The sequence below is a fragment of the Triturus cristatus genome, chromosome 6 (genome assembly GCF_964204655.1).
Source record: "Triturus cristatus chromosome 6, aTriCri1.1, whole genome shotgun sequence".
Classification (NCBI taxonomy): domain Eukaryota; kingdom Metazoa; phylum Chordata; class Amphibia; order Caudata; family Salamandridae; genus Triturus; species Triturus cristatus.
The window spans coordinates 653,389,476-653,677,833 of NC_140589.1; the positions used below are offsets into that span (position 1 = coordinate 653,389,476).

Consider the following 288,358-nt stretch of genomic DNA (forward strand, 5'->3'; position numbering starts at 1 on the left):
ACCATTTTTCTCGTAGGACTTTGGGGAACGTGGGGTGGGTGGAAATTTGTGGATCCACGCAGATTCCAGAACTTTCCATCACAGAAATGTGGGGAAATGTGTTTTGTTTGTCATTTTTTAATGTTTGCAAGGGATTTTGGGTAACAGACCATGGTGGGAGACACTCAAGACACCCCATCCTGGATTCCCCTGGGTGTCTAGTTTTCAAAAATGTATAGGTTTGCTAGGTTTCCCTAGCTGCCGGCAGGGCTAGGATTAAAAAACTACAGCTAGTCACTTTGCCAAAAAAAGGGTCATTTTTCACTGCAAAATTGGGGTGTGACCACGTTGCGTTTTGCGCCGTTTCCTGTCGCGGGCACTAGGCCGACCCGCACAAGTGAGGTACCATTTTTCTCATAGGACTTTGGGGAACGCGGGGTGGGTGGAAATTTGTGGATCCACGCAGATTCCAGAACTTTCCATCACAGAAATGTGGGGAAAATGTGTTTTTTTTTGTCATTTTTTTACGTTTGCAAGGGATTCTGGGTAACAGACCATGGTGGGAGGCACTCAGGACACCCCATCCTGGATTCCCCTGGGTGTCTAGTTTTCAAAAATGTATAGGTTTCCTAGGTTTCCCTAGGTGCCGGCAGGGCTAGGGTTAAAAAACTACAGCTAGTCACTTTGCCAAAAAAGGGTCATTTTTCACTGCAAAATTGAGGTGTAACCACGTTGCGTTTTGCTCCGTTTCCTGTCGCGGGCACTAGGCCGACCCGCACAAGTGAGGTACCATTTTTCTAGTAGGACTTTGGGAAACGCGGGGTGGGTGGAAATTTGTGGATCCACGCAGATTCCAGAACTTTCCATCACAGAAATGTGGGGAAAATGTGTTTTTCTTGTCATTTTTTTAGGTTTGCAAGGGATTCTTGGTAACAGACCTTGGTGGGAGGCACTCAAGACACCCCATCCTGGATTCCCCTGGGTGTCTAGTTCTTAAAAATGTATAGGTTTGCTAGGTTTCCCTAGGTGCCGGCAGGGCTAGGGTTCAAAAACTACAGCTAGTCACTTTGCCAAAAAAAGGGTCCTTTTTCACTGCAAAATTGAGGTGTGACCACATTGCGTTTTGCGCCGTTTCCTGTTGCGGGCACTAGGCCGACCCGCACAAGTGAGGTACCATTTTTCTCGTAGGACTTTGGGGAGCGCGGGGTGGGTGGAAATTTGTGGATCCTTGCAGATTCCAGAACTTTCCATCACAGAAATGTGGGGAAAATGTGTTTTTTTGGTCATTTTTTTACGTTTGCAAGGGATTCTGGGTAACAGAACTTGGTGGGAGGCACTCAAGGCACCCCATCCTGGATTCCCCTGTGTGTCTAGTTTTCAAAAATGTATAGGTTTGCTAGGTTTCCCTAGGTGCCGGCAGGGCCAGGGTTCAAAAACTACAGCTAGTCACTTTGCCAAAAAAGGGTAATTTTTCACTGCTAAATTGAGGTGTAACCACGTTGCGTTTTGCGCCGTTTCCTGTCACGGGCACTAGGCCGACCCGCACAAGTGAGGTACCATTTTTCTCGTAGGACTTTGGGGAACGCGGGGGGGGTGGAAATTTGGGAATCCACGCAGATTCCAGAACTTTCCATCACAGAAATGTGGGGAAAATTTGGTTTTTTTGTCATTTTTTTACGTTTGCAAGGGATTCTGGGTAACAGACCATGGTGGGAGGCACTCAAGACACCCCATCCTGGATTCCCCTGGGTGTCTAGTTTTCAAAAATGTATAGGTTTGCTAGGTTTCCCTAGCTGCCGGCAGGGCTAGGGTTAAAAAACTATAGCTAGTCACTTTGCCAAAAAAGGGTCATTTTTCACTGCAAAATTGAGGAAACTTTGGGAGATCCACGCAAGCCATACCTCCCTGGAAGCCGCCGGGTGTCTAGTTTTCAGAAATGCGTGGGTTTGGTAGGATTCCCTAGATGGCCGCCGTGCACCGGGCCAAAAACCCAAGTGACCCCCCTTGCAAAACCAGGTGGTTTTGCGATAGGCCATTTTGATGTCGCCTCACTACGTTTTGGGCCCTTGCCTGCCGCGGGTACTTGGGCCTCCCACACAAGTGAGACACCATTTTTACCGGGAGACCTGGGGGAACGCTGGGTGGTGGTAAATTTGTGTGAGCCCGGTGATGCCACTACTTTCCCACACCAAAATGTGTGAAAAAAGTGATTTTTTCAGCTAAAATAGAGGTTTGCAGGGGATTCTGGGTAAGGAAACGTTGGGGGATCCACGCAAGCCATACCTCCCTGGAAGCCGCCGGGTGTCTAGTTTTCAGAAATGCATGGGTTTGGTAGGTTTCCCTAGATGGCTGCCGAGCACCGGGCCAAAAACCCAAGTGACCCCCCTTGCAAAACCAGGTGGTTTTGCGATAGGCCATTTTGATGTCGCCTCACTACGTTTTGGGCCCTTGCCTGCCGCGGGTACTTGGGCCTCCCACACAAGTGAGGCACCATTTTTACCGGGAGACCTGGGGGAACGCTGGGTGGTGGTAAATTTGTGTGAGCCCGGTGATGCCACAACTTTCCCACACCAAAATGTGTCAAAAAGTGATTTTTTCCGCTAAAATAGAGGTTTGCAGGGGATTCTAGGTAAGGAAACGTCGGGGGATCGACGCAAGCCATACCTCCCTGGAGGTCGCCGGGTGTCTAGTTTTCAGAAATGCATGGGTTTGGTAGGTTTTCCTATGTGCCGGCAGAACTAGGGTTCAAAAACTACAGCTAGTCACTTTGCCAAAAAAGGGTCATTTTTTACTGCAAAATTGTGGTGTGACCATGTTGCGTTTTGCGCCGTTTCCTGTCGCGGGCACAAGGCCGACCCGCACAAGTGAGGTACCATTTTTCTTGTAGGACTTTGGGGAACACGGGGTGGGTGGAAATTTGTGGATCCACGCAGATTCCAGAACTTTCCATCACAGAAATGTGGGGAAAATGTGTTTTTTTTGTCACTTTTTTACCTTTGCAAGGGATTCTGGGTAACAGACCATGGTGGGAGGCACTCAAGACACCACATCCTGAATTCCCCTGGGTGTCTAGTTTTTAAAAATGTATAGGTTTGCTAGGTTTTCTAGGAGCCGGCAGGGCTAGGGTTCAAAAACTACAGCTAGTCACTTTGCCAAAAAAGGGTCATTTTTCACTGCAAAATTGGGGTGTGACCACGTTGCGTTTTGCGCCGTTTCCTGTCGCGGGCACTAGGCCGACCCGCACAAGTGAGGTACCATTTTTCTCATAGGACTTTGGGGAACGCGGGGTGGGTGGAAATTTGTGGATCCACGCAGATTCCAGAACTTTCCATCACAGAAATGTGGGGAAAATGTGTTTTTTTTTGTCATTTTTTTACGTTTGCAAGGGATTCTGGGTAACAGACCATGGTGGGAGGCACTCAGGACACCCCATCCTGGATTCCCCTGGGTGTCTAGTTTTCAAAAATGTATAGGTTTCCTAGGTTTCCCTAGGTGCCGGCAGGGCTAGGGTTAAAAAACTACAGCTAGTCACTTTGCCAAAAAAGGGTCATTTTTCACTGCAAAATTGAGGTGTAACCACGTTGCGTTTTGCTCCGTTTCCTGTCGCGGGCACTAGGCCGACCCGCACAAGTGAGGTACCATTTTTCTCGTAGGACTTTGGGAAACGCGGGGTGGGTGGAAATTTGTGGATCCACGCAGATTCCAGAACTTTCCATCACAGAAATGTGGGGAAAATGTGTTTTTCTTGTCATTTTTTTAGGTTTGCAAGGGATTCTTGGTAACAGACCTTGGTGGGAGGCACTCAAGACACCCCATCCTGGATTCCCCTGGGTGTCTAGTTCTTAAAAATGTATAGGTTTGCTAGGTTTCCCTAGGTGCCGGCAGGGCTAGGGTTCAAAAACTACAGCTAGTCACTTTGCCAAAAAAAGGGTCCTTTTTCACTGCAAAATTGAGGTGTGACCACATTGCGTTTTGCGCCGTTTCCTGTTGCGGGCACTAGGCCGACCCGCACAAGTGAGGTACCATTTTTCTCGTAGGACTTTGGGGAGCGCGGGGTGGGTGGAAATTTGTGGATCCTTGCAGATTCCAGAACTTTCCATCACAGAAATGTGGGGAAAATGTGTTTTTTTGGTCATTTTTTTACGTTTGCAAGGGATTCTGGGTAACAGAACTTGGTGGGAGGCACTCAAGGCACCCCATCCTGGATTCCCCTGTGTGTCTAGTTTTCAAAAATGTATAGGTTTGCTAGGTTTCCCTAGGTGCCGGCAGGGCCAGGGTTCAAAAACTACAGCTAGTCACTTTGCCAAAAAAGGGTAATTTTTCACTGCTAAATTGAGGTGTAACCACGTTGCGTTTTGCGCCGTTTCCTGTCACGGGCACTAGGCCGACCCGCACAAGTGAGGTACCATTTTTCTCGTAGGACTTTGGGGAACGCGGGGTGGGTGGAAATTTGGGAATCCACGCAGATTCCAGAACTTTCCATCACAGAAATGTGGGGAAAATTTGGTTTTTTTGTCATTTTTTTACGTTTGCAAGGGATTCTGGGTAACAGACCATGGTGGGAGGCACTCAAGACACCCCATCCTGGATTCCCCTGGGTGTCTAGTTTTCAAAAATGTATAGGTTTGCTAGGTTTCCCTAGCTGCCGGCAGGGCTAGGGTTAAAAAACTATAGCTAGTCACTTTGCCAAAAAAGGGTCATTTTTCACTGCAAAATTGAGGAAACTTTGGGAGATCCACGCAAGCCATACCTCCCTGGAAGCCGCCGGGTGTCTAGTTTTCAGAAATGCGTGGGTTTGGTAGGATTCCCTAGATGGCCGCCGTGCACCGGGCCAAAAACCCAAGTGACCCCCCTTGCAAAACCAGGTGGTTTTGCGATAGGCCATTTTGATGTCGCCTCACTACGTTTTGGGCCCTTGCCTGCCGCGGGTACTTGGGCCTCCCACACAAGTGAGACACCATTTTTACCGGGAGACCTGGGGGAACGCTGGGTGGTGGTAAATTTGTGTGAGCCCGGTGATGCCACTACTTTCCCACACCAAAATGTGTGAAAAAAGTGATTTTTTCAGCTAAAATAGAGGTTTGCAGGGGATTCTGGGTAAGGAAACGTTGGGGGATCCACGCAAGCCATACCTCCCTGGAAGCCGCCGGGTGTCTAGTTTTCAGAAATGCATGGGTTTGGTAGGTTTCCCTAGATGGCTGCCGAGCACCGGGCCAAAAACCCAAGTGACCCCCCTTGCAAAACCAGGTGGTTTTGCGATAGGCCATTTTGATGTCGCCTCACTACGTTTTGGGCCCTTGCCTGCCGCGGGTACTTGGGCCTCCCACACAAGTGAGGCACCATTTTTACCGGGAGACCTGGGGGAACGCTGGGTGGTGGTAAATTTGTGTGAGCCCGGTGATGCCACAACTTTCCCACACCAAAATGTGTGAAAAAGTGATTTTTTCCGCTAAAATAGAGGTTTGCAGGGGATTCTAGGTAAGGAAACGTCGGGGGATCGACGCAAGCCATACCTCCCTGGAGGTCGCCGGGTGTCTAGTTTTCAGAAATGCATGGGTTTGGTAGGTTTTCCTATGTGCCGGCAGAACTAGGGTTCAAAAACTACAGCTAGTCACTTTGCCAAAAAAGGGTCATTTTTTACTGCAAAATTGTGGTGTGACCATGTTGCGTTTTGCGCCGTTTCCTGTCGCGGGCACAAGGCCGACCCGCACAAGTGAGGTACCATTTTTCTTGTAGGACTTTGGGGAACACGGGGTGGGTGGAAATTTGTGGATCCACGCAGATTCCAGAACTTTCCATCACAGAAATGTGGGGAAAATGTGTTTTTTTTGTCACTTTTTTACCTTTGCAAGGGATTCTGGGTAACAGACCATGGTGGGAGGCACTCAAGACACCACATCCTGAATTCCCCTGGGTGTCTAGTTTTTAAAAATGTATAGGTTTGCTAGGTTTCCCTAGGAGCCGGCAGGGCTAGGGTTCAAAAACTACAGCTAGTCACTTTGCCAAAAAAGGGTCATTTTTCACTGCAAAATTGAGGTGTAACCACGTTGCGTTTTGCGCCGTTTCCTGTCGCGGGCACTAAGCCGACCCGCACAAGTGAGGTACCATTTTTCTCGTAGGACTTTGGGGAACGTGGGGTGGGTGGAAATTTGTGGATCCACGCAGATTCCAAAACTTTCCATCACAGAAATGTGGGGAAATGTGTTTTGTTTGTCATTTTTTAATGTTTGCAAGGAATTTTGGGTAACAGACCATGGTGGGAGACACTCAAGACACCCCATCCTGGATTCCCCTGGGTGTCTAGTTTTCAAAAATGTATAGGTTTGCTAGGTTTCCCTAGCTGCCGGCAGGGCTAGGATTAAAAAACTACAGCTAGTCACTTTGCCAAAAAAAGGGTCATTTTTCACTGCAAAATTGAGGTGTGACCACGTTGCGTTTTGCGCCGTTTCCTGTCGCGGGCACTAGGCCGACCCGCACAAGTGAGGTACCATTTTTCTCATAGGACTTTGGGGAACGCGGGGTGGGTGGAAATTTGTGGATCCACGCAGATTCCAGAACTTTCCATCACAGAAATGTGGGGAAAATGTGTTTTTTTTTGTCATTTGTTTACGTTTGCAAGGGATTCTGGGTAACAGACCATGGTGGGAGGCACTCAAGACACCCCATCCTGGATTCCCCTGGGTGTCTAGTTTTTAAAAATGTATAGGTTTCCTAGGTTTCCCTAGGTGCCGGCAGGGCTAGGGTTAAAAAACGACAGCTAGTCACTTTGCCAAAAAAGGGTCATTTTTTACTGCAAAATTGAGGTGTAACCACGTTGCGTTTTGCTCCGTTTCCTGTCGCGGGCACTAGGCCGACCCGCACAAGTGAGGTACCATTTTTCTCGTAGGACTTTGGGAAACGCGGGGTGGGTGGAAATTTGTGGATCCACGCAGATTCCAGAACTTTCCATCACAGAAATGTGGGGAAAATGTGTTTTTCTTGTCATTTTTTTAGGTTTGCAAGGGATTCTTGGTAACAGACCTTGGTGGGAGGCACTCAAGACACCCCATCCTGGATTCCCCTGGGTGTCTTGTTCTTAAAAATGTATAGGTTTGCTAGGTTTCCCTAGGTGCCGGCAGGGCTAGGGTTCAAAAACTACAGCTAGTCACTTTGCCAAAAAAAGGGTCCTTTTTCACTGCAAAATTGAGGTGTGACCACATTGCGTTTTGCGCCGTTTCCTGTTGCGGGCACTAGGCCGACCCGCACAAGTGAGGTACCATTTTTCTCGTAGGACTTTGGGGAGCGCGGGGTGGGTGGAAATTTGTGGATCCTTGCAGATTCCAGAACTTTCCATCACAGAAATGTGGGGAAAATGTGTTTTTTTGGTCATTTTTTTACGTTTGCAAGGGATTCTGGGTAACAGAACATGGTGGGAGGCACTCAAGACACCCCATCCTGGATTCCCCTGTGTGTCTAGTTTTCAAAAATGTATAGGTTTGCTAGGTTTCCCTAGGTGCCGGCAGGGCCAGGGTTCAAAAACTACAGCTAGTCACTTTGCCAAAAAAGGGTAATTTTTCACTGCTAAATTGAGGTGTAACCACGTTGCGTTTTGCGCCGTTTCCTGTCGCGGGCACTAGGCCGACCCGCACAAGTGAGGTACCATTTTTCTCGTAGGACTTTGGGGAACGCGGGGTGGGTGGAAATTTGGGAATCCACGCAGATTCCAGAACTTTCCATCACAGAAATGTGGGGAAAATTTGGTTTTTTTGTCATTTTTTTACGTTTGCAAGGGATTCTGGGTAACAGACCATGGTGGGAGGCACTCAAGATACCCCATCCTGGATTCCCCTGGGTGTCTAGTTTTCAAAAATGTATAGGTTTGCTAGGTTTCCCTAGCTGCCGGCAGGGCTAGGGTTAAAAAACTATAGCTAGTCACTTTGCCAAAAAAGGGTCATTTTTCACTGCAAAATTGAGGTGTAACCACGTTGCGTTTTGCGCCGTTTCCTGTCGCGGGCACTAGGCCGACTAGCACAAGTGAGGTACCATTTTTCTCGTAGGACTTTGGGGAACGCGGGGTGGGTGGGAATTTGTGGATCCACGCAGATTCCAGAACTTTCCATCACAGAAATGTGGGGAAAATGTGTTTCTTTTGTCATTTGTTTACGTTTGCAAGGGATTCTGGGTAACAGACCATGGTGGGAGGCACTCAAGACACCCCATCCTGGATTCCCCTGGGTGTCTAGTTTTCAAAAATGTATAGGTTTGCTAGGTTTCCCTAGGTGCCGGCAGGGCTAGGGTTCAAAAACTACAGCTAGTCACTTTGCCAAAAAAGGGTCATTTTTCACTGCAAAATTGAGGTGTAACCACGTTGCGTTTTGCGCCGTTTCTTGTCGCGGGCACTAGGCAGACCCGCACAAGTGAGGTACCATTTTTCTCGTAGGACTTTGGGGAACGCGGGGTGGGTGGAAATTTGTGGATCCACGCAGATTCCTGAACTTTCCATCACAGAAATGTGGGGAAAATGTGTTTTTTTGTCACTTTTTTACGTTTGCAAGGGATTCTGGGTAACAGACCATGGTGGGAGGCAGTCAAGTCACCCCATCCTTGATTCCCCTGGGTGCCTAGTTTTCAAAAATGTATAGGTTTGCTAGGTTTCCCTAGGTGCCGGCAGGGCTAGGGTTCAAAAACTACAGCTAGTCACTTTGCCAAAAAAAGGGTCCTTTTTCACTGCAAAATTGAGGTGTGACCACATTGCGTTTTGCGCCGTTTCCCGTTGCGGGCACTAGGCCGACCCGCACAAGTGAGGTACCATTTTTCTCGTAGGACTTTGGGGAGCGCGGGGTGGGTGGAAATTTGTGGATCCTTGCAGATTCCAGAACTTTCCATCACAGAAATGTGGGGAAAATGTGTTTTTTTGGTCATTTTTTTACGTTTGCAAGGGATTCTGGGTAACAGAACATGGTGGGAGGCACTCAAGACACCCCATCCTGGATTCCCCTGTGTGTCTAGTTTTCAAAAATGTATAGGTTTGCTAGGTTTCCCTAGGTGCCGGCAGGGCCAGGGTTCAAAAACTACAGCTAGTCACTTTGCCAAAAAAGGGTAATTTTTCACTGCTAAATTGAGGTGTAACCACGTTGCGTTTTGCGCCGTTTCCTGTCGCGGGCACTAGGCCGACCCGCACAAGTGAGGTACCATTTTTCTCGTAGGACTTTGGGGAACGCGGGGTGGGTGGAAATTTGGGAATCCACGCAGATTCCAGAACTTTCCATCACAGAAATGTGGGGAAAATTTGGTTTTTTTGTCATTTTTTTACGTTTGCAAGGGATTCTGGGTAACAGACCATGGTGGGAGGCACTCAAGATACCCCATCCTGGATTCCCCTGGGTGTCTAGTTTTCAAAAATGTATAGGTTTGCTAGGTTTCCCTAGCTGCCGGCAGGGCTAGGGTTAAAAAACTATAGCTAGTCACTTTGCCAAAAAAGGGTCATTTTTCACTGCAAAATTGAGGTGTAACCACGTTGCGTTTTGCGCCGTTTCCTGTCGCGGGCACTAGGCCGACTAGCACAAGTGAGGTACCATTTTTCTCGTAGGACTTTGGGGAACGCGGGGTGGGTGGGAATTTGTGGATCCACGCAGATTCCAGAACTTTCCATCACAGAAATGTGGGGAAAATGTGTTTCTTTTGTCATTTGTTTACGTTTGCAAGGGATTCTGGGTAACAGACCATGGTGGGAGGCACTCAAGACACCCCATCCTGGATTCCCCTGGGTGTCTAGTTTTCAAAAATGTATAGGTTTGCTAGGTTTCCCTAGGTGCCGGCAGGGCTAGGGTTCAAAAACTACAGCTAGTCACTTTGCCAAAAAAGGGTCATTTTTCACTGCAAAATTGAGGTGTAACCACGTTGCGTTTTGCGCCGTTTCTTGTCGCGGGCACTAGGCAGACCCGCACAAGTGAGGTACCATTTTTCTCGTAGGACTTTGGGGAACGCGGGGTGGGTGGAAATTTGTGGATCCACGCAGATTCCTGAACTTTCCATCACAGAAATGTGGGGAAAATGTGTTTTTTTGTCACTTTTTTACGTTTGCAAGGGATTCTGGGTAACAGACCATGGTGGGAGGCAGTCAAGTCACCCCATCCTTGATTCCCCTGGGTGCCTAGTTTTCAAAAATGTATAGGTTTGCTAGGTTTCCCTAGGTGCCGGCAGGGCTAGGGTTCAAAAACTACAGCTAGTCACTTTGCCAAAAAAGGGTCATTTTTCACTGCAAAATTGAGGTGTGACCACGTTGCGTTTTGCGCCGTTTTCTGTCGCGGGCACTAGGCCGACCCGCACAAGTGAGGTACCATTTTTCTCGTAAGACTTTGGGGAACGCGGGGTGGGTGGAAATTTGTGGATCCACGCAGATTCCAGAACTTTCCATCACAGAAATGTGGGGAAAATGTGTTTTTTTTGTCACTTTTTTACGTTTGCAAGGGATTCTGGGTAACAGACCATGGTGGGAGGCAGTCAAGTCACCTCATCCTGTATTTCCCTGGGTGTCTAGTTTTTAAAAATGTATAGATTTGCTAGGTTTCCCTAGGTGCCGGCAGGGCTAGGGTTCAAAAACTACAGCTAGTCACTTTGCCAAAAAAGGGTCATTTTTCACTGCAAAATTGAGGTGTAACCACGTTGCGTTTAGCGCCGTTTCTTGTCGCGGGTGTTATATTCTTGTATGGGGATCTCTGATGTATTCCTGTTGTCATACAATCTCAGTTTCCTAGCAACGGAGCTTCACTGGGAATTCTAGATGGTTGAGACCAGGGAGAGACTGGGCTGTGGAGCTGGAAGGATACATCTGGGGGTCTGTGCTCTTTACTGGAATAAACCTACATTTACAACCCGGTTGGAGGTGGCCTGTGATCCTTAAAAATGGCGACGAGGATGGGATCCGAATAATCATCTTACTAAGGATACACAGAAGAACCAGTTGGGCAACAACTTCTGAAGAAGACCTCCAGTTTGTAGTTGAAGCTTTTAAGAAAATGATTTACATGGAGTGACCCTCGCTACGCTGTAAACCTTCAGTGATTATTTTGTCTTCAAGGTGTAAAGACCACAGTGTGAGTAAATCCTGATTTAATTAAAAGAAAAGGACTCACGAGTTACAGCACTTGAAGCGGATTGGAGAGTTATGCGTTGGAGGCTTGTTCTTCAAAATGTATAAATGAACTTCCGAATGGCTCTGTGAGTGACTCTAAGCAGGATTTGAGCTGTGTTTACATTTCGTGAGAGAAAGACGCTAACACACCGTCTCATATTTGAGCTACACTTGGAAAGTGAAGTTTGGGAAGTTATGTCCGAAGAGGTGCGTAGCGGTGAAAACGAGGTTTGATTTACTCAAAAAGACATTTTGACAGAGTTCCGTCGGGGTACGAACAGTTACCTGTTGATCTTCAAAACGAGGATTGTAACAGCCGTGAGCGCGGTTGTGAGCGCGAGTGCTGGTATTGTAGTTTTCTTTTAAAAAGATTTCTTGTGAGCGAGTGCATCGCGCATATTCCGGGATTCCAGCCTCCATTCAGGTCGTCTTGGACGGGAGAAGGCTTCTGACGTCAACAAAGCAACGAGCACGAGGATTGGTCGAGACTATTTCATATCATTGTTGTGGAACGAACGCTACGATTGGTCAAGGATTTGTTGTTCTGTTACTAAGCTACGGTAATTTGTTGCATGTCAACAACGAAGATCGAGTGAACTTACAAGAACAACAGAGCAGCGGCGGAGAGTGTGAAAAGGCTTGAACGTGGAGTTGTGTGAAAAGTGAAATATTAACAGGCAATTATTAGTATTGTGGGAAGGGAATTTGAAATTGAAACACAAAATTGCAGAGTTTATGTGTGAGGGTGACCATTAAGATACGACACATCAAGTAAAGTCCCGTTATTGTAGGCTGTATATGTTAAATCATATAGCAAAGTTTATGTGTGAGGGTGACCATTAAGATACGACACATCAAGTAAAGTCCCGTTATTGTAGGCTGCACACGTTAGATCATTTTTAGATAAAGTGCGTTTTGCCCAACCTAACAATGGCCACACAGAACATTCCTCCACCTCCCACTTTCTTGCAAGAGCCAGGTCCCACGTGCATGGAATGGGAGGACTGGAAGGAGGCTTTTGTGACTTATCTGGAAGCTATTGGTGGCGATGTGTTTTTACCAAAGAGAAAATTTGCCATACTAAAATTGAGTTTAGGCATTGAAGGCAGGAAACTCTAAAGCACATTACCAAGCTTTTCTGAACAGGTAGAAAACAATAATTCCGATTCTGAGGATGAACAATTCGACATATATGAATGTGCAATATCTGCATTAGCTGAAAATTTTGGTAAAAAGATGAGTATTGTGGTAGAGAGACATGAGTTTTTTTCACGTGTGCAAAAACAGGGCGAAAAAATTGAACAGTATGTAGCGGCTTTGCGCAGATTAGCCATCACCTGTAAGTTCAAAGATCTAAGGGACGAAATTATTAGAGACCAATTAATTAACAGGACTAATAATTCCAAAATTCAAGAAAAACTTTTAGATTTAAAAGATCCCACTCTAGATAGGTCCTTAGAAATAGCTAAACGCATTGAGAACACGTCTCAATATGTTAAGGATTTATCAGATAACAAGTCGAAAGCTAACACAGACATATGTAAAGTATGCGCAGTACATGTTTCTAAAAAGAGTTACAAAGCTAGCGGTGACGACAAAAAGGCACCAGTTGTAAAACACAATAGTGACAACAAAGGTAAGGTATGCTATAGGTGTGGTAGTAATAGTCACACTGCTGAGGCTAACCACTGTCCGGCTGTGAAAACCCGTTGTTATAAATGCAAAAGAATTGGCCATTTTTCTAGGGTTTGTAAAGGAGTGAACTTTCATAATGAAAGGAAATCAGTAAACGTGGTAAACGATGATGTTTCTACTCGTTCAGTGGTTGAAAACACAATTGACATTGATTCTGAAATTGAAGTGATGGTGGTTGGGGAGGATGCCACAAACAGTAAAACATCTGAAATGGAGAAATGTGTTAAGTATATACCTCCCAAGTGCATAATCAGCATAAACAATGTGGATACGGCTATGTGGGCTGATTCCTGTTCACCGTTCACTATAATAGATAAACAGAAGTGGAAAGACATGAAGGGGAAAGAATTGAAGGTGACTGATGTTGAGCCTCAGGGTTATTGTGGGACAAAATTACCTGTCATTGGTTATTTTGATGCGTTTTTATCCTTCAAGGAAAGGGAAACGGAAGCGAAAGTTTATGTGGTGGAAACTGGGAAGTGTCTTTTAGGATGGGTAGAACAAAGGAATTTGGGAATTATTCTTGATCCAAATCATCCGCTACAAGTATTACTGACAGGTGGGGAGGACAACATGTGGACAAGAAAGTTTCCTAATTTATTCAAAGAAGATTTAGGTTGTCTTAAAAAATTTGAACATCAGATAATTTTAAAAGAAGGGGCCATTCCCAAAGTGCACAAGGTCCGAACGGTACCTCTTGTCTTGAGGGACAAATTGAAACAAGAATTAGAAAGGTTGTGTAAGGAGGGGATAATTCAAGAAATAGAAGCTTCAGAATGGTTAAGTCCCATCGTTATCGCACACAAACCCAACGGAAAAATTCGTATGTGTGTAGACTTGAGAGATCTTAATGGGTGTATATGGGTAGACAGACATCCACTACCACATATTAATGAGATGCTTGCCACAGTCGCTGGGGGAAAATGTTTCACGACATTAGATTTGTCCAGCGCGTATCATCAGGTACGTTTGAAGAAAGAATCCAGACATCTAACTTCTTTCATAACACCGGAAGGCGCTTATCAATTTTTAAGAATGCCTTTCGGGTTAGCGTCAGCGTCTGCTGTATTCCAGAGAGTAATGCAGACTATACTGAAGGGCATTGAGAGAGTTTTAGTATTTGAGGATGATGTACTTGTGTGGGGAAATGGCAACAGTCAACATGACGTTACCCTATTAAATGTTCTAAAAAAGCTGGAATCAGCTGGTTTAACCATTAGTCTAGAGAAGTGTAAGTTTGCCCAGCCTTCTGTGGAGTATCTAGGACACACATTGTCGTGTGAAGGCATTAAACCAAAATTGAATTTGGTAGCCGATTTAGAGAAAGCTCCGTCTCCGTGTGATAAGGAACAATTGAGGTCATTTCTGGGATTGGCCGAATACTATTCCAAATTTGTGTATCATTTTTCTAATCTGGTACATCCTTTACGCTGTTTAATGAAGAAGGGAGCACCTTTTACATGGTCTGTGGAATGCCAACCTGCTTTTGTGAACATTAAGAAAGCGGTGGCTAATGCTACTGCGTTGAGTCCTTTCAATCCAGGACATGATACAATGATTGTAACGGATGCTAGCGGATATGGTTTAGGCGCTGTGTTGATGCAGAGGCACAAAGGGAAGGAGAGAGTGGTAGCATTTGCATCACGGACTCTCAAAGGCGCGGAGCCATCTTATTCCACCATAGAGAAGGAGCCTCTGGCGTGTTGGTGGGGAGTCCAACATTTTAAATTTTATGTATGGGGTAGGAAGTTTGAACTGTATACGGATCATAAATCGTTGATAGATGTGTTTACTACATCAGGTGCTGGAAGAGCCACGCCACGAATAGCCAAATGGTTATATCGGTTGCAAGAATTCTCTTTCGAGATAAAATACATGCCGGGAGGAAGAAATGTCAATGCTGACTGCTTATCCCGTTTGCCTGTGACCAGAAATGAAATGGATTCGTATGTGGATGAGGAATGGATGGTAGCTAGTGTTGAAGAAGTGTGCAAAGCTATTACGAAGCAGGAATGGTTGGATGCGATTGTCTCTGATGCAGAAATGGTGGAGGTTGTAAAACAATTACCTGTGTCTTTTGGATGGAAGTTAGCAGAATCTGTGAAAAGTTATAAGGAGGTATGGGAAGAATTGTCTGTGGTTGATGGCATAGTGAGAAGGTGCGATAAATTGGTTGTTCCAGCTGCACTGAGAACACGGTTAATTGAGCTATTACATGAAGGTCATGGTGGCATGTCAGCGGTAAAAAGAAAAGCCAGGATGGATTTTTGGTGGCCAGGGATGGACAGAGAAATTGAAATGTTTGTAAAAGAATGCATATCGTGCACTTGCAGTGATAAATCTCATGCTCTGAGAGAAACTCCTATAACTCCTATTAAGCTACCGGTAAGACCTTGGGAGGGATTAGGAATTGATATATGCGGCCCTTTGGATTGTTTGCCACCATCAGATAGGTATGCCATCGTCATGATGGATTATTTTTCAAAATGGCCAGAGGTAGCTTTTGTAAGAGAGATTAAAGCTAGTAATGTAGTTGAATTTTGTGAAGAGGTATTTAGGAGAGAGGGTTGTCCGGCAGAGTTGTTATCAGACAATGGGCCACAATTTATTTCAGAAGAGTTTGGTGGCTATCTAAACAAAATGGGCATAAGGCATTTGAAAACTCCAGTATATCATCCCAGGTGTAACGGGTTGGTGGAGCGCTTTAACCGAGTCCTGGGTGATAGTATTCAGATGTGTTTTTCTTCTAATAAAAATTGGAAAATTGAAGTAAACATATTACTTTGGAATTACAGGACCACTCCTCATTCGGTGACGGGGGAGACCCCATTCAGACTACTCAAGGGAAGAGTGCCTAGTACTATATCTGTACCGGCGTGGATGGGGAGGTATGGTAAAAAGGGTGCAAAGATCGCTGAGGTGCGAGCCAAAGTTGAGAGACATCAGAAGGCTTACCAAAAAAGGCATAATGACAGATTAACCAGGGGTGCAGTGGTCGTTAGAAAGGGGGATGTGGTGAGATCTTGTTCTGGAAACATGTGTAAAAAAGGTGGGTCAAAGTTTTCTGATCCAAAAGAAGTGATTAATGTGAGAGGAAATGTAGTAGAGCTTTCTGATGGCAAGTGGTGGAATACGAGGAAAATCACAAAGTGCAATGAAGCGGAGGTAAAAGTGTGGTTGGATAAGACTTCTCATTGCGATAAAACACATGATGTGCCTTTTAACTCAGATAGAGTCATAAGTGCGCGTATCAAACATAAACCCAAGAAGTTGGATGATTATGTATGTGATTGAACTAGGAAGTTCAACTGTTCGTGTTCTTTCTGCCCGACATATTGGAGTCAATGAAATGTACTAGGATATTCAATTTTTTTTTATATATATAACAATAGTAAGTTATGTTAGTTTAGTTATTTAAAAAAGGGAGATGTGTTATATTCTTGTATGGGGATCTCTGATGTATTCCTGTTGTCATACAATCTCAGTTTCCTAGCAACGGAGCTTCACTGGGAATTCTAGATGGTTGAGACCAGGGACAGACTGGGCTGTGGAGCTGGAAGGATACATCTGGGGGTCTGTGCTCTTTACTGGAATAAACCTACATTTACAACCCTGTTGGAGGTGTCCTGTGATCCTTAAAAGCGGGCACTAGGCAGACCCGCACAAGTGAGGTACCATTTTTCTCGTAGGACTTTGGGGAACGCGGGGTGGGTGGAAATTTGTGGATCCACGCAGATTCCAGAACTTTCCATCACAGAAATGTGGGGAAAATGTGTTTTTTTTGTCACTTTTTTACGTTTGCAAGGGATTCTGGGTAACAGACCATGGTGGGAGGCAGTCAAGTCACCCCATCCTTGATTCCCCTGGGTGCCTAGTTTTCAAAAATGTATAGGTTTGCTAGGTTTCCCTAGGTGCCGGCAGGGCTAGGGTTCAAAAACTACAGCTAGTCACTTTGCCAAAAAAGGGTCATTTTTCACTGCAAAATTGAGGTGTGACCACGTTGCGTTTTGCGCCGTTTCCTGTCGCGGGCACTAGGCCGACCCGCACAGGTGAGGTACCATTTTTCTCGTAGGACTTTGGGGAACGCGGGGTGGGTGGAAATTTGTGGATCCACGCAGATTCCAGAACTTTCCATCACAGAAATGTGGGGAAAATGTGTTTTTTTTGTCACTTTTTTACGTTTGAAAGGGATTCCGGGTAACAGAACTTGGTGAGAGCCAGTCAAGTCACCCCATCCTGGACTCCCCTGAGTGTCTAGTTTTAAAAAATGTACAGGTTTGCTAGATTTCCCAACGGTGCCGGAAGAGCTAGGGTTCAAAAGCTACAGCTAGGCACTTTGCAAAAAAAGGGTCATTTTGCACTGTGAAAATGTGATGTGTCCACGTTGAGTTTTGCGCCATTTCCTGTCGCGGGCAATAGACCTACTCACACAAGTGAGGTACCATTTTACTCTGAAGAATATGGGGAACACACGGTCTATGTGGAATTTTGTGGATCCACGCAAATTCCAGAACTTTCCACCAAAGAAATATGAGGAAAATGTGTTTTTTTGACAATTTTTTAGGTTTACAAGGGATTCTAAGTAACAGAACTTGGTGAGAGCCAGCCAATTCACCCCATCCCGGATGTCCCTGGGTGTCTAGTTTTCAAAGAGGTATAGGTTTGCTAGGTTTCCCTAGGTGCCGGCATAGCTAGGTTTCTAAAACTTCAGCGAGGCAAGGGTAATTTTTCACTGTGAAAATGTGGTGTGTCTACATTGTGTTTTGGGCCGTTTCCTGTCGCAGGCACTAAGCCTAACCACACAAGTGAGGTGCCATTTTTCTCGGAAGACTTTGGGGAGCGCACGGTGGGTAGAATTTTGTTGATCCACGCCGATTCCAGAACTTTCCACCACAGAAATGTGACAAAAATGTTCTTTTTTGACAAATTTTTAGGTTTGCAAGGGATTCTGGGTAACAGAACCTGGTGAGAGCCAGTCAAGTCACCCCATCCTGGATTTCCCTGGGTGTTTAGCTTTCAAAAATGTACAGGTTTGCTAGTTTTCCCAACAGTGCGGGAAGAGCTAGGGTTCAAAATCTACACCTAGGCACTTTGCAAAAAAAGTGTCATTTTTCACTGTGAAAATGTGGTGTGTCCATGTTGCGTTTTGCGCTGTTTCCTGCCGCGGGCACTAGGCCTACCCACACAAGTGAGGTGCCATTTTTCTCGGAAGACTTTGGGGAACACAGGGTGTGTGGAATTTTGTGGATCCACATAGATTCCAGAACTTTCCACCACAGATATGTGAGGAAAATGTGTTTTTGGACACGTTTTTAAGATTGCAAGGGATTCTGGGTAACAGAACCTGGTGGGAGCCAGTCAAGTCACCCCATCCTGGATTCCCCTGAGTGTCTAGTTTTAAAAATTTATAGGTTTGCTAGGTTTACATAGGTGCCGGAAGAGCTAGGGTTCAAAAGCTACAGCTAGGCACTTTGCAAAAAAAGTGTCATCTTTCACTGTGAAAATATTGTGTGTCCATGTTGCGTTTTGCGCCGTTTCCTGTCACGGGCACTAGACCTTCCCTACACAAGTGAAGTACCATTTTTCTCAGAAGACTTTGGGGAACACACGGTCTGGGTGGAATATTGTGGATCCACGCAGATTCCAGAACTTTCCAACACAGAAATATGAGGAAAATGTGTTTTTTTTGACAATTTTTAGGTTTGCAAGGGATTCTGGGTAACAGAACCTGGTGCGAGCCATTCAAGTCACCCCATCCTGGATTCCCCTGGGTGTCAAGTTTTCAAAAATGTATAGGTTTGCTAGGTTTCCCTAGGTGCCGGCAGAGATAGGGCTAATAAATTTCAGCTAGGCACTTTGCAAAAAAAGGGTCATTTTTCACTGTGAAAATGTGGTGTGTCCACATTGTGTTTTGCGCTGTTTCTTGTTGCGGGCACTAGGCCTACCCACACAAGTGAGGTACCATGTTTCTCGGAAGACTTTGGGGAACCGGGGGTGTGTGGACGTTTGTGGATCCACGTAGATTTCAGAACTGTCCACCACAGAAATATGAGGAAAATGTGTTTTGTTTGAGAAATATTTAGCTTTGCAAGGGATTCTGCATAACAGAACCTGGTGAGAGCCAGTCAATTTACCCCATCCTGGATTCCCCTGGGTGTCTAGTTTTCAAAAATGTATAGGTTTGCTAGGTTTTTCTAGGTGCCGGCAGAGGTACGATTAAAAAACTACAGCTGGGCACTTTGCAAAACAAGGGTCATTTTTCATTGTGAAAATGTGGTGTGTATACGTTGGTTTTGCGGCGTTTACTGTCGTGGGCACTAGGCCTACCCACACAAGTGACGTACCATTTTTCTCGTAAGACTTTGGGGAACACGGGTTGCGTGGAATTTTGTGGATCCACGCAGTTTCCAAAACTTTCCACCACAGAAATGTGAGGAAAATGTTTTTTTTATTTTGCAAGTTTTTAGGTATCTAAGGGATTTTGGGTAACAGAACCTGGTGAGAGCCACTCTAGTCACCCCATCCTGGATTCCCAAGGGTGTCTAGTTTTCAAAAATGTATAGGTTTGCTAGATTTCCCTAGGTGCCGGCAGAGCTAGGGTTCAAAAACTACAACTAGGCACTTTTCAAAAAAAGGGTAATTTTTCACTGTAAAAATGTGATGGGTCCATGTTGCATTTGGGATCCTTTCCTGTCGCGGGCACAAGGCCTACCCACATACGTGAGGTAACATTTTTCTCTGAAGACTTTGGGGAATGGGGGGTGGGTAGACGTTTGTGGATCCACGTAGATTTCAGAACTATCCACCACAGAAATATGAGGAAAATGTGTTTTATTTGGGAAATTTTTAGGTTTGCAAGGGATTCTGCGTAACAGAACCTGGTGAGAGCCAGTGAAGTCAACCCATCCTGGATTCCCGTGGGTGTCTAGTTTTCAAAAATGTATAGGTTTGCTAGGTTTCCCTAGGTACCGGCAGAGCTATGGTTTGAAAAACTTCAGCTAGGCACTTTTCAAAAAAAGGGTCATTTTTAACTGTGAAAATGTGGTGTGTCCACGTTGTGTTTTGGGCTGTTTCCTGTCGCGGGCAATAGGCCTACCGACACAAGTGAGGTGCCATTTATCCCGGAAGACTTTGGGGAACGCGGGGTGGGTGGAATTTTGTGGATCCACGCAGATTCCAGAACTTTCCACCACAGAAATGTGAGGAAAATGTTCTTTGTTCGACAAATTTAAAGGGTTGCAAGGGATTCTGGGTAACAGAACCTGGTGAGAGACAGTCAAGTCACCCATCCTGGATTTCCCTGGGTGTCTAGTGTTAAAAAATGTATAGGTTTGCTAGGTTTCCCACGGTGCCGGAAGAGCTAGGGTTAAAAAACTACAGCTAGGCACTTTGCAAAAAAAGGGTCATTTTTCACTGTGAAAATGTGGTTTGTCCACGTTGGTTTTGCGGCGTTTACTGTCGCGGGCACTAGGCCTACCAACACAAGTGAGGTACCATTTTTCTTGGAAGACTTTGGGGAACACGGGGTGTGTAGAATTTTGTGGATCCACGCAGATTCCAGATCTTTCCACCACAGAAATATGAGGAAAATGTGTTTTTGTGGACAATTGTTTAGGTTTCTAAGGGATTCTGGGTAACATAACCTGATGAGAGCCAGCCAAGTCACTCCATCCTGGATTACCCCGGGTGTCTAGTTTAAAAAAATGTATGGGTTTGCTAGGTTTCCCTAGGTGCCGGCAGAGCTAGGGTTAAAAAACTACAGCTAGGCACTTTGCAAAAAAAGGGTTATTTCTCACTGTGAAAATGTGGTGGGTCCATGTTGCGTTTTGGATCGTTTCCTGTCGTGGGCACTAGGCCTACCCACATAAGTGAGGTACCATTGTTCTCGGAAGACTTTGGGGAACATGGGGTAGGTGGACGTTTGTGGATCCATGCAGGTTCCAGAACTTTCCACCACAGAAATATGAGGAAAATGTGTTTTGTTTGACAAATGTTTAGGTTTGCAAGGGATTCTGGGTAACAGAACCTGGTGAGAGCCATTCAAGTCACCCCATCCTGGATTCCCCTGGGTGTCTAGTTTTCAAAAATGTATAGGTTTTCTAGGTTTTTCTAGGTTCTCGGCAGAGCTAGGGTTCAAAAGCTACAGCTGGGCACTTTGCAAAACAAGGGTCATTTTTCACGGTGAAAATGTGGTGTGTCCACGTTGGTTTTGCGGCGTTTCCTGTGGCGGGCACTAGGCCTACCCACACAAGTGAGGTACCATTTTTCTCGTACTACTTTGGGGAAAACAGGTTGCATGGAATTTTGTGGATCCACGCAGATTCCAGAACTTTCCACCACAGAAGCGTGAGGAAAATGTGTTTTTTTGGACAATTTTTTAGGTTTCTAAGGGATTTTGGGTAACAGAACCTGGTGAGAGCCAGTCAAGTCACCCCATCCTGGATTCCCATGGGTGTCTAGTTTTCAAAAACGTATAGGTTTGCTAGGTATCCCTAGGTGCCGACAGAGCTAGGTTTAAAAAACTACAGCTAGGACTTTGCAAAAAAATTGTCATTTTTCACTGTGAAAATGTGATGTGTCCACGTTGTGTTTTTCCTGTGGCGGACACTAGCCCTACCCACACAAGTGAGGTACCATTTTTCTTGGTAGACTTTGGCAAACGCGGGGTGGGTGGAATTTTGTGGATCCATGCAGATTCCAGAACTTTCCACCACAGAAATGTGAGAAAAATGTGGGTTTTTTTGGACACATTTTTAGGTTTGCAAGGGATTCTGGGTAACCAGAACCTTGGGGAGAGCCAGTCAAGTCACCCCATCCTGGATTCCCCTGGGTGTCTAGTTTTAAAAATATTTATAGGTTTGCTAGGTTTCCCTAGGTGCTGGTAGAGCTAGGGTTAAAAAACTACAGCTAGGCACTTTGCAAAAAAAGGGTCAGATTTCACTGTGTGAAAATGTGGTGTGTCTATGTTGGGTTTTGGGCCGTTTCCTGTCACGGGCACTAGGCCTACCCACGCAAGAGAGGTACCATTTTTTTCTAAAGCCTTTGGGGAACGCGGGGTGGGTGGAATTTTGTGGATCCATGCAGATTCCAGAACTTTCCTCCACAGAAATGTGAGGAAAAACAGTTTTTTAACACGTTTTTAGGTTTGCAAAGGATTCTGGGTAACAAAACCTGGTGAGAGCAAGTCCAGTCACCCCATCCTGGATTCCCCTGGGTGTCTAGTTTTAAAAATATTTATAGGTTTGCTAGGTTTCCCTAGGTGCCAGCAGAGCTAGGGTTCAAAATCTACAGCTAGCCACTTTGCAAAAAACTGGTAATTTTTCATTTGGGAAAATGTGTTGTGTCCATGTTGCGTTTTGAGCTGTTTCCTGTCGTAGGCACTAGGCCTACCCACACAAGCGAGGTACCATTTTTATCGGGAGATGAATGGTGACACAGAATTGTAGAGAAACTGTTATTACCCATTGACTTTCGATGCATTTCTGCCTTCCAAATGAAAGACAATATATAAAAAATAAGTCATTTTGAAAAATGACCTATAATTCTCATGCTAGTATGGGTATTCCCAATTTCGGAAATGTGCAAATGTCTACTGTTTCTAAACTCTATATTTTGTTCCCATTTCAGAAATACATAGGTGTCTTTCATACCGCTTTTTCCATGTTTACATTTTCCCAGAATAATTTCTATATACCCGGTACATAATAAAAAAACATTGCAAGTTGCTGCTCTGATATTGGCTCTGGGTTTGTCGGGTTCTTGGTGAACCTACAAATCCTATATATCCCCACAACCAGAAAAGTCCAGAGGATGTAACGGTATATTGCTTTCAAACAGCTGTCATACTTACAAGAAGTTACAGGGAAAAACGTTGACATAGATGGCTGTTTTTTCAACTAATTTTAAATTTTTCCTATATTCAACGGTTTGTGTCTATAAAGAAACCTTGAAGGATCTACACAAATGACCCCTTGCTGAATTCAGAATTTTGTCTACTTTTCTAAAATGTATAGCTTTCCAGGATCCATTATTGCTTTCATAACCATTTCTACCATTAACTGAAAAGAGGTTGAAAGCACAAAAAATAGCAAAAATAGGCTAAGTCCCAGAAAAATGTCAAAACTATGTAAAATGTTTTGGGGTTCTGACAAACGTCTGCTTGTCCCTGAAAGCTGGGAAGATGGTGATTTCAGCACCACAACCCCTTTTGTGATGCCATTTGCAGGGAAAAAACCAGACGATTTCATCTGTAGCCCTTTTATCCCCCCCAAAATAAAACATTTAGATGTATTTTGGCTAATTTCTGGGTCTCCTCCAGGGGAATCCACAAACCCTGGGTACCTTTAGAATCCCCATGATGTTGTAAAGAAAGGACGCAAATTTGGCGTGGCTACCTTATGTGGTCAAAAAGTTACAGGGGCCTAAGCGAGAATTACCCCAAATAGCCAAAAAAAGGCTTAGCATAGGGGGGAGGCCTAGCAGCGAAGGGGTTAATACAAGATTCAGAAAAGTTAGTGAAGTCATACATCTTTTGTGCAGTGGTCCAAAAGGGTAATCGCTTGATTTATGAGGTTGCTTGTGTATAACATTTCAATACTGGGGCAAGGCTCGCTTTTTGTCACTGCTTTGTATTTTGGTGACCATCAAAATATTTAGGAAGTGTATGGAATATAGATTCAAAGAACAGAAAGTTGTTTGTGATTGAAGTTTAGAGTGGCAAGTCGGATAGTGAGTGAAACTTCAATTTAATTTTGTGCGCAGGTACAGCTTCTGTCCAAGTCTCTCCCTACCAGAAAAATTATCAACCTTACATTACCTCTTAAATTAAGAAGCGGTCAGTCTACATCTGTGCATATATAGGACAGAGGTTGGATTCAACTCCAAGTTCAATAGCATCTACTCTGCTGCATGTACCTCTCAAAAGAGGGGCAAGGAAGTGTTTGTTGATAATATGTCAAGCTAAACTTAAAATCCAGGGATAAGACCGATTTTTGAAAGTGTATTAAGGAACTCAATTGGGGAAAACTATGCTTTTAAACTGTTTAAACGACCCCTTTACTCATGAACCTGGGTCATAAAAGCTTTATCAAACACAGAGGAAATATTCCTTGTCTCCGGAGTCGGACTGGGGAACCAACAATAGCCCTGGCAAAATTGATAACACTGGCCCCTTCCCTTCGTCTTCTCGCACAATCTCTCTCTTTCCATCACCCATCTATTCTCTCTCTTCTCTTCACTCCTTTTTTCTCTTCTCCCTCTCTGATCGTTTTCTCTGTACAGTCTCCCTCCCTCTCTTTCTCTCTCCCCTGAAGCCTCCCATGCCTGCTGCAATTAACTCAGGGACCTAAGAAAAGTGAGGCAGGTTCCAGCAGCGGGCTGGGCTTTCAATACCAGCCTCCAAGGGCTCCAGCCCACCGGGGATATGCTCTGTGGAATAAATGGCCAGTCCGGTCCTATTTGTCTCTGAAACGGATACTGTTGACACAGAAAAAGCCCGATGGCTCAGTTACCAAGCATACCAAGAACTCACCCTTGAGTGCTGGCCTTTAAACGAGATTATAATCCTAACACCACCTTTCAACCAACTTTGTAGTTGTTATTTCAGCATGTTCGTGCACATTATCATCAACACTGATCTAGTCCTCCAAAAGTCTGGCTGGAGAATAATTGCGAAGATTGTTGGAGAGGTGATCAGAACACATGCTATTGATTTGGCGCGTGCTGCAGGAAAGGGTAGGCGTTGCAACATGTCTGCTCCCATCTGTTCATCTCTTATGCACATAGTAACACCGCCAGCTAATGGGTTACGCTGCGAAGCTCGGTGAGGTGAAGCTGTCAGGAAGTGGATGCTGCCTATGTCCATGTACTCCTGTGAATATGATACTTTGTGTCTCAAGGACGGACGATGGGAAAACGTTCAGAGAGCTGCCGTCGTCCAAGATAAACCATACAAATTGTCGTTTTTAATATGGCTTACTGTGATATTTTAGCCTTTTCGTGATATCTTTCCTGCAGTTTTAGTTAAACACAGAAACAGATACATCTTAAACTCACATAAGGAATCTTTTGTGTGTGGAAAATATTTTTTTTAGATCCATGCCATATCACTGGTGAAGACTAGTGGTACTTCATCTTCAAATGTACTGGTTCAAGGGACTTTCAGTTGGGAAAGAGCATGTTACTAATTCCATGCATCGAAAGTTTTTCAGTAAAGCAACTGTTATATTGTATGGCAAAACACATCAAAGGATTCGGATAAAACACGTTGATGACTGTACTGTTGTAATTTTTTTCCTCTATTTTGGTGGTGGGGGGGGATATTCCAGGAACAGGCTCATTTGCAGGAGATGTGTGAATTTTGTGAGTTTTCATGAGCTGCATTTAATACAAAGATGAGATCCGAGGACAATGTACAAACTGATTTTGCAGTTGCAAAATCCGTGATTTGAAAAATCACAGGCTTTTCAACTGCAAACTCGGGAGCCCATTTTTTTTCCTTTGAGACCTATGCAGGGGCGTACTTAGCACTGTGCAGCAGGTGCAGTGACACCGTAACTCAGAGCCCTCAGGGGCCCTTTGAACCCAGTAAAATGCTTTGCTTTACTACTCCAACAGCCGTCAAGGTGGCCATTTTTTTCTTGATTGCACCAGGACAGGAGGCATCATTGCTATGCCACTGGCCCTTGGCACACTTTCTACATCAATGGGGCGGTGATAGGGTTAAGTCCCTCCTCTTGGATATTTAGAGCGCTCCATATCAATGGTTCGAGGCTCCGCAAGTGGTCGCAAACATTAATAAGTTACTGAATACCGACATAGGGGGGCTACTGATTTGCATATAAATTGTGAGCTTCCTCACTGGGATCAGACAGTCATACAAAGGACCAATGAATGCACCCCCATTTTAATTTCTTGACTGACAAAAATGTTTCTAAAAGCCGCCCCTTCCAGCAAAAACGTATTTTTCAATTTAGCTAATTAGCACATCAGTCTCATTGCACAATTAAGCCTAGGTCAAAAACCAGTTGGTGTGCAAAGGTAACTGACTGGTTTGCACCCTGGGCTTAGTGCATTGGAACCTAGTGCCGGAAGTAGAAAGTTTAGGATATCGTTTCGGATTACCTCAAACCAAAATTTCAACTTTTTTCTGATGTTGACATATTTACCAATACTTTCCATGATGCGGAAGAAAGTTGACACCATGGCAGTCTGCTTTTATAGCAAACGACTTTCTAACCAAGTCTTCTTAAGCTTTGGTTCAGTTGTTGTTCTCTGTTATGGACAATTAGAGGTTAGTTTTGTACATATGTATTCTACGCCCACGAACAGCAGCAGTATTTGGGACTGGTAACTGAGGTGGAGGGGTGCATGGAAACTGATAATGAGAGACAAATAATGGGGTTTGTAGGGGATCAATGAAGACTGCAAATAGGGGCTGGGCTAGCTGTTGGTACAATTGGTCAAGCATGGATCCTGGAAGGCATAAAGTTACATTCTCCACTAATACTATTTGAACATCTATTGAACAGTTATAGAAATATAAAGCACATTATGACCTTATACACTATACACACAGATAAACGTTAGTATTCAGGCTCTTTAAAAAGTTTGAGTTTGTAATGATCTAGAATCAGTCAAATCATAAACCTAATATGTCTTTTGATTGACCCTTTTGTAAGTGTTTGATTATGTCCCTCTCTTTCTCTCTCTCTCATTCTCTCTCTCTACCTGAGAACACAGGACACAGCTTTTCCTCAAAGTTTCATTAAGCAATGACATCCATTGCCTCTGAGTCTACCTAGCCACCTGAACACCACCAAATATGGATGTCTGCCTTATGACGTAAACTAAGTCCATCTAAGCCTGAGTTAATACGCATATAGAGTGGTATCCTGCAACCGCAGATTAAGTCCTGCTCATTGGAAGTTAACTTCTTCCCTGCATTGCACTTCTTGCAATATTTCTTGCATTACAGATAGATTCTGTTGTGCTGTTCAAGGATAATGTAAAGTGTCCATCTTTGTAATCACCCTCCCCCTCTGCCCCCGGCATCTCTGAGCCAGTTCTGAGCTCTATAAATTCCCTTCATTAAATAAAAGAACATGCAAATTGTTCAGTTCACTACAGCACAGTAGATTTGATGCACCCAAATTGGAAAGCAAAAATACATCTTCTTATCTTCTTCTTTTCTGATAAGCACACGGAAAGTCTTCAGGAAAGTTGCCGCCCTATCTAAGTATCGTCTGTTACAGTGATACTTTAAGGAAAATATTCCTAATGTACAATGTAAATGAAACATCCCCTGTTTAAATGTGTTAATTTCGAACAATAAAGTGACTTCGGTATTAAAATTGTAACTCATATAATTGATCTGCTGTTATTGGTTTATGTTTAAGTAATGGAATAATGTACGTTAAGAATGTTTTGACTATGCATTTGTACATTATAAATATTTAAATAATGTCATTCTTGCTTTAATGTTGACGACTGTAACCAAACCTACCCTCACCGCTTGCTTTCAACCATTTAGTAGTTAATCTGAAACATTTTAGCAATTTTGTTCCAGATCTAAAAACGTCTAACATAAAAATTAATTCTTCACTAGATCAACCAGGAACAGTGAGTTCACATCCACTTCCTGGCAGGAGGTCCCACATATGCGTGCTCAGTATGTTCGAGGCAAATATGGCTCCATCAGATATTGGATGTCAGAGTTTTTTGACGTTCTGCACTGTGTAGGAACTTGGAAGATCGTTTAGAGCTGTTGGAAATTTAAGTAAATTAGCTGAGCATGCAGATATGTAAAGTGGGTGCCAAACTATGTGAGGACTTACAAGTATGTTAAAAACTTCTATCTAAAAAAGTCAATAAATTACCCTTGGAATTTATTTGGAAAATCACACCACTTGTGTCTCTCTGACACATCACTTTGTCATTGAGATGGCAAGAACTTAATTTATTGTTTTATTCATAGCACACAAATAATATAAAACTAAAACTTTCTTCAAAGTGAACTACAATGGCAAAGGTGCTCGATTTTAACACATAATCATGAGATCCTCAACAAAAGCAAGTAAATAACCTTACTTTAAAGAGTCTGATAAGTAAGTATATATACATTTGTCCTGGATCCTAGGTTAGCCGCGACTCATTTATTGTGGCGATCTAATCCTGTTAGCTTTTGCACTAGGAATGCATAACAAATGAGATGGATCTCAGTTAAACAAGCATTTGGAAGCATGGAGAGAGGGAACCATGCAAGTATATGTTTACAATAATTCCATGTGCTTTTCATAATCTTAAACTACGATCCTGATTGCTAACCACCGCTATGAATCGTCAAACATCCACACAGAAATCAATTATTTTATTGGGGAACAGAAAAGCAGTACAGCCTGAAGAATATCTGGCATGCTAATAAACCAGTGCTAATTAGAACCAGTGGTTCCAGGTGGAACACACAGGCACACATTTTTCTGGACCGGCACTTATTTGGCCTCATTAAACTTTCACCCAAAGCGAGAAATTGAAAATGCAAAGGGGAAGAGGAAGAGAATGATGGAAAACAACAATAAAGGGAAACTGCAAGGATGAATTGAAACTGCAGGAGTGAGATAAAGAGCCAGGGGGTGTTGGGTGGTGGGTGGAAGACACAGGAGGTGGAATCACGATTAGACAGCCTTGGAATTCCACAACCCTGACAATCAGTAGCTTCTGAAGTTGGCTTCTGAGTGACACTTTGGGTCCCAGCACTTACTGTTTTGCAAATTACCCACTGCAATGAATAATGAAACAAACGTGCTTAGGTCACACAAGATTAAGAGCACCATCTACTAAATTCAAGGCTAAGGAAGAAAAGTAGTTATATCTCCAAAGTGAGTGGATGTGCTTTAGTGTGGTTTGCAGTGAATGAACCCCTATATAAACACTTTAAGTCCCTGCTCTTGTGCATGTTCACACTGCTCAGAGATCATGGACTCGTCTCAGGATGCTTATAGGAAAAGATAAGGCAAGTCTTTGAGGTTCATACCACCTATCTTGTATAAAATTTCTCTCAGGGTGTAACCAAACTTCATTAAGTCTCACAACCACTGAAGAGGTAAAAAGCAAACCAGTGTGGTCCTTCACTTTAGGGCCCTGATTATGAATGGGGTAGGGAAGAGTGAGATATTACCATATCCTGTAATTGCAGATATGGCGGGTGAGGTATTTACTGTGTGCAGTCAATAAATCATATTTCAAGTTTTCCTTTAGAAAACGAATACCATGTGTAATTGTGCTATACATATCTAATACCCTGGTAGATTATAGCAGCAAGTTTGACCTGCTAAACTATCAGAGAAAACGTTCGGGTGCGCTATTTACAATAAAACTTGGAATTCCAACCGGTTCACAAACAGCAATAGGAATGTATTGCCTCACTTTGAATCAGGCCCTTATTGTTGATGAATAATAAATAAAAATAAAAAATAAAATATTTTTCCCAATTTTATGTCAGAAACTCTGGCTTCTACTTTATAAATTGACCTGCTTGAAACTATATAAAAATGATAGCACCAAAAACTATTCAGGTCTATGCTAGCATGATTTCAGTTTCAAAAAGGAGGTAGAACGTGTCTCACAGAAAAAGCCCCAAAGGGGAGCAATCCCTTTCAGGACGAATGCCCTCACCCACCATAGGTGGCATACTACATCATATGGGCTTCTCCTTCCAGGGTTAACTTCCCAATCAGCCACCAAAGAGGAACAGAAACCGAAAGTCTGTTGGCTGCAGAATGTGAAGATGTATGGCCCACAGCCAGGACAGACAAGCCTCATGGTCAAATTACTTTTTACACATCTGTCCCGAGTGTCAGGTGAGATTTCAGCCACCCTGGAGAGGGTAAATTGGGGGTACTACCCCAATCTGTTACCCTATGGATCAGAAACACTATCTGGTCACAGGAGTGATGCGGGCGACCTGATGCCAGGTAAGTCTGCTTCCTTCCCCCACACCCCATTCAACTTTTATGATCATATCCCTGGTGTTTAATGAACTTTCTGCTCACTGATAGACAGCTAGGGCTAAAACACAAATCTGCTAAAGGGGGAGGCAGGAAGAGTGGCTGAGACCCAGAAGTAGGATGTGGAGCTAGATTGCAGGACCGGACAGCCTGTGACTCCCTACGTATTTTAAAACAAATCATGTGGAAAGAAAAGTCTTGCCCTGGGGGCAAGGGCTGCAAGTGAATGTCAGAATGACCCCCACCCCCAACTCACTCACTTTTTTGAAAATGTATCCTTGGTGTCTTGTTGGTCCTCTGGCCCTCTGGTCAGCCTGATGGGCGGTAAAACACCATGAGGCCCCAAAGCCTGAATGAGTCCTAAGAGTGGGGTGGTGTGACTTGATGCCATAACAGACTATCCAGCCACTATATCAATTCATAATTTGTGTCCAGTAGACTTACTGCCACTGTGGTAGTTAGATTGTGGATAAACCACTTTAACAGCTGCCCAAGGGTCTCCTACCCTGTTTGATCTTTTATACAACTACCGCTAGTGCCTAGGGTTTTTTCTGTCCCCCTGTGGCAGGCAGATTTGAGATATATCTCCTCTCTGGTCCCTCACAGGCAGCAGACATCAAGATGGGCAGCACTCCACTCATTTATATTTAATGAACATGACCCTGGTGTTTACTGAGATTTATTCTAGCCCTGGGACAGGTAGGTTGGGGCAAAAACACAGTCTGCCATCATGGGAGCAGGGAGTTCAAAAACACTGTCTAGGTCCAGCAGTAAGAGTTGTCACCGAAGGTTAGAATGGCTTAACCCACATCCTGCTTGGTTTTATTTCAATTATTGCTGATGTCTGGCTGGCCTTCTGCCCCTATATTTGTAGAGTAACAACCTAGGCAATTCTTGTAGACAATAATAGTCAATATTTTACTTTTTATAAACAGACCAGTTTAAACAGTAAGACGAAACAAAAAATAAGATTGTGATTCTTTTTTAATTAGAAGTTCTATATACGTTCACAATTAAAAACAATTTTATTCTATACATAATAAAAAGATCAAAACAGATGTTAAAATAAATAACGAATTACATAAAAATAAAAGATAAACAAGTGTAGTGGCACAGATTTTTATAGTTCGACGCGCGTTTCGGCGTAGTTTACGCCTTCGTCAGGAAAACTAAGGCCACAATTCCTGTGTTTCAAGGTTCAGGAGGAGGCTTTTTTCCAGGTAGGTAGGCAATTAATTTTTCTTGTTGATGAATACCTTAATTGATGTTTATTCGCTCAAAAATAGAAACTTTGGAGATGAGCTAGCTATTCTTTTATAGTTGCATTCTGGAGAATCCAAGAATATAGCGCAACCTTATTAGGTTGAAGTTTTGTGTTTCATTGACATTTCTTTTGATATTTCCGTATGAACGATTCTTAAGTATGTTAAAACCTGGTATTTAATGAATTCTTGTGCATGCCGGTCTTGATAAAAAGTTGTAGATAAATAAAACACTGTTGAGGAGGCGTCACAGGTATGATATAACCTTTCTTTCCGACGCGTTTACGATGTCGACCGGGCTCCTTGGATAGTGAGTCCCTCACAGGCAGCAGACATCAAGATGGGCAGCACTCCACTCATTTATATTTAATGAACATGACCCTGGTGTTTACTGAGATTTATTCTAGCCCTGGGACAGGTAGGTTGGGGCAAAAACACAGTCTGCCATCATGGGAGCAGGGAGTTCAAAAACACTGTCTAGGTCCAGCAGTAAGAGTTGTCACCGAAGGTTAGAATGGCTTAACCCACATCCTGCTTGGTTTTATTTCAATTATTGCTGATGTCTGGCTGGCCTTCTGCCCCTACCAGATATGCAGAATTAGGGTAAACCGTTCAAATCTGCGCCAACAGGGTAGGTAAAAATGCTCTATAAGCCCCAGGGGAGTGATGGCCCAATGCCATGGTGTCCCAGCCCAGAACTCCATTCATTGTTTATAAATGTATCCCTGGTGTCTAGTGTGCTTTCTGCCACCTTGGGCTGGTCACCCCATCTGTATTCTGTTGTCTGCTGTGCACTTTCGAGTGTGCCTTGGACTTGTGCCTAGGAACGCGATCGGTACTGCCTCTGGAAATGGAAGTAACAGGGGACCCCTTAAAGTCCCATTTGTATCGCTGTCCTTTGCGTTTGCCTTTGCATCTGAATGTATTGTATGAGCCTTCCTGGGATGCTTCTGTTCCTGGTGAGTTTGATCTTGGCTCTGGTTCTGCGGATTTCCCACTGGCTGTGATCACTCCTTCCCCAGCTGCTGTCGGGGTAGGATGGGAACATGTTTGATGCATAAACCTGCTCCTAGGTGTGTCTCGGGGTCCATCGTTTGTGGTTGCTAGCAATAGAAATGTTTTATCTACCTCTCGGAACACATAAATAATTGGCTATTCTGTTTGATTCCGCCTGTTTTTAACATCCTAAATTATTTTAAATTTGTTTTTTGTTGGCTTTTTTAGTTTTAATAATGGCACCCTTTCAAACTGTATGATTGCCTTTTTAAATACTTTGTAAGCATATATTAAATAATCGTATGCGGTAGCATTATGCTGGATGGCTTTCTTTTTATTAGATAGCAGAGTCGACTTATGTCCGAGGAGTTTGAGTCACTTGGCTAGGTTAGGCCCGGGAAGAAATACTGCCATTTTACATGCACATGTGTCTTAAGTTGTCTTCTTTTCTACACAAAGGGGCATATTCACAAGAAACTATCACTGAACTAACGTCACTTCATCGCAGCCAAAGTCGTGATAAAAATACCTCCCCATTCACAAGCCTGTGTAAACAGCCCACAGCACCAGTTTACCCGTGATAGCAGCCGCAAAAAACATTGCCACAGAGGCCCACCGAAACTATCGCTAATGAAATGCAGAGTGGGCATTCCCATGCCAAAATCCACGACAACATCACACCTCAACATTCTCAACGACCAGACAGAACTGCGATGAAAACACAAAACAGGCGATAAGGCGTGTTAGCACCAGGAAATCTACACCTGCTCTGACCTGGTGTAAAGTAGGGGTGGGCGGAATTTGCGGAATTAACCTCCGCAAATTATCGCGAGAATGCAGAAAATCTCCGCAAACATGCCGGAAATATCGCGAAGATGCGGAAGTTTTTTGCCGCCTGTTCGCGGTATTTTTTGCGTGTTCGCGGGTCGCCAACTTACCCATGCGGTCGCTCACGGGCGCGGCCATCTTGTTTTCACTTGTCCCGCCCTCTGGCGTTGTTTACTTCCTGTTCCGGGTCGCGCAATGCATGTTCGCGGTCGATATTTCCTGTTCGCGATCGCTTTTACTTGATCGCGTTGCTTTTTGCTTGCTCAGGGAGAAAATATCGCGCGAACTTGCGCACGTGGTCGCAACGGGCGCGGCCATCTTGTTTTCCACTCTATTGCATGGTTCTGGGGCCTGATTTTCAATCCTCCCTAAATCTTTTCAATCCTTTGTTTATAGCCACTTTTTTTGGATCTTTATTACTTATTATTTCTCTAACTATTTTCCTGCCTCTATATTTTTGGTTTTTGTGTACTTTTTTTTTGTTTTTTAGCTACTTTTTCTCTTTGTATTGCCCGCTATTTATTTCCTTTACTCCTTTATTTATTTTACCTTTTCTTTCCCGCCCCGTCCCCAGAACCATGTCCAAGGGCAGGGCTGTTTGCCGGCGCAGCCAGAGCCGCGACCGCCTTCCTTGCGGAAGGCGGCGCCCACAAGGGGTGCATGCACGGGCCTTATTTGGGGAGGCGGAGTTGGCTGCACTCATTTTCTTTGTGCAGCGCCACCTCCCCTCAACCCTGGCAGCAGGTGGCAGGCCTGGGTCCGGGTACGGCCTCCGGGAGCGTCGGCAGCGGTGGGGGAAGGTGCGCCGGGCAGTGTCGCGCATCTCTGGGGTCCGGCGCACCCAGGCACAGCTGACGCACCGGTGGTCTGACATCCTGGACCGTGAGCAGGACCTGCTGGACCTGCTAGGAGTGGAGGTCCCGGGGCTTGGTGAGTACCTATTTAATTATTACAACTTTGTGTCTGTTCTTCTGCTCTGTTATATATTGCGAATATCTTTTTTTCCTTCCAACCAGCTAGAATGTTGCTGCTTGCAATACATTCCAGGTTAATAACGTTTAAAAGTCTGTGATTATGACACAGGTGCTCTTCTGCGCTACTACTAATCTTACTTGTTTGCAGCTTTCCGTTTGCGCTTGCTTAGCGTGATTCTTTACGAGTTTATTTTAGAGAAATTAAGTTACGTAATGCTACAGTGACTCACGTCCACTCCTTACTTTGTCCTGTCACTAATAGATAGGGGCTGATTGATACATAGGTTTAGGTACTTTGTATGAGCTTCTAATTGGTTAGTGGTATGCGTGATGCCCCCCTCACTCAGTTACGTGACGTGCTGCTAGTACGCCAGTCTTTAGAACCTTTCTAGTTTGTTCAATGAGTGGAGGTAGGCTTTGCAGTTACTTAGCAGTAGCAGATCAGCATCAATCAAACCAAAATTTGGTGTATACAAAAAATGTAGTCATGTTCATGTGTCCTCCATGATTGGATCATACACATTGTTGAGGAATACAGTCGAAATGCATACTTAATGTACAATTGGCATGCCTGGAATAGGTGGGCTAGGTTGGGTGGTACGTTGTACTAATTCTTAGGCTTACTTGTAACTTAGTTTTCTGGAATCAGAATGGAAGAATGGATTACTGTTGATAAATAGTAACTTAAGTAGTCGAACTGCGAATCCCCCGATATTACATGTTGACCAGATGAGATCGGTCAATGTAGTTATTGCAATTGTTTACATAAGTGTTTTTTGACCGTTGTTGAAAAATATTGTATTTGCTTAAGTTGACACCATCCATCAATGTTTGTCTCTTTCTTATATCTTTCCTGTTCATCAGCACCCAGGGGCAGACGGGCAGGGACTGGGCAGTCGGCGGGACAGGAACACCACGAGGAGGACACCGCTGAGGGCTCCTCTGCTGGCCCCAGTAAGTCTTCTTGTTTTTAATAATATTTCTTATTCCATAACTTTTACTGCCCCATTTCTCCCGAACTATAGTGTGTTTCCAAATGCTATTCTTTTACCACCAATTATCCTTCGATCTGTACGGTTTCAAAAAGCTTATCTCTGCCTCCGCTATGATGACTGAGTACCACTACATACTATCAGTCTGTCTGTCTGTACTGTAGTAGCTAGTCTTGCCCAGTTGGCCAGTGCCACTCTTTGTGAAAGGTTGTAATATAAAACTCATATTCACCAGTAGCTCATACAATCCGTTGGGTTGTTGTCTTGTACTACTTTTTACTCTTGTTGATGTTTAGGCTTTGAAAATTCACAGCAACAGCCCTACCAGATTTCTTAATATTTTGATATGATACCCTATAGGACATACAACTGTTGTAGGGATCTTGCACATACATTTGCACCAGAAAATAGGATGTTGGTGATGGTAGGTTGGACCTTCCTTGCACACCTCAATCAGAAATTCCGCACCCACCACAATTCCACTGCTTGACTATAGTACTGTCTTGTCATACCTATTAGGTCTCGGAACCCTCCCCCCAAGATAACCAACAAGTAGACAACCCAGAACATTAACACACGCAACCTCTGTCGTGGAAGCTATTCACATGCACACCCTTACTTTAATTTGCTCAATCGTGTAAGTTAGTCCACTCCACACCAAATACCACAAAGTCTATGTAAGTTTCACATTTTTATTTCGATTTGAGAAGGTCTGTACACTGTTTTCTTAGCAGCACCAACCGGCAAATCAATAACATTAAAACAATATACATTGTTACACTTATACAGTTGGGAATTAAATCATGATAACTGAAGTGGTGGAAGGCAGCACCACCATCCCATAGCAATTTAGTTTATATACATTTATAAATGAAGATGTGAGTGAAGGGACCCCTCACCTCAGAAGAACCTAGTACTGGTAGTTGGTGCATCGTTCAGAAGCTCTGGTTCGTAGAAGCGAATCTTGCGTCTGTAATGCGAAAAAAGAAATGGTGTGCGTTAGTATATTGCAACTTGCAAGCATTTCTCAGCCGTGCCAAAAAGTGTAGCATCTATGGATAAGCAATATGGACTAACAGTAACAGTAGTACACCAGTTCTTCCTAAAAAAGTGGCTTGTTAATGTTTGTTGACCGCCTGTACGCAGCGCGTAGACTAGACAGTAGCAGTGTGAGGCAGGTCATGTGGGCTCAAAGGTGTCTTAAGAAGCTGCAAGGTAAAGGTAACGTCACATGTGCATGGCTAGGGCTAATCAAGCAAATGCTACAATGATCATATAACTTAGTGTCTACTCTACTACTACCTGATTTGTACTAGTGATTTATGTTAGTATTAACTCATTTTTCAACCTTGCTACTGATCAATAGGGGGGAGGTGTATATGTTGCCTAATAAATGTGTAATGTTTTCTAGGCGCACTACCGACCACCATTGCTGGGGCCAGCGAAGGCGACGCAGAGGGCGAGGATGCGGCAGTTGCAGATAGCAACGGAGGGGGAGTGGCAGCACCAGTGGCAGGCGGTGGTAAGTTAGATTCATAATCTTTAACTATTGTTTAACTTGACAGCACACTCACTGCAAAGGTGTACTGTATGTATATGTATACTGTAAAGTTGTGAATTAGGGCCCCATTAGGATGGTGGGCGTATTGCCCCCGCCGGGCTGGCTGGAATTCACTGCCGTCACAGCAGGGGCAAACCTCCTGCCATCCCTGTAGAAAATATTCAGACATGTCTAGGCGGAAAAGGGTTCAATATGGCGGTGGTGTCTCTCTCACCACACCGGCAGCCATATAATCTGCATTTTGGAATGCCTTTGCGTGGCGGCATTACCGTCCGCCACGGAAAGGCATGCACACATTGCAGAGTATGCTTGGGGGCCCCCATGGAGGGTACCTACCGATGCTATGGTACCCCCCCGACTTTCAAAGCAAAACGTGACAGGCTCCGTGCGAGGCCCGTCATGTTGTGCTTGGAAAAGCAGCACAACATTTTAGCATTGCTTTCAGCAAAGCCAACCAGAATTTAAATTTAAAATAACAGGGTGCGCCCGCCACTGTGCCGGGCGCATCATCCTAATTAATTGTCCCCACGGGACCCCCACCCTTTTTTAGCAGTCGATGTCGTAAGTAAGTATGAGTTCTTGGGGACGTTTGAAGAGTGAACTAGAAGACTAGAATTCCCTTTAATTGGTATAGGACTAGGAGCCAGAGTATTGAGTAACCAATGGCCTCATCTATCTGATTTCAACTCCGCTTTGAAAGTTTTATGGAGAAGAGCACCTGGTGCACTGTTCAACTAAAAAGTGTAAGACAGGTGGAAGGAAGAAGGACGGGCGACATTTAAAATGTTATGTACTACTGTGCTTTATTTTATAGTGCTACTCTACCATGCCACTATGTGTGTAAATAATTACCTTGTCCTACTGTTTTATTAAGACTATATTTTACAATTGTCTTGCTTTTTCTTTTTGATACACAGCTACTCCAAAAATCAACCGGAAGGAGTTGGCCGCCAAGGCACGGCGCCGGAAGCTGGAGGCAATCCAGCATGAATACCGGCGGCTGGTGGTCCTAGCCGAGGAGGAGGAGGAGACTGCAGCAGCAATTCAAGCCTCCTCCAGTGCCCCGGGCCCCAGCCACCGCCCTCCAGCAGTACGGCGCCACCGTCTGGCGGCTGCCCGCCGCCACCGTGCCATCTCCGGTGCCCCCCCCACTGTGGCTGCAACTGCCGCGGCCTTAGACGACGCGTCGCCCATTTAGAGGACCAGATTCGTGTCCTCCTCCAGTCCCGCCCCACCAGTTAGTCCCTGTCACTGCCCCTTTTTTAATTCCTGTTCGTTCTTGACTCGTTTGGGCGTTCTCTATTTCTATGGACAGTCGTTGGGGTTAGGGAGGTGGGTGGGTTAGCTTTTGTGGGTTTAGTTTATGTGTTAGGGTCAATTAAATATATTTTTCTATGTTACATGCAATGTTGTTAATGTTTTGTAGGTGGGGTAACTGTTTTACATCACACTGTTTCTTTGCTGGTGCATGGCCGCCCATAGCGTGTGTTTGATTTCAATAATTTGCTGACTGTATAAGACACAAACAGATAGATGCGACACACCTCACTCATTGACTGGTCCTACTATGCATTCTTTGGAGTGGTGTTTGAAACTGACATCATTGACAACATGTCCATTATTGATTCTGCCTCCCCCAAACTTCTCTCTTACCGGTGCTTGATGTTTATGTCCAACTGTGGCACAGCACTGGCTGCATGGTGAAGATGGTTTCCTTTTTCATACATGCCATGATTGGGGTGGTGGTGGTAGTATAGTAGTAGTAGTATACACTGGCAGGGTGGCAGCATTTCCAAAAAAAGAAAAGGAGATAGTCAATCGCCTTTGAGAGACTGTTAGAGGAGTAGTTGAATGAAGTACATCACAGAATTTACCGAGCAACAATTATATGCTCAAATATTTGCCAAAAAAACTGAATGCTGGTTATTATGAGGATAGCCTACTAGACAGAGTTACAAACTATAGTTTTGTCGACTTGGCTATGCCTACAGTCTAACAGTTAGTGCTGTATATGAGGAATGACAACAAACAAATCCAATCAATGCCGGCAATTCATGCTGAGGTATATGTTCCTTTGTTAAATAAAATAACCTGTGAAATATCCTACTCATGGGTGGGCAAGCAGAAGAAGTTCATCGCTCTGCATTGAAATTGAAGTAGTGTTGCTTTCACCACATCCGCCCCAGCAAGTGTGTGATTAAGTATTGGTGTACATTTAATTTAGTTACACCTCGACAATAAGTCACACAGCCCAGGGGAAGAGGGTTAGGGTCCGTTGATTGGATGGGAAGGGGGATTTTGGGAAAGGTTTGACATAGAAAAACAGTATGCATACATAGACAAACAAACGACAATCATTGAAGACTACCATACCATATCCATTCCATATGTTAAGGTATAAAAAAAGAAATGCATGCATGATGAGACCCGGATTACATACACTTCTATTTCTTGTTCTGTTCCGGCCTTAATACTTTAACAGATAGCAAATAGAAATTTAAAATATTGGTAGTGAAGAATCGTAAACACAGAGCAAACGTAATGATGATTGATAACAACAACTCCAAGAACACACTGTTGTAAAGAATGTATACAAGATATTAATCAAATTATTTAAAAGAAGTGAAAAGTGGATACTGTTACTGTCTTATCCTGGTCAAAAATGTGGACTGGTTTTTTGCATCTCGGCATTCCTCTTGCTCCTCTCGTCCATCAATCTTGGGTGTGTCGCCTCACCACTCGCCACTGCCCGGCTGGAATAAAAAGGTGATTGATTGGTAAGGTAATTAATATGCATTGTAATGTTTTACAAAGTTTTGGACAAGGCCCGGCCTGTAATTTTAGATTGAAAACCAAAGGGGATATTCAGAAAGAAAGTGAAAACAAATGCACAAGTGATGGTGTAGTGCAACAAGAACACTTTCCGAGGTGGCATGTATGCATATGCATCATCTCTACTGTAGTCTGTTTCCAGCATAGACCTTCAACAGTAACAGGAGAGATCAGGCCCACAGTGCTTACCATTAGCACATCCTACGTTAACACTTTAGAGTCCTTTTTTTTTTTCTCTCAAAGAGTTGGACAAACGCAAAGCACATTATCCATTCCAGACATAGCATTTTACAGTTAAAGTTAGTAAAATCAATGCACTGCAGTCATCCCACCGCTACACTCTATTCAACTTCTACACAGACATTTGGGTGTGCTGTGGTTGTGGTTCACGTGTTTACCTTTAGGCTTTTCCGTTTTATGCCACTCATGAATCATCCTCCTGACTTCATCATCAGCTCTGATACTTCTACTGACTGAAGATCGGCCTGCAGTACAAGTGTAATTTTTATAACACAACAAGAGTAGAAATATAAATATTACTGACTTGAGTCATTCTTTATTGTGTACAGAAAGATAGATTAACACTAGTACACTTTGACATCACTTTGTGCACAACAAACAACGCAAACACAAAGACCAATAGCTCAGAGTCAGGTGTCCAATGCATGCCATTAATTATCATCATTTATTACCTGTTACTTCTCATCTTAAGTTAACGGGCCATCTCTTTCGCCATCATCATGACGGACGGTGCTGTTAAGTCACAGTCATTTGCATTGCGCAGATTGAGTGAGTCCCCTTCCTGTATTGAATTAAAAGCAATGTATCACCAAGATGCAGGAGAAGTACACATTTCTTGTTTGCCAGAAGAGGAAAATTAGTAATTACTAGTGTGTTCTGTAGAAAGTTGATTAGTGGCAGTGCACAATTACATCAATTCATGCGCAACACCACAAAATCTACATCATTCAGTCTGCTATTCTGCGGCCAATGCATGGCATCAATCATTACCTGTTGCATCTCATCTCGTTAACGCTGCAGGCCGTCTCTTTCGCCATCATCATGATGGACGGTGCTGTTAAGTCACAGTCATTTGCATTGCGCAGATTGAGTGAGTCCCCTTCCTGTATTGAATTAAAAGCAATGTATCACCAAGATGCAGGAGAGAAGTACACATTTCTTGTTTGCCAGAAGGGGAAAATTAGTAATTACTAGTGTGTTCTGTAGAAAGTTGATTAGTGGCAGTGCACAATTACATCAATTCATGCGCAACACACCACAAAATCTACATCATTCAGTCTGCTATTCTGCGGCCAATGCATGGCATCAATCATTACCTGTTGCATCTCATCTCGTTAACGCTGCAGGCCGTCTCTTTCGCCATCATCATGATGGACGGTGCTGTTAAGTCACAGTCATTTGCATTGCGCAGATGTAGTGAGTCCCCTTCCTGTATTGAATTAAAAGCAATGTATCACCAAGATGCAGGAGAAGTACACATTTCTTGTTTGCCAGAAGAGGAAAATTAGTGTGTTCTGTAGAATGTTGATTAGTGGCAGTGCACAATTACATCAATTCATTCATGCGCAACACACACAACAAAATCTACATCACTCAGTCTGCTTTTCTGCGGACAATGCATGGCATCAATCATTACCTGTTGCATCTTATTTTCAGTTAATGGCCAGTCTCTCTCGGCTCTGAAGGAGGATAGCTATAGAAGTCATCAGATTCATGGTCCACTTGTTTTGGAAGGACGAGGAAAGTTTGAATTTGTTGTTACCATCATCCAATCATCATTCATGAGGGAAATGGAATTGACCAGGAGATGCAGTATGATCGAGCGGAGGAGCTGGATTCTGAGGACTGTAGTGTCAAATGGCAGACACCTGAAACTTGTATCTTAAATTAGAAGATTAGAAGACGGTGATAATGCATTGGTTGCGATTCACAAGTTTATAACCGGAACAACAGACACAAACAAAGGGGGAAAAAAGGGAGGAAGACAGTAAGTGCGAGCCTAATTGTCAGGGAAGTATAGCTCGTCCTCAAACTCTGGGGGATCTTCCAGTAGTAGGTAATCATCTGACACAATACTTCCGTCACCTGAGCCGCTGTCCTCATCTTCCTCTGTTGATTCATGCATTGTGTAATTCGGTGGTATGAAGTGCTGATTCATTTTGATCATTGTTAACCTCTCCACGTTTTTGGGAGATAGACTGGTCCTTCTCAAGGTTACAATGGAACCTGCAGCACTGAAAACACGTTCGGAAGAGACACTTGCGACAGGGCAAGCCAGATAGCTTATCGCCAGCCTGCTGAGCTGTGGCCATTCAGACCTTTTCCTATGCCAATACTGCACTGGGTTTTGATCAACGTACACCTCTGTTGGGTCGTCCAGATAGGCCTGGACCATCCGCTCAATGTTCAGGGTTGCTGCTGGTAAGCTTTTGTGCTGTTTTTTCTGTGCATCAGCACTGTGCTTAAGGCCCATCTTTACATACCAATCTGATAATGATTGTACTCGGCAGAATGATCCAGTTATTGTTTTTGTAGTCGATGGTGATGGTGAGTGTTGCGATTGTGAGCCAACCGCACTGCCCTCAGCCGAGGAAGTTGCACTTGATTCTGCATGGCCTGCTTCAGTATCAGTACTTGTTGTGGGTTGATGTGGCGGGCTTTTAATTAGCAGCCCTTCGTTTTCAAACTTGATGGCTGCTTCAGCTATACAACTTTTGTAGCGGGCAACATCAGTGTCGGAAAAAGAACGGAATAGTCCTAATTTTGCACGTGGATCCAGAATTGTGGCACAAATGTAATGTTCTTGTGACAAAATTTTATTTTGTATCCTTACATTTTCTGATAAGCGCCTGGATAAGCTCTCCACCAAGTCATGGGCTTGCCTTCTGTCCTCTACACCTTTGTAGGATTCAGACACATTATTCAGCTCATGCTCTAGCATTTGCAACAATGGGATAGCTTGGCCCATTGTACAGTCCTCCTTGCTGACTTCACGTGTGAAGACCTCAAAAGGAGACAGCATCTCAGTGAGGCATTGAATTAGGGTCCATTGCTCCCTCTGAAGGGTCATGCCTTTAACACTAGCATCACTGCTTCTGTACCAGACATAATCATTGAGTGACCTGTGCTGTTCGTACAGACGATCAAGCATGTAATACGTTGAGTTCCAACGTGTTGCCACCTCCTGGATGAGTGCCTTGACTGGTACCCTACGCTCACGTTGGAGGATCCTCAGCTGCTTCCGAGCTTTAAAAGAATGGCTGAAATGAGTGCATATTCTTCGGCAGATGGACAGTAAATTGCTTACTATGGGTTCTTTTTTCAGAAAGTCTTGCACTATAATGTTTATGCAGTGTGCCAAACACGGAACCCTGAAATAGGAACCAAGTTCCATGGCCTTCAGTACATTACTGCCATTGTCTGTGGCAACAAAACCAATACCAAGCCCTCTGGGCTGCAGCCATTCCAAAACCTTGGTGCGAAACTCTTCTAAAATGTTTTCAGCCGTATGAGATTTCTCCATGGCGAACATGGCTACAGTTGCATGTTTCCGAGTACCTTCAAAAATCGCAGCTGTGTCAACAACACCTCGTGCAGATAGTTGATCTTTAACCCCCACAAAAGAGATCCAGTGTGCAGTGATACACATGTAATCTGTGGCTTGGCAACTGGTCCACATGTCTGTTGTCAGGTGGATATTGTGCACAGCACTCTTCTGCAAAGCTTGTCCAACCAATTCCAGCACATCATGATGTAGTGCCGGAACAGCAATTCTTGCGAAATAGGACCGGCTTGGAACTTTCCATTTCGGGCAGATGGCAGACACAAATTCAAGGAAACCCACCCCTTCCACAAATGAAAAAGGAAGAAGGTCCAGCGCTAACATTTTAGCCAGCTTCGCATTGTACAATCGTGCCGTTGGGTGGTTGCGTTGTAACTGCCCCTCCAACCTAAACATGCTGTCAATGGTAGGCTGGCTTACTTTCCTTAGTGGTGCCATTAACCCACTAAGGCTCAACGACACAGATTGTCTCATTGAGGTACTCGCCGGTCGCCTTGGTGTCTCACCCACACTCTGAGTATGGCTCTTACTGCGGTGCCACTCTGATGTTACTGAGGAGGATGTGGGCGTTACCACTGCAGTGACTGCACTACTGGAGACAAGGCTAGAAATGCCTCCCTGTTCTTCACCTGCCACCACAATAATATCGCTCCCTGATTCCTGACCAACTTCAAAGGGTTTAGTTTTCCTACTTTCTTTTAACTTAAGTAGGTGATCCTCCCACACAATAGTGTGGTGTATTCTGAGATGACTTGCTTGTCCTCCGGTACCATAGTTTGTACCAAGCTTACCACGCCGAACACCTTGCCGACAAATTGCGCATATAGCAACGTTCTCCTCCTTGGCGCTAACAGAAAAGAAGTCCCAAACTGGGGAGGAGAACTTTCTGGCACTGCTGGATGTGCCACTTTCAACACCAGATGAACTTGAGGGGGTGCTTGAAAATATGTGACCCTGTCCACCTACACTGTGACTTTTACTACCACTTCCTACTGAGGTGGTTGAGCTGGATGTAGGTCCCTGCCGGGCCTTGGAAAATATGGCAGCTGGAGGTAGTGGTGGTGTAACCTGTGTTGGTGAGATCCGTGCTACATCCCGCTCAGTAGCAGCCTTTCTGGATAGGGTTAGAATGTCGGTCTCCAATCCCTTTGGGGCAGGAGTAATGTGCGTGATGACTGGCTCGTCTTCATCAACATCATCACCCCCCTCTTCTACATCTACCTCCATAACTCTAAGTTTTTCTGGGACCTTCCTTTTCAGAAGCAATGTCTTGTGGCGTACTTCACTCTCAGACCGAGCTGGTGGGACCCAAGTGTCATCACGATCATCAGAAGCGGGGCTTGAAGAAGAAGATGATGGACTAAGCCTCCTTTTCCTTGCTGGTGGTCTGGAAGACAATAGATGTTCTGAAACAGTGGTTTGACTTCGCTCCGCTTTGTCTGCAGGAAGCTCGATTTCCTGAAATGCCCCTACGTCAGGAGCAACAACTACTATGGTGGGCTGTTGTGGCGGCTGCTGCTGTTCTGGTTGCGGCGGCTGCTGCTGCTGTTCTGGTTGCGGCGGCTGCTGCTGCTGTTCTGGTTGCGGCGGCTGCTGTTCTGGTTGCGGCAGCTGCTGTTCTGGTTGCGGCGGCTGCTGTTCTGGTTGCGGCGGCTGCTGCTGCTGTTCTGGTTGCGGCGGCTGCTGCTGCTGTTCTGGTTGCGGCGGCTGCTGCTGCTGTTCTGGTTGCGGCGGCTGCTGCTGCTGTTCTGGTTGCGGCGGCTGCTGCTGCTGTTCTGGTTGCGGCGGCTGCTGCTGCTGTTCTTGTTGCGGCGGCTGCACACTGATCTGCTGAGTTTGCGCCTGCGTTGAACTTGATTGTGTACTACTTTGCGGTAATGACATTTCTTCAACATCGCTGCCCGTTAGTAGACTGGCTACCTCTGCGACAGTAAAGCCCTTGGGCCTAGGTTGGTGGGGTTGCTGGACCGCTGTGCTGCTCCCAGCTTGGTTCCCGGACAACGCTTTGGTGCCAAAAAAAACCTTGGCCGGCACACCACCAGTCGTGGTTAATGGCACTTCCTTTTTCTGTTCCTTCTTCTCACCAGCAACTTTCTTGGTACTGGACCTGGTACCTTTCTTTGTGGCCATCTTATTCCGACGTCTGGCAGGAGGCAGATGCACAACAAGTTCTGGTCACACGTGGGCGTGATGCGCAGCAGGACTTCTGTCTGGCTGGCAGTACAACGGGTAGCCAGGTGATGCCGATGACACCTCCTACTCTGTCTTTTGTGCACCTAAAAGCAAAGAAGACAGGAGAAGAACATCAGTGAAATGTTGCATTTGTTTTTGTGGTTCAGTTACTTAGTACTGTACTAGTGCAAACAAAAGATAGTCTAGCCATTTATGAATTTTTTTTAACTAGAGCTATGTTATACTACTAGTACTGTGTACAGCCACACTACACTCTCAGGAAGGTGATGTCTAAAAATTCAACTGATCACATAGAAAACACTTGATCAATAAAGCTGTGGCTACCTGCTCTGGTAGCAGTGGATGAAAGCAGGCCTGTTGGCAGACAAGGCCAGGCAAGCTTGCAGGCCTAGGCCTCAAAATGGCCACCAGCCACATGGCGAGCCCCAACAACATCAGCAAGGCCACCCCAAAAAACACACTTCCCCAACTCAATCCAATGCCATCCATGCCCTAAATGATGTCTAAATTCAACAGAGCACACAGAAAACAGTAGATTACTAAAGCTGTGGCTACCTGCTCTGGTAGCAGTGGATGAAAGCAGGCCTGCTGGCAGACAAGGCCAGGCAAGCTTGCAGGCCTAGGCCTCAAAATGGCCACCAGCCACATGGCGAGCCCCAACATCAGCAAGGCCACCCCAAAATACACTCTTCCCCAACTCAATCCAATGCCATCCATGCCCTAAATGATGTCTAAATTCAACAGAGCACACAGAAAACAGTAGATTACTAAAGCTGTGGCTACCTGCTCTGGTAGCAGTGGATGAAAGCAGGCCTGCTGGCAGACAAGGCCAGGCAAGCTTGCAGGCCTAGGCCTCAAAATGGCCACCAGCCACATGGCCAGGCCCAACAACATCAGCAAGGCCACCCCAAAAAACACACTTCCCCAACTCAATCCAATGCCATCCATGCCCTAAATGATGTCTAAATTCAACAGAGCACACAGAAAACAGTAGATTACTAAAGCTGTGGCTACCTGCTCTGGTAGCAGTGGATGAAAGCAGGCCTGCTGGCAGACAAGGCCAGGCAAGCTTGCAGGCCTAGTCCTCAAAATGGCCACCAGCCACATGGCGAGCCCCAACATCAGCAAGGCCACCCCAAAATACACTCTTCCCCAACTCAATCCAATGCCATCCATGACCTAAATGATGTCTAAATTCAACAGAGCACACAGAAAACAGTAGATTACTAAAGATGTGGCTACCTGCTCTGGTAGCAGTGGATGAAAGCAGGCCTGCTGGCAGACAAGGCCAGGCAAGCTTGCAGGCCTAGGCCTCAAAATGGCCACCAGCCACATGGCCAGGCCCAACAACATCAGCAAGGCCACCCCAAAAAACACACTTCCCCAACTCAATCCAATGCCATCCATGCCCTAAATGATGTCTAAATTCAACAGAGCACACAGAAAACAGTAGATTACTAAAGCTGTGGCTACCTGCTCTGGTAGCAGTGGATGAAAGCAGGCCTGTTGGCAGACAAGGCCAGGCAAGCTTGCAGGCCTAGGCCTCAAAATGGCCACCAGCCACATGGCGAGCCCCAACATCAGCAAGGCCACCCCAAAATACACTCTTCCCCAACTCAATCCAATGCCATCCATGCCCTAAATGATGTCTAAATTCAACAGAGCACACAGAAAACAGTAGATTACTAAAGCTGTGGCTACCTGCTCTGGTAGCAGTGGATGAAAGCAGGCCTGCTGGCAGACAAGGCCAGGCAAGCTTGCAGGCCTAGGCCTCAAAATGGCCACCAGCCACATGGCGAGCCCCAACATCAGCAAGGCCACCCCAAAATACATTCTTCCCCAACTCAATCCAATGCCATCCATGCCCTAAATGATGTCTAAATTCAACAGAGCACACAGAAAACAGTAGATTACTAAAGCTGTGGCTACCTGCTCTGGTAGCAGTGGATGAAAGCAGGCCTGCTGGCAGACAAGGCCAGGCAAGCTTGCAGGCCTAGGCCTCAAAATGGCCACCAGCCACATGGCGAGCCCCAACATCAGCAAGGCCACCCCAAAATACACTCTTCCCCAACTCAATCCAATGCCATCCATGACCTAAATGATGTCTAAATTCAACAGAGCACACAGAAAACAGTAGATTACTAAAGCTGTGGCTACCAGCTCTGGTAGCAGTGGATGAAAGCAGGCCTGCTGGCAGACAAGGCCAGGCAAGCTTGCAGGCCTAGGCCTCAAAATGGCCACCAGCCACATGGCCAGGCCCAACAACATCAGCAAGGCCACCCCAAAAAACACACTTCCCCAACTCAATCCAATGCCATCCATGCCCTAAATGATGTCTAAATTCAACAGAGCACACAGAAAACAGTAGATTACTAAAGCTGTGGCTACCTGCTCTGGTAGCAGTGGATGAAAGCAGGCCTGCTGGCAGACAAGGCCAGGCAAGCTTGCAGGCCTAGGCCTCAAAATGGCTACCAGCCACATGGCGAGCCCCAACATCAGCAAGGCCACCCCAAAATACACTCTTCCCCAACTCAATCCAATGCCATCCATGCCCTAAATGATGTCTAAATTCAACAGAGCACACAGAAAACAGTAGATTACTAAAGCTGTGGCTACCTGCTCTGGTAGCAGTGGATGAAAGCAGGCCTGCTGGCAGACAAGGCCAGGCAAGCTTGCAGGCCTAGGCCTCAAAATGGCCACCAGCCACATGGCGAGCCCCAACATCAGCAAGGCCACCCCAAAATACACTCTTCCCCAACTCAATCCAATGCCATCCATGCCCTAAATGATGTCTAAATTCAACAGAGCACACAGAAAACAGTAGATTACTAAAGCTGTGGCTACCTGCTCTGGTAGCAGTGGATGAAAGCAGGCCTGCTGGCAGACAAGGCCAGGCAAGCTTGCAGGCCTAGGCCTCAAAATGGCCACCAGCCACATGGCCAGGCCCAACAACATCAGCAAGGCCACCCCAAAAAACACACTTCCCCAACTCAATCCAATGCCATCCATGCCCTAAATGATGTCTAAATTCAACAGAGCACACAGAAAACAGTAGATTACTAAAGCTGTGGCTACCTGCTCTGGTAGCAGTGGATGAAAGCAGGCCTGTTGGCAGACAAGGCCAGGCAAGCTTGCAGGCCTAGGCCTCAAAATGGCCACCAGCCACATGGCCAGGCCCAACAACATCAGCAAGGCCACCCCAAAAAACACACTTCCCCAACTCAATCCAATGCCATCCATGCCCTAAATGATGTCTAAATTCAACAGAGCACACAGAAAACAGTAGATTACTAAAGCTGTGGCTACCTGCTCTGGTAGCAGTGGATGAAAGCAGGCCTGCTGGCAGACAAGGCCAGGCAAGCTTGCAGGCCTAGGCCTCAAAATGGCCACCAGCCACATGGCCAGGCCCAACAACATCAGCAAGGCCACCCCAAAAAACACACTTCCCCAACTCAATCCAATGCCATCCATGCCCTAAATGTGATTGAAAATGAAATATATTCAAAAAACAAAAGGAACAGTTGCTTCATCATGCACACAGTCACACACACCCATGAGGCCATGCCCATGGCTAGCTCGGGCCTACTACTACAACCCACAAAATTAAAATAAATTTAAAAAAAAAAAAGGAATGATGATAATTAATTATCAAAAATAAATTGTAGTTACACAACAACTGCAATGCCCACAATCAAACACAACAACCACTTACTTGTAAAATATCCTATTCCAAAAATCCTGAAATCCAATTGCAATGATGCAGCAGACAAAAAGAGTGATCTTTCCAGCTCCAAATCCAAAGGCAGAATGAGCAGGAGATGGACAAAGCACTGGGAGGAGCCTGCTGGACAGGAACAGGAAGTTGGAGAATCTGTGTCACTTCCTCCCTCTCTCCACCTTGTAAAAAAAAAATGACTCCTTGCACAAAAAAGGAAAGCCAAATGTGAATATAAGGAGTTCTTTTCATCCAAAATCAGTATTTGCAGATGGTTTCATGCTGCTAGAGCCGATATTCCTCTCCAAATTGTAAATTTTACGTTGTTGAGTTCTCCAGCTTCACATTACTTCCGCCGGCGTGTCGAAAACGATATGATCGCGTTCTCTTCTTTGTCCCTGTCGCGTTGGATATGACGTGTTCGCGGTCTCTTTCTCCTGTTCGCGTTCGATTTCATGTGCCCGCGTCCTCATTCTCTGGCTCGCGATGTAGAATGACATGTTCGAGATCTCAATCTTCTCATACTCGCGCGGTGCATGATCGCGAGAAGAAAGACGTGATCGCGCGACAAATGACGTGATCGCGTGAAAAATGACTTGAATGCGGCCGCGAACTCTCGCAAGACAGCGCAAAATGGCTACCCAAATCCAACATCTCGTGGAGAACGCGACCGGGTCAAGAAAACTTGTCGGAGAACGCAGGGATTCAGGTAAGGCGATCGCGCGCGCGAGAGAATGTATTGTTTTACAGCGCGAGCAAGAAAAAAATTATCGCTAAGCTGCGGAATGCGGAAATTTTGACATTTTCGCGCTTTCCGCGGAACGCGAGAATGCCAAAATATCGCAATTTCCGCGAACGGAACGGAATTTTGGCCCAGGCCTAGTGTAAAGTCGAACGGCAGCCTGCACCACAAAAGGGAGACCAGCCCAGTGCCACACCCAAAGGGCAACAGAAGCCATGAAGCCACCCATCACATGGCCCGGACACCCAAGAGGGCCACAACACCCACCGACACCACCCCCAGGACCACGCTTCCCTGGCACCTACCCGACCAAAAACATGCCACATTAGCTACACCCAAACATGCACAAAATATTCCGCCTGACGTCGCACAATCACAACTGGTGACATGCATGTGTCGACACAGAAAAGAGCAGCACACATTCACTTTCGAAGCAACAAATGAAACTTTATTAAAATGAACACAGAAATAAAATGAAGACACATGGCCGCTTCCCTCGGGACAATCTGTAGGTCCCAGCCGGCAAGACAAAAATCATGGTGAGAAGGTGTGTCCTGCGCACATCAAAGTACAGAGAAAGAGTGAAGGGAAGAGAGAGGAAGAGAGGGGGAGAAAGGGAGAGAGAGAAGCAGAGAGGGGGAGAGAGAGAAGAAGAGAGGGGGAGAGAGAGAAGAGAGGGGGAGAGAGAGAAAAAGAGAGGGGGAGAGAGAGAAGAGGGGGGAGAGAGAGAGAAGAAGAGAGTGGGAGAGAGAGAGAGAGAGAGAGAAGAGAGGGGGAGAGAGTGAAGAAGAGAGGGGGAGAGATAGAGAGAAGAGGGGGGAGAGAGAGACAGTGCCGCCCCATGCACCCAGGCCACACTGCTCACCTGCTGCCACCGGTGTGTCTCCAACCACGTGCAGGTATGTATCGCAGTTCATCTGGTGACACATCTGAGTCAGAACCACCAGCTGAAACAGAGTCCAGATACATGACTGGCACAGTACACACACCTGCACAAGACAACAGCACCTGTCTGCCCATGCACACCCAGGCAGAGGCACCCCAACCCCTCCCGCCACCCATCGGAGCATGCCCGCCCATGCACACCCAGGCCTCACTGCTTACCTTCCGCCACTGGCACGTAGACGGGAGGTCCCACCACATTCCACTGCAAGCCACAAGCCCGGGGCCCGCAGACATGGCACCCTCCACACCATGCAGCCATGCTCCGCAGGCCACCAGGTCTCATGTTTGGTGCTGGGTCTTCATTACTCCATGGTAGAGGACATACCAGTGCACCCGGCACCATCGCAAGCTGCACACCCGCTCAGCCCAATGGGTGCCACTAACTATGGGGTCACGGAAGCGACGCCTGCTGGCTCTGGCCTACACTGCGGTCCAGCAGGGCACACAAAAACTAAGCTGTCCGGACCGCCGGGACGGGGCATCATCGCAGGCTGCACACCCGCTCAGCAGCTTAAGGTGCCACTTACTCAGTGCACCCAAAGTCACTGTCCCATGGTGGGGTGCCTATGCCGGCCGCAATGCCACAAGTGCCACTAACCCTGTGCAAACCCAGTCAGCGCCACGTGGTGGCAGGCCTGTGCCGGCCGCAAGGCCTCGGGTGCCACTAACCCTGTGCAACCACAGTCTGCGCCATGTGGCAGTAGGCCTGTGTCGTGCGCCAGGCCTCAGATGCCACCAACCCTGTGCGCAACAACTCATGGGCCCTTTATGAATGAGAAGCGTGGAGCGGCCGTCATCCAGTCACCACCGGAAGAGGGGAATGTGACGTCTTCGGCCCCTTATGTTGGTGGAGTCACATGGCCAGTGTCGCCTGTGCCGGATGGGTGTGGTGTGTGTGCAAACCTGCCCTCAGGGAGTGGCTGTGACATGCTGACGACTAGACCAGTGACCTGCACACCACCAGTGAGTATGCCTGCACTGGGTAGCAATGATGGCCCCTCCTCTGTGCGTCATCGGAGTGGTCTGGCCTGCCGTACACCGGACCAGCACAGCGCTTGCCACAAAGACTCATGGGCTCCAGGCGTGGTCCAGTCCATGTCCGGACAAGGAAGTGACTGATGCGTGTGTCCCTGTTGTAGTGTTCATGGGACCAGGAACACACCCTCTGACTCACATCCCACAGGATGAACATCATTGACGCAAGGGAAGGCACTGTCCCCACATTCATCCACACATCCATTCCTGAATGATGTAAGACATGACACAGCAGTGCGTCACTGGATGTTTATTTGCACATCCAGTGCAGTTATGCAGATGGAGCGGTACAGGGCAATGCCGAGCACACTACACAATATGGGCCCGTGAAGGGCAAGCCAGAGTCCATCCAGGGATGACATGTACTGTGGAAGAGGAAGGGTACAGTCCGGAGTCTGTCCGCCGTGTAATTGGTCGTCGAACAGGATGTGGCAGTCCATGTCGCTGTCCAAGGTGAGTGCATCGGAGTGTATTTGGGTCAATGGAAGGTCATGAGGCCATGTGCAGCACCAAGCAGAAACAGGCCAGGTGGCAGAAATGAATGCTAGGGCCTCCTGATCACAAACCCATCCACGTCCTCGTCCCCGGATGTGTGCCCTCCCCCCCTGTGGGTGTTGCTGTCCCGGCTGCAGCACTGTGTGCCACTGACACATCAGGGGCCTGAGTAGATACGTCTGCCGCACTGTGAGGCACTGACACACCAGGGGGCATGGATGTGGATGGTGTGGGGGCAGCAGCATTCATCAGCTCCACGCCTTGTGGCGGCAATGCCATGATGGAGGTCTGCAGGACATGATAGATCTCAGCTACATTCCAATAATGTGGTGCGGTGGCTGCCATTCTTTCCGCCACCATCCGCATCATGCCCTCCGTGAGCCTCCGCATGTGTGCCAGCTCACGGCTGGTATCGCGGGAGCCACTCTGAGAAGACAGCTGTTCTACTCTCCGCATCATGACTCCAGCGATGTCAGTCAGGGCTTGTTGGAGACCATGGGGCGGACATAGACACCCAAGGATGGCGTTGAGTTTGGCAGCCATGAGATCGAGCCCCACCCGTACCTGCTCAGCCGTCTCCCTCTGGCCCTCCAGCACACGGCATTGGAAGGCCATTTGTTGGTCCTGGGGGACTTGCGAGGGTGCCGGGGCTGTGGATGCCTCCTGCTGAGTGGTTTGGGTGGTGGGTGGGGTCTCTTCGATGTAGATGGGCTGCACTGATCCTGGAGGTGAGTCACGGATGAGGTCAATGATGTCTAGGAGGGCTTGTGCGTCGATGCTGGTGTTGTCCTCCTCGTCATCAGTGAACTGCTCTGCATTAGGTGTTGATGATGCCCCTGCGATGTGAAGGGGAGATGGTGTATTACAATGTGTCCACATGTATGTAGCCGCATGGTACAGGTTGACATTCTGACAGCATGGCATTGTACATTGTGACAGTCTGTCGGTCTGTGCGAGGAGCCACGGTCATTGTGGGTGTGTACTGTGCCCTGCTGGATTGTGCATGTGTGCCATCGTGGTCATCTCCACCCGTCCCCCCAGTACCTGGTGGTCACTCACCCTGTTGCGGTTGTCCTGTCGAGCAGTGTCGGGTCCCCCGACTCCGGCCACAGTATCCACACTGATGACTGTCGACACCAGCTCCTCCATGTCATCCAGCTCCAGCTGTGGCGCTGGGCCCCCACCTCCGGTCTGCATTGCTGCCTTCTGGTTGGAGGAGAGTTTCTCCTTGGTCTTCCGCTTGATGTCATTCCATCGCCTCTTGACCTCGTGCTCTGTCCACTTGTGCTCTCCGAGGGCACTCACCTTGTCAACAATGTCCTTCCATATACCAGTTTTGGTGCCCAATGACACGTTGGAGGTGACGAAGAGTTGTTGATGGTGTTATACTGGTGCAGTTCAGAATCCAAAATCTCCCCCTGCTTCCACGGACGGAATGATTCCACAGTCACACGCACATACACACATCACACGCTGGTGGGGCCCATAACACCAACATTCATTCTCATCAAACTATCCGTGCCTACAGAGGGATCTTACTCCTTTATATATCCCGAACTACATTTCTCTTATTTGGATAGAGGAAACCACATCTTATTAAATTTCCCTAACAGTCCCTCCATCCAGAGGTCGACTAGATCATTTAGTTGATTCGGAATTTGATGGAAACCACTTCAACTCTCGTATTAATCAATAAACATTACAAGAAATAACCACCCGACACAGTTCTTCAAACAATTATTTCTTTATCTAATTAAATTGCATGTTAAATCCTAACATTGTCATCTCATCTTAATCATATTTACCTATTTTGGCTATTTGTCGTTTCCTAAGTCAGAACCAGTCCTCGGAAAGATCATCTGTATTCTACCGTCCCGTCCTCTGCTGTCAGCATGGAGTGCCGCATAGAGTAGCATCGATCAGGGTGCGTCTCAAGCTCTTTGGGTGGTAACCTCCTTTCTTTCTCTAGACTACTAATATTTATACTAGAATTTACATATTACAGTATCATTTTCTTTATTTCCAGGCCGCTGATTGGCTGAATTCAGCCCCGTCCCAATACATTAAGAAACATTCTCCAAATTTCACATACGGATGCTGAATAAACTAGGCGCATGGGAAAGGCTGTTCCCAGGTCAGGAAAGTATCAGTCTATTGTGAATAGGTAGTTTATGTATCCACATTGGCAACAATTGCTTCATGTTCAGGGACATTGGCACTTCGCCCAGTGTAGTCTTCATGGACCTGGTTAGATAGTTCAAGGAAAGGCCACGATGAAATCAGTGCAGGCCCTCTCTTCATTGCTCAATTTATGAAGTCATGTACTTTAGTAAGGATTCAGTCGGCAGCCATCTTTTAGTAGGCCGAAATGGTCAACTTAAGTAAAAGAAACACAAAATCGTAATTAATACATAGAAATTATTAAAACAGTGTTATTCCCTTACTAATACCCTTATGTGTATGCATTTATCTAGCCATATACAACATTTAAAGCCGTTAATGCTGTTTTATTTAAGCGCAAATCACATTAACATTGCCAAACAACACTCATTGTTTTTAATATACGTACAAACTTAGTTCACTTATTATTTTAGCCATGCTAATGCATTCCCACGTGTATTCTCTTGGTTAATAGGGTTGATTATAATTACCACCGCACTCTGTTAGTCATTAAAATTAGTTATTTAGTCTTTTTAATATAAACTTATATAAATGGATTGGGTATATAAAAACAAAACATTTTACCCGCTCCATCAATCCCCCCTTTATCACCACAAAAACCCACAAAAAATCTCAATTTTTTCCCTTTTACTGAAATTTGAAATGTCTTCTTTCTTAAAATTCTGTTTCCCTTTCGTCTTCTCTTTTGGTTTTGTCATACATGCTTTCCTTCCACTCTTCCAATTCTATTTCATTGAGATCTTTTTCTGGTTTCTTTTCCCTCTTTTTGTAAATTTCTCGTTTGACTTTCTTTTTATTTCTTCTATATCTACAACACATACATCCTAATCTAAGTAGTAATAATACGAAAATCACACAGGTTAATGGAAATAATATTTTCCCTATTATTGTACTACCTAATTTACCTAAGAAAGCTTTAATAGCAGCCATCTTATTACTAATTCTAGTCCAGATACTTTCAACCTGCAGTGGTTTTGTTTCATCATGCAATTCTGTAATATTCTTAATATAGACTTTTAGATCTCTGCTTTCATCAGGAATGTAAGTGCAACAATGTTGAACTTTCAGCATTCCACAGACTCCACCCTCTTTTTCCAATAAGATATCAAGGGCAAGTCGATTTTGCATAATCATAGCACGCATGGCAACCAATTCAGTGTTTACCAAAATAAATCCTCCAGCGGTGCTTGTTGACAAGCGATCCACTATGGTGGACAACTTCCGAATATTATTTGCATTCAAAGATATTCCCACTGCTGGTATCAAGGCTCCAAAAATATCACCTACAATTTCTAACCAAGTTTCTCTTCTGCTACGCATTAGTAGGTTATTCGGTCCACTATTTTCTACTCTATCCATGTGAAAGATCTTTGGAAAGACCAGGCCTACATAACATGTGCCATACCAATGGTCAGGCAACCTGTAATAAGCCTTGTTCCCACAAATATAATACAATCCAGGAAAAACTGGGTCTTCTCCACCTCTAAATCCCCATCCGGATACAATGAAATATGTATCATGACACTCACTTGTCCCTATATATATATAATCAGATTGGGATCTTTCTCTCATGATGCATAATTTGCCTTTCTGTGGTGAATCTATAGCTATTGTTGGTCTAACATCACCCTTCGTTTCCTTGTTCCCATCTATTGCCCAAATATTTTCCCCTTCTTTATGTCCGTCTGCATTCTTGTGTATTTTTAACCTCCTCTCCTCAACCATATCCAAGAATGTTAAATTGTTCTTAAAAATATATTCTAGAGTTAGTCCTTTAGTTTCTATAAAAAAAATTCCTAATACATTAGCATCTTTAGCTGGATTTAATTCTTTATTCATGGGCAATCGTCCAAGAATATTATCTATATTAGATAGATTATACTCTAATTTTCCTACTTGATAAAATATACTAGTTAAGACACTACATGTTATTCCATAAGTTGCTGGGAGGTGATGATAAGTCACCCCTTCTGAAACAGATGCAGGTAATTGCATACATACGTAGCAATCCCTTACGTCCATTGTTTTAACATACTCATACAATAATTTTGAAAACACATTGCTAGAAAAATCAGTTATAGACCTATCTCGATGCACATGCTCAGTGCTGGTTCTAACTGGTATTACTTTTTGCGAACCTTTCACTATGTTAGTCATGTTCTCAGTATGTCCTGCTAGTGTATCTAAGATTACTTTGAAAGAGATCAAAAGAGTGAGTACGCTCCAAAGAAGCATTAATAGTCCTGTACAACAACAACATACCTTGCACCATCTTCTCATGAAGATACATCTACTCTTGTTATCATCTATGTTAGCCATCTTGTTAGATCTAACCGTGTCTTTTGACTTAGCCTCTTCTACTCCGCCTCTTATAGCTTTCCTACAAGAGCTAAAACTTATCAGGTGATCCAAATACTTCAATTTTCTTATTCAATCCTGTGTATTCCTACAAGGATCAATATAAGTTACTCAGCTTGGCTTTACGTCGATTTTCACTTCCTTCTCGTCATCCACATGCAGGATTTCCTGATCTTCCGCTTCTTCTCCAATGTCGGATAAGATAACTCTCAGGATTTCCCCTGTTTCTTCTTCTTTTATCAATTTCAGCCAAGTCTCCTCTGGATTTCCTTGACTATCTGCCTCTTCTCTTTGTTCAGGCAGTGCCACGTACGTCCATTCAGGTGACTTATATTTCTGATTTGGTTTTCTTGCTCGTTTGTTTGCTTCTGACACTTCTGTTTCTCCCTCTTTCTCTGGATGTTGACTGGTTACTTCATTCACTTGTTCAGCCTCTGAGGGTTTAGCTCGTGTCAATCTGTATCTCAGTTTCTTAATTTTGTTTGGCCAAATATCTCCTTTAGCATTCCTTCTTGCTTTGCCGTCTTTGCCGTTTCTTTCCTCGATCCAAGTTCTCTTTCTCAGAACTCGACCTTCTGGTATTTCAGTTTCACTGTCTTCAGATTCTGTCTCGTTTGATTTTTCTGTCTCAGTAATCTCCTTTTCCACCTCTGGTGATGGCCCTACTTCTGTCCCTCCTCGGGTCTCCTGCACGCAATCTCCCTGCTGATTACTTGTCCCTTCACCTAGCTGTGTGTTGCAGTTCCCTACACCTCCTCGGGGGTTTTCCGCAATCTGTCCCTCTCTTTCTGTGACTGTCCCTTCTTCTTCTTCCAGTATTTTCTCAGGTGGAATTTCTTCTACTCTCTCATTTGGGGTGACTGTTACTTCTGACTGGACATTCTTTCCTTTTCTTTTCTTCTTTCCGTGCTCACCATTGGCGTTCTGTTCGCCTCCAGAATCTGAATCATCTGATATCTGCAATCTTTTCCTCAGAATTTCTTCTCTGGGGGTCTGAACCAGTCTTGACTCCTTTTCCCCCCTTTCAGGATTTTCCTTTGATTTTATACTCTCATTGCTTGACTCATCACTTGATTCTGATTCGTCAAAGTATTCTTTTCCAATGCCATCTGCTGGATTTGGAACTCTCAAAGTGTGACTTGCATGTATCCAGCTTTTCAGTCCTGCACACTTCACAGCAGTCGTTGTGGTCAAAATGACCTGTCTTGGCCTTCCCCACCTTGGAACCAGGCAATTTCTTCTTCTGTGAACTTTTATCCTCACCCAGTCCCCTGGGCTCAAATCATGGGCTGGTTTCTTTTCAAGTGTGGTGGCATCCGCTCCAACCTGGTGAAACACAGAATGAACTGCGTCAGCCAGGCCTTTACAGTAATCCAAAATCATGTCATCAGTTATAGTCATCAGCTTGTTGTCTGGTACAAACACATGTTTCATGGCGCGTCCCATGATGATCTCGCGTGGACTCAAACCTGTGGTTCTGTCTGGAGTAGACCTAATGGTCATCAAAACCAGAGGCAAGACATCAGGCCATTTCAAACCTGTGGCTAAACACATTTTCCCTATTCTGTTTTTGATGGTACCATTCATTTGCTCGACCACACCAGAAGCCTCTAGTCTGTAAGCACAATGCAGTTTTTGTTGTACACCCAATGCTTCACAAATCAATTTCATGATCTCATTGTAGAAATGTCCTCCTCTGTCTGATTCTATGGTTATTGGGAACCCGTACCTTGGGATGAATTCCCTCAACAATAGTTTGGCCACTGTGATTCCATCATTTCTTCTGGTTGGGTATGCCTCCACCCACCTAGAGAACAGACAAACTACCACCAAAACATACCTCAGTTTGTTATAAGGGGGCATTTCAATGAAATCTACTTGCATTCTGGTGAAAGGTCCTCCCTCCCGGCCTATGGTGCCTAGACTCACCACCGTTTTCCTTCCAGGGTTGTACTGCTGACATGTCAGGCATCTCTGACAGAGACTTTCAGCTATCAACCTGAATTTTGGATTATACCATGTCTGCTTAAAGGCCCTTATCATGGCATCCCTTCCCAGATGTCCTTGGCCATGATACATCCGTGCCATGGTTGACATCATGCTATCAGGCATTACTGGTCTTCCATCCCGATAGACCCACACATGATCCTTTTCCCTGGGTGCACATCCTGCTTTTACCCACTGTCTCATTTCCTCGTCCACTGCTTCATCCTGCAACTGCCTCACTTCATCCCAGGTTCCCACAACGTTAGTAAACATTATGGAGCAAGAAGACATTTCCTTTTCTTTTGACCGATTGATTGAATATTTGTTTCGGGCACAATACTGAGCCATGTCGTTTGCAAAACGGTTTCCGGTAGTGATGTAATCACTACCTTGTCCATGAGCAGCACATTTTACCACAGCCAGTTCTTTAGGCATTTGTATTGCCTCAAGTAATTTCCCAACCACTTCTGCATTCCTTATGGGAGTTCCACTTGAGGTCAGGAAACCTCTTTGCAGCCATAGTTGGCCGAAGTCGTGGACAACTCCGAAGCCATACTGGCTATCAGTCATCACAGTCACTCTCGCATTTCTCCCAATCTTGCATGCCTTGGTTAATGCCACTATTTCTGCTACTTGAGCGGATCTAACTCCTTTCAAGGGCGATGCCTCTATAACTGCTGAAACTGTGCATACTGCATAGGCTGCGCTCAACACTCCTTCATCCGTTCTCAAACAGGATCCATCCACAAAAAACACATGATCACTTTCTGGCAGTGGTAGATCTCTTATATCAGGACGAGGTTCAGTGCAGTAGTCAAGCACTTCCAGACAATCATGATCAACCTCTTCTCTTATCTCTACTCTTTCTGCTTCAGGCAAAAGTGTAGCTGGATTCACATTCACACATCTTTCCAGACTCACATTGGTTGCACCTAGAATGACCTTTTCATACTTAGTCAGCCGACTATGTGACATGAACTGTGTTCGACTCCTTGTTAAAAGGATCGCCACACTATGGGGTACAAACACTCTTACTGGGTACCCCATCACGATTCCCTCACTCTGCTCCAAGCTTCGGCATGTAGCTGCTACTGCTTTCAGGCATCCTGGCAACCCTATTGCCACTGGGTCTAACATTGACGAGAAATATGCTACTGGTCTCCTTTGCCTTCCATGTTTCTGTATTAACACTGACAGTGCGCATCCGTTTCGCTCACTACAGTATAGCTCAAACTCATAATCTGGCATACCCAGTGCAGGGGCTTCACAAAGACTGTTCTTCAACTGTTTAAATGCTGCCAATTCTTCTTTGTTCAGTTCAAGAAGGTCTTTTACCTCACTTTTTGTCAATTTCACTAATGGTTTGGCAATCAGGGAAAAATTACTTATCCACTGACGACAGTAACCAACCATTCCTAGGAACATTCTCACCTCTCTTTGGGTCATTGGAGCTCTCATTCCTCTAATGATTCTGATTCTGTCTATGGTTACTTTTCTCAGGCCTTTTTCGATAGTATGACCCAAGTATGTCACTTCCTTCTTACAGTATTGCAATTTTGTTGGAGATACCTTCAGTCCTCCATCTGCCAAATGATTTAACAAAGCTATGGTGTCTGTTTCACAGGCCTCACGTGTCTTTGACGCTACCAATAGGTCGTCAATGTACTGGACTAAAACGAAACTCTCAGGCATAGTAAGACTTTCCAGGGATTTCTTTAACAACTGATTAAAAATGGAGGGGCTCTCTGTGTACCCCTGTGGGATTCGGCACCATGCCAAAATACGGTTTCCAAACTGAAAGGCAAAAAGCGGCTGGCTGTCATGATGCAATGGAATGGAAAAGAAAGCATGACACAAATCAATTACTGTGTACCATTCTGCATCATGTGGGATCTGATACAAAATTACTGAGGGATTTGGAACAATTGGACAACATGAGACGACAATCTTGTTAATCTTTCTCAAATCTTGCACAATCCTGAATTTCCCACTTGGCTTTTTCAGTCCCATGATAGGCGAATTACATGGACTGCTCATTATCTCCCTCAGCACTCCTTGCTGGATCATTTTCTCAATCAAAGGGGTTACTCCTGCTATTATTTCAGGTGTCAGTCTGTATTGCGGAATATTTGGGTAAACGGCTCCTTCCTTTACAGCAATTCTCACTGGGTCTACATTTTTAATCAGACCTACATCTTCCCCAGTGAAATCCCAAACTGCCGCTTTCACTGTCTGTTTCAATTCCAGGGGCAATTCATCTGGATTGAATACTGCATAGGTTCCAGCAACCTCACACTCTCGGTTAGGTATGGTCATTTTATACAAAACATCCTCATCTGGTGTTTCAAAGGCTATTCCGTCTGGTGTACAGAATATGGTGCAATTCATCTTGCACAATAAATCCCTTCCTAGTAAATTCACAGGACTGGTGTCACACACCACAAATCGATGCATGTCTGAAAATTTTCCTATTCTGACCTTTACAGGATCAGGAAGGTACGTTTTAATCTCGGTGTTAGACACACCAACTACTTGGATTGTTTCATCCGAAAGAGTAAGATTTTTAACATCTGCTGATCTGACAGTGGATTGTGTAGCTCCAGTGTCTACTAGAAAAGTAATGTTTTCATCATTAACTTTCCCATCCACAAATGGTCCTGTCTGATCTATTTCTAGAGATGCACCAAGTACGCACCCTGCTTCCTCTTTTCGGCACCGTCAATAAATCTCCTCTGGCTCACTTTCCTTATTTTGCAGCCAATACTGTGACACAGCGCTCGTGCGTTGCGGTTTGTTCACCTGTTCTTCATTGTAGAATCCCGTCTCTTTGCTATACTTCTGTGTGCTCCGGCTCTGTGGTAAGGGCGGTTTTGGCACCTGATTCTGTAGATTAACAGCCTTCTGCTGTTGCGGCGGTGGGCCACTCCCCTCACACTGCACCTGTGGATTTAATGATGGATTTTCATCATTAGTACCTGGTGGATATTTACACTCGGATTTCCAGTGCCCTAATCTTCCGCAATTGTGACAGGGGAACTTCTTCTTGGCTTCTTCTATATTACCTTTTCCTTTTCCTAGTCCAAATTTTGATTTAATGCCTGGATTATTATCTTGTTCTATCAGCTGAGCTTCCTGTCCCTCTGCAACCTTCACTTGAGCCCACATTGCCTTTTCTTTTAGTTTTCGCTGCTTGGCTTCAATCTCATCACTAAAGTATTTTGCATGCCTCAGGATCTCATCTATTTTCTTGCTTTGCCAGTCCACGGTGTGCTGCTTGATCATGTCCCCGATTTCGGGACGCAGACCATACACAAATCTGTACACAAAATGACTCAGGTCCTTCTCTCCCAGACTGTCATCCCCACTGAACTGTTTGAAGGCTAAGATTAGCCTCTCATAATAGGCGTGGACTGACTCCTTTGCTTCTTGATGTGTTCGATCTGTTTCTTTGGGGGGCACTTTGTTTTTCAAGAATGCCATGACCTGTTCATATTTCTTCATTACCTCTGGGTCTGGGGCTCCTGTTTTGGGATCTCTCGGGTATTCTTTAGTGGGCCAATCTATGACTATCTTACATTCTGCCCACAAGTCTGCTGGCACTATTATATCAAACAGACTATTCAGATCAATCCACAGCACTTTTGACAATTTCACAAATCTGTCTACCTGTCTGTACCACTCGACCGGCTTTTCCCGTAATCGAGGGAAGTCATTGGTAAATGACAAAATGTCCTGTCTGGTCCATGGGACATGCACATATCCCCCTCCTGGAATCTCTCTCATAGGGAACTCCATCACCACCTTCTCCTTTTCTCTCACAGGGAATGCTGGAAATGTTCTGTCTGAGGTGTCATCCCGCTTCCTATACCACCTGCTTTTCCATTTGTCCACATCTCCCCATTTCCTCAATACTGTGATTATGTCCCTAATCTGCCCGATTCTTCCTGCAGCATTCAGATTCTCAATGTCCTTTTCTGTAAAATCCACTCGGTATGGCTTCTGTAAAGCTTTTACTTTGTCAATGTCAATTCCCATTTCACTTGCTATTTCTGCTAATCTGTCATGTAAATTCTTTGCTCTCCAAGTGACGCTCTTGCACAGAAACAACAGTTCCTCATCTTGGTAATTTTTCAGATTTTCTGTGGGGATGGTCCCTACAATCAATTCTTCTAACACCATCCTTAATTTTGCCACATCAATGGTATGAGATTCCTTTTCTTTATCCTGCAAACTTTTAAGCCATTCATTCAATTCTTCAGTAGTTATGCTAACTGACTTCTCTACATTCCCTGGTTCTGTCAATCTCTGTGGCTCTAATATCGATCCTTCTACCATTCTGCTTCTCTCAGCAGTATCAGGACAAAGAAATGGGTTCTTTGACGCCTGTAATTCACCTTTACCCATAGTATGTCCCCAGGAACTCTCTTTTGTTTTCATCAGGGGCTGTTCTGGCTGTCTTTTGTTTACATACGGGACTGTTAGTCCATGCTCACTGTCTTTCTGCTTCTCAAAAATAGGCATAACAGGACCTATGGTCACAGGGACTGTAACTGCTTCTAGATTTTTCGTCAATTCTCTTATTTTCTCTGTCAGTTCTAATGTGGTTTCTGCTAGTTCTCTAGAATTTTCATTCTCGACCCTATTTCCCTTTTCTTTAAGCGAATTTCTTCTTTTCACTTCTGGGGTCACAACTTCTGTTTTAATGATTCTCAAAGTCTCCCTCACTGGTGTGTCTGTGGCTGGCGTTTCTGGTTCCCGTCTGTACGGAGGTGGGTTTTTGTAAAACATATCGTCTAAGACATCATCGTCACTCTCGTTAGCCCCATACCTCCGGGTTTCTACATGATTTCTTTTTTCTAGGCATTTCCTTCCTCCACTTTCTCCTTCTGTTCTAACGGGAAATAATCCTTCAGTCATACTAGCATCTCGCCACCTTCTCATTCGATCACTATGAGTTTCACGATCGTTTGGCCGTCCGAACATATACCGATACCTATTGCCATTTCTCTGTTTCTCTCGCTCATGCATCTCATCTTCCCACTCAATGCCTCAAACTGCGTAGGCCTAGGTCGCAGATCTAAGCTCATCATCCTCTCCCGTAAGTTCCTCAATATTGCCAAATTAAAAGACCCATCCTCTGGAAACGCTAGAACTCCGTCTTCCTTTGTATACTTTACCCAATTGTCTAACCAGATACAAGTATGGTACCCATATTTCGCAACCATGAAGGGTGTGGGGGTCTTCGCCGGAGGGAGTAACTGTCCTTCCCTAGTTACAATCTCCTTGTCTTTCACAAACCAATTTCTCAGTTTACCGAACACAGACTTTTTCTTTTTCTCGGGTGAATGATAATACATCTTCTTGTCTTTTGTGAACTCTTTAGTCTTTTCTACCACTATACGATCTCTAGTCCAATAGTAGCGCGACTCTTACTCACGCACCAATCCTGGCGCGTCTACGTCACTGTCACAATCTCCAATCCTTACGCGACTCACATTAACGCACCAATCCTGGAACGTCTTCGTCGCTGTCACAAACTCCAATCCCTGTGCGACTCACACTAACGCACCAATCCTGGAGCGTCTACGTCACTGACTAGCTGTCCAATCCCAGCGCGGTCCTCCTGACGTCTACAGTCGCTGCAGCGGCTCCTACTCCTGACTCCTGTCTTAAGTCTACCCCTCCTTTACAAAACTACACAATAGACTTTGTTTCAATTCTACAATACTTGTTAGTTACAACGTACAAACATCTCCATTGTCTGCTCCGCTAACCACAGAATAGCAAAAGACCTTTTCCCACGAGAATCCTGTTTTCCCAAGAGCAGCGTTTACCTCTGTCCTACTACAGAATTATCACGTCCGTTGGCAAAGTAGCACATCCCTCCACTTTACCCTTCTATCAAGCATCAATTAACTGTTTTCTCCAGAATTAAGACACATAGTTGGAAACGCAATGCTCCTGAGAAATAAAACCAGAGTTCCGCAATTAACCCGAATGCTATTTCATTCACGCACTTTCACGCAAGAAAATTATAGTTCATTCACACAGAATCCTGCCTTTTCCGAGAACAGCGAACAGTCTGTCCTACTACAGAATTATAACATATGTTAACAAAACAGCGCTTATCTCTACTTTGTCCTTCTTACAAGCTCAGAGAACACCTGCTACCTTTTCGGTGATAAGCGTTATTGGTATGCCAATTGGTTTCCTGGTACATAAGACCAAAATTTCACAGGTAACCCTTCGCTATCATTCACGCTCTTCTCACACAGAAAATATCACTAATGGTAACACTTGGTAATGCTACCGAATCGAACCCAGACAATGCGCCGTGCAACTTCAATTGTCACACGTTTTTCCCGTGTACCTACGGGCAACCACAATTCCGTCTTTCCCGAGAGCAGCACTTACCTCTGCTCTACTACGGAACTGTCATCAATTCCCGACTTCCTACCTCCCGGTAGCCGTTCAGACAACATAAAACTCAACACGACTTCAACATATAGTGTTAGTACATATATCAATACCAATCAATAATCGATAAGCTATATACATGCCAAAAATCATCAAACCAAAACAATAAAAACCATTTCTAGCTACCAGAAATACTGGTGCAGTTCAGAATCCAAAATCTCCCCCTGCTTCCACGGACGGAATGATTCCACAGTCACACGCACATACACACATCACACGCTGGTGGGGCCCATAACACCAACATTCATTCTCATCAAACTATCCGTGCCTACAGAGGGATCTTACTCCTTTATATATCCCAAACTACAGTTCTCTTATTTGGATAGAGGAAACCACATCTTATTAAATTTCCCTAACAGTCCCTCCATCCAGAGGTCGACTAGATCATTTAGTTGATTCGGAATTTGATGGAAACCACTTCAACTCTCGTATTAATCAATAAACATTACAAGAAATAACCACCCGACACAGTTCTTCAAACAATGATTTCTTTATCTAATTAAATTGCATGTTAAATCCTAACATTGTCATCTCATCTTAATCATATTTACCTATTCTGGCTATTTGTCGTTTCCTAAGTCAGAACCAGTCCTCGGAAAGATCATCTGTATTCTACCGTCCCGTCCTCTGCTGTCAGCATGGAGTGCCGCATAGTGTAGCATCGATCACCGCAGCAAGAACCAGACTACACGAAGGCATGAAGGAAGTGGCGAACTGGATGACAGACAGCCGGCTCAAACTAAACTCAGAGAAGACGGAGGTCCTCATCCTCGGGCCTACACCCACCGCCTGGGACGACTCCTGGTGGCCCCCCGCCCTAGGCAACACTCCCCAACCCACTGACCACGCACGCAACCTCGGCTTCATCCTGGACTCATCCCTCTCCATGACCAGACAGGTCAACTCGGTGACCTCTGCATGCTTCAACACCCTCCGCATGCTCCGCAAGATCTTCCGCTGGATCCCCACCGACACCAGGAAGACCGTCACCCACGCCCTCGTCACCAGCCGCTTGGACTACGGAAACACTCTGTACGCCGGCATCACCACCAAACTGCAGAGTAAACTTCAACGAATCCAGAACGCGGCCGCACGACTCATCCTGAACATACCTCGCCACCACCACATCTCCGGACACCTGATGAAACTCCACTGGCTTCCAGTCAACAAGAGGATCACCTTCAGACTCCTCACCCACGCACACAAAGCCCTGCACAATCTCGGACCAAAACTCATCAACAACCGAGTCTCCTTCTACACTCCTCCTCGCACCCTACGCTCAACCGGACAAGCCCTGGCTGTCGTACCTCGCATCCGCAAAACCACCGCCGGAGGCAAGTCCTTCTCCTGCCTAGCAGCGAAGACCTGGAACTCTCTTACCAGCCGCCTTTGCGCCACACAGGACCACCTCTCCTTCAGAAGGCAGCTCAAGGCAGCACTGACCCCCCCCCCCCCCCCCCAGCGCCTTGAGACCCTCACGGGTGAGTAGCGCGCTTTATAAATGCAATGATTGATCAGGGTGCGTGTCAAGCTCTTTGGGTGGTAACCTCCTTTCTTTCTCTAGACTACTAATATTTATACTAGAATTTACATATTACAGTATCATTTTCGTTATTTCCAGGCCGCTGATTGGCTGAATTCAGCCCCGTCCCAATACATTAAGAAACATTCTCCAAATTTCGTTTCGTTTCTCTGTAACCACATTACTTTCAATTCCACTTCATGAGTACGCTATCACGGCACCTTGAACATTTAGTACAAGACCTAGACACACAGTGTGCAAATGTTGTTTGTTATGTATCCATGAGGCAACATGGCTGTCACAAAGACAATAAACAATGTCAACCCGGTAGAAACCCCAACATGGAAGCACGGATGATGTTATTATAAATACACATGCATTTCCTTGATCAAATTAGAGGAGCACTCTGTTGTCATTGCGAGGTTGTTGCTGTGTCGGAATTTCAGCCCAGCTGATTCCTGTTTACCCTCTACGAGGAGGGATGTCCAACTTGTGACCAAGATGGGAACCTACATACATTGCCATCAGGTAATGGGGACTTAGATCATCCAGTAGAGGATTTTTGGCAGAACACCCGCCCTAGGCAACTAGGTTAGGGACAGCATAGTAGGAGTACAATATGCCCTGTACTTACATGCCAGCATATATAAACTGTTTTAGCATGATGGTGGAATTGTTCATCCTTATCACTGTCCTTCTACTGCTAATCATTTTTATCTGCTTCTGTCTATTAATCACTGCAGTGCATAATTTTCTTTACAAGAATCACAATGGTTCAATGTGTATTTCTTGTCTATCTTTCTGAGTAAGCATAAGTGACTAAGTGAAAAGGTTCTAGATCTGTTACCATGATTCAGTGGGGAGTCAGGGTTGTCATGTTCTGAGATCGCCCAAACCACTTGTTACTGTGTCAGGTCTAGGGTACTTATGGTGGCACTGGGAGCTAACAGGTCCATAGGCCAACATATCCTGAGGGGGTGCATGGAATCATTCTGGCACCATCCCACTGTTTATGTTATCCAACAAATGAATTGTTCCTACTGAGAAGGTGGAAACCGTATCACACCAGGGTATGGGTATAGGTGGGATTAAGGGACCAGTAATGGGAAGAGGTACAGGGATATAGATAAAGGTAACAGCATATAAGAGGTAATAGCCACCATAGGGTATAAACAGACGTAGAGGCACTAAAGTATAGGTGGGTGAAGCATAAGGATAGAGGTAGCTGACCTAAACCTGTTTGTGCACCTGAGTAAATCTTCTACCACATGTGTCTAGATGACCCTTTCACAGGTTACCTGACTTGCGGCAGGCCCACTCGACATCGCTGTTAATCAATACAATTACCAGTTTGCACTGTTTGAAAAGTCAAGAGCCTACTAACTCCTTTTCATTCCATATAGGCTCAGAGGAATAGCTACCATTGGTGCAGTAGGTACAGTGTCACCAGAGCCCAAAGCACTGAGTGGCACATTAAACCCTGATAGTTGTAATGTATGACCCCAACAGCAGTAAGAGGAGCTATTTCCCTTGCTTGCAACAGAGTCCATCACAACCGCACCCTTGGTGTAACACTTTCAACAAACGGGCCACTCGAAATGACATATCAAATGGCAAGTGATGGGGCAAGTTCATAGGACTGAAAAACTGATCAAAATCTCTCAAACTTTATTGCTCTTGGAATGTCGATGGATTGTTTGCTTGAACCCTACTATTACTGGCTTGAACATAAATGATGAGACCAGACAGATGTTGTCCAGGTTTTGATGGTTGCATTGGTACAGTCCTGCCTAACTCTATGACTATGCAACTTCGACTGATAAGTTATGACTGTGTTACATAATTTCTCTTTTGTGACAAATAGCTATTTGTTTCCTTATTGTACATACATGTGTGCCTTTTCTTATAATTATTCTTGTTTTTAATCTGTTTTTAATTTATCTTTTCTTGCTTTATATTTTTTCCTTTGGGAAAGGTAGTTTCATAAATTTCTCTATTCTCATCACTGGGATCTGTATGTGTAGAGCAAATTGATATGCTCACTTTTGGTTTATGTAAGCGCTAGACAGCGCAAATGGTTGTACATTGTTTTGTCTTAATTCGGCAATACACTGATTTATTACTTCAGTCCCCACAATCCTTAGTGTGTTCAGTGAGGTTTTACTGATTGCATCAATTAATTTGTTGTTTTCTTTTGGTTCACTTAATTACTGTACAGCACAACTGATCACACTTTGTTTTGTTAAAATTTGATTATACAGTGATGCAGGACTTCAGTTCCCACAATTCCTAGTGTGCTCATGGAGGGTTGGATTGGACAATTGGCCTCATCTAAACATTGGCGCTTTTACTTGCCTTGATTATAAACGCCCGCTGTTTTTTTGCTGCAGGGTTTTTTGGCGTTCTTCAATAACACGCTGTGTGATTTTGATTGAACTAGCCTCAAGTAAGTTTTGTTGCACATCATGGACAATGTTCATGTCTACCACTTGCTTATAGATGTTGGGCCCGATTCACAAATGTAATCTGAGACAAAATCCTAACTTTACAACTTTCGGTATTCACAAAAGGCATTTAGGAGTAGTAAAGTTAGGAATCCTAACTTTACTACTCCTAAATGCCTTTTGTGAATACCGAAATTAGTAAATAGTATTTTGTCCCAGATTACATTTGTGAATCGGGCCCGTTGTGTTTTGTTAACTTAGTTATGTTTTTTACAGGTTTTATGAGGGGTTGCTCCCTCTGCTTGGACACTTTAGGATTAGTCCACAAAGTGCCTTAATTGCATCTGTTTTTAATGCTGATTGATTTAGGTGTGCTGTTGTAGGATTGGCTCCCTGGTACACTGTCACGCTGAATGGTCCTCTCTGAGTTCAATGCTGTCTCTGCCAGCCTATTTAGTAAGTCCTTATTAATTAGTGTTTATTTTGGAGTATTTTTGCTTCACCTTGATGATAAAAGATGTATTTGCAATCATTCAAGTGTCTCTGTTGGATTGGTCCCGGTCCCCGTTACACTTTTTTCTGTGGAGTCACTCACAAATTTTGCAGGTTCCTGAAATTACTTCTAAAGTGTACGCGTTATATCTGTCTCTCTCCGTGCTTGTGTGTATCAGGGGGAGGTTCTGACTGGCTGTAACAATTCAAGCTCTCTGGGACTACTTTGTGGCCTGCATTTCTCATTTGACACATGTTTTTTTAAATTCTATTTAGTAAGCCTACACAGTTGGTAATGGTAACTCTTCCACTCGTTGCCCTTTTTTCACCAATATTATTATTCTCTGTGCTATCTAAATGATAATTCTTTAATTCATTTTTTCTACTCACTTTATTTCCCTTATTCTGTTTAGGTGATAATTTGTACAGATCCCTTAGTGTTTTTGTTATGTGACACTATGTCCTGATGATGGCCAGGCAAAGTTCACATTTGGGCTGAAACGTCGAACTGTACTTATGTATCATGGTCTGCTAAATGGTATGCTTGATGCTGTAATCCAAACTGACTTATTGTTAGATTCAACTAATTGGGTTCTTTTGTTTGAATCCATGATAGTCTATTGCTCTGTATAGTTTATATCAGCATTTCTTGTGTTGCTTTTACATTATTTTGATTCAATTCCCTTTTCACCAATATTCAACTACTCGTATAAGAAAGTTTCTAGTGGTCATTGGTATTATATCAAGGAGCAATTAAGGATTTACCTCAGTCTCATTTTTTGTAAATCACTCAAGGTATAGATAACTATTTGGACCAAAGCCCCAGAGGTTCCAGAAATAGTTGGATTTGTTGTTTTATTCATTATTATAACTGCCCTACTTTTAATATCTGTACATTAAGACTTAATCATTTTAAGCTTCACTTATGGGCAGCTTTATCCGTCTGTTGTAAAGAATTGTTTGAAAACTGGTTTTTGATTCTGGCTTTACAGTGGAAAACCAAATACACTCCGTGATAAATGATTGCTGGTTCCAATTGAGGGTGTTAAAAAAGATTATTTTTAATCTCCAACAAAGGATCCAAATTATGAACATGTTTCTGTCCATCAGGCTGGGCTATTGCTATTCAGCAGCTTTGGGTCTGCCGACAATATTATGGAATTTATTGCAGATGGTCCAAAATGCTGCAGCCAGAATGATTTTAAATATAAAGAAATGTTAATCCATCTTCTGAGTTTTGGGTAAATTGCACTGACTTGCTGTTAGCCAGAGGAAAAAAAATAAATTATGTCCCTAGATGCAGCCTGAGATCTGAGAAGAGCTTGTGACTAATTTGCCAACTTTCTGTTGGGCCCCCTTGGGGAGCACAGACTTCTCTGTTGTGGCGGGTAGGCTTTAAAAAAGCCTTCAACTACGGAAGGAACCCTTGCTTTAAAGTTCAGGACCAGCTAACAACTTGGCTATTTTCAGCATGTGAGTTCTCACAGATTTGTGTCTGTATAGGTATGTGTTTTTCAGTGCTCAGAGTTAGGTTTGCTATGCCTTGCTTTGGCACCAAGGCACATAGGGGCTTTTGTATGCCCTTAACCCCTTCGCTGCAAGGCCTTTCCACCCCCCTCCACCCCCCACTGTGCTAAGCCTTTTTTGGGCTATTTGGGGTAGTTCGCGCTTAGGCACTTGTAACATTTTGACAACATAAGGTATCCATGCCAAATTTGCGTCCCTTTTTTTCTAATATCATGGGGATTCTAAAGGTACCCAGGGTTTGTGGATTCCCCTAGAAGGGACCCAGGAATTAACCAAAATACAGCTACATTTTGTTTTTTTGGGAAAAAAGGGCTCCAGATGAAAGCGTCGGTTTTTTCCCCGGCAAATGGTATCAAAAAAGGGGTTGTGGTGCTGAAATCACAATCTTCCCAGCTTTCAGGGACAAGCAAACTTTTGTCAGAAAATCAACATTTTTTACACAGTTTTCACATTTTTCTGGGACATAGCCTATTTTTGCTATTTTTTGTTCTTTCAATCTCCTTCCAGTTAATGGTAGAAATGGAGAAATGGGTATGAAAGCAATAATGGACCCTGAAAAGCTATACATTTTAGAAAAGTAGACAACATTCTGAATTCAGCAAGCAATCATTTGTGTAGATCATTCAAGGTTTCTTTATAGAAACTAACAGTTATATATAGGAAAAATTGAAAATTAGTTGAAAAAAACAGCCGTTTGTGTCAACGTTTTCACCTTTAACTTTTTTTGTTATGACAGCTGTTTGAAAGCAATATACCAGTACATCCACTGGACCATTCTGGTTGTGGGGATATATAGGACTTGTAGGTTCACCAAGAACCCGACGAACCCAGAGCCAATAACTGAGCAGCCACTTGCAATGATTATTTTATTATATACCGGGTATATAGCAATTATTCTGGGAAAATGTATACATGGAAAAATCGGTATGAAAGACACCTATGTATTCCTGAAATGGGAACAAAATATAGAGTTTAGAAACAGTAGATATTTGCACATTTTCGAAATTGGCAATAGCCATACTAGCATGAGAATTATAGGACATTTTTCAAAATGACTTCTTTTTTACACATTGTCTTTCATTTGGAAGGCAGAAAAGCATCAAAAGTCAATAGGTAATAACAGTTGCTCTACAATTCTGTGTTACTCTAACTCGCCCATTAAAAATGGTACTTCACTTGTGTGGATAGGACTAGTGCCCACAAAAAGGAAACGGTTCAAAATGCAATGAGGACACACCACATTTTCACAATGAAAAATTACCCCTTTTTTGCAAAGTGCCTAGCTGTAGCTTTTTAACCCTAGCTCTGCCGGCACATAGAGCAAACTAGCAAACCTATACATTTTTAAAATCTAGACACCCAGGGGAATCCAGGATGGGGTGACTGGACTGGCTCTCATCAGGTTCTGTTACCCAGAATCCCTTGCAAACCTAAACAATAGTCAAAAAAACACATTTTCCTCACATTTCTGGAATCCTCATGGATCCATACAATTCCACCCACCTCGTTCGTCTGAGAAAAATGGTACCTCACTTGTGTGGGTAGGTCTAGTGCCCGGGACAAAAACGGTCCAAAACGCAAGGTGGACACACCACATTTTCACAGTGAAAAATGACCCTTTTTTTGCAAAGTGCCTAGCTGTAGTTTTTTAACCCTAGCTCTGCCAGCACCTAGGAAAACCTAGCAAACCTATACAATTTTTAAAACTATACACCCCAGGAAATCCAGGATAGGGTGACTTGACTGGCTCTCACCAGGTTCTGTTACCCAGAATCCCTTGCAAACCCAAAAAACTTGTCAAACAAAATCACATTTTCCTCATATTTCTATGGTGCAAAGTTCTGGGATCTGCGTGGATCCACAAAATTCCACACACCCCATGTTCCCCAAAGTCTTCAGAGACAAATGGTACCTCACGTGTGTGGGTAGGCCTAGCGCCCGTGACAAATTACATTTTCACATCGAAAAATGACCCTTTTTTTGCAAAGTGTCTAGCTGTAGTTTATGAACCCTAGCTCCACCGGCACCTAGGGAAACCTAGAAACCCAATAATTTTTTTTTAAACTAGACACCCAGGGAAATCCAGGATGGGGTGACTTGACTGACTCCCACCAGGTTCTGTTACCCAGAATCCCTTGCAAACCGAAAAACTGTTTTTTAAAACTAATTTTCCTAAAATTTCTGTGGTGCAAAGTTCTGGAATCTGTGTGGATCCACAAAATTCCACTCACTTGTGTGGGTAGGCCTAGTGCCTGCGACAGGAAACAGTGCAAAATGAAAAATGACCCTTTTTTTGCAAAGTCCCTAGCTGTAGTTTTTGAACCCTAGCTTCACCGGCTCTGAAGGAAAGCTGTCAAACCTATACATTTTTGAAAACTAAACACACAGAGAAATCCAGAATGGGGATGGGGTGACTCGACTGGCTCTCAACAGGTTCTGTTACCCAGAATCCCTCGCAAACCTACAAAATTGTTTTAAAAAAACACATTTTCCGCACTTTTCTGTGGTGCAAAGTTCTGGAATCTGCGTGGATCCACACAATTCTACACACCCCGCATTCCCCAAAGTCTTCCGAGAAAAATGGTACCTCACCTTTCTGTGTAGGCCTAGTGCCCGTGACAGGAAACGGCCCAAAACGCAAGGTGGACACACCACATTTTCACAGTGAAAAATTACCCTTTTTTTACAATGTGCCTAGCTGTAGTTTTTTAACCCTAGCTCTGCCGGCACCTAGGGAAACCTAGCAAACCTATACATTTTTTAAAACTAGATACCCAGGGGAATCCAGGATGGGGTGACTTGACTGGCTCTCACCAGGTTCTGTTACCCAGAATCCCTTGCAAACCCAAACAATTGTCAAAAAAACACATTTAACTCAAAGTTCAAAGTTCAAAAAGTACTTTATTCGGTTTAAAAGACAAAAACCATGAAAGCAACAACATCAATTTAAAGTTTACACAGGGAAAATATAAAAAGAACAGATCTATTATATTTCATCGAGACCCATTGTTTTCCGTAATTTAAAAACATTTTTAAAAAAGCTTAAAACTACACTAACAGTTAGAACAGTGTCCATTCTCTGAAATTCTAAAAAAGCTGGGCGACATTTATTTATTTTCAATTCTTTGAGGAGTGGGATAATGAATTTCCTACGTGGTAAAATATAAAACTTACAAAAAAATAAAATATGGATGTCAGATTGGGACGAGGAGTCATCACACGGGCACATGGGCAAATTTCGCAACCATGAATTCATTTCTGGGAAGGACAAGAGTCTAAAAACAATATTTAATCTAAAACGGGTCAAAAGAAACCGATCATAATTTGACATTGGCAGGGTTAAGTATGGCTGTACTTTATTGCCAGTTAACAACAAGAGATGCGAGGTTACTGTCTTTTTCTTCATTTCCTCTCGCCTTCTCTTTTCCTCGAGGTATTCCATACATAGCTTATTCAGTAATTTTCTGGATATATTACCCATTGAAAGTGGGTCATCAAAATATTGTTGGGAGCCAATTTCAACAAGGAAATGTTTAACATAATTTAGCCAATCAGATCTACCCACATTTTCCAATTTTAATACATCCTGCAATATAGCCCGGTTCATAACACACGTTTGTTGCCCATACCCTATGCCACAAAAGGATGGGTTGTATTCTAATTAAGTCTGATATATGGGATTGTCCAAGTTCAGTATGGCAAATGTAGGTCGCAACACTTTGTGGTATTGTCAGGACATCCCTCAAAAACCTATTCTCGGCTATTTGAATTGAGTCTATAATGGAATACCCCCAAAGACACGAGCCATACAAGGCTACCGATGTACACGTGGCTTTATATATTGTTAAAATTTCTTTTATCGGTTTCTTGCCCAACTTTTTAATAAAATTCTTTAAGGCCATTATGGTTTTTAGGAACAAAAGGGTTCTGGCCTTTACAGCACTAGTCCACACCCCAGATTCATGGAACAAAATACCAAGATAAGGGAAAGTAGAAGTATTTTCCAATGGGACATTATTTATAAACATTCTTTTTGTCTGCTTTCCAGGTCTAGTGCCACAATTCATGGAGAAGGTTTTACTACAATTAACTTTTAATTCTAAACTTGACATAAACTTCTCAAAAGATATTATCAGGTTTTGTAGGGCCAAGGGGGTACGGGCCATTAGGACTGCATCGTCCGCATACAAGAGTGCAGGGATAGACCTCTTCCCAACCCTAGGCATATCCCTGCACTCCTGCAGCAGGCGATGCTCAAGTCCATTTATGTACACCAAAAATAAAAAAGGGGCCAGAACGCACGCTTGGCGTACACCATGACCCACCCCAAATTTTCTGGTACATTGGCCCCACCTACCATAATCAATCAATCAATCATGAAATTTATATTGCGCACTACTCACCCGGATGGGTCTCAAGGTGCATGGGGGAGGGGGTCTGCTACTGCTCAAACAGCCAGGTCTTGAGCTGTCTCCTGAAGGCGAGGTGGTCCCGGGTCAGTCGCAGGTGGACGGGCAGGGAGTTCCATGTCTTAGCCGCCAGGTAGGAGAAGGATCTTCCTCCGGCGGTGGTTCTCTGGATGCGAGGGACGACGGCGAGGGCGAGGTTTGCGGATCGTAGCTGGCGGGTGGGCGTGTAGAAGGTTAGGCGGTCGTTGAGGTATCTTGGGCCAAGGTCGCGGAGGGATTTGTGTGCGTGGGTGAGGAGTCTGAACGTGATCCTCTTGTTGACGGGGAGCCAGTGCAGGTCTCTCAGGTGCCTCGAGATGTGGCTGCGTCGGGGGACGTCCAGGATGAATCGGGCGGAGGCGTTCTGGATACGTTGAAGTCTTTTCTGAAGCTTGGCTGTTGTACCGGCGTAGAGGGTGTTTCCGTAGTCTAGTCTGCTGGTGACGAGGGCCTGGGTGACCGTCGTCCTGGTCTCGGTCGGGATCCAACGGAAGATCTTACGGAGCATGCGAAGGTTGTGGAAGCAGGCTGAGGATACGGCGTTGACTTGTCTGGTCATCGATAGGGAGGAGTCCAGGATGACGCCCAAGTTGCGTGCGTGGTCCGTTGGTTTGGGTGCGGTGCCTAGGGCCGGGGGCCACCAGGAGTCGTTGCATGCGGAGGGCGATGGTCCCAGGATGAGGACTTCTGTGTTGTCCGTGTTCAACTTCAGGCGGCTGATGTTCATCCATTCGGCGACGTCTTTCATCCCTTCGTGTAGGCTGGCTTTGGCGGTGTCGGGGTCTCTGGTGAGGGAGAGAATCAGCTGGGTGTCATCGGCGTAGGAAATGATGTTGAGGTTGTGTTGGCGTGCGATGGCAGCGAGGGGTTTCATGTAGATGTTGAAGAGAGTGGGGCTGAGCGATGATCCTTGCGGGACGCCGCAGATGACTTCGGTGGCCGCAGAGCGGAACGGAGGGAGGCGTACTCTCTGTGTTCTGCCGGAGAGGTAGGAGATGATCCATTTCAGGGCCTTCCCTTGGATGCCGGTGTCGCTGAGGCGTTGGACTAGGGTGCGGTGGCAGACAGTGTCAAATGCTGCGGAGAGGTCTAGGAGGATGAGTGCCGCTGTTTCACCGTTGTCGAGCAGGGCTCGGATGTCGTCGGTGGCAGCGATGAGGGCGGTCTCGGTGCTGTGGTTGGCTCTGAATCCGGACTGCGATGGGTCGAGGGATCCGTTCGTCTCGAGGAAGGTGGCCAGTTGCTTGTTGACGATCTTCTCGAAGACCTTGGCAGGGAAGGGAAGGAGCGAGATGGGGCGGAAGTTCTTGAGGTCGGTCGGGTCCGCTGTAGGTTTCTTCAGCAGTGCGCTGAGCTCGGCGTGTTTCCAGCTCTCCGGGAAGGTTGCTTTGTCGAGGGAGGTGTTGATGATGTCTCGGAGGTGGGGTGCGATGGTAGAGGCGGCCTTGTTGAAGACATGGTGGGGGCACGGGTCGGTCGGAAATCCGGAGTGGGTGGTGTTCATCATGCGTGTCGTGTCTTCAGGGATCACCTTGGTCCATGTCTGGAGGATGGCGGTGGGGTGTGTAGGTTCGACCGATGGGTGCTGGGGTGGAACGCCGAAGCTTTTGTGGATGTCGGCGATCTTGCGGTGGAAGTACGAGGTGAGGGAGTCGCAGAGGTCCTGCGAGGGAGTGATGTCGTTGTTGCCCGTGCTGGGGTTGGAGAACTCCTTAACGATGTTGAAGAGCTCCTTGCTGTTATGGGCGTTCTTGTCCAGTCGTTCCTTCAGAGATTTCTTCTTAGTGGTGCGGATGAGCTGGTGGTGTCTGCGGGTGGCGAGTTTGAGGGCGGTCATGTTGTCGGTGGTCTTGTCGAGGAGCCAGGCCTTCTCGAGGGTGCGGCAGGCCTTCTTGGAGTCCTTGAGTTCGTTGGTGAACCAGGGGGCCTTCTTGCTTCTGGGTCTGGTGAGAGGGTTCTTCATTGGGGCAAGGTTGTCGGCACAGGAGGTCAGCCACTGCGTGAGGTTGAGGGCAGCTGTGTTAGGGTTCGTTGTCCTGACTGGTGGGTTCTGGCTGAGGGAGGTGGTGAGCTGGTCGACGGTGATCTTGCTCCAGTTTCTGTGGGGAACTTGCTTCGGGTGGTGGTGGATCGTGTTCTTTTTGAAGCTGAAGTGGACGCAGCTGTGGTCGGTCCAGTGAAGTCCAGTGGAGTGGCTGAAGGTGATGTGCTTGCTGGATGAGAAGAGGGGGTCGAGCGTGTGGCCGGCGTAGTGGGTGGGGGTGTTGACCAGTTGCTGGAGTCCGAGGTTGGCGAGGTTGTCCAGCAGGACCAATGCAGTGGCTCCTGCGTATAATTCTCTCAGAAAGCAAACGATGGAATCTTCCACACCCAGCTCTCTCAGGATTGCCCATAGTTTAACATGTAACACACAATCGAATGCCGACGTGAGATCAACAAACGTGAGGTACAGACGTTCACCTTTTATCCTCGTGTACTTAGATTGCAAAATCATTCAATTTAAACATTGTTCGACAGTACCAATGCCCTTTTGAAATCCATACTGTAGGTCACTCATTATCTCATTCTCCTCGGCCCAGCTTTGTAGTCTTGCCAGAATGATTCTCCCAAGGATTTTTACAGATGAGTCTAGAAGGGAGATTGGTCTATAACATACACAGCTTTGTCTATCTCCCTTCTTATATATAGGTACAATGACCGAGGTGAACCAAGACGGGTTTAAGCCCCTTGCCAGTGCTGCATTAAAAAGTTGTACCAGCATGGGTCCCCAGATCTCTATGTTTGCTTTGTACAAGTCTGCTGGGATCCCATCAGGCCCTGCGGCCTTACCACCCTTCATTGCTTTCAGACCCATCTTAACTTCCTCCAGTGTTATTCCCAATTTTTCAGCCCCTGCACCTATATTACCCCTTATAACAGAATCTAAAATATGGCATTCATCTTGAGACCTATAAAGATTTGAGAAATTCTCCACCCAGTCCTCCTCAGCAATTGCAATCTCTATGCGCGCTTTAGACTTGTCATAGAGGAACGGGGTATTTACGGCCCTCCAGAATGCAGATGCATCCTTGAGCTGTGATGCTTCACATAGAACTTCTAGGGCCTCCTTTTTTACAGCATTTTTTCTATTTTTTAAAGCCACATTATATTTTTTCCTACAACCTCTTATTTCTATGAGATCTCGGGGTGTCCTATGAATTGCATGTTTCAAGTCAGTCAATGCCCTTGTGCAGGCATTGTCAAACCAACTTTTGTTACCCTTTGCCCTATTCTTTACCTCCACCCACAGACTCTTCTTAATTGTGGAAGCTATTATATTAAAATACTCAATTATCAGCTCATTGTTAGATTTTTCTTCCAGGCAGATGTCAAAACTATTTGAGCAAACATTCAGCAATTTACCTAAAAACATTTCAGGGACAACCTTACCCCATTTTAAAGTGTACCCATTCTCCCAAGGGCCACATCAGGAACTGTGCACAAAGAGGGCACATCCTTATGCCAGTCAAAAAATGGGTTTTCGACCTCCATTAATTGGGGCAGATGGTCACTTAATGGCAGCTCCATAATTTTTATCTTGGTAATCTTATGGCTGCAACTATTTGAGGCAATGATGAAGTCAATGGTAGACAATCCTCCTCTACCAATAAATGTGGGCACAAAGGTAGTAGGTTTTTGGGCAATTTCATTTGCATTCCCCAAATCATACATGAACAATATATCATTTAATAGGTCCCCGGTCAGAGAATGATCGAAATGGGTTAGGTTTATCTCCTGCTCTATCATTAAGCCACAAATACCCTGTTTGCCTTTTGTACAGAGTTGGCAATTAAAATCCCCCCCCCATAAAATCATTAATTCCTTGTCAGTTTTATCTATTTCATGTTGTATGTCCTCCCTCAACATTTTTAGGATGCTAGGAATTTCTTTCCTCGGAATATTATTATAAAAATTTATAACAACAACATTGACTCCCTTCTTGTTGCTTAAGGTTATTAATTGATAAAAACTAGATTTTGGCGTAAACCAAACCTGCTCACATTTGAGCTGGTTTGAGACAAACGTGATTAAACCTCCTTTTGCTCTCCCATGTTGGCCCCCCACGGCCAGAGTAAAAAACTTCTATAGCCATTTATATACACTAGTTCAATAGACCAGGTTTCTTGGAGGGCAAAAATATCATGTCCATCTATAACAGTTTCCCAAGATGGATTTTTAATTCTCTCCCTTAATCCTGCCACATTCCAAAATAGGAGTGTACAAAATCACATATGGATACCTTACCCAACACCTTTTCAAATCGCGGGTAACTAACTCCTTCATTTTTTCCCCCCTCATTTAAGTCAAGGTTGCTCAAGATCTTGCAACTATCCTTCCCAATATCAGCATGAATCACTCTTTGGGCGGATTGTACTTGTATGCTATCCTCATTACCATCCCAAAGCCTCTGTTTTTTTACATTCCCATTAATTTTGTCAGTATGCCCACCTAAACCTAATTTTTTACTATAACAAGTATCCTTCTTGTGTCAATCCACATATTCAAGGCCTGAAAGAACATCAAACCGATTGTGAGTTAGTATGTTGTAAGCAGGTAGAGCCATGCCTCTATTGTCCCACGAATAATTATTTCCATAATTAGGGCCTGGGGTGGAAGGATAAAACTGCCTAGGGTGGGAATTAAATGAACACTGTGGATGTGAGAAAGGAGTCCGACTATATCCATGATGGTTAAAAGCAAGCCTATTTACATTCTGCCTTCTTACCTCCTGATTTATAGGGTGTTGAGCTGGAGAGTATGGATAGAAGTAACTAAGATAATGTGTAGAGATGGAGTCACTACTACTTGAATCATACCAATCCCCAATATGCCTAACAGCTCTATGGTCTTGAAAATTTATAATGATTACATCCCCTTTCTTATCTTTAGGGCGTGACCCCACCCAGTTAGAGCGCCTAACGTTTAGGATTTCCCCATTTATGTAGGCAGGCAAGGGTCTATTGTTGCAAAGCCAATGAATGACTTTATTCCTTAGGGCTTGATAATCTTCCCTGTTCCCAAAAGGGAGCTCGGGGACACCCGCCATCACAATCGCATAAGGAGCAGCTTCTGGCGGTAAATCTACTATTCTGTGTGATTGCCAACTTTTATTATTAAAATTTCCGGCCTCACTATCCTTATTGACCTTGTTTTGCGATGGTACTGTTTTTTCTTCTAAGATCAAGTTATCCTCCGTTTGGTCACCTACTTTACTTTGGAGTTGCACCTTAGAAACAGGTTTCTTCTTCAGCAAAGGATGTGTCTGAACTTTAATTGGAGGAGGACAAGTTGGCTTTTGTCCGACCTGGTTAAATTTTGAAGGGGAAGTAGGACATAGTGGGGCTTGTGTTATTGCTGTCGTCATTTTTACAGGTATTTTACTGGGGTTTATATTAATTAACCCCTTCGCCAGATCACATAGTAAGAGTGTATTGACTTCTACCTTTTTCTCGATCAGATCCAAGTGCGTATTAATCAACATCGTCTAAAAGGGGCTGCAATAGTGATTTTACCAGGTTTTCAATTTTTTCCAATAGACCACCCTCACTAATAGAACAGTGGGTTGCCTTTAAGGGCACCGTGGGAGAAGTCAGTGGATCAACCACATCCCTCAAAAATGAGGTTGAACTCCTCTTTAGTTTTTCAGTTTGCCGCTTTTTTAATAGACCACCCCCTCTTATTTTGCTTTTGACCCTTCATCATCATTGCTACTGTAGAAACTCGGCAAAGGCTCACAAGTGTTAACAGGCGTGCTTAACAGAGAATCATCAGTGCAGAGACTAACCGGCACTTCTCCTTTATCCTCTGTATCTCCAGTGTTTAGTAACCCAGTGTGTTCTACCAAGATGTTTGTTGGGTTTATAGTTGGCGATGGCACAGTCCCTATTTGCCCCAGAGCAGAACTTTTTCCCGTTAGTGACTCCAGGAAAAAGCCCCTTTTATGGTTGGATGTTGCTACTCTTTTTTGGTTATACTTCCCCCTACATCTCCGTTGTACTTTTTGATATTTTCTTACCACTCTTACGGGCGACAAGGCATGCTCAATTTCAGCCCTAGAGTTGTCTGGCTGATCTTCATGCCTCTCGTCATACACCTGGGCTATGGCCGTTTCCTTACGCCAGTAATGGGATTACTGGGCACAAGTGTATCCGCCACTAAGGGAGGCCCCTGTTCATGTATCGTTATAGGGGTCTCCTGTCCCAGGGATGCCCTTCTGTCGTTATTGATCTGATTTACCTTCCTGATCAGGTAATTATCCATTGTGCCCATCCCAGACAGAATATTATCACCTTTTCCTTTGGTCATCAAGTTAGCTTATTTCTACCCACTGTCTACAAGAATGTCTACAAGATAGCTACAGTGGTACTGTCCTACAACAGTCGGCACTTTTTGCCCACGTAAGTATTAAAATATGAACTCACAGAACACAACATATGAACATTCCCTGCACAACCAGGCTCCTCAGGCCTCTGAGGGCCACAGAGGGCCCGCCCTTTGCCCGGGCTTAGCCCGGCGCCGTCCGCGCGCGGGCCCGCGACGCGGGGAATGGATCTAATTTTATAGCGCCTCCAAGCGCGGGAGGTAGTGACGCTGCTTCCGGTGTTGGACCGCGGGGGAGCCTGGGAGTAGTAGTTGTTGTCTCCCTCCCTCCTCACAGCGGCCGCGAGAGTCACAAGCGCGGCGGCGGTAGGGTGAAGCCAGCGGGAGCAGCAGCAATGGTGCCAAACAAGGAAAGCCAAAAGAGGTAGGCTCAAAGTTCCATCAGGGGCACACAGGCAAAGGGACACCCGCTCCACCGGGAATGTTTCTGATTTTACAGCGCCTCCAAGCACGGGAGGTGGTGACGCTGCTTCCGGTGTTGGACCGCGGGGGAGCCTGGGAGTAGTAGTTGTTGTCTCCCTCTCTCCTCACAGCGGCTGCGAGAGTCACAAGCGCGGCGGTGGGAGGGTGAAGCCAGCGGGAGCCGCAGCAATGGCGCCAAAAGAGGTAGGCTCAAAGTTCCATCAGGGGCACACATGCAAAGGGACACATTTAACTCACATTTCTATGGTGCAAAGCTCTGGAATCTGCGTGGATCCACAAAATTCCACCCACCCTGCCTTTCCCAAAGTCTCCCGAGAAAAATGGTACCTTACTTGTGAGGGTAGGCCTAGTGCCCGCAACAGGAAACGGCCCAAAACGCAAGGTGGACACACCACATTTTCACAGTGAAAAATGACCCTTTTTTGCAAAGTGCCAAGCAGTAGTTTTTTAACCCTATCTCCGCCGGCACCTAGGGAAACCTAGCAAACCTATAAATTTTTTAAAACTAGACACCCAGGGGAATCCAGGAAGGGGTGACTTGATTGGCTCTCACCAGTTTCTGTTACCTAGAATCCTTTCCGAACATAAAACATTATAAAAAAAAACACATTTTCCTCACATTTCTGTGGTGCAAAGTTCTGGAATCTGCGTGGATCCAAGAAATTCCAACCACCCCGCGTTCCTAAAAGTCTTCTGAGAAAAATGGTACCTCACTTGTGTGGGTAGGCCTAGTGCCCACAACAGGAAACTGCCCAAAACACAAGGTGGACACACCACATTTTCACAGTGAAAAATGATAATTATTTAGCAAAGTGCCTAGCTGTAGTTTTTAAACCCTAGCTCTGCCGGCACCTAGGGAAACCTGGCAAACCTATACATTATTTAAAACTAGACACCCAGGGGAATCCAGGATGGGGTGACTTGACTGGCTCTCACCAGGTTCTGTTGCCCAGAATCCCTTGCAAACCTGAAAAATTATCCAAAAAAAACACATTTTCCTCACATTTCTCTGGTGCAAAGCCCTGGAATCTGCGTGAATCCACAAAATTTCACCCACCCCGCGATTCGCAATGTCTCCCGAGAAAAATGGTACCTTACTTGTTAGGGTAGGCCTAGTGCCTGCGACAGGAAATGGCCCAAAACACAAGGTGGAAACACCACATTTTCACCTAGAGTACCTAGAGAAACCTAGCAAACCTATACATTTTTGACAACTAGACACCTAGGGGAATCCAGGATGTTGTGACTTGACTGGCTTTCTCCAGGTTCTGTTACCCAGAATCCCTTGCAAACAATTTTTAAAAAAAAACATTTTCCTCACATTTCTGTGGTGCAAAGTTCTGGAATCTGTATGGATCCACACAATTCCACACACCCCGCGTCCCCCAAAGTCTTCTGAGAGAAATGTTACCTCACTTGTGTGGGTAGACCTAGTGCCTGCTACAGACAAGGGCCCAAAACGTATTGAGGCGACATCAAAACTGCCTATCACAAAACAACCTGGTTTTGCAACGGGGGTCATCTGGGTTTTCGGCCACGTGCTCGGCGGCCAGCTAGGGAAACCTACCAAACCCACACATTTCTGAAAACTAGACACCCAGGGGATTCCAGAGAGGTATGGCTTGCGTGGATCCCCCAACTTTTTTTTTACCCACAATCCCCTGCAAACCTCAAATTTAGCTGAAAAAATCACTCCTTGTACACAACAATAGCATTGAAAGTTGCTAAATTGAAGAGATAGATGGCCAACTTCTTATACAAAATGTAAGCCTTACGAATAGCAGTGTAAGGTTCCAACCTCTGATCAACTCTATCGACACCACCCATGTGCTTATTGTAGTCTACAATGCACGCAGGTTTGCGCACTTCAGCAGCCTGACCCCAAACAGTCACAGGTGAAGTACTCTCATCATGAATGGTAGTCAACATGTACACATCCCTCCTGTCCAAAAATTTCACAGTTAGCAGTTCTTCACTACGCAAGGCACTGCACTGTCCCCTCCAAAGCTTTTTGCAAACAAGCTCTTTTGGGTAACCTGTATGGTTAGAGCGGATTGTGCCACAAGCAAAAGTGTCCACTTTGAACAATTCCTTAAACAACTGCACAGCAGTGTAGAAGTTATCAAGGTACAAATGGTGGCCTCTGTTAAACAGTCCTCTAGCAAGATCCCACACAATTTTCTCGGAAACTCCAAAAGTGGACGGACAACCAGGGGAGTCAATAGTGGAATCCCTACCAGTGTACACCAGGAAATTATATACATATCCTGTCCTACTCTCAGACAACATATACACCTTAATTCCATAATGTGCCCTCTTGCTAGGAATGTACAGCTTAAAAATCAAATGGCCCTTGAACAGGACCAAAGACTCATCAAGAGATATTTCTTTGCCTGGAGTATAGATCTCTGAAAATCGATCTACAAAGTGATCAAGAACAGGCCGAATCTTAAAAAGACGGTCACAGTCAGGGTTATCTCGTGGCAATGCCAGAGCGTTATCAACAAAATGCAGCTTCTAAAGCAAAAGTAAATACCGATCACGACTCATAATTGCAGGAAATATGGCCATTGCCATCAAGGGACTGGTAGACCAATATGAAGCCAGGCTTCCTTATCAAGCCCATAAAAAAAGTCAAACCCAAAAACTTTTTCATCTCATCCAGATTTGTGGGAGTCCACCGGAGCTCTGGAGCGGGGCCTAACTCTGACACTGTTGTCCCTCATAAACTGTTCAGCATACAAATTAGTCTGCTCAACAATCTCACCCAAAAATACATCATTCATGAACAACTGAAAAAACTGTATAGACAAAAACAATTCACAATCCACTCTACACCCTGCATTACCACTAAAGGCAGGCAGCACCGGCTGCACCCTGTTTGGATCAAGCCAGAGTCCAGCACTTCCAGTAGGAAGCCTAGCAGCCTCAGGCTGAAATCCAGATGCCTCTTGCACCATCGGCACATCAGTGTCCTCCTCTAAAACAGGCACATCATCCGCACTGAGAGTAGCTTCATCCGCACTCAGAGTGGCTTCATCATCCGATGATTCCATGTGGAGAGAAAACTCACTGCCTGAATCTTACCCTCCTTCCTCTCCCTCAGACGCACTGTCAGTCTAATAATCCTGCTCAGAGGAAGATACAAGAAGCATACCAACCACCTGCTGAGCAGTAATTCTATGGATAGCCATAATGCTTACTAATGAAGGTAACTTGTCAAACAAGTCAACAACAACAAACACTTTGTAAAAAAAGAAATAAACAAGATGTAGCTTCATCACAAAATCCTATATACTCCAACACTATACCACTCATTTGCCAGAAGCAGCTAGACTCACCACCACCTACTCTGCACAGATACAGTAAGGAGCAACAGTATCCCACTAAAAAAGGAAAAAAAAAGAAAATTACACCTAAGACAACACAAAACACATCGCAATGAATTTCATGCACAAAACACTAACTAAATATGCTGCTATTATGACACCACTTGCAAAAAATGCATCCATGCATGACAATAATACTCATTTGGAGTAAATACAACAAAAATGTTTTTCTTACCAAAAAAATGCAAATACAGAAAAATGCAGAACAACCACTGCCGAAACCGCAAACAGGAATCATAAGCTTTACACTAGAATAAAAAGGAGAAAAAAAATATTACAATGACATATGCAAATAATGCACCAGTCCACATACAATCCACCAGCCAAGCTAAGGGATTGGTGGGCCTAAGAGTATAAATAAAATATTCACCTCCGTAAAAGTGGAGCAACCCTTTCCCTTGAGGCCACTCCCCAACACAAAAATTTAAAAACCCCTGTTGTCTATTGGCTTCTGCCCCTGGGCCTAAAAAACATACTGCTAATCTGCCACCCAAAGAGGACAGAAATGGCCCCAATCATCCTCCCATAAAGGGGAGCGACCCTTGTCCAAGGGGCCACTACCCACCATAAAAAAAATAACCCTGGTAAAAGAAATCAGCCAATCTGCCCCTCAGGGGGGCAGAAACGGTCACATTAATGCTCCCCAAAGGGGAGCGACCCTTGCCCAAGGGGCCACTCCACACAAATAAATCCCTGGTGGCCTAGTGGCCATACAAAAAACAAATGTGCTGATCTGCCCACCAGGGGTGCAGAAATGGCCAAACTAATGCTCCCCAAAGAGAGCGATCCTTGCCCAAGGGGCCACTCCCCACAAACAAATCCCTGGTAGTCTAGTGGGCCCAAACATGGCAATACACAGCCCCCAAAGGAGAGTGACCCTTGCCCAAGGGATCACTCTTCCCCCAAAAAATCCTTGGTGGCCTAGTGGGCCCTAGATTAAAAAAAGGCAGGATCTGCCCCCCATGGGGGCAGACAGCCAAAAACATAGCCCCCAAAGGGGAGTGACCCTTGCCCAAGGGGCCACTCCCCACAAAGTATTCCCTAGTGGTCCAGTGGGCCACTTTAAAAACAAATGGCAAAATCTGCCCCCCAGGGGGCAGACAAAGCCAAAAAACATTGCCCCCATAAGGGGAGCGACCCTTGCCCAAGGGATCACTCCCCACAAACAACTTGCTGGTGGTCTAGTGGGCCAATCATGGCGAGACATAGCCCCCAAAGGAGAGCGACCCTTGCCCAAGGGATCACTCTCCAAAAAAAGATCCCGCCAGGCCTAGTGGGCCCTAGATTAAAAAAAGGCGAGATCTGTCCCCCATTGGGGCAGAAAGCCAAAAACATAGCCCCCAAAGGGGAGTGCCCCTTGCACAAGGGGCCACTCCCCACTAAGTATTCCCAGGTGGTCCAGTGGTTTACTTTTTTAAAGAATATGCAAAATCTGCCCCTCCGGTGGGCAGACATACCCAAAAAAACATTGCCCCCATGAGGGGAGCGACGCTTGCCTAAGGGGCCGCTCCCCCCAAACAGTAGTCAATTGCAAACATTTTTCAAAAACAATTCTGGAGTCTAGTGGGCATTCCTGCTGCACAATCGCACGATCGTGCAGCAGGAATGCACAAAAGAGGCATCAGGGGAAAGGAAAACCCTTTCCTTTCCCCCGATGCCTCTTTTGTTTAAATACCCCCCTCCCCCAGGAGAAACTCACCTCCTCTCTTCCCAGTGCGCTTGAAGCAAATGGCTTCCACCGCGTTGGGAATCCTCCAATGACGTCCGTGCGTCTCGCGCGCTGATGTCATTGATGACATGGAGAGGGGAGCGGGGGGAGGCAGGGGAAGGGCTTCCCCTGCCTTCCCCGGTGGGGGCACGTAGATGGGCATCCCACAGGGCAGCGCCAGGGCTTCCCCCGTGGGTGGGTGCTAGGACGGCCGGGAGCCATTCGACGCACATTCCCACCGTGACGTCGGACGGCTCCAGGCCATCCGACGCACGGAAGGGGTTAATATGTAAAAATACATTAATACATGAGAATTGTTGACTATAATAAAATATATAGAATGGGCGCTGGGTCAGCCCCTTGCTCAAGAATTTATGGTTTTTTGTCTATCTCAATTCTCCCCTGCAGCATTGATACTTTACATTTCTACTGATTGGATGATCTGTACCCTGCTGTTAACTGGAGGGGACTTTTTTCCTTGCTCTCTCTTTTTACTTAATGCCTGTCACATCCCTGCCCCTATGTTCTAACTTTCTGCTTCCACATGTATCCAGTGCTCCCCATCCTGCTCTCGATTTTTTTTTTAAATGTAAGTGTTGGAATTATATTTCTTTTTTCTGAGGTCTCCGCCCCGGTTTACCTTTTACTCGTCCATTGCTCTACAGCATCTCCACTTGCCGCTCCGTGTTTTTAATTTTCATTTGCTGTTTACATACATTTTTTTCCAGGGGTCCAGCAGCTGCAAAGTGCTACTGGGACACTTGCTTCCTTTTTAGCACTCCAAAGCACTTTATTTCTGTATCTTTAATTTCCTGCTCTAAAATGGACGTTGCTGTGTTGGAAATTAAAAATGGCAAAATGGCTCCAGTGCATGAACATGCCTGCAGGTAATTTTGAAGTTGTTTTTCTTTTTCAGTGAGTGAAATGTACAAAGGCAGTGATGTTTTTGTCCACACACATTGCAATCCTACATGACCCTTGCTGCTGTCAGGGTTTCATACCAGAGATACTAACCCACAACCACTTTCTCTCTCAGGACAAAGAGAAAAAAGCCTAACAACCTGAAAGAAACATGGCTGTCAAAATGTGTGTTAAGGTTGGGGGCATCAGTCGAAATCGAGTTGTTCCCATTAGGAGCAGTGAGGCGGAAAGAACAAACCAGTCACCCCGATGACTGGCAGAATGGCCAGGCCACATCAAGTGCCCTAATGTCTAGCATAAAGCACAATTATTTAAATATCACTGGTGGCTGGCTATAGTTGGACATTGGGTGTTTGAGGTGGATGTTGGCTTCACTCTGTCAATAAAGCTTATAACTACTACTTAAGGAAATTGCAAACTTATCATCTCTCTATGTGGCACGTGCCCAAGCCTTCATGTTACAGGATAACTGAGTGCTAGGTATTTAATATTTTTGAGAGCAGTGGGGTCTAGGACTTCTGATTATCCAGGAATGACTCCTCCGCTAAGGCGGAGGTGCGTCACCCCAATAATCAGTTCAAAAAGGAAAAAATAAAATGATAATAACTCTTGTTATTATCATTTTATTTTTCAAGTGTTGCTCAGCTGGGTAGGGGCGGGGCTGGGCTCTCACAGAGGAGCCGGAGGAGGAGTGGTTTGCACTCTCTTAAGTGCGCATGACGGTTTGACCGCCCGTCTCGGACAGGCTAAACTGTCATGCACACTTTGCATGTTCTCTATCCAGGCTGCATTACAGCCTGAGTGGAGCACATGCCCAAGCTCCCAGTCCCCGTCTGAATGAAGAACCACGGCGCTCAGACCAATCACAACGCTGATTTGCAGCATTGTGGTTGGCTTAGGGAGCCTGGAAGCCTGGGTACTTCCTGCCCTGAAGTCCTGGAAGCAGGTGAAGAGGACCGAGAGGCAACTGCAGCAGCACATAGGTAAGTGATTGTTTAATTTTTGTTTTTTATTCCCTCTCCCGCGAGCCCCACACCGCCGTTAAATAGAGCCTCACAGGATTGTCTTCGAACTTTGTTGGGCAACAAGGAGGGCACAGTACGCAATACTTTTAAAGAATATGCTCTCCTTCCACCCCAGTTAAATTTAAGAATAAAAGTAATCATTTGTGCCAATGCATCCTACCCTAAATGGGTATGACAGAGTGGTTCGCTGCTGTGTTGTTAGTTCATTCTGTTATACCTTGGCAGGGCTTGAGGAATAACTAGAATGTGCTGTGGAGAAGAGAAATGGTACAGATACACCACCAAAGTGCCACATTGCCAGAGTCACTTAGAGCTGTTGAAGAGGAGAAGGGTGGCATGCCTCAGGGCACCATATCACATAACTTCCCTTGCCATGGCAGAAGGTTCTAATCTTTGACCCTGCCCTGTAATCCACTGCTGGTTAGGGTCCACCTGTGCGTCATAAAGGGAGGTACAATAACCTGTGTTTACTGGCCTGCAGTACTGAGTTAATTTGGAAACACGTCTTCTTTGAGGTGCATACTTGGCGTTTGTAAATAGAACGGGCCGATTGCACGTAATGGGTTGTCTAAACCCCCGAGCAAGGTCAACCTTTACTTTTCCTTGGCCTAGACAGGGCGGAGAGCGACATGTAGACTTTCCCCACAGCTCCCGTGAGGGAGGCAACCTAATGGTATGTCTCCACTGGCCTTCTCCTGACAGAAAGAGGGAGTGTGCTTGTTTAGGTAAGACTGATAGCTTAGTTATCTAAAGCTGTAACTTGCAGACCCGTAGAGTCAGTTTGACCCATGTTGTAAATTCACATTCTGGCAGACACGCCTCATTCTGCTCTTAGGAGGGAGAAACAGATAAACTGTGCAAGTTGCACTGCAATATAATGGATGACATGTTTATAGATGTTTGGGCAGCTGATAAGGTCAAGCAGCACCCTCAAAGTTATTTTTTGTTATTAGACATATTAATGGTGCTCATTATTGAAACAAGAATAACAGTTCTATCCATGCTGCCATGCTAATCATTCTTAAAAATGGCGGGGGCGCAGCTGGAAACTACAAACCGCAGTCGGTCAGGAGCGCCCATTAAATGCTTCACATACTCCAAGGATGGGGTTCTGTTATTCCTGCCTGTGCAGCCTGTCCTTGAGGTGTTTGTCCAAACCACATTATCAGTTGTGAAATTAATAAAATATGGAAAATAAATCCAAAAGATGTACGTGTAGAGATGTTCACTGCAAATTCATCCTGTTTACTAATCCTAAATACAAATTTTAACTCCAAACCTGTTTTCTGAATCATTGGTTGAAATCATGAGTAACAAAAAAAATATAAGAACAATAATGATACATTAATAAATAAGGGAGTTTTGAAACAAACGTGAGTTCTTGGAAGATGAAGAAGAGACTTGCTTTAGAGCTAATGTAAATGTATTTAACAGGAACTAAGACGTCAAGGTGATGGCAAACTAAAACAAAGAATTTTTATGAAAGTTCAGTTATGCTTGGAAACGACTGATAAACAGATGCCCATCTTTCAATAAGGGCGACTGAAGTCGACCAGGTATTCCACAAAGACTTGCGTCAAAATTAGTAAGTAAGGGGCATATCAACAAGGGCTTTATCTCTGCTTTTTTGGCTTTAAAAGTCAAAAAAGCGGAGATAAAACTATCGCCCTATTTACAAGAGGGTGCTAACATTCATAATCGCATGTTAGCACCCTTTTTCCCGACGCCTCCCTTTGCATCTCTAATGAGATGCAAAGTTGCCGTCACTGGGAAGTACAGCCTTGCAAATATTGCTGATGTGCACATCACGATATTTACAAGGCTGCCCCAGTATTTTAGCAGACGTTAGTTTTTGGAAGAAACCCGCTGTTTTCTCCAAAAACTAACATCTGCTAAAATCCTGACTTATCCATCCCTAACATAGGCGGTGGATTATGCTGATACGACCCTATGGGTCGTATCAGCAAGGTTATCACCCTTTTGCAGGGAACATCGCTGGAAAACCAGTGATGTTCCCTGCAAAAGGGCGATAACCTCGCTTCTCTGGAATTTTTATCGCCCTGGAGTAACGCGTTGTTAATAACGCGCTACCAGGACGATAAATACCAGAGATAGACTGCGATAATAAAATTATCTCTAAGCACGGCCAGCGATAATTATCGCTGGCCGTTGTTAATATGCCCCTAAGTAGTTTGATTTTAGTGTTTTTCCCTTTGGATTCGAAGTGCTTCAGTGTTTCTCGCTGATGAAGATTTTTTGCTCGAATGCAAGGGGATTGTATGTAAAAGGTAGAAATAAGATAACGTTAGGTATTAATTGGTGTGCAAATAAGTAGGGATTGGATACAATGCATATAAAAGAAGATACATTAAAATATCATCATAAGTGTTTTTAAACCTAATAAAAAAACAAAGAGGGTTTAAAGTAAAGTGCCTGGGTTTGATACTCATGTAAGAGGGTAGAAAAATTGGATCTATTCAAGACGCGGTGCGGGCTGGTACTGTGCGATCATAGGTACACTACTAACCTGACAAACATTTGATTTATGTATCCAACAGCAGTTTGGCAGGGTGTGCTTGCAAGAATAAAGGGGGCTGTTCCATTAATTTAAGATTATGTTGAGTTCACCAAGGGAAAAAAGTCTGAGTCGATCTGACAAATAGGTGCAGGACATCAGGGATTTCTTCAAGGTGCAAGTAATGTATGCATTAAGTTTGCTTCCTACCCACCATTTTAGGATACAATCAATATGCCTGCCTTTATGCCAATACAATATTCCTTTGCTGAGCTGGGCCAGTTTAATGTTAATGTGTATTTTTAATAGAATTCACAAAGTAGGTGGTCTCTAGTTGTTCTAGACAAGTTACCTTCTCAAAGTCTAGCGCGAAGAGTTTCGTTCATGGTGGACTAGGCCGCAATGACCAGGCAGATCATCGAAGATTGTTGTCGCCGTCGTGCAAAGCAAGCCAGGGTTCATGGGCTGGTGTCACTGTAGCACAAAGAGCAGGTTGGGTGTTGCCAATGGTCATTTATTTATTTATTTTATTTTAAAGGTTTTAGATAGCACTGGCTAGACCCGGAGGTATCACAGCGCTTTACATGAGTATCAGACCATAATTTGCCGGTTACATCGTTACAAAGGTTACACAGTTATTAGAGCCTGGCAACATAGTGACAAGTAAGGTTGAGACAAACAAAAAGGACATATACGTAAGGGAAAAAGCAGGCAAGGGGGGAAATTCAGGGTAGGGGTAAGAGCAGGGGAAGTAGACAGAGAATGGAGGAGGGAAAGAGGAGGGGAGGGTGAGAGACACAGTATGGAAAGAGGAGGGGGAGGGTGACGGGGACACAAACCGGTAGACGAGTCAGCGCTGCGTCCAAAGTCCAGTAAGCTGTGATCCCAGGGGAAGTGGTATCTTTTCCCCATTACTGTTGCGAGAGGCTCCCTATACGCAGTGGACTCTTTTAGAGGGGTCTATGAGACTCCAAGGCCTACATACTGGATTCTTCCCCAAAAAGGGGAGAGGGAGTGCTTTGGCAAGGGGTGCCATACCATACCACAACTGTGAGTGGCTCCCTAGGCGCTGTGGACTCTCTCAGCGGGTTTGCTGAGACTCCAGAGTATAAATATTGGATCATTCCCCAACAATAGGAGAAGGAGTGCTTAGTCAAAGGGCACATAAGGACAGGGGGCTAGGTGGTGTAGCGGGCAAGGGGAAAGATTCAGGTGAGAGGGGATTTGGGCAAAGGAAGTAGACAAAAAAAGAAAGAGTGCTAAATGGGAACAGATAGATAGGAGACAAGGGAAAAGCAGAGTTACAGAAAATGAAGGGGGGTGGGCGAGACGGGGAGAAAAACTGTGCCCAAAGTCCGGCTGGGTAGGTGAAGGTCAGGGGATGAACCAAGGCCGATCTCCTCAATAGCTGAACAGAGCAGCTCCATCGGACATCAGACACAGTGCTCAGACTGGGCTGTCAGGATGGAGATCAGGAATACTCAGAGATTGTCAGATTATGTAAGGAAGAGCTCAGCAGGGGGGAAAAAGTCACAACTGGCAGCCATGTTAGGGTCAGGCACCCATCATTCTCATATGCGACCCGTTATGTTGTGAACTAGTAACACTTTCTTAGGACTCTTGGAAGGCAAGTCACTTGATGGGGATCACACGTCAGGCTTCCTACCGAGAGCATCTCCACAGTGGAGCTACCATCTCAGGTATCAGTGAACAGGTCAGTCCAGGCAGATCAGACTCGTGCACATCCAAAGGAGATCGTTTTAAATGTTTAGATGTCACAGGCATACAATGTGGATTATGCACACAACTGCATTCATCCGCTTTATATTAGGGTTCTGGCCATGCACCTGACTGTAATGGAAGTCGCCATTTTAGGTCCTGGCATCAGGGTCAGGCCAATCAGACGGGAAGGATCGGTAGACTACCGTGAACAGAGCACAATGAAAGAGAGATGTAAGCTACCTATCCACTTTTTCCTTTCTTATTGATACCGCCTTGCAAGTCCGCTTTGCGAGCCCGTTCTCAGGCCTCATACAGGGAACATCTTCGTGGTGTGAGCTGCCATCTTAGGTACCAGGTCAGTCAAAACGGACTTGTATTCCTCCAAGGGAGATTTCCCAATCTGCTTTCTCTTAGCATGCCTTATTGAATTTTTAAATGTCACTTGCATACACTGGCGTACAATGTAAGATCGCGTACAGTTACATTTAATCGCTTTTTATACCACATCTCCTTGGTGGGAGCTGCCGTTTTAGGTATCGACATCAGGGTCAGGCAAGTCAGGCAGGACGGGTCGGTGGCTTTTAGCAAATCAGCACAACGTTCATTCATAGAGGAATGACAAGTGTTTATCTTCCTTTTCTCTGCAAGACCGCTTTCCGAGTCCGTTCTGTCGCAATGTCGACTCGCAGGCTTGTATTGTGGTACCTTGAAAACACTATGTAAATCACGCTGCTCGCATCCGATTCTGAGAGAGATTGGGCCCTTTGATGCTCCATCCACCGCCCGCGGCCCCCCCAGTGTGCACACCCTCACGATGAAAGCACCCAGCCGCCGGAGATCTGCCAGCAAGCGACCAGGCAAGTGTTGTCACTCAGCTCCTCTCCTGGTGCCATGTAGACCCGTGGTGCAGCAGTCCGTGAGACACCGAGCAGCCATGCTCCCAGTCCGAACATCAGCACTTCTAGTTGCGCTGCCACAGTCTCGCGTTTGGGCATCCGTCACGCACTGTAGTGTAGCGCTTCCCCGTTCATCACCGAGCCGATCAATGTAGCCCCGGTCGCAGCAGTACTCACGGGATCGAAGCCATCGCAGGATTCCCTGAGATACGATCCTTCTGGTGGCTCTTAAGTTCCGATGCAGAGATCATGTTTTTAAAGCTGCTCCTCCCTCGGCCCCATCTGCGTTGTGTTTACTAGCCGCCAGTGCCATGTTGTGAGACGAGGCACGGAGTTTATAGTCTCCAATTTCGGTTTCAAACCGCAATTTATGCCTGAGCTGTTACAGCCGATATTCCGATTTCGAAATCGTCACTTTGCGTGGGTGAAGGACATTTTGATGTGCTGTACAGTGCCGTGGTGAGTGGGGTCAGCACGGAGCTGCAGATCTAAGCGGCCATTACAGTCGAAGCTGGAGCTTTGTATTGGCGGTCACCGCATGTCGTTGTTGCTTTAGGTCAAAGTGCAGATCTCACATTGCAGGTGTCACTGGAGGTCGCTGTAGCACAAAAAGCAGGTCATCACTGGACTGGAGCTTCGTGTTGGTGGTTGTCGAGGATTTCAGAGTCTTGGTGCAAAGGTGCCCATTCACAGTCACAAAAAGCCCAAACTTCAGGATTTCCCCTTTTCTTCTTGGGCGTAGCTCAGACTTATGCCAATCAAGGATCAAGGACCTAGGGGAAACTCTTGGGGATCAGGAACTCACTCCAGTTAAGGCTAGCAGGTCTCAGGCATGTTGAGCTACAGGTCCAGTTGCAGCAGGTTAGCTGCACAGTTGCAGAGAGGCCTCTGGAGCTTGTTCTGTCCCTGTGGCTCAAACAGAAGGTCAACCAACTGACCCTTGGAATCACTCAGGTTAGCCTGGGATGGGGTAAGCAGGTGCAATCTTTCTTTTCAGAGAGCAAGACACTCCTGAAGCAGGAGAGTGGTTCTCTGGCAGCAGGGCAGTCCTTCTCCTATAACGTCCACAGGTCTAGAAGTGTTCTAATGAGTGGCTCTGGAGGTCCAGTATTTATACCTGGTTCCAGCCTTTGAAGTGGGGGATTCCCTATACTACCCCACACCTGGTTCTGGAACATTCTTCTGTTCCCCTGTCAAAGCTTCAAGAAGATAGGGGTGATAAAAGACAGGGTAGGCCTGGTGTCAGATTCCATTGTGTGTGTGTGTGTGTGTGTGTGTGTGTGCGTGTGTGTGTGTGTGTGTGTGTGTGTGTGTGAGGAAGAGTCCTTTGAAGTGTAAGAGGGGCTGGGTGCAGCTCCTCCCAGTCATCCTACCAGGATGGCCAATCCTGTCCATATCTAAGCCCCCTTGGTTTCACTGTCTGGAAGGAATACACAAATACACAAACCCCAAGAGCAGGGCCAGTCATGTATCTCAGGGAACTGGCAGAAGACACAATTGGTAGGACGAGAAAAATGGTAACTTTCTAAAAGTGGCCTTTTCAGAATAGTGACTTCACCATTGAAGAGGGTTTGAAATTCCAATTCATTTGAGTGTAAGCAGCATATCTCTATCTGTTTTCAATTTAAAAGTCATCATCTATTAAATGTAATAAGGTATCCCAGTGTTATCCAACTGGACAGACAAGCCATATAACTGTGAAAAACAACTTAAAGAGTTTTTCACTTCTAGGACATGTAAAACTTAAACCCACATGTTCTACTTTTTAAATACCACACTACCTGCCTTATGAGCCTTTAGGGCCTACTTTAGGGGTGACATATATGCATTAAAAAGTAAGGTCTGGGCCTGGCAAAAGGTTTATTTTGCCAGGTCCAAGTGCCAGTTTTAAAAGGCTACTTTAGTGCATGGCACAATGGATGTTGCAGTCCCAATAGAGGGCACAGACACCTGCACAAAGTGAAATAAATACATTTCAAAACAATTGACAGGATCTATGCCTACTATAGTCTGGAAGATTGGAGGAGTATATGTGCCCCATCTACACAGGGCCCCATGATATCTGGAAAATCATACACTTGGAGGAAAATAATATATTCCCAGTGACAGAAAATCAACATGCTTAATCTGATGATGAGCACTATATATGTTGGATACTTTTGTTTGTTGCTACGTTTATATGTTGATCCTAGAAGCGGAAGGATTATTGTCGGGCACTTATGATTGTCAAGAACAGTAGCACTATGGAATAAGTGCATATATACATATAAATATATATATGTAGTTACAAGTTATGTCATTCACGTGAGCCTGTTCAATGTTTTGGTTTGAAATATTAGTTATGTTAATGATGTTTTGTATTGTCTGATGACTTTATATTTGTGGACAGACTAAAATAATCCAATGAAAAGAGTCTTTTGTGTGCAATCTTTTGTGTACAAAAGTCATTTTTGTGTACACACTTGTTTTTTACAGTTTAAAATCATTGTATGGTATATGTGGGCCGGTGTGTCTTGATCTCAAAGTTATGTAAGTATCATAGGTATAAAAGTGTGAGGATACACATAAAGAAAGCTGTCAATAATACTTCAAAGGGAGGTGGTTAGAGTAGGCACAAAACAATTACATGACCTATAGAATCATTTTACAAATTTATGGTGTGGAGGTATCATTTTACATACTACCAATATCAGATCCTATCCCCTATGACCTCAAAAGGATGGCTCCCAGTCACAATATATGCAGGCCCACTATTAGCATTTCATTTACAGGCCTTGGGTACACATACTACTATTTACTAGGGACTGACTAGTAAATTAAATGTGCCAATTAGGTGTATGCCATTTTTACTATTTTTGAAGGAGAGAGCACAAACACGTTAGCACTGGTTAGCAGAGGTAACGTGCACAGAGTCCTAAAGCCAACAGAAAAGAGTTCAGTAAAAAGGAGCAGTGAAGGCAAAATGTTTGGGGAAATACAGGTCTAACATACCTGGGGGCTGAAGCTGGATGCACTGGCTTCTTCTTATCAGACGCTAAGAAAAGTAAAATGGAGCAATAGCTGGTCTGGCTACTGGACAGTCAGCTGATGCTGCTGAATGCTAAGATTGCAGAACACCAAGGCTGCCTAGTTGTGAATCGCCCTCATGCCTCTTTCTCCACCATCCTACAGTTCCCATCAGGGCCAACTCTAGGGCAGTGCGAACAGTGCATCCGCACCGGGCGTAGACTTGGGGTCGGGGCGTCATTTTAAAAAATGCATATTATCATTTTAAAAGCACCTGCTGCTGCTTCCTGCCCTCCAACAAACAAATGATGGACGGAATGCTGACAATGCAGACATTCTCCCCCAGTCAAGAGATCTGGGTTAAATCCATCGTTCTTTTGCCCATTACGCCACCCCAGTTCAGACATGGCCATATGCAAATCAGTCTTGACCCTGTGCCTCATGGGAACAGTCCAGCCCGAACTGCCAAGCCATGTCTTCCCTGGACCGGAATCAAGCATCCTAGGACCGGTTTCTGGCTATCAGCCGTCATCAGCCAGGATAGCTTGACTCCAGTGGCGTAGTGAGCACGGGTCCCACGTCTGGGAATACCCATCCCACTTAGGGCGAAAAGCGTTACAACAAACAAATGATGGACGGAATGCTGACAATGCAGACATTCTCCCCCAGTCAAGAGATCTGGGTTAAATCCATCGTTCTTTTGCCCATTACGCCACCCCAGTTCAGACATGGCCATATGCAAATCAGTCTTGACCCTGTGCCTCATGGGAACAGTCCAGCCCGAACTGCCAAGCCATGTCTTCCCTGGACCGGAATCAAGCATCCTAGGACCGGTTTCTGGCTATCAGCCGTCATCAGCCAGGATAGCTTAACTCCAGTGGCGTAGTGAGCACGGGTCCCACGTCTGGGAATACCCATCCCACTTAGGGCGAAAAGCGTTACAACAAACAAATGATGGACGGAATGCTGACAATGCAGACATTCTCCCCCAGTCAAGAGATCTGGGTTAAATCCATCGTTCTTTTGCCCATTACGCCACCCCAGTTCAGACATGGCCATATGCAAATCAGTCTTGACCCTGTGCCTCATGGGAACAGTCCAGCCCGAACTGCCAAGCCATGTCTTCCCTGGACCGGAATCAAGCATCCTAGGACCGGTTTCTGGCTATCAGCCGTCATCAGCCAGGATAGCTTGACTCCAGTGGCGTAGTGAGCACGGGTCCCACGTCTGGGAATACCCATCCCACTTAGGGCGAAAAGCGTTACAACAAACAAATGATGGACGGTATGCTGACAATGCAGACATTCTCCCCCAGTCAAGAGATCTGGGTTAAATCCATCGTTCTTTTGCCCATTACGCCACCCCAGTTCAGACATGGCCATATGCAAATCAGTCTTGACCCTGTGCCTCATGGGAACAGTCCAGCCCGAACTGCCAAGCCATGTCTTGCCTGGACCGGAATCAAGCATCCTAGGACCGGTTTCTGGCTATCAGCCGTCATCAGCCAGGATAGCTTGACTCCAGTGGCGTAGTGAGCACGGGTCCCACGTCTGGGAATCCCATCCCACTTAGGGCGAAAAGCGTTACAACAAACAAATGATGGACAGAATGCTGACAATGCAGACATTCTCCCCCATTCTCCCCCAGTCAAGAGATCTGGGTTAAATCCATCGTTCTTTTGCCCATTACGCCACCCCAGTTCAGACATGGCCATATGCAAATCAGTCTTGACCCTGTGCCTCATGGGAACAGTCCAGCCCGAACTGCCAAGCCATGTCTTCCCTGGACCGGAATCAAGCATCCTAGGACCGGTTTGTGGCTATCAGCCGTCATCAGCCAGGATAGCTGATGAGGCACAGGGTCAAGACTGATTTGCATATGGCCATGTCTGAACTGGGGTGGCGTAGTGGGCAAAAGAACGATGGATTTAACCCAGATCTCTTGACTGGGGGAGAATGTCTGCATTGTCAGCATTCCGTCCATCATTTGTTTGTTGTAACGCTTTTCGCCCTAAGTGGGATGGGTATTCCCAGACGTGGGACCCGTGCTCACTACACCACTGGTGTCAAGCTATCCTGGCTGATGACGGCTGATAGCCAGAGGCCGGTCCTGGGACGCTTGATTCAGGTCCAGGGAAGACATGGCTTGGCAGTTCGGGCTGGACTGTTCCCATGAGGCACAGGGTCAAGACTGATTTGCATATGGCCATGTCTGAACTGGGGTGGCGTAGTGGGCAAAAGAACGATGGATTTAACCCAGATCTCTTGACTGGGGGAGAATGTCTTCATTGTCAGCATTCCGTCCATCATTTGCTTGTTGTAACGCTTTTCGCCCTAAGTGGGATGGGTATTCCCAGACGTGGGACCCGTGCTCACTACGCCACTGGTGTCAAGCTATCCTGGCTGATGACGGCTGATAGCCAGAGGCCGGTCCTGGGATGCTTGATTCCGGTCCAGGGAAGACATGGCTTGGCAGTTCGGGCTGGACTGTTCCCATGAGGCACAGGGTCAAGACTGATTTGCATATGGCCATGTCTGAACTGGGGTGGCGTAGTGGGCAAAAGAACGATTGATTTAACCCAGATCTCTTGACTGGGGGAGAATGTCTGCATTGTCAGCATTCCGTCCATCATTTGTTTGTTGTAACGCTTTTCGCCCTAAGTGGGATGGGTATTCCCAGACGTGGGACCCGTGCTCACTACGCCACTGGTGTCAAGCTATCCTGGCTGATGACGGCTGATAGCCAGAGGCCGGTCCTGGGATGCTTGATTCCGGTCCAGGGAAGACATGGCTTGGCAGTTCGGGCTGGACTGTTCCCATGAGGCACAGGGTCAAGACCGATTTGCATATGGCCATGTCTGAACTGGGGTGGCGTAGTGGGCAAAAGAACGATGGATTTAACCCAGATCTCTTGACTGGGGGAGAATGTCTTCATTGTCAGCATTCCGTCCATCATTTGTTTGTTGTAACGCTTCCTGCCCTCCAGCAATTTTCCGACATCAATTAAAATGTCAAGATAACTCCAGTGATTAATCGTCTTCCTGGAAAGAGACCAGAGGTTTGTCTAGTGCAAGTTTTGACTCATCCTAAGTAGTGCATAGTGTTAAAATGCCTGCTGCTAAGAACATATACCATGCAGATAACAAATTGCACATAATATCAGTGGGTTACTGCTTCTAGAAGAGAGCTCCTTTTGTTACTTGTCAAAATAAGTCAAAATCCTAATATAGAACATTGAGCTATTAACCCTCATCCTAGAGCTGCATGCAAACTGCAAGGCATATGTTAGAGCTATATGTTTTTTTGCCTAATCTTTTATCATCCTAATCTTGTGGAAAGGATTCATTTGGGTAGAAAACAATTCTTATTATGAAAGAAAATCCCTAACAATAATGTTACGTTTTAAATTCCGAAATTGGGCTTTTCCAGAATAAGGGCTCAAACTATATTGCCTACCAGTATCAATGACATGTCACTCTTACACTACACCTTGTAGTCCTGTCTGATGTAACATTTCCTATATACTGCTTTACACACATATAATTGTCTCTGTGCAATGTGTGTGTGGTGTAAAGTGCTCTGACACCTTACACTGGTATGAGTGGTGCTATAAAACTAAATGAATCTGAGAGACAGTGGTTATGGAGACTTGAGAGGCACTGTTCAAAGGTGCTAGGGAGGGAATCCGTGGCAGAGGTGGTCATTGGGGGGGGGGCACCAACAGACATTGTCGCACAGGGCGCCACCAGCGCTAAAGCCAGCCCTGGCTCCCATCTCTTTATCTCACTCTTCTATTTCTGCTTTCTCCTTTTGTCACTGTATTCCTATTTTTCTCCTTGTTTGTCCCCTTTGCCTCTCTTTCTCTGTCTCTCTCTCTCTCTCTCTCTCTCTCGCTCTCTGGGTCAAAGTCTGATGATGAAAAATAAGCCTTGGTCTGCACAAATGGGTGCTATTGCCCTCCACCTGCAAAAACCAGCACAAATTAGGCATTTATTTGAAGCATTCTTTCCCAGTCCCCCACCACGCAATAGTGGCAGTACCCACACAGGTATGGCCGTAATCACATTAAATATTTCTTAAGGAGATATTGCCTCACTCTGATGTAATTTGCTTTCATGATTAACAATTCAAAAGGGCTACATTTGCAATTGTAAGTGCTAAATCATTTCTCACTCACTGAGAAGCAGAACAAGTTGATTTGGAGGAAAACTACTTACAAACCCATCATATTTTCTATACATTAAAAAGGTGCTTTGAAAACATTTATTTTAATTGATGTTCCTCTTTCTTGGATGTGGGGGAAAAATCCACCCTGGAAGTGTTTCAAGCTCCACAGAGACAAGCTATCAATCATAAAATGCAGTCTCGCCATCCTCAACTGGGCATGAAAGTAATGAGTTGTCAAACTGCTATACAATTTAATATGGGAGAAGTCAAACTGTATGTAATGTTCACTTTACCTTATGAAGTAAGTGATTCGTTTGAGAGCAATGGTGAAGGAAACCAGAATGATGGCCTGTCACTTATCACACAAGAACCCACGTTGTGGGACTAGAAGAACCCGGAAATATTCATATTGAGATGTTCAACATTTTCTACCAATTTCAGATATGCACTATTCTATATTCAAAGCTACCGATAAATGATTAAATGATCGGTCATTTATTTTACTGCTGAGTTACTTGGCCACATTATGTCAATCAAAACAATCACCGAACACAAAGTTATTTTCTGAAATCAAATAGACAATTAAGGAAAAATGAGTTATGTATGTATGCACCTATGAGGTGTAATTTATAAATATGATTAGACAAGTAATGTATTATTCTAAGTGTAAAATACGTGTGCCTAGTAAACGCAAAGCACAAGCACATTATGCATACTTTCACTTGAACTAGGATTGGAAAAATGTGCATACACAGAGGAGTCTGAAGAGTTCCCAGGTAATGTCGGTGCACATTTTATCACCCACACAATATCAACATATTTCGCATTCACTAGTATCCTGGTATTTTCTTTCTAAAAGTATTTGAGTTCTAACTTACCCTCAGGCGAATTTTGCATAAGTAGTGTAAAAATGTGAGAAAAGGGGTTTAGCCTGTCCATAAATAGGGAAGCCTGTTCACAAAGGCATCATGGAGTATGCAAAGTAGTACTCCTGTAGTAATCTTACGCTCATTGGTGAATTGACCCCAAAACTCCTTAAATGAGATTAAAATTGAATAATAAGGGGATACCCATTCTCAATTTGTACAGGTATATAGGACTGTGTCCTCTTTGTACTTTTCAAATACGGAGTTTCATTACAGATTTGCAAGGTAAAAGAGTATTTCTGTGGTACTACTTGCCACACTCATAAATGCTTTTGTGAATCGGCCACAAATGGTTATTACAAGTAGACTAGCATGGGTTAATGAATCAAAAATATCAAAATACCTTTCACATTATGCAAAAGTGACACGGGTCAACAATACACATTTTTGCCAAATTATGAGAATAGTAAAACATGTGTAAACTGTACATACAGATGAGCTACATTTCTCATTGCATAGTTTGCCACTATATATTCATACCTTTTCTAACTGATCTACCACCGCGTGTTTAGCAAAAAACGACCTACATAAAACCACATGGTCTGAATTGCACACATTTTTCGGAGGAAGAGGGGCCACTGGCTATCTCTTTTAGGATTACAAAAATACTTAGGGGCATATTTACCACTATGTTGTGTTGCCCTCGTGCCATGCAAGGGGGCACAGGGTGACGTAATACTAGAGTAAGATTTATCAAGCCACACAAGGATAACTTGCATGACCCTGCATGGATTGATAAATATGGAGTGATGCTATGCTGTTCAAATCGCTGTGTTGTTTTACTCTGCTCCAGAGAGGCATTCCATGAATGGAGCGTGAGTGTTCCCACGCATCCACCCATGGATTTTGGCGCATCCCCAGATGAACCAACACTGGTATATCTGGGAATGTGTCAAAATGCTATGCTTTCCAAGGGGAGGCACAATGAGAAGAAATATCTTTATTTCTCCTCTTTGTTTCTTTTTTCTAAGTGTGATGCATTCTGCAGCACACTTAGAAAGGGGACTATGCCTCTGAGGATTGGTTTTGTGCAGGAAGCTGCCCCTTTCTGCACAAAAACAATCCTTCCACCAAATCAGGCATCCTTTTACCACGGTGCAATGGTGCCTGCATTGGCTCAAGGCATCTGAAAGGGCACCAGCTCAAGTAAAGGACAGGAATGCACTGTATAATGTTAGATAGGGCACATTTCTGTTCTTTCCATTACATGCAGCGCAGCAAGGTGTCGTGTTGCACTACGTCAGAGTTAGATAAATTTGCCCACACACTGCTAGTATGGCCTTGACTGCAATTGGCTCCGTAATGCCAAGACGGCATAAGCAAAGTTTTGCATCCAAAAGAACATTACAAGATGTGCAAAATTATTGCACATCTGATAACTTTCCCTTTAAGATCTCCCTAAAACAGAACATGTGAAGGAAAACTAGTCATAAAGTGGGAAAACCTGTGATAAGCAGGTTTGCTGGTCACTTCTCAATTCATACATTAACATTTTGAATATGGCAGTAATTTTGTCGCTGAAAAAAACACACTCTGTAATTTGAGAATTTGCCCACGAGAAATTAGGAATGAAAATCTTGCATATTAAAATGAGCCCTTAGTCGGAAACAATTTCACAGTAGTATCCATATATTTTTGGAAATAAATGTTGAACCTTAGCCGCACCACAGATGCAGTAGATCGGGTGGTTTTCCTCCTCATTTATGCAAAATATATTAAATTCCAAAGTCCCAGAATGTTTATCAATTCTCCATGGACAGACTGGCAACAGCAACCAGCCCTGGCAATCTGCTTGACTGGCCCCAGAGGCAGGGGGCAGGGTGGGGCAAGGTAGTTACTAGTGAAAAGCACCGCTCCCACTGCACCGCTCCCGCTGCACCACTCCCTGGGGGACGATATTGCAGCTTAGCTGTAAAATCAGCCCCCAGTAATAAAACCGGCCCCCACGGGTCCTAAACCAGCCCCCACCCTTCCAGCCCTCCGGGAAAATGCCCGGTGCCCTCTATGGCCAGTCCGGCCCTGCAGTTCACGTAGAGCTCTTCACGCATGTCAGCAATAGCGTTGATGGCAGTATTTAATTTAGGAACGTCTGCAATAATGTCCACAGTAATGTTCCAATGTGTGTAATACTGTAGTTTTGCAGACTTGTCATTTATCAAGGAAATGAATAGCACTTCCCTATAAAAAACATGGATGGATGGATTCTCGTTTTAACAATGTCTGAGTTTGATAATTTACTATGCACTTCGTGGCTTTTAAAAAAATCTTGGAGCAATGATAGTAAATTTACAAATGTTTAAACCTTTGAAAATATGATTAGATCCTGTAATTCTCAGAATGTGGAATACAGACGCGTGTGTTGACTATTTATAAGAACGAATCTAGCAAGCAAGTAACACCACGCTGAACAGGTGATGCTGACTTCAAAACATCACCTAAATAATGTGTGATAATAATTCAAACTTGTCATGTATTCTGCTTGCCATACAACTGTGGAAATTACATAGAATATCCGTCAAATTAATGTATTTTCTTACTATTATAGCCATTAGACTAGATATAGTTTGTTCAGTTGATGTCTTACTTAAATCTGCCCAAAGGTGTACACTTCTGCATTTGAGTATCAATTTAAAAGATAAGGAGTGTTATATTGAAGTTTTTGGGACATTTTCAGATTTGAATACTAAAAAATATGAAAATTAATTCATAGTTTTAATGGGTCTTTTCTAGTGGTGAGAAACAATTTTTACCTAATTTTTTCATTCATCTACATTGAAGTAGTCTAAAAACCACTGTGAGTCTTCATAATACTAATTGCTTTTGTTATGCATTTATGCAAATCATTTCCCACCAGAAAAAACGGTGGTTCTATTAATGTTGACGAGTCTGATAGGAGTGAATACATGTAAATGAATGTGTTGTTAGGCTGCGTGAAATATGAGTATTATGGCAGCCTCTAGTAAGCAAGTAAAGGGATCTTTGAATTTTTCGCCCTGTTGCTAAGGCTACGATTACATTACAAAGACCATAGATCTGTAAAAAATAGGGCTTTCTGATTAGGACACTTGCACACCGCAGGGTGACTAACTACATGAATGTTTTGGAACCTCACATCTATAATCAAGGGAATTCAGTATTCGAGGGAACACACCTTCAGCTAAATACGGTGGGCAAATCACACCATCACAAAGTAGATTTGGCACGAGCTACTGTGCTACCCCCTCCCCACTTGAGCACAATAGAATGCATCCTGTCTCCCCTGAAAGCCCATGAAGCAACTTTAAACAAGTGGAACAGTATGTGGTTAGACTAGTCCTTGTTAGGGAGAAAACTGTGCTTATAGCAAGCAGGGTATAATCTTTTCACTGGCTCTGTCTGATACCAAGCATTAGAAAAGGCAACATACCTAGATTTAACATGCTAACACACAGAGCATAGGCACATTAAACCAAACGACAAACGAAAGGTTGACCGACTGGAAGACACACAGGAGGAAGCCAGCAGAGCTGAACAAAGAGTGGTACAGTTGTAAAACAGTCCCTCATGCAGTTCAGCTCAAGCACTTGAGTGCAGGTAAATAACTGGATTCACCCAAAGAGCTAATAACATTAGGTTTGAGATGAATAGAGCACTCGGCTGAGCCAAGACATGATTGACAAAGTCTGAATCCTAAGGCTGAAGGGAACTGGTTGAAAATAGTGAATGATTGAAAGGGGCAGACCCAAAGCACACTCTATATATTGTAAGCAATAGGTCTGTTTGACAGCTGCACTGTCAAAACACAGACCTAAAAACAGTCAGCTTCAAAAAAAAACATGACATGACTCAGAACGTACTGCGAGAGATGGATTAAATACTTGAGCAAACTAAATCAACACCATGTCAACTTACAACAATTCATCAGCAAAGAACCTTATAAGCATGTGAACAAAATACATCTAGAAAGACTTTCGTGGTAAACTCAAATAGTTGCAAGCATTGACAAACCAACAGGTCTGGTGCAGCCTTCTGGCAAGTCTCGTTTTGTTTTGTCGTGGTTTTTGCAAAACATTATTGTTTGGGAATATGCTGGGCCCTCGTCAAACTAAAAAAAAAAAATTGCCCAAAGCAAAAAGCTTTTTTGCCCTTAAAATTACACATTACCATAGAACTTTGTGGCACTAAATAGATATACTTAAAAAATCAATCAGTCTGACATTGACTGAAAGCCTTTTGCCTTTGAGAAAGAAAGAAAGAAAGAAAGAAAGAAAGAAAGAAAGAAAGAAAGAAAGAAAGAAAGAAAGAAAGATGGAACAAAATAGAAGGACAGAAAGAGAAAGAGAGAAAGAAAGTAAGAATAAAAGAGTGACAAAGAAAGGAAGAAAGAAATAAAGAGAGAAAGAAACAAAGAAATAAACAAACAAACAAAGAAACACAGAGCAAAGGAATAGGAGAAGAAGAGAGAGAAGGAAATCTGAAAAGAAAAAGAAGAAAGAGAGATAAGGAAAAAGAGAAGGAATTAAAACGAAAGAGGGAAGGAAAATGAAGGAAATAAGGAAAGAAATAGAGAGAGAAAGAAAGTGTGACGGAAAAAGAGAAGGAAAGAGAGAAATAGAGCAAGACAGAAAAGGAGAGAGAAGGAAAGAGAGAATGAAAGAAACAAAAACATGATAGAGAAGGAAATAAAGAGAGAAGGAAAGGGAGAAGAAAGGAAGGATGGATGGAAAGAAAAGGACAGGAAAGAGACAGTAGGAAAAGAAAGAAAGAGAGAAGGAAAGTGCAAAAAAGGAAGAGAAAGAAAGAAAGAAAGAAAGAAAGAAAGAAAGAAAGAAAGAAAGAAAGAAAGAAAGAAAGAAAGAAAGAAAGAAAGGAAGAAAAAAGCAAGAAAGAAAGTAAGAAAGAAAGAAAAAATGGGAGAGAATGCGATAAGAAAGGAGACAAGAAAGAAAGAGAAAATAGAGAAGGAATGAGAATAAAGGAAAAAAGAAAGAAAAAAGAAGGAATGAAGAAAGAAAGAAAAGGAAAGTGAGAATAAAAGAAAAAAGAAAGCAAAAGAAAAAAAAAAGAAAAAGGGAAAAGAGAGAAAAAAACAAAGAAACAGAGCAAGAAAGAAAAGGTGACTGAAGGAAAGGAAGAGAGAATTAAAGAAACAAAGAATAATAGAGAAGGAAAGAAAGAAAAGGAAAGAGAAGAAAAGAAAATAACAGAAAAGAAAAGAAAAAGAGAAGGAAAAAGAAAGAAAGAGAGAAAAAAAGAGCAAGAAAGAAAGAGAAAAAAACAGGGAAAGAAAGAGAAAGTAAGAAAGAGAGAAGGAAAGAGAAAGAAAAAAGAAGAAAAGAGAAAGGAAGAGCAAAGGAAAGAGAGAAATGATCGAAGAGAACGAAAGAAAGAAAGAAAGAAAGAAAGAAAGAAAGAAAGAAAGAAAGAAACAAACAAACAAACAAACAAACAAACAAACAAACAAACAAAGAGCATAGAAATGAGAGACGAAGAGAAGGAAATCTGAAAAGAAAAAGAAGAAAGAGAGATAAGGAAAGAGAGAAACAGAAGTAATTAAAAGGAAAGAGGGAAGGAAAATGAAGGAAATAAGGAAAGAAATATAAGGAGAGAGAAGGAAAGTGTGATGAAAAAGAGAAGGAAAGAGAGAACTAGAGCAATACAGAAAAGGAGAGAGAAGGAAAGAGAGAATGAAAGAAACAAAAAAGATAGAGAATGAAATAAAGGGAGAAGGAAAGAAAGAAGAAATAAAGGATGGATGGAAAGAAAAGGACAGGAAAGAGAGAGAAGGGAAAAGAAAGAAAGGGAGAAGGAAAGAGGACAACAGAAAGAGAAAGAAAGAATGAAACAAAGAAACAAAGAAAGAAACAAAGAAATAAAAAGAACAAAGGAAAGAAAAAAGAAAGAAAGAGAAAGAAGGCAAGAAAAAACAAAAGAAAAAGAAAGAGAGAAGGATAAAAGAAGGACAGAGAAGAAAAGAAAGAAAGAAAGAAAAGGAAAGGAAAGAATGAAAGGATGAAGGAAAGTAAGAAAGATAAAGTAAAAAGAGGATTTTTTCAAATGAACACATTCTAGAATGATGTAAATAACAGCAGTCAGAAAAGTAGTTCACTCCAAAAAGAATTTTCAAGAGCATTGGCAGGTGATGGGATGTGCATCAGAATCAACCTGTCATCCAATCAGGCTCTAAACATACAGGCAACATTAAATTGAATATATAATAAAAACAAAAGCACTGCCTCTGACCGGAACTAGCTTGTGTAATTATGTGCACCTTGGAAGGGAGCAAAATGCAGTTACTCTAAGTAAAGTTAAGCAGTTGCTTAAGTAGGCTGACTCACTGCACCATGCTATATGCTGTAGTGGGAAGAAGCAAAACGTGAATGACATGACGACAGACCAATGGATGAAGTGAAGTGGCCGAAAGCCCTTACATGTAAGTATATTATACAAATTTTCGTAAAATTAAATGGTCTTGGCTAACACCAGACCTAAAATGTCCAGCAGTTAGAAATAACATGAATCCAATTCCAAGGCAGAAATGTGTCTGTTTCAGGATTAAGAAAGAGCAAAATACTATGATTTTCTACAAGACCAGTTAATTGGCACCATGAAGATTTCTTAAGCTGACTTATCAAGGTACCACAAGGTGATTTTAAGACTTTTACCTGCTGAATTTAGCTACACAAATAGGAACCTCGAATGCAATTTATGAAGCTGTAGAAGTACCTGATATTTTCTTCTCCACTCCATTTGTTCTTCTCCTCCTATTTCCCTACTCTTTACCCACCTAGATGTCTGACATGGTATACAAGTGTTGCACTGTGCCAAAGATATCAAAACTAAAACATCACATACAGAAAAATTTCACCTGTGGATGGACTGGTATAAACATGTGGATTGGCAGGAGATGAGTGTAAGCCTCTCTCTTCATCCTTTATTCAATTTGCTGATTCTCCTAGTTTTGTAACTATCATATTGTTTATTTCTATCCCTTCTTCATCACATGGGTCATCCTTTTCCAGGAGCTGCATATAAGGAAAGTTAAGCACCATATCATAAGCCACTGTTGGTCTGAGGCTGCCTTGCACACTTACAGGTTTAGACTCGATTGTTATTTTAACCTTTTGGGTGACAGAGGTATATTTTCCAGTCACCTATTTAGCATGTGACTAAGTGCGCTTTTCTTGTTTCTTGTACACAACCTTTATGTTAGATATGTGTTCCCAATCCTTAGTGTTTTGTCCCATATTTGTTAGGAACATAAAGATGCTCATGTTGAATAGGGGCATTGGAAAATAAGGTTTTTCCACAAGAGTCATGAAATTCAGGGCTTAAGCATGACCTTACTGTAACAATGTCAGGAGAAAATGCCATGGCCGGAAGGTTACTAGTGTGCAGTTTCAAGGCCAATTATGTTTCTGGTGGAGGTAGTCATTGTAAGTCCTCTCAGTGTGCAGGGGCGCCCGAAGACCTGTAAGAAACTTAACTCCATATGCACTGGATGTTTACCACACCCCAAGACAAAAAAACAAGAGGTGAGTATAGAAAAGACACCATGACTTTTCCTCAGCCCCTCCAATAGACTTCCAATTGAAAGTACCTTACAAATGCTCAGTAAAGGTGAACACAGTGAATAGAAAACTGTAAGACACAGAAGAGTTGTACCGGTTGTGTGACATGTATTTTGGAATGCGGAATCTGGAAGTATTTGTATATACCAGCAAATGGCTAGCCTTGTGAGGATATTGATGAGTGAACCTTTTTTGGAAACATAATTAGTAAAATTAAGGTGACAAAATCAAAAGGGACCAACAACATTACAAGGAATTATTTCAAATGTGATATATCTCCAATGAAACAGAGAGTTCAGAAAACAACAAGTGAAGGTCTGAGAACATTTTTGTGATTATTACTTCCTTGTTGCACAGCGTTTATACCGTAACCTTTTATTGGTGAATGGTAGCTATTCCATACTGTGAAAGCTCCACAATCTTCATGGAAAACACAAACTGTTGAAGGCAAGAAGTATCCCTCCTGAGAGTTGGTGCAGCATAAATTTGGCTCCACCTTTTCATGTTTAACCAGGCCACATATATGTTTATAAACAACCGCAATGGACCGCACTCCGCTAGCTCCTCCTCCGGGTCGCCCCAAGGGAAGCTGGTACATGAAGTTCTTGAGTGGTTCACCCCAGTGGGTGCAAGTAAGTACTTGTTGAACTGATGATCTCTGATGGAGTTCTTGAGTGGTTCACCCCAGTGGGTGCAAGTAAGTACTTGTTGAACTGATGATCTCTAGACCCGATACATGTCCCGGGTTTTAAAATATCGCCCGAGACATGGCTCGGGTTTCGGGATAACTTCCCTCCTCAGTAGAGAAAATAGTTAGGGGTGGAAGAGGGGGCCGCCAAGCAACCGTCAAGGGCCTCAGTGCCCGCACAGGCACGCAGGTGCGTCGTCCAGGAGCTCGTCAGCTCAAAGCTCGAGGGAGCCATTTTTATAAACAACCGCAATGGACCGCACTCCGCTAGCTCCTCCTCCGGGTCGCCCCAAGGGAAGCTGGTACATGAAGTTCTTGAGTGGTTCACCCCAGTGGGTGCAAGTAAGTACTTGTTGAACTGATGATCTCTGATGGAGTTCTTGAGTGGTTCACCCCAGTGGGTGCAAGTAAGTACTTGTTGAACTGATGATCTCTAGACCCGATACATGTCCCGGGCTTTAAAATATCGCCCGAGACATGGCTCGGGTTTCGGGATAACTTCCCTCCTCAGTAGAGAAAATAGTTAGGGGTGGAAGAGGGGGCCGCCAAGCAACCGTCAAGGGCCTCAGTGCCCGCACAGGCACGCAGGTGCGTCGTCCAGGAGCTCGTCAGCTCAAAGCTCGAGGGAGCCATTTTTATAAACAACCGCAATGGACCGCACTCCGCTAGCTCCTTCTCCAGAATCCTATGGGGTTATTTGCTAGTATGACGAGCGGTGTGCGACCCACTTCGCATTTTGTATTTAAAGCTCCCTGAGCTATTGGGTTGACGAGCCCGGATCCCGCACCCGCGCGCCTTGAGAGGTACTATACCTGATATTATTTTTTGGCAGTCTACTTGGCACCCCGCATACGGTCCTGCTCCCTGCTGACGAGAGGCAATTACCTCGAAACACGTGTCCAGGGATGGCATTTTAAACTTTACACTCGTGGCATAGGTGTACCCGCCGCTGTCACTACATTCTCCAGAATCCTATGGGGTTATTTGCTAGTATGACGAGCGGTGTGCGACCCACTTCGCATTTTGTATTTAAAGCTCCCTGAGCTATTGGGTTGACGAGCCCGGATCCCGCACCCGCGCGCCTTGAGAGGTACTATACCTGATATTATTTTTTGGCAGTCTACTTGGCACCCCGCATACGGTCCTGCTCCCTGCTGACGAGAGGCAATTACCTCGAAACACGTGTCCAGGGATGGCATTTTAAACTTTACACTCGTGGCATAGGTGTACCCGCCGCTGTCACTACATTCTCCAGAATCCTATGGGGTTATTTGCTAGTATGACGAGCGGTGTGCGACCCACTTCGCATTTTGTATTTAAAGCTCCCTGAGCTATTGGGTTGACGAGCCCGGATCCCGCACCCGCGCGCCTTGAGAGGTACTATACCTGATATTATTTTTTGGCAGTCTACTTGGCACCCCGCATACGGTCCTGCTCCCTGCTGACGAGAGGCAATTACCTCGAAACACGTGTCCAGGGATGGCATTTTAAACTTTACACTCGTGGCATAGGTGTACCCGCCGCTGTCACTACATTCTCCAGAATCCTATGGGGTTATTTGCTAGTATGACGAGCGGTGTGCGACCCACTTCGCATTTTGTATTTAAAGCTCCCTGAGCTATTGGGTTGACGAGCCCGGATCCCGCACCCGCGCGCCTTGAGAGGTACTATACCTGATATTATTTTTTGGCAGTCTACTTGGCACCCCGCATACGGTCCTGCTCCCTGCTGACGAGAGGCAATTACCTCGAAACACGTGTCCAGGGATGGCATTTTAAACTTTACACTCGTGGCATAGGTGTACCCGCCGCTGTCACTACATTCTCCAGAATCCTATGGGGTTATTTGCTAGTATGACGAGCGGTGTGCGACCCACTTCGCATTTTGTATTTAAAGCTCCCTGAGCTATTGGGTTGACGAGCCCGGATCCCGCACCCGCGCGCCTTGAGAGGTACTATACCTGATATTATTTTTTGGCAGTCTACTTGGCACCCCGCATACGGTCCTGCTCCCTGCTGACGAGAGGCAATTACCTCGAAACACGTGTCCAGGGATGGCATTTTAAACTTTACACTCGTGGCATAGGTGTACCCGCCGCTGTCACTACATTCTCCAGAATCCTATGGGGTTATTTGCTAGTATGACGAGCGGTGTGCGACCCACTTCGCATTTTGTATTTAAAGCTCCCTGAGCTATTGGGTTGACGAGCCCGGATCCCGCACCCGCGCGCCTTGAGAGGTACTATACCTGATATTATTTTTTGGCAGTCTACTTGGCACCCCGCATACGGTCCTGCTCCCTGCTGACGAGAGGCAATTACCTCGAAACACGTGTCCAGGGATGGCATTTTAAACTTTACACTCGTGGCATAGGTGTACCCGCCGCTGTCACTACATTCTCCAGAATCCTATGGGGTTATTTGCTAGTATGACGAGCGGTGTGCGACCCACTTCGCATTTTGTATTTAAAGCTCCCTGAGCTATTGGGTTGACGAGCCCGGATCCCGCACCCGCGCGCCTTGAGAGGTACTATACCTGATATTATTTTTTGGCAGTCTACTTGGCACCCCGCATACGGTCCTGCTCCCTGCTGACGAGAGGCAATTACCTCGAAACACGTGTCCAGGGATGGCATTTTAAACTTTACACTCGTGGCATAGGTGTACCCGCCGCTGTCACTACATTCTCCAGAATCCTATGGGGTTATTTGCTAGTATGACGAGCGGTGTGCGACCCACTTCGCATTTTGTATTTAAAGCTCCCTGAGCTATTGGGTTGACGAGCCCGGATCCCGCACCCGCGCGCCTTGAGAGGTACTATACCTGATATTATTTTTTGGCAGTCTACTTGGCACCCCGCATACGGTCCTGCTCCCTGCTGACGAGAGGCAATTACCTCGAAACACGTGTCCAGGGATGGCATTTTAAACTTTACACTCGTGGCATAGGTGTACCCGCCGCTGTCACTACATTCTCCAGAATCCTATGGGGTTATTTGCTAGTATGACGAGCGGTGTGCGACCCACTTCGCATTTTGTATTTAAAGCTCCCTGAGCTATTGGGTTGACGAGCCCGGATCCCGCACCCGCGCGCCTTGAGAGGTACTATACCTGATATTATTTTTTGGCAGTCTACTTGGCACCCCGCATACGGTCCTGCTCCCTGCTGACGAGAGGCAATTACCTCGAAACACGTGTCCAGGGATGGCATTTTAAACTTTACACTCGTGGCATAGGTGTACCCGCCGCTGTCACTACATTCTCCAGAATCCTATGGGGTTATTTGCTAGTATGACGAGCGGTGTGCGACCCACTTCGCATTTTGTATTTAAAGCTCCCTGAGCTATTGGGTTGACGAGCCCGGATCCCGCACCCGCGCGCCTTGAGAGGTACTATACCTGATATTATTTTTTGGCAGTCTACTTGGCACCCCGCATACGGTCCTGCTCCCTGCTGACGAGAGGCAATTACCTCGAAACACGTGTCCAGGGATGGCATTTTAAACTTTACACTCGTGGCATAGGTGTACCCGCCGCTGTCACTACATTCTCCAGAATCCTATGGGGTTATTTGCTAGTATGACGAGCGGTGTGCGACCCACTTCGCATTTTGTATTTAAAGCTCCCTGAGCTATTGGGTTGACGAGCCCGGATCCCGCACCCGCGCGCCTTGAGAGGTACTATACCTGATATTATTTTTTGGCAGTCTACTTGGCACCCCGCATACGGTCCTGCTCCCTGCTGACGAGAGGCAATTACCTCGAAACACGTGTCCAGGGATGGCATTTTAAACTTTACACTCGTGGCATAGGTGTACCCGCCGCTGTCACTACATTCTCCAGAATCCTATGGGGTTATTTGCTAGTATGACGAGCGGTGTGCGACCCACTTCGCATTTTGTATTTAAAGCTCCCTGAGCTATTGGGTTGACGAGCCCGGATCCCGCACCCGCGCGCCTTGAGAGGTACTATACCTGATATTATTTTTTGGCAGTCTACTTGGCACCCCGCATACGGTCCTGCTCCCTGCTGACAAGAGGCAATTACCTCGAAACACGTGTCCAGGGATGGCATTTTAAACTTTACACTCGTGGCATAGGTGTACCCGCCGCTGTCACTACATTCTCCAGAATCCTATGGGGTTATTTGCTAGTATGACGAGCGGTGTGCGACCCACTTCGCATTTTGTATTTAAAGCTCCCTGAGCTATTGGGTTGACGAGCCCGGATCCCGCACCCGCGCGCCTTGAGAGGTACTATACCTGATATTATTTTTTGGCAGTCTACTTGGCACCCCGCATACGGTCCTGCTCCCTGCTGACGAGAGGCAATTACCTCGAAACACGTGTCCAGGGATGGCATTTTAAACTTTACACTCGTGGCATAGGTGTACCCGCCGCTGTCACTACATTCTCCAGAATCCTATGGGGTTATTTGCTAGTATGACGAGCGGTGTGCGACCCACTTCGCATTTTGTATTTAAAGCTCCCTGAGCTATTGGGTTGACGAGCCCGGATCCCGCACCCGCGCGCCTTGAGAGGTACTATACCTGATATTATTTTTTGGCAGTCTACTTGGCACCCCGCATACGGTCCTGCTCCCTGCTGACGAGAGGCAATTACCTCGAAACACGTGTCCAGGGATGGCATTTTAAACTTTACACTCGTGGCATAGGTGTACCCGCCGCTGTCACTACATTCTCCAGAATCCTATGGGGTTATTTGCTAGTATGACGAGCGGTGTGCGACCCACTTCGCATTTTGTATTTAAAGCTCCCTGAGCTATTGGGTTGACGAGCCCGGATCCCGCACCCGCGCGCCTTGAGAGGTACTATACCTGATATTATTTTTTGGCAGTCTACTTGGCACCCCGCATATGGTCCTGCTCCCTGCTGACGAGAGGCAATTACCTCGAAACACGTGTCCAGGGATGGCATTTTAAACTTTACACTCGTGGCATAGGTGTACCCGCCGCTGTCACTACATTCTCCAGAATCCTATGGGGTTATTTGCTAGTATGACGAGCGGTGTGCGACCCACTTCGCATCACATATATGTTTACATGTGGCATATATATTCTTGTGATGTAACCTTAATCATGCAGTCTAGGGCACTTGAGCAGTTATCAAGAAGTGCATGTGTGGAAATTTAGCGTGCAAACTGAACATTATCTGCGCCATCTTGCCTCTCCCCAGCGCCACGCACAGCGAATGCACGGCCGCCATTTTAGGCACCCCACTCTCTCCCCGCTCACTCTCGACCGCCAGCGCTTTCCCCTGGCGCTGCAAAGCATCCCCCGCGCGCTGGCCACCCCCGCTCTCTCATACAGGCCATAAACCCTCTCCTTCTGCGCGACCCTGCTACGGAACCACTTCCGACCGACAACCCATACATGGTCATGCCTCTCCTTTGATAACCCCCTTCCTCTGCGCCCCATTGTCTGAACTAGTCCCAGGCCATCACCTAGCCCTGCGGATGCAGTTTATTGCCCCTACTGTAAGGGAAACACCCCACATCAAAGGGATTACAGTAGATCAAAGCCCCTACCCTCTGAGACCCGGCCGGCTGCACACACCCCCGGGAATTAGCGGAATTCCCTGCTGCGCGATAGCCATCTCCTACTGCGGGTAGGGTGGGAACTTCTACTGTATCTATGTGTGGGATCGGATCTGAGCCGGGGCTTCAGGGGATGTTCTTTCAGGCATCAAGGGAATCTCAAGAATATACTATGTGTAATAAAGCAATAAAACAGTGTATAAGAGACCAGGTCTCAGAGATGCAGTTAGAGCACCTCGTGACGATACCTTGCTGTCTGATCTGATGTGTTCTGCTCCGACGGAATAAAACTTTGTTTCCTGCCTTCCAGTCTCCGGCGCCTGCCTCTTTTATTGGTAAATTATCGAGTGGTATGAGAGGCGATTACCGCCGGGCAAATACTTGAAAGATTATCGACTGAAACTGCCGCTACCATTTAACAATTGGCGTCCCAAACGTGGGGCCCATCAGCGACACGTGGATCCAGTGGGAGAGGTCCCGACGACAGAGTGAACGACTGCAACGATCGGGAGAGCTCCTGCCCAATAGACCCTCGTCTGGCAGCCGATCATCCGAACTTCACTGGTTCCGAGCAGACCTCTCTCGAGTGATCTACGGTCCTGACTGGGAACCATCAGGAGTGCCGCGGCAAATACGGAGAGTAGAGGACGATCGGGCGCTGGAGGCGGAAGACGAGAAACTGTCCACGCGGTCCGGGTAAGGTCGTGATACACGACAAATTGAGAAATAATTGATTGATTGTTTGACGCTTTTGAAATACTAGTATTGCTCATTGATTGTGCTCATTGATTGTTCTCTTTGAGATATTCGCTGTCTACAAACGGGGAGGAGTAGAAATACTCTCTCTCTCTCCCTTTGCAGATAGTGAAGGGTAGGTAACGCAGACTTTTGTCCCCGTTGAAACCCGTCGTGCCTATCTTTATCTCCCCATTGATTGATTGTCCGAACATTGATTGTTTTGAAGAATAGTGCTTTTTGAGATATTCTCTGTTTGCAAATAACGTAGAATAGGAATATTCTGTCTAGTCTTTGCAAATAGTGAAGGGTAGGTAACGCAGACTTTTGTCCCCGTTGAAACCCGTCGTGCCTATCTTTATCTCCCCATTGATTGATTGATTGATTGTCCGAACACCAGTTGTTCGATATTGGTTCTTTGGAGGTATTCTCTGCTTACAAATAACGAGGAATAGAGATATTCTGTCTAGTCTTTGCAAGCAGTGAAAAGATAGGTAGTGCTGACTTTTGTCCCCGTTGAAACCCGTCATGCCTATCTTCTCCCCACTGATTGGTAGTTGGTTCTGCCCGGACCGCTTATTAGAGGTGAACCACCCGGCTCCACTGGAAGGCACCCCTAATAAGGACATGTTCACTAAATATGGACTAGTCGCCGTAGCTTATAGCAAGCTGTGGCATAAATATACCAAGAAGGACCCCGAAAGTCAGTGGCCACTGATGGGATCCTTCGACGACCGCAAGATAGAAGCGCTAGAAGTAGCTCTGCGTAACAATAAGACGACGCCTACTATGCTTGACAGTATTGGCATGTGGTGCAAAGAAGCGACGCAACGGAAAAAGAGGGAAGAAGTAAAAGCAGAAAAGGAATTACGAAAGGCAGCTCACCTTGCCGCTAGAAAGTTAGAAGAAGACATAAAGGAGAGAAGGGAAACTAAACTAAGACAGGAGCCCGAAACCTCAGGCCAGTACGCTGTTAGGACCCCTTCTTTGCTCTACCCTGAGTTGTCCTCCAAGCAGCGAACGAATGACGAATTACTGTTAGGTCCCCCGATCATTTACATGCCCCCTCCGTATGCACCCTCCCAATCAGTAGTGCAACACCCACAACCCCCGAACACGAGCGAAAGCAGTACAGGGGCCTCGGCCCTCACGGCCTCCGCGCCGGCTGAGCCTCTTGTACTGAACCCGATGTCGACTACAACGCTCGATGACCATGAGATGGGAAAGAAAGAGTCCACCAGAATGAATCGATTAACTAAGGATGAAAGATCAGGAATCGATAGGATAGTAGGGACGCTGGTGGAGCGAAAAGAAAGTGAGGAGTATATAACAGACGTGTATAGCTCGTATGACGACAGCCGCAGACGACACTTCGTCGTACGGCTCTGTTATCACGCCCTGAATGCATATGAGGACAGATACCACGATAAAGGTCCCGAAGGCTTAGCGGCTCTATATAGGAAGGTAGACATTGGGGAAGAAGGAGAGGGCGATGTAACGAACCTCTTCACTCGTACACTCGAGGTCTACCGACACCTTAAAGAACATGGACAGACCACCAAAACAGAAACCCCCATAGCAACTAAGCCCCAGGGAGGAAGGGCCGATGCCATGATGCCCATTAAAGAAGCTGCCCCCTACTGGGTCCCCCCACGGGGTCAGGGAACACACGACGACATCAACCACCAAGATGCGAAGGGAAGGGTTGTATATAACTGGGTCTACCAGCCGTGGGACCGGCAAGATATTTTGACCTTTAGAAAGACTCTACCTGACTTGAGAAAGAACCCGACTGCCTTCTACACTGAATTGGGTACAGCCTTAGGCTCAACGATAATGACGTTGGCAGATATCGACTTGTTCTTTGGGCTATGCCTGCCGGCTGATGTGTGGAAACAAATCCGGAAAGTTGACCACGCTGAGCCGTTCGGATATACCTGGATACAACTCGATACCATAGATAAACAGCGAGAACCAGGACAGAAACCCCCGAAAGCCATCTTAGAGCTCCCAGACAAGATTGTACAAAAGCTGAAGACTCTAATCCCAGAAAGAAAGGTAGACTGGTCGATAGTGACGGCTTGCCGCCAGAAACCCCAGGAGGATGTGTCTGAATACTTCTCCCGATTCGAGACTGTGTTTTCCGATTACATTGGCCAAGACATGACCACCGCAACCGGACACCACCTCTTTGTCCAGAATTATGTAAAGGGTCTGTCTCAAGAAGTTTCCCAGAAGCTACAGACCAGCGAGAGCAGTTGGGCAGCCTCCAAACCCGCAGCAATTCTCCAGATGGCCCAATACTACGAAAACCAGAAGAACGAGAACGATAGGGCGTCAGAGAAGAAGAAAAAGGAATTAAAGGAGAGGGTGATGATAGCACAGTTGCAAGGGGTGACCATAGGAAGGGAACCCCCAAAAGAGAATTACCAACCAACCGCCCCTAGAAAGCTACCCCCTAGAGACCATACACCTACACCCTACAACGGACGGAGAGACTTAGATGGAAATCAATGTGCGTTCTGTAGAGGGTTCGGACACTGGAAATCCCAGTGCCCGGTCCTTCTGGAAATAAACAAGAATAGGGACCCCAGAGACACAGCATATGACCCCAGAAACAGAGGACAGGGACGAGGGCACACGAACAACACCATCAACGACAGGCCAGGCAGACCAAACACCTTTGATCGCCCCCGCCAAAACCAGTGTCAGCAGTCCGACTATGAGAGCACTCATGACTTCGCATAGGACCGCCAGGGGCAAGGGAGGGATCCAGTCGAACTCCGTGTTGACCAGCAAGGTCCTTACGTCACCGCTAAGGTCTTGGGCACAAAATCTCCATTCCTGGTAGATACTTGGGCGACACGTAGTGCGTTATCTAAACGACTGATTCCTAGGGCACCCTTGTCTGGCTCACACGTAACCTCAATAGGCTTTGACGGAACGCCCTCCACTAACCCCTTATCAGCACCAATCTCCTTTGACTTAGAAGATAACACCACTGACACGACCTTTCTGCTCTCCTCCAACACCCCCGATGCTATTATGGGACTTGATTTGCTAAAACATTTTCGAGCCACTATCAGATGCTCCCCAGACGGAGTTCGAGTCATCCTACACGATAACCCAGATCTGTCCAGACCCTGTCACACACGGCGTATGCTCTCTATAACCGATGCTGATATGTCCCTACTCGACACATTACCTTCACATCTATGGGCTAAAACCGACTCAGATGTAGGGCGCATGGTGATCGACCCGGTACACATAACCGTCCGACCGGACGCAGTGCTCCCAAAGCTTCCACAGTATCGGATATCACCCGAAGGCGAGAAGGCATTGGTGGAAATCATCGAGTCCCTGGTCGAGGCAGGAGTGGTAGAAGAAGTAGTGAGTAATGTTTGCAACAGCCCTATCCTACCCATTGTAAAGAAGCAAGGCGAGGGGGATGAGAAAGCCTACCGTTTCATTGTTGACTTGCGAGAGGTTAACAAAGTAGTCATACCCCAGTACCCCGTAGTCTCAGACATCACCACCATCCTCACCCTGATTCCATCCACTGCCACCATCTTTACTGTTATTGACCTCAAGAACGCATTCTTTTCCATCCCCATCCACCCAGACAGCCGCTACCTGTTCGGCTTCACTTTAAAAGCCCGTTCGTACAGATTCTGCAGGGCACCCCAAGGCTACACTGAGAGTCCCAGTATTTACAGCCAAGCCCTCAAGAGGCAACTGGATGCAGTCCAACTACCCGATGGAGTGGTATTGATACAGTACGTCGATGACATTCTTTTGGCGGCCGACACCACTCCTCTTGCCGTCACAGCCACCATTCACCTCCTCCGCTTCCTTGCGGAGAACGGTCACAAGGTCTCCAGAAAGAAATTGCAATTCTGCCAGCCCCAGGTAACTTATCTAGGCCACCTACTATCCAAAGACAGGAGGAAACTTACCCCTGACCGAATTCAAACCATCCTAGAAACCCCTGTTCCCAAAACTCAGAAGCAAGTACGATCCCTAGTGGGCCTCACCTCCTTTTGTCGACAGTGGTTGCCAAACTTCAGTCTCACCATAAAGCCTCTGCTTTCCCTGCTGGCTAAGGATGTCCCCTTCCCCCTCCCCTGGACACCCGAATGCCAATCCTCCTTCAAAGAATTACGAGACGCCCTCTGCTCGGCCCCAGTCCTAGGAACCCCAGACTACACTAAACCTTTCTCCCTCTACACCCACGAAAGGGAGGGATGTGCGTTGTCCGTCCTAACCCAGTCCATAGGCCCTAAGCAACGCCCTTGTGCCTACTTCTCTGCCACTCTCGACCCCGTAGCCAGAGCCTTGCCCGCCTGCCTTCGAGCAGTAGCCGCCGCTGCTGTCTCTATCCGACAAAGTGAGGGGATCGTGCTCTCGAACCCCCTCACAGTATTGGTACCCCATGCTGTTGATACCCTCCTGAACCAAACCAAGACTCAACACCTGACTAGCGCACGACTGACTGGGTATGAACTGACTCTGCTTGCACCCCATATCACATTGAAACGATGCACCACTCTGAATCCAGCTACTCTACTACCTCTCCCTGACGCTGACCCCAATGCATCCCCTATACATGACTGCGTGACCCTCACCGACGAACAAACCAAGAGTAGGGTTGACCTCCGGGATACTGCCTTCCCGGACCCTGACGGAGAACTGTGGGTGGATGGCTCATGCATCAAGCTCCCTGATGGCACCACCTCAGCTGCCTATGCAGTCACCACAGCTCGAACAGTTGTTGAGACAGCCCGCATCACACAGCGGTCCGCACAGGCGGCTGAACTAATTGCCCTCACACGAGCCTGCATCCTGGCAGCAGGGACAACCGCAAACATTTACACAGACAGTCAGTATGCCTTTGGGGTAGTTCACCACTTCGGGCTCTTATGGAAAGAGAGGGGATTCTTGACTTCTCATGGCACACCCATCCTGCATGGAAATCTAGTCTCTGCCCTGACCGAAGCAGTCCTCCTCCCCACACGGATAGCTGTGATCAAATGCCAGGCACACAAGAAGGTGACAGACATTATAGGTCAGGGAAATGCACTAGCTGACATTACTGCCCGAACCACAGCCGAGAATAGGTCCACGACCCGCATGTACGTGACCAGGTCACAAACTGAGAAATGGAAGGATGCTAGGGAAACGATTAGGGATATCCAACTAGCCAGCACACCACACGAATTAACTGAATGGGCCCGGGTAGGATTGAAGGACGATGACGGTTGTTGGCGAACTAAAGACTCGAACAAATGGTTGCTACCCGACTCATACTTGATCCCCATGCTGACCATGGCACACTCCCCCGCACACATAGGGTCTGCCCCCATGATCGAACTCATCTCCAAAGTCTGGCACAACGACAGAATACCAGACTCAGCCAAACGTCTGGTCCAACAATGCCTAGTATGCCTCCAACACAACCCTGGGAAAGGAACTGCTGTACCCCGGGGAGGGTTTGGGGTCCCCAATCACCCCTTTGAAGTCCTACAAATGGACTACGTCCAGCTAGAAAGGTGCCAAGGTTTAAAGTATGTGCTTGTCGTTGTGTGTGCCTTCAGCAAGTGGGTGGAAGCCTACCCGACCCATGATAACACCGCTATGACTACCGCAAAAGTACTACTGAAGGAGTTCTTCCCCCGATACGGCCTTTGTCGAATTTTGTGGAGCGACAATGGCCCCCACTTCGTAGCCGAAGTTATCCAACTCATCTTAAAAGGGTTGGGTGTAAAACAGAAGTTCCATGCGGTCTTCCATCCCCAATCTGCAGGCCTGGTTGAGCGACACAATGCCACATTGAAGCTTAAGATAGCAAAAATAGTCGCCACCACAGGACTAAGATGGCCAGACGCTCTCCCACTAGCATTGCTATCAATGCGTTCCACCCCCACCAAACACCACTTAACCCCCTACGAGGTCGTCTTTGGGCGGCCCATGAACCTTTGGACTGCACCAAAACCATCATCCATCCACGACGTCCCGGACGTCCTCATGTCTGACTATTTGTATAACCTAACTAAGACGTTGTCTGTTATCCATCAGCAGGTGCTGCACGCCATTCCCGATGTTTCCAGGGGCCCGGGACACGACATCCAACCCGGTGACTTCGTCTTAGTGCGTAACTTCCAGCGCACCAAGAGTCTGGAGCCCCGGTGGACGGGCCCCCTGCAAGTCCTGATCACCACCCGAACAGCTCTTCGAGTGGAGGGGAAACGCAATTGGCTGCATGCACACCACTGCAAGAAGGTATCACCGACCCTGACAACCACGGACAACATCACCGCCCAAGAGGAACTACTGGACAAAGACCGACCATCCCTGAGCCGCTGCCCGGATACAGAGACACTTGAGTTGATTGAATATCCCGATCCCACTGTGCCATCCAAAGAAGGGTATAACTTGCGACGAAAGGAGAGAACTTCGGCTAAGCAGACCACAGGCTAAGTGGAAATCTCAGAACGGTAGCCTAGTCACCTCAAAGGCCACCAGGAGAGAAACTAAAACAAAGTCTGTGGTTCTGCCCGCTACCGAGTCTCTTGAAGGTGATGGAAGCGCCCGACATGAAGATGATGGAAGCAACCGGACGTCCGAAGATCCACTTCAAAAACCCAAAGACTGACCGAATGCACAGCTTTAAGACAATAGCGCTTTTCATTTCCCTTCTCTTTTGCCTTCTCCTCGTGGTTACCTTCTGGATCATGGAGGAGAGCACACCCGCTCATAAGACATTGCTGACTACCGTTCAACCTACCACCACGAAAGAACACCATCTGATCTCACTTTCACCCCAACTCCGAGAAAGGCGTAAGGAGTTCTGGAATAACTCTTTTGTGCAGTTACTCCACCAACACAATCTTGCCACCAACGCCACTAACTGCTGGATCTGTGGATTGCTACCACATGCCACTGGGCACTCAATCCCTTTCATCCCTTCACCTTTTTCTGTCCATGGTTCCTGCCTCGCCTGGCTGATCCTCCTGCAGGAGAGCTACAAGGACAATGCCACTTCCGGCAGAACCATGTCACACTTCTACCATGGGTTCTGGCTGAACAAAACTGGTAGAACTTCCGCCCTCTTCTGCCCTCTGAGATCGAACACTTCCTTTCACATGGACATCCCTGCCAAAGAACGAGTTGAAATGCAAGTGTTCAACAATCCAGCCAGACCCACCTTCTCTTACCTCCGAAAACGGACGGCCGCCACCCTAACAGTGGCCCTGTCCGTCATCAACATCACTGGATCTGTATGCCTCGAAGGCCTGGGGGCACAGCTGGTGGGCCACAGCTCCTGCCTCATCACCCGAACATTGGACTCAGTTGACCCACCTTCCTTTGTTGCCTCCCCGAATATGTACTTCGTGTGTGGTACTAAGGCCTACACCTGGCTCCCGAAAGGTTGGGGAGGCACCTGCTACATCGCCTTTGTCCTTCCTCCAACGTATGTGGCTCCAGCAAACCATCACCGACAGAAACGTGCCAAAGACATTGTACAAACCGACTCCACCAGAGCACAGTTCATGGACGCAGTAAAGGGTCTTGTTCCGCTCTGGGGTCCGATGGCAAACAGCCGTGCCATCCGCCACTTAACCCAGGCAGTCGAAACAGCAATGAACATTACAGCTGGCGCCCTCGCCAACAACACCGCTGAGCTTCAGGCCATCCGCCTGGTGGCTCTCCAGAACCGCCTTGTTCTAGATGTGGTTCTGGCTGACCGCGGAGGAGCATGCCGCATCATTGGGTCCAGCTGTTGTACCTACGTACCGGATAACTCACCCTCAGTCTACAAAGCAATTGAACACCTCCACAGACTGTCCACAGAGGTCCATCAAGAACAAGAGGAATGGTCACTGGGGAGTTGGTTTTGGGACGCTATTAAAGGTTGGGGATGGAGGCTGTTTTCATTCATCCTCATACCAATCATGATACTATGTGGATGTTGCTTGGGGATTCAGTGTCTGCCACCTTTATGTTCGCTTTTTATGAACTGCATCTGCCCTAAGACTTTGGACTTTGAAACTGAGCGGATGAAAGCTCTGAATGAGGTGGAGGAACGGGGTATTATGGGGATAGATCCAAACTAGGCAAGCTGGCGAGACATGTTAAAAGGGAGGACTGTGGAAATTTAGCGTGCAAACTGAACATTATCTGCGCCATCTTGCCTCTCCCCAGCGCCACGCACAGCGAATGCACGGCCGCCATTTTAGGCACCCCACTCTCTCCCCGCTCACTCTCGACCGCCAGCGCTTTCCCCTGGCGCTGCAAAGCATCCCCCGCGCGCTGGCCACCCCCGCTCTCTCATACAGGCCATAAACCCTCTCCTTCTGCGCGACCCTGCTACGGAACCACTTCCGACCGACAACCCATACATGGTCATGCCTCTCCTTTGATAACCCCCTTCCTCTGCGCCCCATTGTCTGAACTAGTCCCAGGCCATCACCTAGCCCTGCGGATGCAGTTTATTGCCCCTACTGTAAGGGAAACACCCCACATCAAAGGGATTACAGTAGATCAAAGCCCCTACCCTCTGAGACCCGGCCGGCTGCACACACCCCCGGGAATTAGCGGAATTCCCTGCTGCGCGATAGCCATCTCCCACTGCGGGTAGGGTGGGAACTTCTACTGTATCTATGTGTGGGATCGGATCTGAGCCGGGGCTTCAGGGGATGTTTTTTCAGGCATCAAGGGAATCTCAAGAATATACTATGTGTAATAAAGCAATAAAACAGTGTATAAGAGACCAGGTCTCAGAGATGCAGTTAGAGCACCTCGTGACGATACCTTGCTGTCTGATCTGATGTGTTCTGCTCCGACGGAATAAAACTTTGTTTCCTGCCTTCCAGTCTCCGGCGCCTGCCTCTTTTATTGGTAAATTATCGAGTGGTATGAGAGGCGATTACCGCCGGGCAAATACTTGAAAGATTATCGACTGAAACTGCCGCTACCATTTAACACATGTACTGCATAATCTTGACATTGATATGAGTGTATACTCACATTTTCTTTACAATAACAATGAGCTGCATTTCTCACATATATTTACACTTGTGTAGTTTGAATGATATTATATTTCTTATGTTTATGTATTTCTTTACATATTGCTCTCCATTAATTTTGTAACTGAAAATGTATCCATTTGAATAGTGTTCTATACTTATATCGTATCTGCATGTGTACCTGTAATCTTGCATTTAACTGTGAATTGAAATGCTTAATTAACTAAAGTTGACCAAAGGCCTTAAGCCTTGATTTTGGAATGTTTCATTTTAATGTGAATGCTTGTTTCGGGTGCAATTTTTTCTCTCCTCTAAAGGTGCAGAAGAATGATCTCATGGTTAAAGAAGGGCACATTGTGTGAAAGAGATAGAGAGGTTTGAAGGAGTATCTCTTGGCAAAGATGAGAAAATTAACAAGGAAAGGGAGGACTACTGTTCGATTCCGAGTACAGTGGCAGGAGGAATCCAAGGACGTTTAATGTGTGTACCAAAGGGAACAAATCTTGAGTGTAGCTGCCAAGTTAGTTATTTGAAGATAAGGATTAATTGGACACATGATCTGGGATTCTCAAAGGTTCTTTGGTGTGCATAATTGGGTGTTGCACTTTGGCTTTGTTCAGATTCCCTCTAGACTCTAAGAGGTACAGACAACCTTTGTGACCACTGTTGTGTGGCTTAATGCTATACGATGTCCTTTGCCTTTGAAAACCTCTACAGAAGTTCTGCTATGCTGATACCTTTCTCTGCTTCCCCAAATGAATAGGATTTCCCTGATTCCAAGTTAGAATAGGGTTTAGTGGTTTTTTTAGATAACCTCATGTATAGGCAAAAGGAATTTAAGCTTTCAATCTACTCTTCAAACTGTTTTCTCATTCTCTGTTTTGCGGCTACTGGATTCCTCATTTGCTTCCTGTTATTGAGGAACAATTTTATCTGCTGTTTTGCCTATCTTTTAGTGATTATGTACTATTATACTATGTTTCTGTGACTGATTTAATTCAGTTTGGCTTTGGAGTTGTAATAAATCCATACTCAATCCCATCAATCGACTCTGAGCTTTACTGTGTGACCAAATGGGCTACACCGTAATTGGTACATCGTAAGTTGATCCTATCACCTTTCAATCCTCAGGCAACTGGATCTTTCCATTGCTGGGGGGGGGGGGGGCGGCAGCAAGAAATAGTCCATGTTTTATGCGTCATCTGAGTGATGTGGCCCCTTTTGGAAGTCTGACGTTCCACACACAAACTATGGAATATCCAGATATATGATGTGACTATTGCATGTATGAAAACATTTTCAGATGAAGGAAGAATACTAACGCAAACACAAGGAGAAGATGGAGGGAGTGCTGAAACACAAGGTGGAGAAGTGAGCTAAAGAATTATGATGGATTCAACCCAGGTCTGTGACTGGGGGTGAGTGTCTGAAAAGTTTCAGCACTCTGTCTATCATCTCCTTGTGTATGCTTTGTTCGGCCTAAGTTGGCAGGGTATGCCCAGACGTGGGTCCCTTGCTCACTTTGCCACTGGATTCAAGCTAGCTTGCTGATGAAGGGTGTTACCCAGAAACCATTCCCAGGATGCTTGCTTCCGGTTCAGGGAAGACCAGGCTTTGCAGTTCTGCCTGGACTGTTCCCATGAGGCACAGGGTCAAGACTGATTTGCATATCGCTGGGTGTGACCTGAGGTGGCAAAGTGAGCTAAAGAATGATGATGGATTCAACCCAGATCTGTGACTGGGGGTGAATGTCTGAAATGTTTCAGTGCTCCGTCCATCATCTCCTTGTGTTTGCTTTGGAAGAATACTAAATTCACAAGGAAAGACAGAACTCAACTGAGGAACAACCAAGGATTGCTAAAAGAGCATTTAGTTGTTGGTGTGCACCATATAGATACCCATAAAGAATTATACTTCTCATCATTTTATAACTTGTTGTTACCATTTCACCACTTTGACTTACCCTAATCTTCTGCGTATGCATGTTTGTTGCCGACTCCCATGTACCTCATCCATTTGCCTTTGAGAATCCATATTTGTAAGGAAAAGATGTGGAAGTGTGCAAGGCAGAATGTTTGGTGCCATACAAAACAAACACATAAATACATAGAATACTAACCATGTTGCTTGCAAATCTGTTATTTTCCAGTTTGCAAAATATTATTTGAACATATATTAATTCATTGTTTTTATTTGTTTACGATTCCTGTAAAGCACGACTCTTTCTCATGTGGGCTTCAGCGTGCTTTACAATTATAGGAGAGCAGGGTTACTGAGATACATAAAACACAGGAACAACTGAAACAGAAAGAAAGGCCCTGGATGAAGACAAGAAGAAGTGTACTGCATATTTAAGACAGCAGGCCAGAACATGTAGAATGTATGGAGCAGAGGGAAAGTGTAAACTTAAAGAGATTGTTATGTCCTTTGTATGTTGGAAGTATGACATCATTTTAAATGAAGTGGTTTAGAAAAACTGCCACAGGCCCTAGCGCAAGCAAAGTAATTTAGCCCTGTGACCACTGATTGGGTAGTAAAATGCTGTAATAATCATGGTTTAGTTGGCTCCTCATGCCTCAGGACCACAGTCCACTGCAGCTGCTGCACCATTGATTGCTACACCCCTACAAAGATTGCTACCAATTATAATGTGTTCAATACTGATACACACTTATGATGTAATAGAAGCACATCAGTTTTGTAAATATAAACACCCATTTGCTGGACACATGCTGTAAAACATTAGGTAGAAAAGTAATATGGTTGTTACCCACCACTATCTAAATTATAAAACAAACTAACAAACTCAATAGAAGACATCTGTGATGACATCAATGATGTCATTTGAGACGTCATCAGTGATGTCATAAATGATGTCATAGAGCATGTTATGGGCGATGTAAAATGTGATGTCATAAGCAGTGACTGGGGGCACAAGTTACAGTTATCAATGTTAACTATAACTGGTGAATTTCTCTTTTTTTTCAGTTCAAAACATTAATGTTGTTCCTAACATATTTACCTAATTATAATGTTACTTTAACCTTTCTTTTTTCAGTGAATTTCTAAGGGTTTGTTAAAAACCAAAATAGACCTTTTTTTCACGGCTAACAATAATGTTACTTTAACCTTTGTTTTTTTCAGTAAATTTCTAGAGTTTCCTAACGTAAACTAATATTTTGTTAACATACATAAAACCAGTCCCCCACCATGCACAGTCTTGAGTGGCAGGGGTTGGCCACAGGCAGCTAACACCTCACTGCGCATGACCTTCGACTGTGCACAGCAAGAGGTTACCAACAGTGACCAACTCACCCAGAGGCAGCCAAACCCCCTCCCTCCTCAGGCAGCTAACTCCCTGCTGTTCATGGCCCTTCATCACTTGTGGCATGGCATTGGCCACATAGCCTGACTTGTAGCCAGGCTCTAAGTCCAACTCACACAGGGAGCAAGTTTGAGGCTGCCAACCCCAAGCCACGCATGCCCTCTCAACATGCAGGGCATGGGGTTAGCTACAGGGCAAGCCTTGCAGCCAGGCCCTTCTTCCAAATCCTAGCAGGCATCCAACTCCACACTGAACACAACCTTTGACCATGCCAAGTGGCATGTTGGCCACAGGGCTAGGCCTGCCACCAGGTGCTGTGGCAAAACCACCAGCAGGCTGCTAACCACACACCGCTCAAACCCTTTTGTGTGTACAGCACAGGGTTGGCCTTCGTGCCATGGGGAACCCATTCCCTGGAGCAAAACACATATATTAAAGGGAGGGTAGTATGCAGACCCCTCCCCGACCCTTAGTTGGCACCGAGGACTCTATCCCTGGAAACAGTTCAAATAAAATGGGGAGGGGGGCTATGTGGCTTCCTCACTATGCCTTAAAAGGCTCCAGTGACCCTATCTCCCGGGACCAAATACAATTAAACACAAGAGGAGAGCATGCATCCCCCCTCCTCGAGCTTCTGTGGGCCCCGAGGAAACCAACCCCTGGGGTCAAAATCTAAGAGGACGGGCCATGCACTCCCACTCCCTGAACCCTATTAGGCCCCGGAGACTCTATCCCCCGGCAACAAATATCTTAAAAGGGGGAGGTGAGCCCCACAGACTCCCTAACCGAGCCTCATTAGGCCTTGGGGACCCTATACCCCAGGTCCGATTTATTTTAAAGGGGAAGGGGACACCAACAAACAACACATTAGAGGCAGCGGGGGGAGCCCCAGTGCCCCAGTGGCCCCAGCCAGCTCACCCCATGGTATGGGAGCCGGCATTGCTCCTACCTGAAGCAATTTCTTGTTCTATTTCCCTACCTGCATCAGTATGGGTAGGGAAACAGAATACAAGGCTGCTCCCATCTGGCAGGAGCATTTTAAAAGGTCCCGCCCACTGGGAGCAGACTAGGGGGAATATGTACAAGGAAGTGGAGGAGGGAATCGTTAGCCGTCATTGGTTTAACACCTCTCTCCTCCACTTCTGAAACGCAAGGCTGCACCATATTTACAAGAATGTGGTGCAGCCTTCCGTTTCTCCCTGCGATGGCATTAAGTTTAGCAACTTAGCGCCAACACAGGCACCCTTGCATGCAAGGGTTTCTGCGTGCAGGGGAGGATTGTTTATGTGTAGGAAGGTGTCCTTTCCTGCACATAAACAATCCTAGAAATGCCATCCTGTCACTTCCATGCGTGCTGCTTCATGCAGCACACATGAAAGTGACAAAATGACATTTTTTTTAAAGTTTGTTTATGTGCAGGATGGGACACCTTCCTACACATAAACAAACAAAGGCATTTTGCTTTTTCCATGTGTGCTGCACAAGGCAGCCAACATGGAAAAAGCAAAAACGAGGAGAAATTATGCATTTCTCCTCGTTTTGCCATCTTAACACCAGTTTTTCCCTGGTCTTAATTTTGGCGCTGACTCCTATGTACGCCACCCTTGTACATAGGGGGCAGCGTAAAAATTAATGGGTGCTGCAGTGGAACGCCCACCGCAACACCCACTGCCCACCTTTTCAATTTAACCATAGCGCAAAAGATGGCCCATCCATTTTCAGCAATCAACATAGCCCTGCACTATGTTCTTCCTACTCCGTCACTCATGATCATGCACACAATAATGCCTCCCATCTCTGATGACTGCAGATGAAATGCAAACACAAATCTTACTCATTAGGGTTCCACAACCAGAGACGTTTTAAGGAATGAGCAAAGCGGGCAAGTGCCCAGGGCCCAACCTTCCAAGTGGCCGCTGGGAAAGTGACATTTCTCTCTCGCTCACTTCTATGTATTTTTAAATATTAACCTTTAATTTGCCATTCAATACTGTTAGGCAACATAGGGCTTGAATTAGCAAATAAGGGTAAAACAATTCAAAATTGCTCCTAATACGGCCACAAAAAATATTTCCTGCAAGGGGGCACCCAGAATCCTTAAGATGACACTGTCCACACCTCACCGATCAGGAACATAGGGGCATATCTACAACACGGCGATAGAAAATTATTGCCGCTTTTACGGCCGTTTTCGGCTGAAAAGCGGCGATAATTTAATCGCCTAATTAGCAAGCTCACGCTAACGCGTGAAACCTTGCGTTAGCACAGGAATTCCTAATGCCCAGCTTTGGATCTCTAATGAGATGCAAAGTGGGGTTCCTGACCTGACATGACAGGAGAAATGTAGCTAAGCGACATTTCTCCTATCATCAATCCCGCACCATGAAGCATAGCGGCAGGAAAAGTAGCGATAACCCCTGTTATAGCTACTTTCCTTACTCCTGCTTCAGGACTGATTTAGCCATGATATCCTATGGAAGGTGGATATTATGGCTAAGTTTGTGAGGCCCTATTAACAAGCTAACGCCACATTTTGTGAGATTATCGCTGGGTTTCCAGCGATAATCTCACGTTAGGCAGTTAGCACTAGGATTTTTATCGCTTTTGAGATAAGCGTTGCTAATAGCACGCTATCTCAGCGATAAAAATCCATGCTAGCCGGCGATAATTATCCTAGCGCTAAGTGCGCTTAGCGATAATTATCGCCGGTTGTTGCTGATATGCCCCAAAGTCTTTTAAACCAAAATCTCCAAAACTTTGATATAGGGCATTCATTTGTAAAGCGTTGTAAAATATGTAACCCTGTCACAAAATGCATCTGTTCATTTCCTTTGTGGATTACTGTTGTGTTCATGGAGCTAAAGCGTGTTGTGATCAGAGGAAAGCACCGCCGTTCCCTTAATCCATGGTTCTTCGAGGATTATCGCGCACCTTTGAAAACACCCCAGTTTCAGGGTAGACGATTCCCGTGTTCACATTATGCAGGCCCGATGGAATGATAGAACCTCCTTTTACCTCTTGCCAAGCCTCTGTTCACGGAGAACGCTTCATATGTAAACTTACCAGAGTTCTATTTATTTATGTATCCTCTCTGTCCGTAAAGCTCCCCGTGCAACTGGGAGCGCCACCAAATGTCCACATCAAAGTGGCTACGAGCTCTAATTGTTTTTCATATATGCAGTGCATTCCTCTCGAAAGAGCCCCCCTGTCAGTGGAGGATTCCACGAGTGAGAACATTCAAAGTTCAAACATGTTCTTTTTCTTGGAAGTAAATCCAGTCGTAAGAAGTCGGTTCTGTGTTCTTAAGAAATAGAGGCATCGGCTTTTCAAACAGAGCGATAATAGGATATAGAGATAAAGCAAAGCAGACTTTTATTATTGTTTACTAGACGCTTGTATTTTGTAAAATAATCTTGCTGAGGTCTTGTCTGTTTTAATTTTAACATGTGTCCCAAATTGTCCCCACACCAACAGTCCATAAATCACTCAAGCCAATTAATTGGGAAGGTTTTTGAGTCTGAGAATGTTTTGGTCGAGCAGTGTGGTGGTATTTTTTTTTTTTTCCGTGATCAAAAACATATTTTTCTGTCAGTGCGCATGGAGGGTAAAAGCAACAGAATGGCTGTTTTCCCTTGCACTTTTTTTTTGTTCGGGAAGCCAAGTTAAATAAACATGTTTTTCTAAGCCTTTCTGTGGTGAAAGCTGTGACCGATGACGCAGCTGAAACGAAGGCCATTTGCCCGGGCGCCATACCTTTTGTCTGGGCCGGGCTGCATGGCCCTGCTCACTGAGGGCTGTGGCGGCGCTAGCTTTCGTACAGATGCCCTACGAGACAAGAGTCTTTTCAAAGCGAATGACAGCAAAAACTTTCGGAAGATTAATGAGGATTCCCGGAGGCCTGTGTCCTTCGCAGATTGCCCGGGTCCTTTCATCAGTGATATTTGATGGACAAATAGACCCAATGCAAGGACAAAAATTCTATGGCTCCTGCGCGTCTGCACAAAGGAAAGAGGCCTCCTCGACAATAGGGTTAATGGCACTCTCGCCCCTGTGAAAGCCATAATGTAATAGTAAACTAAATGAAGAGGGCGTTCTTTACACTTGCCAAATGCTCGTCTACTTATTCAGCTTTTTCAGCAGACCTAAGGGTGAGAAAAGACAATAAGTAATCATATTATCGAGGCCTTTCATTTTCTTACACTCTGTTGGTCCTGCTCTCCTTCGCCCCCAATACATTATGTTATAATAGCCAACAATTGGACATGGCATCATTCAATTAAAAAAGGCAGGTGCAGGAAAACGGCGAGCATGCTAGTGGTGAGTGAAGTTTGTTTTCCAGGTCATTGTTCATGCTGTCGATAGTTACAGCTAGCTAAATCTGAGTGTTTTTTTTCTAAAATGGCCATCTATTTCCAACTTTTTTGGACATGCACTTCCGGCCTTTCACTGGAAGCATGTTGTAGCGCTTATTGTGAGTAGGCCTATCTCCGAATGTTCCATTTAGATTTTTTCAATTTTATACCGCCATATCTGATTTTAGAATATATATATATATATTGCTGGGTACTATCTTGCTTCTTGAACTATGCATCAGGGTCGCAGACAGCCCTAGAAAAAGTCTGCACAGATAGACAAATATATCCAAAATTCACAACACAGATAGAAAAGATCCTTACAGATAGTGAGCAGGAAAATAAATGGACACTAATATGCGAAATGATTTGTAAGTCATCCCCTCATCACTCAAGTTATTCAATTTACTTTTGAAAATGGAGCCAGTGTTTCTGAGATCATCGACATCGAGTACGAGTCTCCGTTCTTCTGGGCCGTTGACGCTTCTGTTAATTGCACATGACTGCACCTCTCATGCACTTCATCACCCACCAAAACAGACGAGAGGCAGTATCCAAAATTAATATGTTTTATTATAGAATAATGTGACAGCAGTAAAGAGCCAACACGTGTTTCACAATATTTATTGTATCATAAGGTCCATATAGACAGTTATAAATCACTACAATAAAAGCAGAAAAAGTACATCACTCCAGGTTAAACCATCACATTCAACAATACATACATCAGTCTATTCAAATAAAGCATATAGTGTTACAAACAAGTTTCATTCGCTCTAAAAGAGATGTGATTATTTTCTAATACCACGTGTATTTTTTTTCATCACAAAACTAAGTAAACAATAATTGGAGACCTTCCAGTCTCTCAATATGTCCCACAGAACCATTTCTTTTATACTAGAACAATGGTCTAATAAGTAGTTATGACAGTCCGTTTCGTGTGTCACAATTTCATTTCTTCTTCTCAATCTTTATTTCGACTATTAGTCATAAAAGTACATACAAGCAGAAAATACAATAGAATTGATAAAAATATATATACAAGAGCAAGGATGAAATAAAAAAATAAATAGAAGTTAATAAAAAAAATGCGTACACCAAATATTACATCGACCAGAAGTAACCAATGCCAATGATACATGCCAATGTTAATAGTCAATGCAGAGTATCTCCGTAAATTCTGTAGTTATAGAAACCCTTCTCAGAGTGTTTATGACGCAAACTGGATACATAGGGTTTCAAGCAAGATTTACGCAGCTTCTTCTTTTCCTCCACATAGCCGCAAGAAATGATGAGACAGCATAGACTATTACAGTAGTTAGGTCTTTTTTGAGGACACGATAAGCATGCATACAGTGCGTAAACCCCAGGTTTTTACAAACGGGGACAATCCAACACTTCCTACTCTTTTTATAGGCGGGACAAAAAATTTATATATGGAGATCAGTTTCCTGATCTGCATCACAGCCAGGGCAATTTTTGGGGGAGAGCGGCAACCATTTAGTCGTAAAGGCTCTTATAGGTAGGGTGCCGTATCTCCACTGCAGATAAAGTTTTCTTGCAAAATAAGGTCTAATCTCGCTTAAGGCATCCTCAAAATAATAAGAATCCTTACACAGTAAAAAGGTTTGGGTTAAAATGGAAGATTGAGATTTCTGAATAGAAACAGTAAGTTTAGATTCATAATAAAAATTAGCCAAGTGCTTTCGAGAGACACTAAAACACTCTGACCACAGCTGTGAGAGGCCCATTGTCCGCAATTCCTCCTTCACGTACCTGAGCCAAGGATGTTTCCCCGCATTGGGTAAACCCAGGACTTCCATAAGTTCTTTTCTATAGTCCTGGAGCTTTGGGGTAACCCAAATCCTCCGCCAAAATGTTAAAGGTTTGAGACCGAGTTCTTGATCTATGGGACGAAGGCCCATATCGAGTCTCAGGGGGAGTAGGGGAGTACTGGGAGGAAGGACCAACAATTGCCTTAGAAATTTACTTTCTGTAACTATGATCTCTGGGCGGCAATTAATGCCCCAGATTTCTCCTCCATAGACTACGCCTCCCCTTGCCTGTAGTTTATATATTTCAAGGGGTGGACCAATCGGTTTTGCACATGATTTATTTAAAAGTTTTATGATCCCCCCGGCTGCTTGGGCTAATTTCAATTGTGCCTTGATTTGATGTGGAGCCCATGTCATTGTTTCATTTAGCGTAATCCCTAGATACTCAAAGGTCTGGACCCTTTCCAGGCTGGTTCCCCCTATGCGCAGATTTGGGCGTGTCATTGTAGGTGGGTTAAAAATCATATATTTGGTTTTAAGGGTGTTTATTTCTAATCCCCGCTCAAGGCAGAATGTCTCGAAGCCGTCCAACACTCGCTGTAAACCCATCGGGGACTTCGAAAGTAGTAGAGTGTCATCTGCGAACATAATCGCAGGAACCCGATGACCAGCAAGCTTGGGGGCATCGCTGTTGATAACCTTATTCAGATGTGAAAATGCACCGTTGACATAGAGGCAGAACAGGGTGGGAGCCAAAACACACCCCTGTCTGACTCCCTTGTCAACAGGAAATCTAGATGTTAATGTCCCATTTTCCACACCTGACTTGTGCGAAATTTCCCTTATGCAATCGGATTATCATATTCAATAAGGTGGCAGGGATACCCAGTTTTGAAAGAACGGACCACAATTTTGATCTGGGAACCAGATCAAACGCCGCACGTAGGTCCACAAATACAGTATACAGCGAGCCACCCTCCACTCTAACAGTTTTCCAAAATAGCATAGTGAGACGGAAGATTTGGTCCAAAGTAGAGACATTCTTCCTAAAGCCTGCCTGTTAAGGGCTCAGAATAGAGGACTCCTCTATCCAGTCCCTAAGGCGATCTAGAATCAGCCTTGCGAAGATTTTCTGCGGTACATCTATGAGGCTGATAGGCCTGTAGTTGGCCGGTAGCAGAGGTGAGCCCTTCTTAAAAATTTGAACTATCTCTGCTCCCAGTCAAGTACTCGGTATCGCCATGCCCTTCTGGACTGCATTAAGTAGAGCCGTCAGGTAAGGAGCCCAAACTGTTGGTTCATTTTTGAAAAGGTCACCAGGAAGTTTATCCAGCCCAGGTGCTTTACCGGCTGGAAGAATCGATAGGATGTCAAAAACTTCTTGTTCCCTAAAGTCATCGCCATATTGCTCGTCGATCAATTTAGTCAGTTCTGCCCCCTGGACCTTATCGTTAACATTTGCAGCGATATTAGGTGCAATTGCCGGTAACGGTTCGGACGACCCCGTATTAACAATTTGCCAAAACTTCCGGGAATCTTTTATTTTCAATGCAGCAGTTAAATTATCCCAATTATCGCTATCCCACTCCATCGTAGCGTGATGAATTAGATGCTTATATTCCAATCGTTTAGATCTAATTAGCACCTTATTATTGTTGGACTTTACAGCTTTAAGGAGTTCTGTTTTTGACTTCCTACAAGCGGAGTTGTACCAAGAAGGTATATTGCCTCTCCTTCTCTCTCTAGGCGCTATAGGATTAAAAACATTAGCCAAAACAGCAATTAGTTCTTGGTTTAAATCCTCAAATTTTTTGTACGTTTCAGGGGTAGGACTATGCAACGGTAGGGAACCTACAAGTTCCAATACCGGGATTAACTGCTCGTGGAGTTTTGGCAATAACGCGGGGTGTTTAACTAGTTTTTCCCACCTTACCCTACGTCTATTACTGGATAGATGGCACCTTGTATCTGGGTCCTCGTTCAAATTACCTGAGGCTTCGGGATTCCCCGGGGATAGAAACTCGAGGATCAGTGAGTTGTGGTCACTATCTTCCCTTGTCTCTATCCGAAAATCAATAACCTTTCCCCATGCGCAAGTCTCAACAAATATATAGTCTATTCGTGACTATTGACCAAATTTGTTAAAAGTGCACTTAGAGGGGACATCTGATTTCGAGCGGCCATTACATGCCCTAATTGAGTGTTTTAAAGTTAGGGCCATGATTTGGACAGCAAGAGGCGTCCATGACCTGGGTGACGGGCCCGCAGCTGGAGGAATTGTCCAAAATTCGTCCTCCTCCTGGATATCGCTATCCATCAGACCCGAAAGCGGCTCAAAATGACAATTAAAGTCACCCCCTATTAAAAGGGTAGTATCCTGAGCAATCGTGTTTAAAAATGTGGAGACCTCTTCAATAGTACCGGACTCTGATGTGATGTTCACTGGTCTTGAATAGACATTGATCAAGGCAAGCCGGGAATTATTTGGCCATTCTAAAATGACACACTGTACATCCTCTGATGACGTGTCCATAACTGTGGCTTGGCAACCCAGGTGAGTGCGCACCCAGATTGTCAAGCCCCCAGATGGTCTGCCCCTGCCCCCGCACCTGGCCGGTATTGAAAATGAGGCGAAACCGCTCCGATGATGTTCATCCCTGGCCCAAGTTTCCTGAAAGAGGCATATGTCATTCTTTTCTATAAACAAGCCCCACTCAGGACACATTATTTTATTGCCAATTCCTGCTAAATTCCACGACAGAATTGTCAGTGGAGCAGGAAGGGATGGAGCTTCCTCATTTAAATCCACGCTACCCTCAATAGTTGTTACATTCACTGCCCCACAGCCATCTTCTGCAATCCCATTCCATTCAATTGGAAAAGTTGTGGGAAGAGAGACTCCTGGTAGAACACCCTTAACAATATCTGTTCCCCCTAATCCACCCCTACTCGCACATAAGACTCGCCCATCAGTGTGGGTGATTTTATTACTATTAGTAGCGGTGGCTATCGAGTGGCTCGATGGATTGGAGTTACTGGGTAGTCAATCTACCTCATTCAGACAACTGAACCTATTATGATCCAGAAAATGCGGAATCATGTTAAGGTGATATGAATTATTCCTATTCCCTCTTGAGTGACTTTTACAGCCCACCCTCGTCCAGCCCGCTTCCAGTGCCTTGTCAGGGAGCCTATTATGTGGTGGATAAAAGAAAACCACTGGTAGAGTCTGAATTACGGACACGTCTTCAGAGGAGGGACAGCTAAGAATGTAAGAAACTGTCCCTGAGTCCCTAAAGTTAACGACAATACAATCACCACTAATATTTTTCCTTGTTGCTCCCAACCACGAGACCCTTCTAGCCATCAAAATTTCGCCAGAGAATTGTGGAGGAAGGGGTCTATACCTATTTAACCAACTTACTACTTTATTCTTTAGCGAGACAAAAGATTCTTCTCTTATATTAGTAAGTTCAGGGACTCCAGCTAGGACAACTACCAGCGGGGCTGCCTCTGGGGGTAGATTTGGTATCTGATCCTTCCTCAGGCTTTATCCTCCTGAGTTTCCTTTTCTGGATTTACAGTGGACTTTTCCACCGACAACCCAAGAGAAGAGGGAGGAACGAAGGGGATATTCCTTTTTAAGACAGCCTGCGTTTGTGGGGGGGGGGATTAACCAAAATTGGAATAGTTGCTAAAGAGTTAGAATTAGATAAACACTCAGCTGTTGAAGTAACGTCCCTCCCCCCTCCGGTAGTTTCCGACTGTGGGAAGTTGGCCTGGTATATGATGTTCACTAGTTAAAGTGACCACCTTGTACCATGCCAAGCAACCCTTATGGTGTGGTTGTAAGTCAACCTTTTCGGACTAGCTGCCCTAGTGGTAGCGTAGGCTAAGCAGTCTTTGAGGCTAAACTCGTGAAGCGTGTTAAGCCAGCTGTTTTACCAAATGTAAACCCCTTTTATACCAATGAAAGGACACCACACAGATATATATTCAAAATATATATGTGTTTATTTCTCAAAGTAACCCCTAGTCTCTTTATGAGCACAGGAGCACAAATCGTCAAACAAGATTACAGTAGAATACACAGAAGTTGCACTTTATATGGATAGGCCCTGGTGGCCGCTCAATCCATATACTAAAATAGTGGTATAAGTACCACGAACAGAAAAGGGAAAAGGCCTAGGGCCTCTAGAATCGCTGGGCCTACAAGGGGCTAACTTCAGTTAGTGACCAGGAGGTCCACGGGTTGCGTGTGCAGAGCAAATAGTCACACGCGTGCTCCCATAGGTTTTCAAAGGGTGCGTAAAAAGTACAAAGTTACTGCAAAAAGGATCTTCCGGATGGACTATAAACTCAAGATTGGAAACACAGACACTAGAGATGATACTCTACACTTGGGCACCGGAGTGCCAGCTTTACCTCACCCACAGGAAGCGGGTGCATAGGCCTCGAAGTGCGTCGGGTTTCTTCTATCTGTTCAATGGAGCCTGTGGACAAAGATGCTGCAGGCGGTCGGTCCGGAAGGGATGCGGTGGATCCAAGAGTGGATCGGAGTTGTAGAAGACCTGTAAGCAGAGGGGACAGTGTTCACAGTCACTAGCCAGTGACCAGCGTGGCACCAGGTGGGTACCAAGCGATCTCGGGTGCAAACAGGAAGAAAGGTGCAGCTTGTCTCTGCAGCCACGTGGTCCCTGAAGGTCGACGACGTCCAGGAGTCGGTTCACGAGCTGTCCCACGCAGGCTCTCGCTATCGGCGGTGTCGGCGACTTGGTCGAAGCAAACAAGCCTTGGCAAAAGCAATTGTTGTGGAAAACGAAATAAGCTGATGGTTCTGACCAGCAAGGTCAGAGGGACTGCTCCTTTGGGGGGGAGCAAGGGCCAGTCTGGAGCAACCAGACCAGCGGTGTATTTCTTGAAGTTCGACGCCAAGATGGCCACTAGCCAGCGGGCCAGCAACCGGTTAGGCGCGTCGAGTGGCAAAATGCAGAAGGGCCCCACGCAGATCGTGGAGATGCTGGAGGGCTCACCTTTGGTGCAGATGCTGCTCGAGGAATGGGCTTTTCAGATCCCAAAGCACAACTTGGAGGGATCCTCGGTTAATGCACTTGCAGCTTGTCGTGGTCGTTTCAAGATGGCTGGCTCCACGTGTCTCGTTGCCTCCACGGGTCTCCTCTTTTCAGGGACTGTGGATCGGGCGGTGAGAGGTCTGGAGGTCCAGGTCTTGTCAGTCTCTGGGCTCGGGCTCCGGCGGGAGGCGGCGGCAAAGCAGACGTTGATTCGCTGGATGGTGCTTGCGTTAGCAAGGTGGTCACTCCCTGACCACAGGGGAGATTGGCTTCAGTCCTCTGTGCGGCAGAGCGTCGAAGTTCCCGTCTTCTTCTTAGTTTCAAGTTGATTCCAGGATGTCTGAAGTCTTAGGACACAGCTCCTACCTTTAAGCGGATTCTAGGGGCCGGACTACCTGCTAGGTCCCTCCCTAAGGGTGGGACCAGGAAGGGGGGTGGTTACACCCCCAATCCTTTGTCCAGTTCGCCCCAGGCCCGGGACTGGTGTGCCCCAGGACCGGATTGAACTGGCATATGCACCGAGGCTCCTTGTGAGCCTCAGGCATGTCTGGCATGTCTGGTTTCTTTCAAGCCCTACCTGACCAATACACAAAATCCTGTCTGGGGTGGTGCACGCACCTCCCCTGGCAGGAACCCCTTTGTCCACACCTCCCAAGCTGGAAGGACTCCCAGCAGCAGGAGGGCAGACTTGTGTCTGTGGTGGCAGCATCCATTTTGTGGAGCTGAGGCTATGTCTGATTTTACCCGGGTTTCAGGTACTGTACATGTCGTGTCCCTCTAGAAGGGTGGAATGCTAACCCCGTCGCCAGAATTGGCGAGGGGTTAGTATTCCAATTCGTATGACACCTTACTCGACATGTTTTGATAAAGCCAAACCAAAGATAGCATTTAACCGCGAGGTTCATAATGCACTTAAGAGTATATGGTATGACGATATCTGGAAACAGTAGAAGGAAGTGGTTCCGACCACTGCAGACAGGCTCAGCTCATGCCAGAGCACCATCTCACATGGAACCAAGCACTCTGCCTTCAGGATTGTTAAGGCCTGCCATAGGAGTGACTTATAGGTTACCAGGTGTCCCATTTAAGGTTAGGTATAGGTATACTACACCTAAGTAAGAGGTGGTTACACCAACTTACCCCAGCTGAGTGATCAGCCAGTTGTGTCAAATTTGTTAGGCCAGGCCAGGGGTGGCACAATACATGCTTCAGCCCCTGGTAGGCCTTAGATACACCAATGCCCTGGGTACCTAGTGTACACTGGTACAGGGGCTCACAGGGTGATCCACTTCCAATTGGTTATGCACCTAGGGTGCATAGTGTGAATTTAGTAGAGAGAACAGCAGGCTGGGGGTCTGATTGGCAGGCCCACAGCCTCAATATGTCAAAAACCAGTGAAGCAAAAAGCAAAAATTTGGGGTGACCATAGGATAGCAGACCCTACTCTCCTACACAACCCCCCCCCCCCCAAACGCAGGGACATTAAACTAGCCTGACCAGTCTCGTCTTCATGTCCTAAGTGGAAGTACCTGGAGAGACCATGTGCATTCCCATGGTCAGTACCTGGCCGGTGCTCCACTGTAAAGTCCATACCCTGTAGGACAATGGACCACCTAAGCAGTTTGGGGTTTTCACCCTTCATCTGATTTAGCCACAAGAGGGGCTTATGGTCGGTCTGAATCTTGAAGTGAGTGCCAAACAAGTATGGCCTCAGCTTCTTCAGGGCCCACACCACAGCAAAGGCCTCCCTCTCAATAGCTGACAAATTCTTCTCTCTGGGGGTCAACCTTCTGCTAATGAAAGCAATGGGTTGGTCTTGACCATCTACATTAAGTTGTGACAGCACAGCTCCCACACCCAACTCAGAAGCATCTGTTTGGACAATAAACTCTTTGGAGTAGCCAGGACTTTTCAGGATAGGTGCAGAGCACATGGCCTCCTTCAGGTCATCAAATGCCTTTTGACAGCTTACTGTCCACTGAACCTTTTTGGGCATCTTCTTGGATGTCAGATCATTAAGAGGAGTCACAATGGACCCATAGTTCTTAACAAACTTCCTGTAGTACCCAGTCAAGCCCAAGAAAGCTCGAACTTGAGTCTGGGTGGTTGGAGGGGACCAGTCCTTGATGGATTGTATCTTACTCTCTAGTGGTTGAACTTGGCCTCCACCTACAAGGTGGCCCAAATACACAACCTTACTCTGCCCTATCTGGCACTTAGTAGCCTTGATAGTGAGGCCTGCCCTTTGCAGGGCCTCAAGAGCCTTCTTCAGGTGGATCAGGTGATCCTCCCAGGTGGAGATAAAGACAGCAATGTCATCAAGACATGCTGCACAAAAGTCATCCAACCCAGTAAGGACTTGGTTCACCAGCCTTTGGAAGGTGGCAGGTGCATTCTTCAGACCAAAGGGCATCACCACAAATTGGTAGTGCCCACCTGGGGTTGAGAATGCTGTTTTGGCCTTAGACTCCTCAGCTAACCTGATTTGCCAATAGCCAGCTGTCAAGTCAAATGTGCTCAAAAACTTAGCAGAAGCTAGTTTGTCTATGAGCTCATCTGCCCTTGGAATAGGGTGTGCATCTGTCCTGGTGACAGCATTGAGACCCATGTAGTCCACACAGAACCTCATCTCTCTCTTGCCATCTTTGGTGTGAGGTTTGGGGACCAGAACCACTGGGCTAGCCCAGGGCCTCTCTGAGGGTTCAATGACACCTAATTCCAGCATTTTGTGTACCTCAGCCTTTATACAGTCCCTGACGTGGTCAGGTTGTCTGTAGAGCTTGTTCTTTACAGGCAGACTGTCACCAGTGTCCACCACATGGGTACACCAGTCAGTTTGGCTAGGTATTAGGGAAAACAGATGTTGAAATGATTGTAGAACTTGTCTACATTCAGTCTGCTGATGGGCAGTGAGGTTGCCTCCAAGGGTCACTCCTTCAACTGAGCCATCTTCAGGGTTCTGAGACAACAGGTCTGGGAGAGGGTCACTCTCTTCCTCCTGTCCCTCATCTGTAGCCATGAGCAAGCCCATGTCTGCCCTGTCAACATATGCTTTTAACCTGTTAACATGGAGTACCCTGTGGGGACTCCTGGGAGTTCCTAGGTCCACCAAGTAGGTAACCTCTCCCTTCTTTTCCAGGATTGTATGGGGTCCAGACCATTTGTCTTGGAGTGCTGCTGGGGCCACTGGCTTCAACACCCATACCTTCTGTCCTGGCTGAAACTCAACCAAGACAGCCTTTTGGTCATGCCAAGCTTTCTGTAAGGCCTGGCTTGCCTCAAGGTTTTTGGATGCCTTCTCCATATACTCAGCCATCCTGGAGCGGAGACCAAGTACGTAGTCCACTATGTCTTGTTTAGGCTTTTTGAGAGGTAACTCCCATCCTTCCTTCACTAAACACAGTGGGCCTCTTACAGGGTGCCCAAACAACAATTCAAAGGGGCTGTAGCCAACCCCCTTTTGTGGGACCTCTCTGTAAGCAAACAGAAGGCAGGGTAGAAGGATGTCCCATCTTCGCCTAAGCTTTTCAGGTAATCCTTTGATCATACCCTTTAGGGTCTTGTTGAATCTCTCAACAAGCCCATTGCATTGTGGGTGATAAGGGGTGGTAAACTTGTAGTTGACACCACATTCCTTCCACATAGCTGTCAAGTATCCTGACATGAAGTTGGTACCTCTGTCAGAAACTACCTCCTTAGGAAACCCCACTCTGGAGAATACTCCCAGCAGGGCCCTGGCCACAACAGGTGCTGTAGTGGTCCTAAAGGGAATTGCCTCTGGATACCTGGTGGCATGATCCACTACCACCAGTATAAATCTGTGCCCAGATGCAGTGGGAGGATCCATGGGACCCACTATATCTATTCCCACTCTTTCAAAGGGGACCCCCACCACAGGTAGTGGTATTAGGGGGGCCTTTGTTGTGCCACCTGATTTGCCACTGGCTTGGCAGGTCACACAGGAGCGACAAAACTCCTTTGTATCTTCATTCATGTGAGGCCAGTGAAAGTGAGGGACAAGCCTGTCCCAAGTCTTGTTCTGGCCTAAGTGTCCTGCTAAAGGAATATCATGGGCCAAGGTAAGAAGGAAGCCCCTAAATTGCAGAGGTATAACCAACCTCCTGGTAGCACCAGGCTTGGGGTCTCTAGCCTCTGAATAAAGGAGCCCTTCATCCCAATACACTTTATGGGTACCTTGAGCATTCCCAGCAGCCTCAGCAGCAGCCAGCTGTCTGAGGGGTTCAAGAGAGGGACAGGATAACTGAGCCTGCCTCAAGTCAGCCCTTGAAGGTCCCCCTGTCCCCAGAAACTCAACCTGATCAGGTTCAAGCTCTTCAGGGACAGTTCCTTCAGGGTCCTCTAGATCAGCTTCCTGGGAAGGTTGATCATCACTCTGAGGCAGGGGGGAAGGCACAGCCTTGACCCTCCTGTTCTTCTTCTTGGTAGGTGCTTGGTCCATTGTTCCAGGATCCAAGACCTGTGGTTCAGTAAGGCACTTTTTGGCCTGTGACCTGGTCACAGCAAGGACATGTGGTGATATACCTAACATCTCTGCATGTGTCCTGTACTCCACTTCAGACCATAGAGAACTCTCTAGGTCATTGCCCAACAAACATTCTACTGGGAGGTCTGCACTAACCACAACCCTTTTGAGGCCAGTTACCCCTCCCCGTGAGAAGTTAACAACTGCCACACTATGTGAAGTAGTGGCATTGCTGGCATTGGTCACCAGGTAATTCTCACCTGGTATGTACTGTCCAGGGTCCACAAAGCCTGGTGTCACCATAGTGACACTGGCACATGTGTCCCTGTAGGCTTGAGCCACTTTTTCATTAATTAAAGGAGTCTGTCTGTACTTGCCCAGGTTACTGGGGCTCACAGTCAGGGACAAATCAATGTCCCCATCACAGATCAGGACTGCCTGTGTCAGGGTTCTGTCTAAGTCAGAATCTCCTTCAGTTCCCATAGTGATTCCCACTACACCCTTTGTCTGGGGACCAACACTGCTAACAGTAGTACTGGGAGCAGGTGCCTTAGGGGCAACAGTATTGGGGGCTCCACCCTTTTTACAATCACTAGTCCAGTGAGTTGTATTCTTGCAATGATTGCACCAGGGTTTCTTTTGACCTTCTTTCTTCTTCCCTTTAGATTGTTGTTGGGACCCACCCTCCTTAGCAGTAGTTTGGGGCCCTGTTGAAGACTTCTGGTCTTTAGATTTCTGATCTCCACCCTTTTGGTCTGTTTTCTTCTGATCACCCCCTTGGCCCTGGTTCTGGTTCTTTTGCTTAACCCTGGTTCTGACCCATTTGTCTGCCTTCTTTCCCAATTCTTGGGGAGAGGTCAGATCAGAGTCAACCAAGTGTTGATGCAGTTGCTGGTTTTGACAGTTATTTAAAATCTGTTCTCTCATCATCAAATTGTACAATCCTGTATAATCAGATACCTTACTTCCCAGCAACCAACCCTCCAAAGCCTTAGTGGCACATTCAATGTATTCAGACCAGTCCTGAGTCTGTGTCTTCTGGGTGTCTCTGAACATTAACCTGTACTGTACAGTGGTTAAGCCTAACCCGTCAACTAGGACACTCTTCAGGACTCTGTAATTTCTGACATCCTCTTCTCTAGTAGTGAGGAGTCTGTCTCTGCCTCTTCCTTCAAAGGAGAGCCAGAGGATTGCTGCCCACTGGTCTTCAGGAACCTGCTGCACTTTGCAGGCTCTCTCAAGAGCAGTCATCCATTTGTGGATGTCATCTCCACTTTTGTAGGGGGGCACAACCTTAGACAGGTTCCTATTATCAAAGACCCTATCTTTGTCCTTAGGGACAATGCTGCCACCAGTGGGTATAGACCCACTCTCTTTAGGTTGCCTGGCCTTACTCAGTTTCTCTTCCATCAGAGCTACTTCTAGCTCCTGTTTCCTGATTCTCAGCTGAGCTTCCTGCATTCTGGCCTCATGTTCCCTCCTCTGAGGGGTGGTCATCCTTCTCCTGGAGTGACCTTGAGAGCCTCTAGAGGCATGAGAAGCATTAGAGTCACCTGAGTGATTCCTTTGCCTCCCAGACCCCTGGTTAAGTCCACTGGGGAGATCCAATGGGGTGATCCCATTGTCAGTCCCCAGTAGCCTTAAGTTAGCTGGGCCACGTATAACACTTGGCACTGGGCTAGTCCTCCCTTCATCCTCACTACTTTCTGTATCCTCACCACTTTCCTCCTCTGTAGTATGATTCTCATCTAAGGGATGGCTATTGGAAAGGGGTACTTCAGTAGCATCTTCAGAAGGGGGGCCTCCTGTTCCTGTCCCTAAGGGGCCTAACTGGGAGGCTTTCCTGAGAGCTTTCTGATCTTCATCAGCCTGTAAAAGCTCTCTGAGTTCAGCAGAAGTAGGATTCTTGGGCTGTTTAAGGCCCCTGATATTTGCCAACTGCCTGAGCTCATTTTGATTAAGGGTAGCAAAGATGGATGGTGCCCTCTGGGGGTCACTCTCAACAGAGATGGGTACAGTGGACCCCTCTGCCCCAGCCATTGCTCTTAAGTGTGGGTGGATGTGTTGCAATCTACCTACACTTGGGTTTACCTACTAAACCTATCTAGTAGTTGTAGTCAGGGTGTGCTACTCCCTTTGCTCTACAACACTAAGTTCAGTAGAACATAAGTATATCTAATCTTGTTTTATATGTACCTACAGGTACCTATGTGATCTTTCAATTGGTAACCAAGAGATTACACTGGTAAAACACAGCAAGCTCAAATCCAACCGCTGCTCACCAATGTGGGAAGTTGGCCTGGTATATGATGTTCACTAGTTAAAGTGACCACCTTGTACCATGCCAAGCAACCCTTATGGTGTGGTTGTAAGTCAACCTTTTCGGACTAGCTGCCCTAGTGGTAGCGTAGGCTAAGCAGTCTTTGAGGCTAAACTCGTGAAGCGTGTTAAGCCAGCTGTTTTACCAAATGTAACCCCCTTTTATACCAATGAAAGGACACCACACAGATATATATTCAAAATATATATGTATGTATTTCTCAAAGTAACCCCTAGTCTCTTTATGAGCACAGGAGCACAAATCATCAAACAAGATTACAGTAGAATACACAGAAGTTGCACTTTATATGGATAGGCCCTGGTGGCCGCTCAAACCATATACTAAAATAGTGGTATAAGTACCACGAACAGAAAAGGGAAAAGGCCTAGGGCCTCTAGAATCGCTGGGCCTACAAGGAGCTAACTTCAGTTAGTGACCAGGAGGTCCACGGGTTGCGTGTGCAGAGCAAATAGTCACACGCGTGCTCCCATAGGTTTTCAATGGGTGCGTAAAAAGTACCAAGTTACTGCAAAAAGGATCTTCCGGATGGACTATGAACTCAAGATTGGAAACACAGACACTAGAGATGATACTCTACACTTGGGCACCGGAGTGCCAGCTTTACCCCACCCACAGGAAGCGGGTGCATAGGCCTCGAAGTGCGTCGGGTTTCTTCTATCTGTTCAATGGAGCCTGTGGACAAAGATGCTGCAGGCGGTCGGTCCGGAAGGGATGCGGTGGATCCAAGAGTGGATCGGAGTTGTAGAAGACCTGTAAGCAGAGGGGACAGTATTCACAGTCACTAGCCAGTGACCAGCGTGGCACCAGGTGGGTACCAAGCGATGTTGGGTGCAAACAGGAAGAAAGGTGCAGCTTGTCTCTGCAGCCACGTGGTCCCTGAAGGTCGGCGACGTCCAGGAGTCGGTTCACGAGCTGTCCCACGCAGGCTCTCGCTGTCGGCGGTGTTGGCGACTTGGTCGAAGCAAACAAGCCTTGGCAAAAGCAATTGTTGTGGAAAACGAAATAAGCTGATGGTTCTGACCAGCAAGGTCAGAGGGACTGCTCCTTTGGGGGGGAGCAAGGGCCAGTCTGGAGCAACCAGACCAGCGGTGTATTTCTTGAAGTTCGTCGCCAAGATGGCCACTGGCCAGCGGGCCAGCAACCGGTTAGGCGCGTCAAGTGGCAAAATGCAGAAGGGCCCCACGCAGATCGTGGAGATGCTGGAGGGCTCACCTTTGGTGCAGATGCTGCTCGAGGGTTGGGCTTCTCAGATCCCAAAGCACAACTTGGAGGGATCCTCAGTTGTTGCACTTGCAGCTTGTCGTGGTCGTTTCAAGATGGCTGGCTCCACGTGTCTCGTTGTCTCCACGGGTCTCCTCTTTTCAGGGACTGTGGATCGGGCGGTGAGAGATCTGGAGGTCCAGGTCTAGTCAGTCTCTGGGCTCAGGCTCCGGCGGGAGGCGGCGGCAAAGCAGACGTTGATTCGCTGGATGGTGCTTGCGTTAGCAAGGTGGTCACTCCCTGACCACAGGGGAGATTGGCTTCAGTCCTCTGTGCGGCAGAGCATCGAAGTTCCCGTCTTCTTCTTAGTTTCAAGTTGATTCCAGGATGTCTGAAGTCTTAGGATACAGCTCCTACCTTTAAGCGGATTCTAGGGGCCGGACTACCTGCTAGGTCCCTCCCTAAGGGTGGGACCAGGAAGGGGGGTGGTTACACCCCCAATCCTTTGTCCAGTTCGCCCCAGGCCCGGGACTGGTGTGCCCCAGGACCGGATTGAACTGGCATATGCACCGAGGCTCCTTGTGAGCCTCAGGCATGTCTGGTTTCTTTCAAGCCCTACCTGACCAATACACAAAATCCTGTCTGGGGTGGTGCACGCACCTCCCCTGGCAGGAACCCCTTTGTCCACACCTCCCAAGCTGGAAGGACTCCCAGCAGCAGGAGGGCAGACTTGTGTCTGTGGTGGCAGCATCCATTTTGTGGAGCTGAGGCTATGTCTGATTTTACCCGGGTTTCAGGTACTGTACATGTCGTGTCCCTCTAGAAGGGTGGAATGCTAACCCCGTCGCCAGAATTGGCGAGGGGTTAGTATTCCAATTCGTATGACACCTTACTCGACATGTTTTGATAAAGCCAAACCAAAGATAGCATTTAACGGCGAGGTTCATAATGCACTTAAGAGTATATGGTATGACGATATCTGGAGACAGTAGAAGGAAGTGGTTCCGACCACTGCAGACAGGCTCAGCTCATGCCAGAGCACCATCTCACATGGAACCAAGCACTCTGCCTTCAGGATTGTTAAGGCCTGCCATAGGAGTGACTTATAGGTTACCAGGTGTCCCATTTAAGGTTAGGTATAGGTATACTACACCTAAGTAAGAGGTGGTTACACCAACTTACCCCAGCTGAGTGATCAGCCAGTTGTGTCAAATTTGTTAGGCCAGGCCAGGGGTGGCACAATACATGCTTCAGCCCCTGGTAGGCCTTAGATACACCAATGCCCTGGGTACCTAGTGTACACTGGTACAGGGGCTCACAGGGTGATCCACTTCCAATTGGTTATGCACCTAGGGTGCATAGTGTGAATTTAGTAGAGAGAACAGCAGGCTGGGGGTCTGATTGGCAGGCCCACAGCCTCAATATGTCAAAAACCAGTGAAGCAAAAAGCAAAAATTTGGGGTGACCATAGGATAGCAGACCCTACTCTCCTACACCGACGTATATGGAAGATCTGACCTAGGCTCAGTGGCCCTTTCTATATTTGCCAGCCTAAGATCAATTTGATCAAGTCTGGCAATTACAGGATCCAAAAAAGATTTCAAAAGACTTTCGAAGACTTGAATTTGAAGATCAGCCCTTATCTGAGTATTGTAACTAGTGGTCATAATGGAAGGATGTTCTACAAAGGGGCTCTGGGCTGGAAGGGTAACAGAAAGGGTAGCAGGATCATTAGCTACAAAAGGGATCGCCTTGGTCTTTGTCCAGCCTATAGGATTAGTGTGGGATACGGAGGTAGATATCCTTATCTTCTTACCACCCCCAGCCTGTATTCCCCGCTTTCTTTTTGGAACTGCCCCCTCCCTATTGCCTCGTTGTCGCTGGGTGGTGTCCACTGCTCCCCTAGCAGGCAATACAATAGGTGAAGAAACAGGTTTGGGACTATTAGAAATTAAAGAGGGATCCGTGTTGTTAGCGGGGGGCGCCCAGGGTCGGGTATCATAATTAGATCCAAAGGATCGCTAATGGGTGCGACAACAGACAGCATAGTGTCCCTGTCAGGTGTTCTTACATTAGCTATATGTCCAAGGGACGATCTTTTGACATTGTCAATGCCCTGCGAAAGGCGGCGTTCCAAGATGGTGATCTCATTTGTGATCAGGGAATTAGCTCTCAACAAAAAACAATCCAGGGTGCCTGCCATGGTTGCGCTAGAAGAATGAGCCTTACTTCTAGTCTCCCTGGTCAACATTTCCTATTTGGATGGCGTCGTTGGAGCCCTAGAGTAACAAATGCATAAGCAGAGTCAACAAATAGATTAGTACAAGCGACCAAGAGGGGTGGCCCGGTCCGGTCTGGAACGGGCTAGAACGGGCCCGCCCTTGGCCCGGGCTTCGCCCGCGCTGCGTCCCGCGCTGCGTTTCAGTGGTCTCTTAGTATATGTCCTATTAGGGGGCGGAGTCACGCTGGAAGAGGCTGCAGCTGTGGGAAGAAGGGCTGCTGGTCCTCGCAGTCCTTAGCGCACTGTTAGCCCCAGAAACAGCAAGTAAGGCTCCCGCGAGTGGCTCCCGCGAAGCGGGGGCCACGAGCCGTTTTCAAAGTGTCCTGGTGGGGGGCGGAGTCACGCTGGAAGAGGCTGCAGCTGTGGGAAGAAGGGCTGCTGGTCCTCGCAGTCCTTAGCGCACTGTTAGCCCCAGAAACAGCAAGTAAGGCTCCCGCGAGTGGACAGACATCGAAACATGTCCCTGTCGGGCTGTCTATTCAGGTCCATGCGCCCGCCTCCCTGCAGTTGACTTCCAACATCCGATTGCCTTCATTTACTACAACAATCTGATATAAAGCAAATGTTCTAATAACAAATTCAGCAAGCCCTTTCAGTAATTATGATACTCCATTTGATGTGGGACAATAAAATCCTCTCTTATTTACAAAATTGATATTACATTGTAAACAAGTGTTCTAATAACGTGCAATAACCCCTTCTTCAAACTATCATATATCCTATATCAATCCATTCCAATCTCTATCATATATTATTTCATCACAAATTGGTGCAAGAAGAAAATACAACTATATAAAAATAACCTCTTGGTGTTCCTTTGTTACATGCTTCTTAAAAGATTTCTTGTATAGTTTCAAACATTTTTTTATAATAGAGAAAATGTGAAATTAATTTAGTATAGATATCCTTTATTGCATAGTTACTAAAAACCATTGCATCTATAAAACAATATATCGAAATGTACAGTACGATAAGATCCTATTTTAAAATACACTTTGATAAAACAATGATGGCTGAGTTGTTTAAAGTTCGAGCCCTTATATGCGTGGTAACTTGTACAGGCCCATAAATCGCAGGTTTTACAATGATCTGTTACAGGGAGAGGGTTATTTAAAATAAAATGGATTATTGCATCGGTAATGTTGCAGATAGTGGAGGCACTCGGACACTGCATATCTCCCTGGTGGTGAAACAAGCAGGTACTAATACTGTTCGACCCTGGTACCAAGGCAGATAAAACTTAGGTGAATCGTAAGGTGGCCCGGCCAAGTGTCTGCAAGTTTGAAATTAGTATTTTTCTGATTTGCCTAGAAATTGGACAAGGCGGCATGTTAGTGGAGATCCTCGCCTTGGAAGCATGCCTTAACTACCTTCCTACATGTTCTTATTCCCGTTTGTTTCAAAGCAGGTTTTAATATGCATCTTTGTTCATTATCCAATTTTCTACATATGCATAGCAGGTGTATCATGTTCTCTTTTGAGTCTCCGCATAGTCGACAGTTATTTGTTGATTGGGGGCGTTTTCCACAGGGGCAGATGACACAGTGATGGGAGGAAGCCCAACCTTAGTTGAAGGTATTTCTCCTTTGTGGCCCACGTGAAGCCTGCGCCTAGGTAGGGTTGAGGCGAGCCTCTAGTATAGCTCTGTAGAACAAACCAACCATGTGCCCTTTTCGTTAGCACTGCCTTATCCTCTGCTAATGAAATAATTGTTACTGTTTTGTTCATCAGCTCTTAAAAAGTATTATGGGATCCAATGCTCTTCCAGGTATTTTGTAGAGCTAGGCTGTCAATTGAATTCTGTAGATAGGTCATTGCCGCACTGCCTTTTTTGATTCATGCTTTTTCCAGAGGTAGATGTTCAGAGTCTGCGGATCTGCCCCCTTTATTTTGTGCCAGCATTTGGAATAGGTACCCTTCCGCGCTATTTGTTGGTTACTTAGGCTGAATTCAAGCCTTATTTGTGCCAGAGATGTATATTTAGGAAGGCTAAATATTATTCTCATTGCCCTGGCTGCTGTACAGTCTAGGATCCGCGCATCACCTCCTCGTAGGCATTCGCTTCCATAGGTGATGGAGGGTATGAGCTTTGGTTGGATCACCTGTAGCAAAGGGGTGAGGCTTGGTCCCGCTATTTTGAGTTTGAGGTTTTTTAGCGCTATCGCCGTTCCAATGCCTCTCCTCACTATTGCTTCTTTCTGTTGCTGGAACATGCCTTTGCTGTCCACTATTACACCCAGATACTTGTATTCTTCCACAGTTTCCAATGGGGAGCATCCTAGTAGCCAGCGATGTCCGTGTGCGGACCTCCTTGAGTTTATTCCCATCACCTTAGTTTCTCTAAGTTTATACTTAATACTTTTGTGCCGAGTAGCTGTGCGCTGCGTTATTCAGATGTTGTAGGCCTATCGGCATGCGACTGATTAGGGCAATATCATCGGTGTAGAGTAAGTTTGAGAGGTTAAAACCACCCAGTTTAAGCTTCTTCTGTCAGATGTGCTCTTGAGTTCTGGAGACTGTTCACTGTAAGCCAAAATCTTGCACTGTTATTTGCTTTTGCATCATGCAATTGTTTGGCCAATAGCTTGTCCTCCGTCTTCCTTTATATGTACCGGGAGAATTTCTTTTTAGTGATTTTTAGGTGTCTTAATTCATCTTGTATGGCCTCGTCGGGGTCCGTTTGACGTAGCCGCCGCAGTAATCTATTTATATCTCTCTTAAGGGACCTTAGGCTGGATTTTTACTCAGTTGTCAGATCGTTACATTGCGCACTATAAGATTCAGGGGTTAGCCTTCTATGTGATTTTCCTTCAGTTGTTACACGGGCATCATCTCTTTTTGACTGCGCTCCCCCAAGGCTGCTAGTGAAGGTTTCCCAGCGGCTTAAGGTATTAACATTCATTGTTTTGCCTTCTTCCCAAAGTTTTTTTACCTCAGCCTCAATGCCTTCCGGGTTGCGGGTATTGCATTTTATTCTTAATTTTGACTGTGCAAATTACAATTGGGATCCCTAATGACAGGGTTGGCAATACACCTTGTATATTTAGCGTGGTCCTTGAGGTAAGTGGTCACTAGCATCCATTGTTCCTATTCGGAAATCGGCAATTTTATTGACCAGCGGCAATGATGAAAATATGTAGACTATTGTGCTAACTGATGCGTTATGAAAAGTTGCTACCGACGGACAGTCATTTGGGAAACGACCATTTAGTGCCATCAGGTTCAGGTGTTCTAAATCCTTTAAAAATTCCTTTGCTTGCCTAGATTGTTTGCCCCATTTACTCTCTTTTTGGTGTGGGGTACCCCACTGCTCTTCCAATATGGGGTCACTGGCCATGCGCCCCCTCTGATATTAACCTTGTTATTTCCGAAACTAAGAGTTTCATCCCTGCTTTTTTCTCCCATGATGAATGTATATGTTTAATAATATTAGTTTGTGATTAGGTTTATTGCCTCCTATATCCAGTTCAATAGCTTTTATGCCGTTGTTCATTGACTGTTTGATGTCCAATTCCTTTATTTCATTTATGCTCCTAATTGAAGTGTAGATCGTTTGTCTGCCTTTAAATGCCCAAATTTGGCGTTTCGGACCGCTGGCAGATAGCATGATTTGAAGCCCTGTAGGCGATGCGGTTGGTCTTGCCAGGTCTCTTGGAGAGCTATAAGATCAAACTTTTGAAAATACAATAAAAGTTGTATATCATTGATTTTGTTTCCTAGACCATTGATATTGGAGGAGCACAGTTTTAGATGGTGCTTTAATATGGCATTTTGTTGCAGGCCTTGTCAGGTTTTCTTGTTGAGTGAGTTAATTGTCCTTGCTATCCAAGTCCAGTCATTTGGACTTGTGTTTGCATGTGTTTGCCTGGAGTTCCATGCTTGGAGATCAGTCTGCGGTAAGGAGGTACTTCGAGCCCCTTTGAGGTCAGATGGGGTCTTTCCTGTTGTTCACATGTTTGGGGGCTTATATGCCTTCCTGCTTTTCTTGTGTTTTAGACAGAGGCTCTGGGTAACCAGTTTTTTGATGGAGTTTTAGTCAGATCCCCCAGGCATTAAAGCGATTCACCTCCTTCAAGATTCTCCGAGCTATTTCCTGAATAGCCCAGGTTGTCTTGGTTACCTCCTGATCTTATTACAGATGTTTGAAGTCTTTGAACTCAACATATTCTAAATCGCTTGTGCTTATGTATATCAGGTTGCTGATTAAAGATAATAGTTGTAATATATTACCTCGATTGAGAGTATCTCCCCAGCCTCTTGATTTATACTCTGGGATGAGCAGAATGGTGCGATTATTGGGGCCCTCCCGGTTACTACTCCTTGCCTTGTTTTCAGCAGTGGGCGTTTGTTCCTGGGTAGGAAAAACCCTCTCTGTTCTGGTTAGCAATGCTTCCGCCTGTGATGCCTTTAGGCAGCCGCTGGTGCTGCAGACAGGGCTGGTTTCAGTACCCTTAATTGGGCTTGTGGAGTTGTTTGCCTTGGAGTTACTACCGATATTTCCTCTGAGCCTTGTGCCCTCTTCGCTACTTTGCCCCTTCTGAGTAGAAGGAGCCTCCATCACCATTGAGGTTGTTGGGACCCGAGTTGCCGTATGTGTTTCTTCTCCCCTTTGTAAGGTCGCTGTACCTGCTTTGAAGTATTCCCTTATATTGGTGATCTTTTTTCTCCCTTTCCGCCTCTGCTTTGGGGATTGTTTGTTTTCCTGCCGTGTTTTTTCTGGACTTCCTTTGCCCGCAGGCCGCCCCCTCGGACCGTGGTGGCTGGTATCTGGTAAGTTGCTTGCTTACAGCTGCAGGGCATTACCAAACTGCAAGTCGCTGCTTCCATCGTGCTGTTTCCCACTCGTCGTCTCCCGGCCTACTCCTCCAGCTGCCGCATAGGTCTTTTCGTTGGTGTGGCCGAAAGGATTCCTGCTATTACCTGAGTGATTTTGGTCCAGTGATCCTTTGCCTTCAGAGTCCTTATTAAAGGTTTTTTGCTTCTGATTCGGCTGCTCCCTTGCCCCCGTGCTGCTATAGGTTAAGCCTAATCTGTCCTTTCCTTCGATGATGTACTGTTCACATCTGTCACGGCATTGATCGTTTCGCTTATAGAATCAAATTGCTTGCTGCTACTCCCTAGTGATTTTCGATCTGTTGTCCCTTTGCCATTGCAAGATATGTTAGTGGTTTCTTGTTCTTGATCTTGATTCTGCTGCTTCTTTCCCTCTATGATACTGGGATTTAGGACAATCGAGTCTTCACCTTGGCCGAGATGGTGATCGTTGCTTGCATTTCTTGCTACCTTTTTCAGGTCGAACAAGAGGTCCACCAATAGTCATGGAATAGTTACGAGTTTGTCCACAATGGTGTGACAGGCGCAACTTGGCTGAATTATTTTTGTTTCCGCTTGGACCCTCTTGATCATGCTGCTCATGTCTGATAGTTTGTTGTCAATGTTTGACACATGTATTGCCAGAAAGTTTTGGAGAGATAGTTGGACATCCTTTATATCCAAATGATACTTTGCTTTTATTGAGAGTTGTAGAACATTTAGTAGGGAGGACCAGAGATTTTCTGCTTCCCTTGGAGTATTCTCTGCCACCCTATTTTGCTCAGGCTTACTGCTGTCCTCCTGAGATATGACCGGGGAGTATGATGCTGTCAGCCTTTCCCACTCTTCTGTTGTGAGGTATGATGTATTTTCCGGTTTAGTTATTTCCGTTATTTTGTTATCTGCCCCCTCTATTTTTGCAGTCACCGTCAGTTCTTTATCTGTCCCAGCTGGGCCACCATCCTTTTGGTCTAACTGATTTTCTGCTTGGGGTACTATAGTACTTGAGACCATGCCGCTTTTACTAGTTGCAGATCTTACTCCCTTTCTGTCTGGGTCATCTTTTTCCTTGGAGTCGGACTGTGTTTGGGTTCGTGGGTCAGAGATGGTCTGCGTGCTGGGTAAATTAATTAGTTTGTGATTAGTTCAGGTGACTGTTTGGTTCCGCTTCTGTATTGGTTATGAATGCTGTTGTGGACACTATTTCGAATGTAGGGGGCTTAGTTGCCGGATGCAGGTCGAATTTTAAGATTGGATTGGGCAGGATTGTGATCTTTGGTTCAAGCGGGAGATCCAACTTGGTGCAAAGGGTTACTCCTTTAAAATCAGAGTTGTCCAAAGGCAGGCTAGTAGGCTCGCTTCCTGCTTGCGTAAATCTGTTTGTTATGCCCTCTGTCTGGTCACCGCCTCCTGTTTTGCACCCTTGTCCAGCCCCTGCACAGCTGCTCCTTATGGCTCATACCTACTCTTTGCCTTGTATTTCACTGTCAGAGCCTCCATTACATACTGAAGGTACAATCACAGCTGCCGCTTCTGTTTTTATTGTCACCTCTGGAACCAGGGGAGAGGGGAGACCCCTAAGGTCTCTGATGGAAGAGCTCAAAACTGACCCTGCATCCTTCATAAATGAAAATTTTGTGTAGATCTTTGGTTGATAGCCCTTAGTTGCTGCTCTGCTTGGGGTGGCCGAGTCTATCTCTACCAACGCTTTGTTGTCCAATGTGTTGCGGACTCCTGTCTGGTCGTTATCATGTTCTTTGTTCGGTTCACTTGGCTCGTTGCACTTTCTGTTTCCTTTCTATCTGGCTGGCGCTGCGGTAGTTGGTTGCCTTTCTCTTCCCGACATCATGATGCACCTGTGAGCTGTGGGCTCTTGTGCGACTGAGTGAGCGATTGATCGACTGTTTCATATTGTTGCTCGCTTGCAGCGTATTTGTGCTGGTAGTGCTGGTAGTGCAAGGGGAGAGCAGACAAAGTTGGGCAAAGCTACAGGTACAGAGCAGTGGGGGCTCTCCGAGTGGGAAACTCGCCAGGCCCACCCACAAGCCGCACCCAGACCTAGCTGGACTGCTTCTGCGGGGGACCCGGGCTCGCTCTTTGTGGTACGGGTGCTGCGCCCCCTGCACTCAGTGTGCCCTCCGCTGTTGATTGCTTGCTTAGTTTGCTTAATTTGCCTTGTTATTTGGTGCATCCCTGCGGCCGGCGGTGGTTCCTGGAATCCATTATGAAGGACTGGTCTGAGCCTGAAGCTGTGCCTGGTGATTGGATAGTCCCTTCCCCCTCTCCACTACTTGCCTTGCCTCACTTGAATCCTTTCGGATTCCCTCACCTCTTCATATTTCACCATAGAGCAAACGCACCGCCTCTCAACAAGGAGAGCTCCTCCTCTCTCTCGTCCCTGGCAAATTGTAGTCAAGGTGCTGTACGTTTGCGAGATATTGCGATAGACAAGAAAACTCCCAGAGTAATTGGTTGGATGCTCACATATTCTGTTCTTCCCAGATTATACTGCAGCGGTCAAGAAACAATGCAGCACCATCACTGCTGTGAAGCGCAGGCTTCGTGAATTGGCTCTGAAACTACTGTAACCAACCCAGCTCCGCATGGTTGCAGATGGTATCACGCAATTCTTTGACACACTGGAAGATGCATGGGAATGGCTGGAAGCATATGGCCCTCATGCAGATGGAAGGTCTAGACCCGCACCTAAACTCCCCACTGATGGCACACAGAACCAGCAAAACAGATGTCATGTGGCGCTAAGATGAGCTCCGACACTGGGTACTGCACCGGACCTAGAACAGATGATTGCAGAACGCCGCCAGGTGCTGGAACATGCAGCCACAATTGCTGAAAGGACACAATGCAGGTGCCCTGATGCAGACTCACTTCAGCCTTCCATTGGGGACAGCTCAGTGGGGATGTGGTCTCCCTAAACATATTATCTAACCCTAATGTAGATGACCCCACAGACGTCAGAGTACATCATATGAGAGCAAATGACTACCCATATTGAACCTTCTCCGTCGCCTTTACTTAGTGCCCTGTTGATCTACAGGGACGCGCACAGACTGGAGCTGCCAGCAGTGCATGGATCCTCACCTCACTTGAGAAATGGCTCTGACATACAACTTCACACATGAATATTAGCACCAGTACCATTTTCACCATAACTGAAAGGGGTCAACAGTAAACTGTCCTTGTTTGCTCCTTCCTCTCTCCCCTACACTGAAAAGCTATATGGTGTACATTAAGTCCTTAGACCTTTGTTTGGGCGGTCACCCAGTCTGCATTCTTCTCCTCTGATATACAAGATGTTGAGTTTTGTGGAATTGTTCTCCACCTTAAGGTTCTACATGAAACGTGGCTCTTCAAAAACACTACAGCTTAGTCTCCATAGAACCACCTCAATTGCGCATACCTAAAGCTCACTAATGATACCCCTGAACATCTCACTCTTTCAAACTACTGAATGGCAAGCCTTAAAATACTAACCTGGAATTTGAGAGGCATACATACCCCCGCATTTCGCTATGCTATCTATTCCTATTTGAATAGGCGCTGATACAGGAGTCTCACCTTGCACAATCAGAAACGCCCAAGCTACAATGGCGCTGGCGTGGTGTGCTATATGCTACTGGGTTGTCTTCATATGCGTGTGGGACTCTCGTGTGGATCACACAGGGAGTCGCATTCACTGCAGAAGAGTCGGTTCTGGATCCTGAGGGAAGATATGGCCTTATGCTGGGCAGGCTTGATGGTAGGCGAATACTAATAGTGAGTGTCTATGCCCTAAAAAAAGGTCAAACAACATATCTTAACACACTCTCAGGGATCCTATCAAAGTTGCTGCCTAATTGCCACAGTACCCCGCTCCTGTGGAGTGGGGTACCATGGCTATTAGGTGGCGACTTTAATAGCATACTAGATGAACACCTAGATTGATCGCCCACCACCCCCACGACACACTGCAGCTTCATCAATAGCCAGAGGTCTAGCAATCTGATTAGATAACTGGAGCCTTGTAGATATATGGCGGAAGAAAAATGCTACAACTAAGATATGCTCCTTTTACACTGCGCTGCATGCGCTACAGGTGCGACTAGACAGATTGGTGAGCACACTGCCGGTAGTGCAGCATTTCACGTGCACTGATTACATGGGCCACACACATTCAGACCATAACCCACAATATGTGCAGCTGGCTTGGAACACAACACATCCCTGATCCTGCTTGTAGGTTACAACCCACTGCCCTGGAGGATCCTCCAGCATTGAGCACAGCAATCACAGAGTATTTTGATAACAATGATGGCACAACAAACACACACTCTGGGGTGCAAACCTGACACGACTGGAATGCAGGCTATTACAATTAGAAGTGGTTGCGGCGGATAATCTTGCGGAACGTCTTTGCTTGGCGAAGGCACATGCTGAGCAAGCGGCTCTGTTGGAGCGGCTACACTGCCATAAATACACAGCTCACTCAGCCAAAAGTCATGCTGAAGTAGACAAAATAGGATCCCTCCTAGCTTGCCTGATCCATCATGATCGCCCAGGTGGCCCTATAAGTGAACTGCGATCAAAAAACAGCACTTTCTTTTATTCGCAGGAGACATTCATGCAGAACTAATATGTCATTACACAGCACTCTACTGCTCACGGACACAGGCCACTCCAAAAGATGTTACATCTTTCATGTCTACTGCGACTATACCCACACTCTCACTAGAGCAAAAACAGGAACGTGACAAGCCTATTATATCCCTTGCGATACAGGAGGTGATAAGAGCCTTGGACACAGGCAGAACTCCAGAGCCAGATGGTCTGTCAGCACAATTTTATAAGACTTATGCTCCCCTGCTAGCTCCCCTCTTGCAGGCTATGTATGCTGAGGCTGTGGAGGCAACCTCCCCCCCTGAACACCCTATGTGAAGCGCTCCAGGTTTCAATACCCAAACCTGACAGAGACCCAGAGGCTCTGGGATCCTACAGACTGTTGGCTCTTTTAAACACAGACTACAAGATCCAGGAGAAGGTGTATGCAGATAGGTTGTCACTGCTGATATTAATACACATGGACCAGAATGTTTTTTCAGAATATTGAAATATGCTTCAGCAACGTATTCGGGCTGCTGGGTGCTCGATCTGGAAAAAGCATTTGATTCGCTTGAGTGGTCCTATTTACTGGAAGTGCTGCCACACTATGGCTTTGGCACCCAATTTCTCAAATACGTTGGGCTTGTGTACATGCTTCCCCTATCCCGAATTAAGACTGGGTCTTTGCTGTTTGATCCTATTCGTATAGGCCGTGGCACCAGGCAGGGATGACCCCTGTTGCCGCTACTCTTTTCGCTGGTGATAGAGTCCTTGGCAGCCCACCTGCAGGCTGGTGTCACAGACTGGGGCATTCCATTGGGAGATGGCACATACTCTGTATACCTAAATGCAGATGATTTACTTATCTATCTATGGGACGTTACTACTACCCCCATGGAGGTTGTGAATATCCTCCGGCACTTTGCTTCCATATCTGGTCAACGTGTGAATTGAAGCAAATCGTGATCATTCCCATTTTACCCTGCTGCTCTAGACCCCAATATCCTAGTGAACACAGCTCCACTTACCTGGCAGCCTAATGTGTTTAGATATTTGGGGATTCCGATATATCATTCCCCACTAGATTTTTTTAAGGGTAACTTGGGGGCCGCTCTGTCACGTCACTCCATGCCCAGATGGTCTTCTGGAAGTTGCTCCCGCTATCTGTGACAGGTCATGTGGTGCTCCTTAAAATGGTGGCGATCCCCCCTTAATATATTATTTTACAAACCTGCCGCTGTATGTTAAGGACTCTTTCTTTCACTCCTTTGAAGAAGTGATACATGACTTCATTCAGAACAAATTGCACTGCAGGATTGGGCTGTCAAAACCATATTTGCTAACAAATCGCAGTGACCTTGCAGTGCCCAATTTTGAGTACTATTACTTAGAGGTGCAGCTACAGTGGGTGACACGCTGGCTAGTGACACTGCACCTATAAGATAAGGCCTCAGCACTACCAGCCTGGAGCCATGCTGTCTTATTGCAAATTTTCCATCCATGTGCCCGACCCCCAATGCCGAAGCCTCTGTTCATACAGGTAGCTTACTGATGTTATAAGTGTTGTTTATGCATCACAAGAAGCACTTTCCCATCTGCCCCAGCACTGGCCCTTCGGGGTACACAGCATGGTAATTGGCTCATCCCTAGAGCAGAGCTCGTATACTGGGAGGCAGCTGAGATTCAGGCTATTGGTGACCTTTATAGGGACAGTGTGCTCTTACCATGTGATGTTTTGATTGAAAAAGATGGGCACCCACCGAGTCAGTGCCTGATCCACGCTTCACTTATAGTTGCTTTGATTCAAAGATGGTGGGACATGCCAAATGAACCGCCTATGTACCTAACTATGCTATACCTACAAGTGCTAGGGCACAGGAAACATTTAATCCACTGGCTACCCAGTTAGCTGCTTACCCATGTGGCACCCCCCCTCGCACAGCTACACGAGAAATGAGAAGCTCATACGCCAATAAAGAATGGGAATCTGTCCTGGAAAGCCCTATCACCTTCCTATACAATGCCAAATTCCACATGGTCCAATTATACGTTACATAGGGCTTACCTCACCCCTTAAAAAATCAACTGCTACTTTGAACGTGATGACGCCATTTGTCCTCAATGTCAGCTGTTGAATGCTGATCTGATACACATGCTGTGGGCTTGTCCTCTGCTAATGAACCATTGGCAGGCAGTAATGAATCTCTTTCTGCGTTGCACGGACAGAGATCTCGGGCCCGATTCACAGAACTAACTTAAGACAAAATCCTAAACTTACTACCATTTTGGTATTCACAGAAGGCACTTACTCATTTTGGTATTCACAGAAGGCACTTACTCATTTCGGTATTCACAGAAGTTAGGAGTCCTAACTTTAGGACTCCTAAATGCCTTCTGTGAATACCGAAAGTCTTAAAATTAGGATTTTTCTCAGTTTAGTAGTAGTATAGTTAGGACTCCTAACTTTAGGACTCCTAAATGCCTTCTGTGAATACCGAAAGTCTTAAAATCAGGATTTTTCTCAATTTAGTAGTCCTAAGTTCAGGACTCCTAACTTTAGGACTCCTAAATGCCTTCTGTGAATACCGAAAGCCTTAAAATTAGGATTTTTCTCAGTTTAGTAGTAGTATAGTTAGGACTCCTAACTTTAGGACTCCTAAATGCCTTCTGTGTATACCGAAAGTCTTAAAATTAGGATTTTTCTCAATTTAGTAGTCCTAAATTTAGATTTAGGACTACTAAATTGAGAAAAATCCTAATTTTAAGACTTTCGGTATTCACAGAAGGCATTTAGGAGTCCTAAAGTTAGGAGTCCTAACTATACTACTACTAAACTGAGAAAAATCCTAATTTTAAGACTTTCGGTATTCACAGAAGGCATTTAGGAGTCCTAAAGTTAGGACTCCAAACTTCTGTGAATACCGAAATGAGTAAGTGCCTTCTGTGAATACCAAAATGAGTAAGTGCCTTCTGTGAATACCAAAATGGTAGTAAGTTTAGGATTTTGTCTTAAGTTAGTTCTGTGAATCGGGCCCCTCATGTTTGCATGGGAAGTATGCATACTAGGTAGATATAGAAGCGGCAAGGAAATAACAAATCACATCTCTTTTTATCAACTTAGGCTTTATCCTGGGTAAACGCGTAATCACGGCTAGGTGGAAGTCCCCTGCTCCCCTGAGTGACATAGCATGGTTGTGCTCATTCACAAATTGGGCACAGGCAGAGAGCACGGCCCTCCACAGGGCAGACAATGGGGCCTTAGGAAATACCCGATTGCCCAACAATGGGATGTGTTGATGGCGGATTTACATACTGACATAACACCCGCCCCACACACAGCTGAGTCAACCATGAGTGCAGACTAGGAGCAGATGGGTAAGCATAATGCAGAGCCTATTACTTAGATAGGCATTAGCAACAGATACCATTTTGGCAGTAAGATTGTCGACTATATGATGTTCTAGGAGAATATGATATCACAGGGACCTGTCACAATGATCCGCATGTATCTATATACTGCGCATGTTACAAGAGAGCTGAGACTAACTGCTTAAATAATGCTGTTCATTAAACAGAATGTAAAATGCATCCTATTATCTAATAGCCACAAACAAAATGTATTTTACAATAAGTTACCTTACAGTCAAACCATTTAAATCTCTTGCTAAAGTAAGCTGTAAAAGTAACACCTGCTGGTGTTCACCAAGATAACTACTATGTATGCACCAACACTGCATTATCGTGTTATGCGACATGCTGTTACACATTGATCAAACTGCATGTATGTAGTTCATGTTATCCATAAAATCCTGTAATGCTACGGTCATAGCATGACTACAATGTATGTGCTAAAGACAACTGAAGTAACAATAAAACAGATTCAAACAAAGAAATTGAACATCATTCATAAAGTGCTTCAGATGTGAAGTGTCATGCATTAAACTATTTGAAGCAGTCTCCTTCCTGTATAATTTGCTACATGATTTCCCTTTATTTACGAGAAATGTGCAATCAAAAAAGTCAATCATCTCATTACTGTAGACGAAACTCAATCCAATATTGTCATCATTCTGATTCAAACATTCATGGAAATTAATTAAACTCTCTACTGATCCATTCCACAACAAAAATATGTAATTGATAAATCAACAAAATTGAAATACATTGTCTTCAAACATTTGTAAGCTCTCATGCACTTTTAATGCTAACAACTCTGAATGACAGGAGGCGGCTCAAAGCCCATAAGCCACAAAATAAGAGTATGCATACAGTGACTCAGGGTACCTTTAGCCGCTATTAGCCCCATCTTGACACAACCAAAATGAATGAACAGTGACACACAAATGTAAAACTCAGCTGTGTTCTCTAGCTACATTAGTACTTCTGACATTCAGCTCATGAAGGGCAAGAGGCAACTCGTTGTCCTCCCCTAAAGGGGCAGGAATGAGAACCACCTCACCTGTGATGTCCCTAACCATTGCAAGGACATCACAGCTAAAAAGACGAACGAAAACCTCATGTCTGAAATTTACAAGCAGTAAACCTTTGAACAAATGAGGAACAGAGAGCCACGATCCTCCATACCTCAAAAAGACTGATGGAATGCTTCAATAATCACAAAAGGACTTTCAACATGAGTCTAGCCACACTTTCAAGAAAGCCCTCAAACATGAAATACAGATGCCTGTAAGGAGAACCATAAGGGGATTGCACCCACTAGACAATACTAGGAAAAACACTTAGACCCTGATTAAGAGTTTGTCGGTCCAATGACCGCCAGACTTGCAGGGGTGTGGCGGCAGGAGTCCAGTCACAGTCACACTGGCGGTCCTACTCCCCTATTAGGACTTAGACAATCGGACCGTCATTGCACTGCAGCAACCAACAGGGAACCGCATTCCCTGGCGATCACGCAGCTGTCTGAGGGCTGCAATATGCTTGCTGGTGCCTTAAGGCACCACTAAGCATAATGCGACTTTCCTCACTGACAGCGGTCTCATGGAGGTTCTTCCTCCATGCGACTGCTGGGGCTGAGGAAAGAAAGGGGGCCCTACACATTATGTGCCCCCCTGTAGATTAGCACCCCTAGTTCCTGCACAGAAAGGAATACACGACATGGTGCATTCCTTCCCGTGCAGGAACATGCACTGGCGGTCCTGCGGCAGTGCTGTTTAGGGCTCACAATGAGGACATGTAATTTAGCGGGTGGCGGTGACTTTCGGAGGTCCTGAAGTGGAGCGGAAGTGTTCTGTCTGCTCTAGGACCACCAAAACTCATAATCAGCCCCTCAGTTGTGTGAATGCACATGTCCAGTACATAGGCTCCTGGGTTGTGAACTGCCAGGCCAGCCGCATGAGAAAGTCCCATTCCTGCAGCTCTAACTTTTCAGCCACCTGACCACCAACCTCAAGCAGGATAGCCTTTTGTCATGTACAAAGGCCATTTGGGATTCGCAAAATGCAATTTCTATCCAGTAGAAATCGCTTTTTGCGACACCCAAATAGGAAATCATAAATAGGGATTTCCTATTGGCGATTTTCCTATTCACACATAAAAAGCATTGCCTAAATACGACATGGGCATTTAAGAAAAGCTTTTACCACTGACTCAAACTCAATGTTAACTATGTGCAATTTTTTTAAATGCAATAAAGCACACTCATGTCCCTAGGGAATTTGTGTGTTTTACACATGCACCACTTTTTTTGAGGTGCAGCAAGGAGGGCCTTAGGTTGAATATCACCCATGCTGTAGCATTTCCTAATTTGCAATATCCTATTACGAAATTACAAATTAAGAAATGGAAAACCATTTGTACCTATGAGCCTTTCATGGGAACAAATAATTTTGTGATACCTAAATAGCGATTTCCTAATAGCGATTCCTACAATCTCTATTTTTGAACATACCATTTTGCATTTCCTAAATAGCGATTTCTGAGGATTCGCTATTTAGAAAATGCTAAATAAGAATTCATACATCTGGCCCTTGGAGTGTGTATCCGGCCTATAGATCGGGGTTTTCTAATTTTTGGTGTGAGGCAATTTCCCAGGAGAAAGGACATCCTGCCAGTGGTCTTGTAGTATGGGTAAAAACTACTCTCAAATGTAGTATTAAAAGGTAAACTCTAGACTCTTCTGATATAATTGGTTTGTTGATTTCTTCAACTGATGACAAGTACCTTTATATATTTAATGTTTACAACAGGCCAGGTGGTCAGAACCAGGAGTCTTGTATTCTTAATAGTCTTGAACAAGTTATTGATTGTTTATCACCCAGAGAGACTGTTATAGTTGCTGGTGACTTTAACATCACCTTTGAGCCACTTAACATTTCTGACCTTGGCATTACTGAGGAGTAAAATGCCCCTTGGGGAATTCCACAATTAGATCTTATGCCTTTGAAAAGGAAGTCTGCTCTAGCCACTCAGCTCTTGGAGCTAACACTGAAGCTTGGCCTTAGAGCATGTAATGGTAGATCCCACTCAGATTAAATAGGTGCTCATACTTTTATGTGGTTTAACCAAACCAATAGAATTGATTACCTATTCTTTTCCCTCCAACTGTGGCTATTTATGGTAAACATGAAGATTCTGGAAAGAAGCAATAGTGATCATAATGCACTCCGTTTAATAATGCAAGGGTTATTTCCACCTATTCATTCTGGGTCCTGGGGGGAATTATGCCTTTCAAATAAGAAGCAGGCCCTATAATGGTATTTTGTCTCGAGTCAGCCCAGTCTTATGGTTCAAATTTAGAATAGCCAATGTAGAGCCTTCTGGGAAAGGTGCAAATTTCCACCTTAAACATTGTTAGAAATGGAATTCCTGGTGGGCTGAGGTATGCACTCAAGATGGGCAGGAACCACCACTCTAGTCAGGGTAAGCTAAGCATACACTAAAAGATAACCTATGCTAACCCTCTGGCAGCTTGGGACAGAGCAGTCAGGCTTATCTAAAGAGGCAATGTGTAAAGTATTTGTGCAACACACATACAGTAACACAATGAATACATCATAAAAAGACTTCAGACAGGTTTATAAAGATAGTTGTCTGTATTATTAGCAAAACAAGACCACACAATCACAATTTCACATATATTTCTAAAGTTATGCACATTTAAGGAATACCAAGAATCATGGTGTTCAATAGTTCTTGAGTGTCGAAGAGACACTTGTGTTCAAATTGTTTTTGATTCGAGTTGAATCGGGCAGTTACGGTATCGCTGACCGGTTTACATTACCAGGTGCAAACAACAGTGGAGTTGGAACAACACGATCCTGTTACTGAGGCATACTCCGCCAGCTAACAGTGGGAGCAAGGAAGCTGCCGGGACCTCAGAAGACTGCTGTGAACCTGTGCCTGCTCTGGAGGATGAGAACAAGGGAAGAAGTTTCCGGGTCAGATGACCCAAGGCGGCAGAGGCAGGGATGGCATAGTCGCTGCATTCTGCGTTCCAGAGGCAATGCGTTTGAAGGGAATAAGAGCTGATCCACTTGGCACCCAGCCCAAGGTGTTGCTCTCATCTGGAGTCTCCACTTACAGGCCGAGGACATCGGGCATGGAGCATTGGCTTCCCAAAGTGGAGCGCTTGTCTTTAGAGAAGTGAAGTGCGGAGCCTGAGGAGGTTTCAGCTGATGGACTCAAAGTCAATATGGCAAAAGTCTTTGATGACCCTGAGACTTTTAGAAGCAGAGGGCAAGCCAACAAGTCCTTGGAGACCAATTGTAGTACAACAAAAAGTTAGCAGTCCAGCACACGAAAGCAGGTTGCGGAGTGACAGTCCCTCCTGTAGCACAGCACTCAGTGAGCAGCAGGCCATCACAGCAAAGCAGTTAGCAAAGTGACTGTCCCTCCAAGGCAGTCTCAATGTGCCGGGTTAAAACATGAGCCGTGTTAAATACATCTCAAATGGATTATTGAGGTGCGACCCTGATTATTTCTCTCAAGGCAGTGATAAAAATGTCTTTTGTTGCTTGTATAGCGACAAATTATCAGTGCTGCTAGCGACGGTAGGTTGCATGTGTGTTCATCCCTTACTACTTCTTTGACCTTTTCTATCTTTGCGCCGTATCAATGTGCAGTTGTTCTTTATTGTATTTTTACCTCTACTTTGACATGCTTCCCCTGTCCGCCACGGCATTCCTTGCCAATTGAGCGGAAGGAAGTGGAGCCATTTCAATTTGAGAAGCAGCACTTCTAGCTGAGTTAGCAGCCTAGTGCTGCAAGGAACACCCATAAATTGGCATGCTGGGGTGGACACGCATCGGCTAGCTTGACAGTAGGCTACGTATGTGTTCATCCCTTACTACTTCTTTTACCTTTTTTATCTTTGCGACGTATCAATGTGCAATTGTTCTTTATTGTATTTTAATCTGACATGCATGGCACCTGTACCTCTACTATGACATGCTTCCCTTATCCACTGTGGCATTCCTTGACGATTGAGCAGAGGGAAATAGAGCCATTTCAATTGGAGAAGCAGTACTTCCAGCTGAGTTAGCAGCCTAGTGCTGCAAGGAACGTCTAAAATTGGCAGGCTGGGGTGGACTTGCAGTTGGCGAGCCGAACGTGCCCCAAAGGCAAGCCCACCTGAGCCCATCCGTGCCTGGATTGCACTGTGTGCCAAGACCCCATGTTCTTGTACCCGGAAAAATCATAATATACTCACTTACTCTAGATAACAGCCTCTTAACCTACAGGGACAGGGAAACACTGCATCCTGTCACCTCCCCTAAGTCTGGAAGTACTCCTGTCTGACAACATCACTGGCTGGCCTGTCTGTAACTTTCAGCCCACCTCCATGAAACTGGGTTCGTTGACAGCTCAGGATGCCCCTCCTCCGCCTGGCCTAGGTGAGAATACTCACTCTGGGTTTTTAATCAATTTGATATCACTGAATAAAAATAAAACAAAGGTTCCCAACTTCATTTCTCATCATGAGCCAGGCTGGGTGTTCGTCACAGAGACCTGGGCCAAGGACTCCTGGGGTTCTCATCTGGTTGACGCTATTCAGCAGGGATACACCTTCTCCCTACTTCGTAGAACAGGCAAAATAGGGGGGCTTGACAATTATTTATAAGGCTTCTTGTACTTGTGTCATTGAGCCATTATCTACTCCTACAAGCCCCTGTGCAGCATTATTTGTCTGTCTAAAAGTGTTCCAGACTGAAACTTTTGCTGGAGTCTTGATTTACCGGTCACCGGGACACAGGTCCTCTTTTATCATGGAGTTTGCCATCCTCATAGAACCCTATCTTGGGAAACAAAACCTTAACCTTTTGGGAGATTTTAATTTTAATTTTGACAATGATTCCTGTAAAGTCTTGCAGACTTTTAAAGACACGATGCTATTCTTTGGTCTTGCCAAATCAGTAAAGACAGCCACCCATGATGCAGGACACATTCTTGACAGCATTTTCTCTAATGATCAGCATCTTAGGGTGGATGAACCTCTTCCCCTCTCTTGGTCTGACCATCAAACTGTCTCTTTTTCCCTTTCCCTTTTCCTTTCTCTCCCTGCCATATTTGCAGTTGCCCCTAAGTGCTTAAAAGAAATTGCAAACGTATAAGCAAGGAATCTCTTCTTTGGGCTCTTAACAATCAACATTGGACTGACCATAATGACTCTAATCTGGCGGCTACAGAGCATTCGATTTGGCTCACTTCTGCCATTGACTTTCATGCTCGTCTCAAACAATTTTGTGCAGGTAGGAAAAAGCCCACTGCCTCTTGGTTTTGAGAGAAGCTTAGAACACTTAGACAATCTTGTTGCCACCAAGAAAGCATCTGTCATAAACACCATGACCCAATTAAAAGAGCCAATCATAAGGCTAAGGTTTCAGACTATAAAACAGCCATTGAGATAGAGAAATCATTATATTGCAATCAGAAGATAGGATCACTTAAATCCCCCAGTGATCTATTTAAACTGATCAATCTTTTAGCTATACATTCTGCTTCCTCCAATATTGAGAGTTTGCAGCATTTCTATGATTGTATAGCCAAATGTTCCATTCCAAAATTTCTGAGATTTACTCTTCTTTGGACCGCCTTAATTCCGAGCCCTTGGTCTCTGTTTAAAAGACTAATTGAAAAGTCCCTAGTCCTATACAGACTAAGAAGAGAAATGTTTGTCTGCCTGCTTTTCTTACTCTATCTAATGAGCAGACTGACCAGCTTCTACGGGCGACCAAATCAGGCTCTCCTCTTGAAGTCTGCCCCCCCAAACTGATGAAGCTGGGAGAGGACATTATTATTCCCCATCTCACAGTAGCTCTCAATCTGGCCATTCCCTCTGGATGCTACCCTTAAATTTTGCTTAAAAAATCCAATTTGAATTCAGAGGAATTGAAACATTATCGGCCCATTTCCTTATTACCTGTTTCCGCTAAGATCTTGGAGTAACACCTAAAGGACTAGCTGATGATTTATTTGGAACAGCATCTGCTTGACCCCTCTTAGTATTGGTTCAGGAGAAACAATGGGACTGAGACTGCAGTATTATCTGCAGTCAATAACATCCGTATCATGGTTGGTGCTGGGCAGACTGCGGTGCTGATTCCATTAGACCTATCCGCCGCCTTTGATACCATCTCTGCCACAAGGATTATTGACCGCTTACAGAAAATTGAGGTCACAGACTCTGCCTTGAAATGTCTGCCTTCCTTCCTGATTGATAGATCTTAGACAGTGGTGTTGGACCAATTCTACTCTGACCCCTTATATACCTTCTGTGGAGTTCTGCAGGGCTTACCTCTGAGCCCTACCGGGTTTAATATATATGTTTCCACGCTGGCCAAGCTCATTAGATCCTTTGGGCTGCAGGCTTTATCCTATGCTGGTGACACACAAATAACTGTGTGTATCATAAAGGACATAGAGGTCTCCACCGCCAATTTTAACAATTGCATGTGGGCCGTGGCTACCTGGATGGTAAATAATTACCTTTGACTGAATGGGGACAGAACTGAGGTTTTGATCTTTGGCAGTCAACAGTCTATTTGTATCCATTCATGGGAGTCAGGAATGCTTGGGCAATGACCCTGTCCCCTTGATTTGGCAAGGAATCTTGGTGTCCTAGTTGATAACAATCTGTCTTTCCATCTTCAGGTCAATAGACAGTATCATCCTGTTTTTGGGTTATAAGGACCCTTAGGAAGATATTTCCATTTCTCTCTCTCGCAGCGCATAAACAAGTAGCTGTGGCACTAATTATGTCCAGGATGGATTATTGTAACACACTCAACCTGGACATTAACAAGACATCCATCGATAAGTTGCAGCTTGTCCAGAATGCTGCAGCAAGACTCGTTTTGAATTTTCAGAAATATCATTCATTCTCTGCTGCTATTCGGAAACTGCACTGGCTCCCAGCTGCTAAACAAATTGTATTGAAGGCCTTATTCATTGTTCACAAGGCACTTCATAATTCGGGCCCGGAGGGAATTAAACAGTTTTTCAAATGCTTTGTTCCTACTAGAAAGATGCGCTCTGCCGATATGAATTGGCTGCTATTCCTGGGCTTAGAAAGGCAAGATGGGGAGGATGAGCCTTTGCTGTGGAGGATTCCAAGCTTTGGAACATTCTCACCCAATCCATCGCTTGTCTGAAAGCCCACCTTCCGTTCTGTAAGGCCTTGAAGATCTGGCTTTTTGCCCTGTAATTGCCTCTCTGGTAGAGGGATAATGCTCCCCCCCCCCCGGCAGAATAACTGCCCAGCGCCTTGATGCCCTCAGCCATTTGTTCACACTTTACAAGTTATCCCATCAATCCTAGCAGCAGAGCAGCCCTTCAGGCAATGTGCAGATGTAGAGCCAGCAGGGTCTGGTTACAAGTCTTATTTTAGAGGAGTCAGAGACCCAGTTCCTATAACCAAACGTTGATGATGGGGTTGACTTCAAAGGAGCCTTTCAATCCAGGCCTGTCTGTCAGGCTACTGGTGGGGGTAATCAGCTCTTTGTGTGCGGACAGGCCTCACCTATTGAAGTGTAAGTGCCTGCCCCATCCATTCCTTCATGCCCAGGAAGACCCATCAAAATGCAGATGAACGCAGATGCAGTTGAGTGTCCTATGTTGTGACTGTCTAGAGGGAAAGCACAAATGTAGCTGTCACCCAGCCCAGTCCAGACATGTATTGGAGACAGGCTACCAAGTACATAGACCAGTAAGTGCAGAGAAATGACCACCTTCTAAAAGTGGCATTTCTAAAATAGTGAAGTTAAATCCAACCTCACCAGTAAGTAAGATTCATCAAAACCATCCCTAACATATGAAACATCAAAAATCTACTCCTCTCTGATCAGGAATTACCACTTTGATAGGTATAAGGGAATTTTCAATTCTAACATATGAGAGCCGTAGGACTCACAGTAGTGAAAAACAAAATATGCTGTTTGTTGCAACCAGGACAGGCAAAACATAACAGTACATGTCCTACCTTTTACTGATATAGCACCCTGTCCTTAGGGCTACCTAAGGCCTACATTAGGGGTAATTTATATGTCATAAAAGGGAAGTTTAAGGCTTGGCAAAAGGTTTAAATGCCAAGTCAAAATGGCACATAACTGCACACAAAGGCACTGCAGTAGCAGCCAGAGACATGTTTGAAAGGCTACTTCTGTGGGTGGTCAATCAATGCTGCAGCCAACTAGTAGCATTTAACTTGCAGGCCCTGGGTATGTGGTAAAGCACATTATAATAAGCTTACAAGTAAATTAAATATGTCAATCAGGTATGCACCAATTGCACACATGTTTAGGGAAGAAGCACATGCACTTTAGCACTCATTAGCAGTGGTAAAGAGCTCAGTGGTAAAGTGCTCTGAGTCCTAAGGCCAACAAAACCAAGGTCATAAAAAGATGAGGAGGAAGGTAAAAAGCTTGGGGTAACCCTGCAGAAAGGGTCATTTTCAACAAACTTCATGATGACTTATTCATTAGGTGAATGTTTCACTGGGGATTATAAAAGTTAATCCACAAAACCATTAAAACAACCATGGTATAACAAGAAGTGTTGACTCGCCACGGTTCCACATATCCAGTCTGTTAAAATGAATTATCGTGAGCAAAATATACTGGCTAGATAGAATTATAAGGTTGAGTTGAAACAAGCGAGATCTAAGTGGGGAAAGAAATGTGGAGAAACCTGGTATTCTGCAGCAAGAGCAGATAATAACAAAGGTTTTTGAAACATGTTTGACCATGAAAGTTGATTTGCTACAACTCAGGTGGATTTCCACCTCCAGACTCAAACATGGGTTAAGCATTTTGAAAGGTTAGACTCCGATACTGGAACAACTCAAGGTGACCCAATAACCCAGGTTTAGCTAGTTACAACAAACAGCTATGTCACCTGGAAATGATACTCTAAGAATCCATTAACACTCTGTCTGCTATTGTTCCTGGGAAGGCCCTGGGAGCGGATAGAATTCTGTACAACTTATGCACTGCAGAACTGACAATATGAGGCCTCTATGTGAACTTACCTACAAACTCGATTTTGAGTGGTGTCCATCTCCCTAACTTCTGGCACTATGTGGAGATTGTTCCCATCTTGAAGGAGGATAGTCAAGATAATCCCACAATTATAGGTCCATTAGTTTGGTTGATGGGCTACAAACGCTCTTCTGCTATCAACCCTTGGGAAGTCTTACAGATTGGGTTAAAGATAATAATATTCTTTCAGACCTACAAGCATAATTCTGGAAGATAAAAACAATGAATCACATTTTTTGCTTTTGGAAAATGGGGATTCTAGAGAAGGGCCATTTTTATGTGGGATTTGTGGATTTAAAATCCACTTCCGATTCAATTCCACACCAGATACTTTAGGATATATGGGGGTTCCAGAGAATATATTAATAATTTTGATAAGATTACATGAGATTAATTATGCTCATGTCAGGTGTGGGAAAAAGGGTGAGCTATCCGATTGCTTTCGAATTGAGAGGGTTGTGTTTTAACCCTAACCCCTTTTACATTATATATAAATGGGCTTCTGCAATACTCAGATTTTCCTGAAAATGACTCCCTAAAAGGTTGGGCTTTTAAAATTCCAACACTATTGTTTGCTGATGACACGCTTCTTATCTCTGTGTACAAGCACTGTGGATCATTTAAAAAATGTTTGTACTGAAAGGGGGTTAGCATTGAATGTTAAAAAGACTTAATGTATGGTTTTTAATCCTTATAGATCTGTGAAGAGCTGCATTAGAGCACACGATGAAGTGCTAGAGCAAGTCCAAGATTTTAAATGCCTGGGTGTTAGATTGACTAATAAATTGTCATGGTCCTTACAGATTAATAAGAGTGCATTGGACCTGTAGCAGGAATCTAGGGCTTTTTTGATGCTGGTAAAGGATACTACAGCCAGGTCTTTTTTTCCCTGTAGTATACATTTACAATATGAAAGCAAAAGGGCATGCTCTTTATAGTTCAGAGCTTTGCTGCTACACAAGGTACAGGGGACTCATGGTGGCCAAAAATAAGATTGTTAGGTCTCTTTTATGTCTTTCACAGAGTGCCCCTCATTTTCCCCAACTACTTGCTGTAGGCGTTTACCTGATTTCTTCAGTTTATAAACTAAGACCTTTACTGTGTTGGCACAGATCATGGTCTAATGAGGAACCGGTCCCTTAAAGGTTGCCCCTTGCGGAAATGATGTGCTCAAATGGCTTTCAGAACATTCCTTGGTTAGTGTATGTTAAGACATTGATATTTAATCTTGACCGTGCCGTTCTCTGGGAATCTCCTGCTGATGCTGCCCTTGTATCTAGGCCAGTGATTAAAGAAAGACTAAAGACTATCCTATGGGAAGAGGAAATACGCAATTGTAAATTGGACAGCTTGACGGCCAGTTTTATTAGGCCATCATTTGAACCTTTTCTTGATAAATTTCTACATCCCTTAGCCAAACAGCTGTATATAAAGTTTAGACTTGGATTTTTGCCAATTAATAGTTTTTGCACTCGCTGGGGAGATAATTATTGTATTAGCAGTTTATGTCCATCATGATATAAAGAGTCTGAAACATTGCACCATTTCTTCTTCTTCTGCAATGCTTTTACAATTCCTCGTAAGAAGTGGAATAAGCCAGTTTGCTTTTTCTTAGGCAAATTGCATTGAGGATCTTGAGGAATGATACAAATGAAATTAATTTCATCAGTATTGCTAAAAATGTGTTTGCTGCCTGGCTATCCACCTAATGTGACTGACATCTAGTCATGATACTTAATTGATCTTAGCACTTTAGTAATAAAGTGCTATATTGTTGTTTTTTATGATACTTGTAAGGATAGTTTGTTTACTGTGATCTTAATATTGTCATTCAAAATGCATTAGTAGTTTGATGGGCTGTCCTGTTGTTGTGTATTCTTATTATATGGTGCCATTCTATGCTCTTTAGATGGTTTATATTGATTGAAATGTCTTGTTGGACATTTTTTCTTCTGGAGCTTATTGAACAGTGTTGAATTGTAATGATTTTTATTTTTGTGTGTTGCAATGATCTATGATTCCGAAATAAACTAAATTGTATATATGAAAATACGCTTTGCTGTTGCCAGTGCAGATTTAACACAGAACTCCACTGGTGACAAATACCCTCTACAAGTTGATCTCTCTCAAACATGTATAACTCCCCTTTCAAAGGACAATAAAGATGATAATGTCTGACCCCACTATTTCATTTATACTTTCAAGTATCAGTAAGTGCTGTATGATTTGCTGTATGAAATGCTATTGATAAAGGCATTTCTTTGAAGTAAAGTAATTCCTATTTGGGATCCTTCTCTGCATCTATGCACACTATATAATACATACTGTAATTTTTCTAAAATATACATGAAAAGTTTCCTTCTGCTCTCAAACATTTGCATTTCCCAAAGTAGTCCCCATCCCATAGTTATAATGAACATTTCCTGAATTAGTGTGCCTAAATATTCTAACATAATCTACTAGCTGAGTATTGTTCTTCAACTGCTTAAGGAGTATCAAGGTCTGAAACAAAAAGTAATTGCCAAAGTTTTGCTTACAGATTGTCCCCAGATTTCAAACTGACATCTCTGTATGTATACGTATGGTGATTAGTAGCAGGAGTCAATGTTGTTCGTAAATGTCTGAATGCTGAAGCTAGTAGGATTTATTTTGGATTGCCCCGGTGAGTCATGGCAGAAGATGGAGATGGTGATGCAGCCTCTCAAGAGACGTTGAAACAAAGGGTATACCCAAAGATCACCGGGACCTGGGTGCATGGCAGTATATAAAGAAGTGGTCCCAGGGCATATATGCTTGAAAAGCAATATCAAGAACAACATAATGGATGAATAAGCAAATTAAGTACTGCTACAGTGTTATTTAATCACACGAAGCAAATTATCATTTTTGGAATTAAACCAGCATTAAGCATACAATATAAGACAAAGGGTTGAAGGTGCCCAACTGGGTGAATGGAAGGGGAGGAAGGTGATTAGAGTGAGGTAATAGGGCAAGTGACATATAACGTTTCACAATATCACAATTAAATTGTTGGGCATGTTACTCAATGCCACGCAATCACAGTGAAATACATTCATTTGATATACAATCATTTATACAGCCATGTACATTTAGACAGACACAGTGCACATTGCACTATTGATGGTACTGGTATAAGTGGTATGTCGACGTTTCGACCCCTTAACCCATGTAGGTTGATTGGGTCCTTACTGACGGGGTCTTCCTCAGGACAAAAGTGACGGTGTAACGAAGGGGGCACATAAAAAAATATTAAAAAGGGGGTATTAGCTCATGTCCCAAGACGGAAATTACTTGGACAAGAAAGGGATGAGTCACTATATTTACCGTGGGACCACTTCTTTATATACTGCCTCTCAAGAGAGCTGCAGTGTGCTACCTTTATTCCTGAGATGAAGGGTGTAGCCCTAGATCATGAACTATGAAGGAGTTGAGTTAGGGCTACTTTTAGAAATTGATATGAGCCTTTGAAGCAGGGGTTCCCTTATTAGTCTTTCCTGAACACTGCAGTTCTGTTGATGGTGGAGGAATACGGGTGGGCCAGCAGATTCAGTTGCAAGAGGGTGAGAGGTTCCTGGGCAGGGCCTGTTCCTTTTGGCTTCACCTTGAGTAGCCCATCCGGAAAGGCAGACGTCATCCAGGTGCACAGCTTTACACTTTTTGTGCTCATATCATCATTACTCCCACCTGAAGACAGTCATCACTACTGCTATAAAGACCATCACCTTACACAAACACTATGGACTCGATTACAAGTCTGCCAGACTTGTGCAGGTGCGGCAATAGCGGTCTCCTGATTGCCCTATTATGATTAGGTCCGTCGGAACACCATTATCCCGCTGCAGGCGCCAGGGAACTGCTGTTCCCTGACACTGTGGCAGCGGTCAGTAGACCACAATATGCCTGGTGGGACTGTCGCGGTCCTGCCAAGCATATTATGAGTTTCCTCTCTGCCGGCAATGTCATGGAGGCTTCTGCTGTATGAACACCGTGGTGGAGAGGAAACATAGGGGGGCCCTGTAGGGTCCAATGTGCCTCCTCCGCATGGAGATGCATGCAGGGGGCCAGAAGATGTATGCATGCACCCCAGTTCCATTTTCTAGGCACCACCATGCGAACATACAAAAAAGCCTGCCAGACAGGAGAAAACTCCTAATTTGGCGGGTGGTCTGACCACGGCTTTGGCAGTGTGGCGGCAGGGTGGACTCGGCTCTGCAACGCCAAAGTCGTAATTAGGCTCAATGTCTATTCTGCAGCCAGAAAGTGAAATGTGAAAAGGAAACACATCAAATTGGTTTCTGGCCTACACATAGTGGATCGACATCTCTTATCAGGAAATAGTGAATACAATTGGGACTCAAACTTTCCCATTTTATTCCAGTTCTAAGCTTCTTCACTGACCAAACGAAGGATCTTTGTACAATACTGGAGAGGCTAGAATCGCTCATAGACAGACTCCCAGAAGCAAGTGCACAAATAATTCAAGTCTGGGCATCACACTGGAAAGTGGGAGATTGGCCTGAGATGGAGGAGGCTATCTTCCACATTAGAACTTACTGCCAGAGATGGAGAAGCAGTTTTCATTTTAGGAGAGAAGGTTGACATAGGAAAAGTGGACTGACTTGGGAGGCGTTTGGACAAAACATTGAGCTTAAGATATTGTGCACATTATATCGGGGGGGGATATTGTGATACAAAAATATCATGGTGTGGAATACAGTTATCAAGATTATCATTTTTTTGGTAAGCAATATAGTTTTCAAGAATATTGTTATTAATTTTTTAATGTGTTTTAGTTAATATATTCATTTTAGGTGTTAGTATTGTTGGTATAATTGTTATTAATTTTATCAAATATGGTTTAGAATTTTAAGTGATTTAGTAATTTTTTTAATGTTATTAGTAATTTGTAGTGTTTTAATACATGGTATTATGTAATCCTTGTATAAACAGCAGTCTCTAATTTCTTTATAATCGGTGGTTTGTGACGCACCAAGTCGCCGATTATAGTGAAATGATGTGAGACTTGACTATTATAATTTGTTAAAATCAAGTTGACATAGCATTGCCTGGTGCCACAGCCAGCAGCCAAAGTGAAAGGCACATCGGGTCATTGAGCATAATTGAAGCAGCTGTTTAAAGCAACAACAACTAAACCTTGCTTATTTTAGCTTACACGGACAAGCAGAGATAATATGTTTATTTTTTGCAATATTTAGATAGAGAAAAACTATAATATATCTGCATGTTTCTACACATCTCGAGCTACTGAAGTTCTTTTTTTTCTAAACAAAAATTGTCTTGTACTGAACTGGTTTTAATATCTGTTTGCAACAAATATCTATGTTTTTGATGTGTTTAATTTTGCACTACAGGTTTTATTTATATTCTTCATGTTTGCACTCATTCTAGCTCTTATATGAAAGAGCTACCCACAAATAGTTTAACTGGTTTAGGTAACGGTGATGGTGAAACCATAAATTATATGGGATAAAGTACCCTGTGGCATACATGATAAGCATATTGCAAGTCACCTTGAACTTGTTCCTCTGTATGGTATTGAAACTTCTCAGTGACTTGCAATATCCTTATAATGTACATTAGGGGGTTCTTTATTCCTAATGTATCAAATTGTTGTGTTTGTAGGGGGATCAAGTGGGAGGTTATATTAATTATAAATATTTTTGATCTAATTGTAATTATTTTTTAATTTTAATTTTGTTTTCATTTGATGGTTATGTGAATTGTTTAATTGTTATACTATATTTTGAATGTAGAAATTCATTTTTAATTATTATTTTTATTAGTAATTTATATTTTAGAAGTGGTTGTTCGGTTTGTAGAGATATAAGTTATTTAAGACATAGATAAATAAAAATCAATATGAATTTGTTTTTCATTGTTAATTCATTATTGAATTGATTGTTAATTATGTAAATAGTTTAGTAGGGCTTTATTTAAGTTATACTTTAGATGATGGTTGCTGGATTTGTAGGGGAATAGGGGAATAGGGATGGAAGTTTAATATAATAACATTTGGAATTTGATTTCATGTTAATTATTTTGTTACATTTTATTATTGATGTTGTAAATTATTTAATGTATTAGTGATTGTGTAACTGTTGTACTATTTTAGTTCTTTTAAAATGTATGTTTAGTTTTTCTATGTTCATTACACATATTTTACAATGCTGTGTCATTGGTTTGTAGGGTAGTTGGTTGGGAAGGTAATAAATATAGAATATGTTTATATTAGTTGATATTTATATGTAATTTATTAATTGATAATTAATTTTGCATAATTGTTTTCCAAAATTGTTTTTTTTTTATTTGTGAGTGATTGTGAAATTGTATTTGTGGATTTTTTTTATGTACTGATATAAATTAGATAAACAACCAATGAGTTTATAAAATTTTTATTTTATTGGTAGTTAGGAAAGTTGATACTATTATATGTAATTTTATTTATTTCCTTTTTTGTTTACATGAGTTTATAAAATTTTTATTTTATTGGTAGTTAGGAAAGTTGATACTATTATATGTAATTTTATTTATTTCCTTTTTTGTTTTTCTTTTTTAGTTTATACTTGCTAAGTCAAGCCTAGGCAGCACATGCACTGCTTCTCAACATGTGGTGTTTAGTCAGTGTCCTTTGTAAAAGGTTGCCTTTAATTGGATAGTGGTTCCTGCTTGTTCCACCTTTTTTTAAAATGTATTTCCAAGTATTATCCAACACTTTTTCTACAGTTGCTCAGACTGGAGTGGAAATAGTTAATCTAACCCCTCCGAAATCCAACACTTTCCCTACAGTTGGGAAGACTGGAGTGGCAATATAAATCTTACTCCTTTGAAGCCCAAAACGTTCTCTTCTATTGCGCTATTTGGAGTGGGAAGAGTAAATTTCCCCCTCCGAAGTCCAACACTTTTCCTACTGTTGCGTTGACTGGAGTAAAAATAGCAAAACTAACCTCTTCGAAGTCCAACAATTTTCCTACTGTTGCACTGTTTGGAGTTGGAATAGTAAATGTAACCCCTCAGAAATCCAATACTTTCACTATTACTGTGCAGTTTGGAGTGGGAATAGTAAATTCTACTTCTACAAAGTCCAACACTTTCTCTACCTTTGCAGTGACTGGAGTAGAAATAGTAACTATAACACTTCCAGATATTATCACCTTCCCTACTGTTACTTTGACTGGAGTGGGAATAATAAATGTAATCCCTTCGAATTCCATGACTTTCCCTACTGTTGCGCAGACTGAAGTAGGAGTAGTAAATCCAACCCCTCCAATGTCCTAAGTTTTCCCTACTTTTGCATTGATTGGAGTATGAATAGAAATGTATTCCATCTAAAGTCTAACATTTTCCCTGCTGTTGCATTGTTTGGAGGTTTGGGAATATTTAATCTAACCCGTCTGAAGTCCTACACTTTCCTTACTTTTGCATAAATTGGAGTGGGAATAGTATATCCAATGCTCCCAGACACCAATACTTTTCCAAATATTGGCTACACAAATTTTTGTTATTATTGGTTTATTCTTTAATTTTCTATTTTGTTAATATGTTTAAAAATGTTTACAATTTTTTTTAACTATGTTTGATTTGGTTTTTACATTTTTATTTTATTTATTTAGTAATTTATTTAATATTTTGTAATAAAATTAGTAATAATTTTTGATGTGTCATTATATACATATATGTGCATAGATAGATAACTATATATATGAATGTATGTATATATATATATATATATGTATGTATATATATGTGTGTACATTTTATAATGTAAACATTATTTTTTATGATAATGTAAAATATATATTAATAATTGCGCCGCCCCCTTCCCTAATAATAATAATTAAAAAAAAAATAAGGCCATGCCCTGGGGGATGGGGTCCCCGGGGCTGCGCGGCCCCCTTACCGCTACTAAAAAAATACAAATAAAAAAATGGGTCAGGCCCTGGGACATGGGGTCCCCAGTGCCCAGAAAATACTAAAACAAGGGGGGGCCATGCAGCCCCCCCTTCTAAAAAATCCAACAACAAAATAGAGGTGGTCTGAGGGCCATGCCCCTTTTTACACCACTCTGCATACGCGCCTCTTGGCGCACTGCTGGTGGGGAGATGAGGTCCTCTTGTGTCCTGAGGACCTCAGGACACAAGTGGACTTCATCCCCCGAGCAGCAGTGCGCCAGGCGGCGTGTTTGCAGAGTGGTGTAAAAAGGGGGCGTGGCCTCAGTCCACTCTCAGCAATCCAGCTGTGTGGGGCTTACTGGAGGTACCTGGTGGGCTAATTGGCCCCCAGGTATCCTCAGGTGGCAAGGGGACTTCATCCCCCAACCAATAGTGCACCATGAGGCATGTTTGCAGAGTGGTGGACAAAGAGGGCGTGGTCTGTGTCCACCTATCAGCAATCCCATGATCTAGGGCATACTGGAGGTATCAGGTAGGCTAGTTGGCCCCATAAGGACCCCCAGCAGTGAAGTGGACTTTAATCCCCATCCAAGAGCGCGCCAGGGAGCACGTTTGCAGAGTGGTGGGGAAATGGGGCGCGCCCATGAGAACTTAGCAATGCTGCTGTGTGGGACTTACTGGAGGGAATTGGATGGGTAGTTGGCCCCCAAGGTCCTTGGGGGCCAACTACCCCTCCTGTTACCTCCACTAAGTCCCACACAGTGGGATTGCTAAGAGGTCTTCAGAGGCCACACACCCCCTTTCTCCACCACTCTGCAAACGCACCTCCTGGCACAATACTGGTTGAGGGATGAAGTCCACTTTACTCCTGAGGGACTTTGGGGGCCAAGAAGCCCTCCCGGTACCTCCTGTAAGTCCTACGCAGTGGAACTACTGAGCGTTGGTTGGAGGCCCAGCCCTCTTTCTCCACTACTCTACAAACGTTACTACCAGTTAAAGAAGCATTTGTAATTTAATAGGTCTCACATTTGCAAGAGTTAGAGCTATTGGAGTTGTAAATGTAGAAGTTTTTTACTATTGTTTTTTGGAGTTGAGTGGATATACGTTGTGTGCAGTGGAATTATGTGGTATGTTGTGCAGTGAAATTATGTTGCTAGAAAGTATGTGTCATTTAGTGTATAGGAATCATGTAGAGTGGGATTATGTGTGATGGAGAGCAATTATGTGGTATGGTACTCTGTCTTCCTCATTTCCATAGAAGCCTAACTATGAACTCAATGAGACAAACAAAGACGGACTCACTGAGGAGTACTTCTGGACCAAGTCAGAGGTATGAGCAGGGCCACTGGAATTATGCGACTGTTTGGCTGCACCAGCTTTCGCACAATTATACATTTTCCGCATTAGCTGCATAATCCATCATCTGCTGCCTAATCTGCAGATTTGAACAAAAAAAGCCTTGCTTCTAGCTCAAACGGCTCTAAAGTTACCAAAAATGCAGCGACAAGTTTTACAGTGTGGTGGAAGGTCCTTTGTAAACCTAGAATGTTACTTATTGCTAGGTGTGGGTGTTAAATTGGTACTATTGGTGTGCAAGCCACTCTTGCTTCTTTCTGCTCCTCTCTTGACTCTTTCTGCATTTCTGTTGCTTCTTTCTGTACCTTTCTTTGTTTTTCTGCACTTCTCTTGCCTCTTTTTGCACTTCTCTTGCCTCCTTCTGTACCTCTGTTGCTTCTTTCTGCACTTTTCTTGTCTCTCTCTGTACCCCTCTTGTTTCTTTCTGCACCCCTGTTGCTTCTTTCTGCACTTCTCTTTCTTCTTTCTCTACTTCTGTTGCTTCTTTCTGCACCTCTATTGCCTCTTTCCTCACCCTTCTTCCCTCTTTCTGTACCTCTCTTGCCTCCTCCCTGCACCTCTCTTGCCTCTTTCTGCACACACAGGGCTACTTTTAAACTGACCTCAGGCTCAGCAGTGCACACATGCAAGTGCAGTAAAGGGCTGCTGACCTCTAAACTGCCATGCCCTATTATTTGCTAAGGTCTTAGAGGTAGTTTTAATCTCCCTGCCCTATTATGTACTAGGGCCTTATAGGGGAGGTCATGCCTTTCACAGGGGTACCCCAACCCACAGTGTACCCTAGTGTATCTAGGAGTTTTCACTGTATTCTAAGTGTCTTTCAGCATAGCACTGGCTCTGGGCCTAGTTAGGCAGAGCCCAGGGCCAGCCAGAGTCAGTTACCACCAGTACCAGTCAGCAAAAAGTTGGGGGTGCCCAGGGCACAGGGCCACTTTGCAATAAGGCCTCATTCTGCACCTCTTTTGGTTCTTTCTGCATATCTCTTGCTTCTTTCTGCACCTTTCTACAAATGACATCTCAAATTACATCACTGATGACATCATCCACCTGATAATATGATGCGCCGCCTCACACCCAAATATAACTTTTGATACACCCACTCTAAAATACAGACCACCATTTTCCAAACCATAGACACACCAATACCAATTACTACATACCCACTCACTGATTCCTAGGTCTACACAAACATCCACTCACTTACCCATACAGACACTCATACATGCAGTTACTCATCAATACAGCCACGATCATATGCACTCATACACCTATACAGACACTCACACACCACCACTCACCCATAGAGTTAGTCATGCAAAGAATCAATCACACTCCCATTTACTCACCTATAGAGTTAAACACACACTACCTCACTTATTCACACTGGTCCCGATTCACAAAAGTAATGTGAGACAAAATCCTAACTTTACGACTTTCGGTATTCACAAAATGCATTTAGTAGTAGCAAAGTTAGAATTCCTAACTTTACTACTACTAAATGCCTTTTGTGAATACCGAAAGTCGTAAAGTTAGGATTTCGTCTCAGATTACTTTTGTGAATCGGGCCCATTGATACTAACACATACTCACTCTCTTATACAATCACTTACACAAGCACACACTCATCCACACAGCCACTCTCAAAATCACTCACTCTCGCATACAGTTATTTATATACTCCATCACTCACATATACTGCCTTTCACATATGTAGTTACTCACACATGTACTACCGAGACATCCATTCACTCACCAACACAGCCATACACACACTCACCCACCCATACAGCCCCTCACAGACGCACTCTTGAACCCATACACCCAGTGAATCACCCACTCACACATCCATGCATTGAGTCACACACACTCCACCCACCCACACAGGCACTCAGGCACCCATATAGATACTCAGACAAGCAATCAATAACCAATATAGACACTCATGTAGCTACTCACCAACCCATGCAGCCGCTTACACACCAACAGACAGACTGATATAAACATTCACACAGTTTAGTCACTAACCCATGCATTCAGTAAGACACGTTTAATCACTCACTTATACAGTCAGTCACGCACCAACTAAATCATTCATTCAGACAGTCATACACCTGCTCATTCTTCAATACACCTTGGCCTATATGTATATAAAACATATTTACACTTTACAGAAACGCACAGTCACTGGATGATGTCATCAGTGATGTCATTTGAGATGTCATCAGTGATGTCACTGACCATGTTATGAGTGATGTGATATGTGATGTCATCAGCAGTGCATTGCGGGGGCGCGAGTTATACTTAGCTTAACTAACTATAATGCAGAATTTCTCTGGTTTTGTACGAGTGAAATGTCCAACTAACTATAAAGTCCCTGAAATCTGTGGTTTTTTCAGTGAATATATATATATATATATATATATATTCACTGAAAAAACCATAGGTTTCAGGGCGTTATAGTTAGCTGGACTTTTCACTCATACAAAACCATTGAAATTCCCCAGTTATAGTTAGTTCAGCTAACTATAACTTGCGCGCCCGCAATACACTGCTGATGACGTCACATATTACATCACTCATGACATGGTCAGTGACATCACTCATGACATCATTGATGACATCTTAAATGACATCACTGATGACATCACTGATGACATCATCCAGTGAATGTGTGTTTTTCTGAAAATTACATACGTTTTATATATGTATATCTCAAGGTCGATGGAAGAATACATGGGTATATAAGTATCTAAATGGATGATTTGTTTTTGAAAAATTGATTGTATAACTGACTGATTCAGTGTATCTTAGTGAATACATGGCTTAGCGAGTAATGTTTAAATATGTAAATATCTGTATCAGTCTCTAACTTTGTGTATAAGTGGCTGCATGGGTTGATGAGTAGCTACATGAGTGTCTATATAGGTTATTAGTTGGTTTTTTGAGTATCAGTATGAGTGTCTGTATGGTTCGGTGGGGGGTATTACGTAGTGCATAGGTGCATGAATGAGTGACTCACTGTTTGTATGTGTTGAAGACAGCATATGTGCAGGACTGTATGGGTGGATGAGTGTGTGCATGGGTGTGTTGGTGAGTGTATGACTGTCTCAATAGTGTCTATGAGTAACTACATATGTTTTAAACTAGTATATGTGACTATTGGTGTATATAAGTGAGTATATGTGAGAGTGAGAGATTGGAAGAGTTCCTGTATGAATAAGTATGTGTTTCTATAAGTGATTGTTTAAAAGACTAAGTATGTGTAAGTTTCTGTAGAAGTAAGTGTGGTGGTGTGTGTATAACTGTATATGCAACTAAATGGATGTTTGATTCTTTATTAGCATGAGTGACTATGTGTGTGAGTAACTCTATGGATGAGTGGCGTTGTGTAACAGGATGTATAGGTGTATGAGTACATATGATGAGTGAGTACATGTATGAGTGACTGTATAAGACTGTTGGTGAATGAGTGGATGTGTATGTGGATCTTAGAATTACTTAATAGGTTGTTGTAACTGGTATTGGTATGTCCATTGTTTTGAACATTTTAGTTTCTATTTTTGAATGTGTGTATCAAAGGTTATATTAGGGGGAGAGGAGGTCTGCCACTCTATCACAAGGATGCCATAATTAGTGATGTATTCAGTGATGTCTTTTGAGATGTCATCAGTGATGTAATGAGTGATGTCACTGACCATGTCATGAGTGATGTAATATGTGACGTCATCAGCAGTGCATTGCGGGCGCGCGAGTTATAGTTAGCTGAACTAACTATAACGGGGGAATTTCAATGCTTTTGTACGAGTGAAAAGTCCAGCTAACTATAACGCCCCTGAAACCTATGGTTTTTTCAGTGAATTTCTAAGGTTTTTTAAATGTTAATTCCTAACTATAACGTGCCTGAAACCTATGGTTTTTTCAGTGAATTTCAAAGGTTTTTTAAATGTTAATTTCTAACTATGCCTACAGAGATAGGACATGTGAAGAAAGAAGAAAAAACGCACAGAAAGAAAAAAAAGAAATGCAGAAAGAAGCAACAGAAGTCCTCAAAGACGAAGAAAAGTGCAGCAAGAAGGATAACGTGCAGAAAGAACAAACAGAAGAGCAGAAAGAAGCCTTGTTGCAAAATCATCCTGTACCCTCAACTTTTTCAGACGGATACTGGTGTTAACTGAGTCTGACTAACCAGTCCTAGAGCCAGTGCTATGTTAAAAGACACTCAGAATACAGTGAAAACACCTACATACACTAGGGAACACTATGCGTTGGGGTCCCCCTGTGATCAGCATGACCTCCTCTGTAAGCCCCTAGTATATAATAGGGCAGGGGATTAAAACTACCTCTTAAAACGCGCCACAGGGCGTGTTTGCACATGTCACCTCAGGCCCCGCCCCCTCTCTTCACCACTGTGTAAACGCGCCCTGTGGCCGTTCTAAGTTGAGAGAATAAGTCCACTTGAATCCTAAGGGTCCCTAGGGTCAAACTAGCCCACTAGGTACCTCCAGTAAGCGCCACAGAGCTGCGTTGCATAGAGGTGTAAAAAGGGGTGTGGCCTCAGAACACCTGTCTGCAACACAGCTCCCTGGCGCATACTGGAGATACCTTTTGGGCTTGTTCCCAACTTACAACTGGCCAGGGGGCGCGTTTGCAGAGTGCTGCAAGGAGGGGGCGTGGCCTCCGGCGCGTTGCCTGTCTTTTATTTATTTTATTTTTTTAAGAAGGAGGGCTGTGTGGCTCCCCTTCTTTTTCTAATTTATTGGCTCTGGGGACCCCATCCCCCAGGACTTGCACCCTCATTTTTTTTGTTGAAATAAATAAATTTAGAAGGGCGTCGTGTGGCCCCCCTCCCAAGGCCTTAATCGGCCCCGGGGACCCCAACCCCCGGGTCATGGCCTTTTTTAAAAAAAAAATTCTTTAGGAGGGGGCTGCGTTGCCCCCCCTCCTCAGGCCACTTATGGCGCTGGGGACCCCATCCCCTGGGCCGGCCTTTGTTTTTTATTATTTAAAAAAATATATATTTATAGAAACACCTAGGACATGCTGGACAAACCGTATGTACCTATCACCATGACGATTTGTGTGATATTCATTAAAAGGCGGCTATGCATACAATGAATCCACGTGGAATGTATTTACACCGCTAGTGAAGCTCTGACGTGTCTGACGCCCTACTGTGCCTAATCCCGGCGCCCCCGCCATTGGGTACTCTCCAAGTAGACACCCTTGTCGTTTATTTATACAAACATGGGTAGCTATTGACGGGCACATTTAATACACACGCACACCAAGCCATTCAAAGGGGATTCGACAAAATTCGACCAAACTATGCAAGAAACCCCGCTCACGGTTAATAAAACACACATCCACTGCCGGATGTGTAATACTTTTTATTTTACTCTCTGGAAAGGAGACAAACCTCACTTGAGAGTCACAGCATGCTCCTAGCTGAGCCCAATGCTGTGTTACACCCACCAGTGCCCGCCGAGTGTCACACACCTCTGTGTTGTATTCCACCAGGTAGTGCGTATGCTATGACACTCTCTAGCCCATGTGCACTGTAACACCACCCCGTGAATATGTCATGCCACACTTGCCTTCGGACAGGTTATATTGCCCCATCTAACGTGCCTTCCTCGATGCCTATGTTATAACGCACAGCGCTATGCCATACGTATTACAATCTTGAATCCATATCTTTGTCACAGTGCATATGCAATGTTACACTCCCCAGCACATATTTTATATTACAACTTTAGAGACTAGTTAGGTTACACAACACTGCCCTGTGCATATTACACTCCAAGGCGCATATCGCATAGCATGCGCTAGTGCCTGTGCTATCTCGCGCTCTCCAATGAATCTGTCATTGCGCACAATGTATTGCATATTATATTTCACGCCCGGTTCATCTTATATCACACTTTTTGGTGCATAGTTTATACCATATACTATATCTAGTTTTCATTTTCAATCGTGCTCTCAGGACTATGTTCTATATAACACTGCGTCCACCTACCCTTTTCACGTGCATCACATTTTGCGATGGGGGGTGGAGGGTCAGGGGGTGTTTCTGCCAAGTGAGCCTGGAGTCACAGTCACAAACGTCCTCTTCTTCCTGAATAAAAGTGAGATTATGCTGCATACTTGTTCATATTTTAAGTAGTTCGCACAGACACACATTTTAAAAACAATAACGTTCCTAATACCCACCTTCTCTGAACAGTTAGCTTGCTGCCCCATCCACCTCTTCCCTATCCTCTGTTGTCTGAATCCATGGACTAGCCTCCTCCCTCCTACCATGCATGGTCTGATGTGCTGCCACTGCCCTCCATTTAGCATGATGTACCAGTCCACTCCTCCTGTCCTCCATTGCCCAATTCTATGGCCCATCATTGACCTCCTGCTTAGCCTCTGTGCTTAGCTTGCTGTCCCTATTCTCCTTCCCCCTGCCCTCTGATGTCTTTGTGCATGCCCCTGCTCCATCCTTTTTGCCCACCATGTTCCATGGACCTGCCACTCCTATCTACTCTGAGTGTTCTGTTGAGCTGCCACTCCCCTCCCACCTGCCTAGCATTGTCAGATGACTGTAACCTGTCCCTGCCACCTCCACCCTGCCTGTCCACATGCCATGCCCCTATCCCCTTCCTCCTGTCCTCCATGGTCCATTTTACTGCCACACCCTTCTGCCCTCCCTGGTCTGTTGTGCTGCAACTGCTCCTCCTGCCTGCCCCGCGTGGTCTGTTGTGAGGCCCCTTCCCCTGAACTCTCTTGTCTGTGCCCAGGTCCTGACCCTCCCTTCTATCTTCCATGGTCCTTTCTGCATGCCCCTGCACCCTCCTTCTTGCCCATCATAGCCATTGTGCTGCCACTAAACCTCCCACTTGCCATGCATGGTCTTCTGTGCTGCCATGGCCCCTCCCACCTTCCCTGTGTGGTCAGCTAGCTGCCCCTGACCCCCTCCCACCTTCCCTCCATGATCGGTGTGTATGCCATCATAGTCTCACTGTTGCTCTCCATGGTGTGTCTTGTTTCTAGTGCCCATCCTGCCTGACCCTTATGGTCATCTTGCTGCTCCTGCCCTTCCCCCTTGCCCCCAACCCTCTGTTTCCATGTGCAGACCCCTATTCCCTCACTCCTGGCTTGTCTGTTCCATTTTAATGCCCCTGATCCGTCCCTCCTGCTCTTTATGGTCTGTTATGCTGCAGCTTTCTCTCCTGTCTGTCCATTATGGTCAGCTAGCTACCATTGCCTCTTTCCCCTCTGTTCTCTGTTGTCCATGTGCATGGTCCTGTCCCCTCCCTATTGCTTTCTATGGATTGGTGTGCTGCACTCCCGTCCCGCATGCCCTGTGTACCTAGTTCAAAATGTTCGCAAGTATAGTACTTTGGATCATGGTAGGCAGGAGGAATTGGGGTAGGGACATGGACTCGGATAACAAAGGACAGGAGGGACATGGAGAGGTGCACCAAACTGACCCTACAGGGCAGGCATCAGGGTTTGCAGCAGCACAATACACCACACAGGGCATGCAGGACGGGAGTGCAGCACAACAATCCATAGAAAGCAATAGGGAGGGGACAGGACCATGCACATGGACAACAGAGAACAGAGGGGAAAGAGGCAATGGTAGCTAGCTGACCATAATAGACAGACAGGAGAGAAAGCTGCAGCACAACAGACCATAAAGGGCAGGGGGGACGGATCAGGGGCATTACAATGGAACAGACAAGCCAGGAGGGAGTGAATAGGGGTCTGCAGATGGAAACAGAGGGCTGGGGGCAAGGGGGCAGGGCAGGAGCAGCAAGATTACCATATATTCTTCCATCGACCTTGAGATATACATATATAAAACATATGTAATTTTCAGAAAAACACACATTCACCGGATGATGTCATCAGTGATGTCATCAGTGATGTCATTTGAGATGTCATCAGTGATGTCATGAGTGATGTCACTGACCATGTCATGAGTGATGTAATATGTGACGTCATCAGCAGTGCATTGCGGGCGCGCGAGTTATAGTTAGCTGAACTAACTATAACGGGGGAATATCAATGGTTTTGTACGAGTGAAAAGTCCAGCTACCAATAACGCCCCTGAAACCTATGGTTTTTTCCGTGAATTTCTAAGGTTTTTTCAATGCTAATTCCTAACTATAACGTGCCTGAAACCTATGGTTTTTTTCAGTGAATATATATATATATATATATATATATATATATATATATATATATATATATATATATTACCTACTGGCGGTCGCCAGTAGGTAGTTATAGTTAGGACCACGTTTCCATAGGAAAACCTCAACATTCTATTTTGAATAACTTTGGCGCCGGTCGACGAATCCTCGCGAATTTCTCAAAATAGGTGGGGCGCTACGCTCCGCTCCTACCCTGAAAGTCTCGGGGGGATCCGTCAAGCGGGGGCTGAGATAAAAGGGGGGTCCCAAAACGCGTTTTTCCCATGCATTTTTCCATAGGACCTTTAGAACGAGCTACAGCCCGAACGGCTGAACAGAATTACTCAAAATTTGGCAGAGAGGTAGTCCCTAGGTCAAGGAAGTGCCTTTTGTAGGTTTGGTGTAAATCTGTTCAGTAGATTCTGAGAAAATAGCCTTTAAATCAATATATATATCTGAGCCCGCTTACGGTACGCTTACCGTACGCTTACGGTAAGCGTACGGTGGCGTGCGCGAGCGCGATTCTGATTGGCTCTTAGATCTTAGTAAACATTCGAATCGGCCGAAACCAGGAAGCGGCGGCCGCCATTTTGTGTATTTCACTCTGAAAAAAAAGAGTGAAAACAAGGAAAGGGGGCAATGAGGAGAGTTACAGACCCCCTAACATTTGAAAGGGGGTCAAAGAAGGACAGAAAAGTACAAAAAAAACATTTATTGATTTTAAAAAAAATCACGGGGTACGCGTACGGTAAGCTTACGGTAAGCGTACGGTAGAAAAAAAAAAAAAAAAAAAATGAAAATCAGATTTAAGTGTTTAGATATTAGGGGGCTCTAAAAAGAGCCGTTGTGTTTATGAAATGATTTTTTAGTGGTACCTACAAGTAAGTACCGATGCAGAGTCTAAGGTTCAAGAGGAAGACTCTGTTCCCTTCATCATTGAAGTGCACACCATCTCCTCTATAAATGTCTTGCATGTCATAACGCAAGTTGTTGTGGTAAATGGCACCCATACCATAGTCACGGAGGAAAGCAGAAACAGATTTGTTGACGTGCTTTCTTGCTTTGTCATCGCACCGCGTGCCCACCGTGCGTGCACGGCACTAACTGCGTAAAGTGGGTGCGCACGCCACGAATGGCGTAAAGTAACTTAGCATTTAAAGAACCGTACAAATTCACTGAAAAAACCATAGGTTTCACACACGTTATAGTTAGGAATTAGCATTTAAAAAACCTTGCAAATTCACTGAAAAAACCATAGGTTTCACACATGTTATAGTTAGCGGAAATTTTACTGATAAAAAACCAATGAAATTCCCCCGTTATAGTTAGTGCAGGCAACTATAACTCACGCGACCGCAATCTTCTGCTGATGACATATGTGTCTTTATGAAAAAAAAATATTTGTAATATATGTATAGCTAAAAATGTATGGAAGAAGACATGGGCAAATAAGTGTCTAAATACAGTATTAGCATCAGCAGAGGATTGCGGTCGCGTGAGTTATAGTTGCCAGCACTAGCTATAACGGGGGAATTTCATTGGTTTTTTATCAGTAAAATTTCCGCTAACTATAACATGTGTGAAACCTATGGTTTTTTCAGTGAATATATATATATATATATATATATATATATATATATACATACATATATCAACTCACATATACATATATGTGTGTGTGTGTTGTTTCATAGGTATATATTTATATATAGTATAAGTGGAAGTTATATAATTTACATTATAGTAATATTATATACTAAAAGATTTAAGATGTGCTACTTTAAACTATATATTTTTAAAAAACTACATTTTTGAATGTTTTAGACGATATGAATGCTAAACGATATTTTATTTTCAATATTTTTGTACTTACCATTATAATGAAATCAACATATTATTTTGGAAAGTATTATTTTTGGCACAATGTGTGTGTCAAACAATACTGTTTACCTCAATATTGTGTCATTGATCCTGTAGCAAGCCTCACTTTTTAAGAGGACTACCGTCCACCATATTTAGAGATCTGTGCCAGCTTGGCAGGTCCTCTGAAGGCATTAAAAGATTTCTGACTAACAGCAATTTTTCATTTGACCCTTCTGCCAACGTTTTGTGGATAATTTGTTTCTGTAAAACAAAATAAGTAATGACCCTAACACCCTGGGACTTCGCTCCTAGGGTGTGGGGTTAATTTTTCTTTTTTTCCTCTTTGGGAAAACCCAGCTTTTACTGGCGGTCCTGAAGAGAAAATAAGCTTTCTGCTTTATATAGGGCAGAAGACCTGATGTAAGTACACTTTCTGCCCCAAATCTATTGGACTATTGATGTAAGGTTTCCACCGGCAGATACATCAGGGCCACTTCCAGTGGATAAATGATGCCTGACCAACTCTAAACAGAGTGGGGCGGGCTGTCTGTTTGACAGACAGAGAACAGTGCCACATTTGTGCCCAAGTACCATGTCCACCACATTGTACCATGAACCATGTCCACCAAACATGAAATCTGGCCATATGTTACTTATGGTGTACAGTTTTAGTAAGCCTTTGGTGTCGTACAATTAAGTGAATAAGATTATAATTTACAGAAGTGTGGAAATGTATCATTTCAAATAGGTAGTGGTTATTTAAATTCCTTATTAAATGTAATTTCCCTAGTAGTCTCTTCCAGAGAAATTACTATTTCAATGCAACAGCACGGAGACGGCAGTCATGATTTATCCAAGGGTGGAATTATATGGTGACAATTCAACATCTGAAGGAAACGACATGACCACTGTTTGTCAGTTGATTATAAAATATAGTTTCCTCTAAACCGGGCTCTAGAAATAAACTAGCATACACAGAAATGTCAGACATACTGGGAAAGGAAATATGAATTATTAGCAAATTAGGGAGCACGGATAAGTCATAAAAAATTTCTAATTAAGCAACAATTAATAAAAAATAAAAGCAAACCAATAAAAATCGCTTCCAAGGAAATGTATTCAATTTAATGTTGCTGAATCAATTTGCAGTCATGTTAAATAGGGCATAATGATTAAAAGCAGCTAAAATTGCAACGTGCACAATTTCTCTATATAATTAGTTAATGCAGTAGTAAAAAAAATAACTTGTTTACAAGATTGATCATTCACATCTCGCATGTAGTTCCTCCCTTGTTTTGTTTGCCTGATTAAATTAATGCATTATCCAATTGTGCAGTTGTCTTGTGTATAAAATGGAATAGCCAAGAAAAACATTTTCTCTTCTGTCTAGCATCATAATCTTATTTGGAATTACATACTTATGGCCTTATTTAAAGTTTGGCAGATGGGACACTGAATCAAAAACGTGGTAGATGTAACATCAACTGTATAACTAGTGTATTATAGCTATGCCCGGATGGAATTTCAATTAATTAAAGAATTAATGATGCAGAATTATTGATAATAATGTGATTACTCCGGCATCTAAAAATAATTTGGGGGAAAGAAATCCTACCACAAGAGTACAACTCACGCTTCCTATTCGTGTTCTGCTGCATTTAGCACTATTTCTCAGCGCAAAATGCACCCTCACACCCATTTGTTACATAAGAGCACATTGTGCGCTAATTAAATAGCGCTAAATATTAGGAATGGTTAGGAAACAATCCTACCCCATAGCACATTTAACAAGCACAAGCAACTGTTCACACTTGCTATTTGTGTGTTCTGTTGCAGTTAGCACTATTTATTAGAACAAAAAGGTTTTACCCCCATTTTGGATGTGAGGGGGCATTTTTGCACTAAGAAATAGACCTAAATGCAGAATTACTCTTCTAGCATAATTATGCATAATCTCACAGAATTCTTAGGTAATTCTGTGTGATTATGCTAGAGTGAATTATGCGAGTTAAACCCACCACTGATTATTGCCTATGGCACTGGTAACACAGCTGACAGGATATTAATCACTTTTGAATGGAGCATCACATCCACCAAACTCTAAATAAGGCCCCCAGTCAATTAAAGTAAAAATAAGTGAGATGTTTGTAGAGCAGTAGAAGTAGTGCAAGCAATAGGTGTCAAACCCTAGTTATCTTTGGCTTCTGCAAAACTTATTTCCCCCCACCAGTGAAGTTCTATGATGTGCACAACTAGGGACCAAGTGTAAAAAGCATTTTTGAGGTTACAAACCACCTGATTCACAGAATTGGGCCATTTACAACCCCCAAAATGCTTTTTTATATACTAACACCAATCTACGATTCCACAGAATCGCTATTAGGGTTTGCAAATTGGTATTTGGAAGGGCGTACCTAGAGCGTCCCTGCCAAATATCGACTCATTTTAATATGTATTCATGTTTTGTGACTGAATTCCAGTCTCAAAACATTATTCTTTTATCACCTACTTAAAAGAGGTGGCAAACCATACGCCAGCGTAAAAGATTTACCAAGGGACCCTTTCCCCTTTGAGAAGGTTGACAATTTTTTTTTTAAGAGTAAACAGTAAAGAAAACAAACTTTTTTTTAATGCATCTTGTTTTTCTTTAAGGAAAATGGGTTGCATTTGAAAAAAATATATTGCGTTATCTAAAAGCATAGACATTATAGTCCGCTGACCCCAGCAAGGCACGACCCCCTTCAATGGCTATCATTCCTTATGGGTTGTACATTTGGACCTACCTCATTAATATTCATGAGGTGCATTGATTTGTGAACTACTAGGAATCACAAATTTAAAAAGAACAGTTGAATACATTGGGAATAGTGATTTTCTAATTGCAGTTCAGAGAAAATCACAATTTAGAAATTGCTATTCCCAATGTTAGTTCATCTTGTCCTTAGTTACATTGTAAAGTTTGCAAGTTTTACACAACTTGCCCAGCAGGTCAATTTTAATGTAATAAAAAAACCAGAGGATAATTTTTCCACTGAAGTAATTATTTCTGCGTAATTTGCCCGTGATAATATATGCTGTTGGAGAATACTTCTATTCCAGTCCTCATTCCAAGCATTCTGAGTTTCTGTCAAGTCCAGAATCTGATGCAAAGGGTTTTTCAGAATTTTGCACAGAGGCCCTGGATTTTTTTCTATGCAAATCCTTCCAGGCGTTACCTGCAGACATTTTCAGTTAGGCAGGTCAGAAACAGAAGTTGTACCAGTTTATTGCCATTCTTGAAAATTGAAATCACGTTATTCCCCTGCCTAGTCTAAAAACAGAGAATTAGGAGATAAAACCAGCTGGGGAAATACCCTGACTATGTGGTAACAGTATTTTCCATGGGCAATTTTACTAGTCACAGAAACTTTCAGAGACAGAACACGCTTTTTATGGTGTTTTTCAAGCACACTTGCTTAAAAAAATGTGTAATTCTGTACTGATCAGCCAGCAAAATTGTCCAAATTACTATATCAGAGGCTGACACATTTTGGCGATTAATGTTGCACTTCTTTTGATTCCTGCAATTTTTGGTAGCCACCTATTTAACACAATCTGGTGGGATCTGGTCTGCAAAGAGAAAAGAATCCATTGGTCATAATGTTTTGGATGCTCAAGCATAGAGTCGAAATTAACTGTAAAAATAGCCCTATGTCACTGCAATAAATGTCTTACTTTTTTACAGTCCTGGCATGTCGTCGTGCACACAGGATGCTCCATCTGAGTCACATGGTAGTTACTCTATATTATGTCTGTATACGTTGCTGACCAGTAGAATGCTAGATTTGGGATTTACCCGAAAGTGAAACTCCTTTTAACACAGGTGAGCAAAGTTCCCACGTTTATGTCAAAGCTAATGGTTGATAGCAACATATTAACAATCGTTGGTGCCAAGATTTTTTATCTGTGCCTCAGTTTTGAGAGGTTTGTGTTGTGGTCTTAGCCATGGTAATATGTCTCAGCCCCTGCCATTCATCTCTGAGAAAGGAGACCCCATACTTCCATGAAAATGATGGAAGAAACTCTTTCACTCTTACCATGTGCCATTGGTGGAGAAAATTCTCTGCTGCTAGGAAGCGTGCTATCTTACTGCATAACTTAGGGATAGTAGGTCTAAACATATACGAAAGTGTAGATGAAGTACCAATTGGGAATGGAAATGGAGAACCTTCTGATGTTTTTGAGATGTCAGTAAAATTTTGGAGCAATATTTTGCATAACGTATAACCTTGTGCTATAGAATCATAAATTCTTTACTAGGGACACAAAAACTGACTGAAAGAGTGGGCATTACATTGCAACGCTAAATACACTAACCCATACAAGTGAGTTTGGGGAATTAGCAGATCCACTGATCAGGGATCAATTGGTAAGATGCCCCAACAGTAGTGATGTTAAGGAGAAATTGCTATCCAGTAATCCCTCACTCAAAAAGGCTATTGCTATTGTTGAAGAAATTAAGAACATGTCTTGTTGGATAAAGGAGAGGAGAAATCATAACATATCATTTGACAGTGATTCAACACAAAGCAGCATACATTAAGTCACAGAGCATGATGATCATCTGAATGTGGAACATAATGCTCTTAAAGTACCTTCGGGAGTAAAGCCAGAAACTTCAGTAGAGGCACACATAAGTAAATGATGAAGATGTGGCAATTGTTGACCTATTTCTAGTTGTCCAAATTGCTATGCAAAGAACTAAAACTTTCATAAATGGGATTTAAAGGAACATTATGCTACAGTTTGTAAATCTGCTGACTGTACATGCTGTGGAGAGTGTGACTGATGTTTGCAAACTGTTGTTGCTAATGAAAAAGACAACCCTAATGAGGTGGATGCGGGAGTGGTGATCTGAACGTAGACTCAACATTGGGAGGCAGACATTTTTGGCATTGGCAGATTCTGGGTCTCCCTATGCTATGATTGCAAAAAAAATGTGGGATGAGACATTTGCTAGTGAGGAGGCAGAGTTACCTCCTCCAGACATTAAACCAGTTAGTTACAGTGGCATCCAAATTGAGGTATTGAGGTATGTGGTTAAAAGAACTGGGTTCACAGTTAGAGAAACTATTAGCAATGTTTATGTGATGAAGAGGGGTGACAGTTTGTTGGGATGGAAACATCAAAGGGATATGCGGATAATTCTCAACTCAAATTCTCATTATCAGGTCATGTTGGTTGACAATGGTGATCTGGGAGAAAGTTTTTATAAGGAGTTTCTGAAAGCGTTCAAGGAGGATCTGGGACTTCTTAGGAAACCTGAACAATGCATTGTTCTTAGGAAAGGAGCAAAACCATGTGTACACAAGGTGCACAATGATCCTAATTTGATGCTGAAGCCACTAAAGAAAGAGTTGAACAAGCTACTTGAGATGAATGTGATTGAGGAAATTGAGTCATTTGAATGGTTGGCGCCTGTGGTTCCTGCGGCTAAAACTGGTGCGGTGGCAAATCCATCAGAATGTGTGTAGATCTGTGCGATCTCAATAAATTGATTTGAGTGGACCGCCAACCACTTCCCAATATTTCAGAAACTATCACAATGCTGGAGGGTGCCAAACTTTTCACTCTTTTGGATCTTTCATCTGCATATCACCAGACGCAATTGCACCAGGATTCAAGACACTTGACCTAATTTGTAAAACCTCTGGGGGCATCTAGATTTGTAAGGATGCCATTTGGCTTGGGTTCTGTGGCAGTTTGCATCCAAAGGATTATGAATATGGTAGTGGGCGAGGTACCAAAGGCCTTGTTTTTTCAGGATGGCATTCATGTTTATGGGAAAGATGCTTTGGAACATTATGATACTTTAAGACAAGTTTTGAGGCTAATAGGGGTTTAACTGTGAAGAAGCAGAAGTGTAAATTGAGGGCAACATCTGTGACTTATCTGGGTCATGATATCTCAGGAGAGGGTAGTCAGTCACAATTGGAGTTGACTGACATCATAATGAGAGCCCCCACGCCAGTTAACAAGGAGCAAGTGAGATACTTCTTAGGCCTTGCAGAATTTTATTTGTAGTTTGTCAAGGGGTTTGCGAGTGTTGCTGAGTCTATCAGAGTACTTTTAAGGAAATTAGTTCCTTTTCTATGATCAGAAGATTGTAACATGGCAATTAAGACAGTAAAAACAGAAATTAGTAAAATGCCCACATAGGGATACTTTAATGCAAAAAGGAAAACCAACCTAACAACAAATGCCAGCCTTATGGGTGTGGGTCCTGTCCTTACTCAAATGGTGGACGGGGATGAGAAAGTGGTTGCATTTGTCTCTAGGGCACCTAAGGATGTAGAGGAACACTATTCTTGTATTGAAAGGGAGGCTTTAGCCGCAGTTTGAGCAGTGCTCCATTTTAAGTTTTAGTTGTGGAGTATCCCTTTCTTGGTACATACGGATCATCCTCCATTGGTGCAAATGTTTTCGAGCAACCGTAGTGAAAGACTGACTCCTATGCTTAGGAGGTGCAGTGAGGAATTGGAGGAGTTTAATTTCCAAGTGCAGTACTTACCAAGCCTGGTCGATAAAGCAGCAGAATTGTTGTCACAGTTACCAGTTGAGAACAATAATGATGATATTATTGGTGACTTGAGCTGTGTGAACTGATTCAAAGAACCGGCTATCACCAGAGATGAGTTGGTGGAGAGGAAGAAGGGGGATGTGCCAGAAGATTCTGTTGCTGCCTGAAGACATCATCCCCCCATAAGCCCTCTTGCTGCAAGAAGCCCAGGAGGAGAGACCATCTGTTGCTGCAGAGCTAAATACAACAAGAGGACCAGCGGGCACGGGACACGCCAGAGGACTCTGTTGTTGGATGGGGACTTCATCCCCCATAAGCTGTCGTGCTGCTAGAAGCCCAGGAGGAGGGGCTATCACTTGCTGCTGGGCTAAATAGTGCAAATGGACCGGCGGGCACGTGGCCAGGTGAAGACTGTACAAGAGCAGCCCCGTCTTTGCCCATCATCGACCAGAAGAGGCTGGGCTAGGCCCTCCTTCTTGGCCCAAGGCTATAAGCTCTAGCTGTGTGAGTGGTTTTCTTCTTCAATGTTTTTACTCACAATTTACTTTTGCTGGTTGGCTGCCGTGAGAACAACCTTTCCTCTTCAACAGATTGTTTGTTTGGTTGGCCACCCATCATATTTCCAGGAAGCGGTGGGGAAGTGAAAGACACTGGGAACTAAGAACCATGTTGGCAGGGTATGCTCAGACGTGGGTCCCTTGCTCACTTTGCCACAGGATTCAAGCTAGTCTGGCTGATGAGGGCTGTTAGCCAGAAACTGCTCTCCCAAAAATCCACAAGAATCAGCGACCTCCTCCTGGGAGGCCGATAGTATCTGGAATTGGGTCCCTTCTAGAACCTTTATCGAAATTCGTGGACCATTTTCTTCGACCTTTTGTATCCTTAATGCCATCGTATCTACAGGACACTAAACACGTCTTGCAACATCTTGAATCCCTCTCCTTTGATCCCAATTGTCAACTGATGGCCACATACGATGTGGAAGCGTTGTATACGAACATACCGCAGGATGCCACTTTAGAGACAATACGGGATCTATTAGAAAGTAATCCACGTGATGACCAAACACCCAATGACTTTGTTATGCAATGTGCGACACTGGCACTCAAGGAAAACTTTTTCAGTTTTGAAGGACAACTGTATTGGCAAACAACTGGTACTTCCATGGGGAGTACCTGTGCACCTAGTATGGCCAACCTGTACATGCATAATTTTGAGACTCAACACATCTACCCTCTACATAATCCTTTCCATGATAAACTGAAACTGTGGAAACGCTATATAGACGATATCCTGGTCATCTGGGAAGGTGACCAGGAGTCTCTTGAAGACTTCTCTATATGGCTCAATACACGGGATACTAACTTGAGGTTTACTGGTGAGAATAATAACTTCTCCATCCCCTTTTTGGACCTCCGACTATACCCTAAAGAAGGGAGGATCCATACTGAGCTATATCAGAAACCGATGGCCCGTAACTCCTTATTGAGCTTTCATAGCTTCCACCCAAGGGCATTACTTACCAACCTTCCAGTCGGTCAATTTCTTAGACTCAGGAGAAATTGTTCAGAATTGGTGCAGTATTATAAACATGCCAAAAAGCTGACGGATGAACTAGCTGCCAGACATTATCCAATACAATTGGTAAAAAGAGCGGCAAAAAGAGCCCGCAACAATGACAGGGGGGCACTCCTGGAAACATACACCAAACCAAAATCAGACAGATTGGTATGTGTGACAACTTTCAGCAACTTAACCACAAATGTAAAAAGGGCCATCAACAAGAATTGGCACATACTTAATACAGGCAAGCTGACACTGGACTCACCCCTGTTTGCATTGAAACGAAGCAGTAACTTGCAGGACCTCATGGTACACACACGACCAAGAACTGTTGTACATCACAACAGCCAGTCAACACTATGGAACACTAATCCTGTGGTTGGTCATTTTCCATGCGGATCCTGTTCTTGCTGTCCCTTCACCAGTCACATAACGGAGCTGGATATTCTACCGGGGAGACCATGGAAATTGAATAACCACACAAACTGCAACACCAGTGGGGTTATATATATGATCAAGTGCCCTTGCACATTGATTTACATTGGAATGACTTGTCGCAAAGTACGACAAAGAATCACTGAGCATCGTAGTACCATCCGATGCAAAAAATCGAATACACGCATGACAAGGCATTACCTTGAGAAGGGCCACTCAGAAAACGACCTTCAATGGGTCATCATTGACAAACCTCATTATGATGTGAATATGGGACCTTTGGAACATGTTCTATTCCGCCGTGAACAACGGTGGGTGTTCCGTCTTAAAAGCCACCTGAGAGGTCTGAATGAAGATATTCCCTGGTGCTCTGTTTAATTTTTCCAGGTCTCCCGTATCACTTTCTCCCATTTTTAGATGCCGCATAACACCACACACTTACATTGGAATGCTGGTCTGATTTCCTATGGGATAGACAGCCTAATATGTGCATTATGTATTTAATTACAAGTGTTTTGGATTTGGCATCTGGCTCCACGTATGGAAACTATATATATGGAGTGCTTCCATCTATTTAGCCACCTTATCTGGATGTGTTGGGCTGTGGTGATATAGCCTTCTGGTGTAGAGCCCCTTTATTACTGACTTAATTACATATCACATGGTGGGCACACTAGTCGCCCTGAGTATCTGTGTATATGTCTTGAGATTCTGTGAGAATGCGGGGTGTCTTGTCTCCCGACTGTTGCCCCCTGATCCCCTGCAGCGTGTTCGCACATGACCATTGCCGTATCTCCCGTGCTTCCTTACATTTTGTCATGTCATGACTCCGCTTTCCTGATTTTGGTTTGTCATTCGGGATGCTGTATTGGGACACATAGCATCTTTTGAATGTCAAAACTGGTGGTGGCAACTACTATAGCTTCAATACGGCGTACAATGCTGTATCCCGATCGTGTCTAGCGCCTTCTCCCCGCATTAAACTACATTTCCCATGATTCTGCGTTACCCGGAAGCTATTTGCTTCACTTCCGGGTATACACATTCACGAAGGTACACGGGAGCTGTTAAAACCACTGCGAGACGCGCAGTTTCTCCCCAGCGGGTTGGTGCTCTAATAAGGCTGAGACGGATTAACGGAAGGTAATGAAGGGAGTGAGTGTGGGTAGCCGGTGATGTTTTGGGTGTTGATGATATCGAGTGTTTTTCGATCGGGTTAGTGCAGTCTTCTCACTGACTTAACCTGCATTATCTATCTCAACTCCATGACTTTAAGGGCTGGTAGCGTGCGTGTGACGCTCTGGACCCACTCGTTTATTTTGGAATATTGGGTTTATGGGTGTTATACTACACACGGACGACTTCAATTAATTTGGCATACAGTCCGTCTCATACACCAACATGCGACACATGGCGATGAAGTGACTGCGAGTCACACCCCACCACCCTCCCCCCTTCCCCCCCTTTTTTCTTTGGGACATGAGAGCAATTCAGTTTTTATTTGAAATACTGCTGACTGTGTAAATTATAGATTGTGCTTGTCATAACTATATCGAATGACAGCAACACTAATCAATTAGTCTATATGTTATTGTTGTGCAACATGTGAGAACCATACTGAACCATTCTTTTATCTTTCTAGTAATCTGTGCTCTTTAGCATCATTCGTCGCAAGGTAGAGGTAAATTAACATTACCCCTAGGTGAGTTCCTAGAATATACTCACTCACCAGAATGATGTGTGTTTTTATCACGTGTGCAACACATATCACGTGTGTGGTGTTTATTTTGATATGTGGAGGTTGACCTTTAAAGTTGGTATAAATGATACTGAATTGACCAACAATCTTTTTTCAGAGACACTGTACCGGACTGCAGCTGGTCCTTTTGTCATTTACAACCTACCAACGAGTATGGTCTGTAATTCATTTATTTTGATTACACGAGCAGAGTGATATATTGAGAGGTCCTGATGAATGCCGCGAACAATTAAGTCATCTGGCAGAAACATGTCGACCACCAATAACTAGGATATTTTGTTAATCCTAGATCACCTCATTTTAACTCTAGCTGATGGGAACTATTATTAAATTTGACTTTGTTACCCTGTAGCTAGTTTTATTTACCTACACACTGTTTAATTTCACACTCTGCCCCTTACTCCCCCTGTCACCTTGGATACCCCCATTAAAACACCTCACGCTCCTCTCTTGTCCCTTTTTGAGAGTTGTAGCCCACACTGTATACCTTGCGGTTACAGTGTGCAAGAGGGGACCCAATGATGAAGCATGTCACCCTCGGGTGAGTGAGGGTTCTCGTCTTTAAAAGAAATATTTTCCTTGCCTCCCTTCCTCATACACACATATCTTTCTTTTAGGACATTAGCATTTCATCACTTTTTGTGAGATACATTCATTGGAGTCAGTGATGTCTGATGCTTTATTTTACTCCATCATTTGTACCCCTTAGTGTGATATATAGCCAGAAACTGGTCCCAGGAAGCTTGTTTCCGGTCCAGGGAAGACATGGGTTGGCAGTTCAGGCTGGACTTTTCCCATGAGGCACAGGGTCAAGACTGATTTGCATATAGCTGTGTCTGAGCTGGGTGGCGAAGTTAGCTAAAGAACGATGATGGATTCAACCCAGATTTGTGACTGAGGGTGAGCGTCTGAAAAGTTTCAGCGCTCCGTCTATCATGTCCTTGTATTTCCTTTGTTTGGTTGGCCACCCATCATATTTCCAGGAGATCTTAGTTCTAAGATGGGAAAGAGAAGACACTGGGGACTAAGAACCATGCTAGTTCCTACCGAGAATCCCATAGTACTTTTGCTGGTTGACTGCCGTGAGAACAACCTTTCCTCTTCAACAGATTGTTTGTTTGGTTGGCCACCCATCATATTTCCAGGAAGCGGTGGGGAAGTGAAAGACACTGGGGATTAAGAACCATGTTGGCATGGTATGCTCAGACGTGGGTCCCTTGCTCACTTTGCCACAGGATTCAAGCTAGTCTGCCTCATGAGGGATGTTAGCCAGAAACAGTCCCAGGAAGCTTGTTTCCGGTCCAGGGAAGACATGGGTTGGCAGTTCAGGCTGGACTTTTCCCATGAGGCACAGGGTCAAGACTGATTTGCATATAGCTGTGTCTGAACTGGGTGGCAAAGTTAGCTAAAGAACGATGATGGATTCAACCAAGATCTGTGTCTGGGGGTGAGTGTCTGAAAAGTTTCAGCGCTCCGTCCATTATCTCCTTGTGTTTGCTGTGCTCACCCTAAGTTGGCAGGGTATGCCCAGACGTGGGTCCCTTGCTCACTTTGCCACAGGGTTCAAACTAGCCTGGCTAAAGAGGGCTGTTAGCCCAAAACCAGTCCCAGGATGCTTGTTTCTGGTCCAGGGAAGGCATGGCTTGGCAGATCGGGCTAGGCACAGGGTCAAGATTGATTTGCATATAGCTATGTCTGAACTGGGTGGCGAAGTTAGCTAAAGAACGATGATGGATTCAACCCAGATTTGTGACTGAGGGTGAGTGTCTGAAAAGTTTCAGCGCTCCGTCTATCATGTCCTTGTATTTCCTTTGTTTGGTTGGCCACCCATCATATTTCCAGGAGATCTTAGTTCTAAGATGGGATAGAGAAGACACTGGGGACTAAGAACCATGCTAGTTCCTACCGAGAATCCCATAGTACAACCTTGGATTCCTTTTTGGCTAGAGAAGTAGGGATGGTCTCTAAGGAGATAGATCTGGCAGAGCAATGATTATCTGTTGAGCGCTGTGAGTGTCATGCTACTCTGGGCTTACCCACTCAAAGTCAGTCAGATCTTTGGGGGAGGGTGTGGCTGTGGCTTCTGAGGCTGGTTCCAGTACTGCATCAATTAGCCTGGACTGTTTGTCTTTAAGGTTATGTTCTAATGGCCTGATTATTCTCACCAGTGAATGAAAAAAGACCCCCAGCCAAAAGCAAACATCAGTCTAAACGGGTCTGCAACACCACTAAAAAAGGGGCATGTGATGCTCTAGCCCAAGTGTTTCATGATGCCACTGGGAAACTACTAATGACAGTATCAAATCTATCTCAGCCATCTTTTTAGAGCAAACCAAAGAGAATATTGACGCCAGTATGGTTCCTCTGAAAGAATAGTTGTGCTCTCTGGAGGTTATGGTCTCAGATTTACTTAAACTGCACAAAGCTGAGTCCAGGCCAACAGGCACTGTGCTAACTATATCTTCTAATTATACACCCAATAATGTAGATTCCGTTCCAGAGGTGAGGCAGACTTCATTACTTGGCCCAATTAAACCCTTCGATGCTCATGACGGAGCGGTTCCGTCAGGAGCATCGGCTGAGCTGTGCTCATGACGGAACCGCTCTGTCATGAACACAGCCCCTGGGGGAAGCGCTGGCGCTCCCCCCCTGGGGCATCGATCGTGCCCCTAGAGAGGGGGATGGCAGCGGAAGAGTTTCCGCTGCCACCCCCGAGCCCCCCCACGCTTCCTGATGACGTCAGCGTGCACAGCGCGCGCCGGCGTCATCAGGAAGCGTTGGACGCGCTGGAATTCATTTCTTCCAGCGCGTTCAACGGGGAGAGTGAGTGTTTTCTTGCGGTGTTGCGGGGGGGGGGCGAATTCCAATGCCTTGAGGCATCGGGGGAGAGGAAAGAGTATTTCCTCTCCCCTGATGTCTCAATGCTGGGCATTCCTGTCCCACGATCGCGCACAGCGTCGCGATCGTGGAGCAGGGATGCTCCACTAGACGCCACGGATGTGTATTTCGGCATTTGTGAAGCGACCCCTTGGGCAAGGGTCGCTTCCCTGGGGGATATTTTTGGAACAGACTTTTCTGCCCCCCCTGGGGGCAGATCGGTCCACTTTCGGTCCGTTTCTGCCCCCAGGGGGGGCAGAAAAGCCCACTAGCCACCAGGGATTTATTTATTGTGATATGGGAAGCGACCCCTTGGGCAAGGGTCGCTTCCCTGGGGGATATTTTTTGCACAGACTTTTCTGCCCCCCGTGGGGGCAGATCGGTCCACTTTCGGTCCGTTTCTGCCCCCAGGGGGGGCAGAAAAGCCCACTAGCCACCAGGGATTTATTTATTGTGATATGGGAAGCGACCCCTTGGGCAAGGGTCGCTTCCCTGGGGGATATTTTGTGCACAGACTTTTCTGCCCCCCCTGGGGGCAGATCGGTCCACTTTCGGTCCGTTTCAGGGGGGGCAGAAAAGCCCACTAGACACCAGGGATGTCTTGATATTGATATGGGAAGCGACCCCTTGGGCAAGGGTCGCTTCCCTGGGGGATAATTTTTGCACAGACTTTTCTGCCCCCCCCCCCCCGCCGGGGGCAGATCGGTCCACTTTCGGTCCGTTTCTGCCCCCAGGGGGGGCAGAAAAGCCCACTAGACACCAGGGATGTCGTTATATTGATATGGGAAGCGACCCCTTGGGCAAGGGTCGCTTCCCTTGGGGAATAATTTTTGCACAGACTTTTCTGCCCCCCCTGGGGGCAGATCGGTCCACTTTCGGTCTGTTTCTGCCCCCAGGGGGGGGGGCAGAAAAGCCCACTAGACACCAGGGATGTAGTTTTATTGATTTGGGAAGCGACCCCTTGGGCAAGGGTCGCTTCCTTGGGGGCATAATTTTCTGGAAGACTTTTCTGCCCCCCCTGGTGGCAGATCGGTCGACTTTCGGTCCGTTTCTGGCCCCGGGGGGGGGCAGAAATGCCCACTAGACACCAGGGAATTAGTGTAAATACAAATGGAAGTGACCCCTTTTGCAAGTGTCGCTTCCAGGGGGCAATTTTTATAATATGTATTTGGCCCACCCGCCCCGGGACAGAGTAGCCTTTTTTTTCCTGCTGTTTTCTGCCCCACCTGGCACATAACCCGATTGACCATTTGGGTAGTTACATAGCATGTTGTAATGTTTATTGTTATATTTTTTGTGAATTGCAATAGTAATGTTTTTTTTTTACTTTTTTGTTCTAGGTGAAGGCTTTTGCTCTTTTCAGTTTGCCATGTTGTTACTGGTGGTTCTGCTGTTTGTGTAGTTTGGTAAGAGACTCTTTTTTGTACAATGTAAATGTGTTTGATTTCTCTGCAATAATTTTTTTTGCAAATGGTGTAATAATAGCAGTATGTGTGTTTTTTGAGTGTCAAAAACTTTTTGCATTGGTGCTCGATGTGTATTTTGTTGTCTTGTGAGTAATTTGTTTTTTTTTCTTCTTTCTAGTTTGATATCGTTGGTTTTTGCTGTGTCACTGCAGAGTTGTTTTCTGGTGAGTGCAGCTGTCTCTTGTAATTTGATTGTATAGTTTTTGAGTACATTGATCTTTGTGATAAAGGTACACATTTCTTTACTTACTTGGTTTGCACATTGTTGGTTGTTGTTGACTTGTTTGTGCAGTCTTCTATCTTAGTAAGTATAATGGCTAGCCGCAGTATTGCTGCTCAGCAGGTTGTTGGTTTGCTGTTTGAGTCTTCCTCTGACCATGGTTCAGAGACTGACTCTGCATCTGAGGGAGAGGAGGCAGGGGACGATTCTGGCAGTGAGTTGTCTCTCCGTATGGAGTCATCGGATGATGAAGATACTCTTAGTGCGGATGAAGTGCCTGTGTTAGAGGAGGAGACTGATGTGCCGATAGTGCAGCAAGAGGCATCTGGGCTGCAGCCTGGGACTGCAAGGCTTCCCGTTGGTGTAGTGCGGCAAGAGGCTTCTGGGCTGCAGCCTGCGGCTGCAAGGCTTCCCGTTGGTGTAGTGCGGCAAGAGGCATTTGGGCTGCAGGCTGGGGCTGCAAGGCTTCCCGTTGAAAGTGATGACCTCTGGGTTGCCCCTGGAATGGTGCAGCCGGCATTGCCAGAGTTTACTGGTGTTCCAGGGTCTAGAGTGAATACTGAAAACTTTTTGCCGGTAAAATTTTTTCAGTTGTTTATGGACGATGTGTTTTTGGCAGAGATTGTTGAGCAGACTAATTTGTATGCCGAACAGTTTTTGAGGGACAACAGTGCCAGTCTTAAGCCACACTCTAGAGCTACCCGGTGGACTCCCACAAATGTTGAAGAGTTGAAGAAGTTCTTGGGTTTAACTTTTTTGATGGGCTTGCTAAGGAAGCCATCAATGTCTTCATATTGGTCTAGCAGTCCCTTGATGGCAACGTCTATTTTTCCGGCAGTCATGAGTCGTGACAGGTATTTGCTTCTGCTTCGGATGATGCACTTTGTTGATAATGGTTTAGCTTTGCCACGAGATCACCCTGACTGTGACCGTCTTTTTAAGATTAGGCCTGTCCTTGATCACTTTGTTGATCGATTTTCTGAGGTTTATGCCCCTGGTAGAGAAATTGCAGTGGATGAGTCTTTGGTGTTGTTCAAGGGCCGCTTGGTTTTTAGGCAATACATTCCTAGTAAGAGGGCACGCTATGGAATAAAGCTGTATATGCTGTGTGACAGTAGGACTGGATATGTCTCTAATTTCAGGGTGTACACCGGTAAGGAATCTAGGTTTAACCTCCCTGGGTGTCCGTCCACTTTTGGAGTGACTGAGAAAATTGTTTGGGAACTTGGTAGAGGATTTTTTAACAAAGGCCACCATTTATATGTAGATAACTTCTACACTGGTGTGCGGTTGTTCAGGGAATTGGCCAAAGTGGACACTGTTGCTTGTGGCACAATCCGCTCTAACCGTAAAGGTTTCCTGGAAGAACTTGTTTGTCAAAAGCTTGTGCGGGGACAGTGCAGTGCGTTGCGTTGCCAGGAGCTTCTTGCTGTGAAGTTTACAGACAGGAGAGATGTCTACATGCTGACTACCATCCATGATGAAAGCACTGCACCTGTGACTGTTTGGGGTCAGGTCGCTGAAGCGCGCAAACCTGTGTGCATTTTAGACTATAATAGACACATGGGTGGTGTTGACAGAGTAGATCAGAGGTTGGAACCTTACACTGCTCTTCGTAAGGCTTACATTTGGTACAAGAAGTTGGCTATCCATCTTTTCCACTTGGCAATGTTTAATGGTTTTGTTGTGTTCCAGGATTCTTGCCCTGAGTCAAAGATGACTTTTGCTAAGTTTCAGGAGTCTGTAATAGGCAGCCTTGTTGTAGTGGAACAGGCAAGTGTTCCTAGAGTTGGAGTGGTGGAGGATGTTGCTAGATTGAAAGAACGCCACTTTCCAGATCACATTCCTCCCACACCCGCAAAAGATTTTCCCTGTAGGAGATGTAGAGTCTGTTGGCGAAGAGGTTCGCGGAAGGAGAGTCATATCTACTGTCCCGACTGTCCCTCTCATCCTGCACTGTGTCTCCCTGCTTGTTTCAGAGCGTACCACACGCGAAAGAATTTTTGGGAGCATTCATGAGTGATAAAGTGAACTGCCTGGTCTGTATTCTTTGGAAAATTTGATTCTGTTTCAAGGTTGGTGTTAGTGCAATGTATTTAGTTGCTGATTTTCTGTTAGAAGATTTGTATCTATTTGCAATTTGTTTGTGTTTTTATTTTTTTCTAAAAAAATCCTAAATGTGATGGCGGTGTGTGTAGGCTTGCGCTTGGCTGTTGGTGTGTGTGGACTGGCACTTGGTTGGTGGTGTGCGTGGAATGGTGCTTGGCTGGCGGTGTGCGTGGACTGGCGGTGTGCATGGACTGGCGGTGTGCGTGGACTGGTGCGTGGCTGGTGGTGTGCGTGGACTGGAGCTTGGCTGGCGGTGTGCGTGGAATGGTGCTTGGCTGGCGGTGTGTGTGGACTGGTACTTGGCTGGCGGTGTGCGTGGACTGGTGGTATGTGCGGACTGGTGTTTGGCTGGTGGTGTCCGTGGACTGGAGCTTGGCTGGTGGTGTGGGTGGACTGGAGCTTGGCTGGCGGTGTGCGTGGAATGGTGCTTGGCTGGCGGTGTGCGTGGACTGGTACTTGGCTGGCGGTGTGCGTGGACTGGTGGTGTATGCGGACTGGTGCTTGGCTGGTGGTGTCCGTGGACTGGAGCTTGGCTGGCGGTGTAGGTGGATTGGCGATTGGCTGCCGGTGTACCTGGACTGGCGATTGGCTGGCGGTGTGCCTGGACTGGCGATTGGCTGGCGGTGTGCCTGGACTGGCGCTTGGCTAGCGGTGTGCGTGGACTGGCGTTTGGCTAGCGGTGTGTGTGGACTGGTGCTCGGCTGGCTGTGTGTGAGTAGTGACTTTCTGCTGGTCATAACACACACTGCTAGCTGAGTGCCACTCCACGCAATCCATCAGCCTGTGTAGTTGCTGTGTCTGGATTGTGGGCGTGTGAAAGTGATGGGCCCTTGAATGGCGCTGTGTGCTGGTGTGAGTTTTGTTATGTGATGGGCCCGCGGCTGGCGGTGTGAATGGTTTTTTATGTCTCACACGTATGAAAGGTGTATGAATTTCCTGTAAAGAGGTTGGTGCCTTGTCGTGGCTTTACAGCTCACGAGCTGTGAGTCAATGGTTCAGTTTCTCGCCCTTTCAATTATTGCCAGTGCATTTCATTTCTGTGAAATCACTTGCTAATACAATTGTATCTACTGAACCATCACTCACCCTCGTGCCAAATCCAACCAGTATGTGTGTGTGCTTGCGGATTAGATGGCTGTGCAGTAATATTTGTCTTTCTGAAGCAGGGTGTACCTTGTCCTTTTTTGGTGAATTAGGAAATGTGTTGCTGTTGTGCCTGGTGGTGCGAATGGTCTTGTTTGTATCACGTATGAAAGGTGTGTGAATGGCCTGTAAAGTGGTTGGTGCCTTGACGTGGCTTTACAGCTCACGAGCTGCGAGTCATTGGTTTGGTTTTTTGTGAATTTAATTATTGAAAGTGCATTTCATTTTTGTGAAATCTCTTGTTAATAAAATTTAATACACTGAACCATGACTCGCCCTCGTGCCAAATCCAACCAGTATGTGTGTGTGTTTGAGGAATAGATGGTTGTGCAGGAATCTTTGTCTTTAGTTTCTCTGCCAAGGTACACTTTCCATGCAAGAATAACCCACCAACTGTAGATATTGTCGAAAACCCATGGGAGTTCATGGTGATGTCTCTCTTTTGAATTGAAAAAGATTTTTTATCCCCAATGTCCTGTAAACCTCAAAATGTCTGCCACATTTTCTTTGCAATATTATTCCAAAATTCTCACGCTGTAGTAACAATAGTTAATCTGGTTTTGCAAGGGGGGTCACTTTGGTTTTTGGCCCGGTGCTCGGCGGCCATCTAGGGAAACCTACCAAACCCACACATTTCTGAAAACTAGACACCCGGCGGCTTCCAGAGAGGTCTGGCTTGCGTGGATCCCCCAACGTTTCCTTACCCAGAATCCCCTGCAAACCTCAATTTTTGCTGAAAAAATCACTTTTTTCACACATTTTGGGGTGGGAAAGTTGTGGCATCACCGGGCTCACACAAATTTACCACCACCCAGCGTTCCCCCAGGTCTCCCGGTAAAAATGGTGCCTCACTTGTGTGGGAGGCCCAAGTACCCGCGGCAGGCAAGGGCCCAAAACGTAGTGAGGCGACATCAAAATGGCCTATCGCAAAACCACCTGGTTTTGCAAGGGGGGTCACTTTGGTTTTTGACCCGGTGCTCGGCGGCCATCTAGGGAAACCTACCAAACCCATGCATTTCTGAAAACTAGACACCCGGCGGCTTCCAGGGAGGTATGGCTTCCGTGGATCCCCCAACGTTTCCTTACCCAGAATCCCCTGCAAACCTCAATTTTTGCTGAAAAAATCACCTTTTTCACACATTTTGGGGTGGGAAAGTTGTGGCATCACCGGGCTCACACAAATTTACCACCACCCAGCGTTCCCCCAGGTCTCCCGGTAAAAATGGTGCCTCACTTGTGTGGGAGGCCCAAGTACCCGCGGCAGGCAAGGGCCCAAAACGTAGTGAGGCGACATCAAAAAGGCCTATCGCAAAACCACCTGGTTTTGCAAGGGGGGTCACTTTGGTTTTTACTCGGTGCTCGGCGGCCATCTAGGGAAACCTACCAAACCCACGCATTTCTGAAAACTAGACACCCGGCGGCTTCCAGGGAGGTATGGCTTGCGTGGATCCCCCAACGTTTCCTTACCCAGAATCCCCTGCAAACCTCAATTTTTGATGAAAAAATCACTTTTTTCACACATTTTGGGGTGGGAAAGTTGTGGCATCACCGGGCTCACACAAATTTACCACCACCCAGCGTTCCCCCAGGTCTCCCGGTAAAAATGGTGCCTCACTTGTGTGGGAGGCCCAAGTACCCGCGGCAGGCAAGGGCCCAAAACGTAGTGAGGCGACATCAAAATGGCCTATCGCAAAACCACCTGGTTTTGCAAGGGGGGTCACTTTGGTTTTTGACCCGGTGCTCGGCGGCCATCTAGGGAAACCTACCAAACCCATGCATTTCTGAAAACTAGACACCCGGCGGCTTCCAGGGAGGTATGGCTTCCGTGGATCCCCCAACGTTTCCTTACCCAGAATCCCCTGCAAACCTCAATTTTTACTGAAAAAATCACCTTTTTCACACATTTTGGGGTGGGAAAGTTGTGGCATCACCGGGCTCACACAAATTTACCACCACCCAGCGTTCCCCCAGGTCTCCCGGTAAAAATCGTGCCTCACTTGTGTGGGAGGCCCAAGTACCCGCGGCAGGCAAGGGCCCAAAACCTAGTGAGGCGACATTTGGGATAGGCAATGTTGATGTCGCCATACTACGTTTTTGGCCCTTGCCTGCCGCGGGTACTTGGGCCTCCCACACAAGTGAGGCACCATTTTTACCGGGAGACCAGGGGATTCTGGGTAAGGAAACGTTGGGGGATCCACGCAAGCCATACCTCCCTGGAAGCCGCCGGGTGTCTAGTTTTCAGAAATACATGGGTTTGGTAGTTTTCCCTAGATGGCCGCCGAGCACCGGGTCAACAACCAAAGTGACCCCCCTTGCAAAACCAGGTGGTTTTGCGATAGGCCATTTTGATGTCGCCTCACTACGTTTTGGGCCCTTGCCTGCCGCGGGTACTTGGGCCTCCCACACAAGTGAGGCACCATTTTTACCGGGAGACCTGGGGGAACGCTGGGTGGTGGTAAATTTGTGTGAGCCCGGTGATGCCACAACTTTCCCACCCCAAAATGTGTGAAAAAAGTGATTTTTTCAGCAAAAATTGAGGTTTGCAGGGGATTCTGGGAGATCCACGCAAGCCATACCTCCCTGGAAGCCGCCGGGTGTCTAGTTTTCAGAAATGTGTGGGTTTGTTAGGTTTCCCTAGATGGCCGCCGAGCACCAGGTCAAAAACCAAAGTGACCCCCCTTGCAAAACTAGGTGGTTTTGCGATAGGCCATTTTGATGTCGCCTCACTACGTTTTGGGCCCTTGCCTGCCGCGGGTACTTGGGCCTCCCACACAAGTGAGGCACCATTTTTACCGGGAGACCTGGGGGAACGCTGGGTGGTGGTAAATTTGTGTGAGCCCGGTGATACCACAACTTTTCCACCCCAAAATGTGTGAAAAAAGTGATTTTTTTCAGCAAAAATTGAGGTTTGCAGGGGATTCTGGGTAAGGAAACGTTGGGGGATCCACGCAAGCCATACCTCCCTGGAAGCCGCCGGGTGTCTAGTTTTCAGAAATGCGTGGGTTTGGTAGGTTTCCCTAGATGGCCGCCGAGCACCGGGTCAAAAACCTAAGTGACCCCCCTTGCAAAACCAGGTGGTTTTGCGATAGGCCATTTTGATGTCGCCTCACTACGTTTTGGGCCCTTGCCTGCCGCGGGTACTTGGGCCTCCCACACAAGTGAGGCACCATTTTTACCGGGAGACCTGGGGGAACGCTGGGTGGTGGTAAATTTGTGTGAGCCCGGTGATGCCACAACTTTCCCACCCCAAAATGTGTGAAAAAAGTGATTTTTTCAGCAAAAATTGAGGTTTGCAGGGGATTCTGGGTAAGGAAACGTTGGGGGATCCACGCAAGCCATACCTCCCTGGAAGCCGCCAGGAGTCTAGTTTTCAGAAATGCATGGGTTTTTTAGGTTTCCCTAGATGGCCGCCAAGCACCGGGTCAAAAACCAAAGTGACCCCCCTTGCAAAACCAGGTGGTTTTGCGATAGGCCATTTTGATGTCGCCTCACTACGTTTTGGGCCCTTGCCTGCCGCGGGTACTTGGGCCTCCCACACAAGTGAGGCACCATTTTTACCGGGAGACCTGGGGGAACGCTGGGTGGTGGTAAATTTGTGTGAGCCCGGTGATGCCACAACTTTCCCACCCCAAAATGTGTGAAAAAAGTGATTTTTTTCAGCAACAATTGAGGTTTGCAGGGGATTCTGGGTAAGGAAACGTTGGGGGATCCACGCAAGCCATACCTCCCTGGAAGCCGCCGGGTGTCTAGTTTTCAGAAATGCGTGGGTTTGGTAGGTTTCCCTAGATGGCCGCCGAGCACCGGGTCAAAAACCAAAGTGACCCCCCTTGCAAAACCAGGTGGTTTCGCGATAGGCCATTTTGATGTCGCCTCACTACGTTTTGGGCCCTTGCCTGCCGCGGGTACTTGGGCCTCCCACACAAGTGAGGCACCATTTTTACCGGGAGACCTGGGGGAACGCTGGGTGGTGGTAAATTTGTGTGAGCCCGGTGATGCCACAACTTTCCCACCCCAAAATGTGTGAAAAAAGTGATTTTTTCAATAAAAATTGAGGTTTGCAGGGGATTCTGGGTAAGGAAACGTTGGGGGATCCACGCAAGCCATACCTCCCTGGAAGCCGCCGGGTGTCTAGTTTTCAGAAATGCATGGGTTTGGTAGGTTTCCCTAGATGGCCGCCGAGCACCGGGTCAAAAACCAAAGTGACCCCCCTTGCAAAAGCAGGTGGTTTTGCGATAGGCCATTTTGATGTCGCCTCACTACGTTTTGGGCCCTTGCCTGCCGCGGGTACTTGGGCCTCCCACACAAGTGAGGCACCATTTTTACCGGGAGACCTGGGGGAACGCTGGGTGGTGGTAAATTTGTGTGAGCCCGGTGATGCCACAACTTTCCCACCCCAAAATGTGTGAAAAAAGTGATTTTTTCAGCAAAAATTGAGGTTTGCAGGGGATTCTGGGTGAGGAAACGTTGGGGGATCCACGCAAGCCATACCTCCCTGGAAGCCGCCGGGTGTCTAATTTTCAGAAATGTGTGGGTTTGGTAGGTTTCCCTAGGTGCCGGCATGGCTAGGGTTCAAAAACTACAGCTAGTCACTTTGCCAAAAAGGGATCATTTTTCAATGCAAAATTGAGGTGTGACCACGTTGTGTTTTGCGCCGTTTCCTGTCACGGGCACTAGGCCGACCCGCACAAGTGAGGTACCATTTTTCTCGTAGGACTTTGGGGAACGCGGGGTGGGTGTAAATTTGTGGATCCACGCAGATTCCAGAACTTTCCATCCCAGAAATGTGGGGAAAATGTGTTTTTTTTGTCATTTTTTTACGTTTGCAAGGGATTCTGGGTAACAGACCATGGTGGGAGGCAGTCAAGTCACCCCATCCTGGATTCCCCTGGGTGTCTAGTTTTCAAAAATGTATAGGTTTGCTAGGTTTCCCTAGGTGCCGGCAGGGCTAAGGTTAAAAAACTACAGCTAGTCACTTTGCCAAAAAAGGGTCATTTTTCACTGCAAAATTGAGGTGTGACCACGTTGTGTTTTGCGCCGTTTCCTGTCGCGGGCACTAGGCCGACCCGCAAAAGTGAGGTACCATTGTTCTCGTAGGACTTTGGGGAACGCGGGGTGGGTGTAAATTTGTGGATCCCTGCAGATTCCAGAACTTTCCATCCCAGAAATGGGGGGAAAATGTGTTTTTTTTGTCATTTTTTTACGTTTGCAAGGGATTCTGGGTAACAGACCATGGTGAGAGGCAGTCAAGTCACCCCATCCTGGATTCCCCTGGGTGTCTAGTTTTCAAAAATGTATAGGTTTGCTAGGTTTCCCTAGGTGCCGGCAGGGCTAGGGTTCAAAAACTACAGCTAGTCACTTTGCCAAAAAAGGGTCATTTTTCACTGCAAAATTGAGGTGTGACCACGTTGCGTTTTGCGCCGTTTCCTGTCGCGGGCACTAGGCCGACCCGCACAAGTGAGGTACAATTTTTCTCATAGGACTTTGGGGAACGCGGGCTGGGTGGAAATTTGTGGATCCACGCAGATTCCAGAACTTTCCATCCCAGAAATGTGGAGAAAATGTGTTTTTTTCTCATTTTTTTACGTTTGCAAGGGATTCTGGGTAACAGACCATGGTGGGAGGCAGTCAAGTCACCCCATCCTGGATTCCCCTGGGTGTCTAGTTTTCAAAAATGTATAGGTTTGCTAGGTTTCCCTAGGTGCCGGCAGGGCTAGGGTTCAAAAACTACAGCTAGTCACTTTGCCAAAAAAGGGTCATTTTTCACTGCAAAATTGAGGTGTGACCACGTTGCGTTTTGCGCCGTTTCCTGTCGCGGGCACTAGGCCGCCCCACACAAGTGAGGTACCATTTTTCTCGTAGGACTTTGGGGAACGCGGGGTGGTTGTAAATTTGTGGATCCACGCAGATTCTAGAACTTTCCCACCCCAAAATGTGTGAAAAAAGTGATTTTTTCAGCAAAAATTGAGGTTTGCAGGGGATTCTGGGTAAGGAAACGTTGGGGGATCCACGCAAGCCATACCTCCCTGGAAGCCGCCGGGTGTCTAATTTTCAGAAATGTGTGGGTTTGGTAGGTTTCCCTAGGTGCCGGCATGGCTAGGGTTCAAAAACTACAGCTAGTCACTTTGCCAAAAAAGGGTCATTTTTCAATGCAAAATTGAGGTGTGACCACGTTGCGTTTTGCGCCGTTTCCTGTCACGGGCACTAGGCCGACCCGCACAAGTGAGGTACCATTTTTCTCGTAGGACTTTGGGGAACGTGGGGTGGGTGTAAATTTGTGGATCCACGCAGATTCCAGAACTTTCCATCCCAGAATTATGGGGAAAATGTGTTTTTTTTGTCATTTTGTTACGTTTGCAAGGGATTGTGGGTAACAGACCATGGTGGGAGGCAGTCAAGTCACCCCATCCTGGATTCCCCTGGGTGTCTAGTTTTCAAAAATATATAGGTTTGCTAGGTTTCCCTAGGTGCCGGCAGGGCTAGGGTTCAAAAACTACAGCTAGTCACTTTGCCAAAAAAGGGTCATTTTTCACTGCAAAATTGAGGTGTGACCACGTTGTGTTTTGCGCCGTTTCCTGTCGCGGGCACTAGGCCGACCCGCACAAGTGAGGGACCATTTTTCTTGTAGGACTTTGGGGAACGCGGGGTGGGTGTAAATTTGTGGATCCACGCAGATTCCAGAACTTTCCATCCCAGAAATGTGGGGAAAATGTGTTTTTTTTGTCATTTTTTTACGTTTGCAAGGGATTCTGGGTAACAGACCATGGTGGGAGGCAGTCAAGTCACCCCATCCTGGATTCCCCTGGGTGTCTAGTTTTCAAAAATGTGTAGGTTTGCTAGGTTTCCCTAGGTGCCGGCAGGGCTAGGGTTCAAAAACTACAGCTAGTCACTTTGCCAAAAAAGGGTCATTTTTCACTGCAAAATTGAGGTGTGACCACGTTGCGTTTTTCGCCGTTTCCTGTCGCGGGCACTAGGCCGACCCGCACAAATGAGGTACCATTTTTCTCGTAGGACTTTGGGGAACACGGGGTGGGTGGAAATTTGTGGATCCATGCAGATTCCAGAACTTTCCATCCCAGAAATGTGGGGAAAATGTGTTTTTTTGTCATTTTTTTATGTTTGCAAGGGATTCTGGGTAACAGACCATGGTGGGAGGCAGTCAAGTCACCCCATCCTGGATTCCCCTGGGTGTCTAGTTTTCAAAAATGTATAGGTTTGCTAGGTTTCCCTAGGTGCCGGCAGGGCTAGGGTTCAAAAACTACAGCTAGTCACTTTGCCAAAAAAGGGTCATTTTTCACTGCAAAATTGAGGTGTGACCACGTTGCGTTTTGCGCCGTTTCCTGTCGCGGGCACTAGGCCGACCCGCACAATTGAGGAACCATTTTTCTCGTAGGACTTTGGGGAACGCGGGGTGGGTGGAAATTTGTGGATCCACGCAGATTCCAGAACTTTCCATCCCAGAAATGTGGGGAAAATGTGTTTTTTTGTCATTTTTTTACGTTTGCAAGGGATTCTGGGTAACAGACCATTGTGGGAGGCAGTCAAGTCACCCCATCCTGGATTCCCCTGGGTGTCTAGTTTTCAAAAATGTATAGGTTTGCTAGGTTTCCCTAGGTGCCGGCAGGGCTAGGGTTCAAAAACAGCAGCTAGTCACTTTGCCAAAAAAGGTCATTTTTCACTGCAAAATTGAGGTGTGACCACGTTGCGTTTTGCGCCGTTTCCTGTTGCGGGCACTAGGCCGACCCGCACAAGTGAGGTACCATTTTTCTCGTAGGACTTTGGGGAACGCGGGGTGGGTGGAAATTTGTGGATCCACGCAGATTCCAGAACTTTCCATCCCAGAAATGTGGGGAAAATGTGTTTTTTTTGTCATTTTTTTACGTTTGCAAGGGATTCTGGGTAACAGACCATGGTGGGAGGCAGTCAAGTCACCCCATCCTGGATTCCCCTGGGTGTCTAGTTTTCAAAAATGTATAGGTTTGCTAGGTATCCTTAGGTGCCGGCAGGGCTAGGGTTCAAAAACTACAGCTAGTCACTTTGCCAAAAAAGGGTCATTTTTCACTGCAAAATTGAGGTGTGACCACGTTGCGTTTTGCGCCGTTTCCTGTCGCGGGCACTAGGCCGACCCGCACAAGTGAGGTACCATTTTTCTCGTAGGACTTTGGGGAACGTGGGGTGGGTGGAAATTTGTGGATCCACGCAGATTCCAGAACTTTCCATCCCAGAAATGTGGGGAAAATTTGTTTTTTTGTCATTGTTTTACGTTTGCAAGGGATTCTGGGTAACAGACCATGGTGGGAGGCAGTCAAGTCACCCCATCCTGGATTCCCCTGGGTGTCTAGTTTTCAAAAATGTATAGGTTTGCTAGGTTTCCCTAGGTGCCGGCAGGGCTAGGGTTCAAAAACTACAGCTAGTCACTTTGCCAAAAAAGGGTCATTTTTCACTGCAAAATTGAGGTGTGACCACGTTGCGTTTTGCGCCGTTTCCTGTCGCGGGCACTAAGCCGACCCGCACAAGTGAGCTACCATTTTTCTCGTAGGACGTTGGGGAACGCGGGGTGGGTGGAAATTTGTGGATCCACGCAGATTCCAGAACTTTCCATCCCAGCAATGTGGGGAAAATGTGTTTTTTTTGTCATTTTTTTACGTTTGCAAGGGATTTTGGGTAACAGACCATGGTGGGGGGCAGTCAAGTCACCCCATCCTGGATTCCCCTGGGTGTCTAGTTTTCAAAAATGTATAGGTTTGCTAGTTTTCCCTAGGTGCCGGCAGGGCTAGGGTTAAAAAACTACAGCTAGTCACTTTGCCAAAAAGGGTCATTTTTCACTGCAAAATTGAGGTGTGACGGCGTTGCGTTTTGCGCCGTTTCCTGTCGCGGGCACTAGGCCGACCCGCACAAGTGAGGTACCATTTTTCTCGTAGGACTTTGGGGAACGCGGGGTGGGTGGAAATTTGTGGATCCACGCAGATTCCAGAACTTTCCATCCCAGAAATGTGGGGAAAATGTGTTTTTTTTCTGATTTTTTTACGTTTGCAAGGGATTCTGGGTAACAGACCATGGTGGGAGGCAGTCAAGTCACCCCATCCTGGATTTCCCTGGGTGTCTAGTTTTCAGAAATGTATAGGTTTGCTAGGTTTCCCTAGGTGCCGGCAGGGCTAGGGTTCAAAAACTACAGCTAGTCACTTTGCCAAAAAGGGGTCATTTTTCACTGCAAAATTGAGGTGTGACCACGTTGCGTTTTGCACTGTTTCCTGTCGCGGGCACTAGGCCGACCTGCACAAGTGAGGTACCATTTTTCTCGTAGGACTTTGGGGGACGCGGGGTGGGTGGAAATTCTTGGATCCACGCAGATTCCAGAGCTTTCCATCCCAGAAATGTGGGGAAAATGTGTTTTTTTTGTGATTTTTTTACATTTGCAAGGGATTCTGGGTAACAGACCATGGTAGGAGGCAGTCAAGTCACCCCATCCTGGATTCCCCTGGGTGTCTAGTTTTCAAAAATGTATAGGTTTGCTAGGTTTCCCTAGGTGTCGGCAGGGCTAGGGTTCAAAAGCTACAGCTAGTCACTTTGCCAAAAAAGGGTCATTTTTCACTGCAAAATTGAGGTGTGACCACGTTGCGTTTTGCGCATTTTCCTGTCGCGGGCACTAGGCCGACCCGCACAAGTGAGGTACCATTCTTCTCGTAGGACTTTGGGGAACGCGGGGTGGGTGGAAATTTGTGGATCCACGCAGATTCCAGAACTTTCCATCCCAGAAATGTGGGGAAAATGTGTTTTTTTTGTCATTTTTTTACGTTTGCAAGGGATTCTGGGTAACAGACCATGGTGGGAGGCAGTCAAGTCACCCCATCCTGGATTCCCGTGGGTGTCTAGTTTTCAAAAATGTATAGGTTTGCTAGGTTTCCCTACGTGCCGGCAGGGCTAGGGTTCAAAAACTACAGCTAGTCACTTTGCCAAAAAAGGGTCATTTTTCACTGCAAAATTGAGGTGTGACCACGTTGCGTTTTGCGCCATTTCCTGTCGCGGGCACTAGGCCGACCCGCACAAGTGAGGTACCATTTTTCTCGTAGGACTTTGGGGAACGCGGGGTGGGTGGAAATTTGTGGATCCACGCAGATTCCAGAACTTTCCATCCCAGAAATGTGGGGAAAATGTGTTTTTTTTGTCATTTTTTTACATTTGCAAGGGATTCTGGGTAACAGACCATGGTGGGAGGCAGTCAAGTCACCCCATCCTGGATTCCCCTGGGTGTCTAGTTTACAAAAATGTATAGGTTTGCTAGGTTTCCCTAGGTGCCGGCAGGGCTAGGGTTCAAAAACTACAGCTAGACTCTTCGCAAAAAAAGTGTAAATTTTCAGTGTGAAAATGTGGTGCGTTCACCTTAGGTTTTGAGCCACTTCCTGTCGTGGGCACTATGCCTACCCACACAAGTGAGGTACCATTTTTATCGGGAGACTTAGGGTAGTTCAGATTTGTAAAGCAACTGTTATTACCTATTGATTGTTGATGCATTTCTCCCTTCCAAATGAAAGACATTGTGTAAAAAAAAAGTCATTTTGAAAAATGACCAATAATTGTCATGCAAGTATGAGTATTCCCAATTTCGAAAATGTGCAAATATGCACTGTTTCTAAACTCTGTAATTTGTTCCCATTTCAGAAATACATAGGTGTCTTTCATACCGATTTTTCCATGTATACATTTTCCCACAATAATTGCTATATACCCGGAACAAAAAAAAAAAACATTACAAAATGCTGCTCAGTTTTTTACTCTGGGTTCGCTGGGCTCTTGGTGAACCTACAAGTCCTATATATCCCCACAACCAGGAAGGTCCACCAGATGTAACGGTACATTGCTTTCAAAGAGATGTTATAATTCGAAGAAGTTACAGGTGAAAACGTTGACTCAAAAGGCTGCTTTTTTCAACAAATTTTTAATTTTTCCTATATTTACCTGTAGGTTTCTATAAAGAAACCTTGATGGATCTACACAAATGACCCCTTGCTGAATTCAGAATTGTGTCTACTTTTCAAAAATGTATAGCTTTCCAGGATCCATTATTGCTTTTCTACCCATTTCTACCATTATCTGGAAGGAGGTTCAAAGCACAAAAAATAGCAAAAATAGGGTATGTCCCAGAAAAATGTCAAAACTGTGTAAAAAATGTTGGATTTCTGACAAAAAACTGTCATTCCCTAAAAGCTGGAGAAATTGTGATTTCAGCCCCACAAACCCTTTTTTGATATCATTTGCAGAGAAAAACCCAGACGCTTTCATTTGCAGCCACTTTTCCCCATTTTTCACAAAAAAACAAAATTTTGCTGTATTTTGACTAATTTCTAGGAACCCTCTAGGAGAATCCACAAACCCTGGGTACCTTTAGAATCCCCATGATGTTGGAAGAAAAGGACGCAAATTTGGCGTGGATACCTAATGTGGTCAAAAAGTTACAGGGGCCTAAGCGCGCACTACCCCAAATAGCCCAAAAAAGGCTTAGCACAGGAGGGGAAAAGGCCTAGCAGCGAAGGGGTTAATACTACATCTTCTGTACACCGAGAGTGCGATCCCCAAATGATATCTATGTCTCAAGCTGGGAGATGCAACTGAACTGGGTTTGCAAAAAGCCCACACACTAGTCTAGAAAAAGTAGAGTCTGTCAAATTCTGTCACTTCGATTCTCATATTTCCGCAGGAAGGCCATGTAATGAAGAAAGGTCCTCAACCTCTCCCAGTCACTTATTGTACCCAACAGAATTAAAGTACCAATACAATACAATATAGAAGGAGGGAAAAGAAACAAGGAAAAACACAAAGGTCCCACGTCACACCCCAGTCTGATACAGGATCAGTCAACAAGAAGAAATGTCTGTTACAGAAAGAACAGAAGAAGAGGTAAGTATGTATGACTTTTCTGATCCTACAATATATATTTTCTATTTTGTGCTTATGTCTACCTCGGTAATTCCCTTCTTCCGTGGGTTCTGGTAGCTGGGGTAAATGAAAGGGTGTATGTATCTAGAAAGGTAAAAAGATATGGGTAATTAAAGTATTCTAAGGGGAGGAGCAAATGTAAGGGAGATGTAGAGGAATTTCTGTAACAAACCCACCTAACAACATGTAACAATCGCTCAAAGATTTTCTCTATACTTGGAATGCTCCTTAAAGTACTGAAAGTTATCTACCTTCACTTCAGGCGGAATAACCTTACTCCTTATCTTTCAGGAATTAGCAGGAAATTAAACAATAATCGGAAAGAGCAGATCTCCACGACTCGGAGCTCAAATCAGATAAGTATATAAGGACATACAAACAATACTTGATGGATCCAGCGCAAAAGTGCTGTTACCGTGATTGCCTTTATGCAGCTTTCTTTTTGTATTTATCTCATGTACAGGAATTGAACCTCAGGAAACAGGAGCCTATATAAGTCGCCACCGGGGACCTAGAATGGGAACAGGACAGCAAGAACAGGAATACTGATGAAGAAGACGCCGCCTCGACGAAGGACACCGATGAGGAGAACGACGACCCGGAAGTGACGGTGAGTGACCCGGAAATGGCTTATTCTCTCCCGAAGCCGGAACGCGAAGCGCCTCTGCTAGGGATCAGCAAACTTTTGTGTTTCCCGGCCGGCAACTGCGCAAGTGTAAAAGTGGGAGTCGGACATCTTTGTAGTTTGCTGATAGTGCAGACCGGCAAACCCGACAGAGTCAGGCACTGATTTGAATAAGGAGAATTATTCATGCCTAAATATCCACCCAAAGTGCTACCCATAATTTGACTTATTGGCAAATAGTCCATTGTTGTCGCCATCAGCTGAGGAGTCCACAGTCCAACCTAAGAACAAGGTCTGTTTTTGGCTCAGTAAGAACTTTGACTTTCATTCAAAGCAGTAAAAAGACACCTTATTTGTTAGGAGAATTGGCTGGATTGGCTCTTCCAATAAGCAGCTTAAAAGAGATTGTATTGTCATTAATTGCCATTACCTAGGGTTTGCTCGCCATTTTATATTATCTAATGATTGGTTGTTAGAAATTGAAGTTTTTGGTTGGCAGAGTATACACCCTGTTCAAACAGGAGCCACAATCTTAGTCAGGGTAACTTAGATAAACAGATTAAATTAACCTGTGCTCACCCTCTGGTGGCTTGGCATTGAGCAGTAAGGCTTATTTTAAGAGGCAATGTGTAAAGTATTTGTGCAACACTTTAATTACAGTAACACAGTGAGAACACCTCAAAAAGACTCCACATCAATTTAGAAAATAAGAGAATTTATATCTGAGTAAAACATGACCAAAATACCAAAAATACAATTAGTAGAAATCGCGTTAGACTATGGTAAATCCAAAGTTTAAGCTGACCAGGATAGAGGCAGGCCTACTACAGGGCCGACGCAGGGCCCACTAAAAAAGTACCTTGTAAGGAGATGTTTTTAAACTGATCGAAAGTAAAGAAACTTATATGAAAAAAGTACAACTTGTTAGAGATTGACTAACCACAAAAAGAAAGACTTTACACGGGGATATTTGGATCAAGAAGTGACACCTGCTATAAACAGGAGAAGCATAGATATCTGATAAGAATAACAAGATAAGATGATTCCCTCTTCTTGAAAAACAGTGAAGCAGCAGGTCAGCACAGCAGAGCAAGTAGCAAAGTGGCAGTTCCTCCTACAGCACAGCAATCATCAGGCAGCAGGCCAACACAGCCATGCAGGTAGCAAAGTGGCAGTCCCTCCAACAGCCCAGCCACTCTTCTTCATGGCAGAATGTACTTGGTTCCAGCAAAGTTCTGATTTGGTGGTGTCGGGGGTCCAGTACTTATACTAGGCCTGGGCTAAAATTTCATTCCGTACGCGGAAATTGCGATAATTTGACATTTTCGCGTTCCGCGGAAAGCGCGAAAATGTAAAAATTTCCGCATTCCGCAGCTTTGCGATAATTTGGTTCTTGCTCGCACTGTAAAATAATACATTCTCGTGCGCGCGCGATCGCCTTACCTGAATCCCTGCGTTCGCCGACAAGTTGTCTTGATCCGGTCGCGTTCTCCATGAGATGTTGTATTGTTTTTAGCCATTTGCGCTGTCTCGCGACAGTTCGCGCCCGCAGTGACGTCATGCGTCGCGCGATCACGTCTTTCTTCTCGCGATCATGCACCGCGAGACAACTGAAAACAAGTTGACAGCGCCCGCGAGCAACCATGCAGAAAATCTTGCGAACATGCGGGAAAAAAACTTCCGCATCTTCGCGATATTTCCGCGTGTTTGCGATAATTTTTAACATTTTCGCGATAATTTGCGAAAGTGGATTTTGCAAATTCCGCCCACCCCTAACTTATACCCAAATGTAAATTTAAGGTGAGGTAACGTCAAATAGGCCTTTGAAGATCACAAAGTCCCTTACTTTCCTGCCCTGGCTCCAGACTCACCAGAGCGGGTATGCAGCTCTTTGTGTGGGGACAGGCACAGCCCTATTCAGGTGCAAGTGGAGCACCTCCCTACCAATTTACCTCAGGAAGGCCCTTCAGCCTGGTGATGGGCCATCAGGATGCAAATGTCTCACCCCTGCTTCTTTTGTGTGACTGTCTAGAGGGAATGCACAAAGCCCATCTGTCACCAACCCAAAAGGTGTATTCAGATATCGGCAGAGGCACAGAATGATTAAATAAGAAAATGCCAACTTTCAAAAGGTGGCATTGTCAGAAGTACAATTCAAAATCCAACTTTACCAAAAGTTGAGATTTGCGAGTCTAGAGACACCAAACTCCAAATCTCTATCTTTACCCAATTTGAAATTACACTTAAAAGATGTGTTAAGGCAATCCCAATGTTAACCTATGGGAGAGATAGGCCTTGCAATAGTGCACTCTACTAGGGACCTATAAGTAAATTAAATATGCCAATTGTGGATCAGCCAATGTTACCATGTTTTGAGTACGGAGCATATGCACTTTAGCTCTGATTAGCAGTGGTAAGGTACCTAGAATCCTAAAACCAGCAAAAATGAAGTCAGCAAAACATTAGGTTAGAAGGCAAAAGGTTAGGGGAAAGTATTGGAAGGATGCCAGGTCTAACATTGGGAAATACAGCTGACAATGGCATCAACTAATTAACACTGGGGATTTTCTATGAACATTTACAACCCAAGGGGAATATGACACTACATCAACTCCCCTTTAATGCAAGGGTGAAGTTTGATGGCCACGCCTTGTGACCAGCAATAGATTATCCGCCCTGACAGGTTTAGAGGAAATTGATTGACTACAACCCATTGGTAATTCCCTAGGTGACTGGGGGCTAGGATACTGGAGTTGTCAGTTTTGTGCCAGCAGATACTCCTGCCAGGACAATTTCTTTGTGTGCTGAAATGTTGCGAGTTATCAGACTAAGCTCCATGCTGAGGTTTGATTTGAATATATTTACAATTTTGTCATTGTGATGATGCAGGAAACATGGACCTTGCAGGATATTACATGGGGTGACTTTCTCTGTTCCTGCTATTGATGCTACAAGTATATGAGCCTGGGGGAGGGGGGCTCTATCTATTGGTAGATAATCCTTCTCGTTCTGAAATTCTTCTGGCTATAGAGATATTGAAAATTTCAGTGAAGGACTTGATTAATGGCAACCATAGACCTGCAAGGCGCCCCTATCCTTGTTGATTGGACAGCTCATGTAGAGCAGCGAATAGGAAGTTGTACCTGGCACTTAGTTATGAACCTAGGGATAAGTTGTAGGTGGCAGTTGCCAGGCGTGAATAAAAGCAATCTATCAATGTAATGAAATTGGGGTTCAAGAGGGAGTTTCGGGAGAATCTTTTGCAGGCATGTAAAATGAAGGATACTATGAGTGAATAAAGGGAGTTATAGTAATGTAACCACAGAGGGTTTAGGGTCTAATATTTATTCCTACGGGGACAAATTGGGGAAGGATGAGAAGGCTATTGATTGTCACTTTCCCCTGGAGATTAGATTCTATCTGGAAGAATCAGCCACTGAGGATAGCCTGTCTAAAAAGGCACCAGGCCCAATGGGGTTCCGATGGACTTTTATAAAGAGAATATCCCTCTGGGGGCACCTGTTATCATGAAGGTTCTTAAAGCTGCCATCTCTCAGAAAATATCTGCCTCATAGCAAACGACTTGCATGGTACCCGTTTTAGAAAAGGAAGGAGGAAGGATCCCAAGTGTGATATCCTTATTTGATTTAATAGTCAAGATTGTGGGGTACATTATCTTATGCAGAATCGAGGACTGGGCCCAAGAAAATGATATTCTCAGTTTTGTGAAGGTCTTGGGACTCAAGAGCAGTGCCTAAACCTACATTTGGTAGGGAAATAAATGCAGTGGTGGCTGCTATTTACCAGGGGTGGTGGGTGGTGGAATGGGGAGGGTTCTAACTACAAAAACTTACAAAAAAAACACATACCTTCAGGCCGGCCACCTGGCCAGCCACCGCTTCTCAGTACGCTTGGCACTGCCGCCTCTAGCTCCTGAAAGCAGGAACAGGAAGCACCCAGGCTCCTGACTCTACTAGCCAATCACAGCACTGCAATGCAGCAGTGGGATTGGTCTGAGTGCTGTGGATCAGCACTCAGGCAGAGACTGGGAGCCTGGGGCATGTTCTGCACCCAGGCTGTAATGCAGCCTGGGTGCAGAACATGAACAGTGTGCATGACGGTTTGGCCAGCCGGAGAGATCCGGAAAAAGCATCATTGTACACTTTTGAGTGGGCAAACCACACCTCCCCTGCCCTCCTCTGGCAGCTCAGCCAAGCCCTGCCCCACCCCACTCCGTACAAGGAAAGGAAAACTGAAATGATAATAACACTAGTTATTATCATTTAAATTTTCTTTAACTCCTGCTCACAGAGCAGTGGGGCAAAGCTCCCACTGAATAAATGATTGCCAGAAAAGGAAACGTATATCTTGCTTTTATGGTCCCTAGTAGCGCCTTTGATTGGGTAAATCGTTCAACACCTTAACTAATATTATTCAAGTTGGGCATGCTCTACCCGATTGTTGAATTTCAGCAGGTTTTGCATGAAAGGGTTAGTGCACCTGTTAGCTATAGTATAGAGGGTAAGTGCATCAATTGCTTTTCACATGCAAACTTGACTAAGTTAGAAGGTAAACTTTCCAACCAACCTTCCGTCACAGTCAGCCTGAACTTTAGACTTTGGCCTGGTTCACTAGGACCAGATAACCGCAATTTACGCTTTGTGCCACTTGGAACTAGTTTTACTTAAAACTTTAAACATTCATAACTCTTGGTCTACGATTTGGTTGGTTGTTATTTTGGTGTCCTCTAATTTATTAAAATGTTCTCTATTTTTATACATTGGTTTGGGACATTTCTTGTGTTAAATTTCCACTTTATGGCCATTTGAGTACAGCATAAATACTTAAGGCATTGCCTCTAAGTTAGGCCTGGCTGCTCGTGTGTCAAGCTAACAGAGGGTTCAGAACAGTATTTTTATTGTGTTTTGTGGTTCACTCTGACAAGGATTGTGTTTATTACTGGAGTGGGGCTCCCATCTCTCTCAACTAATAACCTGATTTCTTACAGGTAGTAAGCATAGTTACACCAAAGGTCCACGACTTTTAAAACTGCCAGGCGGACCAATATGTTGGCAGGAAGGGTACTCTGTCCCCATTGCAATGGGGTACCATTTCAGCTAACATAAATCAGGCCTTAGATCTGCAATAAAGAGGAATACTATTCCTACTAAACAGGTGTGACTACTGAAAGTCTCACAAATTTGTGAGTGTGCACCTACTTTACAAAGAATTTCCAGCCTGACATGCCCACTTCCTGCCCCTAGCAACCGATTTACTTCAATGTAATTTCACAACATACAATTTGAGAGTTGCAAATATGAATTTGCATTTGCAAAACATGCTGTGAGTGGGACTAAGTTGAACATAAGTAATGCTCTCAAGGTAGGTGTGCTGAAACATCTTTTTTTATCATCTTCAGCTAGCCAGAAGGCTGATCTTAGAGCGAAGAAGACACACTCCTACTTTGAACACCAGCATAAGCTTCATGGGCTTCCCACATGAAAAAGATTCCTGTTCAAACGTTATGCTTTTGCCACAAAACAATCTATGATAACATTTAATCTATGTATATGAATTCCATATTTTCTTTGTATAGACCTTCCAGAGAAATAAGATCTAAACATGTTGGCTTAATAGTCACTCATAGATCCAATAAGGCTAGACAGGAGAGTAGCTGTCATCAGGATCTGGAATGCTCTACCCTCATCAATTTTGCTACACCTGATTTTGCTGATGTTTTGAAAACAAGTGAAAACCTTGCTTGCCCATAAAATGGGCAGCTAAAGTTAGGGACGGCTCCACCTCGTTTGGTGGATGCGCTGAGCATGCTGTTAGTGCCAAGGGTTCTTCTTCCTTGAGCACCAGGACACCTCCCAGGAAGTTGCTATTTTGCATTAGAAAAATATCAAATCAAATCAAAAACAAATAGTGTACCAATGCCAGTGTGACTGCACACTTCATTTATTGCATGCCACTGTGGTCTTATCTGTGCCTGAGCAAGCAAGCCTTGATTGCTTCTCTTCTCTACCACTTGAGAGTCAAAACCTAAAAAGATGTTTTTGGACTTACTGCGAGTTTGCTGTAGTAGCTGGTTCTGTGCGTCCTCAGACATCTGCAAAACGTTTCCCAGATTTATACTGATGACTCTGACTTGGGGTAGGTTTTTATTTTGGTGCATAATTAGTTGGAATCTAAATATTGGCACCTGTGTTATGTCTGTTATGTCTGTGTTTTTGTTTAGATACATTTAAGTGAAGAGTGGATCAAAAAACGTCACTCTTTTTTTTTATATTGGTGATGTGGTGCTGCTAGTGTTTGTGAATTTAAAAAAAATCAGATCAAGGCAAATATTTGTAATATTTACTTTGTCTGCATCACTGATTTTATTGAATGCTGTCATATTGAATGTCAGTTGTTACATAATATGTCATTCCATTGTCAATGATTAGATTATGGTCATTACACCTGTAGTACCTTTGACTCGTAGTACTTTACCTCCAGAGTAAGGTACGGTTCTATGTGTTTTATATATACAACCTTACTTGTGTAGTAAAGTATTTTTAGCATAATATCATGAAATAAAAAAGTATCTTCCTACAGAAACTCTGACTTAACTATAACTACACACTGAGGTCCTCCACTATTGTAATTTATATATATCTACACCTCGCGCCCCCACCATGCACTGCTTATGACCTCACATATTACATCACTTATGACATGTTAAATGACATGGTTGATGGCATCGGTGATGACACCATTGTCATTTGCAGCATAGAGTCACTGAGGTTACATATGTGGGTCCATAGCTTGGAAAACTGTGTAAGCCCTGGAGGCAATCCTGACTGTGCATATTAAAAGTTATGTAGTGCACTATTTTCAAGTCATTAATGATTGGGGGTGCAAGTATTACTCACTTTTAAACATGATAAACGACCAGCACACCTCATGTGGGCTGTACCGGTATGTTTGAAAGTAGTTCAATTCTTAAAGCCAAAGCCTGTTTTAAAAAATCTGTAAGAAATGCCAAACCATCTGTTCACAATAGATAATAATCTTTTTGCCGATACCTTCAGAAAGAATGAGAAGGAGTGCTAACAACTGTAGATTGTTTTAGGAAACCCCTCACCCACCTACCTGGTAGGTGGCATGCTTCATCATCGGGGCCCAGCTGGATCACCTAATGCAATCCAGCTGTGCTACAACGCCTGAGTTACAGCGGAGCAGGTTGTTTGGTGAAGATAAGTGACGTGCTATGTGAAGTGCAGTTATGAGCTAAAAATGTCTCTAGGAATACCCTTTTTGAAAAAAATGTTAATGGAAGGGTCCTAGGACATAAGTAAAAACAAATGCGGGATCTCTTAAGGGGTATGGTATATACCCCGGTATCCCTATTAGATATTTAGGTCTACTAGTTTCAGCCTCTGGGTTAGATCTTAAGGCTTTCGTCAGGACCAAGAATGTGCGTGACCAAAAAAGGGGGCCGCGTGTGTTTAAATATCAGCACACACCCTAAAGTGTGCTGTGAGTGTGGTGGATTGTGGTATTATTCACAAATCCTCTGGTTTGATTACATACATTCTGAGTATGTTATGCCTCATGGATCCGATCGGTCTGCTGTGTCCCGTACTGACCATTTGCCAGGGGAGAGAAGGACGTAATGACCTACGCAGCCGGTCGAATCCGCTAGTTGTGCATGTGCCCATATTAAATAGTTGTAATGCAGTGCTATAGCGAATTCCATGTATCATGAAATTATATAAAGTATAGATATTTATATCCTGAACTTCGCTGAAGATTTTGAGGCATTGGAGATTGTTAAATAATGTAGAATGTAGGGGTGTCCCACTTAGAGGTAATCGATCACTCACTGGTATGGTATTGTAGCCATGGCTGTAAGGTTGTATGCCACTGTGACCTTGTTAGGAACGTGTGGGGCACATCTTACTAAACTACGGAGTGCAGTCCATAGTCCATAGTGCCTGCAAGAAAGTATCTTTACAGTGGCAACTATATACCTGTCAATCTCTTCACTTAAAATTGCAGGTAATGTAAAGTGCTTAAGTGGCTAATCCCATTAAAGTGTAGAGTAAATTGCAGGTGCGGACCGCGCAGGAAAGAGCGCTGAAGCTGGGTGAGGGGGAATTCAACATACGACGAGAGAAACTTAAATTAAAAAAGAAAACCATGGTTTTCTTTTTTTTAAATTTAAATTTCCTTCGTCGTCATATGTTGAATCCCTCCACCACTCCCCACCGCTCTCACCTGTACGTGCTGTGCCGTGAAAAGTTTCCACACCTGTAGTGTGTTGAATTACTTCAAGGCAAAAACTCTATAGTACCTTGTCAAAATGAGTGCATGATGCCATCAGTAATGTCATTAATGAAGATCATTAGTAATGCATGGGGGGATGTACGTTATAGTTAGTTCAATATACTCTGGTGAAATTCCGTTTTTTTCCCAACCATAATGTCACTTTAATCTCAATTTTTTTCAGTGAATTTCTAGGTTTTTTTGTAAACATAATGTAAGATATTGTTGCCATACCTAGCTATAATGTCACCTTAACCTTTGTTATTTTCAGCTAATTTCAGGATTTTTCAACGCAAAGTAAGATCTTATTACCAAACGTAACTATAACCAGTGGCATAGCAAGAGGGCGTTGAGGGTCCACCACGGGAGGCACATGTTTTGGGGGCTCCTCCCGCTCTTACCTGCCGTCTCGTGGGCAGCAATCGCCAGCCTCCTCTATATTTCGGCCGTCGCAGGGCGGCATTCGCCGCAAATCTCGCCACACCCCTCCACATCCCCCTTCTTCAAGCAGCCCCAGAAGGGCAGCAAACGCAGGGACTGCCACGGGCAGCCATAGGGCTCTCTACGCCACTGTCTATCACATTACTTTAACCTTTGTTCTTGTTTTTTTCAGTGAATTGTTGGGATGCTTTATCATATTCACCGAACTCCTCTACTGACCATAGCTTTTGAGCTTGCACAGGAGGGTATTGAAGGCAGGGCCTGGTCTTTGCCCAGGTCCTGCTCCCAACCCCACGTGGCCACCCAATACTTTCCCACCCCTGGAGTACCCTGGTGCAATTTTCAGGTCACATGTTAAGATAACAGAACAGTGCACGCCACCTGTCATCCTTCTGTTGCCAAATACAACAATAGAAACATTAACTTGGGTTACTGTATCGCCATGTACTTAGAGTGACTCCATCCCAGATGTCATAGGCGGCAAGCACTATACATGAAAACATGTTTTGATGTTCTTATGGAATCAGATGGACATTCATTAGGAAACCCTGCACTAAATTATAAGTTATTATAACGCTCTGCAAAGAGACGTTGAGGGTTAATTAATTGACGATGCCATCCAATTATCACCTGGTTTGCTTGAAAAGAGACTACCTTCTTTCACTGAAAATACAATAATGTTTAAAAAGAGCTAAATTGTGCCTCATTTTGTATTAATTAGGTGTGATACAAAAGCGAAACATGGCATAATTAAAGCTGTGCAAATCATTGAAAAGACATTGCCTTCTAAAGCATGAATAAGTAGCCCACATCTAGAGAGAAGGTGTTTTACAGGTTTAAAACTTCACTGCTCTTCAAGTTAATTTGAACTCCTCGCGAATTTTACACTTTTGCCTCTAATTCCTGTCATTTAACACATTCTAGCAAATGTAAACTTGTTAAAACTCCAATTATAAGCAGCAACACCATTTTGTTGTGGCAAATCTTTACCCAAACATTATTATGGCAGCTTTAATTAATTAGGGTAACGTGACGCATTACAAATTATTTGTGGAAGAGTTTAAACAGCAGGGCACGTTTTGTGAAAATTGTGACCAGGCTCTCATCACCGTACAGGTAAAAAAAGGTTTGTAATTTAGAAACAAAAAAGAAACACAACAGTCATATCTGTGTACGGGGCATAGGCAGTGGTGAACACTTTAACAGTAGGGAGGTGTACCAGAACGAAATTACTAAGGACACGGCACATAAAGCATTTTTTAGTGTCAGCCTAATTCGTGTAAACCTAATGACGAGCAAGTCGTAAGTTATGCATAAGTAGTATAAGCCTATTTTAACAATGCATGAAACAGATGTAAATGTGTATAATGTATGAGTGTGTATGCTGTTCATCCATATGTACACAACGCATGTACTGGGCCATGTTAATCAAAATAAATGCAACACAGCACAGCAAGTCACTTTGCCGTGCTGCGTCAAGGGCAGGAATGTGCTGTATTTATCACAATAAGGCACGTTACTGCCTTTTCGCAGCACTGGCGCACAACGTGCTGCCCAGCGCCAACACAGGCCCACTTTCACCATGGTGCAAGGGTGTCTGCATTGTAAGGACGATTGTTTTTAAGCAGGAAGTGGCACCTTTCTGAACAAAAACAACCCCCTGGGGCATTTTCCTCTTTCTATTTGTGTTCCAGAATGGATCACACATAGAAAGTGGAAAAACCAGGGAGAAATAAAGATATTTCTGCTCGTTACGCCTCCCCAAGGAAGGCGTAGAATTTGGGACATTCCCAGGAATACCAGTAATGGTAAATCTGGGAATGCATCAAAATACATGGGTTTTACTTGGGAACACCCCCGCACCACCAATGGAATGCTTCCCTGGGGCAGAGTAACTCAATGCAGTGATTTGCGTTACGTTGTGTTACTCTGGATCAAGCCACTCAGGGCCAGCAAGGTGGCCTTGAGTGGCTTGATAAGTCACATTTCAAGGGTTGCATCCCTTTTGCACCACGCAAAGTGATACAAAAGTGATGCCACCCTTGATAAATATGGCCCATAGTTTCTAAAATCATGTTACACCAGGGCTGTGTCTGTATAGTTAGCAGGGAAATCCTTTCCAAAAGTGTTGCAGGGCCATCCCGCCTTAACTTAGTGTCGATATACTATCATTTATAAATCCACATCTGATATTATTCAATACATTTATGTTACACTGGAATGACAGATGTACAGCTTCATTAGTATGTGAATGAACAATGGGTGTGAGGAAGGGAAGCATTTAAAGGGAAAAAAGCAGTACGATGTACTTCATGTAACATGTTAAGTTTGCAGACAAAGGGTAATGAAAATGGGCGAATAGGAGATTGTTGCATTAATTTCACCCACTTGCATGGTTGAGTTGTGACTTAGATTAACTATGCACTTATAAAACAGAAGGATTTGTGACTTAAACAAAAGGATGTATATTATAACCAGCATAGGCAATAACGTATGTGTTGTCTTAATCTGGCTCTGTTTTTCAATCAGGCTCTACCTCAACTATGAAATGTCTTTTGTAGGTTCCAACCCACCTACATCATCAAGGGATCTCCTTCAAGGCACTCTGCACTGCCATTTGAAATGGTTAGGCATTGGTAGACTACAAGACTGAGTTAAGGCAAGTTAATTAACAGGTAGAGTAATCTGATGTTCATAATGAAAAGTATAGGTACGCTGTGCTGTATGGCGGCTACTCGCTTGGATTTCCTTTAATGTATGAGTCCAACTAGATTTAAGCTAGCTTGGCTGATGAGGGCTAATACCCTGAAACCGGTCCCAGGATGCTTGTTTCTGTTCCGGGGAGGATCTGGATTGGCAGTTCGGGCTGTACTATTCCCATGAGAAACAGGGTCCGGAGTGATTTGCATATGGCTGGGTCTAAACTGGGGTGACAGGTTGAGCAAATAAACAATGGATGTAACCCAGATCTGTTGACTGGTGGTGAATGTTTGATTTGCTCTAAATTCCGTCTATCATTTGTGTATCCTTTGCCAACTCTAAATGAGGCAGGCAGACCGGGGGTTTGCCTAGCAATCTAGAAATTAGCCCCCAAATTCTAAATTTGGTTATTCACTTCTGTGACATAGCTACAGTGGGTGGCAAAAGTTGTTACCCACAGTTGCTTCATCATAAATGAATTCCAGGCTGCCCTGACAGGCCTCTCAGAGAATCTCTCAGTGCAGTCCTGGCTCTCTTCTCTGATCAGGTGCAGAGGGCACAGCTTTGGGAGGTGATGGGGCATGAAGGCACAGAGGTTGGTGGGTTGGATGGCTGGAAACCTGTTATTATTCTTTAACATTTGGGACAGGGAGGAGAAATCATAACATGTATGACTCTTCAATACTCCTCTGTCATGCAGTTGAAAGTCGACCCAGACGAATTTGAGAATCCTACATAACATAACATAACGCAAGGGTAAAATGTAATTAACAAGGATGTGTTTTTTCCCCACAGAGTTCTGAGGGACATCATAGACAATGCGAACTTTGCTTCCGTTGTCTATTTCATATGACTCAGAATCCCTTGATGAAAAGCATCCCCATTATTCACTGTTACCTACTTATAAAGTTATATATTTTGTATATGCCATTAATTATTTATATATGCTGACTTCAAGCAGACAAAATAGTTCGGTGTATTATCCACACATGGGGAGACAATTACAAGATGAGTGTCTTTGGAAATAGCACTGATACACGATTATTTAACATATTGTACACCATTTATAGTAAGCATCTGCTTGATTTAAAAATTACCCAAATTGAATTGTGTTTGTTCCTATTGTATTTATTACTAAATAACGAAAGTTGGATGATGATACTTGCTGCAATAGGTATCACAAAAGCTAAAGACATGAAACCATTGATGGGAGTGATAGCTGACCAATAGTACAAGTACAATAACAATACATTGTATTGGACTTAAAAACAATTACAAGTTTATGTATAGATCTATGTATGAATTGTATTTTATGGGTTCTTTAAAGTATTACATATTTATTAAAGGCAACCTCTGAGCACTGAAGGAGAAGCCAGTGTGAGAGTCTGATTTGTCTTTAGCTGACAGGCATCAGTCCATAAGCTGAGTGTAAGACATTAATTTTAAAATTCCACCTGAACCTTCAGAGTTCTCTTCGGGCCTCCAGGAGCGGGGATGTGTGTTTCCTGTTGTAGAGTCCTGGACATGTAAGATTATTTTCCTTTTTTTCAGACTGTAAGGCTATACTTATAGTGCATGCATTGCAACATATCCCATGTGCCTGCGAGGCTGGTGATGGTGGAAACCTGTATTGAGGTACCACAGGGCAAGGCCATTGGGAGATTTTCAAAGAGTTCTTGAACTTGTGACTAGACTGAAAGACAACAGAGTCAAACTGAGTTTGGGGATGATTTCACCTTGTGATATTTGCCTTGAGCAGGAAGGTTTTGGACTCTGCAAATTATCCAGAAACGTCTTAGGATGACCTTTGTACAGGCTGTTATAGTAACCCAATTGAGAACCCATAATTTTCTTGGAAGAAGCAAAAGAGGTACTATACCTTAGAAAAAACATAGGTGATAGAATGCACTCTTGCTGGCACACGTCTTGATAGTTAAAGGAGAGATCATAGTTGGTTCGGGAATTTAGCTATTGGTGTAGACGTGGAGCCCAGTGAATGTCCAAAATTTCATATAAAATTTAATGTGAAATGAATATTGGCTCAAAAATATTGTGACTACCAAAATATCATTGAACAGAATATCTAAAGCTAAGAATATAGGGCCTAATTATGATGGCACATGGTTGGACTGCCGACCGCAGTTGCGGCAGTCAGGAGACTGCCGACAAGAATACAGGTAGACCCGACAGACAGCCCTATTACAATGCAACTGCTGGGTTGGCGGTCACAAAGTGCACTTTAACATTGTTGCTTGTGCTGTGCCCTAGGAAAAGGGCCACAGCACAAACTGCAGTGTCAAAGTGCACTTCCTGCACATCGATGCATGGTTGTGATTGGGGGCACTACATGTGTCCCCAGGGCCACTATACAGTGGCCCATGGGTGACAGGCCCTGTTTTGGGCCCCCAAAGTCAGTTTCTAATAGCCTTTTCATGGTGGTCAGACAACCATGAAAAGGCTGTCGGCAAGTGACATCATAATCTTGATGGCTGTGCCTGCGCAGGTTCCACCGCCATTCAAGGGATACGATTCCAACCACCGCCCGACAGGATCTTAGGGGCTCATTATGATGGTAGAAGGAACGCCACCACCAGGCCGGTGGTGGCGGTCCTTCCGCCATCACATGGTGATTTACCCACTGTCAAATAAGGATGGCGGTGGGTACCGTGGCGGACAGAAAGTCCGTCCGCTGCTTTTCCGCTGGTGGCAATCGCATCAATTGCCTGGCGGACAGAGCATGGCCACTAATATGGTGGCGGTGCCTAGCAGGCACCGTCCGCCATATTAGGATGTGGGTTGTAGGAGGCCTTTCCCGCCATGGAAAGGCAGGAGGGGATTGGCTTTGAGGTCCCATTGCGGGCCCCCCCTTGAGGGGACGGGTGTCGCTGCACTGGGGGGTACCCCCTGCATTTCCATTCACCAAGTGGCAGGCACCGCGTGGTGCCTGCCACGTGGTGCAGGGAAATGCGGTGCATATACCTTTATCATTGCGGACGGTGCTTCAGCCAGCAGCACCGCCCGCAATGATAAAGTCCAAATAACCGCTATGGTGGTGGGCTGACCAAGTCTACCCGCCATCATAATGAGCCCTTTAGACCCTGTCAGAAGCGGTGGTCTGTTTCTTGAGTGCTGACGGTCTGACTGCAGGCATCATAATGCATCATAATTAGGGCTCCCGGTTTTATGGTATTTTTTTTTTTTTTTAGCATTTCCGTCTGTATTTATCCATATTTATTTTGTGCCTACTTTATCTGCATTTATCCATATTTATTTTGTGTTTTGCGGATAAATTATGTTGGAAAAGTGTACATCTCCATATTTATTTAACTGATAGACGCGCACTCATACTGATGTCTGTCTATTTCAGCTGCCAAATATTATATAACAAAACATCCACTGGTAAATATTAGCATTATACTACAAATATATGTTGACACAATTAGTTAACTAATTTTATGTAACGTGGCTCTTCAGGCAAACAATTTATAATACTCCAATGTATGTATTGGTCAGTTCTTGACATAAATGTGTTGCAAACATGCCGTTTTAGGTACAAGTCTCATGATGTGCCCCACTTATCACAATTTTTTCCAAGTGTCTACATTTTTGATTTAGAGCTGTGATAGGGCATATTATTTGCTAGATTCTCAATTTAGTAGCCCGGATCAGTCACCTCAGCATATTAATTTGAGCTTTCAGTTTACAGGGGTCGTACTTATGGCCAGGATGTTTCATGCAAGTTAATTCTACCAGTGGAAGTGATAATGATTTGGATTCCAGGCTGCAAAATACATTGAATTATCTTTCTACCACTTGCCTTCCCTTGGCTGGTTAGGGGTTGTGCCTTGGAGGATTGCATAATTGCAGCAGCACATTACATATTCAGAGTTTGTTAGTCTTTCCCCAGTGTTGGTAAATCTGTGCAACAACTGCTGTGTCTGGGATGTAGTTTTCCTTTAATCAGGAAAATTCTCTGTTGGATAGGACATAGCATAGATCCAATTTTTACCACGGTCCTGTCTTCTTCTTTTGGTGAGAGTGGCCATGAACACCCTAGATTTGCAGACAAAAAAATATGACCTTGTGTAAAGGAATCTCTCAGTACTTTAATGCCCTTGGGCCCAGTTCATACTTAATATAAAAAAAATATATAGGGTGCATGTAGGGTGATTTGCATTGCTCATGTGAAAGCAGTGGAGGCCTACCATAGGAAGGGACATTTTGTTGTGAGACTTCATTAGTCTGTTGATGATGGATACTACCGCCATCTGTTTAGAAGCAAAACGCCACCCAAATGTTTTATTTACAGGTAGGAACATATGTACCACAACTTTAACGATTTAAAGACAATTGGGATTAGCAATTGATCAATATTTCAACCATACCTAATAGCGATGCTAATCGGCAGCTTTAAGAGTGAAAAAAAGCCTCTAAAGTTGGGGTAACATGAATATCAGGTGTGGTAATGCAGTCAACAATTTCTGGTTTTACTATGAATTTCATGGCCAGCTCTAAATGATGGCCTGTGTACTGTGACAGTGTACTGACAAATACCGACGGCATCCCAGTTGGAATGATGCCAGGTGCGTTTGAGTCTTGTTTAGCCTCATCACTAGATGGCACTCTAGAGCTTCCTTTAAAAGAGGCCCAATTTTCTGTATTTATCCACTTTTAAAAATAAATGCAGACAGAAATACAATGTCTTCTGTCTGTATTTATCTGTAAAAATCCGTAAAAACTGAAAACCGGGAGCCTTAATCATAATGCAGCGGTCGGACCCACGCTCTCTCCGCGGTGGGACGGCCACCGGCAGACTGTCAGTGGTGGGACCCGCACTGTCGTCCTGTCAGTAATGTTTCCACCGCTGTCGTAATGACCCCCATAGTTTCTTTGGTATAAAATATTGTTTTTAGTGTACCATAGTATTTAATATAAGTCACTTTAATATGGTTGTAATAAATATTGAGCCTGATTTACAAAGGTAACTTGCGAGTAGGAAAGTTACAAGTGCAGTGTCTCTGCACTCGGGACGGAATCTCCGCACTGCACACTCTTTACAGTGCAGAGATTTCGCCAGTGGTGTGGAGGCACTGTACTCATAATTTCTCCACTTGTAAGTTACCTTTGAGAATTAGGCCCATTGTATTTTTACCAATCTTTTATAAATTATTTAATATTACTATTTTAAATGCTAGTATTGTTAGCATGATTGGTTTTAATTATTTAAAATAGTTTGTAATTTGAAATATGTACCCTTTTTTCCATTAATAATTTATAATGCAGAAGCGGGTTGTTGGGTTTGTAGGGAAATGGGGTGGAAAGGTAATTAAATAATAATCATTTTTATTTTAATGTTAATTATTTATTGTTAAATTAATATATAATTGATTATTAATTATGTAACATGTTTAATTGTTAGTTTCTTTGTTTAAGTTTAAATGTTTTATTTGAATTTACATTTTTAAATAAATGTTAGTAATTTATATTTTTGCATTAGGTTGTTAGGTTTGTAGCAGAATAGGGTAGGAAGATCAATAAACTATAATAAAATGTAATTAAGTAATTAAGATGTTAATTATTGTTATTAATTGACTATTAATTATGTAAATTGTATAATTGTTATTTCATTTATTTAAGTTCAATTTGTAAATGTTAATGTATATTAAAAATTGTATACTTCAGTAAAGGGTTGTTGGTGTTATTAGGGCATAGGGCAGGAAGTTATTGAAATTCTATTTCTTTAAATTAATTGCTCATTTTAAATATTTTGTTAACTAATTCCTTTAATTGTAAGTAATTTTGCATATTTTTTTTTTTTATAATCGAAAGAATTTGTTTTGAATGATCTATTACTTTATTGTTACATGTTTTTCACATTAATATTTAAAAAAAATGCATTTTTTTATTTTATTTGTTTAAATTAAGTTACATTTTCATTATTTTTTTTTAATTCATCTATATTTGTAACTAGTTTGTATTCATTTTAATTTGTTGAAGTTGTATGCATTTTTTATATAGAATATATTTTAAAAGGTATTTCAATGTTTTCTATTAAAAATGATGAGCTTGAATGGTGTATGTAATTCTTGCAAAGTTCTACACTTTCCCTAGTGTTTCATACGTTGGAGTGGGAATAGTAAGACTAAGCCCTCCAAAGTTCTTCACTTTCCCCGCTTTTGCTTAGACTGGAGTGAGAATTATAAATCTAACTCCTCTGAAGTCAAACACTTTCCCTACTGTTGCTTAAACTGGAGTAGGGATAGTAAATCTCACTCCTCTGAAGTCCAAAACGTCCCCTACTGCTGCTTAGTCTGGAGTGGGAATAGTAAATCTATTCCTTTTGAAGTCCAAAACTTTCCCTGTGGTTGGTTACACTGGAGTAGGAATACTAAATCTAATCCCTCCAAAGTCCAACACTTTTCCAACTATTGCATACTGAGATACCTGTCATCCTTAGGGTGGTCTTTTCCTGAACTTTTTGCCTTTTGCCTCCCATTTTTGCGGTATCCTTTTGTTGGCCTTAAGACTCTGAGCACTTTACCACTGCTAACCAGCGTTCAAGTGCATGTGCTTCTCCCATAAACATGGTAAACTTTGTAACATTGGTGTGTACACTATTGGCATATTTAGTTTACTTGTAAGTCTCTTGTAAAGTAGTATTTCATATACTCAGGGCCTGTAATCTATATAACATTAATGGGCTTGCAGCATTGATTGTGCCACCCACACAAGTAGCCTTTCAAACCTGTCAGGTCTGCCATCGCAGGACATGTGAGCAGTTTTACTGTCCCTTCTACTTGGTATTTAAAACCACTTGCCAAACCTTAAACTCCCCTTTCATTATACACAAGTCATCCCTAAATTAGGCCCTAAGTGAACCTAATGGGAACGGTGATGCGTAAATAAAATGTAGGACATGCACTTTTATACTTTGCTTGTCCTGGTAGTGCCAAACAGCTAAATTAATTTTTCACTACTGTGAGGCCTGCTCCTCTCAAAGGCTAGCATTGGGAATTCCCTTATAAATTTTTAAGTGGTAATTCTGTATCAGAGAGGAGTGGCTTTGTCATGTTTGGTATCATTGGAATAGTGATGATAAATCCTCTTTACTGGTAAACTTGGATTTAACACTACTATTTTAGAAAATGCCACTTTTAGAAAGTGAATATTTCTTTGCTCTTAACATTGCTCTGTGTGGCTGCAGCCTGTCTCCAATACATGTCTGGATTGAGTGACAGCTACACTTGGTGCATTCCTTCTAGACAGCCACAACACAGAAAGGGCTGAGTGGGACAGGAGATTCATCTGCATTCATCTGTATTCTGATAGCCTTCCTGGGCAGGTAGGGGGAGAGGGGAGCTCACACTTACACATGAATAGATAGTGCCCTGCCCTCACACAAAGGGCTAATGTACTGCCTACTGGTACTCTGGAGCCAGGGCTGGGCTGAAAGGTATCCATGTGCACTTTAGAGCATTTTGAAGTCACCACCTACATCAAAGGCACATTTGGATATAAGTATTAGGTCTGTGGCCCTACCAAAGTGGTACACTACTGGATCTGGGAAGAGCTCTGCTGGAGTAAAGACTGCTGCACTGAAAGGATTGCCACTCTTCTGTGACGGGCTGTTCTGAGAAACTGTTTCCCTGCTTTGTTGATCCACCATGCTGCCTGCTGATCTCTTCTCGGCTGAGGACAGAAGCTAACCTCATCTCCCTGGACCCCAGAGTAACCCTAAGGGCTTGGTAGCTTGCCCCCATCAGGAAATCTCAGGGATCCAAAAGACTTTGTTCTAATTCTGCCTTTTGTAACTGCCAGTGACTTAGAGCAACGTCGCATTCTGCCGAGGCATCTCATCCCAGCACTTGTTGAGCACACCCTGATCAAGTCCCTGCATTGAGGAGATGTTTCGAATAAGACTTTGTAACTTACGTGCTGATCAAAGCCATCACACTCCGTGCCTGCAATTGCCGCTTCACTGAGGAAAAACTCCACCAGCGTGGTCATTTTCATTGTGTTACTATGTGTGTGTGTGTTGCACAAATACTTTACACATTGCCTCTTTAGATAAGCCAGTCTTCTCTGTGCCAAGACACCAGAGGGTGAGCACTGACCCTGACTTGAGTGGTGGCTCCTGCTTGTACAGGGTAGATACTCTGACAAACAGAAACCACATTTCTAACATATACATTGGAGTGTGAATAGTTAATCAAACCCCTTGAAGTACAACACTTTCACTACTGTTCTGTAAATGGGATGTGGAATAGTAAATCAAACCCCTTCAATAGCCAACAGTTTGCCTAAAGTTGGTTAGAAGTGGATTTGGGTTATAATTATTGTGCTTTTTAATTTTATGTGTTTATTATTTTAATATTTTGTTCTTTTAAATGTTTATTTTACTTTTGCATTAAAAAAATCAATATTAATTTCATATCTATATATATTTTGTTTCTGTTAAAAATATTTTCTTTAAATTGTTTAAATATAGTTTTTGGTATAGTTGAATATTTCTACATTTAATGTATATTATTAAATGCAACTGCTTTTATATGTCTATTTTAGTATTTACATTTTTGTTAATTGTATATATATTTGCTAGTTACCAGTTTATTTTACCGTTAATATTTAACATTAAGGTGCCAATTCCGATCCTGTAAAACCCGGGTACAAATGGTCATACGGAGCGTTCTCTCCGTACGACTCGTACCCGGGAATTCCACCGTACAAACCAGCAAGTACGATTCGTACAGAAATACCATTTCCGTAAGAATCGTAAAAAACACCGTACGGCTAAAAAATACATACAATTCCGATCCTGGACAGCGCGTACGCGACGTCCACACGGAATCAGGCAGCGTTTTACGGACCAGCAAGTACGATTCGTACCCACAGCACTCCACACGGCTATATTTTTACGGGAGCCAAAAAGTGCCGGAAAAGCTAAGTACTCCGCGATGCACGAGGAAAAGGGGGCCCGCTACGCAACGTACATGCCATCACCCACATCGTATGTGTCATCATGTACGGTGTGTACCCCAATATTGCATATGTACGGACCGTACCCCCCACCACCCCGTATGTACGGACTGTACCCCCAGCCCCGTATGTACGCGCCGTACCCCCACCCCAGCCCCGTATGTATGCGCCGTACCCCCAACCCAGCCCCGTATGTACGCGCCGTACCCCCAGCCCTGTATGTACGCGCCGTACCCCCACCCCAGCCCTGTATGTACGCGCCGTACCCCCAACCCAGCCCCGTATGTACGCGCCGTACCCCCAGCCCCGTATGTACGCGTGTACATACGGGACTGGGTTGGGGTAACATAACATAACATAACACTTGTATTTGTAAAGCGCACGTTCACCACTACCGGTATCTTGGCGCTGAATAAGAGATGTTTGTTGTTACCCAACTCAATGGTACTCATTTTATCGACCTCAGATGGATGAAAGGACCCACCAGGATTTGAACCTGTGACCATGAGTTCGAACACAGGCCACTGCAGTAGCCACATTAGTGCACTGAGCCATCAGACCCGGCGTACGGCGGGTACGGCGCAAACATACGGGGCTGGGGTGGGGGTACGGCGCGTACATACGGGGCTGAAGGTACGGTGCGTACATACGGGGCTGGGGTGGGGGGGCCGTACGACTCGTACCCCGGGCACAAGTGTTCCCGGGGTAGGGGTCGTACACAGTTCGCTCCATACGGGACGTTTTCCATACGTTTGTGCATTCGGAATGCCGGTACGGATAGGACTTGTGCGCTCGGACTTCAGTTTTACGACTCGTACGTAAAACTGTCAGGGGGACGTCTCGTAGACTTTTCCCGAGGCGATTCGTATGTATTTTTCCCGTACGAGTCATACTTCACCATTTGTACGGTACTTGTACGATTGGTACGTAAATAAATACGGATACGAGTCGTACAGGAAAAAAAAATACAGGATCGGAATCGGCCCCTTAATGAATTTAAAGATGGTTTTTTGAGTACACATATATATGTATATAAATATTCTTTAAAACCATATATATATATACATATACACGCACACACATATCTGCAACATTGGGGCATGGGATCCCTGCCTCTGTATAATTAGCACAGTTTTCTCTGTTAGAATCCCACAAAAGGAATGGTCTACTCTCCACAGGTTTGATTGCAAGGGGATTTTATTTCTCACAAAACAGAGCATGTGTTCTGGCCACCCAACCTTGATCAGAAAAAAAAATAATTTCCCCTCCTAGTGATTTAAAAATACACCCATTAGAAACAGGAAGAACAGTCAACTTGTTGCATTGGTAAGGAAAGTAGGAGTGGATTAATGCCCCAAATCCTATATACACCAGATGCCACATGGTAAACTCGATGTAGTAGTTGCGCATTTGAGAAAAGTAACTCAGCAAATAAACAAACTGTCAAAAGGCTTAAAGAAAAAAGACTTGCTCATGACAGAGTTATATAGTGTCTATGTATAGGCAATTATGTCATAATAATGCAATCCAACAACGGTAGAAAGGTTTTCTTGTGGCCTAGAGAGATGTGTGAGAATGAGGCTTATAGGCATCTTAATGATCTAAATTGTTGTGAAAAGATGCATATCAAGCAGTTCAATTAGGTGACGAATTTATGTTTTGATTAGTTGACAGTTTGGATAGACAGAGATTTTATAGACAATTAGGAAAATAGGTTTATCAAGAATGAAAATTCCACCATACCAATACTTTACCTACTTCCAATGGTGCATAGAAATATGGAGCTACCTCTGGGGTGACATATAATATTTCCACAAACTGTGCTTGAGAATGTTTAAATTTACATAGATCATTTGTTGTAACCACATGTGCAGGCACTTATCTCACATATAAAAGATACCAATGACCTTTGGGGAGTAATATCCATTATACACTGGGAAAATGATTATTTGTTTTTTACTTTAGATGTAACATCCTTGTATACATCTATAAGGCAGACAGTTTTCAAGTGACTGCTATGAGCACCTGCTTTGCCCCCAGCGATGGACTTTAAGTCATGAATTAGTGAGAGAAGAAGGGACCCTGGAGTGGAGTGGCAATCTGGCAGAGAATGATGACATATAGGGGGTCATTACGATAGTGGTGGGACCGCCAACAGACTGTCGGTCTGACCGCTGCATTATAATGCATGCGGTTGGACCATCAGCTGTCAAGGGACAGACTGCTGCCTCCAACAGGATCTCAGGGGGTCAATATGACAGCAGTGGGACTGCTAGCAACAGGACATCAATCCAACCAACCACTGTATTATGATGCATGTGGTCAGACCTTCAGCTGTCAAGGGACAGGCCACAACCTCCGACAGGATCTAAGATCATGTCGGGCGGCGGTCGTAATCATATCCCCTGAATTGCAGTGGTGCCTGCGCAGGCACCATCGTCAGGATTACGATGTCCCTTTACCACAGCCTTTTGATGGTGGTCCGACCACCATGAAAGGGCTGTCGGAAAATAACTTTACGGCCCCAAAATAGGTCTCTCGTCCCCAATTGGCCACTCTAAATTGGCCCTTGGGGCACATGTAGTGCCCCCAATCACACTAGGAAAATGCTGGAAATGCACTTTAACACTGTGGCTTGTGCTGCGCCTCTTTTCCTGGACTGCAGCACAAGCTGCAATGTTAATGTACTTTGTGACCGCCAACCAAGCGGTCACATTGTAATAGGGCTGTTGGACTGCCCGCATGCTTCGCAACTGGGGTCTGACCATGGCCATTGTGGCCATTGTTCTTTGGGGCCACATTATTAATGACCTTTTTACTAAGTGGAAAGGAACTGAAGAGCTTGAAACCAAGTTTGTGCATCAGTTAAATGAAAACGATTTAAATCTGCACCCCACGAGTAGCGTAAATAGAACTAATGCCCTATTTATTTTTATTTTTTTTATTTAAAATTTTTATTTTGCAAAATCCAAAAAAAAGGATGGTACAGAGAAAAGATATTCAAGGCGCCCATCCCTCCCCCCTCCCCCCACTCTGTGTATCTACTGAATCAAAGGCACTGAAGAAAAGGGAAAACATAATTAAATGGCGTTTATAAAAGTCGGGAAAGAAGAAGAAAAGAAGAAGTGAAATAAAAATAAAAAAGAAGGTAATGAAAGGTAGTCCAGACATCAGAAGCTAGAGAAGCAGAAGCAAGAAAGAGTGTAACAGCGTAGGAAAAAAGAACAAGCATGGAAAGAAAAGAAAAGAAGCACAGGCCGGGTCAGCCCGGCTGTTCTAACCACGATGTCAGTTTTCCCCACACATCCAGGCCCTTCTTCCGGCTTTTGCGCCCTTTCCTGGCGTAAACTGCTTTTTCTAGGTGGTATGTAGCGACTAGTCTGGCCAGCCACTGAGAGAATGGTGGAGGATCAGCATCTAACCATGCGGAAGCAACACAGATCCTCCAGACTGCCATTGCAATGAAGGTTAGGCCCACGCTTTTGATCCTGATGTTTTCAGATTGAGTCCCCAGCAGGATGACTGTTGGGGTTAGTACAGTAGTCTGGGAGGTGACTTCCCCTAGAAATTCCTGTATTTTACGAAGGGTTGAGACAAGTTTAGGACAGGTTGCAAAAATGTGGATTGAGTCGACACCAAACTCAGAACACCGGGGGCATAAAGTCCCTTTGCCAGCTCCCCACTTAGCGATCTTGTTGGGGGTAATGTACAGGAAGAAAATAGTTTTAAAGTGTTGTGCCTGTAGTTTGGCTGAAAGCAAAATATTTTGGGATAATACTAATGAGTTAAAAAATATACTAGATGAAGAATCGAGTTTGGTGTGCCATTTGTCTGCTATCTTTTGTAGGTCGTCTGGGGTTTGTCTATTTAGTATATTGTACAAAAGACCTATCCGAGGGGCCGTGGCGTCGCATAATTTGTTGAGAAGATCTACTTCCGTGAATCCTGCCTTACCCCCAACCTTTCTGCAGAGGAAGTTAGAGATAGAAAAATATTTGAAAACATCTTGATTTTTCAGACTGTATTTAAGTTGCAGGTTTGCGAATGATTTGACTCCCTCGCTGGAAATGAGATCCCCCAGTTTCGTGATACCTGCCCTGTGCCAGTCTAAGAAGCAGGACCTGCCAAAAATGGCGGGAAGATTACAATTTGTCATAATGGGAGAGTAATAGTTAAATCTTCCCAGCCCAAATATTCTGCGGATATTACGAAAAACCTTGTTTGAGTTCATTAGGGTCTTGAATCTCACACGTTTGTAATATCCGAAAGAGGTCTCTCGGAGGAGACAGCCCCAGTGGTCTTCACCGAGTAGAAGTTTAAGTGGTGAAGAGAGACCAAATGTAGCTTCGGGGGGGGGGGGGGGGTTCTCTCACCAGCTCAGAACTATATTGCATAACTGCGGCCCAGTAGTAGAGCATAATGTTAGGGAAGGCCCACCCGCCCCGCTCTCTAGGAAGAGATAGCTGCCTTAGAGCCCTCCTTGGTTGTGAATAGGCCCAAATAAATTGCGTAAAAATTTGCTGAAATTTCTGTAGATTAGCTTTGCTGAATTCCAGAGGTACGGTACGGAAAAAGTAAAGAAGTTTAGGGAAGTATGTCATCTTAATGACGTTGCATCTTCCAACGAGGGTCAGATGGAGGTTATCAATCTTTTTAAGGGCCTTCTTGATTTCTACAGTGAGAGTAGTTAAGTTATCTGCTACGATTTCATCAATACTAGCAGATATAGAAACCCCCAAGTATTTAGCTTTTGACACCACCCTTGCATCAGTCCAGGTAATTTCTTTATTTATAATTATTTGGGTTTTATTTTTGTTCAAGGCATAGCCCGAGATTTTCCCAAATTTTTGTGCCTCTAGCTCCAATGCAATTATGGTGTTTTCAGGATCAGGGGATGTTATGGCCAGGTCATCTGCGTAAGCCAATATTTTGGTGTTAATGCCCTGGGTGCTGATTGCTAAGATGGCGGGATTCCTTTCAATTTGTTTAATGAATGGGTCTAGGTATAAGGCAAATAACAGCGGGGAACAGGGACAACCCTGTCTTGTTCCCCGGGAGATGCTAAATTGATCAGTAAGTCGCCCATTAATGGAAACACATGCCTTTGGTTGTAGATATAATGCCTGTACCGCCTGAGTGAGTCTCGTCCCAAAACCCATCCTGCCCATGACAGCCCACAGAAACCGCCAGGAGACCCGATCAAATGCTTTTTCCGCGTCTAGTAGTGTTAATGACATCGGTCTCCTGCTGCCTGCGCTGCGTCAAACAGGGTAATGGCTCGCCTGACATGTTCTGTGGTGCCTTTTTTAGGAATAAAACCATGTTGCCACTCAGAAACTAAGGACTCGATCACAGACGAAATTCTGGATGCCAGTATTTTAGAGAAGGCTTTAGAGTCGCAATTAATAAGGGTGATGGGTCTGTAAGAACTCATCTCCAGTGGGGGCTTATCCTTTTGGGGGAATATAGAGATTCTAGCATTGGACCAGGAAGCAGGAGGAGAAGCCCCATTAAAGATAGACGTAACTACATCGGTGAATATAGTTTTGATTTGAGGGGCGAAGATCTTATAGAACTCTACAGGAATACCATCCATTCCTGCAGCTTTCCCATCTGGTAAACTAGATAAAGCTTCCAAGATTTCATCCCAGGTTGGAATAAGTTCTAGTAGTTCAGTGTTATCAGGGGTGAGCTGCCTAAGATCTATCTCGCTTAGGTAGCTGGCTATCTCGCTTTCGAGTAGGCCAGCCGCACTACAGTTCTCCTCAGTGTATAAATCGGAGTAGAATTCCTGAAATCCCTTCAGTATTTCGTTAGGATCATTGGTCTCGTTCCCTGTGATTAATTTGATTGTGTGTATTTCAATGCTTGTAGATTGTTGCCTGGATTGGACGGCTAGATGATGCCCGATGCGATCACTGCACTCGTAATTTTTTTCCCACTGTGCTGCCCACTTAGCTGCAGTTTTTTCCACAAATACTGCCCCTATATCTGCCTTAGCGAGGACTACTTCTTTTTGGGCATTTTCGGTATCTTGTCCTGACTTAACCAATAAGACCAAGTTTGTTTCTGCTCTTCTTAATTTCTCCTGTAAATCATTAATTACCAGCTTCTCCTTCCTGTTTTTCCTTACTGAGAAACTCAAAGTTTCGCCCCTAACCCCCGCCTTTAGTGTGTCCCAGACAGTCATTATGGAAGCGGTTCCGACGTTTATTTCCAGAAATTCTTGGATCCAACCTTGCATATGAGCCCTATAGTCAAGATTTTGTAGCAGGGCCTTCTCGAAGCTCCATCTAGGTGCCTCCTTCCACTTCCCTAATCCCTTAATATTTACTATAAGGGGGTTGTGATCTGACATAAATCGAGGTGCAATGTCTATGGTACAGTTGCTAAGGAGTGAAGATGAAACAAAGAAGTAGTCTAATCTAACAAAAGTGCTATGTGGGGCTGAAAAGAAGGTATAGCCAGGTTGTGTGGGATTTAAACTGGCCCAGATATCACTCAATCCGTGGGTCTGAGCAAGGTTCATTAGTGCTTGATATACTCGGGGTTTTCTGCCTTTATATCTCCATTTATTATCTAATTTCCAGTCAGAGGGCAGATGTATGTTGAGGTCACCACATAGGATGACAGGAGTAGGCCAGTGGGCCAGCTCCCCTGAGACCATGTTAATAATCCCTGGGTCATCTACATTGCTGCCATACAGTGAGCAGAGGGTAAAAGGAAGGTTAAAGGTAAGGTGGCATTCAGCTATCACCCATCGGCCCAGCGGATCTGATTTAACCCAGGGATTGCTAAGAGAAAGTCTTCTATCCGCCAAAATGCCTACCCCTTTTGTCTTGACACCCTGCGTAGTAGCCCCAATGACTTTAAACCCTAATGTATCTAACAAGTGCAAGATGAAGTCAGCGTGAGTGCTCGCGCTGCTCAGCTGCTCACGCTGGACGCGTAGATGATCGGCTAGCCGCCCTGCGTCCCCGCGATGCGATGCCAGCTCGCAGAACACAGAGAACGCTGAGAACGCTGAGGCTGTCATCAAGAAGCCACGAATCTCCGCAGCAATTGTATGGACGTGGTATTCCTAAGGAAGGAAGAATTAAGGCCACCCTTCGTTTATTTATTTATACATCGGATTTCCTGCCTCCGGCCCTGCCTTTGCTAGAGCGGTGCTTTAGCGCGGACTTGACCTGGACCTCATTACTTACTGCACCTTTGGCTCCAGCTTTCAGCAAGTCTCATAATCTCAACATGAGCGCTCGGGGGGCCAAGAAAGGTGGTAAAACGAAGACAGCTTCCACTCTCGAGGCCAGAGATCGCAGGGATACAGCATCTGCAGAAGCAACTTTTAAACCCAAGCAAGAGGTTAGTGGCAGCAAAAAACTGCTGGGCAGAGCTGGGGGGGCGGGCTGCCTAAAGACGTAAAAAACTCCCAAGTTACAAAAGATTTAACACCTATGCAGCCCCCATTTGCAAAATTGTTTCTGGGAGCCAGAACCCAGTCCTCAGGCGTTACTTCCAAGTCTCTTGCAAGCCCCACCGAGAGTGTCGCTGAGAGCATCACTACGGTCTCACTAACTATGCTGACTACACCAGCATCTACATCTAGCTCACAGCAAGAGGCCTGCTTAGCGGCTAACCAAGAGACTGTCTTGGCGGAAACCGGACCCAGGGAAATTCTAAGCACTGACGGCGACATTAGCACCAATGGTACCTCTGTGGCGCTACCAGACCAGGCTGCAAACTCAGGCATCTCTCTCTGTGCACCTTCTATTAACCCCCTAAAAGGGGCGTCCATGCAACAAGTTTTACCAACTCTGCCTCTTCTTGCGCGGGAACCTGGCAGCGACTCAAAGATCGATACCCTTCTCAAAGCACCTGAAACACAGATGTCGGGTATAGCCAACTTTATTCAGCACTTAGAGGCTCCTCTCGGCGCACAAGCTCCCTGGACCCCAGAACCAGGACCTGAGCATTTCTATTCTGTCTCCGATAGCACACCCACCTCCTCGGGTGAGGAAGGGTCCAACACAAGTGAAGGGGACAGCGAAGCCTCAATCCAGGACACTGGCACGGTTCAGCGACCAAAGAAACCTAGAAGTAAGAACAAGCGGCGTAGCCAGCTGAAATGGGACTACTCAGACTCCCAAATGTCTTACCCTCTGGACGATGATGATCCCAATACTACACAGTGGGGATCTACCAAAAACCTGCCTGCAGACCCAACTGAGCCAGCCCTCGCCTCTATCCTAGCTTCCATCAAAGAGTTTCAGGAGGAGGTCCGGGCCGATAACCGCGCGGCCAAAAGTGCTTCTAAGAAACTTCAGGGAGGAATAAGAAGGCTGAATAAAACCTGCACTGACATCAGTGACCGTGTCTCCATGGTGGAGGCACGTACCGAGCACTTGGAAACCGAAGCCGTGGCAATTAAACAACAGAGCGAATCCAACAGTGCCTGCCTGGTAGACCTAATGGCTAAGATGGAGGACCAGGAAAATCGCCAGCGCAGGAATAACCTTCGTCTGCTTGGCATTCCGGAAGGGAAGGAAGGGGACGACCCGAGACGCTTTATTGTGAAACTTTTGCAGGACTCTTTCCCTGACCAACAGGGCTGGGATTGGGATCGCGAGGTCCAGAGGGCGCACCGCTTTCCCTTCAATCAGAGACAGCAACACAGCCCCGGCAACACCACCGGAGGACAGCCAAGGGTATTCCTGGTTTACTTTGGCAATTTTCTTCTTAGACAGTTAATATATGACCAGGCTCGCCCCAACTCCAAGAAAGGGGCCAATGGTATAACATTCTTCGCTAAACCTGACTTCTGCCATCAGACAGTAGAGCGAAGATGGCGTCTGAGACAACTGATCTCTCCGTTTCAGCAGCTAGGGGCCGAAGTATATTTAATGAACCCTGCTAGACTTAAAGTAATTGTTAATGGGGGGACCAAAGTTTTCCTTTCTGAAGTTAAAGCTGGAGAATACTTGAACGAGCTAAAATCTAGGAAGAATCTTAGATGAAAAGTTCATTTTCTTCTGCCCCTGTTATTCTCTCTCTACTCTTATTCTTACTCTCTATAAATATGCAAACCTTCAAGGACCATGTTTATGGTCATATCATGGCAGCATTATGTGAATCTTCAAACCTGACATAATGGGCAACCCTTCTGGGGTTTTTTTTCTGATTATTTGCATCGCTGTTTTCTTCATTTTCTCAAAGGAGAGCAAGGGGGTTACTAGCCGATTGAAAAATTTTAATTTGGTTTTTCTTAAGGCGTGGCTGACAGCCGGGCCTCATGACTGACTATCATCATTCAGGTTATTCCTGATTGCTCAGATGAAGGGGGGGGTGGGCAGGGTGGGGGGGAGGGAAGGGACGGGACGGGCACTAGAAAGGGCACAGAAGAATTAAGGACACTTTTTGGCACATACATATTTTTGTACTCACTTGGTAAGATATTGGGCAAGGAGAATGTTTTATTCTTAACATTTAGATGGCTAGGATAGATTCACTCAGGCTTGTCTCTGCTAACATTTGCGGTTTGAATGATACTTCTAAAAGGCAAAATGTTGCTCAAGGCTTACGTTCATTAGGGGGCAACTTAATCTGCCTTCAGGAGACCCACATAGAGTGTTCACTAATGCCCTATTTTTGGATGTGAAATTACAAGCAGTGTGGGAAGAAATAAACACTAGGATATTTAGAAAGGAGACTGAAGGGAACAGTACCTAACGTTATTAGAGTTTTTACCCAGTAAATCTGAAAAATAGCATACTCTAAGGAGAATATCTCCAAGCAAGGAGGAATTGTAGCTCAAGAGAACTATATGATATGCAGAGAGAAACCATAAGAAAACGCTTTTAAGTGGGATGATACCTTCAGAAAATATTGACAAAGACTGTGAAAAGGGTGAAACCCCAAACAAGGGAACGTTTATTGTGTGGGAAAACAGAGAGGAGTAAGGAAACCAGCATAACTAGGTTTATAAAAAGTTACAGCACCCAGTGAGGAAAGTGCTACCTGATTGGTCTGAGCGCCTCGGATGGGCGCTCAGCCAAGGAATGGGGCCCTGGGAATGTTCTTGATGCAGGCCGTAATGCAGCCTGTTTGGAGAACATGCAAAGTGTGCATGAATGTTTGACTGGCTCAAGAGGGCCAGCAAAGCATTCATGCACACTTGGAGAGGGCAAACCACTACTGCCCTGCCCTTCCCTGCTCTGAGACCACAGCAGCCCCGCCTGCCCCAGTTGCAAAGCAGCACAAACAAATAAAATGATAAAAACTTTCAGTTATCGTCATCTTATTTTTCCTTTAGATACGGTGCTGAAAAGCAGTGGGCGATACTCCTTCGCCTGAGCGGAGGAGCTGCCACTGATAGGCATTACAATGTTTCGAGCATGTGAGAGAAATTTGGAGCGTTTAAGGACAATAAGGAACCAGGATGCAACATAACCATTAGTGAGGTATTTAGGAAACATCATGAAAGTGAATATTTTGGATGTTATATTTTTTTATGATTGACCACATCATGAAGAAGATAACAGAGTGTGACAGATTTGCAGAACTGAGGAAGCTCAAATCAAGGTACATAATAGAAATAAAGATACTAGAGCCCAGAGGTCTTAACATGAGTGAGAAACTGTCCTTTATGAGTTTTTGTCATGTATACATATATTTTTAATAAAGAGTCCAAGAGATGTTTGAATTGCATTTGTTTTATTATTTCAATATGCTTATTTTTCACTAAGGGGTTACATGTTCCTCTGTTACAGAAAAGGGCTATCAATAAAAAGTTCTAAAAGATGAGATGGACTATAACTGGAATCCACAAGAAAATAATTGAAATATCAATGATTAAAACAATAAGGACGGTGTATGAAATGTAGCAATTGATATGAATATACGTAAAAGTTACCCCATAGAAAATAAAATGGGGTACTTATTGTGACTAGCGGCAATACTAAGGTTTGAAAACCTTAACTATACTACTTGAAGGTCCTTTTAGATTTGAACATTTGGAATTAAGAATGCACTTGGAAATTGATGGCACTTGGATGTATGGAGAACGCTATTAAAGTATTGAGGCAATAATTGAGTTTTGAACACTCCATGGAGTTGCGGGATACAAACCATTTGAATATAATTTAGAGAATATTGAACATGTGATGTTTAATATGTTTATTATTACCATTTGTTGCAGAATCCAGTTAAATTTAAAGGATTTCGTCCATGGATTAAAACTAAGGCCATAGTTGGTTGGAAAAAGAATCTGCACAAAAATAAATATTCACATTGGGAGCTTATTGTGAATCATTTTTTTAAAGTTGTGGTTGGAGAACGGAACTTAAATTACAAACATTTGGGATGATGAAATGCACACTGTGCATCACTGTGCCTATATAGTAAATGAACTATACAATATATTATCCATGTTGTGAAGTCTAATAATGTTGGAAGGAATATGTAGTATGCATATACCATGCATGGATTAATTTAGATCTTTTATGGGTTGGATTACCATGATGAATAATTTTTAAAGTGAAAACTAGGCATCAAATGGTAGAAAGCAGCAGTTTTTATGCCCATTAAGATACAGGTGAAAAGGGACAGAGAAAAGTAAATGTTAAATTTGCCTCTCGATTGAGTTATAAAGACATGAATGGAAATATTCTGAATTACTGGGGATAACATTGTGATCATTCTGAAAGAGATGTATGTTGATGAGGCACTTAAGCATCTCAGAGACAAAGATTGTTATACCCCCATCTCTATAGAGGAATAAAATTATAAAATTTGGCGGTTTTGGGCTACATTGGAAGATTGGAAATGGCAGAGGACTACTGGAGTTAGAGGATTTTCCCCATTTACCCGTCCTCTATCACCTTCTCAAAATCCAAAAAGACAGAACCAATCCTCCTGGTAGGCCTATTGTGTCCTCAAGAAGCAGTGTCTTAGAAAACACCCTAAGATAAATAGACTTTTTAAGAGACTTTGTATCTACTTTACCTTCATAGACAAGGGACACAAAATATTTCCTCTAGAGGATAGAGTGGATCACATGGAAAGAAGGATTTATTCTTATGAACCTGGAGGCCTGTTCCCTGTACACAGCCATAGAACACATACACGGTCTACAAACTTGTAGATATATTATCAGAGCGCGACCCATCTGTCACAACATACAGAAATGATCTTGGAAATTATTGAATATTGACTTTCTAATATCTTTATGTTTAATAGAAACACCTATCACCAGCTCAGGGGCACAGCATTGGGGACTTGTTTTGCCCCCGGCTGTGCAAATGTATTCCTGGGCTGATGGAAACAGGTATCCATCTTGTGGCTGTGTTACATAGATGATCTGTTTATTATATGAAAGAGAACAATTAAGTCTGCCAAGAATTTTGTAGACAAGCTGACAAACATTTCTATCAACTTAGATTTCACATGTAATATCAGCACCACTAGCATTGAATTCTTGGATGTAGTGGTAGAGGTCATAGAGGGCAGACCCACAGCAAACTTGTTTAGAAAACATACAGCAGGTAACTTCATGTACTCAGTAGTCACCCAGAAACACTTAAGTGTAGTATCCCTTATAGTGAAATACTGGGAGCAGAAAGAAACTGTACCTCTATTGAGTCCTTGGAACTGGAGCAAGCAATCAAAATTTCTAGATGTTGTGACAGATGCTGCCTGAGATGGGTACTCCAAAGACTAGTGGACAGGGTCACACACAATGATAAGGACAGCATCTTGTTCCAACCAACACAAGTTAAGGACAGCATTGAGGATAACACCACTAGATTTAGCACTATTTACAACAGTCAACACAGGCTAGTGGAATGAATTTTGAGAATGAATTAGCAGATCCTTACGAATTATTCAATTATAGGTTCCACATTGAATACCAGACCCAGTGTTACCTAAAGGAAGAGCAGATCTCTTAGAGATATACTAGTCCGCAGGGATATCACTGTGAATAACAACCAAGGTATGGTCAACCTGGTGGGATTTTTTCCTTGCAAGAGTTGCGAGGAGATACAAGATACAATACCAACAGAACAGATTTTGATATCCAACACAACAAAAGACCCAGTAAGATAACTAACTTCCTTTGTAGGTAGCACTCTCCATCAAGCTAAAAAGAAGAGCTATTGATAACAGAGACCTTCAGTATCCCTTGGCATGCCACTTTGGTGAAATGCATAATAATGACAGAAGCAAGTTGGTTTACTACATCATAGACCAAGTCCCTATATCATTCAAAGGGGGGAACAGAACTCTGAACTTAAGACGGTTAAAATCCAGGTGTATAATAGATTTGGAAATCGAAGGGCCACTGGGATGGAACACTGAGGAAGAGTTAAAAGAGATGGATAGATTTTTATTCTCTTACTTGAAATCTGATTCACTGTATCTTAATGCTCTTCTTATCCATATATGGCTGAATCTTCCCTCAACTTCGGGTTTTATTAACAATGATGTTTGTTTTACTTCATGGGAGGAAAGAAAGGGAATCTTTTTAAGATGTGGTCTGGCCAACTGGCACAAGTGCCCTACCCTTTTCTTCAAGGACTATACAAGGAGTTGGTGTAACATTCAGGTAGGATAGTTCGTTTGGTCTCTATATGTAGTACTTACTATGGAATTAAGATGGATGTTTACTTCACAGTATTGTATCCAGACCAGACAGGGAACTATTTTATTTTATTTTATGTAGCTTATAAAGCGCACAGCTACCCCCGGAGGGGTGTCCCGGCGCTAGAACCTGAGTCTTAGAGGGGAGAGAAGGAACAAACAGGGGAAGTGGCATGATAAATCAGAGTCTGGAAAAGAGCCAGGTTTTGAGTCTGGCCCGGAAGATAGATTCAGAAGGGCAGAATCTGAGATCGACTGGCAGGGAGTTCCATAGTTTTGCAGAAATGACACTGAATCCTCTGCCACCCATTCTAGATAGTCTAAAGCGGGGAGAGATCAGAAGGCGTAGGTCATTGGATCTCAGAGATCTGATGGACCGGGATATTGAAACTCGTTTTTTTAGGTAGGTTGGTCCGTGATCATTAATGGCTCGGTGAGTCAGAGTGAGGATCTTAAACTGAATACGGCTGGCCACAGGTAGCCAGTGCAGTTCCTTACGATATGTGGCAACTGACTGACGATAAGAAATATTGCCAATCAGCCTCGCCGCCGCATTCTGGACAATCTGCAGCCGGTCAATCAGGTATTGGGGAGCTCCGGCATAGAGGCTATTAGCATAGTCCAGGTGGGACGTGATGAGAGCGTGGGTAACTGTCCGGCGGGAATCCAAAGGGAGGTAGGGGAGGATTTTCCTGATCATGCGTAGCTTCAGGAAGCAGGCAGAGGTCACTTTTTGAATCTGAGTCTTACATGATAGGGAGTCATTGAAATGGAAGCCCAGGTTACGGGCCGAATGGACGGGAGAGGGAGCGGGAACGAGTGCCGTGGGCCACCACCAGGAGGAGGGGATGGAATTTTTCTGGTTAAAAAACAGCACCTCTGTTTTGTCTGCGTTGAGTCTTAGATGGTTTTCAGACATCCAATCACTGATGTTGTTAAGGCACCGGCGGAAGTTAGAGAACGCGGAGTCAGAGTGGCCTCTAAAGGAGAACACTAGCTGAGTATCATCAGCATAAGAGACCACCCTGACTCCGTAGGACTCCACCACGCCGGCCAGTGGGGCAAGATATATGTTGAAAAACAGAGGGCTGAGGGCCGAGCCCTGTGGCACACCGCAAGATAAGGGTTTTTCCTCCGATCTGAAAGGTCGCAACAGCACCCTTTGACTTCTTCCAGAGAGGAAGGACTCGATCCAACTGATGGCAGTGCCGCCAATGCCCATATGCCGTAGTCGGTCAAGGAGGATGGAGTGGGATACCGTATCGAATGCCGCGGACAGGTCGAGGAGGACCAACATGGCCTCCTCGCCTCTGTCCACGCACTCCCGAATGGTCTCTGAGACCTCCAGCAGAGCCGTCTCCGTACTGTATCCCGCCCGAAATCCAGATTGCGAGTCGTGCAGTAGTAAGTTGTTCTCCAAGTACTCCGAGAGTTGCAGCTGCACGGCTTTTTCCAAAACCTTAGCAGGTTTGGGGAGGAGGGAAATAGGGCGGTAGTTGGAGAAAACAGTGGGATCGGCATCTGCCTTTTTTAGAATTGGGATCACCAAGGCTTCCTTCCAGGTGGTAGGGAAAAAGCCATGGTGCAGAGAGGCATTCCAGACGGAGAGGAAAGGGTCGGCTAGCAGGGGGGCCAGTTCACCCATAATTTTGGCCGGAACGGGGTCAGAGGGTGAACCAGACTTGCAATGAATGAGTAGTCTGATAGCATCCTCATGGGCAAGTTTATTGAAGGCAAGGAAGGACGGAGAGGTGGGGGGATCGGTAGAAGGGGGCCGAGGCATTGGCCCTTTAGGGAAGGAAACGCAGAGTTTATCGATCTTATCGAGGAAAAAGTCCGAGAGTCCTTCACATAGTTTCTGGCTAGCTGAGACATGAGTGGTCCTGGCCGGAGGGGTAATGAAATCTTTAACGATGGAGAAGAGGGTTTTTGAAGAGTTTTTGGCTTTGGTAATTTGGAGCGAAAAGTGATCTTTCATGGCTGTTTTTTTATGTTTGAGAAATTTTTTCAAGGCCGCCTTATAGGCAAGCTTAGCTTCAAGATCGTAATTTAGTCTCCACTTCCGTTCGAGTGCTTTACAGCTACTTTTTTCCTCGCGAAGGGAGGTGGAGAACCAGGGAGCGGAAGGACGGGATCTAGTGGAAGTGATGAGTTTCTGGGGGGCAATGTGGTCAATAGCGTTGATGAGGGCGAAGTTGAGCCTGGCGATATTAGAGTCGATATCCGGGGATAGATGGTCCGTCTGGAAATGAAAGATCGGGTCCAGGGAAGCGCAAGTGACTTTGTGCCACTTCCTTCCCAGCTCTTTCCTGGGCACAGGAGGGATAGATTTACGGTCTAAGGCCAAAGAAAAAGGGATAAGGTAATGATCGGACCATGTAAGAGGAAGGGAGGGGGAGACAGTGATAGTGGAGAAATTAGCGAAAATAAGGTCCAGGGTGTGACCCGCCACATGAGTAGGACCGGTGACGAGTTGAGTAAAATTAAGACTGTCCATGATTTCCAGTAAATTATTCGCTTTTGCGCAGAGGGAATTATCGACATGAAGGTTGAAATCACCTAGAGCTAAAAAGTATTGATGTTTCAAGGCTAGATCAGCTAACTGGTGAGTGAGAGCGGTAAGAGAAAGGGAAGCCGCCGAGGGGGGGTTGTAGACTAGAGATCCAGCAAGAATAACAGCCGCGGAATCGGATACTGAGAAATAGAGGGCTTCAATGATACCAATGTTGGTAAGTTTGGTAATGGTCAGCTGAAAATAAGATTTAAAGATGATTGCTAATCCGCCTCCCGATTTTCCCCCTGCACGATTAACACATTTTATGTCATAGCCTGATGGAATGGCTAAATAGATGTCCGGAGAGGAGGAGTCAGTCATCCAAGACTCAGTGAGGAATAAAATGTCCCACTCCTCGGAGGAAATCAACAACCAGATGTCGTTGGCATGACGGGGGAGAGACCGGCAGTTGACTAAGCCTGCTTTCAGCGTCCGATGATTAGGGGTTGAGAGCTGCGGCATGGGATAAGGTAGCGAATGGGAAAGGAAGGGCGGGAGAGTGAAGTTGCATTGAGGGCAATGAAATGGAGCTGATTCAAGATGGATAGGGTTGCAGGGGGTAGTGGCCGCGCAGAGGGAGGGATTAAGAGAGTGGAGCTGGGAGTTAGTCCAGCACATACGTGCGGAATAAGCAGCATGGACAGGGGGACAGGCCCTAGGCCCAGTCCAGGCCCGGACGGGCCCAGACGGGCTTGCCTTTGGCGCGCCTTCGGCGCGCAGACGGCGCGCCCGCTGCGCCCGTCCGCTGCGCTTCCTGGCGAGGCACATGATTTATACCTAAGAGGGAGGGCGTCACGGGGGCGTGGCCAGCTGAGGTGGGCGTGTCTAAGGACGCGCCTCGCCCTCTGTGATGGCGATGAAGGAATCGTTGCAGCGCTGAGAACGCTGTTCAGGAGCAGGGGTGAGTAGGTCTTTAGTTAAAAACAGAACACAATCAAGTTTTTTAAAAAGCGTAGGGTTTACTCCCGGCTTCCGCCTCAGGAGACTCACAATTCTATAATGCCGCGCTGTCAGCTGTGCGCGCTATTTAAAGTGATATCAGGGGGCGTGGCCAGCTGAGGTGGGCGTGTCTAAGGACGCGCCTCGCCCTCTGTGATGGCGATGAAGGAATCGTTGCAGCGCTGAGAACGCTGTTCAGGAGCAGGGGTGAGTAGGTCTTTAGTTAAAAACAGAACACAATCAAGTTTTTTAAAAAGCGTAGGGTTCACTCCCGGCTTCCGCCTCAGGAGACTCACAATTCTATAATGCCGCGCTGTCAGCTGTGCGCGCTATTTAAAGTGATATCAGGGGGCGTGGCCAGCTGAGGTGGGCGTGTCTAAGGACGCGCCTCGCCCTCTGTGATGGCGATGAAGGAATCGTTGCAGCGCTGAGAACGCTGTTCAGGAGCAGGGGTGAGTAGGTCTTTAGTTAAAAACAGAACACAATCAAGTTTTTTAAAAAGCGTAGGGTTCACTCCCGGCTTCCGCCTCAGGAGAACTATGTATTATATTTCACTTTTGTTACGTACTTTGTGACTGTACACCACTTTTGCCTAGCTCAATGATGTGAGCATTGTGTATAGGGGAATAACGTCGCTTGTATCACCTATTGAACTGTATTTTGTCAAGGGCTGGTCCTGCTCCTTTCCCTTTCCTCTTTCTGACATTCACTTTTAGAACTTGTTTTCATTTTAACCTCACTTTTTTCACTTTTGTAGATTTTGCAGCTAGGGAGTTTATTTTATATTTGCTAATCGGGGACATAATATGGTAAGAGGTTCCTGTTATACTAACATTGCAGATGCTTTCTCTATATTATTTATCTTCCCTATGGTATCCAATTCTGTCAACATTGAGGTGGCTCCGATATATTGGAGCTACATTATGTCGAAGGACACTTAATCTATTTAGGTTTGACAAGCAGACCTTTACTCCTTAAAATGTTGTGCATTTCTGCTCTTGGGTTTTTGCCCACTTGTGCTTTCATATTTGGAATGTTTTGTTCATAATGCCAGATATTTATGTTGCCCACTTGGGCTTGATTGTGATGCGGTTCCAGTTCTATTGCTTTAAATAAGATATGCATTATAGATTTCAGAACACAAGGGGACCTCATCTCCCCACAGCAGTATACCAAGAGAACCATTTGCAGAGTGGTGTATAAAAGGGGCGTGGCCTCCTACCACCTCTCAGCAATCCCACTGTGTGGGGCTTACTGAAGGTACCTGAGGGGTTAGTTGGCCCCTAAGGACCCTCAGTTGCGACGGGGACTTCATCCTGGAGCGGCCCCCACCTCCTCAAGGCCATTTTTGGCCCTGGGGACCCCATCGCCAAGGGCTTCCCCATTTATTTATTATTTTATTTTAAAGAAGGGGGGCCATGCGGCCCTCCTCCCCAGGCCGATTTTGGTCCCGGGGACCCCATCCCTTGGGACATGGCCTCTCGCTGGGGACATTGAGGCTCCCCGCGGTCCCTGCCAGCACCATGCCACCTACTGGAGTTGGCATTGTTTTCGTGCAGAGGGAGTTGCTAACATGCAAAAGGCAACGGACCCCCGCATTTCATTTATGCATGCCCCAGGGAGGTGCTGGTTCCCGGGGCAGTGTGGGGGAGCTCGAGTCCCCCACACTTCATTTTTATAAAAACCCTGGGGAGGTGGTGGTCCCCGGGGCTGCGAGGGGGCTGTGTGCCCCCCCCACATTTAATGCATATAGCCCTGGGGAGGTGGCGGTTCCCGGGACTGCGTGGGGAGGCAGGAGCCCCTCCCACACTTTTCATTACAAAAAAAGCCCCAGGAAGGTGGCGGTCCCTGGGGCTGTGGGGGCCCACTCAGGCCCCCACATCTATTTATATAATTGCTTCGGGACCTGGCTCACCCGGGGCCTAATTAAACGAAGCACGGGAGACAGCGCTTAATTTTAAAAAAAAAGTTTTGGTGGGATTCGCCAACCCCACACGACTCCTGCCGGTTTGTTGTTTGGGCCCTGAGCAGGCCTAGCAGTTAGGATGTTTTTACCCTCTCCCCTTTTCTTGTTTTTTATTGTTTTCCAACCTTTTTTCTTGTGACTCGGTTCAACCGAATGAATGAAAGACATGTATGTCACTGATGACATACATGTCTTTCTGAAAAAAAAATATTTGTAATATATATATAGCTAAAAATTAATGGAAGAAGACATGGGTAAATAAGTGTCTAAATACAGTGATGTAATATCTGACGTCATCAGCAGAGGATTGCGGTCGCGTGAGTTATAGTTGCCTGCACTAACTATAACGGGGGAATTTCAATGGTTTTTCACGAGTGAAATGTCCAGCTAACTATAACATGTGTGAAACCTATGGTTTTTTAAGTGAATATATATATATATATATATATATATATATATATATATATATATATATATATATATTATCTACTGGCGGTCGCCAGTAGATAGTTATAGTTAGGACCGTGTTTCCATAGGAAATCTCAAAATTCTATTTTGAATAACTGTGGCGCCGGTTGACGAATCCTCGTGAAATTTTCCAAACTAATGGGGCGCTCCGTTCAGCTCCTACCCTGAAAGTCTCGGGGTGATTCGTCAAGCAGGGGCTGAGAAAAAAGGGGGGTCCCAAAACGCGTTTTCCCCATGCATTTTTCCATAGGACCTTTAGACACAGCTACAGCCCGAACGGCTGAACAGAATTACTTGAAATTTGGCAGAGAGGTAGCCATAAGGTCAAGGAAGTGCCTTTTGCAGGTGTGGTGTAAATCTGTTCAGTATTTCCTGAGAAAATAGCATTTAAAAGCATATCAATATCTATACGCGTGTACCGTGCGCGCACTGAGCAAGCCCTGTGCGCGCACCTTGCCGTGCGCGAGCGTAATTCTGATTGGTTGTTAGATGTCAGTAAACATTCGAATCGGTCGAAATCAGGAAGTGTCGGCCGCCATTTTGTCTGTCGCACTAAAAAGGAAAGGTGGAGACAGTGAACAGGGGGCAGGGTAAGGAGTTCTAGACCCCTAGTCATTGTCAGGGGGGCACAGTAGGACCACGAAGGGCAAAAAAAAGATTTTAATTTTTTTAAAAACATCGCGAGGTGCGCGCACTCTACGCGTACCCGAAAAAACCTTAAAAACATCACGAGGTGCGCGCACCCAGCGTGCACCCGAAAAATAAAATATATATATATTTTTTTTAAATCACTTTTAAGTGTTTAGATATTAGGTGGCTCTAAAAAGAGCCCTTGTGTTCATTAAGTGTTTTTTGGTACCTACAAGTAAGTACCGATGCAGAGTCTAAAGTTCAAGAGGAAGACTCTGTTCCCTTCATCATTGAAATGTACACCGTCTCCTCTATAAATGTCTTGCATGTTGTAACGCAAGTTGTTGTGGTATATAGAACCCATACCATAGTCTCTGAGGAAAGCAGAAACAGACTTATTGACGTGCTTTCTTGCTTTGTCAATCTGCGGACAAAATTGGTTGGACCAGTTCCACTTTTGCCTTTGGCATATATTAGAATATACAAAGGCAGTTTGTGGAAAAAGTGACATCAATTGCACAAAGGTGTCCTTAATAAGCATTTCTAGACCTACCCCAGTTAAAGTGCCTAGGTCATTTCCACCACAGTGCACAATTATAAGGTTAGGCTGTGGGAGATGCAGAAAGGATTTCACCAAAGGCATTAATTAGTGCCACTTTAACTCTCTCTGACCAATCCATTTAATGTCTACATTTGGCAAAACAAAGTCTTTCACACTAGTGAGGATACATTTGGGGCTTTTTTAAACAATCTTTCAGATTGTTTTTTTTTTTTGCCCGCTGTTAAATGATGAATACAATTGATTTCACTATTTTCAGTGAAAATCAAAACATTCTGAAAACAGCAAAAAAAGGGCAAAAAATTGCTTTGCTAAATATGAAATAACATGTACTGTTTAATAAAGTGTATTGTTGAATATTAATACTTTTTTTCTTTTTTTCAGAACTAGAAAGAAAATTTAGAAGATGTTATTCAGTTATCTTTGTAATTAAATAAAAACATTTAATTCTAAATTATTTATTTTGATGGTCAGGTAAGTTTAACATATCTGTATGTGTCACTGGTTTCGTTTCATGCTTCCTTTTCTTCACCTCTCCTTACTCTACTTTTCTTATTTCTCTTCTCACTCTCTCTTCCTGCTTTACTACTCTTTTGTAACTTCCTCACTCCTTCTATACTACTCCCCTAACTTTACTACCTCCATCACTTATTTTTCATCCATGTTTCTTTTTCTGTATCCATATGTCTTAGTCTTTTTAACTGCCTTACTCCTTGTCAGTTGTTTGCTCTCTGTGTCTGTATCTGTAACTCTTGGTTTGTCTGTTTTACCCTTAATTTCCTTAACATCTCTGGGGCACATTTACAAGCCACCTGCGCCACCACTACGTCAATTTTCTTGACGAACTAGTGGCGCAGGGTGCTCCTCCATATTTACAAGGAGAGGATAAGCCTCTCTGTGTGTCTTTTCCTCTCCTTGTAAATACAGCCAATTCAAATGCAGCACTAAAATGAGCTATTATGTTTTTTGGGTACCTATACATAAATACTGATGCAGAGTTTAAAGTTTAATAGGAAGACTGTTTTCCGTTCATCTGTGAAATGTACACCATCTCTTTTTTAATTACTTTGCCACTCCCCTCTCTTTCTCAGGGAGTTCCTGAAGGTTTACTAAAGGTGAAAAAAAATGATTTTTTTTTTTTTTTTAAAACCTATTGGGTGCGCGCTGGGTGCGCGCACTCTAAAAAAATAAAAAAGAAATAGATTCTAAAAAACAAGTTGTGGTGTTTTGATTTTAGGTGGCTCTAAAAAGAGCCCTTGAGTTAAGGTAGGGACAGAGGAAGAGAAAAACGAAAAAAAAAATAAGAAAATTATGGCCTCTCGCAAGGATGCTCCTCAAATTTTCTTTGAATGAGATCAATGCTGCTCTCACCCAAAGTAATAAGACGACCACAATCCATGCAGTGTGTACTCATCCTCAAAAAACAAGGACGAATATCCAGAGGTGTGGTAGAAGGTGAAGGCACCACTGCAGAAGAAGTGCTTGCCTGAGCTGCCGAAGATGTGCTCGGCTGAGCTGCTGCAGATGTCGTCGGCTGAGCAGGTGGAGGGTTTGCTCCAGAAGCTCGACGAAAAGTCACTGGATGCATTGCCTCAACGTGCCTCATCATAGTATGAATACTAAAAGAATACTTCTTGTTAGGATTCCCACGTGACAAGACGCGCTGACACAGTTTGCAGGTGACCTTTGGTGCATTCACCTTCTTTTGTCCCTCTGGAAAAGTGAAAAACTGCCATATAAAGGAGTCTTTCTGCTTCCTCTGCCTCTGTCTCTCAAGAGTGTCCTGTCCACTCTCGGAAGATGGCTACTGCTCTGCCATTGTATCTCAACACACAGATTAGCTCCTTCTCCTAGGGAATCAGAACTAACAATGAGGGGGGTGGGTGTGATTTTGGAAGAATCTGGAACTAAAAGTACTTTGAACCAATGAAAAGTGATGTTTCTTCATCACATGACTTGCCATGAGGGTATCGGGTGTGGTATTGAAACAATATGAAACTGAAAGTAATGAAAACCAATTAGAAGTGTTGTTTTATTCATCACATACCCCGAGGTGCGCGCACCGAGCAAGCTCCCTGCACGCACGGTACAATTACGCATGCGCGAACGCGTATGCGCGCAGGCGGTTACGTACTATGCGCGTACGTAACGCACATACGCAGCACGCGCGTATGCGTGAACGTCAGCGCGCGCACTCTACGCGTGTACGGAAGTGTAACGCGTGGAGTACGTACGACGCACGTAAGCATGCGTACGTACGCATGCGTACTAGGTGCGCGCTCCGAGCGCGCAGTAAAACGTATGTATGCGTACGTAAATAACGTACGCCGGAATTCATGAAAAATGTACGCAAATGTACTAGGTGCGCGCTCTGAGCGCGCACCCCAAGAATTTATATAAAAAAAAAAAAAGTGGACATAACTTATAGAAGATATTAACTATGCTGTTCAACTTTATCTTAATTAAAACTTTAAAAAAAAATGAGCCACACCAAATTAAAGGATACAGTTAATATATAAATGTATACATAGGGAAGTTTTTAAAAAAGAAATATTTAAAAAATATAAGTAAAAAATAAAAAAATTAGCATTTAAAAAACCTTTGAAATTCACTGAAAAAACCATAGGTTTCACACACATTATAGTTAGGAATTAGCATTTAAAAAACCTTGCAAATTCACTGAAAAAACCAGAGGTTTCACACACGTTATAGTTAGCTGGACATTTTACTCGTAAAAAACCAATGAAATTCCCCCGTTATAGTTAGTTCAGCTAACTATAACTCGCGCGCCCGCAATCCACTGCTGATGACGTCCAGAATGAATGGACTTTGTCTCCCACAAAGCAACGTACCGACTCAATCAGAGCAGCCAATCAATGGCGTACGATAGGACTAAATAGGAAGGCGGGGTCCCACAAGTGCTCTAAAGACTGTGATGCCGCCGAGGAAGGGATCTACCCGAAACGTGTCCGGACAGCAGTCTGATGCTGGATGGCTTGGCGAAGGCAATTGTTTTTACCAAAATAAAGCTGCTGGGGTAAAAGCTCTTCTGTGCCCGAGTGCTTCTCTACTGTTGGTCATACCCCCCGAGCGTGAATTTAAAGCGGCCGTCCTGCCGCTGAGAAGGCACCACCCCAGAAGCAGGGGGCCACGAAGTCATGCAGTAAGTGGCTTTATATGTGGGGCACAGAAGGTGGATTGTAAACGAGTTGCGCTTCCCGGGGCTCATGAGGAGCCTTAACTGTAGCATGAATTGGCAGAGCACTTCTATGGCAGATGAATGAATGGACTTCGCCTCCCACAAAGCAACGTACCGACTCAATCAGAGCAGCCAATCAATGGCGTACGATAGGTCTAAATAGGAAGGCGGGGTCCCACAAGTGCTCTAAAGACTGTGATGCCGCCGAAGAAGGGATCTACCCGAAACGCGTCCGGACAGCAGTCTGATGCTGGATGGCTTGGCGAAGGCAATTGTTTTTACCAAAATAAAGCTGCTGGGGTAAAAGCTCTTCTGTGCCCGAGTGCTTCTCTACTGTTGGTCATACCCCCCGAGGGTGAATTTAAAGCGGCCGTCCTGCCGCTGAGAAGGCACCACCCCAGAAGCAGGGGGCCACGAAGTCATGCAGTAAGTGGCTTTATATGTGGGGCACAGAAGGTGGATTGTAAACGAGTTGCGCTTCCCGGGGCTCATGTGGAGCCTTAACTGTAGCATGAATTGGCAGAGCACTTCTATGGCAGATGAATGAATGGACTTTGCCTCCCACAAAGCAACGTACCGACTCAATCAGAGCAGCCAATCAATGGCGTACGATAGGACTAAATAGGAAGGCGGGGTCCCACAAGTGCTCTAAAGACTGTGATGCCGCCGAAGAAGGGATCTACCCGAAACGCGTCCTGACAGCAGTCTGATGCTGGATGGCTTGGCGAAGGCAATTGTTTTTACCAAAATAAAGCTGCTGGGGTAAAAGCTCTTCTGTGCCCGAGTGCTTCTCTACTGTTGGTCATACCCCCCGAGCGTGAATTTAAAGCGGCCGTCCTGCCGCTGAGAAGGCACCACCCCATAAGCAGGGGGCCACGAAGTCATGCAGTAAGTGGCTTTATATGTGGGGCAAAGAAGGTGGATTGTAAACGAGTTACGCTTCCCGGGGCTCATGTGGAGCCTTAACTGTAGCATGAATTGGCAGAGCACTTCTATGGCAGATGAATGAATGGACTTCGCCTCCCACAAAGCAACGTACCGACTCAATCAGAGCAGCCAATCAATGGCGTACGATAGGACTAAATAGGAAGGCGGGGTCCCACAAGTGCTCTAAAGACTGTGATGCCGCCGAAGAAGGGATCTACCCGAAACGCGTCCGGACAGCAGTCTGATGCTGGATGGCTTGGCGAAGGCAATTATTTTTACCAAAATAAAGCTGCTGGGGTAAAAGCTCTTCTGTGCCCGAGTGCTTCTCTACTGTTGGTCATACCCCCCGAGCGTGAATTTAAAGCGGCCGTCCTGCCACTGAGAAGGCACCACCCCAGAAGCAGGGGGCCACGAAGTCATGCAGTAAGTGGCTTTATATGTGGGGCACAGAAGGTGGATTGTAAACGAGTTGCGCTTCCCGGGGCTCATGTGGAGCCTTAACTGTAGCATGAATTGGCAGAGCACTTCTATGGCAGATGAATGAATGGACTTCGCCTCCCACAAAGCAATGTACCGACTCAATCAGAGCAGCCAATCAATGGCGTACGATAGGACTAAATAGGAAGGCGGGGTCCCACAAGTGCTCTAAAGACTGTGATGCCGCCAAAGAAGGGATCGACCCGAAACGCGTCCGGACAGCAGTCTGATGCTGGATGGCTTGGCGAAGGCAATTGTTTTTACCAAAATAAAGCTGCTGGGGTAAAAGCTCTTCTGTGCCCGAGTGCTTCTCTACTGTTGGTCATACCCCCCGATCGTGAATTTAAAGCGGCTGTCCTGCCGCTGAGAAGGCACCACCCCAGAAGCAGGGGGCCACGAAGTCATGCAGTAAGTGGCTTTATATGTGGGGCACAGAAGGTGGATTGTAAACGAGTTGCGCTTCCCGGGGCTCATGTGGAGCCTTAACTGTAGCATGAATTGGCAGAGCACTTCTATGGCAGATGAATGAATGGACTTCGCCTCCCACAAAGCAACGTACCGACTCAATCAGAGCAGCCAATCAATGGCGTACGATAGGACTAAATAGGAAGGCGGGGTCCCACAAGTGCTCTAAAGACTGTGATGCCGCCGAAGAAGGGATCTACCCGAAACGCGTCCGGACAGCAGTCTGATGCTGGATGGCTTGGCGAAGGCAATTGTTTTTACCAAAATAAAGCTGCTGGGGTAAAAGCTCTTCTGTGCCCGAGTGCTTCTCTACTGTTGGTCATACCCCCCCGAGCGTGAAGTTAAAGCGGCCGTCCTGCCGCTGAGAAGGCACCACCCCAGAAGCAGGGGGCCACGAAGTCATGCAGTAAGTGGCTTTATATGTGGGGCACAGAAAGTGGATTGTAAACGAGTTGCGCTTCCCGGGGCTCATGTGGAGCCTTAACTGTAGCATGAATTGGCAGAGCACTTCTATGGCAGATGAATGAATGGACTTCGCCTCCCACAAAGCAACGTACCGACTCAATCAGAGCAGCCAATCAATGGCGTACGATAGGACTAAATAGGAAGGCGGGGTCCCACAAGTGCTCTAAAGACTGTGATGCCGCCGAAGAAGGGATCTACCCGAAACGCGTCCGGACAGCAGTCTGATGCTGGATGGCTTGGCGAAGGCAATTGTTTTTGCCAAAATAAAGCTGCTGGGGTAAAAGCTCTTCTGTGCCCGAGTGCTTCTCTACTGTTGGTCATACCCCCCGAGCGTGAATATATATATATATATATGTATATGTATGACCCAGTTGCTAATAACTTTAGAATCGTTTGATGAACTTCCACAAAACTTTATGAAAAGTTGGTACCTTATGACAAGTATGTGCATGGAAATTTTCAGGATGACCGTAAATCAGGGGCTTTCAAAAAAGGCATCCTAAAACACAATATCCCCATACATTTTCCATATACATCTTTAAGAAGAGCTACAGCAAAAACTGCTGAACAAAATTACACAACATTTGGTCGGAATGTAGATCTTGGTCCGCAGATTGTACTTTTGTGATTCGTGTAGATGCATTCAATAGTGTTTTAGAAATTGAGGGTCGAAAAATATTTGTATATCTGGATGGTTGGGTTTGCGAGAAGCTCAAGAGACTCTTGAGGGAGCGTCAATTTAAAGATGGAGCATTCTGAGTTTCCCAGCGAGCTTTTTTTCCCTTGGGCCAATTTCTGGAGCAATTCCTCTGACTCCCACAGGATCAAAAAAAGTGGTGGCTAGAGCCAGTTTCTTTTATTAAAGGGAGTGGGCACGAGGGCTCCCTCCCAGAGCCATTAAAGGCCCCTTGGAGCCCACCTGGGGCCAAAAGTATTCAGTATGAGGGGGGCTTGGAGCTAGAAAGTGCTCAAGAAGGGCAGCCACACAGTCCCCCTCCCTTTTATTTTAAATAGTAGCCCTGATGGCCCCAAGGTCTGATAAGGCATGAGAGTGGGCCACCAGGCCCCCCTCTCCATTAATAAAAAAAGGCCCTGCGGGATTGTGTCCCCAGAACCTAAAGAGACTTGGGGAGGGGGTCCGCATCCTCCCTTGTTTGTAAGTTTTCAGCTCTGGGGGTGGGCTCCCTGGGGGCTATAATGACTTGGGAAGGGAGTCCCCAAGGCCCCCTCAGCTAAAAAAAAGGCCTTGGGTGATAGAGTTCTCAAAGTTTAATAAGGATTTTAAAAAATAAAGGTCCTGGGGATAGTGGCCAAAAGGCCTATTGAGGCTCAAGGAAGGGGGCCTTGATGCCCCCTCCTCTTGAAAATACATAGGGCTCTGGAGGAGGGGGTTCCAAGGACCTAATAAGTATCAGGAGGGGGGCCACATGGCACCCTCCCCTTTAAAAGAGATATGGCCCTGGTTGATGGGGTGCCCAGGGCCTCTGCTATGCATAAAGCAGAGGGGGCACCCAGCTCTCCTCCCTGAGCCTCCTTGGGCCCCTAGGACACCATCTCCCAGGGACTATGTTCTAACAGAAGTGGAGGAGGCATGCAATCCCCCTCACCATACCTCTTTGGGCCCTGTCGAACCCATCCCCCAGGAACTATCACATAGAAAGGGAAAAGGGGTTCGTAGCCCCCTTCCCATGCCTACCTGAGCTATCCATAAACCACAAGTTGAGGGCCTTGGGGAGAGCCCCAGGGCCCCCGCTGAACCAGCCGGCTTCCAGCATGTCAGCAGTTGTCTTTGCATGTTTCCTCCAGGTGGGAGCAATATCTGTATCCGTGCTCGCAGAAGCTGAGCGGGAGCTGACATACCTTCCTTGCCCATGCTGCTGCAGACATGGAAGGCATGTTTGCTCCCACCCAGCGGGAGAATTAAAAATGCTCCCACCAGTCCGGAGTTGGTGCAGGCAGGGAAACTACTCTGTCCAGGTGGTGGTCTCCCTAGGACACAGTCGGTGAGCTGGACCCAGGTTATATGGCAACATTCTTAGGGAGGGGGGCCATGCAGCTACCTTCCCCTTTCTAACAATAGCCAGGCCCCAGGGGATGGGGATTGGCAGGCTGTTTTATTAGGACTTGGGAAGAAGACCCGAGTATCTAGATGGATGCCTCCACATCGATGTTGATATGGTGGCAGCCAATCAGATCGTTCCAAGAGATCTGTTGGCCCTGCAGATTCTCTACAGTGTGAAATATACAATGTTTTTGAGCATTCATTGTTCAGAAACGACTGAACATATTTACACCAAATTAAAAAAGCACTCTTTTCGGAACAAAATCTAGCTTTCTGCCAAATTTGTTGTAAATTCATTCAACCGTTTGGGCTGTAGCTGTGTCTAAAGTTCCTATGAAAAAATGAATGGAGAAAATGTGTTTTGGGACCCTCTTTTTCCTCTGCCCCCGCTTGACGGATGTCCCAACACTTTCCAGTTAGGAGCAGAGGTGGAAGAAGTTTTTGGGGGAATGTTTCGCAATGATTCGTAAAACTGTGCTAAAGTTATTAGGAAAAGAAAAAAGTATCTTGCCATGGAGACGTGGTCGGAACTATAACTACCCGCTGGCGACTGACCGCTAGAGCTCGCCAGAGCTAACTATACCCTATGCCACCGTAATGCACTGCTTATGACCACACATATTACATCTCACATGACATGGTCAGTGACATCACTGATGACATCTCAAATGACTTCACTGATGACATGAATGATGACAAAATCCAGTGAGTGTGTTTCATAAACGTTTCTGAGACTTAAAGATGTATACTAAGCTACTGCATACCTTAAATTAATAATTTTTCTCTACCAGTAATGTCATACTATTTTCTAATATATGTAATCTCATTTATAATCCAGTTTTTAAAATGATTGTTCTATTTATTAGTAAACTAGCATCTACACTGACGCATGCTCTCTGCTGATGTATAGATATGGAGTTTCCTTAGACCCCTCTCCTTGTGATGAATGACTGTAGTAGTAGATTGCACTAAATGCATCTGTTCATTAAGACCTTTCTCTAGGGTGATTTATTTTATTTATTATTTTATTTTTATATTTATAGTTTTATAGAGCCCAAACCAGACCCGTGAGGGTATCAGAGCGTTTTACAGGATTAAGGGTGGAATACAAGGCGTTAGGAAGGAAGGGACCAATTGTGTAAAATAGGGGATATATTATACAAGAAAAAGGACACAGTCTAAGGTCCCGGCTACATGTGGGATAAAAATTAAAACAGGTAGATACAATATAAAAGAAGGCACGCAGTCTCAGCTCTTGGGTGTGATGCCCAGGAGTTCAGGAATAGGTATAATCCGTAGAAGCCGTGCATAATGCCGAGGTGGAGGGCGGCACATGTCATTGAGGTGATTGTAATGTAATCATTAGACAAGGTGTTTGCCCATTAAGAAGGTTTTGGTCTCCTTTTTAAAGTGTGCCAAGGACGGAAGTGTTCTGATGGCAGGTGGGAGAGAGTTCCAAATTCTTGGAGCGGCCCCAGAGAAGGCCCAATTATAGGTTTTTTTCTTCCGGAAGCGTGCTGGTTGCAGCAACAGGTCTTTGGCAGATCGGGAGTTTCTGGCTACTCCTGATATCACAAGTTTTTGGGCAAGAAATGCAGGGGAATTGGAGTAAAGAGCTTTGTGAGTAATGCAGGCCAGTTTAAGTTGGATCCTGGCCTCTAGGAAAAGCCAGTTCAGAACTTTGAGATGGGGAGAGATATGGTTGAATTTCTTTGAGCCAGTTAGGAGTCTTGCGGCGGTGTTGAGGCAGGCTTTCAATGGGGCCAGAGAGTTCTTGGGTAGCCCTGCTAGAGTAGAGTATCCATATTCTAGTCTGGAAATGACTAGTGCCTGGATTGCCGTTTTAAATTCAGAAACTTCGAGGAAGGGTTTTAGGTTTCTTAGGTAACTCAGGTGGAATCTGTCTATTTTGGCCATCGAGTTTATATGGCCACGCATGTTCAGGCTGCCGTCAAGGGTTATTACAAGGGATTTTGCCGAGTCAACAATGCTAGGAGGGCAGTTTAGTGCTGTGATGGGCTTGATCTATTCCTGGATGTCTGGATTGGTTTTAGGTGGGGAGATTAGAAGAAATTCTGTTTTATTTGCATTGAGTTTAAGCTGGTTGGCGGTGAGCCAATGGACTGTCAGTTTCAGGGAGACGATGTCCTCAGGGGAAGAGATTTTTATGTAGATCTGTGTATCATCGGCGTACATAAGGTAGGAGATATTGGCGGCACGTAGCACCTCGGTTAGTGGTTCAAGGTAAAGATTGAAGAGGGTAGGGGAGAGGGTTGAACCTTGGGGGACTCCAACCGTAACCGGAGAGGGGGCGGATAGATTACCGTTGATGAGGACTCTCTGTGAGCGATTTTGGAGGAAGGATCTAAACCATTCAAGAACGGTGCCATCCAACCCCATCCTGAGTTTGAGGCGTTCAAGGAGAATTTCGTGGTTAACCGTATCAAAATCAGAAGAAAGGTCTAGGAGGATTAGGAGACAGGTTTTGCCTTGGTCAAGGGCTTGGAGGGCCTCATCCACGATGTGGAGGAGGGTGGTTTCCGTGCTGTGTCCAGGTCTGAACCCGTATTGGTAGTCATCTAGCAGGTGGAAGTTGTTGATGTGTAGGCTCAGCTGCTGTTGCACACATTTTTCCAGAACTTTGGCTAGGAGTGGGATGTTGGATATGGGTCTATAGTTCTCAGCGGAAGCGGGGTCTAGCGTTGTTTTTTTTAGGATGGGGACAACTTGACCAGCCTTGAGTGAATCACGAATTGAGCCCTGTAGGAGGGAGGCGTTGATTATTGAGGTCCAGGAATGGATGATAGCCTGAGAGGTGGAAGTTAGGCAGTTAGAAGGGAGAGGATCATTAAAGTGATTGTTCGGGTATAAGGAGGCAAGAATTCTCGAGATAGAATGTTCGTCATAGATTTTAAAGTTAGACCAGTGAGCTAGGTTTTTGGGTGAGGTTTGGGAAAACAGCACGGAGAGAATAGGTAGAACTGGCAGATTTTGATTTTGGTGGTGAGTTGCAGATTTAAGTTCATTTCCTAGGGCAGAGATTTTGTCGCAGTAGAAGGATGAAAATTCCTTGCTTGATATTAGGGGTTTTGGTGTTTCTTTGGAGGTTTTTGCTAGTTTGTTGGATTGGTGTTTAACCAAGTCAAACAGCTTGCAAGGTCGATTGTTGGCGTTCTCAAGTCCAGATCTGAAAAATTATTTTTTAGAATTGAGGATTTTCTTATTGTAGGCATTTCTGGCTTGGCGGAAAAATTTTAAATGGGTTGCTGATGGGTTTTGTTTCCAGTTTCGTTTGGTCTGTTGAAGGGATCTCCTCTCCTTGTTGAGGGATCCACTGAACTAGGAATTCCTGTCTTTGATCTGGGTTCTTTTTAATTTTAGTGGTGCCAGGTCATCAAGAATGTCGGATATGGTTGAGGAATAGTGATCCGCTAGGTTGTTGACCGAGGTGCACTGAGGGGGGGGGGAGGTCGGTATCACAACGCGCTGCTAGTTTCTCATGATCAAGGTTCTTGGTGTCTCTAACCCATCGTTTGGGAATTAAGGGTTGAGGTGTCCATGTCTTGTGGGTACTGGGCAGGAGGAAGGTGATGGCGTCGTGGTCAGACCAATCACAAGGGTCAGTTTGACTACCGATTCCTTAGCAATGATCCAGTCTAGGGTGGTGCCTTTCGAGTGAGTAGGGAGGGAGAAGGCTTGTGTAAGGGCTTGCTCGGCCAAGAAGACTCTGATGGCATTGACCTGAGGGTCGTTAGGATCGTTCCAATGCAGGTTGAAGTCACCAAGGAAAATGTCATTAGAATTTTCGAGAAGCCTTGGCTGTGATGATTTCCATGAGAAGGTCTGTAAATGTGTCATTCTTGCCTGGGGGGTGGTAAAAGATGTGAAGTTTGCACAGTTGGGAAGTGTTGTTGGAAATGGAGAGTGCGAGGTATTCACAGGAGTCTGTAGGGTCCACTGGCAATTCCGTAACAAGGAGGTTAGAGCGGTAGATACAGGTAATGCCACCCCCTTTTTTCTTTGAGTGCATGTCCATCCTTACGATGTTGCAATTGGGTGGGACTAGGAGGTCTAGGTAGGGCGATGAGGATTCGTTGAGCCAAGATTCAGTCAAGATCGCTAGGTCCGATTTATGTCTCAGGATGAGGTCGGCGACATCATATGCATGCTTTACAGCTGACCGGCAGTTTATGAGGAGTCCGTCTAGGGAGGGGTACGAGTGAGTGTCAAGGGTAGTAGCAGAGATGGGAACACTAGCTAGGTTGCTATTGACCATCCCTCTGATGTGGAGGGTAGCAGATCTGTTAGGGTTGGTTGCAACTGTGCAGATAGGGTGTTCTTCCCTCATGTCTGAGGGGCATCGGGTTGTCAAGGCCGATTCGTAGCTACTGAGGAGGTCAGCCACTTCTTCCTCCGTGAGGTCTGATGAGTTAAGTGTGTCTGGGGTGGGTTTATAGGTATGGAGGAGAGCAAGAATTTCCTCCTCCGAGAGGTGGCAGGGTTGCTTGCGGGGGCACAAGTGTCTCAGGGATAGTGTTAGTGGGTGAAGGCGGAGCTTAGTGAAGGGGATGTGGGTCACGTTCTGCGAGAGTCAGAGATTCGAGAAGGAGAGTTCGGTGATGTGAAGGAGGTGCTTTAGGTCAAGAATGGACTTGTGGATGCTCAGTGTTAATTCGGTGGCTCCGCGGTGGAGCTTATCAATATCTAAAGAGAGGTAGGTTCTGGCAGGCAGGAGGGCAGTTGCATGGGAGCAGTTCTGATAGAATGAGCTGGTAGCCTAGAGGTGGGTTTAGGCGAGCCGAGGGCCGGTTTCAAGCGAGCGATTCGGATGGAGTGTGGGGGGCTAGGTCGGTCAGCGTCCCTATGAGAGGGAAGAATTTGCGGGCAGGGGGCCGAAAGGGTGGGAGCAATTCTGTCGGACTGAGTTGGCAGCCTAGTGGTGGGGCTAAAACGACTAGAGTTCTGGGCCCTATTAGACGTTTCAATAGCAGTGTTCTGGGCCCTAGTAGGAGTTTCAGTAGCCTGGAGTGCGGGAAGATTACGTAGGCAGGAGGTTAAGTGTTTGGGGACGCTTCTGATGGTGGGTGCTGGATGCGTGATAGCGGGGCTAGGTTGGCTAGCGATGTGGCTAGGAGTTTCGGAAGCCGATGGAGTGGGGAGCGCTTGAAGGTCTAAGTTCAGTGGTACGGGCGCGCAGTGGTTGGCATGCGTTGGTAACAAGGTGACAGGGCCGGGTCGCCCAATGACGTGGTTATTGGCATGTGTGGTTTGATGAGAGGCTAGGTACACTTGGCAGATTGGGCGAGGGGTGGAGCGGTGGGAGTGTGGACTGGGAAGGGTTATGAACATATTTTTTAAGGAGGGTGAAGAGATCCGCAAATTTGATGAGGTCTTTGGGAGGCCCTTGAATCAGGATAATGCTGCTGTTGTAGAAAGTGATGGTGAGGTCAGCACGCAGGTTTGTAGATGGCGTGATTGTGAGTTTTTTTCCATGAGGGATGTTCCTGGCTTTCTGTACTTTGAGGAGGCTCAAGAAGGCATTGCGCCAGAGAGCCGTTTTCCTGGAGTGGAATATGAGGTTGTTAATGACAGTGCCCTGGTTCACGCAGAGGCGAAGGTCAGAAATCAGGGTCTCAGTATGGCTTTTCAGGATGGAGTGTTTGAGGGATTTAGAGGCCGATTTGGAGAGATTAGGAGGATAGATAACAGTGTAGTAGTTGTCACCCGTGGAGGTCAAGCAGGACTTATGCTGGGGAGAGTGATGAGAATACCGCCCCAGCGGTCGGCAGGTCTGCCCTACTGTCCAGGTTTACTTAGGAAAAGTGCTGCCACGACAAGATGGCCCATCTTAAACGAGCAGCGAAAGAGCAAATGCAAGGGCTGTTAATCGTAAACCCATGCCAAGGTGGGGGTTTACCAGGTCTCTTTCTGTAGAATAAGTTGAGAGGGCTGTTGAATATATGCCCATGCCAAGATGGCCGCTGTAGAAGTCACCTTTCTGTTATTGTGGGGAGCTTCTGGCTCAGTCCTCTTTCTATTGTTGTGAAAGTATATATCAGTCCTCTTTCATTTACTATGAATAGGGCATGTGAGGACAGCTTCTATTGTGTAATGCAGGCGCCTTCAAAATGGATGAGCCAGCACATAAAGTCAAAAGGGCCATTTCACTCAGCTTCAATCTTAGGGTGCATACAAAGTAAGCGTCTTTCACCGCCGAGGAGACCCATAGCCGATCCGCGCATGACCAGGCTTAATTACTACGGTCAGCGTGCAGTCAGGTGAGCTGAGCACAATTAGTTTAGGTTTCTCGAGAAGTCATGTCAGGCCTCATAGGCAGCGGCCATGTTAAAGTCAGGCAGAGTGAGGTTTGTGTAGGGCCAGGATAGCCTCAGGCAATGCCGAGAGGGACGTGGTGTGTGGTCAGATATCAGGGCGGCTGTCTGTGGCGAGTGTGGGACAGAGGCTTAGAGGCCTTGCTTACCTCTTGCTTACAATGCGAGGTTGACTAAGGAGCGCAATGTCATCTGCCATTTTGGGGTCAGGCAAAGTGTTCACCCTTCGTCTTAGAGGCCCCCTGAGGCTCGGGCACTGAGAGGCAGCGAACGGTCAGATCGGACCGGCACTCCAGATTTCAGCGGAGCTCCCGGCAGACCGCCAGTCGATCCCAGCACTCGGCCTTCCACCACGTCGCTGCTGTGTAGGGAGCTGTCGTTGGTCAGACGGGATGGCAGGAGCAGTCACAGACGGCGCACCAAATAAAATGCTGAACTCCAGGGAACTGCATGTGCGGCGGACACAAAGAGCGATGTCGAGCACAAGCGCATCATTGGTCACCACTGCCGGGCGTCAGGCTCCTGGCCGGTCCGGGGACAACAGCATCAAAGGGCACAAAATGGCCACGGAGAGCAAATGGCGCCGGTAGCCACCTACCCCCTCCACAGTCTGACCCGTACATGGGGCTGCTAAATATGCAGCTCCTTGCATGCGGGAGCAATCTTTCATCTGTTTCCCTGCTTGCATGACAGCGGGCAGGGAAACAAATGAAAACTTCACTCGCAGCAAACGGGACCAGTTTGACAGCTCCTGCTTGCTTGGCGCAGATTTAGTGTTTGCTTTCGCTAGACATGATTTCTCAGAGCTCCTGCTCAGCGAAAGCAAACTGCTATCTCCCAAGGGTGGAAAGATAGTAGGTGCCGGCCCTGGGGGGAGGCGTTCCCCAAGACAAATAATGGCTCCAGGAGAAGGGCTGTGAGGCCCCCATATTTAGTATGCACGGGCCAGCCCAGGGGGGTGGGGTCCCCGGGCCTTATAATGCCTGGGAGGGGAGTTGTGCAACCCCACACCACTTTTATATATTACATCGGGCACAGGTAGGTGGTGGTCCCCAGGGCTCAAATAAGCCTATGGAAGGGGGTACAAGCTACTTTTTTTTCTATACCCCATTCCCCGGGCACCTGGCTCACCTGGGGGCTTTATTGTAAACAAGAGCTGAAGAACACACTTCTTTTTTGCTGTAAAGTTGTGAATCTGTCATGATTATCATTACAAAAATAAGAAAAAAATGCTTTTTGGCTATGACATTTCCCTGGGAGACCCCAGCACCAGGCGTAGGGGGTCAGGGTATTCCGACCCTGCCCACTTCTCTTTTTTTGTTACATTTTGTCTTTGGTACTCAGATGAGTCCGATTTCTTAGATGGCTGCCAACACTTCTTGGTTGAAGTGTTGGCAGCCAATCAGATCTCTGCACTAGATTCGGAACATTTGCAGAGGGGTTGCATCCCTAGATAATCAAATTCGGTTTTTCTTTAACAGCTCCAAATTTACTGAATGGATGTACACCAAATATAAGAAGGGCACTTTTAGGGCCAAAAGCTACCTTTCTGCTAAATTTGGTGTCATTCCATCCAGCGGTCCGGGCTGTAGTTGGAATTAACATGGGAAACACACTTTGTTTTACCCCACCCTTTTTCTCGACCCCCGCTTGACGGATCGCCTCAAAACTTTCCATGCACAATAAGACTGACCGGCACACTTTTTTGGGGAAACATTTCGTGAAGATCCGTCAAACAGCACCAAAGATATCGGCAAGTCAAAAAACGCTTTTCCAATGGGACCTAGGCTCTAACTATAACTACCTACTTGCGACCGCCAGTAGGATATACATTAAATAAATAGTTGTAATAATTTATTTGAGATAGAAATATTTGCACATATATATTACAAAATTATTACAATTATTTATTTAACGTTATATTATTATTCACTAATAAACGATTTTAAAAAAATCACTTTAAAGTCAGTATTTATTTAAAAAACTATTCTTCCCTCTTTGTGTTCCATATTCTCGTGTTATTCTCTACCATGATATTTTTGACACAATATTTTATTTGTTCCCATTAAACGAATGGGAACACGATTTTATGGTAAGAGATATTTTTGACACAATATGTGTGTTTCTCGATATTGTTGACCACAGTATTATGGTAGACAACCATTAAAAATAACCATGAAAAAGGAGATATGAGTGATTTAGATGAGCCTTAATGGTGGTTTAATTTTTTGAGGCTCCTAAAGCAAAGTGAGTTTTGTTGCACCCAGGACTGGTCTCCTTACACAACTGTCTAGTGATGTAGAGTTTCTTCCAATTTGATGTCGATCTATGTGTCGTTTGCGCACATCTGACATCTAGAATTATGAGCATCAAGCGTATGGGATGGAACAATAAGAACAATGAATAGACTTAGTGATGGGACTACAATTAAGTAAATCTGGTGGAAATAGAGAAGAAAGAGTTGATTTGACGTGATCAATTTGGTTGTCAAGGAAAGATCTAACCCAGGCGCGGGCTGATCCACATATTTCAGCATAATCAATCAAGTCTCAATGGTGTGGGTCCTGAATATTGAGTAGCAAATATTATTGTACCGTAATATCATAGCCAAAATATTGAGGACAGAAATATTGCCAGGTAAGTGTTTAAAGATTTTCTATACCTATCTCCACATATATGTACCTTTACAATACATATATCTTCATGCATGTAGATGTGCAGTTAAGAATAGTAAATTTATACATCCCTCTCTGTAGTTACATTTCAATATTTTTTTCCTTGATATTTTGCCTACTATATTATGGTATAGTAATATTCCTCACTCGATATTTCAGACTACAGCTAACGTTAAGTAATATTGTGTAGTCAATTGTATCCAATGTAGTACTATTTGATCACAAAGTGGTTTTTGTCTCTGGCAATAAGTCAGTCCGCTCTGTTGCTTTGACATGTAGTTTCATTGCAAGTATGTAAGGCAATTTGAAAATCTGTTGTTATGGTGTTCTTCTCATGAGGACTTGATAGTTGCTTGGTGACTACCATCTCTTATGCCTAAGTAATTCAGGTAGGCTGGTGATTGGTCTGCGTTTGGACTTAATCTCAATGGTCTGCGTTTGGACCTAATCTCATGGTCAGTGGCTATTTTTATTTTTAGTAGATGGATGATGATTGTATTTTTCAGATTTTCCATACCTTTGTTAAAGATAGTAATCTTTGGGGTTAAGGCACAAAGTCCAATGTTAGCAAACTTTACATTGCATATGTCTGTTAAGAGAGCTATTTTCTGGAATGAAGATGTCATTATAGCAATATTTGTCTCTATTGTGGATGAAAAGCTCATAAAAGGGGCTGAGAATTTAGGGTAGAACTGTTGGTATGTTAGTTGGTAGATTTCAGCAGTACTATACTAGCTCTCCAGATTCCATTTTTAAGCCAAAGAATAGTGCACAGAGCTATTTTGAGGATCAAGGCATGTTTAGTGGGTAAGGCACCGGTTTTAGATCCTTGTAAACCTTTAGTTGAATTTGTTGCCTCAGTAGTCTTAGACTTGAAGTATGATTCTATAGCTTTAAGAACTGTTACCTTGATGGTGTTTTCATTGTCTTACACTTGAAATAGGACATCTTAGCCCTTTGACCACCTTCCTTGTAGTCACTAAAATGTATTCTACTGGATGTCATGAAGTTGCGATCTGATGCATCTGTGTTCAAATACTTATCCCACATGTTTAAATGGCGGCATTCATCTTTGAATGAATTCTGAGATATTTTGTGGAGATTTGCAAGGGGGGACTGTTCGAGAGAATCTGTAACTTGATTTTGCAGGTGGTTAAGGATGTCCACTTGGAATCTTGAGGCTGGAATGTTGAAGACCATCTTTTAGTCACTTACAGTTCCAACTTGGTCAAGGAAGTACCAAGCGAACCAGTAGGAGTGATCCGGTGCCATACAAATCTCTCATTCAATATAGAATTTGATCCAAAAGTGCTTATTTCATGAGAGGTCCCATTATATGAAACTATAAAATGAAGGAGAGCAATAACTCAAGAATACCTCACCCTAAATAGTTCTGTTGCCATGACAGTTGGCCATTTCCTCTACATTTGCCCTGACGATAGGTGCTGGAGTGATCTCCACCCTCAGGTGCAAATCCTCAAGGATAAAGACAAACTGTGAGATGGTTAGGTGCTGCGAATCATTTCAATGAGATCAGTCAAAAAGTTGCTGAGTTATTTTCTGGGTGTAATACATTAATGCATACAAGGATCCCCAGTAACTCCATTGCAGATTCTGTTCCAATTTCTCCTCACACACCTACCCCGATCAGACCGCAGTCCCACCTTCTCCCTCTCCCTGTACTACGAATCTCACCGTCCCTCCTCCTACAGCTCACACCAATACCCCCTCATGTCCCCTCTTTACCCCCCTTTCCAGTGACTACCACTCTGAAACAATGCCACACATCAAATCAGATCCTCCTAAAGTACACATCAATATCCCTTCACGTCCCCTCTCCACCCTTCCCTTCTCCACGGACTACCACACTGAAAAACCACCATTCGTCGAACCAGCTCATGTCACGCCCCAGGACACCACACAAGCAATAACCCCTCCTCACTTAACCACAGCCCAGGCTATCAATATGATAACTCCTACACCTGACCCCAGACTGGATGAGATACTACTGTCCCTACAACAAATAAAAGAGGACATCCAAACTCTTCATGACCTGATCCGGCAACAACTCAAGCCAGAAGCGAAACCCATTCAGCGGCCATGCACTAGCCCCTCGCCTCAGTTGCTCCCCAGATGGAAAACAGTACCTTACCCCAATGCCTCAACCCGTCTGATCAGGGAAAAGAAAACCCCATCACCGAAGGATCTTACTTCCCTACTTCATTCCTTCAAACTCCCTTCCCTACCATCTAAACCTGCGCACACGGATAACACACAGAAACTGTCCTTAATCCAACCCATTCATTCCAATGCCTCTAGAATTACAAGACACACTCCCAGAGGTATTGTTGAAAATAACCTCAAAAGAGTACCCATCTCCCACAACCAGAACACCACCCGACCAAGGCCCAGCTAAAATGTATCCTACTAAACTGTAGATTGGCAGCACGTCATGCCACAGATATAGCTGACCTCATTATAACCAATGAACCCGACCGTATAATTTTAACAGAAACTTGGCTAATTGAATCATCCACGCCCATCTTAGACATACTACTTCCCCCAAACTATTACATCACAAGACTAGATAGACTCGATAGTCTAGGGGGTGGCATTGCCTGCATCCATAGGAACAACCTCTCTGTGAACCGCTCCAAATTCCCGGTGTTCTCTTCCTGTAAATACCTTTGCCTAGACATCACAAGCAATAACAAGTCAATATGCTCGCTACATTCATTCTCCCATCCTCCTGGTAACAACCTTACCGTCATCGAACACATGATGGATATTCTAGCCACAAATGTCAGACAACAGAATACACAGATCTTCCTGGGGGACTTCAACCTCCATTGGAATGATCTTGACAACCCAGAGGTCAATAGCCTCAAAGCTTTCCTGTCCGACCTTAGCTTGTCCCAAATCTGTGACAGCCCCACCCAAGAAAAAGGCTCAACCCTTGATCTAGTAATTTCCAAAGCAGACTCTACCCAGCTGGAATCGATTCTCCTTTGCGACTGGTCCGACCATCATACAATCACTTTCCATATCAAGGAAGTAGTTAAACTGCTCTCTGTTCAACCTATGAGAACAAAAATCTGGAAGAGGAACCTAGAAAACGTCAATCCTGCCACTCTCGCATCCGCTAGTCACAATGTCACGCCCCCACAGGATGGATTAAAGGATGTACATGATCTGACCAATCACTACTTCCACTCTATGAACAGGGTACTTGACAATTTAGCTCCCCTACAATTGAAAAGAGTCACCACAAAAAACTCAAACCCTTGGTATGATGGTAGGCTAAATGAAGACAGAAGATTATTGAGAGCAATTGAAAGACAATGGAGAGCCGCTCCATCCGCTGCCGACCTCAAATTACTAAGAAGCACCAGAAATTCCTGTTACAGAAGGATTAGACGCTCAAAAGCTGACTTCCTATGTAAACAATTAAACCAAGCTAAGAATCGCCCCAAAAAACTATTCAAAATAATCAAAGCTCAATCTAAGGGTGTCTCCCACAACCCCCAAGCCAATTCTGAAACACTCCCCAATTGCGAGGAACTTGCCTCCTTTTTCACAACAAAGACTGAAAACTTAAAGACAGACCTACTTAACGATCTATTATCCCATACCGATCCACACAGGAATTCCTCACTGACAATACCAGGGACCCCGCTTAACTGCTCTGCAAAGCTCGACCTCAAGAACAACGCCTCCTGGACCGCCTTCAAATTCTACAGCGTAGAAACTATCTTAAACACGCTCACGGCTTTGAATCCCTCCAATCATTTCACAGGCCCTCTCCCAGCAACCCACTTAAACACCTTCATTCCACTGCTAGTGTCCCTATGGACTAGCATTATAAATACCTCTCTTCTGCAAGGAACCATCCCAGACATCCTCAAAGCTGGTCAGGTATCCCCCATCCTAAAGAAAGCATCAGCAGACCCATCAGACGTGAATAACTATCGCCCAATATCCAACATCTCGACCCTGGCCAAACTACTCAAAAAATGTGTCCACATGCAGCTTAGCAACCACATAGGCCACTTCAACCTGCCAATTCCAATCAGACTTTCGATCAGGGCACAGTACAGAATCAGCCATGACCCATATAATAGATGACGCATTACAAATACTGGATCAAAACAAAGCCTGTTTGCTAATCCTACTTGACTTATCCTCAGCCTTCAATATGGTCAAACACGACAACCTACTTGACCTCTTGAAACATAGAATGGGAGTATCTGGAACGGTGTTAAACTGGTTCACTTCCTTCCTCCAAAACAAAACACAAAGATTCAAAATCAACCAATATTTATCTAACCCCACCTCAGTCACTTTGGGAATACCTCAGGGATCTTCCCCCTCCCCAACACTCTTCAATCTGTTTATGGAACCAATCACTGAGCTTCTCAACTCCTCAAATATCCAATATCACATGTACGCCGACAACACACAATTCTACATTAAGGTCCACTCTCTTGAAGACATCAAGTCCCTTAAATCAAATCTCCAAGACCTAGCTGGCAAAGAACCATTTAAAACTACACTCACTAAAAACAGAATTCCTCTTAATCGCTCCCCCCAACCAAACAACCATCATCCGCGAGTGGATGCAGCACCTAACTGCACTCGACGGTCAACCGCTCATCATTGATACTGCTAAATCTCTAGGAATAACCCTGGATAATAAGCTAAATATGCAGAAGCAGATCAGCGCTGCAACTAAAGGAGCACATTTTCAGATGAACACCCTGAGAAAACTGAAACCCTTCATACTATAAATGACTTTAAACAGCCAGTTCAAACTCTAGTAATTCCCAGAGTGGACTATGGGAGTGTCGCGCTCTGCGGCCTTCCCAAATCAACGACCGCTCCACTAAGAGCCTCAATCAATACAGCCGCTAGACTCAGCACAGGCACTAAAAGAAACTTCCACATTTCCCCTGACCTTTGTGCCCTCAACTGGTTACCTTTTGAGGCCAGAATCCATTTGAAAATCGCCTGTATGACACATAAGGCATTGCATCACAAAACCCCGAGATACATAATAGTTACCAGTACTGTATTCACATGATTCATAGTATTTATATGTATATGTCAGTCACCTATATTTTCCCTGTAAATCGCTCTGATACCCGCAAGGGTCTTGTTCGCGCTATAGAAAACCGTCAAAATAAAGAAATAAAAAATAAGGACGAGGTGCAAATGATGACTATGTATTTTGTTAGTAAGTATTTAAAGGATTACAAAAAAATACCTTGCGAATTTCTGAGTTGTGTAAAGCAGTGGCTAATTAACATACCCTACACTCTGCTCTAATCTCAGAAAGCTGTTATAGCTGGAAGGTAAGAGGTCTACAATGTCAGGCCCTGTGGTGCGATAAAGCATGTTTTATTTATTGTCGAGAATTGTGGTGCCTCTTTGAGGATTAGGTTATGATTGTTGGAATCATTTTAGAAGTCGATCATGCATTAATTAACAACCCCATATTATGAGTTGTTGTGGGAGGTACAGGAGAATCAGATTCATTATCAGCCAGTTATGCTTATAACAGTAAAGAATATGGATAGGATTAGAACATGGATAGTGATTGCAATTATTCAGGGGGTCTCATTGCACTGTTATTCAGGGGTTACGGAGGAAAATGATTTGTTACCCACAGCCTTGAGGATGAAGAGCTAAGACTTGATAACCACCTCCAATTTGCTAGAGGAGTCTTTAGTGCATTATTTGCTGGAAAATGTGATACAGTGAAGTAGCACAAGAACAGCAAATTACCTGAAATGGAAAGAGGTGTAATAGAGGGTTGAGGGTGGGACTATGTGCAAATGCATCACATGTTACTTTAAGGAGAATAGTGAGTTTGATGAGTGGTTTATTTTTTGTTTATAACTGTTCAGATTTGCATCAGGTATTTTGCATAACAGATTTAAAAGTGTGAAGCAGCAGGACAGATGATTTTGTCCAAGGCTTTGAAAGGACCTTCCTGCAGTCCAAAAAGTAGACATTGTAATAATCACTGTTTCTCACGTCCAGGGCACTCATAAAAGATATTGGGGCAGATTTACAAGGCCCTTGCGCCACTTTTGTGTCACTTTTCCCATGTTAAAAGTGACGCAAAAGTGGCGCAAGGGGCTTGTAAATCTGCCCCCTTAGGTTTTGTAAGGCATGATATGAATTAATCTTGAGGACTTTCAGATTTGCTTTTAGTGGGGTTGTTCTGTGTTTTGCTTAATTGTCTACCCCTTTAGTCTTATGATTTTAGCCCTTGGATGTGACTTATTTTGCAGTGGTTGCAGTTCTCCCATCGTCATTTGATTTCCAAATAACCTCAACCAAATCAAATCATAGGCACACATTCTTCTCCCTCTCTGGCATACAAACATTTACACAAAACCAACACATTTTCTCTCTCTCTCATACAAACAGACACACACATGTACACACAAACACACACAAAGACACCTGACTAGGAATTGTTCCCAGTTTAAAAAAATGCAGGATTAAAACACATACAGTAATCCCACATCACTTATGATTCTTGAAATGGTCCGGGACACTAGGCAAATTGTACTTAGAGTCAGTGTGCCCAGAGAGAATAGAATATGTGTTACAAAGAAGAAAAAACATGCATTACTTATCAAATTAACATGTTATGTTACATTACGTTGCTCTAGGTCAATGATACTCAAAGTACGGCCCGGGGGCCGCATGCGACCCTCCTTATCTTTACATGTGGCCCACTGAGCAGCAGCAGCACTGGGCTGCTGTTT

General features: G+C 44.8%; 1 protein-coding gene across 1 annotated transcript; it reads left to right on the forward strand.

Moving 5' to 3' along the window:
- Positions 1-34,353: 34,353 nt before the first annotated feature.
- Positions 34,354-198,622, forward strand: LOC146817694 (uncharacterized). Its single transcript, XM_085609662.1, has 4 exons — positions 34,354-34,804; positions 36,254-36,364; positions 37,321-37,493; positions 198,320-198,622. Exons 1-4 carry the CDS (start codon positions 34,678-34,680, stop codon positions 198,620-198,622), a joined length of 714 nt encoding a protein of 237 aa, XP_085465788.1. The 5' UTR covers positions 34,354-34,677.
- Positions 198,623-288,358: the final 89,736 nt, after the last annotated feature.

Coding starts and splice junctions, on each gene's coding strand:
- LOC146817694 (XM_085609662.1), top strand. CDS start 34,678: ATGTTTGTCTCTTTCTTATATCTTTCCTGTTCATCAGCACCCAGGGGC. Junction 34,805..36,253: donor GGGCTCCTCTGCTGGCCCCA/GTAAGTCTTCTT, acceptor AATGTTTTCTAG/GCGCACTACCGACCACCATT. Junction 36,365..37,320: donor AGCACCAGTGGCAGGCGGTG/GTAAGTTAGATT, acceptor TTTGATACACAG/CTACTCCAAAAATCAACCGG.